Source organism: Chlamydotis macqueenii, chromosome 4 (assembly GCF_036417535.1).
Source record: "Chlamydotis macqueenii isolate bChlMac1 chromosome 4, bChlMac1.mat, whole genome shotgun sequence".
NCBI lineage: Eukaryota > Metazoa > Chordata > Aves > Otidiformes > Otididae > Chlamydotis > Chlamydotis macqueenii.
Genome location: NC_141559.1, coordinates 56,403,675 through 56,692,032, shown reverse-complemented (window position 1 = coordinate 56,692,032; position 288,358 = coordinate 56,403,675). Strand labels below are relative to the sequence as shown.

The 288,358-nt window shown below is 39.6% G+C and overlaps 2 protein-coding genes across 3 annotated transcripts; one reads left to right on the top strand and one right to left on the bottom strand.

Annotated features, from left to right (window-relative positions):
* Positions 1-96,007: 96,007 nt before the first annotated feature.
* Positions 96,008-139,838, bottom strand: GABRA4 (gamma-aminobutyric acid type A receptor subunit alpha4). Of its 2 annotated transcripts, XM_086746229.1 has the most exons (10): positions 139,715-139,838; positions 139,501-139,619; positions 130,208-130,275; positions 127,515-127,735; positions 127,329-127,411; positions 125,376-125,519; positions 123,827-123,979; positions 119,761-120,020; positions 101,889-102,303; positions 96,008-96,496 (listed from the first exon to the last, which is right to left on the bottom strand). In XM_086746229.1, exons 1-10 carry the CDS (start codon positions 139,795-139,797, stop codon positions 96,366-96,368), a joined length of 1,677 nt encoding a protein of 558 aa, XP_086602355.1. In that variant the 5' UTR covers positions 139,798-139,838; the 3' UTR covers positions 96,008-96,365. The 2 variants fall into 2 exon arrangements, with proteins under 2 accessions (XP_086602355.1, XP_086602353.1); XM_086746227.1 differs by lacking the exon at positions 96,008-96,496 and having other exon boundaries at positions 101,721-102,303.
* A 15,476-nt stretch (positions 139,839-155,314) lies between these two features.
* On the top strand, positions 155,315-286,300 carry GABRB1 (gamma-aminobutyric acid type A receptor subunit beta1). The gene is made up of 9 exons (XM_086746433.1): positions 155,315-155,406; positions 155,489-155,580; positions 155,666-155,733; positions 224,709-224,929; positions 254,266-254,348; positions 275,858-275,995; positions 276,103-276,255; positions 277,567-277,817; positions 285,941-286,300. Exons 1-9 carry the CDS (start codon positions 155,315-155,317, stop codon positions 286,286-286,288), a joined length of 1,446 nt encoding a protein of 481 aa, XP_086602559.1. The 3' UTR covers positions 286,289-286,300.
* Positions 286,301-288,358: the final 2,058 nt, after the last annotated feature.

Genomic DNA, 288,358 nt, shown 5'->3' with positions numbered 1-288,358 from the left:
CCTCCTTTTATATAATAAGCTAATGCAGTTTCGTTTCACCTTTTTCAATTTGCAGACTTCTGAATCCCTCCCAGCAGAGATACACAGTGAATTTAAGCCTACTAGCGAAATACTTTTCATGGTTCCGTTTCTCAGACCCTTAGGGGAGGAATCCATAGACTTTACAAATTAAAAACCACCATAGTGTCCAAGCCTTATCTTGATTGCAACCAAGAGGTGAATGTTTCCTGTAGCTCTAATTGTACTATTTGATTTTACAGGTCTGCCTGGAGGCAGAAGGACATAATTCCTATTTCAACAACATTAAATTGGTGAGAATTGACTTGCATATATTGAACACGATCGTGTATTTCACTGTCAGGGCTTTGCCAATGATGATTCATTTTAAAGGGGTGTACTTATTAGAAAGTCCTCCTTCAGTCAGCTAGGGTCTCTTTATTCCTACCAGGAAAGGAAAAACACGTTAACAAACCCAAGAAATCAATTTAACTCAATGCACTTTCTTTAGGGCCAGTGGAGTAGTATTCTGGAGAGCAAATTCCCCCTCTGAATGTCGCCCTGTCATGGACATGTCATGGTCCAGCCTGTCCCTCATTATTCCTGTTTTTGGTGTGTGCACCATTACCAGATCCTAGGCAAGACAGTCAGTTGAGGCTCTACCCAAACTAGGAACAAAGCAGAATCTAAACCCCATGTTAGATACCTCAATACCTAGGGCATGCAGAAAGAAAGAGAGTTCAAATAAGGCCCAGAACAGCCACTCGATAGTTACACACTTACATCTTCTCCTGAGCTTACAACTACTTTAAAAATCAAGCTGGGATGTGTTTTTAGAAAATACCGAGGCACTAAGTTCTTACACTCTGGGCAGATATTTAATTCTGACCCCCCTCTCCCATGATGGCACTCCAGTCACTGTCTTATTCTGTGTGATACTAGGGAAACTTGTCTATCACCATGCAACAACAAAACAAACGCTATCCCACCATCTCAACTATGGGACCACATGCTGCTATGTAGAAACAAAAGGAATGGCCAAACAGGGATGGAGATAATGAGAAAGTTCCTGAGTATTGCAACCAAGACAAGTTCAGAAGTCAGCCTGCAGAAACTTCGTAAACGTTACTTCCAGAAGCTATGTGTTCTAGAGAAAAAAAAAAAAAGTTTTTATTCTCTGCAATTCACATTCCTGAAGAAATTGTTTAAAAAAAAAATATGACAAAAGTTAAGTTACTGTTTATTTTTCCCAATATGCTTCAGAATTGTCTAATTTGGATGAAGAGTGGTGGGTGTTTTTTGTGGATTTTCAAGGACAGTTTCTCCAATTGCACATAAAAGCTTAGCATCTATTCCATTTTTGGCAGAGCAGAAAGTGTATAAGTAGCTAGCAAAGTAGAAACACCAAAATCTGTAAATGCTTACTTGAATTTAACCTCCAAGCTTCTGCCTATAAGTGACAGCCTCCATTCTCCATTAATAAAAATCCTTTTAATTAATGCATTGTCTTAAATTAATAAACACTGTAAAATAAAGGCATTTGTATTTGAATTTCTTGTGCTGTAGGGAAGTTCTCTTCCTGTTGCCAAAGGTGTCTAATACTCAAGTCACACAAAACATTTGTTGGAGAAAAAGTACAAAATCCAATGGCTTATGCAATGTGTCACAGGAAAGTGTTGCATGAAAATGCAAGCCCTGCTACACAGAGGTGATTGCAAAGTAAGCACTAGTTTTTAAAACTAGTTCACCAGAGTACTTAAAAGAGCCATTAACCCAACTTATAATTCCTGTGTAGGAGTTTCATAAAAACTCATTGTTGAATATAAAGCAAATGTCTCCCCAGCCATTTCAAACCAATTTAATCCCTTGTTATTTTAATACATTAAGATGGTGTGCATATGATTTTATGTAAAGTCTTAATACACCTAATAAAGTTGAACTAGTGTGTTGAAATAAGTGTGGGAAGAGACAAAAAAAAGTAGTTGCTGTTTTCCTCTTGCTCTGACTTTTTGTATATAGTTCTGCTAATAACCTCTAAGTTTTTTATCACACATTTGTGATATAGAATTTTTAAGGCTGGGAAAAAGAAATCTGAACTTTTTTTAATAAGTATTTCAATCCAAATAAAGGCTTGCAGAGATAGCTAGAGTTTAAACAAGTCTTAAATTTCATCAAGCCAGGGACAAAAGTATATCAGTTTTTATTTGAAACCAGCTACATTAGCAAATTGTGTTCATTTGGGATCTTTCTCAATATTTAAAGGTCACTTTAGTATTAATTTATTTAAGTAGACTGAAGAGTCATTTAGCAAATTCAGCCATCATGGTCCAACAGAAATCTTTTTTTTTCTCTTTAATTTCAAGAGTAATGACAGCTATTCCATCTCATGGGTATCTTTGCCAGTGAGTTCTTCTGATATAGACTGTGCATTTCAGCCCTACTATGTAATATTTACTTCCATCCCAATAAATCACTGCTTTTTGTGCAGAGATCACACTAGTTATGCAGGTTAGAGAAATCTGAGTTACATGTAAACCAGTGTTAACACTGTGCTATGTTATAAAAGTGTAGTCTGGGTTATTTTGCTCACTGTTATTCAAGAGATTGAAAAGAACATTTCAAATTATCTCATTTTAATATTTTTAATAGATACTTCACAACAGCTACAGCTAAGTTAATTAAATGTTTGGGTACTAGGACAGGGGAGGAAGGGGAATTTATTTGAATGAACAGGAGTTTGTCTTTTTTGGCAATATTAGCTGCTCTATGAATATGTCAGTAGCTTGCTCACTGTCCTTGTCCTACTCAAAAGGCTTTTCTGCAAAATATGACTTTAGCTTCAACACTATAAAGGATATGGGAACATAGGAATTTTGAATTATTTACATTAGCTATTTTTTTTCCCCTTGAAACTGCTTTATCTAAAAAAGAAAGAAAGAAACTTCTGATAAAACATTTAATTTCAGTGGATTCCAGTGCTTAGACATCCTCCTAGACACCATATGTTTTTAAAAAATAAAGGGTCTATAACTGATAACGTTATTTCTTCAAATATATTTTAGACAGCTCTGACATAGGGAATCATAGAATCATAGAACAATTTGGGTTGGGAGGAACCTTTGAAGGTCATCTACTCCAACCCCCCTGCAAGGAGCAGGGACATCTCCAACCAGATCAGGTTGCTCAGAGCCTCATCCAACCTGGCCTTGAATGTTTCCAGGGATGGGGCATCCACCACCTCTCTTGGCAACCTGTTCCACCATCCCTCACTGCAAAAAATATTTTCCTTTTATCTAGTGCAGAAACATAAGTGTATGGCTGAAGTAGTTTCTACCCTGTATATTTTGTGAATATACTCTTAAGGATATCAAAGCTTTTCTCTTCCTCACTCAATAATATTTATCATTTTTTTTTAGAGCTTAAAAATAAAATTACTTCAATCCTTTGAAATTTTAATTTTAGCTCTTAAAAGAATCCGGAGTCATCTAAGAAATTTTGGGCCTGTATCTTTGTTGCGCTTAGTTGCTGTTAAAACCTGTACCAACCTGGAACATGCCCTCATTATTTAATGCTCAGCTCTGGTGACCAGTCTGAACTCCCTCTCATCAGGGATATGTGCTTTGGCATCTTAAAGAAAATGGACAAACAAATGATTTTAAAGAAATACTGTCTTATCATATATCTATCAATCATCTCCAATTACTAGCCATTCTAAATGAACATCTTTTTAATGTGGAAAATTAATAAACATTTCTGACCTCTAGATTCATTTCCAGTTTCTTGTTTCCCGTTCACCATTGCACAGGAATTAGTATGCCTAGCATTATAGTGTTCATGGTGATGTGTAGTGGTTGAACACCACTGTGCTGTTTAAGTCAGGGAGATGTTGCTCCCCACAAATAATGTGCCTATGGTGACACCAGGAGGAAATAGGCCATTAATTTCCCAGATTATCCACTGGAAAGAGCCATTTTTAAGTGAACAGAAAGAGAGTGCATCAGAAAATTATTGAAATAGCACTTAGGGACAGATTTGTGATAATCTGGTGATTCACTGAAGGGCTGAAGGAACAATTTCCCCCTGTTGACAATGATAAGCAAGAATGAGATTTCTTATTACTGCCAATGCACCTGATGAAATTACTACTCAAGTACTTTCTGCTATTGCTATTTTTCCTTCTGCTGTAATTAAAGTAACATTAGAGGAACACTGCCTTCTGCTATGTCTCAATTAAACCAAAGTGAGCTTCTTCATGCAATCCTATCCAAGGAGGTTTACAAAGGCAACAAGAGACAATATATTAACTTTAATACTGTTTCAAAGTTTTTATCACTTTCACTATTTAGTGGTGTCTTTATCTCAGAGAACTGCACTTCCAAAGACTTGTGAGGACCCAGATGTTTTTAGTTTTTCTGGGGTCACGTCCTCACTACTAATCTAACTGCAGTAGGACTGCTGGACCAACATAGAGCTACCTAGTGTACGGGGTGCCAGAACGGGACCTGAGGGCTTATTCAGCAATGGCTCAGATAAAATTCAATTTTCTTTTAGTAGCTGATTTATCTGAAGAACACTAAGCATGGAAACACACTCCATGATGTGATCTCAAACTTCAGTCCGATTCACAGACCTGATAGTGAATGTAATTTGGACACCAAGATCAGGAGTATTAACTAATTGCTGAACAACAGCCTCTTTCTCTGCATACATAGATTGGGCTTGTTCTCACCCAAGAACCCAACCTCTTTGAGGATGGACAAGTGAGGCATCCACATGCCTGCAGAGGCAGGATCTACTTCACCCTAGTCCTGCACACCGGAGTAAGTAGCTAACTCATTGGAGGGAGTACAAAAAGTGATTATTGCTTAAAAGGACTGGGATTTGATTACTGCTGTGGGATGTGTAGAGCAATTTTTCCTGGAGATTTTTCTCTAAATCACACAAGCTATGTCTACATTGCCGAATAAAAGCTAGACAGGCATGTGTCTATGTGACTGAGGACACTTCGACATACCCTTAGAAAATGTGATGGAGTGGTCCAAAACAGAGCCAGCTAACAAGCTAGTTTTTAAGTAAAGTGGACAGTCAGGAGACTAATATTTGATCTCAGTCTCTGAGCCTCTTTTTTAGCAAAATAGAGGCATAATAGGACAGCTCTGGAACACACACTGCACAGGACCACGGCTAAAGTCACAGTCTTCAAATGTCTGCCTTTCTGCAACAGCTGCCTCTGCTGTGAACGGCACAGGACCCTTTCTTTTTTCCCCAGACTGTTCAGAGGTCAGTTGGCTTCAGACATTGGTCTGATGTTTGGGTCATACCACTGGGAAATGTGCCAGCCACAAGGGAGAAGAGGAACTAAAAACAAAAGGGAAATGCTGGTGGATGTTAGTAAATATAAAGGCAGAGAAGCTATGTCCATCTAGTGACCAGTTCTGCTGATACAGCTGTTTCCTTAAAGTCTGTTAGTAGTTTTGTATCTATGTATATGCATATATGTTTATCTGCAATTAAGATGCAGTTTCCTACTGTAACTAAGGAAAATTAACTTCTAGCTGCAGCCAAGCACTCCCATAATTTCCCTTATGCTATTTCCTTATCACTCATTTCACCTGCAGTGAACAAGTCCCAAACACTAAACCAGCACAACTGTACCCTAACTTCCGTTGGCCCCGCTCCCTGAACAAATTCACCATTGAACAGGACCCCGTTGTGGTAAGCCTGTGCTGGAATCCAAAAAGGAAAGTGCTTAACTGGGAGGCAGGAGGAGGAGCAGGACTGGCCTTTCTATCAGCCAGCAGCTATTTGGCAGGCTCACCTGTATTTCCAGCCATACTCCCAACAGAGAAGATTTTTACTCAACAGAATGTTGTTTTGACCAAACAATGTCTACTATTACATACATCATGATACAAGCAGGAACAGACACTTTATTTGTCCTGTAGCAGGGAAGCAGTGTTAATTTCTAAAGACTTGAAGATACGATTAATAGATAGAATCAGACACATGGGTCAATTTGAAACTGAAGTCCTTTCTGCTTCCCAGGATCTGATGTATATCCAGGCTTACCTTGAATCTCATATCAAAGCTGCTCCCCTTCCAGTGAAGGATCCATAAGTACATAAGCAGCAAAAAAAAGTCCTGTAGTCTGAAACTTTTGCTTATTCTTTTAGAACATTGCTTTCTGGGCACATCGAGAGTAAATCACATCTACGGGCTGAATCTCTCAGAAGGTCACTGCATTATTAATAGCTGATTCAATTTAGCTAGTTGGAGGAAGAACGCTTTCTAAAGTAAGACTGGATTCTAACCACCTTTCTTGGATTCATGTTATTTTTATCTTTAGCACTAATTGTTCTCTGTGCATAGTTTGCCACACAGCTATAACTCCTATTATCTGTATAATACCAAAACGAAAAACTGCTAGGCAGTGCTAATCCTTGCTGCTGTCATGGTGGAGATTTTATTGTCACCCTTTTTTGGATCTTGCCCTAAAAAGGCTTTTTATGTTCATCTGGAAATTGAGTTGTTGCATTTCCTTAGTCATGCCTTCCCACTCCTACTACCTCCCACCATAGATGCTGCTGCTACTGCTAATTTTCCATTGAGCACTAGCATATATTGCAGGGTATCCTCATGCCAAGATATATGAGGCACACTCAGCCATTCTGAGTTGAGAAAACTTCCAGCACAAGGATTGTCCTTTATTATCATGGGTTTTTTTAACAATGAAGTTTGTTCTCAGGAGGAAATTTGCAAAGTAAAAATAATACCTCAGCACCAAATCACTTTCAAAATGCAATTACAGTGGCAAATGTATTTCTCTGTACCTTTCTCTAAGAGCAAGAATGAGTAGAGCATGTCTTTTGGCTACTTCTCTCTAGATACAATATTTATATTCAATCTCTATGACTGAACAATATACAGCAACATTTTGCAATAAAGCCCTAATGATATTGTGCTATGTTCAGTTAAAAAAACACAGTGAGTTTTGTGTCACCCAGAGGATATATGGTTTCTGCTCTGAGGCTTCTTTTGACAGAATGACTTCTTCATTGATCATAGCCTTACTTACATACACAAATCATAAAATGCTTGCACAAAGGATTTAAGTTAACATTTACAAATATCTTAAGAAATGAAGAAGAGTAATGATTTTTCTCCTTGCTACTTTTTCCATTAAAAATTGCTATGGATGGTGATATGAACATCAGTGGATACAGGGACTCCAAGAAAGAGTAATAGTAATAGATTTACAGAGACAGAGCAGGGAGATTATATTAGCAGTGATATTTTTTTCTGTGGAAAAGGGAGAAAATGATGGTAATCTTGGGGAAAAAAAAAGCAGTTTGAGTGCTCACAGTGTATAAGATTTCAGGTCTGAAAGTGTCAAGCCTCTATGTTGAAAAAGAGAGAAAGACAAGACTTTTAGATGTGCTATTGGGGAAAAACAAACCCAAGCATAAAAGGCAGCTTGAACCTTTGAATCCAGCAAGTACTGAGAGTCGTCTTGCATATTTTATGGTCAATCTCCCAAGATAAATAACAACACTCTGAAAACTTTTGATGATTTCAGTTTTATTAAATCACAGCAAGCTACTTTCCCATCAATCAATTAAACAGGCAAGACTGGAACTTGATTATATATCCCTGAGTTGGTCTGCCATGAATCAAGCCCACAGTCGAATAAGTGTTTAATTATGTGTTCACAAACTGTTGTGTAAAAAAGGAGCATACTTACCAAGTTATGTTTTTTGCTTTTTTATCTGGAGAATTTGTTTCTCAGTAGCCGATTGCTAGCCCCAGTGAACTTTCTCAGAACAGAATTTCACCTAGGAAGATCCTACATTTCCACTGACTCATGTACTTCTGGCAGCTGGGGGAAAGGACTCCATACCTTCCAGAAACAGGTTTCATTCATAATCTGAATGTGTGCATTGCTGCCTTTGTTTATCCTTTGTTTAATTTACTGGGCCCAGGGAACCCATTTGTGAATGGAGTCCAAGACTGAGGAAAGCTGTATGTCAAGATACAAGCAGCAAACCCATTCTTACACAGCAGTCAGGAAAAACCACATGAACAGCAGGAGCTTCCACAAGTAAACCCACAGGATAGAATGCCTTTCAGTGCATTCAAGAGCAAAAACCTCCATTTTCCAGAAGGGATTGTATGCCCCAAAGGAACTGTGACATACACTTTTTGTACTCTTAGCAAATAGTTGGGCTGTAGTCTGACCACCATGGTTCACAGTCTTTCTTTACTATTTATTCAAAAACACCATCCACTTGTTTTTTTTTCCTTGCTTTTAGAAATTTTTAGTTTAATGGACAATGATGTGTAATCTGTCTGCACTTCCTTGTTAATGCCAACAATTGAGTTCACTGGGTTTGTTAAGGCTATCGGGCTGTTGATGTAAGTATCTAAGACTGCCAATTTAAGTCATTACTGCCCCAGAGGAAGATGTTCAAAGACTGAGTTAATACTTTGTAAGGACAGTTATTTGGGATGCCAACCTCAAGTTTCACAATTAGAATTTCTCTCGTATTGATATCTTAAGAAATATACTGTTATGAGTCATTACCCCATCTTCTCTATTTGGGCTTTTCACTATATTGTTCTTCTCTTGAGAAGAAGCCACAAAATCTACATTTCCAGAGTGGCTCAGTGACTGAAGGGTGATGTATGATCATTATCATCAGTTAGTGAACCACTGTGATGAGTAAGTCATAAAGACTGAGAGGAAAAGAAGTTTCTAGTGCCAAAACTTGTAAAACTTTTTTAAAAAAAAAAGTACATTAGGCAGAATCCAGATAATTCATCATCTATGATCCCAACTTTGCTGTGTCTTATGCATGAAGTACTTTAAAGGGAAAGTCATCACAAGTTTTCTCCTGATCTTGAACCACCTTTTGTTGTAAAAACATGCCTTTCCATGGTCAGATAATCATAAGATTAAGAAACATGTATTCCCTTTCTTCCATCATCCCAGTCTAGACTGGTAATCCTTCCCAGAATTTGTCTTCCTAGAAATGGTAGGTCTTGAACAAGTTTGGCTGATCCCAGATGCCATTAGATGTACAGAGAACAGATAATCCTACCACAGTGCCATTAAAAATCAGTGGACTACTTTTTAATAAATTTGCATAAGGGCACAGGCTTAAACTGTCAACTCAAAAGTAATGTAGCAATTCTAATTCATGATGCTAAAATCTTTATCTGACGTCCTTCACCTCTGCTAATGTATATGAACATGTTTGGAATCCATAGAGGTTCCTACTGGAAAACCTAATTTAGCAAGATATCCCAGAGTTATCACTAAACCTGTAGCTTACAATTTTGTTGAAGAGCTGTGAATTGCATGCTGTATTGATCAACCTTTAGCCTGCCACAAGAGAACCACATCCACACTCAAACAAGGTGATCTGAGAGCAGTAAAATTGTAAATTTAGGGCAATTTTAAAGCTTTCCTGGAAGAATTACAGATGAATTTGAAAGATTAATTTCAGGATCTTATGTGAGTCATTAAGTCTGCTGGTCTGGGAGGAGAATGGTCAGATCAAGGCAAAGCATAAAATTCCCAAAAGGCACAAAGGACAAAGATTTTTCCATCTTGCTCAACAGTAATTCAGTAATTAGTGCTTTCTCGGCACAGCCATCTTAGCCTCTAGTAAATGAGACACTGTGCTTATTTTCACTCAGGTGAATGCTTGCTGGCCTTGGTAACTTACTGGCTTCCATCTGCTTTGCATTCTTTACTGCTAGGAGCCAGATGATAACTGCCCTTGCTACAATACGGGATACTCTTGAATGGGAAAACGTGAGGAAATGCAGGTAAAAACAGTGTTATGCAACAGATGGAGTGCGTGGAAAACTGTTGAAGCAATGTGATTATTCCATGTGATTATTTTCGGGTGGGGAGGTTCTCCTGCTACTTTATAATATTGAACCTTGGGAACTGGCTGCTTAGTTATGTATCAGTGCTTGTACAGAAAAATGTGGGTTGTGATCCCTGGTGTGCCAAACACCTGTAATTTCAGTTAGTTTCTGGACAGTTTCATATGCTTAGCATTTTGTCAGATCTGGCACATGAGCAGGCTGATACATGAGTGTAGGCTAGTTTAAATTCCTGGACAGGATTCTTATTTACAGAATCCTAGATTAAGAGTTTTCCTACAAAAAGTCCAAGATTTTAATTTCCCTGGTATATGTGTCCTTGACAAGGACATATCAGAAGCTGGATAAGAGCATTCAACAATTTATTACAGCTTCAAGGCTTTGAACTAAGATAAATCAAAGATAGATTTAAGATTTAAAAGTAATAACTCCTTAATATTACTTTGATACTTGGCAAGTGTAATATGCTGGAGTTTTGTAGTGGAGTGGGAGAGGACTGCATATTTTTTCTGAAACCAAAATGTGTGTTGTGTATTCTTTCATCTAGAGCAATTGAATTTTTTTTTTCCCATTTACCATCTTTGTAATTTATTCTGATTCAGTAATGTATTCAAATTTAAGCCTACAGATAAGAACATCGAACCAGTAGAACTGCTTGTGTCCCCCCAGCTAAGGAACATGCTTAGGCGTAATGATGAAATCAGCCTTAATTAGTGTCTAATACAGCTAAGCACTTTTTAAGCCAAGGAAGATATTGAGTGCAATTTGGTTGGAAAGTTTCAAACTCAGCAGGAACCAGGATTATCTTGTTCTAGTCATTAATGTCCTCAGTAATTAACCAACTTCATGATGGCACTTATTTCTGTATTTATTTATTTTAAATAAGGAGAGAGACAAGACTCTTACATTTGGAGTTACTCTGACATTGCTAATGCTACAAAATAAATTGTTAAGGAAAATTGAACAATGAAAACTCCTAAGATAGGAATGCAAGCACATCAGCAGAAAAAAAATGAAGTTAATTCCTTGTTGGTGAAGAATTCACTTAGGTCATCACATTAGGTCTCCTATGTATTTGTTCTTGCAGATTAAACTGAAGGAGTAGCTTAAATTCTATTTATTTAATGGAGGAAGTAATTACATTTATTTAGCGGAAAGGTGGTGGAGAGAAGAGGGTAGGTTGACTTGCTTTTGCCAACTTTCTTAATTATGTTTAGACACCTTTGTAAATACACTAAGGATGCTAATAGGAAATCAGGAAAATGCAGGAAATGGAGCCCTCTGCCTACAGGACTCCAGGACAGAGAACTTCTGTGTCTGCACAGGTAAGACTACACATGGAGAGAGGAGGCAGATTCTGTGAAAGGAAGGAGCAGAAAAATGGCAGGTAAGGAATGTGAGTTTTAGGAAAAGCCTTCTGAGCAATTTTTAAACTGGATGTTAAACTAATTAGAAGTTAATGGAGTTGGTTTTTAAAATCTATCTATTTTTGCGTGCCTGCTCAAGTCATAGCTTTCTGAAATCTTCATTGCCACCTCCTCCTTTCTCGTTCTTCAGACTGTTAGTGAAATCATGGGACTGTGGCAAGCTGCAAGGATGTATGATGCTTTTTGATTCTCTTCTTTATTTCTCTACTATTAGGTTGTGCACTTTTTTACTTCCAGTATTCTTAAGTACTTCCCTTAATAACGAAAGTAAGAGTCAGAAAACCACTGGAGTAAAAAATTCATTTACAAAGATAAAGGTAAGTGAATAAAGTAATGGGAAAAGACAGTGCTGTGTATACTTTAAATACAGAAGAAAGCAGCTGTCTGGTGAATTTGTTTTCCCACAGCCAAAGCCATTTAGGTTGTGTTTAAGAGGAGTGGCAAATAGCAATAATAATTAATAGAAACAGATGTCATTGGGGCTACTTAAGTAAGAAAAACTAATGTGAATAAGTACTTGAGGGGATATAGCGTTTAATAATGGATACTTATAGGGAACTTTATGTGTTCCAGGAACTGCACTTACAGCAATTAATCCTTAGGACACCCCAGGGAGATGACTTGGTAAGAAATAGCCTCCTGCTCAGTTTACAGAAGGGGTTACAAGTATAGAAAAAAGCTGGCATTGTAATATGCTCAAGAGTAAATAGCACTTTGATAGGAACAGCAAGGCAAGAACTCCTGAGGTTCTGGATTTCTGTTCTGCATTCACATTGTCAAAAGTGGCAGAACCAGAGTGATGTGGGAGATAAGCACACACACTTACTTTGTGTGTATGTCTGGACATTCTGTTGCCTAAGACTGGATCTTGTACATGGAGATGGAAAGATATATAAATATCTAAAAAATATATTGGTGGAATTGTCAGGCTGGAAATCTGTAGTTTTCCTCCATGATTTTCAATGCTATGACCAGCAGAAATTCAGACTGATTTAACAAAATAGAAAAATAAGTAAGAAATTATGTTATTTTCGGAAATAATAGGAGAGAAGAGTATTTGTTTGCTTACATTTTGAGGATGAGACAAGACTTGGCATGAGTTTAAAATGTCTCTCATTTTCCCTTGGGCTTTTAAGTATCAATGGTTCCTTCAAGCAACAGAGGACAGAAAACAAAATAGAGAAAATGTGAAAAAGGACAAACCAGAATATAATCAGAATGGAGAGAAAAGTAACTTAGCTTATAATTTAAAATTCCTTTATCACAAGAATTCAAAATACTCTCCTTTTTTCCCAACAGACTCATATAAGCAAGTATTCATCTACCTCATCGAGGTTATTGCCTTCACACAATAATTTTATGTGCTCCCATTTAAAAGCATTTTATTGGACATCCCAATTATAGACTATTATTTTTATTGCTAGCATTGGGTAGCAGTAATAGACCAACATACCATTATAAAGACAACAAAATCATTCCTCCTTCAAACATCTTATATGTTCTTTTTAATGGGATGTGTAAAGTGCTATAATGAGAACCACTCTGAATTGCAATGATTTTCCTGATTGAGTGGTGGCACATACAGAACCTTCAAAGACAATTTTTTTCTTGTAATTCTTACATCTAAAAGAACTAGAAATGTAAAGCAAGCTTAATAGAGATTTAATATGGACATAGTCATTTTTATTGAGTAACAATCAGTCATATTTCTGTAAACGTGAGAGTTCTAGGACAAGTAAAAAGGAAGAATCTGATTTTGTTATAGCTTAGTGTCCTGAATATTAACAATTAAATTATCCTGCCATGAGTGTTGGTGGCATAAGTCTACGGACTTCAGCTTGTATGCTCAGGATGTTTACAGTGATGCTCTCACTGATCCTGCACGGAAGTGATGGATAACAGTTTTTCTGGGCTAATATTTTCTATTAGATATGCTCAGACATTGCTTTTTGTATTCTGCCGTTCCAGCTGATAATCCATTCTAACAGAAGGGCAGAATGAAGACCAACCATGCTGTGAAGGCAAAACCTGACTCTTGAAATCCAGTTATGATTTAAAATATGGTCACTCACCACATTTTTCTCTTCTTAAAAAAAAAAAAAATTAAAAAAAGAAAAAGAAGATTATTATCATTCCTATGAGACTATGGGCTATATGTAATTTAAGTCTATTCTGCAGTTTTACAGATAGAGCTCTCTTAGCTTGTACTGTTATTATTTTGTTCTGAAATGTTTCTCATACAGAGAAAACAGTCATGATTTATCTATACTAATTCACAATTTACAATATACATATTGCAATAATAAGACCTTTCCTAGAGAAAAAGAAAGCAGGAAAAAGTAACTTTGGGAAAACTAGACTCTGAATGTCAGGTTTTTTATTTTTACTATTTTGTTACATATGGTGTCTCAGAAAGAAGCTAATGGTAAGCTGGAAGTCATAAGCCCTTCATTGTGCAAGAGCAATGAATCTTCCTCCTAATGTAGGAAGATAAATTTCTGTTATAGCCTTAAAATAATTTGCAGAAAGAGCTAGAAGCCAGAAAGACTAGTGAGGGAACACAGTGGAAAGGTCTATGAGGTTGCTTCAATTCTAATTAATTAGAAGGAAATTTGGAGAGAAGGGGCAAAGAAACCTAACCCCTGGTAGCAAGGGATGAGAAATCATCCTGCTTACTGCAAGTGTCTAAGTAGCCTTACAAAGGAGGAAATAACTTCACAGGCATATTTAAGAAAACCAAGAAGGAAAGTCTACTGAGACCAAAGAGAGATACTCACTCAAGGGACAATATAGTTTTAACAAAGACTGAAAAAGAAATTACAGAAAGAGCTGTTAAAAAAAAAAAAAAAGCAAATGCAACCAAATGAATAAAAAGCAGTCTTATGGGGAAAAATGGGGTAATACTGCAGCACCCATCCTAGCTGAGATCATGAGGCAGTTAAAGAGGGAGCTGTAGAAGAATCCATCCTTAAGAAAGGACGACCTATAAGAGAGGAAGACCTCAGAGCAAGGAATATACACAACAGCTGAGCTAGTTGCTGTCTCCCCACACTGGGTAATTTGGAGCAACTAGGAAATCCTTGCAGTGCCAAAATTGATGCAGAACTGTTTTTTTTTTTTTTTGGGGGGGGAGCGGGGTGAGGCAGGGAATATTGGGTTTGGTTTGTTTTTTTTTTTTCTTTTCTGACTTTTGTGTTTTAAAATTTGTATTTCAATAAATTTACAATACTTTCAGCCTGAACTGAATGTGGTGATGAATGCGCTCAGGTTGCTCATCAGAAATACTCAGGGCTCGTCACTAAGAAATTTCTTCTTTATGGAGCAACACATCAAAGTACAGTGAGGACTGAGAGGAGAAAGGATGGCCAAGAGAAGGATTCACACAGTGGATATTCCCAGGAACCACTGGGATTTGTGGTTCATGTCAAAAATATCCTGAAGAAGCATCCAAGATATAAGAGCTGCTGTCTTCAAACAGAAACTAAGAAAAACTTTGATATCTTTTTTTTTTGTTTATTTAGTGTTTTTGGTTTTTTGTTTTTTTGTTTTTTTGTTTTTTTGAGAAGGATTCTTTGGATCTGATATTTCTTGGAGAAAGGGCCAGATTTTGCTGGTAAGTGTCGGAGTTATGACTCTCTTTCCTTGCAAATCTCATTTGTGAAGTGGAGGATGATGGCGTATGAGCAGCCATCTCTTTCCTCCAGACTTCTTGTGCCTCCAAGACAAATGAAATTCCTAAATAATGTGCTTAGGGCTGGTGTGAGCTGTAGAAGTTCTGATCTTCCACTCATATAAAGCCTGAGTGAAAATAAGCTCATCAGGAGTAGGCTTGGGGGAGGGCTTCTAGTCATCCTGCATAACATCTAGGCCCAGTGCTTCACTTTCGCTGCCGTTTGTTTCTGCGGCACTTCAGTGACATGTAATTTCTTATCCTGCAGGTGACAGATATCTTTGGTGTTATTGCTGCTCTGTGGGCGATAAATCTCCACTCAAATATAAGCCTGGGTCATGCCACATGACAACTTCCTTACTTATTTGCATCACTGTAAGGCAGCCTGGCAATTATACAGAAAGTACGTTACCATGGCAACAGAGGGAAACTGCAGCATCTAAAAAAAAATTAAGACCACAGAATTACTTAACATTTTATTCTCCAAAGACTTAGATATTCTGAGTTTAAACTCTGAATAAAAAAATCATAACAAACGGTGCCTATTTCATAAACAGTGCTTCCTACGCCTTTTAGAACTAATTTCTTCTTTTTCTCAAAGCATTCTATATTTTCATCTTAGTGCATTATTGAGTACACAGTTTCATGAGTAAAATACTGCTCTATCCACTGTCCAGATTTTTTCTTTTTTTTTGGGCCACAAATACCACTTGATTATTAGCCAAGTGAAATACAGTAATTATTTCAGCACAGTTAATGCGCAAGTCCCCTCACACACCTCCCACACAAATGACTGCAGACAGCTCTGACAGCTTCTGCATCCTGGTAGAGCTCTGGAACAGTGCAAAAGAGTAGCTGAGATTTTACTTTTCATAGGATGGGAAAAGCCAAGCAGTCTGAGGCATGAGAAGGGACACAAAAACGTAATCATCTAGTATAAGCCATTGCTGACCTACCGTTATAAATAGCAGCAATACAATGAAGTACACATACCATAGTAATAAAATTCAAATAAATAAATAAATAAATGTGTCTATATGCCAGCGCATTTCCTCTTGTGCTACTGTTTGTAAATTATTTCATCTCACAAACGTGGTCAAAGTATGTAAAGGTAAAAACTGTTTAGTGGCCTAAGAAGATTCATTATGTGGCTCTTTGAACAGAAATAATTATAAGCAAATACGAAGCAGTCATCGTTTTGTGACACCTTTCTTACAAATAGAGGGCAGGCAGAGTTCTCAGTTTGAGCCCTTTTTGACAAAAATTGAACTGTGTGACACAGACACAAAATTTTAGACAAGTCATTAATGCATAACATACTTTACACTGAGGGTTCAATATTTTTCTAAATGGTTCAACAGTGCTAGCAGGTTGCTTTAAAATCTGGTTTTGAAGAACACCCCATCCATCCATTAATTATCACAGTCAATAGAAAAGCACACAGTGGGTTCTGAAGTTCAGAGTTTGAAAAACAAAAGCCTTGCTGTTCAGTGTCTCTGATCCACATTTCGTGCTAATTAACCTATATCTTGCAATTAAAATCAGATCTTGGTTTCTTAACAAGAAGTTTAATTGTGTTACCTATATTGTATTTCTGAAATAGATGATAAAGTCCAGTCTCAAATTTAAGTCTTTGTTAACACCACTAACCAATAGTATTCACAGAATGCTGGTTAGAAACAGAAACGCTAAAAATGTCCACAGCATTTGCACAAACAAAACATGCATAAGTTAACCACTATGGCCTATCCAGAATTATCTGTTGCCTTAGTGTGTACAATAAATATGCAATGAAACAATTCAAAATCGCCCAACTGTCTTGAGTAAAATTCTAGAGGCTGAGGTCAACAATACAATGGGAAACAAAGTAACAGAATCATAGAATCATAGAATGGTTAGGGTTGGAAGGGACCTTCAAAGGTCATCTAGTCCAACCCCCCTGCAAGAAGCAGGGACATCTCCAACTAGATCAGGTTGCTCAGAGCCTCATCCAGCCTGGCCTTGAATGTTTCCAGGGATGGTGCATCCACCACCTCTCTGGGCAACGTGTTCCAGTGTTCTGCAACTCGCATTGTAAAAAATATTTTCCTAATATCCAATCTAAATCTACCTCCCTCTATTTTAAAACCATTACCTCTCGTCCTATCACAACAGGCTCTACTGAACAGCCTCTCCCCATCTTTCTTGTAGGCCCCCTTGAGGTACTGGAAGGCTGCTATAAGGTCTCCCCAGAGTCTCCTCTTCTGCAGGCTGAACAGCCCTGACTCTCTCAGCCTGTCTTCATAGGAAAGGTGCTACAGCCCTCTGATCATCTTCGTGGCCCTCCTCTGGACCTTCTCCAACTGGTCCATGTCCTTCTTGTGTTGGGGGCTCCAGAACTGGACACAGTACTCCAGGTGGGGTCTCACCAGGGCAGAGTAGAGGGGGAGAATCACCTTCCTCAACCTGCTGGCCACGCTTCTCTTGATGCAGCCCAGGATGTGGTTGGCCTTCTGGGCCGCAAGGGCATATTGCCTGCTCATGTTGAGCTTCTCGTCCACCAGCACTCCCAGGTCCTTCTCCTCAGGGCTGCCCTCGATCCATTCTCCGCCCAGCCTGTATTTGTGCCTGGAATTGCCACAACCCAGCTACAGGACCTTGAACTTGGCCTGGTTGAACTTCCTGAGGTTGACACGGGCCCACCTCTCCAGCCTGTCAAGGTCCTTCCGGATGGCATCCCTCCCTTCCAGCGTGTTGACGGCACCACACAGCTTGGTGTCATTGGCGAACTTGCTGAGGGTGCACTCTATCCCACTGTCCATGTTGCCAACAAAGATGTTGAACAGGGTCAGGCCTTACATGGACCCCTGAGGGACGCCACTCATGACTGGTCTCCACTTGGACATCGAGCTGTTGACCACCACTCTCTGAGTGCGGCCATCCAGCCAACTCCTTATCCACTGAGTGGTCAGTCCATCAAACCCATGTCTCTCCAGTTTAGAGAGAAGGATGTCGTGTGAGACAGTGTCAAAAGTTTTGATAGATCAGTAAAAACTCAGAAATAAAATCAACAAGGAAATGTTGATTTTTATTCCAAGCAATAGTCTTGATGAACAAGGACTAGAATGCCAAGCATGGTAAAAAGCGGAAGGAGCAGGAGGAAAAGAGGTAACAGAAGGAGATACTTGATGTTGTTAGGGAGTCTACTGACATGTCAACTGAAGCAACAAGCTGAGACCTGTGAAAAGGGTAAACAAGAAGAAGCAGCTCAATCATGGAGAAGCAAGAGCCAGCTAATGGGAAAAGACATCCAGCTATCAGAAAGCCAACTGCTTAGAATAAAACTACCACAAAGGAAAGATGACCACCTGGCACCGCTGAAGAGAAAACACAGCCAGTTGCACATACCAACAAAATTACTAGAATTATTGAGTGAGAAAAGCAGCAAGAGAGGAAGCCTGAAGGTAAAGCTGCAGGAAGGTCTTGGCCACACTACAGACATATTTTAAACTAATTCAGTTTTGACTAGAGCCTCACACAGTTGCAATGCAGCATTCACAATGAGATGGACTGATTTCCAGGTGCTGAAAAACCTTTTGTTCCTACTGGAGAAAATGAGGTGTCATCACAGGAAAGGGATTACTTACTACCTCTGACTAACTGCTTACCCATTTCTATTTGTAAAAATGGTTAACTGAGTAATATTTCTGTTCATAGGATGGGATTCCTTTCACACCACAGCAGTATTTCTCATCATGCCAAGCCCCCAATACAACCACATGTCTAACTAAAGAGGAGAAGGGCGGAAGGAATGAAGAACCAATATAACTAACATTGAACAACAAAGCCAAGTGCAAAGTTCTGCACATGGATCAGGGCAATCCCAAGCACAAATACAGACTGGGTGGTGAATGGATTGAGAGCAGCCCTGAGGAAAAGGATTTCAGGGTGTCAGTCAATAAGAAGCTCCACATGGGCCAGCAATGTGTACTTGCAGCCCAGAGAGCCAATCACATCCTGGGCTACATCAAAAGAAGCATGGGCAGCAGGTTGAGGAAGGTGATCCTCCTCCTCCTCTGCTCCACTCTCGTGAGACCCCGCCTGGTGCACTGCCTTGTGGTTGAGGCCTCCAACATAACAAGGATGTGGACCTGTTGGAGCAAGTCCAGAGAAGGGCCATGAAGATGATCAGAGGGCTGGAGCACCTCACCTATGAAGACAGGCTGAGAGATTTGAGCTGTTCAGCCTGGAAAGGCTCCAGAGAGACCTTATAGCGGTCCTCCAGTACCTAAAGGGGGCCTACATGAAAGCTAGCTTTTGGCAAGGGCATATAGTGATAGGACAAGAGATAATGGCTTTTAACTGAAAGGGAGTAGAGTTAGATTAGATCTAAGGAAGAAATTCTTCCCTATGAGGGTTGTGAAGCACTGAAAGAGTCTAGCCAGAGAAGTTGTGGATGCCCCATCCCTGGAAGTGTTCAAGGCCAGGTTGGATGGGTTTGAGTGACCTAGTCTAGTGGAAGATGTCCCTGCCCATGGCAGAGGAGTTTGAACTAGATGGTCTTTAAGGTCCCTTCCAATCCAAATAATTGTATGATTTTATGGTTCTGTGACGTAAGAAGCCAAGCAGGTTCAATCCTCTGCCCTACCACACACACTGAAGTAAACTCTTTACAAGCCTCTTTAGGCAAGTCTGCTCCTTCCAGTAGACTGTTTCAGAGAGCCTTGGCATGGCTTTCTGCTGGGCTTTGCAGGTGATGTGCAAGCCTGCACTGGGATATGTACATCCTCCTGCAGTCACACTGGAAGCCTTCCTATCTGTGAAATGAAGATAGCAGTCTTCCCTGTCCTATAAAGATGTGATCTGGACAGAGATACAGACAAAACAGAGTTAGTGAAGCATTAGGTTTGTATATTCTCTTTTTTTCATGGAGTGCAAGCTCTCTGGTTAAAAATCTAGTGGATATAGGCTGAAAGGAATGTACAGCCACCTCTACAGAAAACATATGGCTGAATTCAATCTTGGTGTAAACAAAAATACTCTAAGTATCACACAATTTCTTTTCCTCCTTTTTATTTCACACTTTTTCAATAGTTGCAAACTATTGTCAAAGCCCATCACAGCCGATGTCATTTCTGAAGCCAAGCTATGAATTTTTAGTGCCATTTTATCTTTTCCATATGTCACTCCTTCTATTTCTGTTGCTTTTCTTCACCTGTAAGCCAATTATATATCTGATAATTCACTCTCCAGTAAAGTCTGATTCATCTGTAACTGCATAAGGACAGATTCCATGATGAAATCTTTATCAGAGATAGTTTGGAGAAAGTAAACTTCAGTTTCCCCTGAAGATATTTTTCCAAAGCATTCCACTTCTAGGGAAAAGCTCTCTAAATCCAGTGGAATTCACTGGAATTAACGCCAAAATTGCGTACAGAGAAGCCTGTTTCTGGACAGGTTTTCTTTCATGCAACATTCCCCTGTGCACTTTATTCCTTTTTAAAGACACTCTTGAGAGGAGTAAGTTATGTTTTACCATGTCTACAATAACTACAGAATTATTTCACCCATTTTAACAGCCATCTTTCTACATTGGTGCTCTCGTTGTTTTTTTTTTTTTTTGCTTGTATACCTAGTCTTTTCACTCTAAATCAATGTTTTCTCTACCATGGATATGCTTTAGCTTTTCTGTAAGAAATATGTTACTTTAGCTGCCAAATTGTTAGTCCCTAAGACAGCTCATAAAACATCCTCTACCTTGTTTGACTGACATATTATTATTTTTAATACATCTGGTAATCTTTCAGTCCTTTTTTTTGGAACAATCAGTATGACTTTTGTTCAAGTAAATATGAATTAATTTTTGTCAGCTAATTTCACAGGATGAGGTAAAACTCTGAAATGAAATCCAAAGACATTTAATCTGCTGCAATCTGTACAGTCACTGATTTTCTTTTGTACTTTTACTCTCCAGTTCCTTACTCTGGGATCCCAGTGCCATGTACAGTCAGTGCCTGGTGTGCATGATCCTACAGCAGGATACAAGAGATGGAGGTACTGAGGCAGAGGAAGAGAGAGAGATCAAAGTGAGCAGTTCATTCTCAATCCACATCTTAAGTTGCTCCTGAGGGTCCTCAAAAATAGCTCATGACACATATATTTGGTCAAGTGTTCCCCCCAAAACTGCATGCCGTAAATTCTCCAGAGCAGCAACTCTCCCAGACTCCGCTACTTCAAGTGTTTCCACACTTGCTCCCTCATCCTCCCCTGAAATTATTTCTGTATGACCTTATCTTCTTTCGAATTTGTGTGTGCACATGTGACAAAGAAATTTAGCAGGGAATCTCAATCTTTGCCATTTTCAATTCATAATTAATTCACTCCTCCTCTTTATTTATTAATGAACTAATTTCTTACTAAGGTTAAAGTTACTCAACAAGGAAAAACGCAGAAGTTTTTCAGTGCATGAAAGTCTCCTACAGGTCAGTAAAGAAGCATGTTTTGGTGGCCTGCTGCCTGGAAGAGTCTGCAAACCATAGCAATATATAACAGATGCTACATGTTTAGGAAAGCTAAGACCTGGCATTAATTTTGGATTTTGTGTTTGCCTCTTATTTGTAAGCCCTCTAAGTCTGATTAGACTCTTAGAGGAGGAAAACAGAAAGCAAACCCTTGACCATTCCTCTATAATCATCTTCAGACAAAATATTTTTCCACAACTTCTGAAGAAGTGCCTCTCACCTTCACATTTGGGGATAGCATTTATTTTCTGAAGACCAGGAAAGAAACCATTTGCATCTGAATACAAAATACCTTTTATGATTATTAGCATCCTGGAATGGGAAGCTCAGAATTTCAGAGGTCTAATTCAGGAATTATAAAAAGCAGAGCAGACTGTATGTCCCTGTGCAACTTCCCCCATCTTGGAGCAGCACAGTTGTGAAGGTTTGGCTCACAATTTACGCATCCCCTGTACATCATTACACTGAGCTATACCTCACTTCCTGTGGGCAATATATTGCAAGGTGAGGGGGAGATGTAGGTAAGTGAAGATAATATTTCCATACTACTTGTAGAGAAGTTTTTGAATATTGCATGTCACTAGGCACAACTGCTGAATTACACATACCTCCTGTTCTCCCTGCACGTTACACACTGATTTCAGATTACACTCACTCTCCTTTCGCTAACAGTATGTTCTCATTTCTATGTTCCCTTAGAAAATAGGTCTTTAGTTCACTCAACTATGTGGCATACACATTTCTGAAACAAAAAAAATAAGGTCAACCAAGGTCATCATTACTAATGGAGCCTATTCTAAATTTATGTAGGCCAGATGTTTCTCCTTTTTTTTTTTTTTTTAAATAAATGTAGGACAAGAGTAAAGAGTACTTGAATTGACACATTAATATAGGAGGGAGACTATGTGAAGATGGAATCAGAGTTACAACCAAAGTCTGGTACATAAGAGCAGACTGCTGCAGCTATGTTCAGAGTGGAGTATTGGTAAGGAAACAAGTTACTGGTCCCTGAAATCCACATATTACATTAGAATTATGTCTAGATTTGAGGCAATTCATACTTACAATTGTCAATGACTCTCTATTTTTATCTACCTAGAGCAGGAAATCATTAATTGTGTATTTGAAGGAGACTCCATTATTTCATCAGTGTTGAAGTCAAGAAAGGACATAAGAAATACATCACTGAGGAATGTTAGTGCATTCCTATAGAAAATCAAGTACATAAAATTTCAATACCTTGCTTCCCACAACTTTCGGTAGTTTTTGAGGAACTGGAACACCAAAACCCAACATTTTTGTTTGTTTCCACAAAATCACCACTATAGACTGCACTTGAATTACCTCGTGAGCAGGCTGCCTTCCCACATTTGTTGTCCATGAAAGAAAAAGATCAAAATTCCCATTCCTCCTATTCTTGTTCATGTGACAATCACATGCAGCCATCTTTGTAGCCTTTTGTTGAGGTCCCTGGGGTTTTGTGCAGTCATTGCAAACAATTTGGTGCCTCTATTTCATCTCATATTTTAGGATAAACCAAGAAAAAGTCATGGAAATATCCACTGGCCCGAAATTGTATAGACCTAGCAGCAAAACCGAAAGGAAAAGTTGCTACTTTTGGCTCTTCTGAGGGCTTCAAAAAGCAACTAAGGAGGGGCTGCCTTTGTGTACCACACATTGCCAGGGTAATGGCAGCATTTTCCTGCCAAGTATTGTTTGTTACCAGAACAAAGACCAATTACATAGTCATTAAACAAATTTCATTGTTCCTAGATGGAAAGTTTCAAACTCGAACCAAAGAGTAGTGCTTTATCAGTGCTTCCTGATGTAACATTTTTATGTTTCTTCCATATAGCAATTAAAGAGATTCAGTAGGGATTACTGAAAATGTTACTAGTTTATGTGAAAACATTAAATGTGAAAATATGAAGCGTTGGCAGTTCAAGTGGTAAGTGGGACGAGTCAGCATTTTAAGTTTTCCACATATAAATTGTTCATCACTTATGTCTAAGACATTATTGCTGAAGAAACTATCATTCATATCCCATCACATTCTCATCGTAAGGCTGGTATAGACTGGGAATGCATCATCTCTGCTTGAACCACTTCTCCTGGGAATTACATGCATTCTCTATAATGAGAATAAAACTTCATGTTGTATTTTGCAAATGGCATTTATGGTCTATTTATGGCTTCATAGTTCAAGATAATTTACAGGCAACATTAGTTCAACGTATCCTGCCAATTCTTTCAATAGTTTGCCATACTTAACTTCAGGTCTCTGAAATTATTAAAGCACAGGTTGCCTTAGTTTAAAATACATGCCCACTTAGATACACTGATGGATTTCAAACTAAACAAAAGCATATGTATTTTAGTTGGGTTTATTTCATAAAACTCAAGCATGTATAATTAAGGATCTTAAACATTTGTTTGGAAAGAGATTCTCATGTTCCTGAAATAATTACTAAATTGTGTAAGGAAAATGGTTCTTCAAACATTATGTCTTTATGCAAAATAAATATTCCTTGTAATTTTAAGCTCAAGTACTATTTTAGTTTTTTGTTGAACAGAGTGCTTTTATGAAATAATGAGTTAGAAAAAGATACTTGGGAACAAGATATTAAGTTCTACTACATGTAGGAGGATGGGTCTAAATCTCTTGGACATTTTTCAGACAGCAATATGTCAAGTACTTATTTTGCTATGAATTTTATTTCATCCGAATAGCACTTACTTTGTTACGAGTTTTATTTCATCTGAATAGCAGGAAAAATCTTACTGATTTAACTTAATTTACTTTACATAGTCATTGGTAAATTTAAAGAATGGATTTGTTAGGGAGTTTCCATCTCTAGGGACAAATTTTCCCTTTCTTTCCAGCAAGATGTGCAGAGTTGCACTAGTACAAATATTAACCTCTCAGCATCTACAGTAACGATGCATGTTCCTACACCTCTCCTAATAAAACTAATTCAGACAGTGAGTACTTTAATTATTACTTCTTAGTACTAATGACTCTATGAAAGTAGAGCTAATAGCACTGAATTATCCATACAAATATACCCATGTAACTCCAACAGTGAAACTATCTGGCATCAAGTACTGTTCAATGCTGTAAATTTTGTTATTTAATCTGCATATGTCTAAAAAAAAAAATACTTATCTGCCTACAGATTATAAACAGAAACAAATTATCAACAAGGTTTATTAAATATATATGTCATTTTTAGCTATTACTGGTAAGTAAGACATATAAAGGGAAAATATTTGTATTTGAATGTAAATACAGGCACTGGCTACACTTTGCCAGCTCTCCTGCAAAGTCAGGCAGAGAGGTGCTGTTAATGTCATCCCACCTTTTGATATGTTCGCTACATGAGCTTAGAAAACCTTAGTTATGTTTAGGGTGGTTCCTTGCCACACTTGTCAAAGGTGCCTCACACCCTAATGATGCCAGTATTTATCCCAGTCATGTTCTCTAAGGACTTCAAAGCACTGAACGCCATCTATTTCAAATGGAAATATTTGGCGTTTTCAGAAAAATATTTATCTGGCTGCATTCATGGCAGCATCCCAGTGCTTTATAAATGCTATTGAACATAGCACAATGATTTTTAGGGCATGGAGGTATGGACAAATGAACCAAATCTATTAATATCTCACACAGGAGTTCTCTTATGAAAGACCAAGAAGGGCTTTCTTCTGCTCTAGCCCAAACACCAAAGTTTTGGTGACTGTTATAATTACAGTAGCTAATAATAAATCACCACTCCTTCATTCCTTCTGCACTGCCAGTTAGTAAAACAAGTCTCCTTTCTCTTGCTTGTATTTCTCTTTGAGTAGGTTTTGAAAGTGGGATTCAGAGCCCTGTGTTTGTCACCCCCATGAGAAGAGGGCCATTTCCAAGCCTGCTGTGCTCAGGAGCCACAGGCAGAAGGACAGGTGCCTGAATAGGCTGAGAAAAAGAAGCTCTTGCTGAGTCTCCAGTCTTCAACAGGAGTGTGGGATTTTGTGTTACTGGTGAGAAATAAAACAGCGGGAAGCCAAATGTTTAACCAAATAGCTAAAATGTATTCCAGCTCTGGAGGTACTCTTTTTCTCCTTACTTTGAATGTCTTTCCTGGCCCACCTGAAACTCACCTTTTTCCTCTGTTGTCTGGCTCCCTCTGCTCTCACTACATGTCTCAGGGTAAACAGTTGCTCTATTTTTGATATATAATGTCATTGTATATTGAGATGGTTAGGAGAGACGATGCCCCAGACAGAAAGCTGCAGAAGCATTTGCTGAACAGGTTTTTGTGGAGGCCTTTGCATCCCAGATTTCTATGCACACGATGTTTTCCTCTTTCATCTCGACCAACCCCAAATCAAAAGGAGGGAATATTTTGGGGAAAAAAAAATTGTGGAACTCTACAAATTAATTTTAAGCCAAAGCCCTTTCATGTCCCCAAAGCATAGGCAACAACACTGACAACTACTGTAATTGGGTCTGCAGTGAATAGTTCAAGGGAGTGAAGCTGATTGACAGCTCTCTTCTGGGCTAATAAGCACATAAGCTGAGCCTTTTTTTTTTTTTCTACAACTCAAGTACTCCTACAGAAGCTTAAAAGCGAAACACAAACTTTTGCTTTTGCTCCACTTCAAAAATATTTATTTTATTACCTGTATAGAGACCTCCAGGGCATTTTTCTGCTTTCTAAACAGATTTCACTGGCATGTCATGCTCAGCATGATGAGGCATATATCATCCTTATAACAGACTTCCTTGCATTTCTATTCCTTTTAGGTCATCTACAACATAATAAAAAAAAAAATCCAAATAAGATATAAGTCTGCAAAAGCTAAAATTACTTTTTTTAAACTCCGTTCCCCAGATCTGAAGGGCATTTCTGAAATTACGGTGGGAGTTTCTCTCTGTTCCAAAATCTGGATATATTTTCACTCATTCCCTGACTGATTAATTGGCCAGTCACTAAGTTGATGGAATAGCCCCAAGGGATTTAAAAAGATTATATCAATTTAGTTAGCTAAATGCTGGAAACATATTTAAATCATCAAAATTATTACATACTTTGGAAAAGAAAGTTATTTAAGCCTAAAGCAGATTGTATATTCTATTACAAAATAGTACATGAAGAAACAGTTGACTACTTTCTTTTTTTCCTTTACAATAAGCCCGGGGCTAACAATCTATTCTTCTTCTATCCAATTTGTCCCCTCTGTTTCCTCACAACAACAATAATCCTTCTCTCAGCAGTGTGTGTCAACCTTAATGTGAAGCATCTCACCAAGAAGCAGTGCACTGATGTCTTTGGTGAAATTTGGTGCTCAGTATAAGCAGTACTCAGATGTGCTATGAATAGTGTACATACAAGCCACCTCTAAACTTGCTCGTTTCAGTAGTGTAAATCAGCAGTATTCAGAACAGATTGTTTGAAAGCATTCATCACAGAATTTTTTTTGTAGATCTTCCTGAACTCTAGTACTATTTTACTGTCAAAGCAATACAAATCTCTGTCTTCCTAAACTTATGGGAGCATGTTATTCATTCTATCAGAAGCTAGACTAACCTTAAATATCACTATTTTTGCATGATTTACTTCACTACAGCTGTGCTCCAACTAAGTGCTCAAAGTACAGCCAGCCAGCCAGCTGTGCAATTGCTCCATCAGCAAAACAGAGTCTTTGAAACCCAACACGCTAAAATGGCTGTTTAAAGATGTGTCGAACTATTCAGTGGTGATTAGCATACTGAATGGGAGCGGCTCTTTGCTGGTTAATGATGGCTGAGAGATATAATTTCATACCAATGAAAATAGATGAATTTTTTTAGGACTTGCATTGTCATACTACTTCATCCTAATTTACAGCACACAGTTCTGCAAGAAAAAAAAAATAACGTAACTGGGCTGAATTCCATAGGCCTTTGTCAGGCAAAAGCCAATGCTCAATTAAAGAGCGCAGAATTTGGCACACAGACCTTGAGCATTTGTCTCATATAGAACAACGTATCGTTTTCTGAAAAAAGAAAATTTGAAACTAACTGGTTTTATTTCATCTTCTCATCTTGCAAACAAGTAGAAGTATGAATGTTTATAGCCCTTCTATAATTCCCACTTCTAATGCAACCGTAAATATTGTGAAGAGACTTATAAAAGTTTGAGACTTTTTGGACTCCTGTTTACCATCTATCTGCAATGATATCTTGGGGTAATGCATGATAGAGGTTAATTATCCATTGCAAATTAAAAAAAAAAGGTATATGTATTTTTACTCAACTTCATGTTCAACTGATTGAAAGGTCTCTTGCTGTCAACATCTAGGAACTGTGAACATGAAGATGTAAAAGAGACCCCATGAAATCATCTAGATTTCTCTATCTCTCAAAGGTCCATGGTAGCATAAATACCACTTACCCTCAGCTGGAATGACTCCATGGTCTGTGACTTTTCAGTTTTAAGTTATATGAAGTGAACAAACATCACTCACTAAAAAAAATATTTTTTCTAAATAAAATCTTTAATTCTGTAAGCATTAAATACTGCCTATTAAGCTTGTTATTTCAAAAGTGGACCATTACAGTAAATAGCCAATATCACTTACCTTTACAACATCAACAGTGTCACTCCATGACTCCTGACTGTCATTAAGCGTAATGTCAGCTCCTGATTTTGATATCTTTAAAGTCATCACTACAACTGTTCTTAAGGGACAAATTCCTGCTATTTGGAGAGACACTCAGAAAATTTTTGCTGGCTTTTCTACAAAAGAATGCCAGAAGGACAGGGCTGACTTCAAGAAGAGTAAAAAATCTTCCCAGAAGAATCTCTGATGGGAAAGAAGAAAAGACAAAAATAACAGACTATAAGCTTAAGCATAGCCCCATCTCAATGTTCATACGGCCTCTGGATCAAAGCTGATTTTCTGGGTCAAAGCCCATTCAACACCAGGGAGGTGCTAACTTTTAGAACTTGTCTAACAAGATGAACAAGCCCTGAGTTATCAGGAAAGGTTGAGCCGATTTCCCCGTACATTTGTACTGAAGCAAAATGAAGTCTGCAACAAATCACAGCTCCTGCAGGAGCAAGTTTCATTGTCTGGCACAATTTATTAAATCAGACCAATACATATACCCAGAACTTTATCCTCATGATAGAGAGCTTCGTCACTCAGAGCATTTCCAGCCCTTCGTTATCAAATCTTATCTGCTCTCCAACAGCCTCTCTGAGCAATGCACAAAGTATTGTGTACAGCAATCACTTCTGATGAAATTCATTGTCACCTCGTTTCTGATGATGTATATTCATTCTTATATTTCATTCTTAAGTTTTCCAATGAATCTCTGAATTCAGTTTGTAGGACATAGCTATAATACAAATGTTGGATTATACACATGGACAAAAACAATATAAAAATCTAAGTATTTTGTTCAAATTTTGGAAAAATTGCTGTAGGTTTTCCAGGAAAATTTGTATACCTTATTCTCTAGTTGTTCTTTATACGTCAGACTCTCATCCTGGGGAAAGCACCTATTTTCATACAAAAATTCCGTTTAGTCAAAAACCACTTCTGTGGTAAGAGTACTCAAGTGTAATTTTCCATCAAACATAATACTAGCAAAATAGTTGAGGCTAAAATTTAAAGTCCTCTTAGTATGGACATTTTAAAGATTGTTCTTTTTCATTCTGCTCTCTAAACCTCTTTTACATGAAAGGAGGCATCTCAAGGATATACCTGATGCAGGGGAGCATAGAGAATCATTTACATTCAAGGCTAAAACAGCCCTTACCTCGTTAAAGCTTTGCTGTTGCAGCTGTTCTGGTCTATCAGGGAAGGAAATCTTGCACACCAAATGAGGTACAATACTTCAGCACAAAAATAAGAATTGTTTGTTTGAGTTTTACCTCTGCATTTCCCAAGTTTAATCAGACTCTTAATGTTAGTTTAGCATTTTTTTCCTCTGGATTCCTTTTTTTTGGTGCTTAAAAGTAGAAAAGATAAATATTTGTAACAGGCATTTTCTTTAAAATTAAATCTGCTGGTAAAATTAAATCTACAAGGCAAACTTCTGAAGGAGCTTAGTATAGTGAATGTCTGATTTTCCCTTCATTTCAGCTGAGTTTCACAGGAGCAAACATTTTGCCAAAAGTGAGGTCTCCTCACAAAGATGACCACTTTGCAGAATGGGCTCCACTCATCTATGAGCCCAAAAACCAAGTTCATACCACTAACATCATTGCATCAGGACTATAATTATATAAGCTTCTGAGTTAAAACATTACCAAAACAGTTATTGTACCATGATCCCACAATAGTATCGTTCTTATCAGCCTTACAGGCAGCAGTATTGGTGTCTTTATCTACTATTTTTAAATAAATAAATAAATAAATAAATAAAAAGAGTGTTCACTACCCAAGTCACTAAAGCACCAAGTCTGCTGTATATTTCACAGACAAAAAAATTGCTTCAGAAAAGTCCTAGCTTCCCTTCTATGATAGGTTTCTGCCAAAATAATTGAAAAATTTGTTTTTCTTCTGGTTAGAGCATACATCTTTATTGAGGATCTCTAACTCCCTGCACACTGGCTGTAAACCTGGCAGCTCCATTCACACACTGAAGCACAGCAGAGCACAGGGTTTGCTGTCACAACACGTTCTGGACTCTCAGACTCAAATTAGGTGAGACTTTGGTTTTAGTAATTAACTGCCCTTGATCAGTGATCCAGGAATATAAATACATACTTCGGTTAATTAGAGTTTATGTAGTCAAGAAGTTACCCTTAGCTCTACCTAAATTAAAATACATCTGAATCAAGCACACAAGGTAAAGTAGCTTGTGTACAGTTGGCAGACTTATTTTTACAAAACACTTAATCATACCATCTAAAGATCAGTTCCATAATTTACTATGTCTAATACCACCTTCAACAGAAAAAAAAAAAATCGTAACTTGAACATACTTCAGTGAACAGTGAAAGTAATTAGAAAGGACAATATTTTGCTATAACAGCAAGCCCATTTTTTGTATGCACCTTTTTTTAACTGGAAGAATGTCTCAATAAACAGTAATTGATGTGAAGCCTTTCTGGGGTGGCTTTTTATCCTGTGTCAAATGAGATACATAAATACTCATGGAGTGTTTCCACACATTCTTCAAGCCATGGTAGTTTTTACAGAACTGCCCAGAAGCCTGGCACTCAGAAGTTTATCCAAAGACTCTAACAATAAGACTGTCTGGTTTCTCTTATTTCATACTAGATTAGGAAAAAAATAAAACAAATCAAAATGCCATGATTGATGTTCTCTACTCTTGCAATAGAACACAGCTTTCCCTATGTATTCTTGTCTCTCAGGCAATAAATGTTTCTCAATGCCTTTCCCCACACACTCTACAGCAAAGTCAAAAACTGAGCCCTTAGGATCAAAGATAGTTTATCACTGTTTTTTCTACAAGTTGTGAAGAAATTAAATTAATTTGTTTCACGAAGTCACTTTTCTTTGCTCTCTAAGGATATTAGCAGGAGTATTTGAAAGAATGTTCTTAAGCAGCAAATTTTCTTACCAATAGCAATTTTGGTCTAGTTATCTACACACAAATCTCTTGCAACGGCAAGGAGAGTAATAAGACCGAAACAGGAGTGAAAAATGGCCAACTAAAAAATGTAAATGGCTGAACAAGAGATGGAAGGAGATTCCAATTTCATACCATGTTCACAGAGCTTAAACAAAGATGAAGCCATTACATCATCTACATCTAGAGCCTGGCCTTCAGATGACTGCTGATTACAGCTTACTAAACAATGATATGTACAAATTCTTCATTTTTTTCTGACTTTCATGGTAGAGTACAAGTAAATCTAAAGCTTCACAGTGATGCATGTGTGTTCAAAAGTTGCATAACCACTGCTGTGGATCATTGTAATTTCCAGCTTCCCAGATGCTTGTGATGCTTGCTGTGACCCTGAGCATATAAGACGTCAAGTAGAGGATTCTTAGTATTACTTAACAATATGAATACAACCTTCCTGACTTACTCTGTCATCTGACAAAATTTTGAAGGTTCAGATGAATAAATAAACAAATTAAATGTGCAAATTCCTCCAGATCCTCCTAAGCAATGAGCTGAAGTTGGAGATTCAGCTGAAGCAGGAGATCCAGTTTTTTATATAGCTGCAAATGCTAAAAAGCTGCCGAGTGTGATACACATTTTACCTATGGATCCTCAAAAAGAGAAATAGAATTCGTAAAACCACAGATTTCAAAGCCCCCAAAATGCTATAATGATCTAGACCAGTACAAACAAAATGCTTTCAGGAAATATTTTGCCTCCTTTTTAAGTTTCAGAAAGTGGAGCTGTATCATACTGCCAGTACTACTCTTTTGAGACACTGAATTGTCCTCATATAAAGCAGCCTGCCTCTTTGAAACTGGAGGTTTCTAACCTCAGTCTACATTTCATGGATTTTAATGGAGACAGGAGTGGAGAAGAAGGAATGCTTTCTGGCTTGGAGGTCCAATAGTGTTGGCTATTGAACTATTTGCCTCTCATTATTATTATTTATAATCAATGTTTAATAACACCTATGTCTCTGACTGAAGCTCTTTTATTCCTCAGATACATCAGAGAACTTTTGTGTGGCTTTTAACCAAAGTAATCATTCATATTTGATTATTCCTTTAAACAGTCTCATCAGCCATCTATATTATTAAAATTTACTATATATTCTATGTATATTTATAATTTTCTTGCCATTTTTTTATGCAATACAAATTACTAGCTCTCCTTTAAGTAGAATGGATTGTTACCAAGTGTAACTTCCCATTCCCCAAGTCTTTTTAAGAGTTTAGGAGTGTCTTGGGGCGGTGTGTTTCACCACAGATGTGCTCACACCTCTTTGGACTGCTTTGGACTAGTCTCTACAAGGACGCTGCATGCGGTTTCATAATTTGGGTTTTCCCCATTTTTCCCAGTGGCGGACCAAAAGAAAAAAAGAAAAGGTTCCCCAAAGAAGTGGTGTCACCTGACACAAAGCAGGAGTGGCATCTTCCATCATCAGGCAATTATCAGAGACCACTTGGGTGCTTCATTTCACCTCAATATGTGTGAGAGGAAGGGTACCAACAGCAAAGACCACAGTACGTGTTTCACCTAAAACTTACCACAAAGCACAGTTCCTTCGAGACTGGTGTTTGACTAATCCATACAACACACATCAAGGCGGTATGACTGTAGGAGATAAAGGAAAGGATGCATACAGTTAATCCTTATAATCAGAAAGGATATAAAGAACATTTCTCTAACTTTGCTCTCAGACTTCTGAGAGTTCTTAATGGCTCCTGTCTGGCAGACGTACTAACTTTGAAATTACTGCGACAGATCTGACATTCACATATAAAAGGATGATATTCTACCAAGGCAACTCTGTCAGCATAAATAGCTGTAACAGAAGGAAAAAATCTTCATATTAACTTCACTAGTGGATTATTTGACTGCCTTAAATTGCTGGGTTCAATCTTTGCATGTCACCTTACATCTGTTGCATAGGATAATGCAGCAATGTGCTGACTCCCTTAGAGCCCCCATACACCTGTATCTTCCTACCATTGACTTTCCATAACAGGCATCTGGTTTTGAAAGGATACTTACACGGCATGTGTCCCAGTTTCAGCTAGGATAGAGTTAATTCTCTTCTTAGTAGCTGGTGTAGTGCTGTGGCTTGCATTTAGGATGAGAATAATATTGATAACACACTGATGTGTTAGTTGTAGCTGAGCAGTGGTTACACTAAGTCAAGGACTTTCCAGCTTCTCACACCACCCCACCAGCGAGGAGGCTGGGGTTGTGCAAGACACTGGGAGGGGGCACAGCAACGACTGCTGACCCAACTGGCCAAAGAGATATTCCGTACCGTACCGTACCATACCATACCATACCATACCATACCATACCATACCATACCATACCATACCATACCATACCATTGTCAAGCTGAACAATAAAACTAGGGGGAGTTGGCTGGGGCGGCAGCAGACACTGCTTGGGGACTGGCTGAGTATCAGTCAGCAGAAGGAGAGCAATTGCATTGTGCATCACTTGATTTGTATATTCTTCTATCATTATTATTATTGTTTTCCTTTCATTTTCTGTCCTACTAAGCAGCATTTATCTTAACTCATGAGTTTTACCTTTCTTCCGATTCTCCCTTCCATCTCGTGAGAGGGGAGTGGGTGAACAGCTATGTGGCATTCAGGTGCCTGCCAGGTTACACCAGAACAGCATGTAAAGACATCAGTTGTAATACTAAGCATTGGCATTTGGAGAAAGCAAAAATATTCAAACTGTAAGCCGAATAGAAAGAAACTTAGAGAAGATTTTAAAATAAAGAAAAGGAAAAACATGAAAAAGTATGACTTTTGTGCAGATGTCTTCCACTTGTTCTGACACATTAATGTATCTATTTGTATAAGTACATTTTTTATTCACACTGGAAATACACTTTTTGAAGAGTTTGTTATTGGCTGGAGTTGAACAATGAAATCCAATGGGTAAGTCACTCAATTCATAAATCACATTTAATAGCTCTGTTAAGTTATGTCAAAGTGACATAATGATAATTCAGGAAATATTTCAAAACCTTTACATCAATTTTAAGCTAGCCACAAGCAATGAAACCAGAAAACCAAAAGTATTTCCATTTTTATGATGATAAACTTAATTTTACAAACATACACATTAATAGCTTCACTAATGCCTATGGACTGTGACCAGCTTCTTAATAATCTTAAAATAATTCAAATAACCTCTCTGAGACATACCACCCTCTTAATCTTATGCATTTTGATTTGCTGCAGGAGTCATGCACACACACACAGACATACAGAGGGTCAGTAAAAACTGTGAGGAAAAAAATAAATAAACCAGACTTTCCTGCTTAAATAAGGACACAGTGTTTTCCTGAGCTAAACTTTTACCTTTGGTTTGTCATTGGTGACAATATTTATTCTGTCTTTTGTATTCTATGTAGGTGATAAATAGTAATGAAGGAATCAATAGTAAATACAAAATGTACTATTTTCTGGAAGTATACAATCAGACTTCAGTATTCATAACAAAAGTTATTATTTTGTTCCTATAATTCCCATTATTTTGCCATTACTTTCTATTGTGAGAAACTTTCCAGTGAATTTCATGGCTGTAACACTTGCAGAGCAGTTGCTCGTGTGGTTGTAATTTGATTGTTTTCTTAGTGACATGAAATATTTAAACTAGTTAAGGAAATTAATATGTAATCTGTTTTCTACTAAGAGGAACTAAAGGGAAGCCACCATCTTAGCTCTGAACCCAAGTGTACTCAACCTAAAGAATATAAATTATTCTGGAAGGCAGTTTTGTAAAATCTGTATTACTCCACATCCTGTACTTTTTGAAACAAGGAATTTTTTTTAATAAACACAAGGATGTACACAAAGTGGTACTATGAATCATACCATATATGGAACATTTGGTAGGAGTTCCATTCTAACTATTTTAGAAATTGTTGTAAATCTAAAAGGTACTTGGTCAAAACACAAACGAACCAACAAGAGTGGCTTGTCACTATAGAGGACACATCACTCTTGTAAAGGTAGCAGGAAGTTACAGCATTAACTTGTCAAAAAGACTTCAGAAGGGGATCTGCCTCTATAAAAGAAGAATGCTGAACAGAAAACACAGAAACAGAAAGTGATGCTTATGGTTTACGTTTTATGAGATGAAAGCTATGTCATCTGGCTTTATCATGTACATCCTTTTGGCTAAATAAAAGGCAAAATTTTGAGTATTAACTGCATATGCTTGTGACACATTTAAAAACCAGCATAACTCATGTTTCAACTAAATAGGAAAATTTCTGTTGCTGAAACATCTAATGATCTCATTTATTTTACAAGTTTACTTGCAAATACTTTGACTCTAAAAGCAAGCCTTCCTATAATTGCATGAAACCTTAGCTACATAAATGGTAAAATGTTGTTTATACTAATGTAATAAGTCATAACTTACTGGCAGGTCATTCTTAATTGTAGTTAAAGACTGCTTAAGAATCATCTATGTTTTTAAAAATAGGCCACCTGACAAATAAATAATTTTTTAAAAAGTAAAACAGAAGTAAAACCGGAATTTTGTTACAATGAATGGTCATCTTTAAATGTGGGATAAATTCACCTTGAAAGTTTTTTGAAAGTTCATGTGATCGAGAAGGATAAAGAATAAATAAAAATGTTGAATAACCAAAATGGAATATTTCTGTCTAGATTTCAAGAGTTTATCTTAAAGTAAATATTTCTCCTCTCATTTTATGCAAAGTTCTGTTCCAAGTAAAACTGAATTATATTTACTTGCTCCATGTTGTGGCCACTACAGAGAGGAAAAAAGGAACCTCTTAACTCTGATAGATAGATAAAATAGATCCCTAATAAAAACATGGTATAAGAATTGAGTTAACAATTCAAAATATTTAAAAGATGTTCCAAGAGCTTTCCTACTCCAGAGGTGAAAGCAATTACACCTTCACTGCATTAGCAGCACTGAATATGCATTTTGATGACCTGTCCTCTGCTCTCTGCATCGACTTCAGATAAAATTCTCAAGGCAAAAAGTTGTTCTCCTCTGGAATAGTCTGTTACACAATACTGATCACCTCCTTCATATCTCAGGGATATACAGAAGATGAAAACATCAGTGTGTACATGTGAGCTACGTAGAAACTGTAATGATAAATGAGGATTGAATGAAAAACATGAACACACATAGTCAAATAGTACTTCTTTGATTTAAAGTTACTTTAGAGCTAAAATTTCTAGTACTGTGGTTCTCAGATTCCAGTATTGTGAATTTATGACACTTGTATGGTTAGGCAATACAGTGCCTAGCCTAAAAAAAAAAATTAAGTTAAGAAGACTGAAAGCCATCAGAAGTTTCTGCAAATTCACAAAGAAGACACAGCAGTAGGGCAGTACCACCTTGCTTTTTGATCCTGTGTGCCGAAAAAGAATGATTTTGTTTTCAAGCACTGATGTTTTGAAACAGAAATTATCCATCTAATTAAGATTTGTTTAACATTTAGAACTGACATTAGAATGCTGATAGGTAGTGTTAATAGTATAAAAAAAAAAGTGCTAAATCAAACAAATGCAAAACATACACACACCCAAACAAACTAATTAGAAAACTGTCCAAACACAACTAGAATCATAGGATCATAGAACAGATTCATAGAGTCATAGACTCTTTAAGGTTGGAAAAGACCTCTAAGATCATCAAGTCCAAACATCCACCTAACACCACCATGCCTACTAATCCATGTCCTGAAGTGCCGCATCTACATGTTTTTTGAACACCTCCAGGGATGGTGACTCCACCACTTCCCTGGGCAGCCTGTTCCAATGCTTGTCCACTCTCTTAGTAAAGAAATATCCAATCTAAACCTCCCCTGAGGCAACTTGAGGCCATTTCCTCTCATTCTATCACAAGTTACTTGGGAGAAGAGACCAACACTCACCTCACTACAACCTCCTTTCAGTTAGTTGTAGAGAGAGACAAGGTCTTCCTTCAGCCTTCTCTTCTCCAGACTAAACAATCCCAGTTCCCTCAGACACTCCTCATAAGTCTTATTCTTCACACCCTTCATCAGTTTCATTGCCCTGCTCTGGATGCGCTCCAGCACCTCAATGTCTTTCTTGTACTGAGGGGCCCAAAACTGCACACAGTATTCAAGGTGCAGCCTCATCAGGGCCAAGCACAGGGCCACAATCACTCCCCTACTGCTGCTGGCTGCACTGTTTCTGATACAAGTCAGGATGCTGTGGGCCTTCTTCACCACCTGGTCACACTGCTGGCTCATATTCAGTCAGCTACCTACAAGCACCCCCAGGTCCTTCTCCACCGGGCAGCTTTTCAGCCACTCTTCCCCAGGCCTGTAGCATAGCATGGGGTTGTTGTGATCAAAGTGCAGGACCCGGTACTTGGCCTTGTTGAACCTCATACAGTTCACCTTGGCCCATCGATCCAGCCTGTCCAGATATCTCTGCAGAGCCTTCCTACCCTCGAGCAGATCGACACTCCTGCCCAGTTTGGTGTTATTTGCAAACTTACTGAAGGAGCACTCAATCCCCTCATCCAGATCATTGATAAAGATATTAAACAAAAGTGGCCCCAAAACTGAGCTCTGGGGAACACCATTTGTGACTGGTCATGAACTGGATTTAACTCCATTCACCACAACTCTCTGGGCTCGGCAATCCAGCCAGCTTTTTACCCAGCAAAGAGTACACCTGTCTCTTAGACAGATGTACTCTCTAAGCCTAGAGACCTTCCAGAGCTGAGGAATCAACTCCACTCTGACAAGCCATTGCAATGGACGGTCACTTTTTAATAAGAATCTCACTTATTTCAAGTCTGAAATATTTCTTCTTTCACAGGTCAGATACTCAACATTTCTTATCAAAGTTTGTTCTCACTGTTCTAAATAGATTTTCAGCCCTTAAATTTCTCTTTGATAAGTTAAATAGACTGAGATTCTTCAGGAACTCATTAAAGGCTTATTTTCTAGTCACTCTCTCACTCTGTTTTTTCTCTGAACCTTCTCAGAAATGAATGTAGCATTCTTCCAGTAATCTCATCCACACCAAATACAAAGAGAATATAGATATTAGCAAGAATATATAGGGCCAGCATCAAACATCATAGTCTTGACATTGTTTCTCAGGCTCATGTATAGATTGTCAGTGGAAGATGTACTATGAAAAAAAAAAAAAACAGTTTTACATTCCTCCTCTATTTATTTTGCAAAACCTTTCCCGAGGTCTCAGTTCTCTTGGCACAACCTTCCGATTCTGTTGTATTCTCTAATGTGGTTTCCAACCCTTCAAGTTTTCACTGACATCCTCTAGAGTACATTCTTGAAAAATATATGCTCTTTTTTCCCCTCTTTCATTCTTTCTTCCTGCTTTCAAGGAAAAGCTCATCTTCAGGAAGGAGTTTAGTAGAGTTTAAGTGAAAAGACTGATGAAAAATATATCTCTTTTAATTATTGTATAGCAGCTGCTTGCTCTCCTTGATTTGAATCAAATGGACCCACGTAAAATGCTTTGTGGATTGACTCATTTGAACGAGGAACTATGAAAACTGGTGAGGCAGAAGGTAGAGGTGACACTGTAAATGGACAGTGAGAGGCAAGCTATCAAGAGCAATTTACTAATGCTAAACTCAGAATGCTAGCAAGAAAGGAGATATTTCAGCAGCACCTTGCTCATGTTACCTGGTCAGCTGCAGTTTGGGTGTTCCCTGGTGAGGAGGACACAACATGCCTATACAACGTTTGGTGCAGGAAAGGGGGCTAAGTCACCAGCAGCATGAGGTTGCAGGTGAAATATGCAAGTGTGAGGACAACCAGCAAATGACCACCTAAGGCATCTACTGAAGCATCCACAAGGCTTGATCATCTAGTCACCTAGTCAAAACTGTGTCCTTCCAAATTCACCAAAGAACACACACATGTTTTGATGAGAGCAGCCCAGCCAGTTCAAAGGCTGTGCTTGTCCTGGTGGCCAGCATTTCTGATGCTGGGTCTCTGTGAGATCAGATGGATACACAGTTTAGGCTACTCATCCTGAGCAGCAGAAACTATGTTTTAGCCAAGTGTTCTCTTCAGTAGTTAGCTTGGTACAACAGAGCAGCTACGAGTCTCCTGCAGGGAAGATCACAGCCTTTGAGGAATCATATGATCCTAGAAAGCAGACACTAATGCTCTTACTTTTTTCTTATTAACTATATCCTATTGGAAATAAACCCTGGGTTATTTTTGAGTGAGCACTTTTTTTTCCTAGATGATTTCTCTATTGATAATAAACACAACATGAAGACAATCTGCACAATACCCAGTATTGCTCTACCCCAATGACCTGTCCAAGAATTAAAATGGCATTAATATTCTCCTTTTCCAGATGTAGACTGCAGTTGCTGAGGATATTTTGATTACCTTTCATTACATTTTAAAAATTAATAAAAATATCTCTAAGAGAGAAAACTGCACTTGGTTCAAGTACTCACTTGTGTGGATTTTAGATTTTTTTTTTAAGCTAGAATTTTTCCTTTCAGCAATTCCATATTATCTTTCTAATTTTAGCATTTTCACATTAATATAAAGTTAATAGCAAGAAATTAATGTATACTGTTTATATAACATCTTTGAATTTAATTTGTTGGCACTTTAACCCTTAATGGATGTTTGCAAGAAAAAAATAGTAAGGATCACACATGTATTGATTCCTTCTACACATAGAGATAACACCTTGTAGCCACTTCCTGAAATGTAAGGACAAATGTCAAAAACCTCCTGCAGGCAATGTCTTCCTGTGTAAGAAAGTCATTTTCTGAAACAGAAGCTATACGGAAAGGAAAAAATAAATTTTACATCAATTCAGGGAATTAAACACCAATAAATCACAGAGGTGTTTGCACAAAACACCTAAGCACACACTTCCACAACTTAAGCATTTGGAGTCTTTTGACTCAGTTTCCCCATCTATTGATATGAATATCCAACATTAAAGATCTCTGGTCCCATCATTCTCTCCCACTTTCCAGAGACCCCCTATCCATGGTCAGTGAAGATACAAACCCTGGCATGACCATACACACACACCGTTAACTCCTGGGGAGATGCCTGTCGTGAAGAGGTGCCTGTTACACTGCCTTGCGCCTGGCTGTATCACTACTTCTACGTGCTGTCCTCTTCACTTGCTCTAGATGAGCCTTCATGGTCCTCTCCCTTTAACACAGCACTGGAAAAGGGGTTTCATGCTCTCAAACTGTCTAGCAACCACTGCTTTATAAGCCTTATGATATCTATATCAGCTCCTTTAAATTTTATTGCAATTTACTACGAGTTTCATTCTGGAAAAAGCCCCAGAGCCCTTACTCCCTTCCCTCTGCATCTCTGGGGCGTCTGAACTCCCATACCCAGCAGCCTGTGGCTGAGATTTGGTTATGTAGAAACCTCGCTCCCCCTGCATGGAATTCAAGTCGTTTGTTGCTTATTCAGTCAGTCAGGATAACAATACCTCATTACCTCTACAAACAGAGATTAAAAAATAGAGTTACCAAGACCAGCCAAGGCATCGGCACAGGCACGGTGGCTGCGAGCTGCGCCAATGCCGCCTCACTCGGGCTGGCCCTTCCACCACTTTATCAATAGATGGCAGCAAGAAGCTCCTTCTCTCCTGAGCGTCGGGGAAGGAAGATACAGCCCGATAGGAACACAAGACAAGCTTTCCAAGAGAGTTTAGATGCTAGAAGTTAACAGCCATGTGTTGTGCTCCTTCAGTATACTTTGCAGAAATGCAAAAGTATGGAGATGACCCTTTAGTAAAGTGTCCCAACACCTTTGCAGTACATTGAGAACATGTCAACAACAGGAATTAAAATACATTTTTCACTTGTGTTTACTTATATTTTAATGGGTGTGGGTTAAAAACCTAAAGTGAAGTGTAACAATCAGTGACAGCAATAGCTAAACCAGGTCAGGATGTCATCTGCACTGAAACAAAGGCTGCAGAGGTTGTAGCTCATGGGCAGTGAGACTTTGATAACAGCCCACTACACAATTTGATGAGTTTGTGTGTTTAGAAGCAAGATGCAATTTACATTATATGAAAATTTTGATGTGTATTAAAAATAACAGCTTTTTTTTTCCTAGCAAAGATGAGTCCTTTAGGAGTCTCTCAAAACTACTGCATCCGTCCTTCTTGAACTCAGTTTGACTCTTTTTCCTGGACCAAGCTTCCAACTCACTGTTTTGCCAGTTCCTCCACTCAGAATAGTACTTCTGTTCTCAGAGCATCTCTTGACTCCCAAATAACCTTTCCTCACACACACATCCCCTTTGTCCACCATTTATTTTTTCTTTCTGGTTTTCACCTTCTTCATTTCTCCTGTCCTTAGAGTGAAAAATTTTCATATCAAAGCATCTCTTTTCAGTCCCAAATGTTGCAAACTCACTGAGTTGGACAGGTTATCAAAATTGGGCAAGTGAACCTGTGACCTTGAAGGATGTGTTAAACGGGAAAGAAAATGCCCAAGCCCTGCTACTGCCACACAAAAAGAGGCACTGTGTTAGGATTGCTTGAGATACACTTTTCACTATGATATTTAGATATATCTGCTTGTATGTACAAATACTTAAGCTATAAAACTATTTAAGCAGACAATTAATAATTTATTTTCACACAAAGAATGTTTCAACATGATTTTCTGAGCATGTAATATCCAGTGAAAGAGGAAACTATACCTTCTTTAAAGCATTCAGATAAAACATCTGAAAATCTTGAATTTAATCTCAAGACCTTTCATTTCCTGCATGATGCTATATACTTTTTAAAAGTAATTTTGAAAAAAAAAAAGTTAATATTTTTCTCTTCTTTTCAGTAGCAGACTTATTACTTCTGCTTAAGATCTGCCAAGTTCTGGAACAATTAGCAGCTTCTTACACAGGTATTGATTAAGAGTTCAAATGCAAAGTCTATAGCATCACTTCTGAATATCTAAAATCAGCCCTAATGGCAGCAACAACAGGAATAATGCCATCAACCCAGGAGCATCTGGGTACCCAACAAAGTTCTCTCAGTCTCCTCTGTGTCTAAGTAGAAAGGGCTATGAGTGTCAATGGCAGTTAAAACTACATTAAATTCTGGCTTCTCATCAACAGCATCACACTATCCATGTTAAGTAATATGCTAAGTTGAGCTGGAGACAGATGGCTAAATTTGTGAAGGGATCTAACATTTTGTGATGAAGGTTGGGGAATACATGCACTGGACAGGCCAGGAGTGCCTCACCACATCACCCAGCTCTCCCAGCAGGTTTAAGAACTTTTTTCTTTCCTCCCCCCACCCCTTTCTGGTCTCTTTTCCTCTCCCTTTAGAAAGTTCTGTTGCTGGGAATACAGAAAGACAATCTTTGGGGAAAGACTACCTTCACCACAGACTGTGGCCTTTTTATCCACCAGCTTTATAGGCTCTTCTGACTTGGCTGACAACAATTTCTTTCTCAGAAATCCTTAGGGGATTTTCAAGCAAAATCATGTAGTTATATTGCTTTGTCTTTAAATTTAAGCTAGTTGATGTCAAGCTTGTTTTACTTGCAGCATTTGTTTCTAGTCTTTTATCTAAAAGCCAAATATTCAGACTTACTACAGAAGACTTCCTTTGGTTTTACTATTGGTAGACCCAAATGCAACAAGCATTTTTGCAGGCATCTCAGAACACGTTATAGTAAAGCTTAAGGTTGGGAAGCATTTTCTGGCAAGTTAAAAAGAGGCAGAGCAGGTCCATGAACTTAGCTGGAAAAGATTTCCCCAGAAGGGTGAGAGACAACATTTTTCCTGTAAAGCTCCGATAACAGAGAGATAGCCCTCGGCTCCAAGCAGAGGTAAAAAGCCTCATGCTTGTTAAAATATTCTCCTTTTCTAAGCAACAGAGATCACTGCAGAAAGGTATGGCTGAGGAGATACGGATTTTTGAAGTTAATTTATGGTGTGCAATTTTATTTCAACTTATCAAAAATGTGCAGAGGAGGGAAGCGACACCTACACTTTCAGCCAGAGGGTGGCCATAAATCTATTTCTGCTGCACTGGAAGCTGCAACCCCCTCTCCTGTCATGATTATTTGCACATCCACTACCCAGCCAAAGTACAGTCACATCCCTGCTGTGTGGCAGCATCAGTCATAGGACTGAAGCATGGGGGAGCAGGCAGAACACCTAGCTGCTGCATTCCTCCTTGCAGGTCGTGGATGTCGCAGGACGCACACTGGCACATGTTAGAAAGAAGCATTGCTTTTCACGTGATAGCTTTTTACAAGTGGTCACCACAGAGGAAGCGAGAGCAGCTTCTGACTAGCAACCAGCATTTTGACTCCGTGATCCCTCCTCGGGGGCAAGGATGAGAGACAGTCCTCAGGTGCGCTCAGAAAAAGGCAAAAAGAGCATGTTGTGGAGAAGAGGAATTTCATAATGAAGCACATCTAGCACGTGGGCCATATCTCAACTAATGCTGGTTTGAAGAACAAAAGAATGACAGGCCATTATCCTAGTTCAACAGAAAATATAACTAAAGGGAAACAGAGTAATGGTAATGACAAACACAACACTCAGAGTCTTTTCTGAAAGCTAATCCACTAAACAACGTACAGCCTATACCCTCCAGGAGAATATTTTCCATCATCGAGAGTCTTTTCTACACAAGACACCATTTTGCAAGCCACTAACAAGTTCTGTTCTAATCTACCGTATACAATTATAAATCATCATATGGGTGAAAACTCTGTTTTCTTATAATTTACAAGTGGGCATCGGTGAACTATATTTGTTATTCCTTAATCAAGGTAAATATTGAATTTCATTACTTAAAATATTCCATTCATACAGTGATCTTGAAGTAAAGGACAAATTACTATTTTAAATGCTTGTTTAATCAGAGTTACTGTGGACTTACTGAACTCTTTCTCTGTTATTCTGCTAGCACTAACCATCTGATTTCTGCAGAGATTTCAAATACTTTTCAAAGGCTCTTAGAAGGAAGAGATTTTGTGTCTAAGTGTATTCATATTCTGTGGTCTTAATTTCATTATACATTAACATTCTTGTGTCCTATGTTTGATATCAAGGCTCTTTTTTTTAATTTAGAACCAAGAAGAATATTTTTTTAAAGAAAAGTTTTATGCATCACAGTGAGCGGTACAGAAATCCACAAACAGCCATGTTCACTACTGTAATATCTGAAATTTTCCATCCATTTTTGTATTATTAGCAAGACCTGCAGCACTGGTTTTTCTGAAGGCCTTCAGGTCTTTCCAAGATGCAGTATTTCATTGTCAGCTTTTGTATCCTTAAAAAGAAGTGTTCACTGTCAATCTTGTTACTATTGTTCTCATTGTGCAGTGCACAGTCAAGGTAAGTCTAGCCATTATAAACGTATTTTTCCTACGCAAAAGTTTACTCACAATGCTAAGAAAGTCGTATCTCTTTGTCATTATTTCTTTCCTCTACAATACTGGCAGATGTAAAACTGTACAGTATGACCTATACAAAGGTTTTCAAGGACCAAGATGACAATGATTACCTTTGCTTGTTGTGGGCCTACACTGATTTCAACTCTGTCACTTGGTTTACAGTAACCTTTTACATGCAGAAAAATAGGGAAAGAAAAGGAAGAAAGAGAACCTCAGCAACTTCACTTTTCCCCCCCTCCTTGTCTGGAAACCATAGAAACCAAACTGAAAGTACAGCCAAGAAGATCGTCATTTGGCTATCTCTGGCTGATCTCCATGGAAACATTTCACTTTTTGTTGAAAGGAAGGATTTTCAAATCAGACAAACGGCCACAGTCTGATGGGTTATGACATCTTTGGGAAGAATTTAAAGAATGAAAACAATGTCAAGTGTTTCTGCTTTACATATTCCTGTTACATTTCTATTTTGCGCTATTCACACCTGTTTTATTTCATTATAATTACAGCATTTCTTTCAGACTTCTGTTATCAAACAAGATATTGAATTTGTGAAAAAAAAAAAGCTATACCTTGCCTACAAACCAGGGCCTATTTACTCTGGGATCCAATCTAGGTATCATTCGCTGTAAATTATATAGGTCATCCAATACCTTTTTTGCATGCTTTGCCTGGAAGATTGAATAGAGGCGTTGAATGCATCATAACAACTAAGACTGGGAGCTAAGGAAACATCTACACTGATAAGATGTAGCTACACAGTGCAGATACCCTGCTGAACTACAGATTCAGCAGCAAAATTTAAGAGTTCTTGTTAAAAAGTGATCTGAGATACTAAAACATAATTAAATTTGTTTGTCCATAGACAGCTCCAAGTTACTGCTGCAGCCATTCTATTCCCCTAAATTTATATTTGTTTCTTTTGCAGGTAGTACAGTAGGTGAGAGAAGGGTAAATTTTTCTGCTAACTTAAACACACACAGAAGTTCCACTTCCAGAAAGCTCTTAGTGAAAAAAAAAAAGGAAGAAAAAATACTGACGTCATCTTAGCTCATACAGAAAAAGGAAAGAATTCATAGCCACCCCAACATTATTAAAGAGTCATTCTGTTTATCATTATGTACAGCAAAACAAACAACAACACATGTGGGATATGACTTACAGTCTTAGAAAAACCTCTAGATTTCTCTGACTTGTCACACAATGGATATTGTTTCCAGCGTCAACATTATTGCATTAAGTGTCGTTAGCTGATGCCTAGTAGTGGCAGTTTATTACGCAGCTCCTATCAGCGGCCTACCTGCAAAGAAATAGTGACAACAGAGATTAATGTGCTGGAAATATTGCCAGCAATGAAGAGACATCATCTGAATTCAGCTGCAGACAAACTGTCACTGAACAAAAGAGTGAAAATGTGCTGATGCTTCCCAAAATTTGAAAGAATGTCGGAAAGATTGCGATGAATTATAGAGACAGAAGTAAACAGAGCAGGAAACTCAAGGAAGTCATGAAAGAACATTCATAAAGAGAAAGTGGCAGGCAAGATAGGACTCTGCTGAAAGTTTTATCAAACATTAAAAGTAAAATACTGGTCCAGAGACAAGGGGAAGAAAAAGGTCATATCTGCCTCAATCAGAAGAAGTTACATGACAAACATAAAAATGAAGACCTGCATTAAAAATGTTGCAGAGCTTGGCCCAGATTATTCAAATCTGTTTAAGAAGAATTATTCTAAATACTTTGTGCCCATCTGGTTTCTCTGTATCTGTACATTTCAACATTTACCATCTGGGAGATTACTTGTAAGATGCCCTTTTTATTAAACCCCTTCTAATACGAGAACATAATAAAGCACCGTTGTGCAGGAGCAATTGTACAGAAGAAAGGTGGTTAACAGTAGTATAGGCTTTTGCCTTCACTCCGCATCAGTATGGTATGCAAATATCAGTCCTTCTGACCACTCAGTCAGCAACCATATGGGAAGGCAGGGTATATATTGTTTTAACTCAATAGGTATAAAAGACTGCCATTTTCCATTTTTATTCTATTGAAGTTTGGTGAGTTTATTAATTTAATGCTTGAGAATTCAAAATAATCTCTACAAGTTTGTGAAATGATTGTGTGTGGGGAAAAAAAAAAAGAAGTATTTTGTATTTCTGTTTAGAAGGGATGAGCTGCCCAAACACAAGAAGGAAGATGATCAACTTAATAGTACCAGACAATGTCTCTTTCTCTATATATATAGAAAAGAAAAAAAAAAAAAGAGTTGTGTGTAAGGCATCCAACCTGTTCTGCTCAGCTCTGCTCCTGCATTAATAGTACTGAATCCCACAGAGTACCAGCTTCAAGAAATCCATGTGTCAGCTGGAGAGAACCCATAGGAAAACAAGGATAATAATCAGAGGTCTACAAAATGTCCTATAGGGAAGGTTTGAATGAATTGTGACTACTTAGTTTAGAGAGGGGAAAGCACCCTTCAAATGCTAATATTTTTTTAAAAATCTATTATTCTTGAAAAAAAAGACGAATATGCATCACTTCAGGGTCATTTTAGATAAGTATTTCCTGGACTTCTATACTTAATAATCACACTTCTATTGTTCTTGTCTCAATCTAAACTACTTTGTGGCTACTAAGATCATCCTCACATTAACAGCTTCTTCTTTGCTTTCACACAAAAATATGAAAATTTCCCCTTGACTTCTCTTGGTGCAGCTTGTAATAGAACTGCATCTGGAAACACTATACCATATTCCTACACTACTTTTACAGCAGGAACTGCTAAGTACTTTGGCTCGCTTACAAATTCCTCAATTCACTAAGATATAATTGCGCTGTGATTCATGCCTTTGCTAAATCTATGCAAGTTGTGGGCATGATTATTAACATCACATTAAACCCTAGAACTAAAAAGATTAACAAACAGATTTTTTTTTTTCTCCTGGACATTGACACTTAGCAGATAAATTACACTGTCAGAATGTTTAAGGAAAACAAAGCACAATTATGACAGGAATGGTCTTATTTTACAGACTGCTCTACTTTCAAGAGTTTAACAATTGTTACATGGCAAAATATAGCATAATTTCAACATTTGTTTATCCATGGAACAGCACGAGCTGAGCATAAAATAACATTAAGTATTCAATTCAGGAATTTATGGTGTTATTCTTCGTTTCAATAGAATTTCACAGCCCAGATGTCATAAGCCTCTGTAGTGACATATAGTGGCATAAATAGGCCACTCTGTGTCACCTAGTAATTGCTACAGAGCCTATTGTATCTTTTTTAACTGTAAGCATCGGGCAACAAATATGCCCATTGACTTAATTTCAAATATCAGTTTTGCTCAGCTTCAGATTAAAACTGCTTCCTTGTCTTATGTGTTGTCTCTGCTGACTGAAATCTCTTCCCAACACAGGTATGCATCAGCTATGATCAAATGACTGTTCAGCTACACTAAAAAATGATGGCCCCTTATTTCTCATTGCTAGGCAGATTTTTTTCACATTCTGAAATAGGTTTGACCCAGGAAATATTTATTCTAGGATACCACAGATTGTCTAAGGAGGGGAGGGGAAATTTAGGAAACTGCCAGCCAGGGTAGAAGGGGTGAACTAAATTGGTAATGGCAGATGCCATTGACTTCAGTAAAATTCCAAAGTCTATTAAAGAGAAACAGGATTTATCCCGTGGCTGCAGGACACTGTCACTGCAGCCTCTCAGAAGTCTCTCCTGAAAACTTCCAGAGGAATTCTAGAGGAGCGGGGAAGTCTGTCAAGAAATGACAGCTTTAACTGTATTAATGGCCAGTTCGGTAATAAAGATGTCTTTCCAGGCCAGTTGACAGTGGTAGTGACTACCTTCTTTAAAATATTTTTTTTTATTATTATTTAAAATTTTTTTTTACGTCCTTTCTCAGTAAGATCAGTGCAGAGAATTGTGCTGGAGAAATTGTTGTTAGGGAAAACCTTATACTATAAATGTCATCCATCACTAGAAATCTATGTTAATATGATGATACAAACAATCTGAGCTAAACACAAAGAGCCTGTTACATTTATAATAATTCATTTTATCACATGTATAAAACAAACAGATAAAAAGAATGTATTCCTCTCTAAAGGCAGTAAGGAAATCTGCCTTATTAATAGCACCATAAGGTTTATAATAAATGCTATGTTACTCTGATCCCTTTTAAAAATAAATCCTATTGCTTGCAAAATAAATAATTAAAAAACACCAGTGCTTCTAGTCATTGATCACTCATATTTAAATAGCTTTCTTGTGGCAATTGATTCTCTTGGTAGTTATACGCTAGAATATTTTCAGATGGTGTGTTTAAATGCTTCTTGCAAAGAACAAAGGAGCTGAAAACAGGTTTTTGTTGCTGATGTCAGAAAACTGTAACATCAAGACCACACAGATTTTCAGTGTCTGGTAGTAGGTACAGATCAAGGCTCACTCCTAATAAGGTTAAATTAGACTGTATTCAGATTTTCAGCATATCCAACACACGCACATACGCAAAAGAGATTTTGGAGGTTTTTTTGTGTTCCTTGTGCAGGAATACAATTTAAAGCAACTCTGAGATAAAAGGGCTAGCTCGGGACACCAAGTCAAAAATATGGAAACAAGCCTGGAGAGATGCAGGAGAACACTTTCTGAACACCCGACCTGAGCAGCCAGGTATCGTCACTCAGTGTGGGCGAAGGGAAGAGGGAGGCCGTGCCCGCAGCGGTTGGCAGGCTTGGGCACGGGTCTTGGGACCCAGAGCCCGGCAGGTGTGGAGCAGGAGGGACGGGGACTCATGTTCAGCAGTTGGTGTTGGTGGTTCAGGATGAGGGACACAGCACCACAAATGAGCTGCTGAGGCAGCAAGTCTAAGAAATCAGTGAGAGCTCACTGCTGAGGCATCTTTGCTTTCACAAAGTCTGAATGAACATGTTCACTCCTCTCAATAGCTCACTGCTGGCGATACCAGCAAGCCTAACGCTCAGAGCTGTATGATTCAACATATAACCGGGATGAATTTAATCATAAATAGCCATGGAATAATTCAAGTGCACTGCCTAACAATCAAACTCAGAATTGCTAGGACTATAATGTCTTGATTAGCTTTCATAAGGCTTCAAAAACACAAATCTAAGGAAAAGTTCCAACCTGGGCAGTCTGCAGTATCTAACAGCTTCTTGCATTAAGAGGGGAACAGCTCTTCTTCCTACACGCTCACCTGGTTAAATCTGTTTTTAAGCTAAAACATATTAAATAACGAGTCAAAGCAATGCAAAATACTGACCTGCATAATCACTTGCCAGTCAGGCTGCAGCAGAAGAGTCTAAAGCTACCGGGCAGTAGGTAAAAGCAGAAGTCATTAACAGATTAGCAGCGAAAGAGAATTTTGTTTGGATCAGAGATAGATAAGGATAATTACCAACTATCGTTTTTTTTTCCTAGTCAATTTGTGCATCCCAAAACTCAGCCCTGTTCGTTATGATAAAGGTTGTAATGCTTTGCGACTCTGAACATGGCTGAAGATTTTCATAACTGTTTTTTTCTACAAGTGTTAATGTCAGAAAGAAGAGGACACAAGAGACAATGAACATTTTCTTGCTTCGTTTATCACAATTTTCTTGTTAGCCACAGGGCTCAGTTTAATTACAGTTGCCAGCCCTGGGTCAGCTGATTTCTTGCTTCTGATAAGTTTGTAATTGTTAATGTCCTCCTTGAGCCAATGCTCTCATTAGCAAAAGTGCACAGCAGTGAACTTGACATCATCGTCTAATATCTATCCAGAGAAACTCCAAGAAAGAGATCTATCAAGGAGTTTTGTTTGTTTGTTTTAAAAATAATGGCTGTAAGCCAGAAGACTGACCTAATTAACTTTCTGAGGGAGCAGCTTATTAAGATGTTAATTAACAAATACACATCTCTCAGTCTCTAGGCTTGTTGCAGTATTAGGTAATGTCTATGAGCAAAAGAGACAATTAGAGATGCTTTCTAGTTTCTCTTTTTAAGGCAATCTAAACATTACTGCTTGTGGAAGGGACTGTGATCCAGAACATGTCAAAATAAGAACTGCAAGCACCATTTAACTGCTGGATTTCTCTTCTCAGTTATTTACAGCTGAGGTAGGGCTTTTACTTTCCACAAGCAAATAACAGTAAAACTCTGAACTAGAACTATATTCATTTCTCCTCTACTGGAAATAATCTTCACTCCTGCCACGGCTCACTATACGTGCTGTGCTTTAATTCAGACGGGAATGGACAACAGGCAGTTTGCTGCACTGGTGAACGCGAAAGAAGCACACACAAGCACACGGTTTGGTGACAAGTAGGAAATTCTATTACCTTCTATTATCACTTTAATTGGGTATTACTAAAAATGTAACCAGTTTAAAGAAGTTTAACATGATACTATGGCGCAACTATAGAAAGTGACATGATGACCATTTTATCACAGTTCAGGAAGAAGAAAACAGGATTTGCATGTCTATATTTATGACCATAAGAGAGATTTCTGAACTATTTTTAAACAAAGGAATGTATTTAGAGGAAATAAGTGTAGTTTGTATGCACTTCATACCTCTTAATGCATTATGATATTATACACAAATGTAGGGTACTATAGCTTCTCAGATGTCAAGGGCACCTTCTGATTTTCTTTAAGACGTACATTTGAACATTGAAATTCAAAACAGGGTTTTATATGAAAGCACATTTAAATAAGTTTAATATTAATCTGAACAAGTTCACTGTTTCATCAACATAAATTCTTAAGCAAGTTGGGTTTATTTTTAATATTATTTAATTTGCGTACACATATATATTACTTTGGTAAATATATTTATTTTACTACTCATTGCAGTTAACAGAGTTCCTCTTGTTACTTGCCTTAAAGCTTATACTGTTTTCATATCACAGATATTAACAGGAACAGTAGCTGAAAAACAGGTACTTGGAAATATCTGGGAAAGCAGGGCTTGACTTCAGTAAAGCTCTAGAATACTTGATGCTCAAATGTCTTGATTATCTAGTTTATAAAGATCTTAAACATAATACATAAGTGCTAATATTAATGCATAATGTTTAGTGTTAATGTGCATTGCTATTAAGCCATTACTATCAGAAAGGCTACAAATTCATGTTGAACTGTTACATAGTTTGTTCCTTCTTATTTCTGAAATCTTAATATTCTTACATTTGCTTAAAAAACTTTCAGCTTGTCATCTTTACATCATTATTCTTTTCTATCAGTACGTGCCTTACAGCATGAAAGTTTGTGTTAATAAAGTTAACCATGGACTTACAGGAATACTGCCTGTCATACTTTAGCATTTTTCTCTTGCTGTCTGCCAGTTGTTTCCTTATTCTTTTTATATTTTACCCTGTTACGTGATATTTTATTAATTCCTCAGCTTTGTCTATTTCCTCCTATTTTAGCATACCTGACCCTCCATACGATATGCTTTCTGAATACGTAATTTGGATGTTTTCTACAAATCTTTTTTCATTTTCTTTCTGTAAAGGAAAAGAGAAGAATTCTAAAAGTCCTTATTACTTCAAATCTCGTTACATAGCTACAGAACTAATTAAACATTTTATATCATGAAGCAAAACAGTGTATGCTTTAAATCATGTTGTACCAAATAATCTTTAAAAACAAACTGTAAGCAAAGCTAGAGAAGGACACGTGGCCTAAAATTCTTTTCCACTTTTTCAATGTGTGAATTGAGGCAAACATTTTAATACAGAAAGCATCACAGAAACATGTGCCTGAAGCCAAGTCAGATTCCAGACACACAGGGCAACAAAGTAGAAACAAACTGATAAAATCTTCCTGCACTTGGGGGATGATGGTTCCCTCTCTTGCTGCATAAGAACATTATGTTTCTATTTACTCATTTAATTCCCTGTCACACCCGTTGATGAAGATGGACCGTTACTCTTCATGGCACATACATGTTCAGATGGCTTTTCTGAGTACAGTCCCAGCGTGGAGCTCCCCTACACAGCGTGGTTCGAATGGGCTGGAGTGAAGAATGAAACGGGAGATTGTGGTTTCCCTTTTTGCATTCCTCCCATCTTGGATTTAAACTCTTTTTTTTTTTCCCTTAGCTTGGGTGCCTGGTGCACCTGTGCAATTTAGTGACTTAGCAAAAAATGCATATTTTGACTAAAAATGTACAATATATGTATACAAAATAGATATTAAAAAAATGCAAGTAAAGAGTGTGTATGCTTCTGCTTTGGGTAGTATAGCATTTACTGCTACCCAGTTAGGAGCAGTACACCTGTGAATCTTCCCCTGTATTTTAAAGTGTTCCATCATTGTTGTAGCCACATGGCCTGCAGCCGGAGTAGTTACACTACTGGAATCCAAGAGAAGCTTTCTCTAAAATTCTTCTTTAATAAACCTCTGCCACCTTTACAGTGCCTCACGTGAAACTTCATCATTTTCTTTTCTCCTCCAAAATAGGCACGTCTATTTAAATTTCCATTTAAATTCAATTTTGTCCCATTATAGCCTGCTTTCTCTTCCCCTAGTATATTCTGATTTCATGCTGTGAAATACATATTTCCCAAGGCTTTCCCTACCCTGCCTTCATTGCTGCTAATACTTGTTCACTGTTACATCAATCTGAGCTGAACTTTTCCATGAATTCAGAAAAACAGTTATCAGAAAATTCACTCTGGGTTACACCTTGCCAAGAAGTTTCTAGTTTAAGCATAGGCTTTGGTTTTGGTTTAAGATAACGGCATCTCATACTAGAAGCCACAAGTGAACAAATAATTAACGAGCAGGAAAACTCATGAAATCTGTTTTCCTGTATATGGATAAAGAAGCAGCCCATGCTTGTGTGATTTCTGAGCTATCCTGCATTGTACTGGGCTATCAATAAGCCAAACAGAAGGTAAAAGTTTAGAGCTCAGAAGCTACAGATCTTCTGTTGGAGAGAGCACTAAATCTCTCCCTTCTCACCAGCCTCTTGCAAAACTAGGAGCAATTTCATTGAGGAACAGTCAGCAAGAATCCCAAACTAGCATTAAATATGCTTGAGAACAGGTCTGGAGGAATGTCACAGCTCTGGAAAAGAGTTACTGCTAAGATTTATCTCAACATCTAGCAAATTATATATCCGCAATCTAAAAAATGAGACTACTGAATAGTATTTTAAACTCTAGACTCCATTAGGTTCTTGTTCCCATCTGAATGTGATGGTGACTTAAGAGTAAGGGTTGACTGATTACTTTTTGAACCAGTATTGAAAAAAAAGGTTGGAGGTGAGAAGAAATAAAGAACTAGGGGCTGAATTGGCTCAAAGGAAACCATGGACAAGTCTTCTTGTTTAAACATCCTACTGAGTGAAGCATTTAAGCTCAGGAAACCTGGATAAAGGATTGAAGATACTGCTGTATGAAGTATTGGTTTCCTACTTTCTCTGTTATTGTGCTACATGCTGTTTGGAGATTGAGACAACTCATTTGTTTTACATAGGGTACCAAGACTAATTACTTTTAGTCATTATTAACCTGAACCAAATTCAATACACTGTCCAAAAGGTGAAATTCTTTCTGCACATTATAGTCCTCTACAAAAACACAGTCAATGGCCCATGTTTTAGATTATTCAGAGATGGTGCACCTCTCAGAAGTATGGTAACACTATGTAGATAGTTCAAAATATTCTTTGAATACCTTTCCAAACTTACTTTTCATTAGGAGAGGCCATATATGGAACCTTTAGTGTTTATGCTTGGTTTGTGGAGCAGCAGTGTCAAAACTCCCACTTCCCACTGGTGTTCAGGTGCCAGGCAGTATTGGTCCAGTCAGCACAGCGTTAGCTCCCCTTCACGCAGCTTGCCCTATGTGTTCATTTCCTTCCCAGTCAATCCATATATCCATCCATCCATCCACTCATCCATCCATCCATCCATTTTCTGAATACTCCTCAGGTCAGACATTTACAGATCTCAAGATGCAAATACCTGTTCGTAGGTAGTGGTGTGAAACATATCACTGCAGCCTGTCACAGTGTAAATCTTGGAGTCAAGCTTATATTGAGTGTTTCCAGCCTGAGAGGGTAACTTTACCCAAGGGCAAACCTCACAGCTCCTGTCTGTCCCAACATGCACACTCTAAGCTGTTTGGTCTGGCAATGAACAAAGCGTGCACAGTGCAAGCATGTAGTTAGGGACTGTGGCTAGGAAACAATAAAAAAGCAATGAGACTGGGAGACAAAACTTAAAGACTCTGTTTCTGGAGATTATTTGATGATGTAAATAGCGAGTTATATTGCAGTCTTTGAGTCTAATTAAATTGTGGAATATAGGCAGTAAAACTAGGTTTGAAATTCAGCAGACTTTCATTTTTAATGGTAAAAAGGTGGTATGAATCAGCCCTGGAGATGTAACTATAAATGTCAGGCTTGACTGGCTGATTCCGTAATAACATTGCTTCAAGAGTTCATTTTGCACATGCACGTAATCACAATAAACTCCACTCTGATTCCCAGTCTCTACTGAAGTCACACAAACATAAAAACAGTTTTTGGTGTCAGGTGGGATATGCAAAACTTAAAGCTCTGACAGAATATTTTACAGAAAAGAAATTTCACCCTACGACTTCACATGCGCAGAGAAAAAGATACTAGGCATGATCTCAGCCGGAGTACAAGGTGTTCACTTGTCCATTGACTGGTCTGAAAGGGGAAGAAGTGAATCGGTAAATTCATGTAGTATAAAGAAGAAAATATAGTGAAGTTCTCTACTAAAAGTATTGTAGAAAATAAGAGATGTCTGTTGTGTATTCTGAAACACACTGCGAAGCATTGTTCCATCTCAAAGGTAAAAGAAGAAACAAGTATCCCTGTTAGCACTTCATGTGACGCTAGAAAATACCACTACATCTACATGACTGACAAAGAAACAAAGCTCTCCTCAGATGCTTACATTGACATCCTGTGCTGCAGATATAATAGAAACATGAGGTATTTTTATAATTCTGACAGGTAACAAATCAGCAATATTCTGAGCAACGAATTAAAACTATGTGTCACAAATTCCTGTTGTCTGTCACTGGCAGCAAGAGCCTAAAGCAATAAGTCTTTTGAGGGCTTCTTTGGTTGTTTCTAACGTACCCTGATGAGAAGAAAGTGCAAGCCCCATAAATTCTTCCACAGCATTTTGAGAAGTGGATTTCAAAGACAGACATTACGGGGCCCTTCATTTGTCACCTCTCAGCACCCTCCTGTTCAGAGTTGCTGCCATTTCTTCCATGCCTAGGTAAGAAGCATCTCTGCGGAAGAATTTGCTGAGACAGGAGAAAGAACCTGCAATGTCCTCAAGAGGAGACTCTGGGAAACCCCAAGGGCACCTCAACCCAAATCTATGAGAGCCCCAGACTGATGAGGGACCCAGGGCAGATTTCACACATGCAGGTTTTTCTCTCTAACTGCATCAGTTATCTGTTATGGTGTGCAAATGACTGTATATGCTGTGCTTTCTGGATACCTCAGAAACTGCAGCTTCCATGTGCTCCCAGACCAGGAGACATGCAAGAAACGCATACTGAAAGTCCCAGGTGTGGCCAGTATTCACTGTGAGGCCCAGGGTAACTCACTGCATGGCCCTATACCTGCAAAGGGCAAGCAGCAGCCCATGACCAGGAACCGCGTCAGAAAGGTTCTGATCCTGAAAAGCCTGATTTTTCTTTAGGAAAGAAGTCCTGTGCCTTATGGCAACCAGAATAAATTTCAGTGGAGCTCATGTTTCACTGAAATTCTGTCTTGGTATTCAGACTAATGGAGATATTTCACTGAGGGGCAAGGATTTTTTTCACTCTAAAAGCCAGGCAGAAAACACGGAGAGGCTTGTTTGAGCACCAAAAATGTCCACACTTTCCACTGAAACAGGCTAAAAGCCAAAAAAAAAAGCCATGAGAATGGGTCTCACAACCCGTAAACCTCACACATTTTAGTGACTGGAAGTATGGGCATGATTGTAAGCCTAGGCAGGTGGGCTTTCACTGCTCTGTTGTAAAAGACATTGTGTAGAAATATATTTCATCCTCTTTGGCATTTCAGTTGCTACAATACCACCTCACTGACATGAGCAAAGGTATCTTTCTTGGTAGACTTTGATTGAAATTTGATCTCCTTCATGCTGCTGGAAATATTACAGCTGAGTGGTTTCATTATCACCAACATGTTTGAGGACTTGCTATTTGGCAATTACAGTGTTTTGGACCAAAGAAAGATGTTCAGTTCTGCTGACTAGGAGCTCTCAGGATTTTTAGCTAAAAGGCTATAAAATATAGCATTTGGAAAAAGCTGCTAAGGCATTAGGTTTAACTCACATTTGCCCTTTAGTTTCAGTACAGACCATGAGATTTTGGCCAGTTTGAGGACGATGAATATTGTAAGCCTCAATATGACCTTCTTAGAAGGGAGAACATTTGCCAGCAATTTGTCTTTCAGATTTTTGCTTGATTCATATCAGCAGGTTAAATGTTAGTCATTTCATTCCAAGTAGGTGAGTAGAGTCATGCATTAATGCGGTTAGCTGGGTGTGAAGTTAGTGCGATGGACCAGGTTAATGACATTGCTGACCTGAGAGAGATCGGAAACCAGCTCTGATACAGGCAACAGGATTCCTGTGACATACTCCATTTACTGAAATTTTAAACATTAATGGTATTTTATGATAAAGAAGCAGCTGAAATGAAACATATAATGCTTCAGAGAATGGAAATATACCCACAGATGCAAGTGTGCTTAAATGTTAACATGGTTCCTGAGTCATTATGGCATTTCTTTTCCATTAGTCATCACGAAAAAAATATTAAAAATACCACTGATGGGTATTTATATGGGTGGATTTACCCATCTGCCTGGCTAATCATAAGGAAACTCAGTTTCTCTGAGTCTGCTTATGTGTATCAATATAGAAATACATATATATATGTATATATGCATATTTGACAAGTATTTATGATGTGACTCTTGAGTTAGAGGAAGAGCTGTACAAACAAGTAACAATGGCTTGAAATCTTTGTTGTAACCAAGTGGGTTACAATGAGGTGGGTAGAAGTTCATATATGCAGTGGTTGCTATAGTTACAGTATCTCTCTCTGTCCCTTTAATGAGGCACTAATCACTTTGTTCTCTGTCCAAGACATCCAGATTTTGCTTCTTCGCCTCTTCACCCACACCAGACAGTATTTCTTCCCCAAGAGAAGGCAGAAATACAGCAATATTAACCCTGCAGAGCAAAAGACACTGACTAGCTAATTCCAAGCCCTTAGGGAAAAGAAATAGGATTTTCACAGAAGTGCCAAGTTTAATAATGGGCAAGAATCTGCCATGCATGCCCATAGCAGTAGATAACACTTTCCACCTCACCACAGCTACGAGAAACCTTAAAAGGCTGCCAAGAAGGTACATACCTGACATTTCTATTGCCACTTATCATTGAATTAAATATCAGAGATGGAAAAAAGAGATTCAAATTTGCAGTTTGCTACAGGGCCCCAGAAATAAGTAGTTACTAAGATTAAAGATACCCCCAGGCTCTATATGAACACATGGTAGCTTTTTTTCCCCTCTGAAATTATGCCTGATAGTAGTAAGAGATGAATTGTGACCCAAATCCAGGAAGGGATTGGAGGGCTCACATCCAACCGTTAAGATGCTGTGCCTCTCAAAATACCTGCCAGCTGCTTTTGGTACCTCACTTCACCGCTCTCTCTAGCTCTTTATTTTAGGTGAAAAGGACAAGATTCAGGGGCATGAACATAGATGCCAATTATCCTTTCTAGGCACAGCTGGGCTTCTGAAACCAGGTCTTATCCTGTCAAAGTCTCACCTGCTGGTCTGGTAGGCACAAACACCTCAGGTGTGTGCTCCTTTACACAAGGACCAACAAGGGAAATTTAGGGCTGCCAAGTTTCACAGTATATTTTACCTCTCTAACAAGTACAACACTCCCCTAAGAGGTGGAGGAGTATGTTATCAAATACCCTAATTCATGGGTAAGAGACACCTGAAGAATGATAAGTGCATTTGAATAAATCAGCTACTGACCATTTAATATCACTAAATAAATGCAGTAAGGTATCTTTTCAGTTTCTATCCTTCTGCATTATAAATGATAAACACCAGTGTCATTAGTCAATTTTGACAGCATGTTTTACTGAGCACAAGCCCAAGCTAAAAATTAACCAACAACAGCAAATGCAATTTAATGCCCCTAAACACCATGTAGATCTATTACTTCTCTGAACTACAACTTCCAGCCTTTTTAGATAAACTCACAGCCAGGCTTAATGTTGAAGAAAAAGGGTTATATTAAGCTCCATCACAGATTTTCCTCAATTTAACTGACAAACTTAAATTACCCATACTTGGTCTTTGCCTCAAGGAAATGAGGTTTAAATTCACCAAGGATTCAAGTCTGTGTGTGAATATCTACGTATATGTCTGTATCTCTGTGTGCTCTTCCACTTTTGAACCCATTGCTGTTGATCAGACAGGTTCGACAGAGTTGAACATGCTGTCTTACATACCATTAAGATGTTAAGATAAATCTTGTCTTTAACACCTTAGACATATTCTTAATATTTTCGTATTTGTAATTATATTTTAGTATTTTTAGGAGTTTCATTAAAATACTGAGTTTTGTAAATATAGGTGGCCAGAAAGAGAAGAAAAATTGTGCAAGTGCTGAGGCAAAGACTGAGTTGTGATTTCAATCCATCTGCACCAGAGAATCCAGATACCAAGATACAAGAAAATGAATTTCACTGATTTCAAAAATGAGCAACATTTTATTGAAATTCTAAAAAGCAAACAAAAATAGAATAGTTTCATTATTTTAGATCTGAGACAGGGAAAGTATGGTTATCACTATAGCAAAGGTTTCTGACTTCTCTCAACAAATCATTTATTATTTGGAGGAATAAATTTAAATTTAGCATGTTAGTTCTCAGACATAAGAAATGCCCCCATAAAATCTGACAAAAATCTGACTGAATTGTCATTGCAGAAAGTCACTGCAGTCTCTGGGGATTTTTACATCCTTTGGGAACAGCATTACAGAACAGAGTTTCAGGACAGGACACAGAGGCAATAGCTTCTCTTTTGTTTTACCTTCAAGCTCTCTATTTTTTGTTTAGAAAAAAACCTCCTCAGTCTCATGCATAACTAATATATACATGTTAACATTGTTGAGGGTAAACTTGTCAGCCAGCTGAATTTGGAAGCCTGCAGTCTAAGTGCTGAGTGGTCCATCCTGACCTAAGAATTAAGATACGTACAGCAAAGGGTATCATAAATGCTGATAGGGGCTGAGTTGGGGAGACATTACGGCTAGACTGTCTAGGTTTTTTCCTAGGTTTTTTTATTTCTAAATGTTCTACTTATGCAACAGTAAGAGAGCAGAAAGTAGCTGATGAGAAAGAAATACTGTGCAAACAAGAGACAAGTAAGACAATGCTTTGCTCTTTGTAGAAATGTTCTCTTAAAAGATCGTTTTCCCTCGTTAGCTAAAATCTTTCTTTTTTAGCAAATCAAGAAAAAAGGGAAAAAAAAAAAGAGTTTTTCAGACCAGTGTGTGATACATGCATATTAGCCAAAGAGTAATAGATAGTTGCATGAGCACAAAAAGAAAAGATATTTTAAGAAAATTATAGCACCATTAATTCTTGAAAAGGTTATTGTCTTTGAATATGCTCTCCCTTGTTCAAAGGCCCTCACTGATAGCTGTAATTACTTAAAACAATAGTAATTATGTTCCATACAAATTGACACAGACAGTGAACATGTTGATAAAGAAGGTGGCATCATCCTATCCTAGGGTTAGGCTTTCTCTAGCAAGTGAATTAGAAATACATTTGTTTTTACAAGACAATCCAAATTGCACCTGCTATTATACCTGTTTCTCAGAATTTCAATTATGTAAGAATATGAAGCCTAAAGTGTGATAACAGAGTTATCTGTCCTAGACCCTTCTTATACAAATTCCCCACATTGGGAAGATGACACTTTGCTGAACGCTACCAACAAAGCAGCTAATAAGTTCCCCTCTGAGCTGTAAAATAGTTTGTAAGACCAGCAGTTGTCTATTTGCATATGAAAGACAAAAAGCAACAATTAAAATAATCTCCAGAAGATCAACTATTTCACCATTGCAGTTCTACATATAATTTGTCATATCATATTAGCTTTTCCTTGTTAAAATATTATGCACAGCATAACCATTTCTTCCCGACACATCCTTCTGCGAGGCGAATGAACAAGTTGTACATTTTAAACACTTATGCTCTATTTAAAATAGAAAGTGGGTCACTGGGTTTGCAGATAATTTAATTTAATTCTCAATTGTCCTGTACTTCTTGCTATCAGGGTGAACATTAGATGGTACCAAATCAAATGGTGCTAGCAAACAGGCAACTGCATTGCATGGCAGGCTGCCGGGGACAGCAAAAACTGCTCACACGGCCCCGCTAAAAGCCTAGCAGATTAACAGAAATCACAGGCACATGCAGACCCTTTTCCTTCTTTCCCACCCTGCTGAAAGGACTGTTAGCACAGCTGATCACCACAGCTAAGGTCATCTGTTTCAAACACCAGCATTCCCACTCCTCTGCCAGCCGATCAAGCGTCTGAGCCACTGAGGGATGGGCTGACCTCCTCCTCTGTGCTTCTCCTACCCACAGAGATGGTGACTTCTGCAGCAGGGCAGTTAACAAGGGCTGGTAGCATCACTGTTATCTCACAATAAGACCAATAACTTTTGAAAAATCAGGTGCCTTCCAGATCTGTAAATTCTCAGCCTGGGCATCAGTGAGGTACAGAGTAATGGAGAATGAAGTCATAGGTCCCCTTCCTCCTCGCGTCCTCTTCATCAGCAACTGATGGTTTCTTGTGGAGTAAAGCAGGAGTGGATTCTGCCCTAAAACAGATGAAATAAACAGGAACAGTCTTTGCTCCAGTTATGGCCATCCCCATTAAAACCTGATGATTCTTCTCACCTCATTCCCATGCCCAGTGGTCAGGAGGAAGGGACATCCTGCCTCAAAGTAGGACAGTTTATCAGGAAATCATACAGCACTGATAAACCTCATCTATCTGCAAATCTGTAATCTCAGAAATACCAGAAAGAGTAGACAATTATCTCAGCAAAAGTCAACAGAGAGTAACTTCTTGAAATGAAACACTTTGTATTCAAGTTGAAAAAACAAACCAGCTAAAACACATAAGTAATAAAATTCAACTAACAATAAAACAAAGTGGATTTGGCTAGAACATACCCCCCAGGTATCTTCCCCTGCCTTGCAAACTGTGAAAACTCAGGTCTCAGCAGCTTTGAGGCAAGCAAGCCTAGCCAGCACCCACCAAGGCAGCTCAGCACAGAAACAACATCTAAAGTTCCTTCTCAGTTTATCATTTACTCACTAGAGATTTCAGTCATGGAGGGCAACTAAAAACTGAGGCTCTTATGATAAAGTGACTTTCTCCAAGATGCTACATGCATTAAGAAAGAGAAGTATGAGCCACAGTATCTCAGACACCTGCACAAGGCTAGCAGATACACACCAGGATTTACCACACAGTCCACCACTCTGAAGATGTAACCAGTTCATAGGATTCCTATGCACAAAGTTCATTTAAAAGCACAACAGTATTTATTGCTCTATTACAGCCTTGCATAAGCAGTTACCAGCATAAGCAGTTACAGTTCCTAGCATAAGCAGTTACCAGCGTGTTGTTTTCCCTTTGTGAGAGTCTTACCAACCTGACTACACCGGAGACACTGCCGAGCAGGAGGATGATGATCAGTGGGGTCAGAGCAGAGAAGGGAGGTAGGCGCAGCACCTTCAGGGCATCCCCTGTTGTTCGCAGAGTGTGCTTTGGGTCCTTTCTCTCTCCCTCTGTGCTGAGCTGCCTCTGTTTATACCCTCAGCAGATTCAGTGGCAGAGTACTGACCAGGTGTTGATGCACGCGTGGCCAGCGCATGCAGCAAGGCCTGCCAAGTACATGCTCTGCTGGCTAGCAGCGGTTCCCGGATAGCAGCAACATACTGCTCAATAACAACCCTCCTAGCTCCCCTCTCCGAGATAACAACCCTCCTAGCTCCCCTCTCCAAGGTCACGTTCTCACAGCTGTGTGCAGCTTGTAATTTCCCACAGTGGCCCTACACAGACTATCACTGAGATCCCTCACACAGAAGAACAGGCAGCCAGGGGCTAAAGGGGTGTTTAAAACATCTAAAATGCTTCTAGGCACTTACGTGCAGGTAACCAAATCCCTACCCTGAAGCCAAACAGGGATGAGCATGAGCAAGTGCAGGATGGGGCTGGGTTCTTAGTCTCCTGATGTAAGTGCCACTTCCAAATCTAGACAGAAGACAATAGTTTTGGAAAGAGGAGGGAGAAGGAATTCTCCACTCCTGTAATGTGCTAGACAATGTTAGAAAAAGAGGAGTGGTACTGGGCACAGAAATTAATATAGTCACTATTTCCTAAATGAGAAGACTGGGATAAAGAATTTAGCTTTGTATTCAAAATCAAAATCCTCCCTAGCGCTGCCTAATATTTGCTGGAGTTTTGCTGGAAAAGGCTATATCAATATTAGCAAAATTTAATTAAATTCCACTGTATTGGTTAACTTCCTCTTCCTCATCATAAAATGTGGGGGGAAAAAACAGTGAGAATGAATTTGGATTTAAAATTTACATGTAGATCACATGAAGGTCAGATCAGTGGGGTAGCTTTTGTTTAAACAAGGAAGCCTCTGAATTCCCCTATAAAGGCAAACTAAGGAAAATTTTGTGACCTCGTTACAGATGCTGCATGAGTTTTGGAGCTCTCCTGGCTTAGGTGGTTGCCAGAGCAAGGATATACTACATTGCTATATTTAATGTAGATGCCTCACTAGATCTCACCTTAATCCTCCTGACAAAACCCTGACTCATTTCATCCAGATTCTCAGGAAATCATGAATGGTATTATCTCAGGAAGAAAGCCAAGTGCTCAGAACAGAGGTGCATCAGCAAAACTTAGAGAACAAATATATCTAGCTAGGAATGTAGATCTGCTTCTGTCAGAATGAGTCCTGTATCCTTCTGAGCGATATAACACACTGTGTATTTTACCTAAATTAAACACGCTGACTTTAATTATGTACCCCTGTCAAATGGTATGAAAAGAGATTTCAGGGAAGTATGTATCACAAAAATACAGTTTCAGAAGGAACCCTAAGACAGCCCATTACATCTTCTTTGACTAACTTTGATTAGCTTGGAGTCACAGAAGCAATAAATGACCAATTTCCAGTTAGTGTTGTTATTTCAGTCTGAAAAACATATTTATCAAGTGCAGAAAAGAATAAATTTTTATTCATAGTCTGATGGTTAGAGAAGGGTTACTTTTCCTAGGTGTAAACTAATTAAAGAGAGATTAGGGTGTTGCTTCTCTGGAATAAGAAAAGTGTGGACAACTGATTTTTCACAGGTAGTCTTCTGTACCATTTACATCTGCTCAATGTAAATTAGTGCCCCTAGTGTAAGCAATAATCAAATTGTAATGTAATAGTGTTTGAAATCCATTTGGATTTTATTCATATGCATTGGAGAAAGAAACCAGCTCTGCATATTTCAACGATACTATTATTTACTAGCTATTTGTCTGCTTCTGTTGAATTCTGGTAAATTTAAAGAAAGCTGTTCTGTACCTTTTGGCTTCCACATACGGTGACCTTAGGAATAATCCTTGAATTGGAAAATGAAAGTTATCAAACTCAGGATAAAGTGAACAGAAAGTATCATCAGCCATTCCTCACCTGGTATTGAATCTCCAATGTATTAGATACTAATTAAATTATCAGATAGCTGTATTCTTTCAGCTTTAATCTGGCAGGGCCACACCAGCAAAGCTTCTGTCATAGAAAATGCTTCTAGTCCCCCAGCTACACTAGTAGGCTTACTCTGCATCAGCTCTGCTTCAAATTCAGCTTTCCTCAAAGTAGGTGACCAAAATCAGATGATCATTTTCCAAGATGAAGTCTGACCACTGTCTCATAGAGTAGTGCTACCAATCTCTTCTTATATCTAAATGCATTTAAGAACCAAAAAGAAGTAGGAGAACCAATTGTTTGGTTTTATTTGCTTATTAAAGCTCTGAAAAGTTATTATATCAGCTGGAGCACCCAAACGGCATTTCTTTATTTCATTTGTATAGCTATAGAGAAAGAAGCTTTGTGTTTTCATAGCCTGACACAACATAGTCCCACTCCAGGACGAGTTCCACTGGTACAAACATTTATGAATCCTGCTTTTATTTGTAGTTATCTGTGGCACATCTAGAATACCAGCTGGTAGGGACTCCACTCTTATCCATTGTCACTTTTTGAACTTTAAGATTTGATTCCATGAGTACTTTTCTTGGAATTGCAGAAACAGGTCCCCTGAATCCTGGAGCTTACTACATTAGTCAAGCATCAGAATGAATGTAACATCAACAAATGAACTGAAGATCACAAGATGGTTTCAACAGTTGCATAGATCCTGAGCCATCAGTCTATATAACTAACATAAATGAGATACAGCCCCATGGGGAACGTGTATGTCTGGAATTACATATGTTTTTTAAGGAGATGTCACTCAGTGACATTTCAGCTGCTGAACACACAGAAATTCCATAGTGAGGTTGAATTTGCACTTATGTATTTCTTAGAGTTTCTTAATGCAAATAAAAAGTGTTTTAAAGTTCCTGAGATCAGAGGCTGGAATCTCTTTTTAGTTCTTGGTGGAAGATGCTGATGCAGCACAAATTAATGTATCATAGCAATATACGAGCTATGAGCCTGTCATGAACCTTTTGTCTTGATGGCTGCTCAAGCAATTACTTAGTAGCACTGAAGATGAGATTAACCAAACTAAATTAGAAAAACACTCATGTATTTAACTTCCATTCACCACCAATAATTGCCAGTTAAATTTGAATTTGTTCACATTGTGGATGATAAAGTAAAAATGTCCTTAGTGGAAGTATTTGACTACTTATCAACTCAGAGGGAAAACTGGGCTATTTATGGAATGTTAATGCTCAAATCATCACATATTAATCTTTTACATATTAAAATTTCCACTGGTTTAAGGAAATGTGTAATTCTAAAAAGAAAAAGAAATCTGCAAATGAAAATATCTGCTAAATATGTAACAGCTTTATATGCTAAATTGATCACAAGAGAAAAAGGTGATATAGTGTATAAACTACCTGTGAGTGAAGAGACAAGGCCTTTGAATATAATTATAAAATAGCTTTATTTTTAAAAGTTAGGGTTACACAATGAGCAAAAATCAATTTGCAGACGATGTACAGCATGTGATGTACACGGAGATAAGTAACTAAGTTATAAAGCTATAAATACTTAAAACCTCAGTAGTGGTCTCACCACGAAGAGCAAGAAGGGAGGGTCAAATTGTTTATGGTCACAGCGTGGCTTTGATCACACTGTGATCAATCCAAACTAGGTATGATTTGTGTGACACAGATGAAGGAGAACAGCTACAAACCCCAAAACAAGTTGGAGGTTGCTGACTGGAACCCGAGGCCTTCTCCAGACCCTCAAAGCTGGGTGCCCATATTCTTCAAGCAGTGGGCCTGCCTGCTCAGTGGGTTAGATACTGTCTAATTGCATTAAAGTGGCAGTGGGCCCAACCTAATAAATCCTGCCTTTCAGATTACTGATTAGCCTAGGGTTAGTAACATATCTGGAGCTACACAGCTTTGGCTGAGAGCTGGCTCATGTTCAGCCAGCCTGAAGCCTTGAGAGAGACAGCTTGCTTCTACTTGCAAAATACTAAGTAGATACACCAGAAGGCAAACTATAGCCTTCTTTCTCCTCTGGCATCCATAAACCTTTAACTTGTGGCCGCACAATGGCACAGCTCTTAACAGAGGCCACATCTTACCCAACACTCTGTGGCACTGGAGGGCATTCTCCTGGGACAGGACAGGTCTGCTGAAAGGGTTTAACTCAGACTTCCCTCGTCCCAGTGATGTGCCTCAACCTCTACATGCAAACCAACCTTTTTTTCCCAGAAACAGGTTTCTATCATGCTATGACAAAGGACTCCATCTTTTCCATTAGGTGCACCCTAAAAATGCCCACATTTTGTTTTTTGTACGTTGACTTATGCCTGTGTGTTACTTGGGAGGGTGTTGTGAGGGAAATTGCCCTTCAAATGGATCAGAAGCTGATCTGGCAAGATTAAGCAGTGACAAACCATGCAGAGCCACAGGTGTGATAATCTGGATTCAGCACCTCACTGATCTGTGCTAACTAGAGTCAGTTCACGGGGCTGGGCTTGTGGGGGAAGCCCTTACTGACTTCCTTACCAGCATTTAGATATCAACTGTGTCCACCTTTGGTTTTTATGTGCTTTTTTAGCTACAGCTTTCCTCTGTAGTACAGACCAGCTCTTGACTTAGGTATACTCCTTTCTGATGCCAGATAAGGTAAAGGCTTAGATAGGAGAAATGGGACCTTCCATTGCCCGCTGCCAGATGCAATATTTTGTTGACTGCCATTCTCCTCAGAATTTTAGGTACCACATAAGCTCATCTAGTCCAACAAAAAGGGATTTGGGGGCTGTCCTGAAGCCAAAATGCTATGGTGAGACTTAGGATACTCTTGAATCACCGCGTTTACACCACAGTTATTGGACATGTCTCCCCAAAAGCTATCCCCGAGCGCCAGGCGTATCGTGCAGCACAAGCTGACACTCCAGACAGGAAGAACCGCAGGTAGTAACTGCATTGCCAAAGGCATGTTGCTTTGCTGATACTCCTGTAGTGCCTCCTGACTCGTGTGAGTATCTCTACCTGGTAGATGCTGCAGCGCCAAATGCCACCTCAGGGTCTCCATGGTGCATTCAATCCCCCAAGGCAGGGATTGTCTTAAGACAGCTAGGATGTTTTAGAAGCCTTGGCAGGTTTCAAATTTATATCTACACTACATTTCACCAAGTATGACACAGCCAAAGTATTTTTCTTCTCTGTTCCCACTATATAAATGCTGAGGGTTTTTTTCATGGGTGGTGAATTCCATTGCCAATTTCCCATGGTAGAACAGCTTTACATTGGAAAAACTGAAAGCAGAGCATGTGGAGTCTCCAAATTTAGCTTTTTAAATTAAAGCAATAGGCCATGACAAGCCGTGAATTTCTTGAATGGTTATTGCAGACTGCGGGGGGCATTAAAAGGTACAAGACAGAAAGCCAAATGGCTTTTTAAGCACTCAAGCAGAGTGAAGCTCAACTGGAAATGTATTACCTGGAGTGTGTTATTACTACTGTAACATAAAATTCAAGCATCTGAATAAAACAAGACAAGCTATGTTTTAAATCACAAATAATCTTAAAGAAACATAAACTAGGAGGAGTTCATAAAGGCAGGCATTCTGCAGAAGGCTTATGTATAATTTCTGACAGTTCATCCATAATTTAAGGCTCTGAACCTTGAAAGACAAAATTTTCTAAATAGACTATTCAAAGCTATGCTGTGCATCTAGCTTATGGCTTTACTGAGTATTGAAGGATGAAAAATGTTTCTAAGTAAAAATATCCAATTTATATCTATATCTAATAAAATATCTAACTCTGAAAAAAAAAAATAGAAAATACTTGGTTAGAATTTCACTCAGAGATGTATTTAGAAAACTTATAGAGGGTATTTCTAATTACCTTAAATTTTGTCCAAAATTTAATGCATCTAAGTCTGGCTACTATTAAAATAAGATAAAAGTCAAGATAGTGACATTTCTAAAGTTTGCTGCTATACCCAGATTATTCTTTATCTAAGTAGGTTGATGTCTATAAGAGTTCTTCCTGATATCTAGGGTCAAGCTATGTGCTGCAAAGCCTAACTTCTAGGCAAGTAAGTCCCCAAGTAAGACCAAAGCAGGTACTGGTGTCCCCACTGTGAAGTTACCCAACCTTCACACTGACATACTGCATATCTTGCAGCTGCCATGCTAACTCTCCCAAATATTTTTGCTTTAGTTTAGAAACCTAAGACAGAAACATCTAAAGCCACTCTCATGTGAGTTTAAATTGAAAAATCTGAGATTGGCCCAACCCTCTCTGTAGGTGAATAAAGCATGTAGAAGATGGGAGATTTGTGGCAATTCCTCTTTTAAGAAGGCAACTGATTTCAAGGAGGAATATCACATCCACCAATGGCAGCCTCTTGCCTGGATTTTAGCTGAGCATTTCATTTGCAGAGCATTTGACTTAACTGTGTAAACACATACACTTAAAGTTGAAAGAGATACAGCAATTGGATGGCATGCTGAGCCAGAAGAGCCAGTGACCATCCCCATGAGGTGAATTCTGAAAACTGGAATGGAAATTATTTGGGTATCTTAAGGTTTCACTGAAGTACCAGACTCTTCCAGAGATGGTCTGGATAACAAGATATGGCAAGAACTCAGAAGTCTCCATTTCAGTCTTTTTAATTCTTCACTGAAAAGTAGGAAAGGTGTTGGTTTTTTTAGATTTTAATTTAACTGCAGAAATGTTGTATTAAGGGCAACAGGTGTTAACAAGCTGGCATGAAAGAAGCCTGTACATACTACATTCTGGTTTTTTTTTTTCTTTCTTTCTCCATTCCCACTTTACTGCAGCCTCTTCAAAAGAAAAAAAAATGATCCACACCATATTGGATTGTGATGTGGAAAGCTGTCGTTATGATAACAGCCTTCAATGTCTCTTTTGCTAGCTTAATTCTGTACTTGCCTTGAAAATCTCACCCACTGCTGGTTTAATTCTTGCAGGATGCCCCATGCTATGCTGTTAAAGCAGTACTCCTCTAGAATTGCAAGAACGCGAATATATCCATTGCTTAACAAAGTGTTTGAAAATTCAGAGTAATATTCAACTTAAAAAATTAATGTTGACACAAGTTTTGGTAGAGTATTTTTTCAATGTATGCACTGTGCAAGCTTAACTGTAGTCCTCCCTTGCATTAACATTTGAGGTTGAAAGCAGATCGCTGTCTTTGGGAAGTGTAGTTACCTGGGCCCTGCAGTAGAATGAAATCTCACGTCTTGTGGCCTCATGCTTACTGCGCCTGATAATCCTAGAGCAGAGAGATAAGCTGCAACCTGGTAAACACCCTGTCTTTTTAGCAGTAGTTATGCATCACTGCATCATATCCTACTACAGACTTCACGTTGCCTCTGGTTCTTCTAGTTAACAGTGGGCAGGGGTAAGTTCAAGCCTTCAAAAGCAAGAAAGTGCATTCTCAACAACAGAGGTGGGAATCAGTCTCACCAGCAGAGGACCAGGTACAGTTAATGTTTATTTTATCCCCTTCAACTGCTTATGAATAGGGGATCAGATCAGGGATTCTAGTGAGCAGGATCTATCATGTTATATTTTAATCATAGAATGTGTAGGGTTGGAAGGGACCTTCAAAGGTCATCTAGTCCAACCCCCCTGCAAGGACCAGGGACATCCCCGACTAGATTGGGTTGCTCAGAGCCTCATCCAACCTGGCCTTGAACATTTCCAGGGATGGGGTATCCACCACCTCTCTGGGCAACGTGTTCCAGTGTTCTACAACTCTCATTGTAAAAAATTTTTTCCTAATATCCAGTTTAAATCTACCTCCCTCTATTTTGAAACCATTACCCCTTGTCCTATCACAACAGGCCCTACATAACAATCTTTTCCCGTCTTTCTTGTAGGCCCTCCTTGAGGTACTGGAAGACCGCTATAAGGTCTCCCTGGAGCCTCCCCTTCTCCAGGCTGAACAGCCCCAACTCTCTCAGCCTGTCTTCATAGGAAAGGTGCTCCAGCCCTCTTATCATCTTCGTGGCCCTCCTCTGGACCTTCTCCAGCTTGTCCATGTCCTTCTTATGTTGGGAGCTCCAGAACTGGACACAGTACTCCAGGCGGGGTCTCACCAGGGCAGAGTAGAGGGGCAGAATCACCTCCCTCGACCTGCCTCCTTCTCTATCTGAGTAATTGCATTGGTTCTGTCCTTGCCACAAAATCTAGGAGTTCTTTTCACTCCTTTTGTTGAAAATGAATACAAAAAGGTGCAGAAAATAAAATACCACTTTAGATTTACTTTGAATTTTAAGAAAATAATGTCCAAGATAAAAAGGAACTGTGGCTGGTATCTGGATCAAGGCTAGTGATAATCTATACATTTATGGATTTCACAGTTTAAAAAAATAGACCTGAATAAATAATGACATACATATTAGAATAAAATACTACTCACAGATGTGCACATGCAAAAGAAAAGAAACAAAGGGACTGGCAAGGTTTAGAGACCCAAGGGCAGCTGAAAAAGTATAATTTCATTTTGCTGTAATTTGTTCATTTTACCAAATTCTAATTTATGCTGTCTCCAGGTTAAGAGAAATAAAACCCACTCTTTCAAATTCTTACCACTCTCAAATGGGCACTGAGGTTTCCATGTAATCATCACATTACCCCTCACCACAGGATCAGACTAGAATAAGAGAAATTAAACCTGCTTTTTCTTCTACATAGGCTTTCCAGAAAGTTTTTTTTTTAATGCTCTGATTACAAAGTGCATAATTTGGGGAACGAAATAGAGAATTAAATTCAGAAAGCCTTGATTGCCTACAAGAAAGTACAGCTGACTAACCACATGCTCCAAAAGAAGTATCAAGAAATATATTGGCTTTCCAGTTGACAGTGGTGTGCAGCCATTGTTTGTATTTTGTAGCTAATATTTCATTAGCTGAAGAGAGATCAGCAGCAAACTAGCACTAACTCCGTGGACAATTCTTCTTCCTCATTAGCCAGTTTCTCTTTGCAATAATTAACAACTGGTTTTAGAGTAAATCCCTTTGGAGTGCAAAATGTGCATCATCAAAAAAAAAAAAAAACAAAAACTAGTTTCTGAACAGGACTGTCTTCTTGGTGCTCTAGGTTTAATTTTCCCCTCTCACTACTTATACATAGAAATGGAGAAGGTCTCAGTATCAATAGGAGAAATGTGAGATTCAGTTTGCGGGAGAATAAAACTACGTTCTCAAGATTGCTCATGAAGTTCATTGCCTGCAGTAACAATTTCTTTGTGCATTCATCATGAGTTTGAGGATTGCAAACTGGTGACTCTAAGTATTCCCTGAACAGTTCAGATGTCTCATTCATCATATAAATTGATTGTAAGTGAGGCACTGAAGATGAAGATTTTAGTAATCTTCATTTACGTTGTGCAGAATTTTCCTGACTGGGGAAAGGAAGACTTTTAACATCAGGAAAAGACTAGTAGACTTACATGAAATGAGAAGTCTTTCTTAAAGACCTTTTTTCCTACTTTTTGACAATGTCTTAAACATTCATCTGCTATTGAGGTATTTGAAGAATGGCAAATTAAGAACAACATATTACAGCTGTAGTGGGCCACTGCTTAAATAAATATGCATGATCAGTAGGAACCATTTATGTGTGGGAAGTCACCTCATTTCCAGTGCTCTTGGTAAAGATAATTTAGATGAACAGTTGATTCACAAACAGCTTACCTGATACACAATCTTTGTACAAAGTGGACCTATTAATCTAGACAATATTAATCTCTTTACCAGCAAATAATTTTTGTGGGTATGGGCTAAAACTACAGAGAGTCTTAAGCACCTAATTGTCCTCATCGCTTTAATCAAGAGCATTTGTTTAAGCTGTGGGTGTAAAGGTCTCCACTTGCCCCCCGTGCCCCAAACTGGACTTAAACTTAACACATTTCACCTCCCAAGAGGCTGCTCTGGTGCAGGGATCTCACTCCCTCTTGCTGCAGCTATTTTTCTCTACCTGTCACGCTAGTACCACCCGGTCCAAGTTTAGCCACCAGAATTAACAAGGCAATCCACATTTGCTCCCTTTTTTGACCCACTGAATAACTACTCCATGGAAAGCAAAGAAGAAAGCCATACCCTCCTTACCCCAGAATAACCTGAAGCAGCATCTCCTTGCACACAACAAATTGCTGCATCCAGACAGCAGTCATTAGATATTTCTTTCATCACTTTCACAATATGATTCTTTTTAAAAAAAAAAAAAGAAAACAGTAAACATCTTTGAAGTCTTTTCCTGTCTTTTCTCTTAGCATTTGCAGTATCTCACTGCTTGGCAGCTGATTAGCGTCGTGCTGAAAAACAGTGCTGTGATTCAGTGCTGAGAGACAGGGGAGGGGAGAGGAGAGGACTGGTTCAAGCACACACACACCTTCACTTGCAGCCTGACCACCTGGCAAGAGGAAGGGAGGAACCTGACTCAGAAAAAGCATCGTGATCTCTGATTTATTGGCAGGCCAGAGCCGTGATCATGGCACTCTCAGTGTTTCTCTCCTATCTTTCGCAATACTTTGCAAGCATGAATTTGGAACCAAAATAATTAAACAACGTAATTAGACATTTATTTTAACTCTGTGGGCCAACGTGTTGGCTGAGGCTTTGCAAATGACGAAAACCACAGCTGCCACGTTCAGCTTTGGGAACAGCTCAGCTGCACTGTGTGTCATCAGTTCCCATCCTGCTCTCTTGTTTTAATTAGACTCTCTTGCAGGCAACAAATCAGACTGATATTCTTCCTAAATGCTGCAAGTGCCCAGAGCAAACTGTGAATACTAAAGGAAAATACAAAGAGACAAACTAGATGTTTGTGCTTTTTAAGATACAAGAGCTCTGCAAATACAGTCAAAGCTAGCAAAATAGCCATGTCCAAAAGAGAGGTGGTATGCTACTATCACAGTAGCATTATTTCAAAGTTGGCAGGCAGAGATACTTCTGAAGGAGATACTCTCCATGAGATCAGGCTTGGGTTATCTGAGGCTCCTGGTCCAGGCCCTTCCTCCACCTTCCTTCCCTCACATTTCTTCCCACTGGTGGAACAATGCCACCTGCGTGGCCTATGGGAACAGCCAGGAAAGAAAGAAGATAGCAGGAGAGATGTATTGTCTATGTCTCCTACCAGTCAGCTCAGTGAAGACCAGAGCTACTTTAATTACAAAATCACCAGCTGTCTCCTTTTTCACCAAAAGCAAGAGAGCGGATCAACTCTACTTAGTTAAAGTCAACACAGGAAAATCATTTGCCCTTCTGTAGGTGGGAGAACAGGGCACTTGAGACCCTGCAAGAGAAACACTCTCCTTTCCTCTTATTCACCTTTCTCTCCCTCAAAAAAAAAACCAACCTTCCTAAAATGAAAACCCTAAACCTCTCTTCCCTCTCTAAGCTCTTCCTCCTCTTGCAGAGGAAGCCTTTTGAACCTGTGAGCTGTCTCCCATCACCTGTGCTCCTTATGTTGGCCTGCAGGATGTACCTGTGTGGTACCCCAGAGGACTGCTGCACTTTGTGAGCTGCTCACATCTCCCCTTTCATGGTCTGCACCTTCCCGCACTCTCCCCAGCAGAACGCAGAACACAGCAGAGCACCCTGTGGCTGACCCCAAAGGGGACTGGGTGGAGGAAACAGATGTAATAAGCACAAGAAAATATAACTCATTGTGGAGGGAAAGGATGAAGCGTGGCACGGCCTTGGCGCTGCATCTTCAGATCCCATAATATCTCACCAGCTGCAGATGAGACATTACTGTAGTAGGAAGGGAGGGGAGATCCATAGCCTCCTAAAACTCTCCCCAAATAAAAAAAAAAAAGGTATGCTAGTATTACAATACTTGGTTAAACTGCAGTATTTATGTTAGCACCGATGCTGTCAAAGATTCAAATGATAGCTCTCATCACTAGTAGATATTTGAATGGAATAAGTCCAGATATCAAATGTGTAATCATTCCACGCCAGACTGCAGCATGTATTCATTAACACACTATCAAAGTATTTTAAGCACTCGAACAGCTACTTTACTTCAGAACAAGAGTTCCAGACATGATGTGAAAAGATCCATTGTAGCAGGTCTCATTCTTTGAAAGAGGGGGAGAACTCTAATCTTCCGGTGTTTATAACTTGGCTAAGATATGAAAAGCACCTTCCACTTCTCTCACTATTGTAATGATAAAATAAAAAATATTCCCAAAGAAAACTATTTTAAACCATTCACAAATCAGCAGACTATATTACATTACATAAGGAACTGAACTACTTGTACACTGCATGAGGCATATAGTTACAAGTTAATTACAGAATAAACTGCAGATTTGAAGGATGATTACAGATGGGGCCCTGGGCATGCATATAGCAAGATCCTTTAATTTGAAATTATCTTGATTGGGAAAAATAGCAGAGCAGTAGCTTTTTCCTGAGGCTGTGGAGGTAAGCTCTTGTAGGAATGCACTGTAGCAGGGGAATAAGAAATAAGAGCTAATGAAGATAGGCAAAAGATTGTCTCTGGGATGTCAACAGCTGGTCTAAGAGAATATGGGACTGCTCATGCGAGTAATATCAATTGTATGATGCTAGCCCCGGAAATATTAGTATTCTAATATAATCCTAATAGAGCATAAAAGGTTGAATATCTAAATCATATGACCTAAGACTGCACTTATCCACAGTTGTTGAATTCACCGTTCTGGACATTCGTTCAAACTCCTTACTTGAAGGCAAATGAAAAAACTATTCAAACGTTGGGCCAGGCTAACACAAACTGAGGGAACAAACACTACTGGAACAACTGCCTGTTGACACACTGAAAAGCATACACGTTTGCCAAGGCAGGCAGCTCCTAGGGATTACTCTTTTCCCTGAGTAGCTATCAGTTTGCAGCATGTATCTGAGTTCACAAAAAGAGGCTTAAGAAAATATATTGAACTGCAAACAAAAATAGTACCGAGTGCAGGCAGAGCTCAAACAGCTGCATTGCAGTAGATGTTTGCTTTGAACATCATGACAGAACAGCATTCAGCAAAAGCTATATGGTGCAGGCATTCAAAAAGGATGCCAGGATGTTGCTAGTTCTTGTACTCCCACTGACTGGGATGACAAAGCCATGAATGTAATTGTCAGGCAGAAAGAAGAAGTGAAGAACTGTGCCGAGGTGCTTCAACAAAGGAACATAAAGATTTCTATGATCAGCTTACGCCTGACTAGACTATAGGGGGGGTCACAGCACAGAGAAGAGGAAGACAGAGCGGACAGACTGACAAGAGCACTAGAGACACACACTGAAAGAGGAAAGACTGGCACTGCAAGGGGAAAATTGCTAAGGATGAGGAATAGCTTATAGAAGAATGTAGGAAAACTAAACAACATGAAAAAAAAAAAGTAAGTAGTGGAAAGCTTGTAAGGTCTTTGGGCCAAAGTCTACCTTTTCATGTGTACCTTACCAAACATGACCAAGACAGGATCCCTGGGGTTACAGCTACATGGCACACAATGATGTTAAGGTAATTATGCTACACCTGACCCCAGGATCTATCAGATCTGTCACCAGACATCCCCTGTTAATGAAATGAAGTTTGCTGGAAAAGCTTAGAATGAAACAAGTGTTTGGTTCATTTTTAAGTGAATGCTACGAACCCAAGTTAATAGCTTTTGATGTGCTGGAAATTAGTGATCTCAGCTAAAGGTTCGATGTACTAAAGAAAAGGTAGGCAGGCCCCACAGCAGGATTTAGCAACTAAATTTTCCCCAACATAATTGTATTCAGCAACCCTCAAAACCTAGCGGTGCTCAAATCCCTTTGGCACCACCCAAAATCCTCGCTGGATGCCTTCTACTTTTCTGCATGTCTGCTTCAGCCTGCATAGCTCAGCATCTAGCTCCCACTCAAATCTTAAGGGGATGCCAAAGTTAGACATTCTTCCACCAAAGTCTTGAAAAGAGCCCGTTTCAAACAGGTTTCATAATGCCCATAATTTGCTCTGGACCAGATACACTGTGAAGACTACTTTGAAATGCATGTGCCAGAAGGAAGCTTTCCAGCAACAGATCACCTTTTCAACATGCAGCTCATGTCCCAGCAGAGCTTTTAGCTTGTGTACACCATGATCCTAGTGCAATTATGCTGCTTCTCAATCGGAGGTGGTGAACACACAACCAACGATACCTGCCCATTCAATTCTAAATAGGTATGTCTCTTACATTTTATTGGGTACAGCCTCTGAGTTACTTTAAAAATGCAGAAATATCATGTTCTCATTTGCTGATTTTTTTTTTTAAATCCCATTTGATTTTTCTCTTGGAAACACAGAAATGAAAAAAAAACCCTTATTTTAATCAAAGCTATTTTATGGAGCTCGACATCCTTATTTTCTTTGTTTAAAGAGATCCTGAATTCTCAGCTATTTTTTTCTGACCCAGTAGCTTCTTAAAAATTAATGGACCTACTTTTCTCATTTCTTTCCCTTCTTACCCTTGTCCAGTTAGTAAATCCTTTTAACATCTGATTGGTTTCAGCCAAACCAATTCATTATTACTCTTAAATTTTCTATGTCAGTTTTAATAGTGCTTTTAATATTCTTGCAAATATCTCCTTCATTTTTACCACCTCCTCCAATTTTTCAGAGTCCTTCATGAAGCTACATTGCTTACTTCTTGTTTCACAAAGATGTCACAGCATCCTTAACCATGCTTTCTCCATTATCATTACCCGCAAGTTTTGACTCTCAGAAAAGTTCTAATCAACAGATTGCTATTTCCATCCTTGCTAATGGGTAGATATTTTGTTCTCATTACTTTACTCCTACACTTGTATATTATTTCAGTACAATTCTGTATTACTATTGTTCTCTTATTTCCCTTTATTCTTTCTCTGTCTTCATACTGTTTTAATACAGTATGTAAAGTGTAATTATCTCATCCTTATGTACTAAGCAAAAAGCCCTTTATTTGTTTTAATTCTGTTTCAAAATCTAACTCAAGATGACTGCTTGTAATTTTCTTTACCCACTCATTTTCTGACCTCCAAGGCATTTTATTTAAATCTACAGCCTACCTTCAGCAACTTGAAGGTACTCCAAATACTTCCCAAAATCCTTTCCGAGAGGTTTATTTACTTTAAAAGGTGTGGAGATCTTTTCTACAATATTTCGAATCCTAAGTTTCCTCATCTTTCCTTGCTTTTCTTAGGGAAATCCCAGGCATCATCTTTACATTAATTTCTGAGCTTCTTACTTCAATTTGTCTTCAATCTCATAGTTTAGTCTATAAATTGAACATCTTACTTATAGACTCACTGCTGTTCTTACAAAATTTAAAGAGAGCTGACAACTGTCAACTCAATCTAAGGATGTTTTCTATTGACAGATCTTTTATCATGTTTTCAGAGCACATCACACTACTTCTCTATACAAGTTTATGTCCAACCAGGGACATAGTGAATTACAATATTCAGAAACAGAGGGAAGACAGAAGAATAGGTAATTACATGCAAGCAACTGTCTACCTCGTAAACTCTACTTTCAGTGACAATTAAGATTTAGCACCTAACCCTAAATAAAATAAACACAGACACAAAATAGTCTAAAATAATAAATGCATCCTAACTAAAAAAAAAAAAAACAACCATAATATTTGTGCAGCAGTTAAACATATTTCCAGGAATATATGACACTAATGCACGCAACCTCTTCTTGTCCCTTACCCCAGTACATAGTGGGGTATATCCGTAGCGATAGCAGCAGGCAATTAACAGCCACAACCCCAGTACATCACAGCTGCCTTTTTTCAAGCTAACAGGGTCCAGGTTTATTTCCCACCCCCAAACATTCATACCATTCATATTCAATTTTTAGTGTCGCACACAGCTTCAGTTAATCCATCTGCAACCTGTGCTTCTTTGACATCACATCCCCTGTGCACCGCAGCTCCCTCCATCACTCTACTGCTGAAATATTTATTCAGAAAGGTGCACAGGTGGAGGACTGGAAAAATGAGAAGAGCAGGAACTTTTAGCTGTACCTTTTGAAAAGAGAGGACATAATTGGAGTTGCCTAGGTGACACACTGTTTCAGTCACACCACTCACCACTACATCACGCATGCTACTTCAACAAGGTAAAGCTGAGATGCAGCACAGTCAAAAACCGAAAGCAATGTTGAGAACATCATAGTCTAAGAAAAGCTTTTTCAAAAAATATTTTTTTAATTAAAAAATGAAATTAATACTTTTGATCAGTTTATTTACAAATTATCTAACCTCTCTATTTTTACCTAAGAAATCTGAATATACAGATATAGAGTCTGAATGGAGTTAGAAAAAGGCTAGGCCAGTCACCAAATCACAGTGTCTGATAAAGATATCATAGCAAAAGTCCTCATAATAAAGATGCAAACTCTTAAGAAACACAAGGAACTAAAACTATCAACAAATATTTTTTAAATAACTTGATTTTTTTTTTCTGAATAAAGGAAATACACTATATTTTCCCTTAAGAATGGACCTTAAGAGATCAGCTAATCCAGACTCATATTGAAGGCAAGACCAAGAGCATTAAAACATTTCTGAGACAGGTTTTTTAAGAAGAAAAGGCAATGACAAAGACTCCAAAAAGTCTGTAGAGAGCCCTGTGCTGGAATGCCAAAGAGCTAACATGTTTTTCTTGATGTCAAAGGTCTCCCTCACTGTGTGAATGTCAACTCATGAGTTTGAGTTGCCAGGCAAAATGTAGAAGGTACTCTTCTACATACAGGTGATCAAAGGAACATAAGAAGTCAACATGATGTGAACACATGCTTTAAATCACTCAAATATGTGATGTAAATGGATTAGTGAAGTGGGACACAGTATCGTCATCACCTGAACGTCTCTGATTTTCCCCAGCCACTGACCATCATCTCAATTTTAAAGCCTGACATAAATACATTGCTGGTGAAAAACACTCACTGATGGACACAGGTTAGGAAGCACTGGGCTATTGACACTGTCAGCAAAGAGGCAAGAGTCCATAAAAGCTGATACATGTGAAGGGGGTGTAGTACTTTAGGTCAGAGTAAGAGTCTGCTTTCATTTCTGCCCTGGGAGTATCCTGTTTATTACTCCTATACCTTTTCAATAGTACTATCGTCACGTTTCAAGTTTTCAGCAGGTGTACAACTTTACTTACTTGTTCTCAGCTTTTTAAAGGCCTCACACCAGGGATGTTACACAAGGACTGTCTTTATTGGCAATTGCTGAGCCAAGAACCTCTGAAATGAAGAAAGGTATTAAGCTTTTTTCCTGTTACAGCTTTAAGTCAACAGCATTTAGGGTTTGCTTTTTTTATCCCTTAGCACTTCCTGTTGGAGGATCAGAAAAGCTGTTCTCTTTATATAATTGTTTCCTTAAATTGCTATTTTCAATTTGCATAATGTATCATTTAAGTAAAGGTAAAGAAGCATTTCATCTTGATAATTTCTGCCACAGCTGAGATTGCAAAATTGCTTCTTGTTAGAAGGAAATTTTGAAAAAGTGCAATCACTGCAGCTTTCCAGATGGCAACTAACATATTTTTCAGTGTGCTGCAATAGTATGTAGATATGCTTGCTATTCAGTTCAAACTAGGAAACATTTGCTCCAGCTGAGGTAAGTTTTTGGTCACACTTTTTCATATTTCTTCACGTTTCACAATTTTTTTTTTAGTTCCACAGTTCTAAATTTTTTTCTCGTATATAAAAAGTGCTCTAAAAATATGACTTACCAAGATACTCTATTTCTCCATTGCTAGTTTCTTTGCTATTAAAGTTGATTATTTTCTCCTGTCTCATCTAAGAATGCAACTCTTTAGCCACAATTCCATTCTACACTTATCAGTCCTTACCTCCTCTTAAATTTTCTTCTGTTATTATTAACAGGTATTGATACCTGCAGTACCCTTTATCTTAGACCTATCCATAAGGCCAGATCTACAAAACACCAAAATTATCCTAAAACAACATGGAGATTCATGCCTGATACTTCTTTGGAATTAGTCTTTAAATATAGAGTTGCTGGAAATATCCATGTCATTATACTGAATAGTTCTGTGCAGGTCAAAAGCCTGACAATTGATCTATAAATATGAGTTCTTTGTACAGGTTTAGTCACAAATTTATCTGAGCTTTTGACTTGAGGCTTATACTTCTGTAAAGTCACTACTTACATGCCTACGCTTTGGTTCAGTGCTGGACAGGACCAGAACGTTCAATTCCAGGCACAGACATTCAACTATTTAAATTGGGGAAATAAAAATAAAAAAATAAAAATAAAAATCAGTCCGTTACAGATGATAAAGAATATGTAGATCATACTGGCTTAAACAATGTTGTTTCTTGACTTAACCAAAGACTGCAAGTCAGATCCAGAGCTACCTGCCAGAGAGAAAGAACACACTCTTAGTCATCCTGAAGTCACCTGGGTCAGAAATCATTCTTATTTACCTGAACTCTCCCAGCCTCTCTTTGCACTTCCAGGTAAGCAGGGTGCATAACCTTATTGTCTTTGCAGTACAGGGTCACAGGCCTGTGCAGATGGTCAGCAGAGTAAAACAAGATTTGTTCTTGATTCAGTCATCTTACTTTACTTACATTTGGAATGCTGTCCTTCTCTATTGTCTGCAAGCTGATGCAACCCCTGACTTCAAATTCTTTCATTAAACTAAGTTTATTAAAATGGGGCGTGCACATCCCTGCCTGGTGATTATTTTGTTAATCTGTCTTTTTCTGTCATAACTGGACAAAATTTCCATTTTTTTAATAGAAAATTTGAAAATCTTAGGTTTGTTGACTTGTAAGCTTTTTAGAGATTTATTTTTAGAGATTTAATTTTAGAGATTTATTTTTCAATCATTGCCTGTTTTTCAAGCTTAACTTTTTAACTCTGAAGAAAATAAAAATCTATGATAATTTCATTTTTATTACATCTTTCTTGGTCAAAAAAAAAGCTCTATGAAACATTTCAGCTCCAAACAACTCCAGGGCTTCCCTTATGTTTAGTGACAACAACATGGACTCAAGAGATCTGCAAAAAGGTAGTGAAACCAGCCACCTGCATGCAAGGGCCAGAAGGATTGCCTGTCTACTATCAGACCTGAAGGACTGCAAGGACTGCAGAGTTTACCTGGAATATGTGCATTTTGGTTGATGGAGCTATGACTGTATCTTAGTCCAGGTGGAATAAGTTGTGGTATGCTTCAGGTGATTTATCCGTATGCCACTGCTTGGATATGATCACAAGCTATGAAGCATGTGGCAGCACCAGCAAGACCGTTTACATGTGATGTCTGAAACACTAAATGGCTTTATCTCAAATTGAGGGAATGTGTTAGAGTTATTTCCTAGACAATGGAAAGCATTTGCAAAGGACCGAACTACAGTAATACCTGTATTTCAAAGTTAAAAGGCATGTATTAATGTACAATGCCACTAGTGGTAGTTAAGTCTGGCCTTCAGCTAGGATTATCATCACCCCCTGGGGTATTCCTGTACAACTGTTTTTTAAAAAGTCTACTTTCAAAACACACAGTTTGCAGCATCCCTCCATACATTCACAATTCAACTCAAAGAAGCTCCTTTGCAGCTTCTGTTAAAATTAGAGTCCTTTACTTTAAGGATCACAAGGACTCTTCTCTATCCCAACACAGTCTGGTGCACCCATGCTACCAGGTTAAACCTGCCCAGAACCTTGGCCTGCTGCTGAAGCCATCTGGCTCAGAACAATTCACTTATCTTCCTTCCAGTGAGGGCAACTATGTATTGAGAAAGCTCCCATTAGGAACTCCGAAGCTGTGTCCAGAAACCACTCGGCTAGCTGGTGCAAGATTAAACCACTCCAGAGACTGGCTTAGGCGTTTAACTACTAGTACAGACTTGGTCAGGAAGAAACAAAACCAAGAAAGAAATAAAACTATGTCTTTGTTTCACTGCGCAAAAACTGGATTGTAAAGTATAACTGCTCCACTAGGGGATGCCAACAAAAGCTCCTAAATGAATTTAAATCATAGAATCATTGAATGGTTAGGTTTGGAAGGGACCTTCAAAGGTCATCTAGTCCAACCCCCCTGCAAGAAGCAGGGACATCTCCAACCAGATCAGGTTGCTCAGAGCCTCATCCAACCTGGCCTTGAATGTTTCCAGGGATGGGGCATCCACCACCTCTCTGGGCAACGTGTTCCAGTGTTCCACCACCCTCAGGGTAAAAAATTTTTTCGTAATATCTGATCTAAATCTACCTCCCTCTATTTTGAAACCATTATTCCTAGTCCTGTCACAACAGGCCCTACATAACAGTCTTTTCCTGTCTTTCTTGTAGGCTCCCCTTGAGGTACTGGAAGACTGCTATAAGGTCTCCCTGGAGCCTCCTCTTCTCCAGGCTGAACAGCCCCGACTCTCTCAGCCTATCCTCATAGGAGAGGTGCTCCAGCACTCTTATCATCTTCATGGCCCTCCTCTGGACCTTCTCCAACTGGTCCATGTCCTGCTTATGTTGGGGGCTCCAGAACTGGACGCAGTACTCCAGGAGGTGTCTCACAAGAGCAGAGTAGAGGGGCAGAATCACCTCCCTCGACCTGCTGGGCACACTCCTCTTGATGCAGCCCAGGATGCGGTTGGCCTTCTGGGCCACAAGGGCATTGCCTGCTCATGTGGAGCTTCTCGTCCACCGTCACTCCCAAGTCCTTCTCCTCAGGGCTGCCCTCGATCCATTCTCCACCTTATGGATATCCATAGGTAAGTGGGGTTATTTCTCTTCCACACCAGGTGTCTGAGAGCCTGAACAATTTACGAATAAAGGAATTTGTGACAAAATGAACATGAACAAATTGTTCTTGCATTTATTCCTAACTCAGAAAACTCTTCATAAATGTTATTTACTTCACAGACAATTTCAGTCCTGATTAACTAGAGCATCCTTCTCCAGGAGAGCACTTGAGCATGTCCTTAAGTCGCACTGAAGTAAATTATTAGGTTAGTTGAGGGAATTAGTTATGAAGAGAGATTGGGGAAGAACATTGGACAAAGAAAAGCAGGAACTGAAAAGCAGAAAAGGAGAGAAACAGAAATAGTATACAGGAAAAAGCCTAAGTGAAAAAAAAAAAAAACCAACAGGATTTGAGATTAAATCTGGTGGCCTTGGACCACTGTACTTTGGCCATTGTAGGGATCTGTACCGCACTCTTCAGTAGCTCCAGCACAAATACAGCAGAAAACATCTTCTGTACTTCTCCTTATTTATTCATGACTCTTGCAAAATGCTTTATTCTACACAAGTTTCCCTAGAAAATTCTTTAAACAAATATGTTAATAACACAACACAAAGCTATTTGTAACCTGAATTAATTACTTGTGAGCTCACCCAAATTTAAACACATTAATGAAATATGTATTAACTGGATAGTGAACAAAAGGAAATAATGGTTACAGGGAAATGCAACAGCAATGCATTTGGAAGGACATAACCAATACTCATGAGGAAAATCCATTACAATGAATTAAGCACATGATTAAATAATTGTTTGGTTGATTTGCTCAATTTAGCACACCCTGCTCCTATGACAACGGAAGTAAGAGATGCTCACACTATATAAGATAATTTACTCAATGACTTTCATGTGAACAAGAAGACGATAAATCAAGCTGCGTGAAACAAGAGAATGCTCATGCTCACTCCCTCAGCTCTTGCTGTGAGTACCTGCAACCTATCGCTGCCACAGGTCATTTCTTCCCATCTGATTGAATAACCAGACCACAGCGTGAACTGGGACAGAGGCTGGATACCTAACCAAGGATTTAATTTGGAGTTCAGTACAAGTCTTTGCATAACCAAATTTAAATACTTTAGAAAGACTTGCATTTCACAACGTACTTGTGAGGAAAATAAGACATAAAAAAAAAAACAGTGACCCTAAGACATTTTTTACATTATTCAAATTACGCCACGATTATCTAGGAATAGAATTGCCTTTCCCATCCACCCACTTCCCTCCTTTACTTTCCTGTCACCTGCCCTTCTCTCCTTCCCATTCCTACAAAAAAAAAAAAACAAAACAAAAACAAACAAACAAACAAAAATGGCAGGAAGAATAAAGGCCTTTGCAATGGTATCAGCATGAAATAGCATCTGCTTGGGTTTAGGTTCAAACTCTACTATAGGTTTGGATGTCGAGGGGGGCTAGCGTCTTAGCCCAGTGTTTGCAAACCAGAGCTTCACAGGAGATGCTCTTCATTCTCTTCCTGTGGGATCACTGGCTTCTTACCCTATGTTTGTCAGAGAGCTCGAGGGTCTCAGAAAGGGATTTAAGAGACCAGGATGCTAGCGGTGGCACAAAGAGAAACACTGAGAAGATGGCATATCTTAATTTTTCCTCAACTCTTCCTTTTGGCTTCACTCAGGTTTCCAGTGGGACATCTCCACCACTTGTTACCTCTAGGCGAAAAACTCATAAGTGCATTTTTTTCAGTGAACTGTGCGAGCTTCAGGTGTCCAGCACAGCTCTTGTGTTTTTTCCTCTGACTACAACAGTTTTCTTCCCTACTGGTAGTGTTTATATCCACTGCTCTTTCCTTGCAAGCAAGAGCTTCAGGGACCACAATGAGCACTCAATGGCTAAGTACGTAAAAGGCACATAGAGAAGGTGAACAAAAGTTTTCATATTTACATTTTGATGCACCTAATTATTAGGCTTTGCCAACAGATGCCTTGGGCAGAGAACTGAACAATCAATTGGAGACTGGCTCTTTCCAAACCTTTCTCGGCAAACAAACATGTATTTTGCACAGATTTCAGAATCTGCAAAACCAACTTCTCTCCCCATCACTACTTGCAATAGCAAGCTGAAGGTCCTTTATGCTCATGTGATTTTATTTATGTCCCAGATAAGTTTAATTGCTCACTGAATGCAGCTCACTGACAACAATCTATGAAAATAAGAGCAAAATAAAACATGCATTCTACAAGAACTGATTGAAAAAGGTCTGACAGATACTATGATCGACAAATGGTCACAAGTTTGAGAACAACTATATTCAGAAGCATCAATATTAACATCTTTCTTAGCTAATCTAGATGAATGTAAAAATTATCAAAGCCCAAGATGTTGATAGGATCTCAGGCTTTTAAAATCACAGAAAAAGAGACTTCCAGTCTCTTTTTTTTTTCAGAATCAGAGCAGACACACAATTTCCTTACTTATGTAGCTACATTCATGAACATTTATAAGCTTTTCTCAAATTCAGGGATAAAATTTATCACATTTGCTCTCCAAAGGTGACATTTATTTAAATATTATATGCTGAAGTTAAAACATACTGAAAATGGGGTTTAGGGTAATACTACCTGCGATGACTCTCAGACAGTAAAGCTGCTCAAAGAGGTTGGGAGCCACATGGAGACCATAGAAGCAGAGCTCAAACATCTCCAGTGTGATGGCACACGTTGTCTCCAAGGCACTGCTGCACTTTACAGCCCAAAATAAATCACATAACAAAGATGCAATGCTGATTAGATGAGCTGGAGATTTAGAAAATAACACAAGCACAACTTCCAGCCTAAACTGAAAGATGTAATTGGTTTCCATAAATGCAAAGTACATGAGAAAGGAAAATAAATTATATAATAGTTTGGGTTAAAAGGGACCTTTAAAGGTCATCTAGTCCAACCTCCCTGCAAGGAGAAGGGACACCTCCAACCAGATCAGGTTGCTCAGAGTCCCATCCAGCCTCGCCTTGAATGTTTCCAGGGATGGGGCATCCACCACCTCTCTGGGCAACCTGTTCCAGTATTCCACCACCCTCACTGTAAAACATTTTTTCCTTATATCTAGGCTAAATCCTCTTCCTTCTAGTTTAAAACCATTATCTCTTGTCCTACTGCTACAGGCCCTGCTAAAGAGTTTTTCTTTGTCTTTCTTGTAGGCCCCCTTTAAGCATTGAAAGGATGCAATAAGGTCTCCTCAGAGCCTTCTCTTCTCCAGGCTGAACAGCCCCAACTCTCTAAGCCTGTCCTCACAGGAGAGGTGCTTCAGCTCTCTGATCATTTCATGGCCCTCCTCTGGACTTGCTCCAACAGGTCCATGTCCTTCTTACGCCGGGACCTCCAGAGCTGGACACAGCATTCCAGGAAGAGTCTCACAAGAGCAGAGCAGAGGGGCAGAATCACCTCCCTCGACCTGCTGGCCATGCTTCTTTTAATGCAGTCCAGGATGTTGTTGCCCTTCTGGGCTGCAAGTGCACATTGCTGCCTCACGTTGAGCTTCTCGTCCACCAGCACCCCCAAGTCCTTCTCCTCGGGGCTGCTCTCAATCCATTCCCTTCCCAGTCTGTATTTGTGCCTGGGATTGTCCCAACCCAAGTGCAGGACCTTGCACTTGGCCTGATTGAACTTCATGAGATTCTCATAGGCCCACATCTCAAGCCTGTCAAGGTCTCTCTGGATGGCATCCCTTCCCTCCAGTGGGTCAACCGCACCACACAGCTTGGTGTCGTTGGTGAACTAGCTGAGAGTGTACTCTATCCCACTGTCCAGGTTGCAGACACAGGTCTTGAACAGCGCTGGTCTCAACACTGACCCCTGAGGAACACCACTCGTCACTGGTCTCCACTTGGACATTGAGATCTTGACCACAGCTCTTTTGAGTGTGGCCATCCAGCAAATTCCTTATCCACTGAGTGGTCCTTCTGTCAAATTCATGTCTCTCCAGTATAGAGATAAGAATGTTGTGCAGGACAGTGTCAAAGGAATCAAAGTCAATTGCATGGTAAAAAAGAGGCTGCTATATTGCAGCAGGAAAAGTCATTCAGAAAAGCCCAGATTCATCTAAATATCAAGGCTGACTTAATTTTCAACTGTCTACCTCCATCCTTATGAAGTCTGTCTTAGAACTAAGTATCAGAACCACTATGGTGTTTAGCCATAAAGCCAGAGAGGAGCTCACAGGACGGTTCTGTCTCCGGGGAAAAACAGTCCTCCTGCAGCTGGATCTGTGTCCATACAACTCACCTAATGCTTGAGTCTCTTTGGTTCAGTCCAGTTCCCATATTGCAAAAGGCCATAAACTGCTTTATCAGCTGCTACCTTACCAGTATTCAGGGCTAAATCCAGCAATATATGTAGGCACTCTAACACCTGTATATATCCACACCTCATACAATGTTACCTGGTGCTATGGCTCCCTGGGTGCATACGTTCCTCAAACAAGGGATCCAGAAACACTGTGGAAAATGTGTTCAAAATAATCTCCTAAAATGGCAACTGAATCATGCACCTCTTCCCACTCCAGATCCTGGATAAATTTCTGAAGCAAAACACCTTCCAGTTATGCTTCCAGGAACCCCACAAGGCTCCTCCTTTGCTGTAATGGTCCACTGGTTATGGTTACTTCATGTTAAAGTTATGGTTACAGCTATTTTGTATAATCTGGGAACTTGCACCTATATACAATCGTAAAATGGACAGGAGTCTTTGAAGATATTTTATGGGCAAGTGCTCTAACTGTTAGCCTAGTAAAGAGAAGGACATAAAGAGTACCTCTGTTGGTAACCAGTGTTAAAAAAAACACCCAGTAGATACAACACCGGGGAGCCCGGAGTTGTTCGTGTTGTTTTGGCATGCTCTGTTAATGCTGTGCACAACACTTCAGAGTAGCTCTTTATTCGGCTTCCTCCCATCTGAAAAAGAGAATACTTCAATACATTTTTAATGAATTTTCTGTAGTTTGAAATGAAATTTTATCAGTTCAGAAAGTAAAAATCTCCACAGAGTAAGCAGAAAAAGCCATATAGGAAACATAGCCAAAATTTCAATAAACACCAGTATGCTTGGACACTTTTCCCATCCTAGAACGCTGTTGGCATCTTGACCCACACACCATCCCTCAGGGCAGCAGTGTAACTCCTATCCAAAGGCTACCATCAGCATTAAAGTCAGCACAGCAGTACAGGTAAGACCTCTACTCCTCTTAAAGACTATCTTTCAGCACTATGTTCCAACAAAGCTGAAAAATAAGTATTTGGTACACTAAATATTTTCTCTAAATCTTGCTGGCTTAATCATGTTAGCCCCCACCTTTGTCTTCCCTCACCTATTAACAATAGGTTGTGACCAGCTCCTTCCCATCATCACACTGCAACTACCCTTAAATTCTTGAATTTATCTTGAATTTCTCCCCCTGCCTTGCTCAGCTGTGCTCTCTCCCAAGGTGAAGTCAATAAAATTGCCTGTCTCTCTGCCTGCAGTGCTGTCATCCTGACATGACACATGCTACCAGGAGCTATGAAAAGCCATGTGGATTACATCCAGCCTCCTCCCAGGTGTTCCTTCACTTATATCTGCAGCTGTCATCTGGTTTGGTTTCTTAGACAATTTTACTCTTAGCATCTCAGACCATCTAACAGACTGAGCTGGTTTTACCTTTAATACAGTCCAGGTCAGAGCCTGTCTCAGTAGATGAAGAGTGATACTTAACATCTGAGACCTGGACTTTTTATTCAAATAACGACATACTCACCTGTCGCTTCCCCAAGACCATTCCAACAGAGCATCCCAGAACTGCGCCCTGCAGAAAGGAAGGAGGAAAAGGGCAGAAGACAGTGGCAGGCAAAGAGCTGGAACCTGACTTCAACTAAGTTCTCCTCGATCATGGTTCTTCTCTTATGAGAAGCGTTAAGTGGTACATACAAAAGTAGAACATTCTAACAGAAATTGAGAGCACCTTTTCCCAGCTCAATTTCAGCTTTTCATGGGCCGACAGTGAGACCACTTACATAGCAAACCCAAGGTCAATTCTCTTCTTGAGAGAATTCAGACTGAAGATAAACCTTACAGCAGAAGTCTCATGCTCCTAACTACCAGGAACAACTAGTGTTCTTAAAAAAACACTAATCACACTCAAGCCCTGCACGCAAAAAGGTATGAATAATGAATTTAGGAGGTACTTTGCACCAGTCCAGAGCGAAGTCCATAATTGCTTTCAGCTTGCAGACTGAATTTCTCTTACACCACCAGCAGAGTTCTGGCTTGCATAAAACCTGATCCCAGCAGCCACTGAAGTCAACGGCAGCCTTCCTCAGATGCCAAACAGGCCTCATTCCCTGCCTAATCAATACCAGTGCTATTAATAAAACGGGAGATGTGGGGTAGCATCACGCCATACATCATTAAGTGGCGGCAGCAGCACATATGACTAATTTGTGCATCAGACTTAAAAAGTACACCCACAGAAGCCAGCAGAAAGGGATGTAGAGTCTCCCAAATCTATGAACTAGCTGTGGTTGTCAAACACAGCAGCTTTCTTGGCATCAACAGCTGTGCCTGAAGCAAGCAGCAATTACAGCACTTAGCAGAGCTGTAAGCTGTTCTGACAGCAAAAAGATTTGATAGTCCTGGCCACAGCTGGCAAAAGAAATGAGGGTGCTCTGCTCCCTGCCTTGCATGGGCCACCACACATACCGAAATTATTTCTCCATACATCTCTCTCTACACATTTATTGCTCAGTATTTTTCATCCTTACTGAAATACAGTTTTTGCAAGTCTGTGCCTTTTCATGCATGAAAGCTTTACCAGGCCCAAGCACAGAATATTAGAAAATCACTTTAGGTCATGTAATGAAGTAGAACAGCGACCTGTTGGCAGGTAAGCCAAGGAGTAGGTGCTGTTATATTACCTCATGCTAATGAAAAGGAAAAAAAAAAAAAAAAAAAACCGAGATAATAAAGCAGGCACTGCCAATATGTGTGTTATCTGTTTCTGCTGCTGTGAGAGAGGCAAAGGTATTTTATTCAGCTTTTAGCTTGCTAACATAGTGAGACACATCTTGACAATAATACATCAGTAGACTGGTATGTCATCTTAATAAATTATACAACAGATTATAAATAATCAGATTGTTGATTAAACCCATCCCTTTATCTGTCCATATATAAAGCATCAGATTGACTCAATCATTTAGCCAACATCAATGTTCCAGCAATAACTGCAGGAGGATCCATATCAAAGAAGTTTACCATACTCCTTCCTCTTCCCGTTTTAGGCCACAATTAGAAAGACAACTGTTTAAGAACTCTCACAATTGTATTTTATTTGACATCAGCAATATACACTGGAGTATAATAGGAACAATTTTTTTGCACAATTGTTCTTGCAAGATGGATTTATTTTCTGAATACATAGATGTTCATAATACAGGAAGGTAACAGTTAAGCTGCACAATAGCAAAACAAGTTGACAGCTATCAAACCACCTTTTAAGTTTGTTAGTATAGTCAGGTGACCAGCACTAAATATATGCATTCAAATAATTTAGTTAACCTCTGGTTCTTCCAATCTTCCCAGCCACATTGTTCCATGCAACAAAAATGTGCACAAAGAATAGTGTAAATGAATTCAACTCCAAGGCTTCTCTTACTTTGATTTCCTTTCAGTTTTTCCCCATGTACGAGTCCATACAAAGGGATAAACACCAGAATTTGGTATGGCACAGAAACTCTTGCAACATGCATCAAGGGCAGTCACATATTGCAGAAGTACTAAGTTATTGAAAGATAATTTAGGGGATTTAGGACTTTCGTAAGAGGGTGTTAAAGAAACATTTCTACTATGCTGCTTTAGTGTGTATTTTTTGCATGCCATGTATTTTAGAGAAAACAAAGATTAAAATAATTCAAAAAGCTTCATATTTTTCACTGGGAGTATTTTCTTGCAATATCTAAGCTTAAACCCAAGTGCTTAGGTTGCAATGGACAGGGCTTCACAGGAAAACAAAAGCTTACAGTTAATTAAAACACTAGTAAATACCATCTTCTTGCTTTTTACTTTTTCCAACTTAAAAATGACAGACAGCTACAGCAGCTGCTGCACATCATGTAGAAATGCCCCCTTTCTTCTGGTTCCTCAGCTGGTACAGCTGTTACACTTCAAATTAGCACAGAAGTTAGCATCTCTCAGCCTGCCTCTCTAACCATTGTAAGTTGAGAGAGCAAGAGAAAGGATGTTCCACATCATTTGTTAGAGGGACTGATTTTAACAGCTCACAGAAGTGCCTCAGTGATTTGGACTAGCAGAACTGGCAGGACAGGGAGGCACTGGCAGAGTGTGAGGGAGGCAGGTAAAGGTGAGGAGAAACACAGAAACTCAACGCAACTGTTAGATGGCTTCTTTACTTATTACCACCAAGTAAATACTGTGTCTGGAGCCAGGCTCTTAACATACTGTCACCACTCTACACATTCACTGGTCATGCAACACTCTTCATACGCTTCCCAGTTGAACGGTCCTTGCCACAGCAGCATGCAGCACAATTGGACTGGCAGTGCTAGCACTCATCCAAGAAACACAGAAACCAGAAAATCTTTTGTTTGCTCTACTACTGACTTGTATTTCAAGCATCCAAAGTTCTTTATGCCACTGCACTAATGCTGCATCTTGAAATCCACACAGCAATCTTCAAAGAGTACTGTTGCAGTACTCCAACTCAATCCACACTGCACTTCGCTCCTTGACTGTCAGGTTTTCTCTGCCACCAGCATGGGCATGCACTATGTTCCTCTCTGGGCTTTGCTGTCCACCTTGGTGATGCTCAGCTCAGAGATCCTGCAGCTGAGGGGAAGGAGTGCGAATACTGCACTGTCCCAGCAGCTGCCACCCCCTGCCTCAGCAGTGAGCCAGGGACAGCTCCAGAATGAAACAAAAGGGTGCAAAAGTAGCAGGACACACTGAGGCGTGGTTTTAAGTTGTACACTTAAGGGGTTTTAAATAGCTAATGAGCAGCTCTTAAGCCTAATTCCACTTTCACGTCTTACCTCAGCAAAATGCCTAATGCTCTCCATCCTCAGCTGTTCTTACCCAGAACTGGGATACCCTCTCCTCCTGAACAGATTGCTCCATCAGGAGTAAATTTAGACCTACGAAAGCAAGTTCCTAACTTAGCAAGGCCAGCACTGAGTGCCCTCCTGACTGGACTGATGAACTGAACCTAAAAATTCCTAGGTCTTGTTGGAAAAGGCATTGCCTTCTGCACTTCCCCACAGCACAGCAGAGGGAAAAGCTGGAAGTGTATAGGGAAGCTGTTAACTCCCATACTTAGTAAGAACAACTGAGAGTGTGAAGATCAAAGAAGATCTTTTCTTTTACTTACATATTTTCTCTTACCTGATTTCACTATATTTATGTATACAATATCCAGAAAGGAAGTGAGAAGTAGCCTTTTTAAATCTCTCTACAAAATTATCCCACCTTCTGTTTACATATGATCTTCACATTCTCCGAAGAAAAAAAATACAATCCATGTATTTATGAAATGGCTACTGAATATCACATGGCTAAGCATCTTTTACACCATGACATATATTAACCAGCTTAACAGAAAACCCATGCACATTCATTGTGTCTTACCTTCCCAAGTGAAATGCCTACAAATAAAATTCACATTTTCAGTACAGAAAAAATATTGTTGTAAACTACAGCTCATGTAAAAAGTTGTAACTAAATACTCTCCAAATGAGAGATTTTGTTTGAAAAAAAGCTGTCTTTTTAATAATCATAGAGATTCTCCTATGAAGTTGGTTTAGAAGTGTTCGCTACCTTCCCAAAGTTTGCAACAGAGCTTGTGATTTCCATGTGTGCAAGTGAGGAAACCTCTTTTTTAAAACCAAAAAAAAAAAAAAAAAAAAAAAAAAGGAGAAAAATTCATCTTGATTTTCTTCTTCATGAATACACAAACAAAAATGGAGAAATGAGCATCAAAGAGAAAATCCCTTTTCCAATGTTCAAGCTACAGGAGAAGTGGTGAGGGCATAATAACGATACCTACAAAAAATCAGCGATGCAGTTCTGCTTCTGGAAGGCCACCAGGCAGCAGCACTAAGCCTGCTCTGTTTCATTACCACACATGTACCTGTCGCTCCCACCACTCGCCAAATCAGAACAGTTAGCAGACATGCAAGAAGACAAGACTGTAATACACCTTGGTCCTCCTGTGGGATGTTCAGCGCTGTTACAGTATCAGCAGCGCTGAGCTGAAGGAAGAGTTTTCTTCAGCTTCAGTCTGCCCTATTTTGTAATCCAAGGAAGCATTTTCCATCCCACCCCAGTGCTCTGGGGACCCCGACACCCCACAGTCCAGCTTGGATGCACAGCACCACAGATGCATCCCAGCTAGGACTGGCTGCTAACTCATGTCTTTCCAGTCTTCCAGTTAGAAACCTTAGGACAGATTAACCGTGCTGCTCCTAAAAAGTTCTCATGAATTCAGGTACAGGAATTAAGTCTTCAGATTTAGTAGGAAGGTACAACACTTCCAAAAACTGGCTTTTACTGTTATGAAAGCTTTTTTCTTTCCTGCTTCTCTTCTCCTACTGTAACTGAATTAAATCAGAGGCAGCAATCTCTATACACAGTTTCTTAAACATAAAGCAAGTTAAATGCTAAAAGTTCCAAAATGCTTCATTACTGAAAATTAAATATATGGAGTCCCAGGTGTTTTTTTTAAGTTACTGTACACATTTTGGTTGAGAAATGCTCTAAAACAGAGCATTTCTGGTTTAGAAACAGTAATACTTAATAAAACATAACCTTTTTTCCTTACCATTCTGTCTCCTAATTCTTCCTGCCTGACAATGAAAATACCTTTTTTTTTTTTTAAAATGAAAACAACTTAAACGGAACAGAAATGTTTCTAAGATGACATTAGTAACTTATTTTCTTTATTACTTTCTCATTATACTTATAATGAAGAAATAATTATTTCTAGGCTGTTTCCTGCCAGATGCTCTAACAGGACATATCTTAAAATAACTGCTTGGTAGCAAGAAACTAAATTTTTCATCCTTACTCATGTTTTCCCTTCTCTTCCTTTTCTCTCTCTTCAAATAACTTCACTGATTTGGGCTCTTTCATAAGTTCTGCCCTGCTTATATCTTTTTTCTCCATTATTTGTCATTGAGGTAATTCACAAAATTACCTTTTGTGGAGGAAAAATTACTACAGAGGACACCTGAGGTTCAAGAAAGCCTGTAATAGCCTCTGTTTAATGCCAGTGGAGGCAGGGGGAGAATCCTCAGGCTGTGGTTTCACACCAGCTTTAACCAAGCTCAAACCATCAATCCCAGCCTCCTCACCACCTCCTTTGTACCAGCACTAAGACAGGGAGACGGATCAAAGAACTGATCCCGCTAGCTACTAACCAGCCATAAGACAAAAAGACAAATTGCTTTTTAGCTAGACAAGTTATTTCAGCCAGCTCGCCGCAACCACACAAAACAAGACAGGAAGGAAGGAGGGAGCACTACATTTAGCAGTAACACAGTTTTACACTGGAGTAATCATGGTCTTAAAAATTAAAAAAAAAAAAAAAAAATTCAGAGGCTGGCAGGACATAAGCCAGCTCCAATCCAGAAGCCTTTTAGAGCAAATGTGCCCTGAGCCCTGCCCTGCCCAACATGGTTCATGAGCCCCTTCAAAGACTGGTTAAATACTGAAGGCCAGGATTTTGCACAAGTGGATTCATTTCCACTATGAATGTTGTGCTGCTGTTATTGAACTGAAAATACATGCATCTACGAAACAAAATTATATTTTCATGTAGTTCTACAAGAACTCTGGTTATCCGAAACTCCTCAAACCTCTACCACTGCTCTGGTGGCAAAGATTGCTGCCACAAAATAATGAAAAATGAAACACATGTACATACAGAAAAATCTGTTAAAAGTATGTTATTATTCTTTTGAAGATGTCGTAAATTCTAGAAGAATTGGAGATTTTCAAGATGCAACTGGAAAGTAGACTATGAAGTTACTGTTGGAAATAACATTCAGCTATCTCACCCTTTGAAAGCACTTTAAAGAAATACTTGTACATGTTCTTGATTTCTGAGTCTTCCATCCTTGTGCATCTTTACTTACCATGGAGACGGGTCACCAGCACAAGATGATGAGGCAACACAAAGCAGTACTTGACTAGATTTTGTCATGCATCGAGCTCAGAAGTCCAGCTGAGTGCTTCATACTGTCTACCAACATCCAGTTAAGTTTTTTCCAAGGATGAAAACATATTCACAAATAATGATCATTTCTTTAAATGCTTCTTTATGCCATCAGATCATCTGTAAAGTGCTATGTCAGTTAACAGAAACATGCATACAACATTTGCAAAACCACACAGCAAATGCTGAAGGAGATCAACAACAGCAAGGCCAACAGCAAGAAATAACTTAGATCTCTGCACTAGTTGAGGGTTAATTCAGTAGTACTGTACTCTTCCTCAAGATCTTTTCTTAAGATAATTAAATTTAAAATTAAGATAATTTTAAAAATACCTACCTCACACAGTGCTTTCCATCCAGAAAGATATTTTTTCTGCTTGCAAGTGTGTCTTGAGCCTGCCTCCTTTACAATTCACGGAATTCATATTATTTGAATGGAGATATACATATATATATATATGTAGCCAGGCTGGGATCACATTAGTATTTCTAAATGCTAAAACTATGCTATTATTTTAAAAGAGCATTCAATAACTGATGGGAATTTGGACAGTTTTCTAAAAAGGGAATCTCCAAGGCTTTTTATTTTTGCTGCTGTTATTTTTATTTTAAAGAAGCCATCACACTCTCAATTTCTCTTGCACAAGAAAATGAAAATAGAATTATGACCAATTATGACCAAAAAATGTAGTGAACTGCAGTGGATAGTAACTGGTTTTCTTTGAGGTCCTTTCTGGTGGAATTATATACCACGCATTAGAAAGTCTAAGAGATATTTGTAGAAGCACTAAGAAGGCAATGCTAGTGAAGTCTGAAATAAATACCTACCACATTGTCTAATCCATGTGAAAACAAAATATGTTTTAAAAATTCTACCAATTTTACAATACTTGCAGTTTTCATTCCCTCCAGTTAAGAATACAGTACATAACATTAGCAAAGAGAGATCTTTTTAGAGTGCTCTGTCCTTCACACTACCCTCACTTGCTTGGGATGTGGCAAAAACTTACTTTCAGAGCCTGATTTACTCAGAATATACTGAAACTGCTCACCACACGCATGTTCTCCAGAAAAGCTACATCTTGACTCTGAGGAAAGACCCACAAATGAAGACCATACAAATTAATCCACCATTTTGAAAGAGTCTGATATGTAATTTTCCTTCCAGTAAAGTTCCCATTTAAAGTGCACTGAAGTCAATGAAAAACACACATCTACTTCAGTGGATACGAGTATAGGTCCCCACAACAATAAAAATATATGTAACTTACCTTGGAATCACACTGTAAAAGAAATACAAGGTCTAGAAAAAAAATATATATGTGTTGGGGGGAAAGGATGCTATTGTCACTTAAATGGTTTCTTTTTCCTGGATTTTTTCCTAGTTTTGGGAGGTTTGAGGGAAGAAGATGGTTAACACTGACCTCCATAAGGCTACTTACCCTTTGGATTTTCACTGAGTAAGAAATTTTATTTAGAGTTTTGCTCCTCCAACTTTATGCTGTATTGCTTTATGCTTGTCAGATTATGAAAAGAAGCACCTCCTGTTCTCCCCACTTCCCCCTGACCTGCTGCAAACTTAATGCCGCATAGTTCTGCAGTTCTGTAATACTTCTACAACTTGATCATCCTTGGCTATATCCGTATCATCAGTAAACACGACACTTCACCTAGGCTTCTCAACACTACAGTTGCTCTTTTCCTAATCCGTTATTCAATGCCAGGATTAAATAAAACGAAGGGCAAAATTTTATCAGCTGTCTGTATTGCAATTCCCAACAGCACGAGCCACACAACAACTATCAATTTTAGTGCAGTCAATCCCTATTGGCACGCCTCAGGAAAACAAGGAAAAAAAGCTCACCAGAATTTCTTTCCTCCTAAATCTTTTGCATCAAGCAAAAGTTCTGGAGCCCAGTGTGCAAAGTTCATGATCTACTCTGCTTTCTACAGAGATCTCTTTGGAAGCTACTGGGATTTGGGAGGAGAGCGTACTACAGCAGAAACCATGCTCCAGCTTCTCATACTGAGAAAGATTTTCCTAGGAAGTCTCCCGTAGCTTCTATGGGAGTATGACCCAGGTGGCCAATATGTGTCTCTTACACAACTTGTGTGGTCATTTCTTCTGTTCTGGCCTTCCCTCCACTTCCAATAGCACAAGGGAGATGGGAATGTTAGGCTTTGGATAAACTGGATAAATGTACACTCTGAACTCTGGTGTTCTTACACAGCACATAGACACTGTACTACGCCATAAGGTACAATACAGCCACATGACATACCAGTTGTACGCCAGAAAGTGGAAGGAGACAGAATTCTGTGCATATGGAAAAGCTGAGTTCATTCACTTTTCTGTAGAAATACTGGTTAAAACTATCAAATACAGTCACTTGGTTTTGCCAGTTTTTTTGCAAGGTCCATCCTGAACGATGAAAACGATGAGATGCCAAAGATTACACTTGAACACTCTGTAATCAATCACTTTTAGCTCCTGTTAACAGAAAAGCTCTAGTCACATTCTTTATTAAATGATTTACCTCTTTCATTCAATTATCATATGGTCTACTTGCCTGATCAGATGGTAATGTAGAGCGGATGACTAAACAGTTTACAAAACCCACTTTTATTCCCTTTAAAGACACATGGGAGAGGAAATGCACCACTATTTGATGGAGACAAGTCCATTTTATAGGGGAGAAACAGACTTCAGTTCTGCTGTTGAGCTCTAAGAGCTCAGGTCACCATGGAGAGCTGAGGTCTAGGTTTGCCACCCTGCTTGGCTTCATTATTTTCACAATTACAGTGAAACTTGTTAATAGCGGGCTGATAGAAATTTGACCTTGCACACAGCCAACTATAAAATACACTTCAGTTCCTGTGAAGGCAGCCTTCCCAAACCCAGTTTTTAACCAGTTTTCTCAAATGACTGCATTAGTGTTTGGCGCCGCATCACTGCAGTCTGTGGGAGTTTTGCTGTTGGTAACAATGTCTCCGAGGAAACAGCAGTCAGTGGAGATCTATCTCTGCTTCCTGGTAAGGTTTTTGGCTTTCTATCCAGTTTCCTTTCCTGTTGATAGAGATGACTTAACTGAAGTGTTTGGTTAGCTTTAAATCACTATGATACTGTCAAAAAAAGATTGTTTGACAAAGCCGATAGGAAAAAAAAAAAATAAAAACAGCTCCTGTAGAGTTCATCTTATTCAAAACCATCCCTAGTAAGCCGTTTGGTCATTGAACTGACACCTGCAAGCTTCTCCCTCAGGACTTTAGTTATCAGTATTGAACATTTGGGCCACTATATTTAGCATATTCCTGCTTTTGTTTGTGCTTCTGAATTGCACAGTATTCAGAACCTGCCAGTATTACTGAGTGTACCGCAGGCTCTTTACCAGTTCTGATCACTCTACAAGGAGATTAAACATAAGGAAGAATCGCAGTTAACAATAAATTCCTATTTACATTTTTTGTAGGTACTTTGGAAAGCTAGTTATGGTAATTGCTTCATATGCTGTAATACAAAAACATAGCACAGTACAATAAATTAGTCTGAGACTCATAATGAGGGGGTTTTTTATATCTCATTTTGAACGTAGGCATGCAAGTGTTGGAAGGTACTTCAGAAATACACTGACAGATTAAAAACAGATTTTTTTTTCTGTGATATCATTAAAAATTTCTTCCAAAATGGAAACAAAGAAATAAATATTTGGAATCTATTAATTTTTGCAATCCTTTTTTTTTCTCCTTACAAGTCTTTGAGATGAAACAGGAATTACAAATGAATCCAAGTAGCACATTTAGATTGATCTTGGTCAAATAGCCTGAACCAGCATTGATCCTACTGAACAATGCACTGAAAAAAGCTGATTATACAATCAGTATATAGGGATGGGTGGAAGGAAGAGACAGCTGTTTTTACTGAATCATTTAAAGCCCTGCCTGAGAGAAAACATTCTTGGTTTTCATCATAGAGGAAAGCAAAGAATAATTTCAGTAACTTCTGGCACAAACACTATGTTCTCAACACACAGAAAGCCATTGTTCTTCATACCAGAAATATTTTATCATTTGTGCAATTATGATCAATAATTGCCAGAGGATTAGCTTTGTTTCCTCTAGCTTAACAAAACAAACAAACAATCTCTTGTAGGCTTCTATTGTGACAATCTGCAATAATGTGACCAAATTAGGGAAGACCCAGAAGATCAGCTCCTAGAGATACATCTAAAGATGCAAACTACTGCAGTTAGACATCTTGCATGGATGTTCCATTTCCAGTTCTGTGCCACCGTACGTGTAATGGTTTCTAAGGAGAGTGGTAAGCTCAGGCTTCTTCTAGATGTAAAAGGCAAAAAGAAAAGGACCATACCTGGCCTCTTGAGAGCAATACATAGGTAAAAAAAAAAAAAATATTAAGGTTACTGTTTATATCATTACATCATAATAAAGGCATGTAAGACATTCCTGCATCCTGTGCATTCTGTCACTGACAGTCCAACGCTATAAGTGAAATAGCAGCCTGGGATCCAGACCACATGCTGTGGTACACGTCTCTTGCAGTCTTCCAGGTCCTGGAAGTTAAAGGTCAGATTCTCAGCCATGAACTGGCTACAAAAGGTTGGAGAGACAGAAAGCGGCACAGAGATACAGTTATAGTTTCTGGGTGCTTTTAATCTTGATTCTCATCCCAACACAATCTAGGGCAGTCTCACACATGTCCTCAACTACCCCAGCTGCCCATGGTCTCCATCAGTCACATGATCATTATTTGGGCACAGACCACTCAACACCCACCTGATCTGCCCCATCCCAGCATAAAACCTTGACCATGGGCTACCAATCTGCTATTCCAATCAACTGAAGCTAACGATTAGTCCACTGAAAGGAGATTTGACTAATTCCAGACCCTTTAAAGGCACAGCCAGATCACAGCTGAGAATTTGGCCTTTGATTTTTACTTGTCACCTGCACAGAAATGCTAACCATTTGCCTAGCCAGATGGATCTGTGCAAACATTTTTAGATTTATCGCCAGCATATCTTCTACCCATTCTGGTGAAAAGAATATTTCTGATCAAGATTTCTACCAGGTTTAAACTGTTCAATTATTTAACAAAGCTGCCTGCTTGCATATCGCAATTTTAACCTCTAAGAAAAGCACTTATGTACGCCACAGTGTTAGAGAAACAGACCATGAATAAACCTCGTGTTCCACCCAGATTCCATCTAGAAACTGTCTTTTGTTATTGATGTCACAGCATTCCTTCACAAAATTGTGTCTTTCATTCACTAAAAGATGTGCCATAGCCAGACTCAGAGCACAGGAATTTTTTTTTTTTTTTTGCTAAATTTTGAGGCCATTTTTAAATCTGTGTTGAAAATTTAACTTGACTTAAACATTATATAAAAGGGGGAGGGAAAATATGTGTTCAAAGGAAATCAGAGAAGTGTGACTCAAAAATATGGGGGGAAACAAAACAAAAGAAAAAAAAAAGAAAAAACAAAAACCCAAACCCAAAAGCTTCCAAATGAAAGAACAAAGAATTCAAATAAAAATTTGAACATTGTGGGCCTGCTCCTCCTCTACCACAACAGATGTAATTTAGGAATAAATCCACTCAAGCTGGTCAGCAAGGTCAAAGAAGAATAACACACTCCAGATCACCTTACCAAACAAAAAACTCCAATTTTGAGAATTACACCAGATTTTACAAGGTTCACTCATTCTTATTTTGGAGTGAGAATTTCCCAGGTTGCAATGCAAAATAACACTTAGTAAAAATATACGGAGCTCAACAACTCCTTTGCATAACTTTTCTGGAGTTGCACTCTCCCAGGCTGGACTTTCTTTTCTTTTTCCACCATTCTTTCATTCTCCCTCCCGATTCTGCCAATTTTAATCTAGCAGGGAAAGTCCTCTTCTAGCAAGCACTGTCAAAATATTCAGGACACGGGCCTTGCACTCAGAGAATGCAACGCTGTGACCAGACAGCAGCACTAGGTGCCCTCAGGGATTTATCATAATCAACACGCGTACTCCTAGCAGTCAAGATGTGTTCCACTGCACAGCTGTGCACCTCTGCCTTTGATTTGTTTCAGGTGCATGTTCCTCCCAAAGGCAAGTTCTATGCAGCCAGAGCAGCCTGTCTGAAGAGAGTGATGGTTCGCTGCTAGCTGAAGGGAGGAAGACAAACCTGTTACCCATTACTCTGGTAGGAGTCAACCAATTATCCCCAATAACTCCAGCCTTTACAATGGGAAAGTAGCACACAGCTTTTATAAATAAGAATTATTGACCATTTTAAATAGTTTCAAAAGAAGAAACTCTGCATCAAATGTGAGTATAATTTAGGAACTACTACATAGCAGCAAAACTACATTAGACTTTCCGATTTTTCCATGGTATCCTTGGATAGATACACCACCCAGTAGACCATGTTAAATGCTCCGAAGGTAACAGGAAATAAAATGCGTGCATATTTGTCTATCTTACTCGTGCCAGAGTGGGAGGCAGGGGGAGCAGGTGGTGTGGCAGCAGATGGCTTCGAAGATGCTCCTAATGTATTAGGTGTAGTGGTCTGAATCAGCTCCAGTCTAGATCCAAGCAAGCGCTGAATGGAAGGGGATCCAGCTGTGACATGCTGGGATACAAATCCAGTTAAAATTGGGGTAGAAGGAGGAGCTGGAGGGGTAGCTCTTGCAGAAGACAATGTCTCTGATGCATTGAGGCGTGTGAAAGGGTTGGGACTTGATGCAGAAAGGGAGTGGGGTGTAATGTCAGAAGACCCCTGAGCTACAGAGGGAGGCTGGATGGAGCTGTGCCTTGTGTCAATTCGGCTCCCACCATCAGCTTCGGACTGTACTGTGGCATTCATTCTTTTCCTCACATTTGAATTGGCATCTGTACTCTGCAAAGTTACCAAAAAATAAAATACCAGTCATTCTTAAAATAAACACTTCAACAGAAGCAACGGAAACTTTATAATCAAGCACTATCAGAGTAGTACTCACAAATATAACCAGTAGCTTGATCCTGAAGAACAAAGACACCACATGCTCATAGAAATAGATTTAATAGCATAGAAAGTGATAAATAAGAGTTTCTTTTACCTGTGGTTGGAATACCAGGGTGAACACATCTGATGCATCACACTCCATGTGATGTGGTACCTACATAAACTTAATACCATGAGGCTAAAGTTTCTCGGGTTAGAATTGGGGTTTTTTTCCAGGATCATGCACAAAACAAAATTCTCAGATATTCACTTATTTCTTTGAGATATAAAAACATCTTATATGCAGCTTACCAACCGTGATGGTTTACTTCTGCTTTACATCTCCAGAAGAATAACTACCATATATTAGGAACTCTAGTCTGTCTTCTAGAGTAGATGCTATTAAAATGCAAGTATTTACCAAACCAAGTTACCACATTTCTGCCCTTTCAGAAATAAAGGCAGTGCTTTTTCACATCAACCACAGGCAATAAATTCTCCAGCTGCAATTGAACCAGTGAATAAATTGGTCTTTCATCAACTACTCCTTTCTATTAATTAAGAAAAGTGGTGAATTCTCCATTACTTGATGTCTTCAAGCAAGTCTGGATGTCTTTCTGAAAGATATACTTAAGCCAAATAATACTTATTAGGCTGGATGAGAAACTGAAATACAGATAAGGATGTATGGATGGGAAATCCAGCAGAGTTTAACATTTTATTGACTTCTGAGAGTGGGACTCAGGCTCTGCCTTTCTTCTCTGCATTTAAGAGAAAACCTAACATCCCTGAACCTCCTGTGGAAGGGTACCTGAAGAACAGACTTTTGAACCTTCAGCCCTGCACTTAAAATATAATATAAAACATATTTTAGATATAATATGTGAATATATTTTGTGCAAAGACTCACTGCTTTCCAAAAGACAAAGATTAGGAGGGTAGGGTACACATACTCAACAGTAGAAATACAGGTCTAAATACAGGCAGGGCCAAACAATAACTTGTTATACATCAAAAACCACAGGCTTTGCACCTCCCTGATGGTACCATTCCCAAGCATTGCCCTGGACCACTCCTACTGTGCTTTTAACTCCCTTTCCCCACATCCCTACTAGAGAACCCTGCCAAAGCTCACAGCACAAGGAAAAGGGGGAGAAAGTGGGCAGCAATCTCTCTTCCCTCCTTCACCGAACAGCGATTCTCTCCAGCTAAGTGCCAGAGCAGTAACGGAGAACAACTCAGGTGTTACTCAAGGTACTGGTGAGTAGTGAGCAGGGTGACAACAATGGCTGTCTGCTGGGTCAGTTGTGCTTAGCTGTTTTGCTCAAGGACACAGAGAAATGCGAGCTGAAAAAAAAAATCTGAAAAGAAAAAAAAAAAACCAAAACCATTTTATTTCTCCAGTACTCCCATCATCGCCAGAATATTGGTCCCAAATCCTGTTAATTGCACCATAAATCAGTCACTGGCAATACTGCTGGCCTGAATTTATCTGAAACTGTCACAGCTATACCCCAGTTCATGGCTGATGAATTTGCCAGCTTATGGTTGATATATGACAGAATCCCTCTCAGGTTTCACAGTTTTCCTTCTTGCATAGAAGCGTGCCAATCCCTTTTATTTATTTTTCTCCAGCTGCAATCCAAAGAAGCCAAGGTCTGGAATAAATACCAGAGGAAACTGGTATTTGCTGAAACACACACTAATTGTACTGTTTGAAAGAGAAGCCTGAATCACTTTTTGGAAAGTGCAGAAGTATGCACAGGTGTGCAATTTGGGTACTTTCACACTAGAGTTGTCAATGACCCAGGAATAGTAAAGCAGCTTTCAAGATTGCTAAAAAGGAAATTATAAAGTACAATCAGGACAGGAGTGCATTTACCAGAGACTTGGTAATACCTGATGGAGCATTGCATGTTACTTGAAGGCTTGCAGAGCTAAGCAGATGCAAGTCATCATTGATCACTGTCCAAAACAATAGCTCTGTGCCATGGAGAAGCTGGTGCTGGAGTCTTTGAGAGCAGGTGAGTTTTACCTTCTACGTGCAGATCTTCGGACAGCCTGGCTTTGCTCAGGTAAGATTGTCCCATCACAAAGCTCTCAAGCAGTGCCTGGGGAGCAAAAGCCCACGGGCTGGGACGGGGGTTGCACTGGCAGGAAGACATGTCCTGCTTGCCTCATGCTTTCTGCCTATATTAGACCGGTAGCTTAGAGGTGGTGCTGCTGGAGAACAGAAGTACCACATCTGCAATCACTCCAAGTGCAACCATAAAAAAAATGGTCACAAGAGCAGAACAGAGAATTGAGTGCAACCCACAGAGGCACCATTTAACACTTCTGCTCACTTGTACTTGCACCTGTTTTCAACAGCCACCTCAGTACTCTTCCCTTCTGTACATCATCAACCACAGACACTGGTAAGACACACAGGTAACAGTCAGGCTCCTTTTCACATTCTAGTCAACTCCATTTCTTTTTGTAGGAACTTGTTTCCATTGATATGTTTCCATAATACCTCCTGTTCCCCCCACTTTGGCTCTTATCTAAGCAACCAAATAAGACCTGTTGCTATTTAATTCACTACTCATGTCCCATTACAGTGTTTACTCTAGAATAAAATTATCTAAACTATTTCAAATGGTCAAAATGTGTAGCTGCTGAAAAATCTCCTGGGCATTCTCTTTCTTGCCACTGATACACAAAACTTCCAATACTTCAGGAACCTCAAGCTGAGAGAGAAACTTGGTTTCCTAGTAAGTATTACAATGTACACATGAAGCCCAAATAGACAACATTGTCAGATATCACAACGTAGCTCTCATTAAATAAAACCAGAACAATAACAAGCCCCAAAAATATGGGTAGATTTTTTTGTTAGATCTCTGTAAAACACCTTTCAAGCATTCAGAGCATGGAAATTAGAAATAGTATTTCTAACATGCTCCAGACCATGCTCCATGGTCTTGCATATTGCCATTGCAGCAGTTTGGATTTGTGTTCTTGAACTGAACCTTGTCTTTGAAACGTACTGAAACAAGGGTGTTCCATGGAGAGAGATGTTACAGCAGACAGGGAAAGGCAGGGGCTTTGGCCACTGCTGGAGCAGCCTGTTAACCGTGAATACTCACTCTAACAGTGCTGGGAGCAACTTAAATATTTGAGATGGAAAATCTCCCGGATCAGTGCCTAGCTCCAATACCTGGTGCACCCCAGAAGCCCAGTCTCAGAGGAACACATTCCAAGTCCTGTCCCCAGCAGGTTTTGCAGAATCAGCGCACAGCAGCAAAAGAAGAGGTGGGCAGCATGCCTGTCTGCTCCCTTTTTTAACATGGCAGCCGTATCACCTCTGCTGTGAGCACTGAGCACCCAGCTCTGCTAAGCAGAATGCACACTCATTGCCAGTGGCCTCGCCAGCACATTGCCCACCACCTCCTCTCATACAACCTTTTCCTGCACTTGCCTGACTCGAGGCTGTGTCATTCTCCTCCTTCAAAGCACTCAGGTCTCTCTCCTTTTTGGTTTCTCCAGCTGAAAAGTTTCTAGCAAAAATTCTTGTTATTGGTTGTATACATGTGACCCCTATGCCTCTATTCAATGTTATAACTCAGTTCTTCCTACAGTAGTCTATTCCTCCTCGGTACGGATGCTGTCTCACAGCTCTACATCATCTGCAGATTAGTGCCAAGGTCAGTAATAAAAACATTAAACAAGGCTGATTCCACAGCCAAATCCTGTTGACATGAGCAGAAGTCAGGTTAATGACTACATTGCAAAACACAGTAAAACGGAACATTCAGTTTATACGAAGCAAAACATTTCACAAACATTTCAGCTATGGTGCACACCCCTAGTAAAAGGATATTGTGACAATGACAATCTGACCAACACTTGCTGCCTCCTAAAATTATTTTACTTAAGTCTTTTTAAAAATAAACAGCAAGAAACACAACCCTACTGCCTATCAGTCGCTTTTAGTTTGGAGGCACGAAAACAAGAAACAAAACATGAAAATCAAATGGAAGCCAAATTAAAATGCAACCCGAGAAATGAAGGGATTATCCAAGTAAAGATTCCTTTCTGAGGGCAAGTCAGGAAAGCACTCAGTTATCCTGAGCCAACAGAGAGCTGCTGTGCTAGTCCAGATGGGGCTCCACAGGAAACACCGAGTCCACATTTTTTACATTTTCACTCTAGATTGAGAACAAATCTGATTTTCTGGAGGCATTTCAGTGAGATTTTTGGGAGACATTTAAAATGCTGTAGCTCAGGAATGCAAAATGTGAGCCTGGAAGCTACCATAAAATGCAGTATATTACAGGATGCAATGCCAGCCTTAATACATTTGATAAAGATTGCCTTTCTACAAACACAATAACTCGCTGCTTATGTGAATGACATGTCACCCTTCCTTTGAAATAGCCTATCATTCTGACTTAGTCCAACCAACTCCTCTCCACAACCACCACCAAACCAGAATTTGCAAGTACTTTGCTTTGCTGTATCCTCCTTCAAGAGGAAACCTTCTTGCTGTTGATCCTGTGGGGAGAGTTCAGCCTCTGAACCTTAACTGGCAGAAACATTATGGATAAGAGTTTCAAAATCTTGTGCAATCTGAGAGTACGATTCCTGTCCATGCACAGGTAAAGCTCTCAAGAGCTCTGATAAAAATCTAAGAACGTATATTTTGTTATAATTGTAGTGCATCTTTATTGGATAAAGTTCTGTGGTCGGCTGGGATATGTTAGGGCCAAGAATCTATAGCACCAATCTCCTATTTGATTTTTAACAGCCAAGACTGGCAACAGTGAAATCTAAGTTTCAGACTCCATGGGACTTCAAACATTCATCACTAAGACTTTGATTTAGGGACACTAAAAGGTACAACATGCCAGAGGCAGACAGGTGACTGCACTAACAAAGCTGAGGAATTGACCAAACATAGGGAAATGTGAACACCAGTCTTTTTCAGAAGAGATTGATTATCATTCCTCCTTTCTACCCAAATGAATATTTAATTGGCCCATAGAACTAAAAAAAAGACCAAAAACCAACCCAAAAAACACCCAAACAACCTCAGCATAAGAGATTTAGAAAGCTCCCACCCTATGCATAAGCATACTTTACTGGGGATGCGGGGGGCCGTGAGATAGGACAGGAGGTTCGAATTCTGTCAGACAAATTCTGTCATGCAGTATGCAAAAAGCTTTTGAAATATTTACTGTATTAAACAGCATAGAGATCTCATTTTAATTTTAAGCATCACATGCTATTTTGCCTCATTTTCATGTTTAAAAGAACTGAAGTGGGGGAAAGATACATTCAGTACAAACTCTTCCTATGTAAAAAGTCCTGATGTAAGGTGCCCTTTTGCTGGTCTCAGAACAGAAAGTCCATTTTATTTGGCATGAAGATAGGGTAACTAAACCAACCTCCTTGCAGCCTGTGTAAAATGTGGTAATTAAAGCTGTATCCTTCCCTTGACAAGTGGATTCACGTGCAATTGACCATGAATAATACAATGAATGATGCTGTTAGCATACCGCAACATAAATCTATACAATTTATTGTTAAATACTGTGGCAGATCTGTGGAGCGAGTTTGATACTCAGCATCTATGACAGAATGTATAGAACAAAAAAAACCCCTACAAGAAATCTATCACCAAAAATCAGTTTGTGGATCACTTGCTTTTCCATTTAAGCTCAACTATGATGGATACTGCTGTTTACTACCGCAGTAAAACGATGCACAAATATGAGTCAATCTAAATTCTTCAATATTTTAACAAGGTTTGCACACTATAAACAGCTGCTCACATAATGTGGAAATTCTGAAACTTTCTCTAAGCCTGCAGAAGCCTTGACTTGAGCCAAAAAAAACCCCCAAATTACTGGATTGTTTTGTATGTATTACCAGTTCTTGTCAAGCAAGCCACTTCAGTGAAGTCAAGATTGCAAATTTAGCATGAACTGAAGTAGCAGGCAGCAGCTGAGCTGAGCTTCATGGGAAGGGGATCATCAGCACAGCAATGTACAATACTGAACTGACAAACTTAGTCATCCTGTTACAGAACAAAGAGAGCTGGTAACAACCACAGTGCATAATCCCTATGATAAGGCTAACCTAGAATCTGTAAGAAAAACAGGGACACTATGTAAAAGTCACATGCCATGTCCTGGGGAGAATGCAGCAATGACAAAAGAGATTACCAGGGCATCAGGCAACTTCATCCTTAGGACTGTATTTAAGAATGTAAACACCAAGAGCACTGCGAGCTGTGAGAAATTCTTATGTTGGTACAGGTATCTGCAGAGTTAGCTCCTTCATACAAGTCCAGCGCATCTTCTTATAGCCTGGTAGTGCTCTACATGGCAGCTTCAGCACAGTTTCTGCAATTTTAAATTGCTTCATAGTTTGGATAACGGATACATTCTACTGGAATTTAAATCCAAAGCAAGGACCTCCTACTGCCTGAGCTCACAGAACCAGAAGTACTACACATTAAAACTGGGGCCATGCATTTGCAATATAATTCAGAGCTATTCTTCTAATCTGCCTTAGCACTCCCTGGAAAAGAGTTCAGCTATCCTGGGGCTGGAGATATAGACACTTCAGAAGACCTGCGTTGCCTCATCCTAGGACAGATCTTCACAAAAACATTGTGCAACATTCCAGGCCTGCTTTTGCACTATTTGTTCATGGAAACAGAGAGCTCATTGCTGCATTTTCTAGATCCTTAGCAGATCTTTCACACAGGATTTCACTCAAGTGGTATCTCTCTCTGGGACAGAGGCAGTACAATTTCTCAGGGATAATTTCACAGCAGAATTTTACAAGTCACAACACCACCATCTGGTACCAGTTCTAGAGGGATAGAGCTAACACTTCCACATCCAACAACCAGCTGTCAAAGCTGGAGAGAAATACCCCGGGTAGGATCAGAGCCTAGATTACATGTCTTTGCAGAAGCTACCATCCAACTCTACCCAGTGCTCCCAGCTCTGAGCTCTTTCCTGAAGCTAGATAGCAAAGTCACACTGAAAAGACACCCACAAAAACTCTGTCCTCCTCTACAGCCACCCAGAGACCAGGATGGGAACCTAGGTTTGGTGACAGGAGACCTCTTCTGAAATCTGCCCTGACTGTCGCAGGGAGATCAACACAGGCTTCCCACATCTCAAGTGGGGAAGGCTGCCCTACCAGGCCACTGGATATTCCAGGACAAGTGGTTCTCATTCCTTGTTCCAGCTGTTGCGTTCTGCATACTTCAATCTCACCCTCCTGTTGCAGTGCATGCACAGACAAGCTGGCTCCAGAATCAATTCCTCTCCTTCTCCCTGGCCCCACATATAAATTATTTAACATAACAACAGCCGCTCGAATAGGAACTTAACATCCTGTAGTCTAACCTAGACTGGTTACTAATACAGTTCTCCAAGACAGAAGGGGCAGGACTCCCAGGTGGGGTTTGTGGGAGGCTGTCTCTAATAGGCATGCCGGCCATTCGGATGAAACAGAGTAGGTATTTTTCCAGCTAAGCAAATGGTAAACATTTTGAAAGCAGCAAGTCAGTTCTGTACATGCCTACCCAGGGAAATTTAGCAATTAAGCCTTTTAGGTGCCTAATCACCATTTTGGATACTTAACCTCCCTAAGTAAAAAAAAAAAAAAAAAAAAAAAAAAAAAAACCACAACCAAAACCAAAAACCAACCCACCAAAAAAAAAAAAAAACCAAACCTGAAAAGGGTACCATGAGCCACGATCAAAGCAGTTTTAAAATTGCGCAGAAGAATTTTAATTGTTTATTAATCAAGCATATAACAAAGAGGTGTTACTATAATGAAATGAAGAGTGAACAGTAAATAAACATCTTTACTTCTCGCTGTTAATTTTACAAGACTAAAATCAAAGCCTTCCATGACAGCACTATTAAACCTTCAACAAGACACAGGTAAAAAAATATATAGGAAGGTCAGTGATGTGCTATATGAAAGCATAGGTTTCCCAAACTGGGATATCTCAATTAATTAAAACAAAAACTCATGTAAAAATTGGAAGGCTTGAAGCAACCAAAAGTCTGGCATTACTCACTGTTTAGCTGCAACATGAAAATTGTTTGTGTGGTAATTTATTAATATTTTCCTATTAAATTCTACCATAGTGTTTTTTATCCTTACCATTCCTTCCTAAGGAAACAGTCTGTTCTTCTGGGAGGACATTACATAGCCTGCCAAATTCACACCATTTGACATTTACCAGGGAAGTAGCATGTTGTCATCAGTGTAAATAATGCTGCCTGTCCCAAATCCCACTGAGTCACCATATTGCCGTGCTGCTAGCAAATGCGCAACTTGGAGGAGAAATCTACCATGTTTTACTATTATGTTGTGGAGCCAGTCAATCAAATTTTTACTGGAATAGTACTAGAGATTTTGTTTTGCTTTACAGAGCCCTGGAATACGACCAAATAAAAGCTCCACCTACCACAAAATAGAATGAATTCTAGTCCATAGGTTTAGGAGTGCAAACAGCAATGCAGATTATTTGGGGAGAAAAAGTGAGGGGAGATAAACTGTAAGAGCCAGCACACCATCCATGCCGCTCATTTTGTGATCCAAATCATGTGATGGGATGGTAGGAGAGGTAAGAGCAGCACCCCATCTTATTTTCCACCATTACACGTGCCTAAAAGTGCACGAGCTGGAAGAAAAGTGAATTCAAGGTTACAGAGAGACATAAATTAGAAGTTTTTTTGAAAAAAATGGATGCCAAATTTATGCCAAATAAATGCATTCATCTGTATGGTGCTTAAGAGTCATATACAAGCATACATATATGTATGTAAGCATGTATATGGTTCCTAAGTACTGGTGTGTACTATTCTTAAAAATTTCACTTGTATCATGAGAAAAATGAAAGACCTGAAAATGTAACTACAAGGAGGGAGAAATAAATCTGCTAGGATAGGCTGTGTGCTAACCAACTGCAGAGGTGCTCTGCATAACATCTATGAAAGGAAAAAGAGCTTATCAGGGACCAAAGACCTTCATTATTTTCTGTATCTTTCAATTTTCAATGACCTTAAAGCTATAGTTAAATTTGCTTCAGTAGTTTGCTGAAAATGCCTTGAACACTCATTGCCTCATAGATTTTCCCAAGCCTCTCAATGTTTATTTCTTCTGACTCCAGTTTTCCCAGTGTAAAAATGAAGGCAGCTAGAAACCTCACATACAGCTGTGAAATTCAATTGCAATTTGGTGTCACTGGGCTCACCCAGTATTGAAAACTTTTTGCAGAAGGGAAACAAAACTGAAATTTAAATGTAAACACAGAAAAAGGTTTAGCCAAAAAAAATATGAGGAGGCTTGTGTTGAAAGGTATCATTTCATAGTAATCATCATAGGGAAAACTATAAACTCCTTAATAATTTGCACTATAAGGGATGCTGAACAATCTGAAAATCTTACTGCTATCACCATACAGGTTTATTCTGACTTAGCCTCTGAAATGCTACCACATATTTTTTTGAGTACTTACTGTTTGCCTACAGAAAAAAAAAAAAAAAAAGAGAAAAAAAAAAGGAAAAAAAAAGGAAGGAAATTGCAATTAGATCAATCTAAGACCTTGCTTAATGCCTGCAACTGATATTAGTAATAAAAGTTATTTTCATGCTAAACAACATTTTCTTGCTTATTCTAATGATGAAACCATAAGGTGTGTCTCTTTTCACTAGATAACATGACAGAGAGAGGCACTTAAGCATATTTTTAAAATTAAAAACAATGGAGTATAGTCTTTTCTAGAATAACCACTTGAAATATTGACATTAATGAGCTATGCTTTGGTTTCCAAAATAAAAGTGTAATCCTCATATCATTTAAATTAAGTCTTCCTGTAACTACAGTAAACACTGTCAGGTATTTGAGCATCACATGAATAACAGCAGAGCACATCCCTCATATTCCCTTGCCTGACATTGTGGTAGTTCATTATAATATTTATAGAAAATTGAAGAGTAATTACCACATTTCGTTCTAAGGTTTAGGGAGCTAGCACTCCTGCAGGATTTCTTGTTTAGTTATAAATCAGGTGTTGAAACTAAACTCCTGCTTTTTGTGCGTATTAACAAATAAATTAATAAATAAACAACCCAAACAAAAAGTATTTCCACTATCAATAAGAAAAAAAAAAGAAAAACCTCATTCCCTGTCTTTGATTTTCAACAATTTTGTTCATTTTATCAACACTCAGCCTTTTTTTTTTACATCACAGGTAAGTTAGCTGAGAATTTAGCCCCCAAACCTAATACTACGTTGCACACTTCCAGTAGACAAATGTTTCTACTTCCAGTGTAAATTTATTCCAAACTCAACCATGTTTAAGGTAGAGCAATACCAGGTTCTTGGAAAGAGACCAAATTTTTTAATATAACACTTTAATTTGTGCTATTTAGAAAGACATACTATGTGAAATATTAAGAAAATCATTTTAAATTGTATACCCCACATTTATGCCCCAATCCTATTGTTTGAGGACATATTTAGCTTTATACATTATGAGTAGAGAGCCCTACCCAGCAACTGGCACTGTCAAACCAAGTAAAAACAAAAAAAAAAAACAAACAAAAACAACAACAAACTCAAACAAAACCAAACAAGCAATCAAAAAAAAGAAGAAGAAGAAGAAGAAGGAATCTCTAAAACATTCTACCTGAGGTACCTGAGCATCACAGCTAATAAAATATTTTAAGAACCATTTTGGTTCTATTCTATCTTCAGTTATTCAAACATGTAAAGTTCCCACTAAATCACTGCAGTGTTACGCCGGTCATTCTCTCCTACCTTCCAAATAGCCTTCAGTACAAAATGTGCCAGTTTATGACCTACATCCACTCTCATCCTACTTAAACATAGTGCCAGCATATTATGACTGTAAATCACAGACAGCAAAAATGTTGACTAATGAAAGCAGAGAGACAGAAATTAGTTAGCATGTCATATAAATTATCCACATGGCACAGCAGCCTCCCTTTGTATGGTCCTGTCCTTATATTGCATCAGCTCTACACATTTCTTGAGCCTTACATCCTTCATTAGGATCTGAACTTTCAATGCCACTGCCCTAAAAAATAAATAAAAAAAATCATAAACCCCTAAGCTGCATAGAAGTAATGAAGCAGCAAAAAATTATTATTATCTTTAAAAATTGAAATGCAGTTCCAGATGCAGGACCATTCAAGTCACACAGAAGAGGTAGGCTATGCATCCACATAACGAGTTCAGTAAACAGACCATGACTTTGTGGTCCAAGTACTGCCACTGAGTTCTATCTGCTCTTCAGGTAACTCCTTGCTCATATGTGACAAATGGGTTTAACTCCACTTCTCCATTTACTGGGACAGGGGAAGCTATTTTTCTACTAGCCCAAGGAAGAAGCAAAGAAATTAAGTGGTAAGTGCACTTCCCAGTACCTTCCAGTCGTACTCTAGAGATGGTACATTTTATGCACCTCTCTTCATTACTCAATATGTCTACATATTCAAAAAGAAGCTGCGGTTCAAAGGTTAAAATTTCCACTTTCACTTACACTGTAGACCTTAGACATATGACACACACACACAAATAAAAAAAAAAAAAAACAAAAAAAACAACCAAACAAAACAAAACAAAAAAGAGAAGTATCCAGCCTATGACCTCTGGATTATACCCAGCCCATCAGAACAATTCATCCAGCCCAATTCATCCAGCTCTGGAGGCCATGAGACAGGGCACAGAGATGAATTGCTGAAGACATACTTTTCACCAAATGCTGAGGAGAGGATCCTCCCTCCCATCCCCCATCATGTAACTTGAGCTGCGTCCATCATATGACTAAAAGGCAAGTACACACCTCACAGAAAATACATTTAATCACATGAAAGCACATATGAAGGTTGTCCATGTGACAATGTTTCTTGTACATTTTTCAGGTACACATCAGTCACATATCACCCCAGGACAGATCCTCCTGGCGAGGAGAGTACTGTGCATCTACGTGGCACTGAAGAGGCTGAACCTTGAGTTCCTTCACTAGATGCTATGGAGCTTAGTTAAGACAATGTGAGACTTAACTGGCTTCAGAAAAGAGGAAGAAAGTTCGAGAGTTACCATCTACTCGTGACCGAGTTTGGAGAAATTATTCCACTCAAAAGGTTTGTTTGAGCCTGACCTGTTTTTTCAAGTTCCACACTTTTAACAAACAGTTGAGGTTGAAGCTCATGCTCACAGTGTTTAGGAGCCTATTTTTTGAAGACTATTTTTCAGTAGCATTCTTTATCTCCAAAATTGGGTAGGTCTTTAAAAATAAACTTCATAAGAATACAGTGAAAAGGAAATAGTGCAGAAGCATAAAAATAGACTCAGGAGTCCAATAACAAACTATAAATCATTCATTTCCATCACACACTGACTTGCAACAACACCTCTGCTTTTGTGAAATAAAGGAATTCAGAACATTTAGGGACAAGTTCATTCATTCTAACTTGAGAGCATTTTAACTTGCTCCAAAGACAAGGATATCACAGGAGACCATGGTGCAAGTCATCTGTCTTGGCTTAGACAGACTCCAGTACTATCTCGCTGTGTTTGACAGAAGGGATGAGTGAGGTTGTCCAAGTCCCTTGAGAACTCAAGGCAGACCTTAAACAAGCTTGGGTCCTACTCATGGGATGTCTACTGCAGAACTGCAATCTTCCTTGTGGAAGCACATTAAGTTTGTATCAGAAACTTACAGATAACAAGAAGAAAGAGTTGAAATGGGGCAGAGAGGAGGAGGAGGAGAGTAGAAAGAGGTGAAATAATACCATGGCTAAAACCAAATCAAATTATAGAGGAGCACACGCTGCATCTGCAGGCACTAGAAAGGCTGGCTGCTCGCCCCTGCTGTCTCCAGCCCAGTAAATTAGTTTGACAGCAGGGTTTTTTTTGTTGGAATTAACACAGTTCAGACTACTTGGCTAGCCTCCAAAATTAATTTAATGTTAACTGTAATCAATACACCTATCAGTCACACCCACTGTGTGGCTCCAAAAAAGTAAATATAAATACACAAGAGAATAACTTAGAAAAGCATATAGTCCATGTTTGCTACAGAAAAGATGTATTGGTTGTGGGGAAGAAATACATAACATGAAGGAACACATCCCAAATCATTTGATCATAATGATAGGAGTTGCCTTTGATCCAGAGACAACTGAAAAAGTGTTTTTGACCAAAAAGAAAAAAAAAAAAAAACAGCCCACCAGCAAGAATTATTATTAGTGTGAGTAATACATAAACTGATTCAATATAAAAAACCTACTTTAATTCTAGTCAGAAATTTGTCAAACACATACATGTTAAAAAAGAACTTCCAATTACATGCAATTTATCTTTATTTTATTAAACTTTACAATTAATATGCTTAATTTCTAGTACTATCAGACAGTGAAATCTGCACATTCTACAGGGAATCCAGTTTCATAGTCCAACTTGCTCCCTCCGAGAACCCCTCTACGACAATCCCACTATGTTACTGGAGATGGAGGGGAGAAATCAAATGCACGAAAGGGAGGGATGCGATCCAGAGGAACCTTGACAGGCTGGAGAGGTGGGCCTGTGCCAACCTCATGAAGTTCAACCAGGCCAAATGCAAGGTCCTGCACTTGGGTTGGGGTAATCCCAGGCACAAATACAGGCTGGGCGGAGAATGGATCGAGAGCAGCCCTGAGAAGAGGGACTTGGGAGTGCTGGTGGACGAGAAGCTCCACATGAGCAGGCAATGCCCTTGTGGCCCAGAAGGCCAACCACATCCTGGGCTGCATCAAAAGGAGCGTGGCCAGCAGGTCGAGGGAGGTGATTCTGCCCCTCTACTCTGCCCTGGTGAGACCCCACCTGCAGTACTGCGTCCAGTTCTGGAGGCCCCAACATAAGAAGGACATGGACTAGTTGGAGAAGGTCCAGAGGAGGCCACAAAGACAATAAGAGGGCTGGAGCACCTTTCCTATGAAGACAGGCTGAGAGAGTTGGGGCTGTTCTGCCTCGAGAAGGGGAGGCTCCAGGGAGACCTTACAGCAGCCTTCCAGTACCTGAAGGGGGCCTACAGGAAAGATGGGGAGAGGCTGTTCAGTAGGCCCTGTTGTGATAGGACGAGGGGTAATGGTTTCAAAATAGAGGGAGGTAGATTTAGATTAGATATTAAGAAAAAAAATTTTACAATGCGAGTTGTAGAACACTGGAATGGGGTGGATGCCCCATCCTTGGAAACGTTCAAGGCCAGGTTGGATGAGGCTCTGAGCAACCTGATCTCGTTGGAGATGTCCCTGGTCCTTGCAGGGGGGTTGGACTAGATGACCTTTGAAGGTCCCTTCCAACCCTAACCATTCTATGATTCTACGACCCAGTGAATAATGCAGAATCAATAGCCATAAAATGAAACTCTCATTTAAAAGTATAATATCACCTTGTTTGTTTCCCTTAACAACCTCAATCACTCTGCATTTTCCCTGTTTTCAGGGGACCTACACAAATAGGACCTCAACTACAGAAAGGAAGCACAGCCAGCTGTATGCTGTTTCAATGCAGGCAAAAGTACAGACCTAACAAGCATAAGAGAGGGATCTCCCACTCCAATTAGCAGAAGATCCAAAGCAGGTTGCAAATGGTGAGATACACACCAGAAAGAACTGTAGGGTTTAGCTATTCAGGCATCTTCTTTCCCAATTTACACGTACTTCCTCCCTGGGCTAAGTGAAAATTTTTAATTTTGGGAGACTGGCAAATTTACTAGATTGGGAAAAATCTGTTTGAAAAGAGTTTCAAGTTTAAAATAAAACTTTTCCTTGAGCTCTGGCAATTGTATTACTAACAGCAGAATTTCTAGCACAATAGTGGCAACATAGTACAGAGTTTTTTTTAACACTAACTGGGTTAAGAAATCAAAGCCTGTCATTTAGCTATGGAGACAAAATGTGTACTCTTTATGTTAAGAAACAATGCTTACAGATTACATGCTACGGTGAGGTTGTTGTCCGGCATTCTTTGTGCACCACAAACTCAGAAGGAAGCTGAAATTCTGTTATCTCTGGTAAACAAGCACTGATTAGATAGCATATGTGCAGAAAAAAAAATCAGATTCATAGTAAGGCATAAGGAAATTCTGGATTAACCTTTTCAAGCAAAACTCCAAATTTTAAGGAGAGGACTATATTACATGTCAGGTTGGAAAGCAGAGTCTAACAGATATATTAGCTTCTACTGCATTAGAAGCCATATTCACTTCTGTTCTGTGCAGCAGGAGACCAGAACAGAAGTCATTCCTCTAGTCATGGAAAGGCATGATAAAACAAAGCCTTTATAGCAGTATCTGTGGGCTCACCCTGCACCCCCATGCTGCAAGAGCAAAGACTCAAGTCTCAGCACAGGCAGAAATGGAGGAAAAGCTATAAAAAAAAAAAATAACAGTTCAAGGTACAATCAAAATTATCACTCACATATTCATAACATTAATGTGTAAGCAGAAAAAGTAGATTGCTCCCTTGAGTGCTTTCAAGACCCCCAAACCTGTAAGCATACTACCACATCCATCACAGAGGTATTAATTTAGCAGTGGAATAGAACTGTTCCTGTTCACATCTCATTTTACCTAGCTTTTGAACTGGATGAAGCTATGTGTCGAAAAAAGAGAAAGAAGTTTCTCTAAAACGTGTGTAAATGACTATACATGATACCAAACTGACTTATAGCAATTCTGACCATGAATCAAAACAGTTTTGTTAAGCCTCCATGATTGCTACCTGAGAAAACTACTATTTTAAAATTAATTTTAATTAATTCTTATAAATAAACTCAGGATTAAACTGTTCTTAGGTAATTTATTTTCCTACAGACCCAAGCAAAACCTGACTATCACCAAAAGTAGTCTTTATTAACACTCCCCAGGAGTGCCCAAGATATGATACTAAACTGCGTGTTGTACAGTCAAGAAGCTTAGCATAAACTAATGGCACTAATACCTCTATGTACAAGGCAAGCTACTATAAACACACTTTTTCTTGTTGCCGTCTCTTACTAGCAGCCAACAGAGTGACGTGTGTAACAAACTCTTCAGGAGCACATCTATCCTTTTAAGCAGAAATGGGAGCTAATAGAACAACACAGCCAGGAGATTGAAAACATCTATGGTAGGAGAGCAAAGAGGAGGAAGAAAAATGGAAGTGGGTGGACAGCAGCTGAGCAGCGATAGCAAATGGAAGGGGTGGGAAGGCAAAAAAAAGAGTAGATGAATAGGGAAGGAGACAAATGAGACATGAAAAGAGAGAGAAGACAAAATTACCAAGAGTTAGCCTAAAGCAGTGGTTCTTAAATCATGGCTCAGAAAAGGAAATTACAAAGTCAGCCTGACAGGAAGAGTGAATTACAATGCTGCTGTCAGCATCTTACTTATCGAGTGGTGTTGCCGAGAGTTAGCCATGGCTGGGAATTACCGGCCTACCGCATGGCCAGTGCAAGTGCTGTAATTACCTTGTTAGCTAGGTGCCTCATGAATAAAAGGAGTGACGTAGCAAAGAGTAAGCACAGGGGAATGGGAAAAGGGAGGAAAGGAAAATCCTCAACTGGAAATGAGATCGAGCCTTTCTTAACTGGTCCATGCACCACGATAGCTACCACACAAGCCACAATAAATCCAAGGCACTATGAAAGCTGGAAAGCACTTTGTTAAACAGAGCCCCAAAACCTTTTCAGGAGTTGAGGTGAGCTCCTGTGCAGAGATACGCAAATTACATAAAAATAAAAGCTACGGTGGACACAAAGGTTTCACCCAGCATCCTTCAAAAATTCCTGAAATTGTAACTGATCAAGAAAGAAAACCCTAGGTAAGCAATACATGCAATGAAGGAGAACTGTGATGTTTAGGGAGGTGCTCCAAAGTACAACTGCAATGCTTTAGCACATTTTAATTCATTAAAGACATTAGCCACACAACATGCTGCCCTTATAATCTGCAATATCTTGGTCTGTATAACCAGTCCAACCAGAATCGATGTGCAAAGGGAAAGTTAATTTCCTAAAGACACCCATCCTAACTGACCTTCACCAAAACACAACTAAATATTGAAGAGACTGCAGGTATGGATGGACATAACCTCCTTCTCTCCCTCAAGTTAATTCATTAATGGAAGTAAGAAACAAATCATGTTTTACAAGTTTTTAATCATTGAATATAGTATAGCATTAGCCTTCCATTAGGCTGACTTACACTGCATTGTTAACTCAGAGGCACCCTGGGAGGAAGTTTTTACCGAGAAACGCTACCAAAAAGACAGAAAACGTTTGTACAAGCTGAAAACATACCGTGAGTGTCTCTTCTGTACTTCTTTTTCTTTGTACTGGAGCAACTGGAAATTCAAGAAGGGATTTTACTGTCTTCCTTTTTGCTTTTTCCATTTGAATATTAGTAAAATAGTTGACAGCAGCAAACTCGATAAGAGCGGAGAACACAAAGGCAAAGCAGACCGCTATGAACCAGTCCATGGCAGTAGCATAGGATACTTTTGGCAGTGAATGTCTTGCACTGATGCTTAGTGTTGTCATTGTCAACACTGTGGTTATTCCTTCAAAGAAATAAAGCAAAAGCATTGCTGAATCAGAGTAAAACAAAGCAAGAATAGACAAGCAGCTTTAAACTAAGAATTTTAAATCACTTAGGAGTCTTTCTCTGTGGCTTGTGAATAGTGCATTAGATTTAAGTCATGGCAACCATCATTTACCTATGAGCGGCTGTGCACACAGAACAGTTAACCAGTTTTTAAAGGAGGCATGGGAAGTCATGACTTCAGCAGATCATCTACAGTTCGCATGAAGAAAACATGGAAGCTTTTATTTCATATTTTTATCATATCAGGTTCAGTAGAATTTCTTACAATAAGTTATTTTCAAAACTTTTGAACATAATTTATGTTGTTAAAAAGGGGAGTGCTCCTGAGACTGCAACAAAAACATGATTTTTTCTGTAATGGGTTCAGAATGCCACCTATTACTCTGCATCTGTTCCTCTGACCCCACTTGTAATCCAGGTGCCATTAAGTCATGGCAAATTACTTTGGTGCTAAGGAAAACTAGTATGTTATGTTAACAATGCTGGTAATTAGCAATCCATCACCTTATCTTTTAAACCCTTCTGCTACTAGTCAATCGAAAAAAATTTAATTAGAGTTCCATCTTCTGAAAGAACAACTTTTTAATTAAAGTGTACAAGCATGAAAACTGAACTCCAAATATGACCACTTCATGGTAATACTTCAAATGCAAATACATGCTGTATAAAATCAAGGTATGAGGTTTTTTTTCTTTTTTTTCATCCAAAATATGCCATATTATACAAATATAAAATATCAAGTACATGGTGAACACTGCTTAAGTCCTACCATGATAACCTCAAGGAAGACTGAATACAAATGGAGATGTCTTTACTCTCATGAAAAGAACACTGTACCTACTTTAATTCAAGATGAGATGCACATGCTGAGAAGAATTCAAAATAACTAAAAGCATGTTTTCCAACATAGCACCTAAATGGTGCTATCCTATCTGGGTAATCTAACACGGAAAAGCTTCATCTAGACACTGCTATACAGAGAACAGGACACAAAGAAACCAGTTTTTCCTATTAAAGAAGAAAATATATATATATATATATATATATAAAACAGACAGTTCACAAAAGCACAAAGAGTATCTCAGAGGAAACTCAGCAGAATAAAAACACAGATCCAAGCTCACTGTCCTGGTTCTGGCCAGGATAGAGTTAATATTTACCTGAGCTGGGTGGAGAACTGAAGCTGGTAGCCCCTATGGCTGGGATAGTTAACTAATTAGCTAACAGCTGGGGTTAATTTACCCAAATTAGCCAAAGGGCTATTCCATCCCATCTGACATCATGCTCAGTATATAAGTGAGGAGGGGGCTGAAGGGAGGCTCTCCTAGTTGGAAGAGACTGGATGTGGAGATCTGTTGTGAGCTATTGTACTGTATTTGTGTTCTATCACTCTATTAGTTTTCTTCTGTCATTACTGTTAAATTTACTTTTTGTTCAATCTCAACCCGCGTGTTTGGCTTTTTTTTTTCCTGGTTTTCTTTTGTTTGTTAAATCTCCCCCTATTCTCTTGGAGAGTGGGGGGGAGTGAGAGAGAGACTGCGTAGTCTGGTCCCCGTTGGGGCTGAACTACGACACTCACAAAACCTTCTCCAGTGGAAGAAGCTGAAAAACACACCACTGAAAATGTTTAAATCTGACAAAAAAAAAAAAAAGGAAAGTTATTTTTTTCCTGGAAGAAACCCATTCTTGCTTCATCCTAACCTTCCTGATTCTACCTTTGTCTACTTCAAGCAAATACTTTGTCTGAATTGTCTTTTTAAAGACTTTTTTTTAACAGATGCAAGAATAGGGTGAAGTGACTTGAATGACCACCCATTCCCCAAATACAAGGAGGAGAGGGGAGGCCATGACAGTATTATAGTTTACTGACAAAGCTTTATTGGTTTTCCCCCTATTAAGTCATCCTTCTGGGAGACTTGTAGTTGCCACTGTAACTGCCCTTGGATATGTGCCATAGGGATTTACAGGGTATGGAACTAAATTCTGGTAAAAATATTATATATACACATGAACCGTAACTACCAAGAGCTAAATACTGCAAACTTCTGATTAGAAATGCATGTAACCATATAAAAATATATTCAGAGTATTTTAATATAAAAATGAATTTTAAAAGCCTGTTTGAAAATTACTGCTGTCTTTCCTCTAAGAAACACCACTCTCCCACAATCACCGGATTGAGGTGTCTGAAGCTCTGACTGCAGAAATCACAACCAGATGTACCTTAGTTCCTTGTGTATTCTTCCTCTCTTCCCTTTGCCAGGTTTTCCCTAATCATGCAATGTCTAATGGAAGGATCTTTTGGTTAGCCTCTTCTGACAGTTCCTCTAGAAAGCTGGTACCATAGCAAATATTCTGGTTTCGTTCCTATCTCTTGCCTACAACATTTCTATCTTCTTTTAAGAAAACCTTTAAAAAACATGGTCTCTTTGGAATTTGTCAGAGAACTAAAGAGATCCTTTTAGCCATACTTTAAGCCACTTGCTTTCAAAGGCATTTTAGAGACTTATCTGTAACTTAGTGGATGTCCAAACTTTATTATTATTATTTGGTTTCAATTTCACATATGGATATAATGACACATATTACATCTATTGCTATATAATTTGCACATTTTCAATTATTACATTTTGTCTGTAAATACAGATTCTACCTTTTGAGTTCAGGGCAATACTCTCTTCAAAAAAAAGTACTATTATTCAACATCACTACAAAGGCATGTGAAGAAATATACTTGTTTGCCTAATGTAATGTCTGAGTTGAGAGCTACTGGGGTTCTTATGAGGTTTACAGGTTGTTTTTCCTATAGCTAATAATTAACCGTGTCTAATTTGTGATACTAAACAGTATTCAGACTCTACTTACATGTTTGAATGGCCGTCACATAGAAACATTAATTCCTATCACTCCTGCCAGCATCTATCTATAGAAAGACTTTTTGTAGAACATTCTCTTCCTGATTAGTCCTGCTTTAGACTATAGTACATTATAAAGACAAGACATTACTCCATAAAGACTGTTTTTAAAAATGTTTTTATCCTACCACTTTGTTAGGAATCGTATTTCCATTTAATTTCTTATCCTTTGTCTTCCATAGAAGTTTTTTGGTTTTTATTTTCAGAGTTCACTCTAGCATCTCATTCATGCTGTATTTTGACAAGGGCAATTTTAATATCTTGCGATCATTTTGCTTTTTTAATTCATTTTCATAATGGCAATGACAGAAAGGAGAGAAAAGCACTAAATATGAAATTACAGTAACAGGATTTAATTCTTACTCATAGTAAGCTTCCACCGATGACACAGATACCTCGTAAGAAGACATCTGCACATCTCGCACAATCCCAATCAAATTATTTTAAAATAATTTTGGAAGGTGTGAGTTCAAGTAATTACACTGCTGTCCACTGGAGGATAAAACTTCTCTGGATGTGGACTGAAGGCTTGACTGGATTACGCAGGGCCAGGTATTCCCAGTTTGCTCCTCTGAGCAGGCAGACTCCCCACAGGTGTACATCCATTTGCCAGAGGCAACTACGTCACCCTTCTGGTTAAATATTCCAAGTTTCTCTTCAGATTCCAAGGATTCACATAACAACATTTTTTGTACATTGATTGCAAAAATTCCTCTGAATTTACATTATTCCCTTGTTTCTGCACTAGTATGGAGGCAGTACACCCCAATGCATTAAAAAGGCCTATTCTAGTGAAAGTCATTAGAAGAGGAAGTATGAGAAAAAAAAAAAAAAAAGAAATAATTACCGAACACAGTTCTAGCTGGAACAGACTCCTTATTTATCCAAAATGAAACTTGAGAAAGGATCACGGTCATAATGCATGGGATATAGGTCTGAATCATAAAATAACCCATTTTCCGTCTGAGGTGGAAGTAAACTGTCATAACAATATATTCACCTAAAAAAAAAAAAAAAAAAATATTTTTTCTGACTATGCATAAAATTTGTGCTGCAGAATGACTGTTTCAGACTATCAACTAGGATTGTTTAAGATGATGCTGTTCATATCATTTAACGTGTACAGAAAGATACATTCCTTAGAGACAAGAGTGAATTAAAGTTTTAAACAAAAAGTCCTGAAAGTAGTAGGTCCTTACAGTGCCATTCTGAAGCTGCTATCAAAACAAGTATAAATGTACACCTAATATTGGATTACATTTTACAGTATAAGCATAATTTCAAAAAATTCTTCTGACATCTGTTAAAGAAAAGAGTTCCAAGACATAAACTATCTACCTACCATAGTATCCAGAACATTGTGGTACCTACCTGCCAAATAAAACAATAACAATGATGCACATTAAATTATATGGAAGCATCTCAGCTTTTTACTAGGTTTATACATCAGTACTACTCTGATAATGAAACAAATACAAAAAATCGTTTACAAGAATTAAAAATACCCTAAGTTTACCTAAAATATCATTATTCATACTAAACAAAAAAATTTGCACTTTTACCATAAACTGAAACAATTGTCTAAATAAAGCACTACAGAACGAGTATTTTGGGGACAGTAAGGAAATTCTGTTGTTAACTCATAATAATCAATACGCTGCGAAGTAAATTTCTAGTGTCTTGCAAAATGCTGTTTTATCTTTGAGAAAAATATTCACAGAGCAATACACCACATGCATTTGCTTTATCTGTTTCATTTTGACCATCTTGCAACATCCAAACTTGCTGATGCTTAGAAATTATTCCAAATTTTAAAAATATTTTGGGAATATGCTTGTTTATCACCACATTGCTCATCAGCGATATTTCACTCATTTCAGATGCCTGTAGTTGCCATTTGCCTTATTTCTTACAGCACAAATCAGCAGAAGTATCTATTGTGACTAACGCATTTGTGCCTACCCTTATCTGACTAGAGGGTTTTTATGGCTTTAATAACCCATTCTGTGTGCTGTACTTCTATCCCGAGCTGTTTGCACTGCCAAACAAAGGAAGTCTTTTGCACATAATGTGGATACAGTGCTGAGAAATTACTTCCTCACCCAGGCATCCTCTTGACTCTTCAAACTGCATTTTAAGCAGTGATTAAATGCTCATTTTGTCCCTCAGAGTAATGATCTCATTCTAGCTTTCTGAAAGACCGTCACAATCTACTGTAATGAATCTGCAAATGTAAATCTGAAGGACAGAAACCTAATTCAGATTAATGCTCTCAGCCCTTAATATATATCCCACAACATTCAGTAGAGCATCTTATAGGAAGGGAAAAAAAAGCCTCAGGCAACGTTACAGGGTTAGTTTTACCTCAAGTTGATTTGTACTGACGAGATTCCTACCTGTAATAGATTTAATGGTTTCACTGGATACCGTGTGCCCAAGCAGGTCATACTGAACTAAACTGGAAGACTCCTCAGGAACTTCCACTGACTTCTCAGGTCCTTTTGTCCAGGTATAAATCATTTCACTCTTTGGATAAGCATCTACAACACAGCATCAGTTTGCATAAATAGGAAACAACTTCTCACACCTTACCAACAGCCTAATACAAACCTACTGAAACTGAACAGCAAGACTCACACTAACAGTTTTAGCAGATATCCTTCATGTTAAGTCACCCCCAAAAGCCACCCTCAGGGGAGAAAAAATAGCAGCTAAGGTCAAATGTCAAGTGTCACACACAAATTCACTTCACATTTGACTATGAAGTCTAAAAACAAGCTATTTCTGGATCAGCCCCTATTGGGCATGTAAAGTTTATCTTTAAATTATTTTTGAAATTTCTATCTAAGATTTTATCATTAAAATATACTAATACATAAAAAAGAGCATGTATAAGGAGGATACATTTTGGAGACTGGGTGCGCATATCTCTAAAGAAAAGAATTACTGTAATAAAAACTATACAAAAAAATGGTAATATTTTAAACTTGTGTTTAAAATATTAGCCAGAAACTAGAGGTCAGTAAAAAATTCACAATAGCCAAAAAAAAAAGCAAACCAAAGAAATATTTTACACTTAATACAAAAGACATAACTTAGGGCTAACAGTCAATCCCTACACAGTCCAAACTCCTGTTAAAATTAAATTAAATCAGTCTTGCATTTGAAATGGCTACATCTTATTTCAAGTTTCACTGAGGAAGGTACCAGATTACTGTCAAGCACAATTTCTGCAGGTTGGTGATTCTGCCTGAAAAAATACACCTGTAGAGAAGCCCCCACTATTGAAGCTCCCCTACCGTACAGCTGATACCAAAGCCAATTCTGGCAGCACCTTGTTTCCAGTCTCCTCCTAACAGTGACAAAAAAAAAAATGTTATCAGAGCAGTGTCTTTAATATCTCCCTTTTGGTTGACTACCAAGCTATATAAGATAAATTTATGCTAAGGAAAGACTATGAGTAGCTTCCAGCCATTTCTAACTTTAGAAGTCTGGGCTCAAGGAAAACAGATTAACGTCCAACCACTGACAACATCTGAGTGTAAAGCAAGGAAGCCGGTGATTGAGGAGGCTTAGAAAAGTGACAAGATAGCTAATGGAGTGCACTAACCATCCATCCCCAGGTGGTCTCAGAAGTCTCTGCTGTGAATTCAAACCCTGGAATCACAACTACCTCCTTTCGTTATTATGCAGTATGTCCCAAAATGTTCCTTCTAGCCAAAGTTTTAAGATTATCCAAAAATCTACATCTGAATGCAAAGCAGAAAAGGGAAGTCACCTGCACTAAGATTCCTCTCATCAGTCTAAAAATTATTTTTCTAGAATAAACTTGCCATGGAGACTCTCGTTATAGGCCAGAAAACAGGAGATATAGATAAATACAACTAAAGATCAAATCTTTACTGGTAAGCTACACATCTAACTTAGGATGTCAATGTGTCTCCACTGACTGTAGAGAAAGTCAAATAATCTGCTTCCCTAGGTGCCTTTTACCTGGATGTTAGAAGGCAAGGTGGATCCAACCTTCTTTATATTCTCCAGAGAATGTCTCACTTCATTGAGTAGCCAATTCCTCTCTCATAACCAAGAAAAACTACATATTTCAAGCAACTGTGTAGCCAGAATAGTGGGGTTTAACATAACAGTTGAATCACGGCCTGTTTTTCAATTCTCTGCCTGGGTTTAATTTTTCAGGCCCTATATAAAATTCCCAAGGAACTTAACAGGAGTTTTGCCTGCATAAGGATTGTGTATCAAAACTAATATTCAAAAAAGTTTAGTAATTTCTCAAAATCTACTTCTACTACTTAAATTCTGTAGTTACAAGAAATTTCATAATTGTAACTTACAACTCCCAAATTTGAGAGGACAAGCATGACCATCCATGGGAAAATCCACTAATCTCATGGGACACTCTGCACTTATTGTAAGCCTATAATGGAACAAATTAAATAGTCTCTGGTTGCCATTTTGTCTAGGCAGTATAACTTTTTGCATACAGTAATTGTAAGAAGCTGAACAAACACGTTAGATACCTCATTGTGTACAGGATGGTGCCATTTCTCATTATTCTGAAGAGTTTATTTGGGGCTGTCATATTATGTGCAACAGACTTTTTCCCATTCCTGAAGAAAGTGTCAGGAGTCCACACCTTCGAAACCATCAAGTTGTTAAGTCTTAAAATTTCAATAGGGCCATCATATTTTAATCTTTTGTCTACCCATGTCTGGCGGAAGAAGACATCCATTGTATACTCCTGTATTAAATTGCAGAAAAACAAAGATCACATTTGCCTGTATAAGTGTTTCCTGTAAAAAAAGAAATTCCTCAGGAGCAAAGAAATCAGTAGTAAAGAAAATGCTAAGTCCACTATACAAACATATTGCCACCAATTAAAGTGTGTTGTGTACTTCTTAATAGCTTAATTTCCCACATTACTCATGTCAATAAATTGCTACACATATTTAATCATTAAGGAATAATTAATCTAATTAGCTTGCAGGAAGCAGGCAATTGAATTTGTAGTCAAGCATATAACTGGAAACAAAATGATCTCTGACAATAAGTGTCAACAGATTTTTTTAAGGAGAGATACTCATGGATTTTCTGCTGCTGGCTAAATTAACAATACCAGGAAAAACTATTACTTCCACTTTAAAGTCAGGAAAGAAAATTTAATTTCAACTCATGGAAAGTGAGCTTTTAACTAAGGAAAACTAAATATTTCCTTTGCCATGCCCACAAAACATGCATAATAAATTAAAAACAAATGTTCATATATGCAAGTCTCTTTATAACTCCAACTATTCCATTAACTTCCTCAGAAAAGCCATTCAGATTCTCCAAAGAAAACACTGCAAACAACAACTGCAGAACTGCAGACACAGGCACATCATGAGAAAACATATGTGAATGAATGGATGAAGGAATGCATTTTTCATCTCGGGAAACTGAAGCATTTCCAAAAAAAAAAAAAAAAAAAAGCATCATGTGGCACTGAAAAAGGTAACACAGAAACGTTTAAGTCTAACTTGCAGTTGTGATGTTGTTAAGCCAAACAACTTTTTCTGAATTTACTTCAAACTCCTCTGCATAATGTTACCATTGAAATAATTGTATGTCCATTATCTATCCTCAGTGGCAAGGAGGAATGTCTACTAGCGTAATGCATCTTAGAATTATGTTTGTCTGCTTTTCCATAGCTGCATGCTCCACTGTGGCTTATAGTTAATCTGTGAAAAGTCTCTTTTCTAGAGTGATTTCTTGCTGGTGACTTCATAGCTCATATGTAGCAGTTTCTGTTATTAGCTTCTATGTAACAGCTTTTGTAGGAAAATATTTCAACCCTTTCCATTACACTGGGTACCAAAGCAACCCACCTCTAGAAAGACATTCTGATCATGCCCTGTACTGAGATTATATCACATGTTGCTGTTCCAGTGAGTTTTTTGAGTGCAGCCACGTTCAGATTACATTGAAATGTAATGGATAACTAATGGATACAGTAACTAAAAATTATTCCAGAAACAATTCCTAGATCCCTGCATAGCCTCCCAACTAATCCCTAATGATAAAAGGTGAAACATCTGCTGCAAACTCTCCTTTTGCCAGTTCCTTGCCTACCTTCAGTCCATGTTCTCACTTCTGCCTTCTCCAGTATAACTAATAATTTTTCATGTGGCATCATGTCAAACGCTTCAGTGAAATGCAAAAGAACCCATGCAGCCCCCATTTTAGATTTGAGGCACGCATTACTAGATTTCCTTGGGACCAGGTTCCTGTACCCCTTGTCACACTGAACAACATCATACTGTAGATGCCAACCACTGAAGCGGTAGGATGCATTTCAGCATGAGACTGCTGTCATTAATCCAGCCCTTGAAAAAAATATCTTACCATCACATAACTTTCCACATGACAGAACCAAATCAGGTACACCACAAAGTGCACACCAGCACTGTATGGGAAGAAAGTTACTGCCCAGAAACTGCCTTTTCCTTAAGAAGTTCAGTTTAGCACATGTGGCTGTGTTACTTCCATGTGATTTCTTGGATATTTTATAAAAAGAGAAACTATTGTATGATTTAAGGATATACCACTGCATTACAGAAGTTGATGAGAGTTATGCTGGATTTGACCTCAAATGAATGCAGATGCCATTCAGGCACAAATAACAGTACATGCAAATGTAACATTTCACTTCTGTGACTATTTCCTGCATGTCACTTTGATGTTCAATTTCTGCAGACGTTTATGAAAACTCTTATCAGTCAAACATTTGCTGAAAGTGATGCTAAAAGGGGTACAAAGATCAGCAACGGGCATTCATGTGAAATGAAAACATCAACAAGTATTTGTGAAGTGATGTAATTATTATTCACCTGAGAATAAGACAAGTTTCAGAAAGGAAAGGCAATTTCAAAGATATTACACGTTTTCCCCACAGTAGACTGACTTAAATGCTCCCCGCAAGGCCTGACTCTGCCTCTACATCATGCAAGTCTGTTTTAAATCCTATGAAGCAAATTCCCTAAGCCAAGCAAAAACCAATGAAAGTGTGACCAGAATCAGGCCTGATATATCTAATTATAACCTGTAAATTAAGCTGTTACTAATCTTGTCTACTTTGCATGATTGACAGAACAGTACAGATTAAGCATCCACTCCTTACTGCAGTTAATGGTTTCTCAGAACCAGGAAACGACATTTTAATCCCAGAAATACATACCATTTCTACATCAGAAACAGGTCCAAAACTGGTGACATATATATCTGTTTTGACTTCAGTAACAGGACCTAATGTATGAAAAGGAAGTGAGCAAGAAAATTTGAATTTTGCAGGTCAACAATTCCCATAAATGATCCTGGCGGGTGAACAGTTATTGCTTTGCGGGTTCTGTGGATGAGCAAGAGCAAAATGCAAATACAGGTCATTTCAGACACGTCTCTAATAACAAGCACTGCTCAATTACCTTTACCAACATAAGTAAATCAAAAGCAGCATTTCCATGCAAATCCCCGTTCAGAAAACCCATGTTGACTCAACAGTAAAGAAAACGGATGCCAAAAAATTAAAAGGCTGACTGAAAACACCATGCTAATTAACAGCAAGCATCAAATTCAGGAAATCCAAATTCCCCAAGGCATTTATTACTAACATTTGGTCCTACTTGTAATAACTGGACTACAGATATTAATATGCCATGCACTGGGCAATTTCAGACTGCAGGATCAAAAGCTGCACCCATATCCTGAGATATGTGCTTTAATACAAACAAGCAAAATAAAAGTTGGATATCTAAGCATTTTTGAGGGTCTGAACCTAGGTCCACATCCTACTACAAAGCCTGTCTTGAAGCAATTAGTGATACCTAGGACACTTAAAAAGAGCGCACTGAGCAGAGGTCTTGCACTTTCACACCTGGGTACAGCATAGCAACCATCAGAGAAAGCAGTTTTGTTTTAACGTATCATTTCCTTTACTACAAGACAAAACACCTTGAAATTTCACATGGGCATTCACTCTACAGTACACTCTACAGTTCCCCTTAAACCAAAGAACACGTGCACTAACTAATTTCACTGGGATTCAGGTCTGTTCCCAATGTAAAAGGCTAGAAAGCTGCTAATCATTACCAGTTATTCTGATGATTCTGTGACCAAAGCATTAGCTAATGGTATAATTCAGGTAATTAACTCACATTGTAAATTAAAAAAAAAAAAAAAAAAAACCTACTGATGTTCTTACCAAATAGTATCTGTTTGAAAAAAAAAGTACGATTTACAAATTCACAACCACAGTTTTTAAACTCCTACAACTCAAATTTCTAAAGACGATAAGAGGCTTGAATCTGTTAATTCAGGCTTTATCATAGTATTTGCAATCTAAAAATGAAAGGAGAAAAGACTTAAGACTGTTAGCAGTAGAAGAATATGTCCCTCTTGAAAAGAAAAAAAAAAATTGCTGTTCACAAATGTCACTTTGAATCAAATGTTAAAAGGAGAAAAAGAAATAAGCAACTGGAAAACAGGGAACCTATACTTCTTGCACCTAGAACAAGTGTCAAACCGTGAACTAAAAGAAAAGTAAAACCATGTACAATTATTTCACTAAACAGCCTGTAAGTTATGTAGAGAAGAACAGCTAAGAATTTTTCAGCTAAATGTCAAAAAAAAAATAACTTTGCTGGAAGCTAACAGTTTCACAGGACATTTTTTTTTGAGATAAAATCTAAAGAAAATTCACCCTACAATATTTGGTAGCTCAGCAGTCCCTGGGAAGTTGGACAGTTTGGCTTGTCTGTCTTGAAGAGGTTTTAAGGAACTCCCAAGTTCCAGATAACATGCTTTCATAGCTGTTCATTTTGCAATGGGCTGCTCTCTAAACATGGCAAATGGTGGCTGCTCCCCTTTCCACAAATAAGAAAAAGTCCACTGGGTCAGGGAAACCCATGAGTGGTTGGACCACTCATTTTACTGGCAACGTAGTCCAATGAGATTTCCTGAGCATCATTATTTCTGGAGAGCAGAAGAGCTCCAAGAGACTGGAAAAACTCATACTAGAGCTGCCAAGATGCTGAAAATGAAGACAAACATCTGCAGTGTTAGAAAATAGGAGAGAAAAGCCCAATCACACTTGCACATAGAAACAGAAGAAATCCAATTGTATCTGACCTTCCATAATCACATTTATCTACGGTTGGTTTAAATATGTAAATATTTATTTCACTTTAAATGTTTCTGAAATCAAAGTTCTACGGAAACAAAAAAAAAAAGTCATTTTCACATGTAGCTCTAATAAGAAAATGCAGGAATTAGTCTCTGTTACTCAGTAATAAGAGAATACTGAACATTGCACTCGGTTCCTGAATCCCTATCAGGAACTGCTTTTCTTGTTAGTTCTAGGAAACTAAACAGGAATATTCCTCAAAAAAAAAACCAACCCAAACGTCTAACTGCTTTCCTCTGGCGATATCTTATTTTCTTTAGCTCTCAGAACACTGTAATTTTATAATCAAATCAAATTGAGCAAAGGGACAGTTTTTTCCCACAGGCATGAGCTGCTTTTTCTCAGGTATTGATTTATATTGTTTTATTTAACGATTACAACTTCTTGGGCAATAAGTGTTCAGAGATTTTTTGCAAGTTTATTTTTTGGAGTTTCTCAAAAAGACACAGAGAGCTAAGACGAAAAAGCTAATCTCCAAATAAGCAAGCCTACAATTTAATGCTACTAGAAATCCTATAGCACAGGACTAAAACTATGCTTGAGTTCACTCTTCCGTAACTGTTATTCTGCTCTCAAACCTTTATTTATTAGTAGGACCCATGAGAAAGAAAGAAGCAAGAACTCTCAGATAATAATGAAGCCACAAAATAAGGTGGAAATTAAAGTTTAAACTTTAACTTTAAAACTGCTTTTGGTTGCTTGCCTGACACGATGGCAGTACAGCAATAAAACAAATGTGAAAATCACAATTTAGGCCACTAGAAAATGGCAGATGAATGAGGATCTAGAAATTTTTTACACATCATAACAGTTATCCGGCTAGTACTGACATGCAAATCTTTGCTTTGCATCCAAAACCTTCATCAAACAGTAAAATATTTGGTAGAAGTGAAGACAGCAGGAAGGAAAAGTGAAGCTGATTATCCCCCTAATGCTTTTCCTGTCATGCTCCATGTCTTCCACCTACATGGTCAGTTCACAACTGTTAAGGCCAAATCTTGGATTTTCTAGTACATCCCAGTACTCAATGTGAGCCCAGGAGTATCTATGGAGACACCGAAATCTAAGCCTTATTCTTCTTGTTCTAGAATAAAACATAACTCCAGTTGGGAACAATAGCGGGGGCACAAATAGTGAGTCATGCTGCTTTTTCTTTTTTTTTTTTTTCTTGAAACTATTATTAATCGTGGGAATTCCTGTCAACGAGGAGGTGATCTGTAGTCACCTAACCTACTTTTACTGGTGATTTAAGCAGTACTCCAAAACGAATGTGTTGCACCACTTAATCAACTCAGGCTCTGCAAGCAGAAGATCCTATTAGAATCCTTAACACGCTATTACTGGCAATAAAATGCAGCGAGTTGTAAGATGGCCAATTAACTTTAAATATGACCATTTGGGTTTATCCCTCAATGGATGTTCAGAAAGCATCCATCCAGCATAAATCTTCAGGAACACTGGAAGAACTATTTATAACATACTGGTGTGTATTTTTGTGTCAATGAAATAGGAGGAGAGTCCTACACACTGCAGTGGGAACAGTTAAGTCTGAATCACTGCTTGCAAGATAATATACTTTAAAGAAGCTCAGGCAGGATTAAAAGCAACCCCTGCAAAAAGCCAGAATAGTTCAGTGTTAGATAGAGATGTTACATGTGGGCTGAGGAAGCGATGCCAGGCCCTAACCTTGTGAAGAACAACAGAAGACAGCTCTCCCATGCATTTGCTGCCAACATATGGGTTGAACTGCATCACAGCTCCCAGCGAAAGACTTCGGGCTCCATTATCCCCACGTCTCCATAGGCAACTGTCACTGCAGAGATCTCCACTGTATGTAAACAGCCAAATCCTGCACAGGCTTTCTGTACATTGCAAATTTTGCCATCAAAAGTCATGCAACCAATCAGGAACATTAGCAAGCAAGTCTGTACAAAGGTTTCAACATACAAAGTACAATTTAAATGCTAAGTGCCGTTATTGCTGCTATTATGAGATCAGTCCCAGGATACATAAACTACATGAAATTATATTACATCAGTTCCTACAGCTAAATCTAAAAAAAAAAAAAAAGTAGTTGCTACAGATTTTTTTTTTTTATAAATAGAACTACATGTGAAAGAGTTGGTGCTTTCTCTTTCCAAATTCTTGCTGCCTGAACAGGGTTTATATCTTTTAAGGGGAAAAAAAAAAAAGGCATCATATGAAGCATGCTCTCTTGTTTCCTTCTATCAGAAAGAACAGCTGAGGACACCAAGATTTCTGTTAGGAAGCCAGAATAGCTAGATAGGGCATTTTAAAAAAATAATTGTGGAATTCAAACACATAGACTACATCCTCTACCAAAAGCCAAATAAAACAAATGCAGCAGCACACAATAACCTTTGTCTCCATGTACATTCATCCATCAGCATGTCTGAACCCTAAAAAGGGAAAAACATACTGTTTCTTTGCCTGTTTATCAGCAGATAATGTCTGCTGAGACAGCCAACAAGCTTGATACTGGTGCCAGTTTTAATGATGTGGACACCTGTCTACTAAGAACTGGACTAAGAATATCAGCTAATTTTATACAGGTCACTGAACAACAGACAGATGGCAATGACTTCAAGCATTACTAACCTGAGCCAAATTCAAATCAGCCAACTACAGGTATCTAGCACCATATCCTGTTAAGCCTTTGAGTCATCTACTCTCACCAGCTGAGGAAGACTGGACAACTGCCTGAAAAAAAGAAATGGATCAGCTTCCCTTTACAGTGCTCACTTAAGTCCATTTGCAATCTGAAAAATAAATTACTACATCTATTATGCTGAGCAACAGAACCTTGAAGGTACATGTGAGTTCCTAATAAGAGCAGATAATCGCAACGATATTTTTCTGTTCTCTGAAACCAGAAATTTGTCTTTGCTCTTCAAATGTATTCTGTGTTTATTTTCTGACTAAAGTCACCCCTCCTGCATTGACAGGAAATTAAACTCTTCAGAAACGCTGTTCATCAGCTGAACATCACACAGCCTATATTGGGGCAAAGAAGCCCTCTCCTGCCTTTCTTAAGGCAGACAATGGCCAACATAATTAATTCCACTAAGTGCTCAGCTTCACTTTCACAGGTACGAGATCAGGAGAAATAATATGAAAAGAGGAAGGAAAGAAAAAGGAAAATGAATGAACATGGTCCTGTTCCTTCCACTCATGAGCCAGTTCTAAACAGAAAGCCACAGAGCCATTACCATTTCACCAGCTGATAGTGAGACTTGCAGCTCATGCCAGACTTCGTCACACAAATAACAAAACCCAAGAGGAGAGAAAGCTCCAGCTTTCACCGACTGATGGGCAACCACACCACAACGAGCCAGTAATGCCCTGAGGGCGGTACTGTCAGTTTGCGTAGAGCTAATGTCAGTGGGTTTCGCAGTCAACCTAAGAGCCTTGGGCAGGTGGCAAGTCCCACACCACCTTCTTTCTTTGGTCTGGCCATACAATTGGCTGTTAAAAGCACGACGCCAGAGATGAGATGTTCTCTAAAAGGCGCAATTCATTAAAATTAGCAGATAACATGGCAGCATATTGTGATGCTGCCCTCATCGACCTCAGTCCCTCCATTCCTTCTTACGTCCTTAACCACAGGCTTAAGCGGGATGAGTTACTGTATCACAAAAGTTTCAAATACATTATTAAATTTTTTTAAGTTACAATCCAATACAGGTTTGAATTGGATCTCACAGGCCCCTAATTATATCAAGAGTTGCTCAGGTAAAGTCTTAAACCATGAAAATAATTTAAAACGGCATATCAGACCCAGACTTTTTACTTCAGGCAAATAACGCTCCTTTAAAAAAGTCTCTGGACTTGTACCATCATTTTGAAGCTAATCATCAGTAGAAGAGTAACAAGGGGATTTTTAGATAAAATCCAGCTTTTGCAACTTTCTATTATTTTCCTTTGTGTCATACACAAAATTTTTAAAAGCAGATGAAAACTGGAGTGGGGGTCTAACGAGAAACGCTTTTGCTTCAGAGTTTCACAGCTCAATCAGAATAGCACTCTGGTAACACTCTCGACGTTTTCCAGCAGATCATGATTTTAATTAATCGCACTACAAGTGGCTTCTGTAAACACCTTGTTTTTATAGTCTTTTTGACGAGGAAACCCACATGCATTATAAATGATATTCTGAAATTCAGGATATTGACAAAATGAAGCAGACAGTGTAGGGAATGGAACTGACTTCATCTCCACAATACTATTGTCAAACATCATACAGTATTACTTTATTCATTAGTCCCTAAATACCTTCCCTCTACTGAAATTCAAAACTCTTACGCATTTAAAGTCTTCCTGACAGTACTTGGGGTGTTTTTTTTTTTTCTTTCCTATACAAAACTGCTCATTCTGCTTTGTTTCATTAAGTTTCTAGGTGAAATCTCTCTGCTTCTGACTTCCTTCTTTAGATTCCCTCCCCCTGCTAAACTTAATGGGAACTTTCACTGAAATGGTCTTTAATAACCTTTTCCATAAACCTTTCTGGTTTTGTTTATTACACTACCAAACCTCACCGTGTTTAGTAAGTGACAGCAACTTTTTAGGTTTTTTTAATCCATTTAATAAAGTAAGTTTGTAACACAAGGTGTCAATCAAATGACATGAAGAACTTAATTCTTCTATTGACCCTCAACATACACCATGGTCCTGCATAAGAAGTACCAAGACAAGCTTCCATATACTTTTTTGAGGTGCAGAACTCTCCTGAGACACCATTTCCACATCTGTAACCATGCTCAGACAATTTTACTTCTCCATAACTACCAAAAATTGTGATAATTAATGACAGCATGGAGAATTTGGTTCCAGTTTAAGGAAATCTCCAAAACCTAACATTTTCTACCTCACTTTACATGCAAAAAATCTTGATGAATTGTTATTTGTGGCAACCCTGGAAGACGCCAGCAAAATTCAGAATTTGGCTACCTCCCCAAGTCTGATTTTAAACATAATTTGTGCCAGAATTAGAAATGTTTTCATCGATTTGAAGTTTAAAATCAGCATCAGTCAGACCTCTGTGCGGCCTTTTGTTTTTAAAATAAAAACTCCATTTCATTTGAGCCACGTGAAAAGTAGATGGTGAATCAGCTTCAAGAATAAAACAAAAATAAATATTCTGCTGTTCATCAGAAAGTGACGCAGCTTTAACGCTACCAAAACACACTACACTTTCCATCTCTAAATATTCCCATCCCCTCTGACATTTTGTTTGCTATGCTATAAACTAGTGAGTGACCCACTTTTAAGATGCAAGTCCCATTTGTCATAAAGACTTACCAGAAAAAAAAAAAATGTATAGGGAAAACTTTATTTGGATAGTGTGTATTTTAATAACTAATCTATAGTTATGACTCTGAGTTATGTCAAGAAGTCAAATCTGCCCAATTGCAGAAATTTCTTCCTTTGGTTGGTTTTGGTTTGTTTTGGTTTGGTTTTTTTTTTTTTTTGAAAGCTGTTCTTTCCAATTCTGCTGAAGACATCTTTTGCTGTAAGGAGCTAGGGAGGCAAGCATCATTTTCAAAAATAAAGCATTTTTTTCCCCATGTGTTACTTAAAAGTTCAAAACTCAAAGATGAGTGGTTTAGATGTTATAAGGAAGGAAGAAGTAAGAAGCACTAATACCCATTTTGTGAAATATTCACCCACAAGTGTTTTCCCCAGGCTGAAATCCGAGGTTTTTTCCTCTGTCTATCATTTACTTCAATATTGCCGTTATGAAGATACTATGGAGATACTTTTTCTCCTTGATAGCATTTTGCTGCAAGTCTGCAACACTTTTCGGGAAAAAAAGATCTACTCTTGCAAAATATCCTGCAAAGGACAACTGTATTAAAATAAAAATCAACATAAACTGTATGTCATATTACATATTTAGTAGTTGTTTAATTTTAGAAATCTGATAATGCTTATAAAGCATCTTTGCTAGATGACTAATTAGTTGGCATTCAACCTAAAATGATGCCAAACATAGCACATCTCTTGCACACGTGCAGAAGTGTCTGTAACCTCTCCGCAGAGACTAAATTACAAAAGGCTACTGGTTCCCAATGATTCCTCTGGGTGCTAGCAAATTTAGCTTCCTTCTCACTTAATGCGTAAGCTAACTTACAGAAGGCCTCATTTACTCCATACACTTGAAATGATAAAGGAGTGATCAACGATGCTCGGTGTTGTCCTTTACCAACCACGATCATGCATGTGAGCACTGTACATGGCATGTGGGGAACGTGTTGACATACATGTCAGCGTAGATGGATCACGTGTATGAAGAAGGTACTTTAAGGGGAGGAAGAAAGTATTTTGCAACATAAACCTACGCAAGGATCTCATTCAATCCTGTATAGGAAAGTAGCCTATAAAATGCTTGTTATAGCTCTGTGCATCATTAGAAGGACTGTAACATTTCTTTTAAATTTTTTTTTTTTACTTTCAAATACTATTTTTAACATCTTCATTCCAAACTACAAAATAGACTTTTATTTCATCCAGACCTCATGATTTTTGGTTCTAAGTCTCTACACAGTAACATCAAACCCAATGAAGAAGAGCAAGTCTGCCTGCTTGTTCAGCAGCACAAAACTGCATCTTAACAGCCTGGGGCACGAAAGGGACATAAAAATTCCACATACAGAACACCAGTGAAGGCAAATTTGAGACTCCTCGACCTCTAATTCCTACACGGCAATTAAGTCTACTACTTCTACATCAAAACTGGAATTCGAGCAACTGCGGTAAAGAACTGGTGTAGTCGGGCACCTCAGCACTGGTTTTCCCTAACTAGTAGAGCAGAACCCACCAAAGACCTGACCTCTCCGGCTGGTAGAAGTACCCTTCTTTCTAGAAGGACCTGATCCGTGGCATTCAGGGGTCAAAAACTGTCAAGAACCAGAAGAGTCTGGATGTCAGACAGGTCCCTCCGTCCTCATCAAGCCAACGCATACTGGCTCCAGGGCGTGTTTTTTTTTTTTTTTTTTTTTTAATCTCTTCCCCCAGCGCAGCAGCAGCAGCCTGAGCCCCAGAGGGGACCCCCGGGGCCGGGGATGCTCAGCCCCCTCCTACCCTCCCCCAGGAGCTTTCGGGGCCAGGCGCTGCCTCGCTGCCGGACCTTTCCTCCCCGGAGGGCTCGGACCCCGGGGCGGGAGGTGGGGTGGTGGGGACAGGACACACGCTTTCGGTCGGTAACCGGTGGGTACGAGCGGTGAGCGCTTCCACCCCCCCCACTCCCCCCCAGCACCGCGCCGCCACCGTACCCCCAAATCCCGGTCGCAGCCGGTTGTCATAGCCGTCCAGGAGGCTGTTCAGGATGCTGGTGAAATTCTCTGGCCACAATTTTTCCTCTTTTTTGCTCTGCGTTGGCGGCCCGGTGAGACTAGGAGGCAAAAGAGGGAGACGGGTGAGCGGAGCCGCTTGGAGCCCGCGGGGGCAGCGGCAGCGGCACCGGGACCGGTCGCCCCCGGTACTCACCACGTCGCCAGGCACAGGCAGTGCAGGAGAGCGATTGAGAGACCCGAGGACATGGCGATGGCTGGCTCCTTGGCAGAAACCATCTTTGCATGCCATACTTCACGCCTGGGCACGTTAAACGCTTTGTCCGGGGCGGGGAGGGGGACGCGGGGCCCGGCGGGGGCGGTGCGGGGTGGGGGAAAGGGGGTGGCAGCCCCCGGCGGCCCCTACATGCGCAGCACCCCGGTTGCCAAGCGCCCAGCACGGGCGGAGGAGAGACGAGTTTCCCCGCGCCGTTAACTCTCTCGGGGCAACAGGCGCCGGTCCCCGCCGGTCCCCGCCTTCGCCCCGCCCCGGCCCCGCCCCGCTCTCCCCTCCCGCTCCGCGCCGGAGGGCGCGGCCGCCGGGGACTGGAACGCGGCCGCCCCGTCGGTTGGCAGTAGTGGGGATGCGGCGTTGTGCGGGCAGAGCGGCTTGGGGAGGGGTCGTGGTGGTGACCGCGGCGGCGAAGTCTTCCTTCGTCCCGATTATCTCCGCTCCCCGAGGAGGGGACGGACACCAAAAGCAGAAGCCGGGGGCTGGGGGGGAGAGCAGAGGGGGGTTTGGGGGCCGGAGGGTCGCTCCTCGCCGGTGTAAGAGGGGCTGGGGGGAAAGCAGAGGGGAAGGGAGAAGTTAAAACAGAGCGCGCCCAAAATGCAGGGGAGCAAGCGGGTTATCCTGGGTTTCTAAAAGCAAACATGCCAGAACAAGGGAATGGTTTCACATTATATCTTCTTTTTTTTCCCCCTTTTCATTCCTATAATTAGGAAACAAGATTTGGTGACCCAAATAATTTCCATTATACAAGGTCCAAGGGATTCTGCAGCAGTTACAGTAAAATCCACTCAGAAGTGTTGCTGCTCTGTCACAGGCTGTTGGGACGGTTGCATGGAGAGGGAAAAAGGAAGAGAAATTGGGCAGGGGGTCCCCCTCACAACAGATATTAGCAATAAATAACTTATTCTTCTGATCAAGTGTGCTGTGGGGACAGTTGTTTAGGCTTGGAAAGCGATGTGTGTGTCGATTTTAAGGAGAACAGCGAAGTTTATCGTGCAGGAGCACATTGAGCAGGTATTGTAATTGACTCCAAGATGACAGTACTGTCAATGCTGACATAAAAAGGTGTTATTCATCACTTGCTACAGTACCTCCCAGCACTGAAATGCCTGATTTTCTTCAAAACTACTGTACACTTGAAATCTTCCTGATTGTACTTCAGAGCTTGTTCCAGCTAGGGTGCCCTTTGCCGATTCCTTTGAAAAACAATTAAAGTTGTGCTTGAAATCCATTCAGCTTGCTGATGCTGTTTATCTTTCAAAAAACTCTGTCTAAGCAGTCAGTTCTGCTTCCAATTTTAAAAGCCTTACTTAGGCCTCTGCAGATTACTACTCTGCTTCCTGAAATTTTGACAGGATTCTCGTCTCCTGACTGCCTTACAGGATCCTGATCTAACTGTCTTACTGGAATGGTGAGCGCTCTGCCGAAATCTCACAGAGCAGACAGCCTGCCCACGGACGGCACGCACCCTCCATGCGGTATTTACAAGCCTGGACAAGGCGGACAGCTGGATGTTATGCCAAGGTCACGTCAGCTCCCATGATGAGGCTGTGGAAGCAGCCAGTTTAACTCCACACACAGGTGAAAACCTAGCACACTGGCAAGAGCCCACTGCTCTGGCTCCATTAGCAGTCTGATCAGGAACAACAGAAGGATGCATCGGCAGCCCTTCAGGAGTCTAATTTCCCCACATCAGTTAAGTTTGCCTGGGTTAATCAGCCACTTCTGATCTCCTATAAAGTGATGTAATTTGTTTTTCTGGACCAGACTTTCTGCTATAGCATGGACTATGCCAAGGGGATACTTAGGACCAGCCTTCTAAATCTAAATAATCTCTAGTTTTGCTGTCCGTTGCAAGAAAAAGTAATCCCTTGTTGCAAAACACTGCAAATATTTCCAAGTGAGATTCTCTGATGTAGGGATACCTCAGAAAAAGTTTGTTGTCAGAAGCTAAACTCACAAAACTAAAGCAAGGGCAATAGGCAGTAGTTCAGCACTGAGAAGAATGCTGCTGTCCAGTCAGACACAGAGCAAACCGCAGCTCCACAGCTCTGCCGCTTCTAGCAGCTGCTGTGGAAGAAAGCCAACAACACCCCGGCAGAGCCGGGGGCACCCCTGGGTTTAGATTGTTTTGGCATATGTATAGACACCTACGTGAACTGAAATTAAAAAGTCAAGTGATATTCACCAGTAATGATCTCCCCACATGAATGTTCTAAGAAATCTTATCACTCAACCTCCTCTCAGATCCATGCCTGGAGTCACAGGGAACATGGATGCCATAGGCGCAGTAGTTCTGCTACAGGTAGAGGAAGAAACACTCAGTTATCCCCCTTCCAGCAATCCGAGGAACTGAGCTGGTCGCTGTACAATTTCCAGGTTCTTTAGAACAAAGAATAGTATTACTGATCACTTTTGTCTCTTCAGTATGGGTACTTCACTAAGGTAACATCAGGTGGAAAGATTTGTGGACATGCCATGCCAGGGCACCAGCCAAGAAGTACTCATGGCTTCTAAGAAGATGCTCGTGTTGTTTTTTCTAAGGAAAGGTAGACATAGCGCCCTTCTGTCACACCCTCCCTGCTGCAGGTTATATTGGCGTAGGATCCAGGTGCCGTTTGGGTGTATTTACTCCCTGCAAGTGCTTAAACTAAATGAGAAATCACTTTCTCTAAATCTAAAAAAAAATTAGTTAAAACACTTCTCACATTTATCAGTGGTTAATATGTCCCTTAGATCCAGCATTGACTATCAAGAATTCATCAAAATTAATACCAAAACCACAGATTGCTGTCCTTCATCAGAACAACTGTGTCATTTGTATACTGCTGAAAGTTTTACAAAACTAGGGAACATAAAACTGTTCAGAAAGACAGTGAACAGTCCTGTAAGCTGGATATATAACTTCTGAGTACTTGCTTATACTTTTTGATACAAGCATTGCCCTGGCTAATTTCAACAGTTTTTTTTAGTTACATCATAAGAGATATTCTGTATTCTTTTGTAATGTATTTTTAGCATAGATATGTAGAGAAACTCCCCAGGTGCTTCTTTGTGACCAGGAGATATATGGATATATGCTGATTTAAAAAAAAATACTGTTTCAGATGGTTTTTGATCACTTCAAAGAATTTCTGGGTTATATCGTCTGTCTAAAAGAACTTGATGACTCCAAGAAGGATTCAGTAGTTATAGACTGGATTGATGGTCCCTAAAAATATTTGCTGAATTCGGCATTTTGTCAGCTGCTCCAGCTTTTGCCACCAATTCTTCCAAGATTTTTCCAAAGAAATCTCACCCATCGTGGACTATTGTAAGAAGGGGACTATTTTTGCCCAGCTCCATATGCTCAGAAAGCACTTGAATATTTTAAATAGACTTTTTTTTTTTAACTGCCCCTATGCTGATGTATCCTACTAATGATTTTTGATGAAGCAGGCATTCTGGCTATGACTCAAAAGCGGTTTATCCAAAGCTATGGATCTTCAAGTATAGCTTGATCATTTTTTATTTATCACAACAGACAGAGAAGCAGAAAAGTTTTTCATCACGCTTCCCATTTCTACTTTACCATCAGATTAAGTGGAAAGAAAAAGAAAGTCGGTACTTTTCTTGTGGAAGGCATTATCTAGCCTTTCCAGGTTTTTTTGTAAACAATGGATTCCATCAACATTACAGGTTATATAGGCAAATTATAGATTACCTCCTTTTCTCCAGCAAATTTCCTTATTCAGCTGATTTTGACCTGATTTAGCCCTGGCATCAAATTCATGAAGACAGCCAAGCTTATATGGAAAAGACTGGGAAAATCTTTAATGCCCAACAATATATTGCATAATTAAAAGCCTCTAACACTTAGGAAAGAGGAGATTAAACTGGAGTCACTGCCAAGCACCTAAATGTTTCTTTATCTGAATAGCTAAGTCATTGATTTCTTGGACTTTTTACAGATTCTGCATATCTGCCTTACAGTCTTGATCAAATGGCTTGTCTTCACATACATTCTTTTTAAAGGTCAGTGATTGAACATCTATTCTTGGACAATTTATACCCCAGTCCCATTTTTGGTAGATAACCAAGAAAAGATATGGATACTTTTTCTGTACAGCTAACTAGAGGGTCTTTCACTCCCCTCCTTTCACCTCCTTAAGTGTGCAAGGGGTCTTTCACCCCCCTCCTCTCCTGAATCCACACACATTAAAGATATCATGGGAACGTACAAAAAATTCACCTGCCCTTAGCTTTATCAGGACTTTGATCTGGAGCCCAGGAGAAGCCTGAATTACCTGTTCAGGGAAGAGCTTTCCATCAGTGGGGATGTCAGGATACTGTGGGCCTTGACTGCACCTCTAGCGCTGTGGTTATATTTAAGCAATCTGGATTTTGGGTCTATTGACTGCAATTTAAGTTCTGCTCTGGAAGCAGTAAGATAGATGCTTAAGCTCTTTCCTGCTTTTTTCTTCCAGTCCAGCTTTCTCTCCCTACTGTAGTTCTGGTAGTTTTCTTTCCAGCTTCTTATTTCAGTATCTAATCACAAAGTTGTTACCTCCGATTTTAAAAGGATCCCATTGCACTCCCTGTAGCAAACGTGTTATTAGAGGCACTTCCTTCTCCCAGGAACTTACAGTCCAGATAGATAAGACTAAGGATTGGACACAAGAAAGTACTATTATTTCTGGGAACTGGGATGCAAACAGCTTAAGTGGCAACACAACACCATAATACCACGTAAGAAATTTGCAGCAGAACCAGGAGCTTAATTGCAGTCTGCTGTGTCCCAGGTCAGTTCTCTAATCAGCACCTCAGCTGTCCTTTCAAAGCCCAGCATAAGCTCTGTGTAAAACTGAGCCTTCAGCTGGCCCAGCTTTGGTTCACTTCCATGGCCAGAACTCCTACGAAACTGCAGAAACTGATGCTGAAATGCATTTAGCCATGTATTTTTTCCTCTGACATATGGTATTTACAAAACTGTTCTACAGTACCATGGTTATTTTAACACACATGTCCTTGATTGCTTGGAATAAGGCTAGAAAATCCTTTGAGTACCAAATATATATATATACACATACATATATATACATATTGCTATTACTGATTGCAATAGGATTTATGTGGATTTTTCTAGTGATTGACACATGGATGTTTAAGGAGGTAAACTGTGAGTTTCATATTTAAGAGGACCTCTACTCTACACACTGCAGTGGAAATGTGTTTGTGGAGGAACTGCCAACCTGGGGCAAAAAGTGTTCTCAGCAAGAAAGCATTAGAGAATTCCTATGCCTCCCTCTCTCATTTCTCGTCGAACTCTATGGCTTCCCCAGCACACAGACACTCATAATCAGGGACGTCACTGACCCATCTGCAGCAGGAGCCCAGAGATGCGGGGGCCATCAGGGCAGGTCGCAGTCACCTTCTCAGTGGCAAAGTAGAGAATAAAGCCGATCTCCTGATTTCTGTCTCTAAAATGGGCATCCCCAGAAAAATACAGTAAGATCTCTTCGTGCAGGGGGGAATAGAGATTTTTCTAAAAGCAGCACAAGGCTGTCTCTGTTTCATCAATGTGAAGGACACGGCAGCCAGGGCTGTGGGGAGGAATCTGGGAGGCCACTGCCCTGTACCCTGCCTTTCCCTGTCAGGGCTGTGGAATTTAACACAAAAGGTGTCAAAATTTTCAGTTCCCCTGAGCAACAGTAGCAAACCTTCTGCAGCTTTCAGAGGTTGTAGGCAGGGCAGAGAGAGGGGCAGGGGGCTGAGGCAGGGGCAGTTCACAGGGGCTGCTCTGTCTCAGAAGGAGAAGGGAGGAAGGCTGGGTGTCCCACTTGTGATCTCTTTCAGGTTCCTGCTTTCAGGCAGAGCCTACCAAATTTTAAGACAGCTGCATCTCGCTGCTGGCCCCTGCTCCCTCATATTCCTGGTCATTACATGTCTGTTAATCCCAGATGTATATGAGTCACAGGCTGATGAGCCATGCTGAGCACCACTTCTGCACTGACAATGATGTTCAGTAAAGAAGAGGCACTGGTTTGGTTTGGTGGGAGAGGACAAGAAGTTCACTTCCCACCACAGCTCTCTTTGCTGGTGTCAAGCACATACATTTAACAGAGAGATCTTTCTTTCTACCTTGGAGGAGATACATCCTTTATGTCCTGACATTTTAAGAAATATTATGGCTCCAGAAGGAGCAAAGCACACAGTCACCTAAAGGTGTTCTGCATCTACCTTCTTACAAGGGATAGCTTGTATAGTTGTACACCAACTATAGTCAAAATCTTCCTTATATTTTTAACATCTGTGTACAAAGTAATAATAACAGCATTCATATGTCAGGTGGAAAATATTCCCTTTAAAATGTTTTAATACAAAAAAAACCAGAACTATTTTTTATGCAAATAAAGCTGCCAGGCAGACTTTTGCAGTAGCCTAGGGGTCTGTAAACAGCTGAGCTAACTGGCATTTAGAGCTGTACTGGTAAGCTCTGCTTTCAATGGCAAAATTTGCCATTGTGGTAATACACTTAGCCTACAGAAGACACGCAACCAGTCTGCTCTTCATTACCATCTGGTGGTTGTTGCATGGAGTGGCATTACTCACATCTCTAAAAGTTACTGAGGGGAATTTTCTTATCATCACCGAAAACAAAAGGGTGCTGTAGCAGCAGTGAGCAGCACAAGGGGGCTGGTTTTGTCTTACAGGCACTGATACAGAGGCACTGGGCCCAGAAAACACTGACAAAATGAGTGGGTGGAAAAGAGAAAATTAAGAAGCATCTGGTGATACTTCAGCATTTCATCAAGTAATTTAAGGCATACCTGAATATCATTTGCAAGGAGCTGAGAACTGCCTGGGAAGTGTATTGCGCTGTTCCCTCCCACTGACAGCAATGGCAGCTGAAACCATTTTGCAAAATAAGGTGTCTTGTTAACCACTTTTAATAATTAGCTCCCACATCTCCTTTATTACTTATCCAGAGAGATACCTTATAAGCGGTATCCTAGCAGGGGTCTTATGTCTTCTGTGGTAAGCAAAGAGGAAGATAATCCCCTTCTACAGCTATCTAGGGAGCTCACTATCCTCTTGCACAGTCCACGCTCTCCACTGTACAGACTCTTCCCCTTTCCACCCAATGGTTTCATCAAAGGGAAACTGTGCAGTGTGATTCAGCTTGGAAATGACTTTTGGAAGTCATTCATCCAATATCCTGCTTAAAGCACAGCTAACCTCAAAGTTAGGTCAGGTACCTCAGGGCCTCTGAGGAGATTCTCACCCTTTTCAATCTTCTTGGAGTATTTCTTAAGATGGAAGAGTAGTCTGCTCTTATATTGAGTAGAAGAAGTGCAATAATTGTTAATTAATTGCAATATCCTTTTGCTTTTACCTAAGTGTATGGATTAACAGATAATTGATATAGCCTAGGAAGAAAGTACCCAAGTAGACAAGTTCACTCGAAGTATTTTGCAACAGTAGAAATAGAACTTCTTGGCCACAGTCACCCAGGGTGCCAGTCTGGAGACGCCATGGGGTTGATCCAGTGCAGCTGCAGCATCTCTGGTCTTATGCACTGGATTGAATTTTCAAGAATAGCAAGAAATTAAATAAAATAAATTCATTATTGTAATTATAAAATTCACAAAACATAATACACTTAGGAATATTTTTATGGCTCAATTGCTTTTTACATTTAAAGAAGATGGACTCTTCAGTTCCTTTCCCAACTTCACCACTGATTTCTGTGACCTTGGATTAGGCATTTAGGCCAAGCCTTCCCAATAGCTAATAGTCTTCCCAGTAGCTAATATTAAGTGCATAAACGTGTACAAAGGCTTTTATAAGTAAGAGTGACCCAGATCTTGTGGATGCCAAATACCCAAATCTGCATTTAAAATTTTGATCATCAGACCTTCGTGTCCGAATTTCCTGTTCTGTAAATTATGGAGGAGACTTACATAGGTTGCAGGATATATTTGAAGTATTAACTAGTTCAAATGTGCACAGTGGCTTAAAAATGTAAAGCATGTAAATACCAAGTATTATTATCAAATAGGTCAGTATTTAAATTATACTGATGTCCCTGTTAGTTTAGACATTTTGTCAACTTTGTGTCTCATTTTGGATGTTTAATACATAATCGGCTTTCTAAATATTTCTCTGCTGGACACAGGCATCAGAGTACATGAGATTAACACTATCTGAGAAATAAAGACTCCTTAAGCCAATACACTGTCTACATGAAAAGGCTTTGACAGTCACCTCCCTGACCTCTTAGCCCACTTAGACACGATAAAAGAAAGACTTCCACTGCTGATGGTGAAAATAAGTGGGCAGAAAACTCAGAGGACAAAAAGAAAGCTGAATATGAGACAAATACAGAATTCCAGGAGGCAGACTTCACAAGATGAATGGTTTTAACAGGATGGATGAGGTCTGCACTCATGAGCGCTCTTTCTTATCTCATGGAAAACTATCTGTGTCTTCCTTGTCTTTTTACTCCAGAGCAATACATGTTCTTTTCCCTGGTGTATGGTTCAGCTCACAGCCCAGAAAGATAAAGTACAAATCTACCTTGACTTATGTATGCTTTAGACACCAGGGTCATTTAGGTTCTGTTCCAAAACTCACTGAAGTAAACTAAAAACCTGCCACTCACCCTGGGGATTCTGGATCAGAACCAGAAAGCATTTTTCACTCTGAGTTCCTAATTTACTATGGTGTTGGGGTTTTTTGTTGTTGTTGTTGTTGTTTTTAAACTATTATACAAATGTTCTAATTCCTCAATTCCCCATCTGACAGACAGGCAGGCAATATTTTGCCTTCATCAAAGAGGGGTGGAGAGGAATTTGATTTGGTTGCCACTCCTGTGGCCAACTCCTCAGATAGGTCTAAGGCAGAGACAATACTGAAACACATTTTGCAGATTTTCTGAAATGAAAACCTTCATAATGTCCAGAAGCCGAAGTAAAATTTAAGCTTTAATATGCTAGGTGAAGAGAGAGAAACTCTCTAAACCAAGGAACAAGCCACTTGAGGAAACACTTGTCAAGACAATGGAAGACGCAACAGAAAGGTTAAGAATATGAGAACTTAACTTTCAAAATTATAAAATTAAGTATATTCTTCTTATTTCTTCTTTTGGTCTCTTCTGTCCATGAAACTAAGTTTTCTTTCAACCTCTTTTATTTCAGTCCAAAGATGGTACTAGAAAATATCTGAAGCTAACATTGTTGACATCACACAAATGCTTGCTGCTGCTCAGGGGAACAAGGGAACACTCCCCCACCCCTTATCTCACCCTATACTGCTTCCTGAGCATTCAAGTTCTGCTGGGTGCCCTAAAAGAGGAGTCAGGATGTTTTTGCCCTCTAAGGTGGTTTTTAAGGCAGCCACAAACAGTTCAGTCTTTTCCAAAATGTATGAACAGTGAATAAACCGATAATGCCCACAGCTTAAGCATCCCTCCCATGGGGCTCTTCTCAGAGCAGTTATCCTTGGGAGAGGCTCTGTGCCCCTGTGCCCAGCACTCTGTTGGGAGAGAGATCACCTGGAGCTGCACAAAGAGTAGTATTCCAGTTTCGTGGTCTGGCTGAGGAACCTATGTCTCACGTCTTTGCCAGTTCTCTTTCTTTTTGTTCAATTTCTTTTTTCTTCCAATTCTTATCTTTGCACTTATTTTAGCCTTTATTTTAGGATTCTTTTTCAACTAGCTAAAAACAGCACAAATGACAGGGCGTAATCTATTTCTCAGTTTATGGACCGCTTCCAGTGACTGCTGCCAGCCCACACAACATACATAAATAATGGATTTTAGACCTGCACCCCTGCATCAGTTAAAGAGGTAAGTAGAATTACTTGTTGTCTTACACCTCCCTGTTGACAAAGTGACTCCTAGCTGAAGAGATTCTCATGTGCTCTTTATTTCAGCAAGCAAGAAGCATATATCTCGCTCATCAAATTTGCTCCTGAGACAAGAAAAGAGTGTGCAAGCAGCTGTTGTGTAGGACTATTGCATTTGTTAAAATCATGCCCACTTTGTTTTCTCCCAGCGTAGGTATGACTATACATGGTGATACATCTCTAATGCTGTCATTTTCATGGCTGTAAATCTACTCAACAGCATTCCGAGGAATTTGCCATCAGCAAAGAAATCAGCCTGTAAGTTTTCAGTCTGGCAGCTTTTATTGTTATATTTTGCTGTTTTTCTAATACTCGCTTTTAAATGTGAGAGGTGAAATATTTTGTAAACATATTCTTGAAATATAATGCGAATTTTCCTTCTTGTCACCTTTGTCCTTGGAGGCAGCAGACAACCTCGATAATGAGTGGAAATACAAAATGTCTACCTTTCATCAGGCAGGTGCAATGGCAAGAGGACAAAGAATCGTTTCTATTTGTGGTGACCATTCTTGGCTTGGTTCTAGTTTTTACCCTTTAGGGTCTTAACACATATAGACACAACCTCTTAACAAACAGGTACTATACAATCTCAACCAAAATGTCTGTTTCCTTTCTTACTGAAATTGGCTGTTTGAGGGTCTCCAGTGCACTAAGGATACTTTCAGGTAGATCTAATTTTAAAACTGGAAGCTCCAGTCAATAGAAAAGGCCCATGTTCAGCATCAGTTTTCATCCCAAATCAGACTTAAGTCAAAACCCCAAAACTTTTAATATAAAACTAGTTTTGAGGGAAAACTAGTTTGGACCTTCAATCTCCCCAGCAATGTAAAACAGCAAATAAGCAGGGACTACTGGAGATTAACAAAGGAATGGGAACTACAGTTTCCACAGAAGAACTGCAAACCATAAGCAGAGGTAGAAGTGATGTTACCACCCTTTAGATTAACAAGATCACAAAATACTTGAAATTGGAAGGGGAAGTTATCTAGCCTACCTCCTGCTCAACTGCAGAGCTGAGTTCAGCTCCTGCTCTAAGCTGCACTAACCTCAAATATAGATCAGGTTGCTCAGGACTTTGAAATGAGTCTCTGTTAATTCTAAATTTCTTGAGAGTAAATAATGCAGAAATCTATCTTTTCTCAAAGAAAAGTTCATTTTGATTAAGTATCTTCTTTCTTCTTCCTGACGAAGGAACGCTTTGATCAACAAGCTTATGTGAAAATATCCCCAGAAAAGTTGCTTGTGTGACTGAATTCAGCCATTCTGTCTCTGTATTGCTAGAAGCAAACAAGCTAGGCTCTCATTTACGTGACTCACAGATTCATAAGCGTACGTAGAGAGCGCATCGCATCAGTGAAATGGGACAAAGACACACATTGCATTCTAGTGGCTCGGTGTGGTAAAATACTTCTGAGTACAAGAATACTAGCTGGATGGTTTGTTCTCTGAAGCTGGGGTTGTCTTTTTTTATAATCTCTGTAGCATCTGGCACAAAGATCTTACTCTTTAGCCTCTACTACTTTTCTTGCACTAGCATCAGAGGGAGAAGGAGCTTGTGAGACTCCCACACCTGGGATGAAGGACTTGGAAAGTCAGGAGAGTTGTTTCTCACAGGTAGCAAGGAGAGGGGCAAAGAAAATGTACTGCCAGGGGTGTTCTGTCATTAGGCATGCAGTGCTGGACTCACGCACCTCGAGAGGAAGTAAATTCTGTAATGTTAAGAAAGGCTGTTGGATGAGTAGTGTAGATATAAGGCTGGGAGATCTGAAAAGGGATTTCAGATGAGTATTACAGATGTTTATCTGACATGATTAAAGACTCACTAAATTATTCTGTCTGTAGATATTATAGGACAAAAATAATCCTATAGCTCTTATTCTATATCTTCTTCTCACTTGGATTATTAAAGGTGAATAACTTCAATTCACATTTTTGATATTTACTACTAATTCTTTAAAAGCACTGTGTTAAGTGTTTTATGCTCTTAAAAGAAAGTAGAACCTGCACTAGAAAGATCTTAATTGGCCTTTACAGCATATAAAAAGAGGGATAAAAATGGAGCACAAAGAGGGCATGAATTTTGAGCTGTACCTTTTTTATTTCCTGAGGGAAGAGTGAAGGTGTGGAGGCTTACTGAGAGACCTGAAGGAAAGGGAAATGGCTGGGAGAGTGAGGTGCTCTCCTCAGTGTGGGGCAGCATCACATTGTCTACAGATGCCATGATAAAGCACAAGTTCAGTGTGTCGCTCCACAGCTCTTCTCGATCACTTATGCAGCTTTCCTGCTGCACTGAAGTCCCCAAAGCACATGAGAAGTATCTCCAGCTTGCCATTTTCTGCCATCCAAGAAGACTGCTCTCAAACTGTATTTGACTCAAGGGATTACTGTAGGTATAAAATGACAACAGCATTAGCACTAAGCAAATAAAATATGTGACCTATTTTGTTACCTGCCTCTTTTCTCTAAGTATAAATACTATCAGGGTTTGGCTTTTACCTGCAAATGTAGTAATTTCAGAGTTCCTAGGTTCCATTTAATAGTTTTCAAACTCAACCATTTAGCTTAATTTTTATAAATGTGAAAATTTGACCTAAAATTTTGAATATACCTTATCAGTACAGTTACTGCAAAATGTCACCTGCTCAGTGCCAAGTAAGAAAAAATGTATATTAGCAATTTTGCTATTTAGTGATCTTTCACACTTAACACCAGTCCTGCTTCTGGCCTGCAGCCAATGTACCTGTTCCCACAATAGTTTTCCTCACTGGAAAACTGCAAGTCCACTTAGACACTTAGCTTACAAGTGTCTTGGGTCTGCAAGTCTCTATTTCCAATGACTCGATTTTTTTTGCCTTTTATCATTTTCAGCCATCATCTCCACATACCAAGGGCACAGTGTGAGGCACATGGCTCCCCTTCTCTGTTTCGAGGGGAATCACAAAGACACACCTTCTCTCATTCTACATTTAAGAAGGCACGATGTATTGCTAAAAAGAGATATATAGTCACCACTTTTGCAATTTTTTCCCCTAGTTTCATTAAAAGTTGTGGTCTTCCTTCCTACAGATCTTATCCAGTAAGAAACAGGAAGAATTTGCCTTTTCTTTTCCCGTGATATTGTATTCTTATGTGCCTAAATTCTGGAGCACTCAGCAAATTCCAAGATGCGTAAAAGCCATGTTGGGACCCATCAGCTTTTGCTCAGCCTGAGTGAGCGAGCAAACCGCACTGGAGTGGACGGAAAGACACACTGCTGTATTTTGAATACAGTGTATTGACTGCAGAAGCTGCTGCAGTTTGTAAGCCACATTTGTAAAGCAGACCACCAGATGTCTCGTCACCTATAAAAGCGTTTAGAAAATGTTTGCGAATAATAGTGATGCCATCTGGGTTTTGAAAGTTAGCCTCTTTGCCATGGTCACTCATTTTGGATGTCACCCATTCTTTGTAAAAGGCGTTGTTAAACAGCTGCTGAAAACAAGAATTATGTCGCAAGCAGTAATTTTCTCAAAATTATGACAAGATTCTTCCACACTGGTGGCCTGGAAAAGCATGCTGTATTTTCCTAGAAATAGTTTTTCTGCAAAGAAAGCAGAACTTCAATAGTCCTTAAACTTCAGATAAAACTACTGAGCATTTCACTTGGTGACACATGGGAGAGAGGAAGTCCTGCTGTTAATAATTAAACTTTTTCAGTCCTGGAAGCAATGGAAGACAGGTCCCAGTCATGGTCTCATCATCTACCCTACAGGGCAGAAGGGATCCTTCTTACCAGCCCTGCTGTGGTAGTGTAATGTCATGCAGCTCCTCCTCTGTGTGGTTATTAAAAGTAGCATATAAACCTCTTTGTTCCCAACCCCTAGCTACTGAACAATCTTTTCGGTATTGTCTCCACACAGCAGGATACTTGCAGTTGTTTTGAGACCCCAGTTTAGAGATCAGATGTTCCCACTGATTGAGTTGAACACAATGGAGTTGAATTTCCATAGCATGTCACCTTTGGGAAACAGTCGAGGGCTCAGTAGTCTTATTTTTGGGATGCTCAGTGGAGGAAGCTCAACGCTGGCCTGCAGAACCAGGACAGCTCAGCTGGGAAAACTCTCAGAGGAACCAGCTTGCCAAGGAGAACCAGGTAACTTTATTACAGCTATGTTTGATACAACATTGAACAAAAAGATACGTTTTGGTAGACTTCTATGACCAATAAAAATTTATTTTAAAGTGCTATATCCATGCAGTACCAATTGAACACTACTAAAATATATTAATCATGATTAGTAAATTTAAAAAACTCTTTCCAAACAGTAATGCTAAAGCATTGCTGAGTTGAGCTGGGATATCACATTTTTCAGAAAGAAAAGACTAAAATAAGAGGAAAATAAAGATATGCTCAGTGTACAAGTCCTCAAAGTAAACTGAAAATATTTATTATACTGTAACAAACTACTAAGAAAATAATAATTTTCATAAACTTGTATTGTCAAGGTTACAAGAAGTAGCTGTGAGGGTGAGAAGCTCTTATAATCTTTCAGGAAGCACATTGCGCTCCTTCTCCAAGAGTGACATATTTGCATAGAAATACATATAGTTAAAACATTGAAAATTATGCTTACAATTTGTGTCACAAACTATGTATTTCAATATTCCTGCATTTTTCAAATATCGTGGTATATTTCAACCACAAAAGCATCACCCAAAGTCTGGCTTTTCTGATAAATAAGTCTGCACGACACTGCAGGAGCCTCAAAACCATCAAACATGTATCCCAAGGTCACCACACACAGGATTATGCAGCGCACAGATGAGGTGGGTTGAATTTGAAAGGGATAAATGTTATTTCTACAGAGCTACTGTGCAGGGAAACAGAGGGGCACCGGCAAAGTCATAAATTCTTCACAGGGCTCCGATCAGTCAGTGTGCAACATCGCTCGTAAGAGGTCAGGCTACCTTAGAGCATCAATTCAAAGAGTCTTTAAAAAAAAAAAAATCCCCTTCTAAACGTGAGATCAATTACTTTGACTGAAAAACAGCAACTAAAAATACATTGTGGCCTCCTGCATATGGCACGGCAGCCACGTCCCTGGGGTGGCTCCAGCGACAAACCCGCTGAAGGAGCGGCCCGTCGAGGGACGGATGCATGGTTAAGCCTCAAGCCTTCACAGCTGGGCAAAGTACCATTTGCACCAAAACATGCAATTCCTTTCAGATTTGCCAATTCCCTTTTACATTATCCTTAACATCATAGCGTATCAGTGTGAATTTTCACAGAGAAGCGCCCTCAACAATTAATGATTTTCTCTTGATGAGCAGTTCACCCCCCAGCCAGGAAGCCCCTCACAGCAGCCCGGGGGCTCTCGGTCCCCAGCTGCCCAGCGACCCGCTGAGGCAGGAGCCCTCCCGCCGCCCTCAGCCCCTCGGCGGCGCGGCGGGATCCCTCCCGACCCGGTCGGGCCCGGTGCGGGACACGTCGGGGCGGGTGCTCCGCACACGGGCCGTGGCGGGCAGAGGTGCTCCCCGGGGGGCCGCGGCGCCCCGCTCCGCGCATGCGTCGTGCTGTCGGGAATTGTTGCTCCGCTCCACACCAAGTTGCAGTCCGCGGCTCTTCCCCCGCGAGGCGGCGGCGCGGCCGGGGCCGGGATGGGGAGGACGGCGGCGGCGGGGGCGAGGCGGGACGGCCCGCGGGCCCTGTCATTGCCGCTGGTGCTGGCCGTGGCGTGCGCGGCGCGCAGGTGAGCGTCGCCGGGCCGAGGAGGGGCGCGGGCGTGGGGCTGCCCGGCCGTCTCCCTAACTCGCCTGTGCTCCTTCCCGCAGCGCCGACGGGCCCAGCAACATGTCCTACGTGAAGGAGACGGTAGACAGGCTGCTCCACGGCTACGACATCCGCCTCCGGCCCGACTTCGGAGGTGAGGCGGCCGCGCTCCCCCGACCCGCGCCTCGGCCCCCCGAGCGCCCTCCGCCGGCTAACACCGCCTCCCGCTCCTCCCGCAGGTCCGCCCGTGGATGTGGGCATGCGGATAGAGATCGCCAGCATCGACGTGGTCTCGGAAGTCAACATGGTGAGTGACCCGCGGGCTGCGCCGGGCCGGGCCGGGCCAGCTCCCCGCGGCGCCCGGTCGGAGCGGTTGGAGCACCCCCGCGCTACGGCGCCGCCTGCCGGCCGCGCTGCGGAGCTCCGCGCCGCCCCGCAGGTGCGGGGGCAGCCAGCGCCCCGGCCCCTGCTCGCCGGCGGCAGAAGCCCCGCGGAGTTGGGCTGTAACCTGCCGGTGGTCGGCTGCAGAGGGGAGCTGCCTCTCGAGCGAGAGCAAATACCGTGAAATAGCCAAGCACATCGTGGTTGCTAGGAAAAGTTATTTGCGTTGTGGAGATAACGTTTTGCATGCCTGAGTTGGCACTCCAGAAGTGCTCCCTGCCTCGAGCAAAATACCTGCTACACGTTTCAGGTTCTGGGTTCTGCTTGCACTGGTTTGCATAGTCAGCAGCTGTCTTCAGAAGTGTTGGAGTTTCTTGAGCTGTAGCAGCAGATGGACAGAATTGCATTTTTTCATATTAAACGATTTGAAGAGTTAGACACTTCACTTTGCAAGCTAGTAGTGTTGAGTAAAAGGTGCAAAAAGAAAATAAAAAGGAGCTTCTAGAAAACACTCTTTCATTGCAAAAACCAATATTGCAGATTAACTACAAGGGGACGTTGCCTATCCAGCTATCAAAATCAGAAAAGTCTCCTAGCTACAAGTGTGAAACACACTGCGTTCTGCTGCTGGAAGGAGTGCTAATAGACATGCAAGCTTAAAGAGCAAAGATGTGTCTGTATAGTGTTTGCCTTGTTTGACAGCCTTTTCCCAGAAGGAAATGAAAAATCAGTTACAAGTCTGAACATTTTACAAAATTGTGTTGGATTACTATGCACCATGGGCATTTTGCTCTCGCTCTCTTTTCTTATGTTTGGTCTCATATGAAAATCTAAGATGCTTACTTTCCATAGGGGAACACCTATTTACTTAAAGGAAGCTAGAAACCTTGAATTTCCATCCTGATCAGCAGTTTATTTGGCTCAAAAAAAAAAGGTGACATTTGCCCATCCAAAGTAATTTACACAAAAGTGGTGATTTTTTTCCTTGGTATATTAGCTAATAGTTGTCATTAAACCAATCTCTTCAAAGATTGTTTTAATTTTAATATTTTGTTTTTTCTGTTGTTTGTTATATATACACTGTTTGTGTATAAGTTATATTTGCTTATGAACATGCTTGGCAGAATGGGGAGGAAAGGAGATTTGTCAAATTGCATGTAACATATCAGGCTCTGCAGAGTGCTAAAACCACACAAAGACAGCATTTTGCAAGTTTCTGCTCCTGGAGTTCTTGTTGCTGTATTGTACTTTAGGGAGGAGCATGGTAGGAACTCTGCAGATGAGGTATCAAAACAGTCAGAGAATCTACTCCAACTCCAAACTGTTTCTAACACCCTTTAACGGGATTGCTGCTTCTACAAAGTGGTACACCCTGGGAAAGCTGGATGCAGCAAACACCATCGCCAAAATAGCTGCTCTGAAAGGTCCAGAATTTACCTTGTAAAGTCTCAACACCTGAAATACTGTTCATTTGCAGGGGAGTGGATGTGACTGTTTTGAGTGGCAATGTCACAGGGCTTTAGTTGCATTGCACTGGCTCACAGCATTTCTGCTTAGCCTTGGTGGATCCAGCTTCCTCCTCCATTCCAACACTTGCACAGCCCCTGGGAAACTGCAGCTTGAACTTTCTGGTTTTTAATTGAGGAAAGTTACATGCTAGATGGATTCTTTGACTAATCTCCATGTGCTAGGGGGCAGCTCAACTAAGACTGGTCTAAAAAATAAGATGATGTTTTCTTTTCGTAAAATGCCACATCTCTCACAGTGCAAGGAAGCAGCCATTCCCAGGTATAGCCAATAGCCCATTCCTTATGGCAAAATATAGAAAAAACAGTCTCCATTCTGAATTACTCTGAAAGGGGCTTTTCCATATCACAAGTGCTTACCTGTACATGTCTAGAGTGTTCTTTGTTGCAAGGTCTTTATTGTGTTGCTGGAGACTGTTACACTATAATTGCAGAAATGAGGGGACTGGTATCTCAGCTTAAGAAAAATTTTTCTACCTAGTAAAATAATGCTTTATTCTAGTACTTTTTCTGAGAATCACAGCCTTGAAATGCTTGATGTTGAAGCAACCTGTGAATCAGTTACCTTCTCTCCTTTCCTTTTAAACTGTTTGGTTTTTGTTTTTGTTTTTGTTTTTCGGTAAGAGCTACCATTCTGTGGCTTCAGAACCAGAAAAGTTTACCAGAACATGCTGGTTCATAGCTTCTGTTGTCTATAGGGCAGTTTTGTTGCTGAAGGAAATTGGTAACATGAGCAGAGAGAGCAACACCCTCATCATGTGAGCTTGTCCTGGCAGGAGAGTCTGGTTGGACTCCACTAGAGCTCTCTTCAGTAAGTCTCACCCTAGCAGTTTTGGAAGGAGTTGTCTCATCCCTTGGCTCTCCTTAGGCATATGAAAACTTATTTCCAGAATGACAGAGGCAGCTCTTCCAAATCCTCATGCCAATAGGCAGGGTTAAATTTTCTATTCCAGTCCCAGTGCTTAAATAAGAGTAAAGATCTAAAAAAAAAAAAAATATATATATATATATATGTCCAGGCTATGAAGGAGGTGTACCCCTTTGTTGCATTAGCTGAGAATTTGTCATGACTGAAGGCTGTCTGCCTACAAAAGGCTGATCTGTATGTCCAAGTAAATCCAGTCCTCAGGTAAAAAGTTGAAAAGTTGAAATACAGACAACAGAACTATTGTGAATTCTGTGAACACCATCAGTAATAACTGTCTGCTCAAGCAGCTTGTCTAGTTGTAGTGGCCTCTTCGAATATACTAAACTATTGGTGAAATACTTTACTCAGTTAATGAATCGAGACCTGCACAGCCTTGAAGTCAACCGTTCTGTTATTTCCCTTGAGTACTCACTCCTCATCTGTTCAGCTCTTTAAACTGCATTGTTTTATAGCTGCTTGGTAGTTCAATAATACTGTAGTGAGCTGCCATAGCAACTTTTACAGAAGGATTAATTGAAGCACTCATGACTGTCCCATTTGGCGTCAGATGTGTTGTCATATATTGATTTTTGCAGGTAATAAGCTGAACAGCTTGTAATACATCAAACAAGCAGGAGAAGTAGAATGTAAAAGTCCTAATGACCGTTGTCCAGTTCTAACCGTACTTTCTCCCTGATATACCATGAGATAAGTTTTAATTTGTTTCCATCAGATTTTCACATCCTCGTTACAGTAATTGCAAGCATTCCCTTCCAAAGGTACAAAGTCACCCTTCACTTTGCCTCAGTTAATGACTGTTCAACTAACTTTTATCCATGACAGAGTTCCTTTATAAGTATGTCAGACATTTACATAAATATAAGAAGTTATTAAGAACCATGCTACAACTAAAGTTATTAAGCTGCTGTGACATGAATTGTCTGGTTTACTCTGATACCTTTACATGGTTAACAGAAGGTACTGCTTGTACATCAAGAGCCAACATGGATAGAATGATTCTTGGTGTCATAGTTCAGTCCTGATCGGGACCAGACTACGCAGTCTCTCTCTCACTCCCCCCACCCTCCGAGAGAACAGGGGGAGATGATATAAGGAAAAACAGCTCGAGGTTTGAGATAAGGATGGGGAGAAATCCTTAAAGTTACCGTCACAGGCAAAACAGACTCAACTTGGGGAAAACTATTCATTTATTTCTAAAACTAGCAGGAGAATGAGACAGGGAACAAGATAACCTCCCCCCACCCCTCCCTCTTCTCAGGCTTAATATTATCTCTACTGCCTTCCCCCCGCGAGCAGCACAGGGTGGGGAAGAGGGAATGGGGGTTGCGGTCAGTTCATCATGCGCTGTTTTACGCCGCTGCGTAAACTCCTCACATTCCTCCCCTGCTCCTTCGTGGGGTCCCTCCCACAGGCCACAGTCCTCCGTGAAACTGCTCTGGCGTGGGTCATCTCTCCCACAGGTGCAATCCCTCCAGAATGGCTGTCCCAGCAGGCCCTCCATGGGCCACAGCCTCCTTCAGGCATCCACCTGCCCCGGTGTGGGGTCCTCCACGGGCTGCAGGTGAATCTCTGCTCCTCCGTGGACCTCCATGGGCTGCAGGGTGACAACCTGCACCACCATGGTCTTCCCCACAGGCTGCAGGGGAATCTTGGCCAGGAGCCGCAATCCTCCTCCCCCTCCTTCTTCACTGACCTTGGCATCTGCTGCCATTCCTCTCACAAGAAAAATTCTTCACAGCAGGCTGGCAGATGCCTCTCAGGATCTTTTTTACATCTTATTCACTCCTCATCTCCTCTCCACTTCTTGCAGCCAGGCCGGGCCGAGTTGGGCCCAGTGGGAGGCCAGAGGGTGAGGCCTGCAAAGCCCAAGGCCCACAAGGCTCCCGCCTTCCCCTCTCTGCCCCTGCTCAGTTGCTTAACATCTTCTCCACTATTTTTTTTTTCCTGTTTTCCCCTTCTTAAATACGTTATCGCAGAGGCATTATCATGGAACATTCTGCTACCAGTTGGCTTGGCTTTGGCCAGTGATGGGTCCGCCCTAGGCCTGGCTGAGTCCACTGAGCAAAGGGGAGCAACTTCTAGCAGTTTCCTACAGAAGCCACCACCTTAGCCCCTCCCCTGCTAAACAAAACCAGAACACTTGGTAACTACCTTCAAGCTTCAGGGCAAGCAAACAGATAGCATATTGCTATATCTACTAGGAAACAGTCAAGATATAGCTGGACTCTGTGAAAAAATTCACATGCAGTACATGACACAATGTTCTCTAAAATGTATTTCCTACTAAGCAGGTGGTCAAAACTTTGTAATAAGGAAAATATAGTTGTACATGTTCTAAAGTTTTGAAAACCAGTGCACATGATAAACAACCTTTTGTAGAGCAGTTGAGAGACAACAAAAAGGAAAAAAAAAAGTCCATTATTTTATATTAGGCACACTGTTCCTAACCTACCATATGGATTTTACACTGTTGATGAAGATTTGGTTTGTATGATAACAAATTGAAGGTTTTTTGTCCCAGCAAAAAAGAAGGTAAAGAAATCATGGAAAGAATGTATAATTCTTTAGCTTCTGTACACCTGAAGTCACTTTTACTCATGGCTCTTACATTTATCTGATTTCCTAAATAAGCCACAAATCTTGCAGAGAAGCAGGATCTCATCTGTTGCCTACTGATCAAAGTCACTACCTGGTTCTCAAGATTTCTTAAGTAGTCTGTCTTTTATGCTGTCAACATCTCAGCCTGTTGGATAACGTCTTTTTGCCCGAGAAAGAATCTAATGTAGCTTAAACCATTCACTTTTTTTGTCCTTTTGGGAAAACTGATAATTAAATAAGCCAGCTGCATAGTTTGGTTTTTTTTTTAAAAAAATCCATTTCATGGGATACCACCTTCTCATGTTCAGTCTCAATCCTTCTAGCCTGTATGGTTATACATAAGAAAATAGACATAGAGACAGCCAGTATCTTCTGGTGCATCTTTGACACTGTGATTTATGCTGAATTATGACATCATGTGTTTGCAGACACATGCATGTCGTGTTTGACCCCTCACTCTGTCATGACTATAGATTATCATTCGTTTGGAGAATGAAGTGTTTCCCATAGTATTTAAAGCTCCACTGCCCATGTTGTCAGGCATCCTTTTCTGCCACACTTATTTAGCTTTCCTTGGAAGGAATATAGTATTTCTCGTTTTTTTTCTTGCTTCAGGGCTTCTCCCAGGCCTACTGCTGAAACAGGAGCTTACATTAGAAACTGAATCCAAGAGAAATGCATTTTTTACTGTACTAGAACTTTATTACTTTAGAGGTGTATAAACAGTTCTCTGTCTGAAGGCTCAACTGTTATTAGTTCAGAGCATCTTATTTTGTTTGGTTTGGTTAATGAATAGTTCTGCAAGTGTGGAAAAATGAAGGAAAAAAAGCCTTGTGTTCTTCCCCACATGATCTCTAGAAGGAATATTATTGATCTTCAGAGTGTGTCTTTCAGCAATACTTCATGCTTTTTCTGTTTGAACTTTCACAGAGTCATTTCCCACATAACGGTGTTTATGTATTTTACTTCTTTTGGGATCTGCACAGGTTTGCTCTGTTTGCTGTTTATCATTAGTCTAACTGCTCAATTTCCTTCAAAAATGACAAATCAACAGAATATGTTCCAGACAGTCTGAACATCAGAACCAAGCCAAATGAATAAGCAGTCTTTGTCTGAGCAAATATCACTCTGCAGGTTGAAACAGAGGATTAGAATTTTGTTCAGTTGTATAAACAGCATTAAAGAAGGACAGCTGCATGAACAGCTGCATGAACAGGAGCACAGCCAGTAGGTTGAGGGAACTGATTATTTTTACTTAGAACTTGCTAGACCACATCTAGGTACTGCATCCAGTTTTGGGCTCCCTCTCCAGCCAATACAAGAATGATGTTGAACACAAGCAAGTTCAATGGAGAGCCACCAAGCTGACTGTGGCTTGAGCACTTGCTCTATGAGGAAAGGCACTGGGACCAGGGCTTGTTCGGCCTGGAAAGACATGGCTTCAGAGGTAGCTTTCCGGGACCTGTGAAATGGTTAGGGAGAAAATTCAACTAGGCTTTTCACAGATAAACATGGTGGGAGGGCAAGAGATGACAGACATGAAGGGAAGCCAAAGAGATTGAAACTAGATGTAAGGAAGAGGAGTTTTTACCCTTTGAGTACAGTCCAGGAGAGAAGCAGGATGTGCAAGGAGGCTGTACAGTTTCAGTCCTTGGTGGTCTGCAAGACCTGACTGGATCAATCTGTGAGCAACCTGGTCTGATTTCATAGCTGAATTTTTCTATTTTATAAAATAATAACTGGTTAATGTATTTGGGAGGCAGAACTCCCCTTAACATTAATAAACATTCACTGATAGTCAGCTATGCCTAATTTCAAGAATTCTGGGATGATCACAAAAGATGAACTTGACAACATGCATATTTGCACAAAAGTTTTCAAATTCGCCTGTAAATCCCAGGCAAGGATATAGATGCCACCAGGGCCTAGAAGAACAGAAGGGCTTCTCCTTACTTTAGGGCTGACACCAGCTCAGGTAGCTGTGGCATCCTACACTGGTAGATGTTTAGTCAAGAGAAGCTAAATCTGTGGGTTTAAACACTGAGGCTGGGTAAGGCTTAGACTGGCACTGAAAGTTTGCCCATTAACCCTGGCAGGCCGGTGCTCATGCATTGGACCCCGATTCTAAGAACAATAGAGAGACTTTCATGTATGGGTGCAGGTTATATTAAGGCACTTTTTGCAGGCTGAAGGAGGCTTGAGCTATGTTTGTAGACATAGCCAGTTTCACACATCCTCTTGGTCTTTCTCACTGTCTGGATTAAGTATCTGAGGATTCAGCATGGTGGCTGTTGTGAACTCCAATGTAGGAAACACACTACACGCATGGTGGCTGTTGTGAATCCCAATGTAGGAAACACACTACACTAGGGAACCAAATCAGCATTATGAACCCCATCGCATACCTCATTGCATCACAGCAGCCAAGTCTCATTTTGTGTAATCTTAAGTCTGGTTCTTGGAGAACTGAAAACTCAAACTCCTTCAGCTCAGCCAGTGAGGCAACAGAAGTGACCAGGGCAGTCACAGTGGTAATAAATGGTCCTTGGTGTAAATATATTTGCCTGAAGATGTTCATACAGATTAAATTAATTTTAAAAAAATACATAAAACTCAATAATTATTAATGAAAATTTGCTTAGCTGGAGTGCAGAAGAAGAAAGGATAATTACTTTTCTGTTACATGGCAACTCTCTTGAAGAGCATGAAGATCGTGCAAAAGCACCTGAAATAAATATTAATACAAATGTTCAGCAACTGATTGTATTTTTTTTCCAGCAAATATGGAAAAACTAATCAAGTAATAATACATAAAGGTCAGATCATTTCATCACTGTCTATTCCGAGCTGGAGTAATTATATTAAAGAGTGAAACACAGAATGAATGTAGAAGTAGGCAGCTTGAGGTTAAATGACTGGGTCACTGTTATTGGATGTTTTGATGGGTTGGTTTTCATTTGACTACATGAATAAGCAGTTCTTCACCAAAATTAACCAGCAGGCAAAAAAAAGATAAAGCAGTAACTTAAATGTTGTTTCATATGATCCAGAAAGTGGATATATCTTAATGTTTCAAAAGTTAAACTAACCTGAGACCAACTTCAGGGTTGATACAAGCTGTATTCTGAATTTTCTTTTTAGCCTGACAGGCATAATACTTCACTGATTTCAAGGTTTAAACAAACTAGCTATGAATTCCCTTCATAGAAAAGATGTGTTTATTTTATCTAATGTTAAACTCGATTTCTCACAAGGGCAACTCTCCTGACTTCCTCAATTACTTCTCTCTCTAACCACTGCAGGTGGCTTACTCTCACTTTCCAGCTTTTCTCAAGAGCTGATAAGCTCAGTTCTGACCTGTGTACTTCATCTTTTAGCCCAGATTTTACACCTGACACCACAGGGCATCCTAACACATCTGTAGTCCAGACAGATAATACAACCTGTGTAGAGTTTACATTTATGAATACAATAAATAAAGCAGTCACACTTCCTGTTTGTTTAAAACGTATTGCAGGAATGCAACAGGACAGTACAAGATAGCAAAGGACAGAAAATTAGTAGAGCCAGTTGAATATTTAACATACTTTTTTTGGTAAGCTGTTTCTTACCTTCTTGTTTCTCCTGAGCATGGAGTCAAATAAAAAAAAATATAATAAAAAAAAAACACAAGGAAAAAAAAAACACAAAACAAGTGCAGATCTGAAATATGATGAACTTGTGATGAACTGTCAAAAATCTCTTCCACTAGAGTGAGCAAGTGACCACCTGCAAAGGAAAATACCACACGTTTTCTTAATCATTCCCTAAAACACTTCTCCAGCCAGGTCTGGTTCCTGAAATCTACGAGTGGTTATATCACAGCGGTGAGCAGCAGCGTGTATGAAATGGGAAGGGTGACACCCTGCCCCTGTTTAGTGGAAGATTTAGCACCCGGTTTGGAGTGTCTAGGATTTCACTAAATAAAGAGTATACCTGCAGTGAGATACCTTTCAGTTATGTGGATGAGGAAATCCAAGGTTTTCCCCAGCACTGCCTGTTCTGTGCACTCACATCAAACAACGTGGCTACGCTGTGACTGCTGGAAACTTCCAGCTTGTGGTCTGTTAGCGTGCACAAACCCCACAGTTCAGTAGCACAAGCCTTTTGAAACATTCAGGGTCCCAAATGATTCTTTAATACAAGAACAGTCAACGATTCACACAAAAGACCCATTCCCCAAAATTAACTGCTTTCTAAAAAGATAAAAATAAATCCATAAAATTAATTTTTAAGTTCTTCCACGAACCTGAAAGATAGTTTTTTTTCTTACGTGTGTGTAGGACAGGGGCTTAATTAAAAGCTTGCATTTTCATTTTCCCCAATTGTATTGCCTTTTTACTTCTGATTCTGTAAAGAAGAGTGTCAGAACGCAGTCTCAGACTGTTGGAGCATAGGCATTGAAGCATAGTCACAGACCCCCTTGCCTGCTAGGCAGAGCTGACTATTGTTACCATTTCCATGCTTGTATACCCATAGATCCTCTAACCACCAGCAGGTGTCCCTTATCTTTTTCCCACCACCAGGTGTCCTTGATCTTGCTTTTCTTCTCTTGGAAAGTCCCTTGTTTCTCATTCCCATGGCTTCTGATATTCGTCGTCCCCAACAGAAGAGAATACCAGAATCTTCCAAACTGAGCATTTTTCTTCCTAAGGAGATTTAAGAGTTACATTTCCAGTGGTCTGCAAAACTTACTGATTTTTTTTTAATCAGTTTTACTTTGTACTCTGTTGCCTGAAAAGTATTTCTTAACTCCCCTAGGCTGTAGTCATAAATTCTCTACCAGCTGCAGTTCAGTACAGACCTGAGCTGCGGCTGCGCAATGAAGAGAGGGAACAGTCACACCACCAGTTCACCCTGAAGTGGGAAAATATCCCCGCCTCAGGGGAGGAACAGTAACAAGCTCCAAAGCTAACACCAGAAAGACTTGTTCCTGTTTACAGGATGCCAAGTACTCTGGGACAACAGCTGAAACTGTTAAATCAAAACCAGAGATTGCCATCATTCAGAAGTATCCCCAGCTGATGTGTTTTCTTGATCACTGCATTCTAAACAGAAGCTGCCTGGAAGAGTTCTCTGGGGTGTCTCATCTCCCATCCATCTAAGTGTGCTGTATTTTAAAGCATCAGGTAAAGCCTGAAAAAGCCAACTATAAGGTCTTCCAGCAGGTGATGAAAGAATCTAAGATGGCTTACCAGAAAGATTTTATACTTCAATGCTTTTTGAGACTCCTTTTTTTTTTTCTTCTGGATAAACAATTCAGGATCTCAAGGCACACACTTCCGTGCTTTAGAATTTCTCTTCCCTCACATGCAATATCACCTGTAACTCTGGCAGTGCTCCAAAAAGCGTATTAAAATGAAATGATTTCCACCCCAAAGGCTAAACTGCAAATACATTCAGAAGGAAATCGGAAGTAGCAGTCACTGAATAATCTAGCAGAATAACAGCAGATAATGGAGTTTGTTTGATTCTTTAAGCAATAGCTCTGTATTAAGATTTACATGGGCTGGAAGAGGTAGATCAGATTTCTTGCCTATCAGCCTTTGCAATGACATTTCAAGATCAAAAGGTTGCTTTTGGCCAAAGCAGTGTCACACTGAGGTTTACTTCATCCTCTACTGAGGCAAATGCTTAATGATTTGTGTTATGTCACAAACAAAGGAAAGGTAATTTAGAAGACACAAAGGCAGCTTTTAGAAAGCTGCATTATCACACAGACATCCACCCTATAGCAAGATTGAGTTGTAAGGTTTTAAATGTTCATGATGGAGTGCGTAGTTTCAAAGCAAAGATTAATGATTTCAGTCTGCCAAACATAATTAAAGGTTGGGATAAATGTTCCCCATTAAAATTCATCAATCCATTTGGCTGAGATGGAAGAATTTCAGACATGTCTTTTTTAATTGCCTATAGAAAGAACTGAAGAGATAGCAAAGTTAAAACTGTTGAAACAGATACACAGTGTCTAAATATTATTCAGGATCTTAATCATATTAAATGAGGAGTGCAATTAATTCGCCAGCATATTTTTAACCTGAAGAGACTCTCAGGTATAGCTGAAGCAACATGAGTAGCAGTCAGCTGCAGGGAGATCTATCTGTTCATGCTTGTGTATACCAGAAACTTCTAGGCAGTACTAATTCTCACAAAGCACTGAGGACTCTGATCCCATCCAAGGAGACTAGATGTTGACAGTCCTATTGGTTTCAATGAGTATGCTCATGAATAAAATTTGTCACACTAGTAAAATTAAGTGAATATGAACTTTAGCAGCTCAACAGTTTTCTCAGCAGTTTGCAGGAACAGTACAGTTCTCTGTTTTAGACCAGTTTTAAACCTTTGTTTCCTTATAATTCTGTGTCATTACTTGACAGTTGTTAGAGCATGGCCCCAGACCCTACTGCAAGCTAGGCAGAGAACGAACTACTGTTACTGTTTCCGTTCTTTTATACCCATAGTTCCTCTAATCACCACCAGGTATGCCTTATCTTTTTCCCAGCACCAGGCATCCTCGATTTTGCTTCTCTTAGAAGGTCCCTTATTTTTCATCCCAGGGCTTCTGATATTTGTTGCTCCCAACAATTACTCTTCAGCATGAGAGGATAACCAAGCCTGGAATGATACCTTCCCACCCTGTGTTCCTCCATGATGATTTAGCCTTTCTTTAACCAGTTGTTTTGTAAACTGTTCACTGGTCAAAACAACACACTGGTCAAGAAGAGAACTGGATGAGGTTCAGAGGCTTCATACATATATTGCATTTCACAAACAGTGCAGCTTTGTCACTGGCTTCCTATGAAGGCAACAAAACATGGGATTAACAGCCACCTGCAAATTCTGTGTTTATTTTATCCACTGTGCCAGGACCAACTAGGGAAAAAAAAAAGTAAGCTGCAAAACATCAATAACATGCTGGGAATCAGATCTGCAATGACAGACTTCATAGATTGTTAAATGCTCCTTGGATTCCTAAACTAATAGGGAGCAAATACAGTGTCACTGTGGCGTCAATTGGAAATGAATCCTGAATATAGATCTTTTCAGTTTCCACTGTCAAGAGAAATTAGTTTGTTTTCCAGAAGCACACTGAGGGTATGAATTTCTGAGATCTTAAGGAATATTTTTATATATAGATAATACAGATCTAGATCCAGATAACACATTCTTTTCTTTTAATTATTCCTAGTAGAAGCTCAGAGTAAGCACAAAACATGATGAGAAGGACTAGCATATTTCAGGAAAATATAAAGACAAACATAAGAAAGTAGTAACCATTCAACTCAGAGCAGTCATCCTGGCTCTTCTCACCAGTATGACGTGGTCTATCAGAGAAAGTTGCTCTTTGAGGAAATTTTTGCACTGAATCAATTCAGTAAGCCAATTTCAAATATGAAGCTAAAAATTCCACCTCATTCTGGAGTGTCTCATCCCAGTGGACATTTCGTCATTCTAATACTGAAAACATACCATAACGCAAATCTTTTACTGTTCCCTTCCAAGAACCCTATAACCCTAAATGTAGTTTACACTGTTCTGCCCTTTAGACAGCGCCAGGGAAATACCACTGCCAGAGAAAAAATAGGGAAACATGTCCAACCGCTGACCTTCTCTGGATTTGATCTCCTCAGTCTCTTATTGGAACAGGGGTACTTTGTAAGCAGTACTGCCCTAGGTCCTAGAAGAGGAACAGGCAAAAGGAGAAACAAACAGTGTGAGTCAAGACTATTCTCGTCAATAACATGAAACTGCAGTGTCACTGTTGGTCTCTGCACATTTTGCTGTGTGACATCGATACAGTCTTGTTACACTACCCACTATGAAACACCATGGATTTTACTTTTTTAAAAAATTATTTTATTTTAGTGCATTCATGGTACCTGTAAGCACTCCCATTAGTCAAAGAACAGACATTAAATACGTACCATAAATTACTTTTTAAGGGGTATCAATATTAATTCTTCAGCTTGTCGTTAAGAGCAAGTGCAGCAGTGGCAAAGAGCGGCAGAGCAGCCAGCAGTGTCTTCAGCATCAGGTGTTGCTTTTCACATCCGCAGAAGCCAGAAGCAATTAAAATGGTAGGTCAACTCCTGAACTGCCTCCTTTTCTCAGAGGGTAACACAGAACAAAAGACGATCCAGGAACACTGCTTGTTAAGTTGACCAATTTAAAAGTTGTTTTTCTTTCTCAAAAGGAAAGAGAAAATTAACTTTTTTTTAAATTGTTTTACAATTGTTTTAATTTGTTTAATTGTTTCAATTGTTTTACCAATTGTTTTTTAATTGGTTTACAAGTCACTTTTGCTTTTAAGATAATACTCCTGCTTATACCTACCCTTCTCCCACAGCAGGATAGCTATTAAGCTACTATTTTGTTGGAAATGAATATTTTAAAAAAAAAAATTAATCTGCAGATGATTCAGACGTATTATTCAGGCAAGCTTATTACATGGGTTTATTGCAGAACGTGATGATTTCAATGACTTTTGCACAGCTTGTATTCGAAAATCCAGACAACACTGGCGCTCCAGATCATAGAGAACAAGTGCAAGAGGAGGTGCTGGTGACAACCTGTTGGTCCAGGGAACAACGTCAGCACCTGACTGTGCAGGAAGGACTTCTGATTCAGCAGGGAGCCTGCTGATCTCACTGCTGCTCTGCAGGGCCCATCAGGTCAAGCTGCTGTCATGACAGATGGCTAATTCTTCTCACCATATTTAAAACAGGAATACTGTGGTTTAGGTTAGTTCTTATAGGACTACGAAGAACCTTTTACAGTGCAGTTGACATTTTTTCTAAGTTTCAGGGATGTTTGTGGGGATAGAAGGGAACTTGAACGAAAGCAGGTAGATCAACATTTCTTAGTAGTTGTGGTTTTTTTCTCATCCAAATGATTACAGTGGTGGTGAGTTCAGCACGATATTGTGGAAAGGGATTAAAAAATATGGAGATCTGCACTTAAAACATTATGAATTCAGTAAACTCATTAGGATGCATAATTTTGCACTTATTAGTCCAAGCAAATGGGAAGTCATTATTTTACGTGCCTTCCAGTTACAGAAGTGATCACCATAACACTTTGCAATGTTCAAGAACTCTGGAGCAGGAAGCTGGACAAACTTTAGGCAATAGTAAGCCAAACCCAGTTTGGAACCAGTACACTTTAGTTGAAATACTTTAAATAGCTAATATTTGGCTATATCCATTGCTCTTCAGTCATCTTTTATAGAAATTCTGTGGAAGAAAAATATATTTGAAATCTAGATCGGGAAAATGTTATTCCCACTTACTAGCTGTTCTTCCACTGAGTATCAGCTTCAAAAGGCTCTCCTGGAGTATGTGGAGCATAGAAGTGCTCAACTCACATTTGGTTAGGTTCCACTGAAATCAGTGAGGATGCATCAGTAGTAAATCAAACCACCCTTATTAAAGCTGATTATACTTCCCTGCAATAACTGGATTTTCTTGCAAAACAGTTGTAACCTCAAGACAAACTGAACTGTTCTGAACACACACAGACATCAAGGAAAAGCTTTTCAAAATGCTTAATTTCTATCCTAAAGCTTATGAGAAGATCTCAGTAGCCAAAAGCAAAGAAATGAAAATGAGCAAGTGAGAAAAGAAGCCTGTTATGCTCCCAGGAATATTTTTTCTGTCATTTCAGAGCCTTAGTTTGCAGACAACTTGGTTTTCCTTGCAGCTTTTTTACAATTTTCCTGCTGCTATATTCATCCATCCTAACATAACGTTTAAACATTGGTATAAGAAACTATCAGTCTTTCTGACAGTAATCTGAGATCTCAGTCTCCTTAATCTTTATTGAGCCAGCTCCAGTGGAAATAAAATGGATGTGAACAACCACCTATGCGTCTTCTTTTTTATTATTCACACCCACAACTGCATTATCAGAATGACATACAAGCTTTAAAAGTCACAAGTGAGAATCTCTTCTATTTTCTGTAGGTATGAGTGATCAGCTACCTTTGATTGTATTTGTATATTTGTCTTTAAATTAGGAAATCAGAATAGGTCCACAATGGGAGCTTTTAATTTTGTGCTGAAATTGGGGAAGTATGGGGGTGTTAATGCTTCGTCCTCCCAGCAATCGTGACAGTCATTGTAGCAGTGGAATAAAGCTGGGAGGGGAGGTCCCAATTCCAAAGGAAAAGGCAGCAATTCAGCTGGCTTGGGACAGGCTCAGAAAGTGTTTTGAAGGCCAGTACAGAAGCCTTAGATTCCACTGTGTTCAGCAGGACATAAGTGCCTACAGAGGTTATATATTGTTGCCTTATAGAAGAAAAAACAGTCTCAGGGGAGAGATCCTAGGTGGAACCACAGGGTCAATTTCTGTTCCTTATGTGGATTTTTTATTTTTTCTTTTCTCTGCATGACTGTGGACACACAGCAATTCCTTGACCCTCAGTTCCCCATCTGTTATGATTCCTACCTTACCCCTATTATGAGAATTAAATGCATTGTATGAGTGTTCATTTGGACAGTGGGCAAGTTTCTGTATACTCAGGCAGAAAGAAAAGGCATACCGCCTGCAGCTAGAAAGGAATATATCCCCTGTGACCAGTAATTTCAAGACAGTATCATGGCTTATGACCGGGCTGGTCTGTTCCTACATCTCTATAACAGTATTCCTGCAGTACTGACAGGAATTTATTTCTTACTTACCTAGTGAGAAATCCCAAGACAGCACAAGAAGTTGCATGGTAATTGCATTTTCCTCTGTGGGATTACTGAATGACATGTTGTGATATATCAAGAGGCAACTGTGAATTTAACTTGAGTCAGCACAGTAGACTTCGCCCAGTACAGTAAGTTTCCAGATGAACATAGTGTGAATGTGAGAATGAAGGGAAGTTTCTGAATACCTCACAGCATCATGCATCCTCTGTCAGCATTAGCTTTCAAAACATACATGCTTCTGGGCTGGCTTGGGAAAACTTTGTTTATTCATTATTTATTTAACTTACATATTCACTTTCATATTTAAGAACATATTGTTTGCAGAACAGATTCGCAGGAGAAGACAATAATGATACTCATTTGTCAGAAGAATCAGGCATGTCAAAATACAAAACTTACTTTTTCTATTTACTCTTTAATGCCAATAAATGCCTATTTCTTGTGGGTATGAGAACAGATAAACAACATGCATGACTATTCTGTAAATAGGCTATTTAATCTCATTAAATTTCAGATCATTGTTCATCCAGGTTTTGGAAAATGACAACATGTAACAGTAGAGGGCTCTGCTGATCATTAAAGAGGTTGGCAGGTTTTCATATGTATCCCTCCACTGTCATATTGTCTTTTGCAAGAAATTTGAAGTGTGGTATTTGGGGAGGAAGAGGCAATAGAGTCTCACACAGCTTTTGGTTTTTGTCACAAATATTTACTGGGGCCGTTAGCATAAGCAGAAATTCCCTTTTGTGGAATATATTTTCTTTAGGTATTTGCTATCTCTAGAAAGATAAAGTTAGGCAGTATGAAGACCGTGACAAGTATTGTTTTTCCCCCAACAATCTTTAGCCTCATGATTCAAACGTTACCAGACCAGCTGCACAAAGTAATTCAGAGCCACCTACAAACTGTATGGATATTAGGTGTGGTTTAGTGGATAAAATTGCTCCTCAGACTCATTCTTTTGGCCACGTCTCCTACCATAAAGACCAGTCAAAGGCAACAGAATGTAATATGGCTAGTGTGTGCCAACTGGAAATTTTCATGCATTTGGCACGAAGTCCTTGTGTAACTGGGTAAACAGACATTATAGCTGCATAAAGATACTGAATGAGTAACAAGACCTAAGCAAGGACAAGATGTTTAGATCCATGACAAGAACTGCTGTATTTGTTAAAAGGAAAGTGTAGAAATCTGCATGAAATGAGAGAAGTTGTCTTACCTAGTCCATCCAGTGTGTGAGGAGAATCCTGCCCTGCGTTGTATCTTTTCTATGCTTACTCCAAGATCACTGTTGAGCAGTCCTTCCATATCTCAGCCAGAGGGTTCCCCTTGTCTCTGGAACCTTATTTCTCTTTTATTCACTTTATGACTTTATATAACATTTCCAAATACCTACTCCTTTCACAAAAGGGTAAGTTATTTTGTATCCTTTGCTTTACATCCCATAATCCTTTTTTTTCCTCCAGTTTTTGTCTTATATGATACCTTTAAACTCAACGGCCATTTTACTTATTTTCAAGTTAATGAAACAGCACATTATATGTCGTTCCAAGTACCAGCCTGTGTAAGAATCCACATGCCTGGCTACCTTGCTGCTTCCTACGTATATTTTCACACGTGATGCTGCGAAAACTTAACAACTGATGAATAATGTCATGCTTTGTAATGTGAGTAGTCCAATTTGGAGTCATACTTTTCACTACACATTCATGTCGGATCAGAACCCTTGCTCACCAACACTATTATAAATTTGTAGTAACTAGTCTGAAATCAGGGAATCAGATCCAGGTGAAAGAAAAAGGATGAGCAGACATAGTGTATTTTCAAAAGACAACTTCTGCATGTATATTAATTCCAGAACAAAGCATCTTTCAGATGTTGAATGGAAAGTAATTGCAATTCAGAGTATTATTCCTAAGTCTCCTCATTTCCCTGTAATTTTTATTCCTTACAGCACAGCCCTACTGGGTTTTTTATACTATAAATTATATTTTATTAATTCTGTTATCTTACAATCTCATCCACGTCTAGGCAGTCTTACCTAAATGTACCTGCATCCTGTTTATTTTAATACAATTTCCTGCATTCACTCAGCTTTCTGGTTGTGTCGTCCCACAGATATGTCCATATCAAATAAGCCTTCTCACAGAAGTCACATGTGGAAACATTTGTACATTCCATCAGTAACTGAGCCGTGTCATCTACCCCAAGGATACTTAGCACCTTCCAAAGTTGTGCCATAAATAGCTGTTGAACAACACTGAGCTAAGGGAAGAACAGTAAATGATGTATGCTAAATTCCTATGTGAAAAAAAGCTAGAAGTAAACGGGTTCAAGATGCCTCATGACACAAGCTGCTTTGCTAGTATAAATTATTTCCCATCAAGTTCCCAGATAGTCCAGCTGAGGCAAGTTTTGAACAAATGTCTTTGAGATTAAGGCTAGAGATAAAATTATTTGACCACTCAACTTGGGCATTATTACAGACCTGAAACAAAACAAATTCCTGGAGAGGAAGTATATTTTCCACGGTATGACTTATAGTAGATAGGCAACTTCTATTGCTTTCCACATCAGTGCCACAAATGAGTGTTCTTGCAAGGCTGAGTGAAAATATCTTACAAGAAGATAAGTAAATGAATGTTTTCTAATAGCAGCAATCCGACTCATTTTCTTAGAGCTGGTGTTTCCATTGAATATGCAGCAGCAGACAATCACCAAATGATTTTTTTTTTTTAATTCAGTGTCTTCTGACACATGAGATATGCATGATAGGGCAGCAAGCTGAGGGCTCATTGGGTGTCTGATTCATTATCAGAGAGATGAGCAAACCGAACACCTGGATGGCAGATGAGAAGGGAGACTTCTGGCAGACAGTAGGAAGATACCCAGCTGGAGCTTAGTTATGGACTTGCTGAAATTGGCTTGGACTTTGAAAGTCACTTTGGATGGCATTCGATGGTTCTAGGGAGAAAATTATGACATTTTAAAATGTCACCGGAAGCAAGGAAAGAAAATGGTGAGTGAGCCTTCAGCTCAGACAACAAGGCACAGCTTAGACTCAGATCAACAACATTGCCAAACAAAAACTCCCAGTCTTCTGTCCAGCATGTTTCTGAGTTTTGTGACGGTGGGAGGTATGTATCTCTAACGTAGATTATAAGCATCAAGCAAGACTATGTTTCTCACCTTAGCAATACCTTGATAGCAGACATGGGCAGTTTCTCAGTTTCTTGATAATTTCCTAAATATATTTCACTGATCCTCTGATCATCCTTTATCATTTGACTCTGTGAATGCAATTCTCAGTAAGACTGTCTGGGTATGTCAAGCAATGATGAACAGAAAATGTATGTAAATAATATGTTAATAATGTATCTAGGGCATGTCAGAATGGAATACAAATACTAGACAGTGTATTGTACACAATCTATCATAGTACCATCAAATTTTAAAAAATAAACTACATTTTTCATTAAAGTGAAAGATGGTTTCTAAGCAAAGAAATCTCTAAGAACATGATCAGAGGGCTGGAGCACCTTTCCTATGAGGACAGGCTGAGAGAGTCGGGGCTGTTCAGCCTGGAGGAGAGGAGGCTCTGGGGAGACCTTATAGCGGTCTTCCAGTACCTCAAGGGGGCCTACAAGAAAGATGGGGAGAGGCTGTTCAGTAGGGCCTGTTGTGACAGGATGAGGGGTAATGGTTTTAAAATAGACAGAGGTAGATTTAGATTGGATGTTAGGAAAAAAAATTTTACAATATGAGTTGTAGAACACTGGAACAGGTTGCCCAGAGAGGTGGTGGATGCCCCATCCCTGGACACATTCAAGGCCAGGTTGGATGGGGCTCTGAGCAATCTGATCTAGTGGGGGATGACCCTTCTCCTGGCAGGGGGGTTGGACTAGATGACCTTTGAAGGTCCCTTCCAACCCTAACCATTCTATGATTCTATGAAATACAGAACAATTGCTTTTTCATTCATCTCTGTTACAGAGTAAATCTCTATTATCTGGACATCCATAAGCACAATATAATCTAAAAAGGACTACAAAATGTAGAATCAACTTCTGTTAAAAAAAAAAAGTTCTAATTTAAGGTAGTTTTCTTTCCAGTTTTCTTTCAAGTTGGTTTTACTTTATGAAATGTTTTACTGGCTATATTTAGCTGAATGGGAAAGGATGGCTAAGAAAATTTCCCTTCAAAAGAGAAGTCAGTGCACTGTGCTGTCTCATGGCTCACATCTCTCACCCCCATCCCATGCTGTATCAGCAAATGATAAAAAAAATAGAACCGATGTTTCAAAAACTAGTGCTGAGGTGTTCAGCTCAGGTAGCCGCATAGCTAGTAGTTTGAGCAGGAAGATTTTGGCAGAAGTATGGTGGGGAAAGCACCATCCTGAAAAATGCTTTGTAAATTTCTTTATTTAGTGATTAGCATTAACAGAAAAGGCAACAAAACTCTTTCGTTATGCTAGGGAGAACGGAACGGGATAATGTAAAGCATCACTTTATTCTCTGTTACTAAATAGATACCACAAAAGCAAAATTCACAGAAATCTTCCCAAAGATAAAAATCAAGCCTGCAGTGCTCCACCATGATTGTGAACATAAGGTATTAGCTTTGGAACTGAAACAAATTTAGAACTCCACTCTAGAGCCTTCTTATTCGAGAAAATGGTTTGTAAACAGACAGCACAAATTTCTCCTTGTTTTGTAAACCAGACAGTACCAACAACTGAGCATAATATTAAGCAGTGTTATGAAATTTACTCTTTGCTTTGCTACTATTTATACATACAGATAAAAGATTTTAAAAATTTAAGAGTAACTCTAATCAAAATACTGTGATTCAGTTTCTATCTAATCGAAACACCATGACTCGGTTTCAAACTATCTCCTTTTGCAGTGTTCCATAGCAAAAAGCAGTGGATTCCCAGTGTGAACTAAATAGTAAATGAAAACATAGTGTAGTGCAGAAATCCAGGTTTTATCCTGCAGGTTTATAGACCACTCTTCCTGTACCTGGGCAAGTCATTGTTTCTTTAGCATGTCATCCCATGTTTTGAAGTGGGTATTATTGGTTCTCTTGTAGAATCCTCTGGAGACTTCTTCACTTGGCATTTCCTGCTAATAACTTGTCAGTGTAAGAAAATCCGTTGCAAAAAAATACTCCAAAACCCATGAATCTATCCCTTGCTTCCCACAACAGCTATTTGCAACTGGAGGAGTACAACAGTTGATCAGTAGCAGGAGAACTGTGAGTGTATTGCACAGAGCTCCCCAAGCAACACAATCTTTGAAAAAAAATTACTCCCAAAAGAGGTAAGAATGGCTGGCCCCAGTTACTTAAACATTTGCTTAGACAAAATGATGAGTCAGGCAGAGAATGTCAGGTGAGAATAAGAAGCTGCACAGGACAGCTATCAAGGACATCATATGTGAGGTTGTTAGGGATCTTGTAAGTGTCAGTATTGTTCTTCCCCGACCCAGGATTAGAAAAGAAAGCTGTTTTTTAGCTGAGATTCTAGATAGCCTAATTCAATTCCTAAATCAGCTGTAGAGTTGCAGTTGTATTTTATCTAGCTGTATTATTTCCTTTTGCTGAAGATCTGAGCTTTTCAACACAACCAGTTGTGACAACATCCAACAGATTAATTACTAAAATACTGGATTTATTAATTCATTATGATATTTTATGATATCTCTGATTTCATTTTAAAAGCAGAGTTATCTAAATGAATTTCACAGCGCAAGAGTTAGGGTCACAAAGAATTATTTATTTCTCTGTCTCATATATTTCTGCCTCTGTGTATTTTTTTGTTTTGTTAGGTGACTATTATTTGCTTTCAGCACTTTGAGATCATGGAGCAGTTTCTTTGAATGATCATAATTCAAGTTACTAATCACTTACAAATTCATTTTTGCTTAGTTGGAAAAAAAAAAACAAGTGGTTAAGAGGATTATTTTATGAAAGAAAATGCCTACAAAGATGCATTTTTCCACATAAATTTTCTGCTGTCCTGCTGATTTTAAGCCTAAGAGAATTAAATTAACAATATTTACTGGACTTAGACACATTAGCAAAAAAAAATCCTAATTTTTATGGAGCCTCCAAGTCTCTGAATGTTTGGTCTTTTCAATAAGTTTCTGGAATCTGTAAACCAATTACAGAGCAGGAAGAAAAAAGTAAGTTTTTTTGGTTTTACTGTATCACCGTTTGCTTCTATGGTGGACTGCACAGAGACAACTGTTTTTTACGTTTTTTTCCCTTCGCCATCCATTCTGGAGTGAAAACAATAAAGCAATAACAAAGTCAAAATCCTTCCTGAATCAAGCCAAGGGAAGCCTGGCCAATGTGGACAGAGAAGGGCAACATCTGTTGGTGCAGCACTTAATCACAGTGTTGTCTTGCATTTACCTTCAGTAGGTCATTTCCCCTAGCAAGCTCTCCCTGTGTAGACTAATATTTGCTTGCTTCAGAATGTCAGAAAATACATAAGATAGTATAATGATGGAAACTGGAGGGAAGGCTATGAAAGAGATTCAGAATTGCTTTTCATTTGTGTAATTTTGGTCATTTCAGAAACACTGGGCTGCCCTATCTACATTGCTGTACTTTTTTTTTTTTTCTTTCCCTTTTACGTTGTTCTTGGTCAAACAGTGAAGAAAGGTTCATCCACTCCTTTTGCTCAGCTTACAAAAAACTGCTTCTCCATTACAGTGGTGTTGGAAGGTTAATTGTAAAGAAGAAACAGAGGGAACATTTAACTCTTCAGTAGTCCTCTGAATGCATAAATATTGCTTTAACTTCAGTTCTTCAGGGGCATTTCTTTAGTGGTAGCCATCAAGGTGAAGCATTGGACAAACAAACATACATAGCTCAGCAAGTAAAATTAAATAAATAATAAAAAACCCTGGTGCCCAGCCTATGGGATGCATGTTTTTAAGATTATATGGAGAGATTCAGCTTTCCATTAAAAAAGCCTAGTTTTCACCACTGTGTTGAAGGAGCTAACTGTCAGGTTCTCCCCATGCATCATGGTCTCAGGCATGTTCGCCTGTGACTGGTGATGCTCCTTTACCATGCAGGATATCGTCTGTCAGTAATCATTCCAGAATACAGCCATTAGGTTCAGCATTCGCTTTATGTTCAAACCTGAGAAAATTGCTAGATGTCCATAAATCCGCCATTGGGAAAAGAGCATAGAACATATTTTTCAATATCTGTACAGATCTTCTAATAACCTGTAACCAACATACATCAGTTCTTCTGGCAAGTGACATATAGGTGCTGTTCAACATTAGAGCCATCAGCATCTTTCAATGTAATGAAAATTTGTAATCTATCTGCCTAAAAAAACCCATGATTTCAGCTAAATTTCTTTAAGCTTTAAAATGTCCTGTGTTAAAAAGACAAGGATTTAAAAAAAAAAATCACATAACCAATCAACTGTATCTTTGAAAACCAATAAAAACTTTGAAATAAAATTTTATGACTGGCTGAAAAAAAAAAGATACTGCCTTGAATAAAGAGAAAAGAGGCAAAAAAGGAAGTGATTACAGGCTGAGAATTTATATTCCCGGTTTTAGTTGGATGGCTGTATTGTAGATGCCTCAGATTCATTATGTTCACACTGCCAAGAATTACTCTAATGTAGTAGATGAGAATTGCTCTAATCTATTACCGTTGGCTGCCAACAGTAATTCTATTAATTCGAAGAGCTAATGACATTTACTAGTATTGCCATGCTGTTTTATTGCATCTTTGAAAATAGATGGGAATATTCAGTGGTGTGTCATTCTAAACAGACTAAATTTAGAGCCTTGTTCTCTACTCTTTCCACTCTTTATTTCGTGAGAGCAAATCTGAACAGCAGTGCTTTGTGTCTAATTTGCAGTGGTGTGATTGAGTAGGTGAATGGCATCTGCAGTCCTGAGTTGCGTGCTCTATACTGTACATGGAAAATGTGAGGTGTCCAATTCAATGACTCATCCTGTGATGGAGTGTAAGCTAATACCCTTCCAGGCTTGTATTTTCACATCATGTGGGATACCATGAAGATACCAGTTTGAGTCTGGGAGCAGGGAAGCCAGATCTTGCAGCACTATACCCAAAATAATTAGTCCAGACTCAGCAGGGATGATTAATTTGGACTTGGCATCCACAAATATAGCTGCACCATTTCTATTTCAGAACAGACATGGGTCAGAAGCAGTTTAGGTTGCTTATACCAAGGCCTGCAGCAAAAGACACACATGCACCTAATTAAAAGCACGAGGTCAGCTGACTAAGCAGAGGTCAGCCTAAGTTAGCCAGATAGAAGTTGTCGTCCTAACTCTGAATGCTCCTGGTATAGGCATCCAAGCCAGACATTTTTCACAGAAGAGGAAGGTGCTGTACTATCTCCCTTTTACTTGGCTGCCTACGTGCTTGAGCAGTTGTGCAAAATACAATTTCTGTGTTCTAGAGTAACTGATTTCACATCTCCTTGAGGAATGGTCTGAACAAAGTTATCCTGGTGTGGGGCTAAGTTGCTCCTGTAGAAGCTGTTGCATGTTTTTGAGTAAGAAAACGTGAGAGGAAACATATCCAAGGTCCAGGCCAACCCTAGTAAATGCATAATGTTAAATACACACTAATTTCAGACAAAAATGTTTGCCTATGCAGCTCTAGTAGGAATTCTGTTTCCCCGGGAGTTAAGCAGAAATTCAGCCAAGTTACAAAATAGAAATGTATGAAAACTCACAATTTAAAAAGTTCTTTCTTTGCTTGGCAAGAAACAAGGACTGGTCTGAGGCTTCTTCCCCCATCTACAAATCTATGTAGGTCTGTGCAAGAACCTGTATTACTAATTTTCAGTACACAGCATTTACATGGCCACATTTTCAGCAGAGGTGAGATTAACAAAGAAGCTATACAATAAAAGAATTTTTCGTAAGAGAAGTAATATGTTATTCCTCAGGAATCTCTACATTGAAGTTGTAAAAGAAGCCTACTTTGAAGATTGTTTGAACAGCTGAAATCCTTCTGTTTCAGGCTACGAATTTCTTAATATGACATCCCTTCTCAAACAGAAGTGCTAAAATCTACCAGCAATAGCCACAAGGATTATAAACGGGAATGTTTCTGATGATAACTCATTTGTAACCTTTCTCCAGTCTTGTAGCAGATTCATCATCAAAATGCACAGCATCTGTAATTCTAACTGAAATACACATTTGGCAACTCTGCATGAGCTGGCTGTACTGGGAATTAACAGGCTGGAGGACATGCAGCATCCTGCTCTTTTGTCGCTGCGTGTGCTAAAAAAGGGTGGAAAGCAGGAAATCAGTAGCTCCCACCAGCTCAGGATTCCTTGGGGACCGCCTCACCAAATTATTCCCAACTACTGGTGCAATGCCGGGGAGCATAGCAGTTATTCCCTCCTGGCTTGCAGTTCCCAGACACTGCAGGTTAAACAGAATTTTGAAGGCAACAGTCAGCGATGGTGAAAGCACAAACAAGATAAGCAGTTACCTAAACTAAGGGAGTGCTTGACACAGCAGATTTGTAGGTGTAAGCACAGAAGAGAAATACTGTGGTTCTCACAGCAGTGATGCCAGCTCTGAGCCAGGTTCAGGCTATCTCACCAGAGCAGCTGTTCCCCACACACCTCTGAATGCAAATACCTCTTGCAACACACACTTGATTCCGTGCTCTGCTTGCCAGTGTTGGTGCTGAAGGAAAAGGCTACACAGGTAAAGCTGCCTTAGTGGGCAGCATGGCGGGAGGCAGAGGCAGCTGGCTACCTTCTCCTCACCTTCCTCCAGAGAACAGGGCAAGGGCTGGGCACAGGAGCTCGGTATCAGCAGGGGGAGCAGCAGCTTTACATGTAACTGAATACACAAACAGACGGAAGCATCAGGACAAGGAGCTCATTCAGCCTTTGCTCCCAGCCCACATAAGTAGATGGTGCCTGACAGAGCCACATTCTTGTGGCTGTGAAACTGAATTTTGTCAAAATGAGTAAGTTATTTTATCTTCATCCTCAAGGCAGTAATATTTAGTTGTGTTTGCACTGATACGAAACCTGCAGCCAACTCAATATGTGGGCAGATGCAAAACAGCTCATGATGCATCTTCTATGTACTTTTCACAGCAGAAGGCTACAGATCTTGACACAGCATGTTTTGCCACAAGGAGAATCTGTTTGCTATCATGGAACATGTCCTCCATAATTAACAAGATGTGACTTCACTGTGCTGAATCTGTAAGGACCAAGGAGCAGTTACATATCAAGTAACACTTAAGTTCCTTTACTTAAATTTCCCTACAACCTGCCATCTAACTCCAGAGGTCTTCTCACTCACTGTTTTTGACTGGTATAAAGGTTAGCCTTGAAGGAACAAGAGACCTGTACAAATACTCTCAAACTCATCCTAGAAGAATCACTTCCATCTCCCAAAGAGAAGATTGCAAGAGAACCAAGAGCCTGAACTGATCCTGCCATCTACAGTCGCAGGAAAGCAGCAGCTCCCTGCAGGGTTAGGCTTGGTTTCAGAAAGAGAATTTGCTGCAGCTATTAATGATTTAAAACTAGTTTTATTTTTTACATAAGCTCTTTTCCATTTTTCTGCTACCTGACAAAACCCTTTCAGATTATCAAAGGGAAATTATGAAGGCCCAAGATGTATAAACTAAATTACTTACCTGTTCTGAGCCTTGTTTCTGTTCTACCGAAGTGGAAATTTTTAGGCCAAAGTACAGGCCCCTAGGTGTTAGGAGTCTGGTCCAAATCAGTAATCTAAGCTCATTTGTACTGTCAGCAGAGAAAGACATGTCTGCCCAGCAGGTTATCAATCAGTTTGTACTCACATAAGATGTCTGTCAAAGTTGTGATCTAAGTTCTTCCACTGTAATTGAAATGACAGTGCACATGAAATAAAAAGTGATTTAGTAAAGAGAGGGGGGAAAACTTACATGAGATAATGAGCAAGGGAAAGAAAATTAAATCACGAATCAACAGTAAAACATTTCAGCAAGCCAGGCTATTTGAATCAGTCTCAAATGTTATGTGACATTTTTCCCCACTCCGAATTTAAGCAACGTGAGTGGCTGTAGCAAAGGCTATTTGGAGATCCTCTCCAGTTCCATATTTGTCATCTGGAAATGGTGTGACAGAAACACACTGATGTGCATTTAAACACACACCCACACACACAGTGGTCCTAGTTACATAAGAGTATAAAGCAATTAAAGCCTTTTGAAAGAAAGTGTTATGTATTGCAGTTAATTTCATGCCTCCTTGTGCACATCAATAAAACATCACTAAAGCCATCTTTCTTGTGGAGTTTAAAACATGTTCATCTGAATATAATTAAAATGGACAGCATGAGCTTTAGAAGGGTTGTGGTAAGAACATAGGTGGTGCAAAGAGGGGAGATCTATGAATGACCTTCAAGGGTTTTCCCTCATGTGTGCTAATGCTAACTCTGTGAAGTGCTTGCACCATCCATATAAAAGCCAATGAAATAATTCTTATTGGTGTTACTACAATGAGCATAGAAGAATTGTTGCCAAGCAGATAATTTTCAATAGACATCAGTCCATTATGGAGCCTACTTAGAATTTCAGTAAACGGTGTTTCCTGAAAGGTATGTATAGGGGAAAGAGGACAGAACAATTCGTAAACACTGCAACCAAACTCCCCAGCCCTCATCCCATTTTAAGTGTTGCCATTCATTATTAGCATCTTCACTCTCTATGTCTCGTATTTATACCCATCCTTCACACCCCTTCTTACAGCCCCGGCCTCAGTGTGCCTAGCCAGACCCATCTCTACTGTGGGAGGAGGCGTTTCATGCCATGGCATCAAGTCCCTGTGGCCCCATCACTGCATCTAGGGGTCGAACAGGAGCACAGTGTGGCTTCTTCCTGCCCATGCACTTTATTTCTCATCGTGGAAACAGGGTCAAGGGAAGACAGAACAAATTTTGCTCATTTCAGATGTTATCATGCTTAATTTGTATACTTTATTTGTCTAATTAAGTCATAGAAGCACTAGGTCTTAGGGGCACTTTGTGCTGTCAGACTTGCACAGCTGAGTTTTAAAAAAAAAAGTACTGTTTTTCTGTATGCATTTCAAATTAAAATTACTTTCAACTGAAGAGAACTTCATCAGTCAAGGCTTATGGGGCTTAAATTTGAAGGAGTGGTAGCATTAGGAGACCCATCATAACATGCCAATTATAAAAAGGTAGAAACTATACAGCTTTCTGCAAAAAAAAAAAAAAAAAAGTGCTTATGTCAAGCAAACACAGAAATATACAAAAAGGACTACATTAGTGAAGTTATAATTGATAGGAAAAAATGCTGCACCTTACTGGTCTCTATACTTAAATAAGTGTTAATGGTGCAAGTGGCAGCACTTCATTTTTGTTGATGAAGTTTCAAAACAGGGAGGTATGTCCGTTTCTGCTTGAAAAAGTCAGATTCCCAGAATCCAATTGCCGGCTGGGCCGAATAGGCTGTGTGCATATGTGTTACCACAAGGGGTTTCTTTAAAATAGTTTGAATGAAGCAGTTGCTAGGTAGAGAACAATGTAAAAAACATATCATTGGCTCTGAGCTTGTTTTCTTTTATGTTACCAAGTACTTCATCATGGATTTTACTGGGACTAAGAATCTTCTTTAGGTCCATACCTCTGACAAGTCTTACTCCTTCTTCTGTCAAGATCCTCTAGTTGGTCAAGGACTAGTGTTTCTGAATCACTTTTTAAAATTTTTGCTGCCTTCCAGTATAGTTCACTGGGCCAAAAGAAGCATTCTAATTAATTAATTCTCTACTGTGAATGAGAGCAGCTTCCCCAAGATGATCATATGCTGTCATCTAACCCTTAGCTAGTGCTCAGTTCACTCTGCCCAGAAACTAACTGGTGAGCAAAATCATTTTACCTTGGCTCCAGCCTTTGTGTTCATGTAGAGCAATAACAGCTGATGTATGATGCACTAAACAAAATCAGATGGTAACCAGGAGTAATCAACTCAGAAAAAGTGAGTGCAATATTCAAAGGCTTCACCTGATAAGCAATGGCTGCAGCCCCCTCCCCTGGCTCCTGAAACACTTTCTTTGTCTTCCATCATTGCTACTACCCCTCCAGCTTCTTTTCAGGCATGCCCTTTTCTTTTTTCCTCCTGTGATGTCCCATTCTCACAGACGGCTTGGCAGCTTGCTTCATTTGCACAGTGGCTGGCCGGCCAGTATGCTGATCAACACAGTGTGCTTCTTAACCAGCTGGCTGCTTTCATATGCCACGTATTGAGTGTAACATAGCATAAAAGATAAGATTTATTAAATGTTTAACTGGAAATTAGATATTAATCAATTAATCAAGCTCTGCTGTTTAGGGCCATTTCCAGAACGAGTGCTCTAGTCACATATCTTGCCAAATACTTGACCTGAAATCGTTCCGATTATTAAGCTGATCCACTGTCTTAGGCACTCTGAGCAAGTGAAGGGCAAGGGAGAAGTACCAAAGAGAGACCACAGCTATCTTTACATAGATGAAAAACCCATGTGCAAGACATTAATCAAACAGTAGGTAGAAACTCTGACTCCAAGACTTTGTAATCTACGTTACAAGACTTAATATTTAGATAGAGCAAACAAATTAATCAAAATAAAAAATTGTAGGAATCCAGCTTGTATTAAAGAGCAAATTTTTTTCTGTCCAGTCACCATCATCCTGACTACATAATTTAGAACAGGTGGTCCTAATGACAGCTTAGTACCTGCCACGGCCAGATTGAAAGACTGTGTGCTATGGTAAAGGAGGCTGAAGGAATTGCATGTAGGAAATTTTCCACAGTTAGAAGAGGTAATAGGAGAGAATAAAGGTGTTGGGGGCTGGAGAGGAAACTTCAGAAAGAAGATTTCAACTGAGAATGGCCCTTCAGCTCTGATAACAGAGGCTGATTTGTATCATGGAGATCACTCTGTGTGTAATTGGGACACTTTCTTCAGATATTATTGTAAGCTTTTAATACTAGGATGTTAGGAATTAACATGAATACATATTTGGGTAATTGAAAAATAAAATAAATGTACTAAAAAATATGTTACCTTTCTTCCTGTACTATCTTGATAATGAGATAATGCTGTTACACATAATCCCAGAGAAGCCTGAGAAGGTCACACAATCTATCTTTCTGGATGGTCTAAGGCAGAGTTAGTGGAGGTATAGTACCTGTGCCACACGTTTGGCTAGTATGTACTTAGAAAGTGCCAGTAACTCATTCCCTGTAACATCCTGAAGCAACTGATGCAGAATATATCCTCGGTATCAGAAAGTTTTCCCCTTCCTAACTGAAATCTACTTTGCTGCGTTTTAAGTCTGTCATGTCTTGACTTAGCCGCTGAAGTCAGCAGCAGCCTTTCATGTATTTGAAAACTGATACCACATCCCCTCTATGTCTTCTCTATACTCTGTTAAATACGAGGTGTTGCAGGTTCTCTTTCTCTTTACACATCCCATTACAGCATATGCCTTTTTTCGCAACAGCCTGATGTTATTCCACATTCATCTTGTGAGCTACAGATCCTTTTGTTCAGAACTGTTATCTGTTCCCTGTCTGGTATTTGCACATTCTATATTCCTGTTGGATGTAGACAGGAATTTGAATGCATCCTTAACTGAATCGCATCCCACTTTTTCAGACTGTTTCTTGAGTTTATCAAGATCTTGACACAAAACAAGACAATCAAAGGGAGAAGACAGAGCAGAAATCACCTTCCCTGAAGTGAGATACTTTCCACATTGCATTGCCAGGGTATTTGGCCACCTGTTTTCTAATCAAATAAAACAGAAACACCTGTACTCAAAGCCAATATACTTTAAATAATCCCATTGGTTAAACTGGGAGGGAAAAAAAAATAACTTGTACTTGTCAAAATAGGTTTGAAAACCCTTTTACTGGCTTCTGTAGCTTGAGCCGCTTGAAACATGGGCTAAAGTCCGAGAAAGGCATCTCATTGTAACTGTCCAGGTCATCTGTTTTGGAAAGGAAAACTAACACAATAGTTGCTTCCCATCACATGGAGTCAACAATGTTGATTTGTATGCAATACAAATGTTTGAAGCTTCCCAGTCAACGGGCAGCCTGCAAAATGCATGAATAATGCTTTTCCTGTCCTTACAGTTATTGCTGCTTCTATTACAGACAAAATCTGAAAAAAAAAATAGATAATTCCTCATCACAAAACATGTTTAAGGTAGAATTCACCACTATTGTGACAAACTTGTATTTTATCTTCTCCATAGAATGTTCTTATAGAAGGTGACAATTTCCAGTGAAATTTTCTGCCACAGAATGAATGCTGAGAACCCACAAAAAAAAAAGTCAGAATGGGACCTCAGTCTTCCCAGCGTTTCTGATGCTTAGTTTACAAGTTCCAGTTAATATCAAGTCACTTAAAGTGACCATGAGGAAGACATAGGCCAGAATATTTTACCACTACAGTTGATCACTTCAAAACATGAAATTCTTTATTTAATGGCTTCCTCTTTTGGGATGTGATGTTTGTCAGCTTCTAGGAGCTACAGAGAAAGCTTAGCTTGTTGGTCCAGTTGTGCTGTAACAGAATACAAGAGAAAGTGTCCAGCTCATTACACATCAAATTAAAAGCAACTACTTATTCAATCAAGAGATGCTGCACTCCATGTACTCATAACAGAATGAATGGAAAGCAATTAAAAATGGTAATGCAGGAATCAGCACAGTATTTTTTCCATGTAATATTTAGGATAATGCATCCAATTCCCTTTTTACAGTACTACAGCATACTCATCAAAATACTGCAAGGAGTAAAACATACAACAAAGATTGGAATTTCCAAATTCTAGCTCCAAATGCCATTGGAAACAATGGTGAACTTCCATTATCTCAAAATAAATGTGGTTAGCAGGCAAAGATTACAAAGAAAAGTTAGGCCTTAAGTCAGTCTTGCTGGATATCTGTAGTCCAGTAACATCCAAAATCTCTCTCCAGAATCAAGTCCTCTGTGTCTGAGAGCTGTGTAGAGGTATAGGAGGCAGAACTTGTCCAAAATTGAGGCTATCTTCTTACTCATTTCAGATTTTAATACTGAGCCAGATAAGGTTCTTCACCTCAGGAAGACAAAGTTACAGCTCGTAATCACTTCTTGCAACAAAAGATGAGGAGCAGCTTATAGGCATGGAAATCAACACGAATCATTGTCCATTCTTTCTCAATCCGTAGAAGAAAGAAGGAGGGAAGTTGAGTAGCAGCTCCCACAGATGCTACTGCATCTCTGAATCCAAACAGGTTGGTAACGTATGCAAAGAACTAATCCACAGCCCTTGCCTTGCTGTGCAAGCCGGTAGGGCAAGAACAAACTGGGCTGTCATGATTTAATACCTGCCAAGGATACTACTGCTCAGAAGATATATTTTGCTGTATTGCCGAGTGCAAAATTTGTAAAGATCAACTGTGGCGTATACGTGACATCCATGACAGGATGGATTTATAAAAGACAGCTCTGAGAAGTTGCTAGGTAACAGTGTCTTGTCCTCACAGCCACCGAGCAGTGATGATCTGTTCTCATGATGCAACCCTGCAGCCTAATGTCCTTGCTCAGAATTTCTGTGTATACAGATTTTAAAATAAAAACAGACCTGAGCTGATCTGTCTAATTTCCAGAATGTTTAATTGTTATCTTTCTAATAGTCTGCCTAATCCATCACTCTTACACCAAAACCAGCTCTTTGTATTTCTGGGAACTCACAGCCTGTTTTGGAATGCCCACCCTTTCTGGAAGAGCCATAAGGAAATTTTACAGCAGAAAGCTCACCCCATCTGCCCAACTTCATTAAGAGAAGACATGATATACAGCATTGCATTCAATGTATACATTCAGTCTGGTGTCAGTTACTGATCAAAATAAGCATTATGACAGCAGATACAGGAAAGTGGCTTTAAAGTTTATGGACCATCTGAGAAAAGACTCACTTTGCAACAGGGCTCTCAGAAGACCTGAAACAGCCTAAGGGAAAAAGGTGGTAGCACCAAAACAAATCCAAGTAAAAGGCCAATTCCCCACAGCCCATCATAAATAATAAAAAACAGCTGCTGCAAACATAACATCAGTGGCATTTGTACAATTGACTATGACAGCCAAGGACTCTGACACTGACTGGCATTTCTTTGACTTTATTTTTTTTTCCAAGCACATTAAGATGACTTAACCATTCCCTTGCTTCATTTCACTGTGGCATTTTGTCCATTCTGTTGTTTTTAAGAGTAGAGTGTGCAATACGTTATAGATCATTGTCTTCCCGAGTTAGAATTTCAAGGCTAAAAAGTCACCCTATGGACACAAGGTTTCTGAAGGAACAGCTCACCTGCCCCATCTGTTCACTGTGATGCTTTATTTCCCAGCAGTGCAGGCAAAAGCCATGGAAACCTGGCTGCAAGAACTAGAGGAAAAGAAATAGCCCCACTTTACTATGCAGAGAGCTCTTACAGGCCACGTGTCTTCGGTCAGATCCATTATAACAAGAAAAAAAACCGTAACTGAGGTTAATACTTAAAATGATTCCAGACTGTCTGACAGAGTGTCCTGCTTGTGGCAGCTTCGATCAGTTCCAGCTAGGAGAAGAGTTATTAGCTTAATAAATTCTATTCAGCCAGAAGCCAAATATTCTCAAAACCGTAGCTTTTTGGAAGTAATCATCATAATTTTCTGCTGCTTTTCTTATTTTTCAGTGTTAAGCATTCTGCCTTAAGCATTCTTTGTACTATCTAGAAAGAATGGCTCCACGTTACAGACTCTCTAAAGGCGAACTAGAGTTTTCAAGGCTGCCTTACATCCTTTGCAACAAGTGCCACAATTCAAGTGCATCTGAAACCTCGCTCAGTCATGTTACAAACACTCCAAGTAGGCCAGAGACTTGCTTTTCAGCAAGGTAAAAGCTTCACAGTCATTAAGTGCCATGATTTCAGGTCAGGCTGTACAGTAAGCCCTTCACAGAAGCACTCCTCCACCCAGGACACACTGTGCCTGCACTTCTCAAGGTAGAGCCTCGCAGCTTTGCCAGGATTATCATGCTCAGGTAATTCATCACAGCCTGCTGCCAGTGGTGTTTGCTGTCTGAGAACCTGGTTTATTAAAATTTCTTCATAACAGAGCTACGTAGAAAGTGAAGCAAAAGGCACTGGCACATCTGACCACTGCAAAACCATAATATTTCCTTGAAATTTTTATTAAGTTCAGCTTCTTTTGGGCATGAAATGTATTCAGGAACTGACTAGCCCCTTCCTCCCTGCAAATTCCCTTTTCAGTGCAGTTAATTTCAGCATCTTTCCCAACACACGCAGACTTTCAGAAATCCTCTCTTTGGCATGGGATCTTTCCAGTTCTTCAGAGTACACCTGAGTTTCCAGCTTACCAAATGTAGCTTCCTTGGAAGCTTGATAACCAGTAGCACCCAGTCAGAGTCTTTCAGGACATCCTGGGCTGTTCCTTCACTGCATTATTGTGCCACCATGAACCATGCCACCATGAGGCAAATTCCCTCATTCCCGTGCCTGATACCTTAGCTGTCCGCCAAGCCTTTGCACACCAACCACACTTTTTCCTCCTAAAGGAAATGCAGTATTTTTTAAAGGCTGTTGTTACATCGATAAGAAATCTGTCCTCTGGGAGTGTGTGAATCTCTTTCTTACTTCTAACTACAAAGGCTACTGTTGTAACTGAAAAAAAAATACTCTTTAGCAGATTTTTATCTGAAGTTTTTTCAAGGATGGTATTGGAGACAAAAGGAAGAGTTCAAAGAAAACAGAGATTTCTCTTATATCCATCACAGCTGTAAATTTCCTCTGATTCTCACTCCTGCCATAGCACTATTTTTTTTGTTATTGTATTACAGGGTCTCTCATCAGCTGCCATTCTTGGGTTAGTTTGAGCTGTGAGCTGTTTGAGACACTAGTCTTGAAATAAACTGTGTGTAACCAGAGATTTCACTTAATACATCTGCACACTGTACTATGCAACTCCCCATTTCTCTTTTGTAAACAATTTTGCAGACATTTCAAATCCTAAAATAAAATTTCCAATTTTCCTACTCTTGGCTAAATATTAAACATTAATATCTTCTTCAGTGACTGCCACTGGCTTCTCTAGAATTTCCTCATAATAGCGCAATGGGTGATTAAGGGACATAATTTTGATATATCTTACCTGATTAGCACTAGATGTATTCTTCCTTGTACTCATTTCAATGTCAGACTACTCAGTACAGTTCTTTATTACCACAGATCTTTACCCGTTAACCTTGGTAGAAAGCACCACAAAACCAACACTGCGGAATATAAATCATTTGCCTTGTGTATTACATATTCCACATGACAAAACTTACACTCATTTCATTATTTTTAAACTGGTTTGAAATAGTTGTTATGTCTGTGATCTTAAAGAAAATAGAAAAATCTTACTAAGCTCCCTTTCAGTATGAGGAGTGAGTTTAGTTTGTGTCATACTAGTTTTTGGAGCTGTTCATCTCTATCATCAAATCTTTATCTATCATCAAATCCACTTCAGAATGGATCATCTAAAGACTTCCTGGACACATACATGGATTCTTGTTTTTAACAGCCTATGTTATAAGGCACAACAACAGAGCTAACATCATTTTCAATAGACATCAATACCAGAAACAAAATGGCTATGCAGATTGCCATCATTCTACTTCAACCACAGAAATTATACATAGAGGTCAAACCCAGTTGTCTGGAACTCTAGGAACTGTTTTGGATAGTTAAGCTCACTGCATGTCCAGTGTACCCCTCCAGGGAATGTCTCTTCCACTAAACCTTTGAGCCAGAGTCTTCATAAAGTGCAAAAATAAGGGGTAGGAGACAAGTCATATACCCAGAAATTCCACTGAGAAGTTAAATGAACAAAAACACTTGCAAAAAAAGTTTCAAGGTTTTCCAGTTCTTTCTAAAGAATCCGTGCTTCGAAATTTCCCTTACTTATAGTAGACACCTCTTAATACCATATGTGAGCTCAGTGTCCCCAGAGCAGGTCACATTCTTGTTCATTTGCCTGCATTTCTTTACTTCCCAGCTTGCTGTGATATGGAAGAAGAAGGTATATGGATTATTACTGTTCGTGAGATGTTTCTGCTTTATCCCTCTCTTCTAAAACTGGTTGTTACTTCGCACATTAACACTAATTGCAGCAGCAGAAGTATCAGATGTGGAAAGCCAATTCTGTGTAATAACCCAGTCCCAAAACATTTAGAGCTTTATAGGGTAATAAGGCAGAAAGCAGCTAATGCAGCATGCAGCGTGCTAGCAGAATGTGTGAAGTGTTACAGCTTAGATAAACCCATTTGAACCTAATTCACCTTTTGGGTGATCTCAGTAAACAGTTTTATCTACTGCATAAACATGTATTGGTGAAGGGTCATTACGTAAGTTAGAAAGGCCAGTGTCTCCTCAGTAGACATTGTGGCTGCACAAACATCCAGGATTTAAACCACTTAAAAACTGCAAACTTCCAATAGACAATACATTGATAAAAATCACAGAATCACTGAGGTTGGAAGGCACCTCTGGAGGTAATCTGGTCTAACCCCTCTGCTCAAGCAGAGCCACCAAGGGCACACTGCACATGACCATGTCCCGACAATTTTTGAATGTCTGCAAGGATGGAGACTCCATGACCCCTCCAAGCAACCTGTGCCAGTGTTTGGTCATCCTCACAGTTAAAAAGTGTTTCCTGATGTTCAGGAGGAACCTCCTGTGTTTCAGTTTGTGCCTATTGACTCTTGTCCTGTCACTGGGCACCACTGGAAATAGCCTATCTCTGACCTTTTTGCACCCTCCTTTCAGGTTGTTAGGGGCATTGATGAGATCCCTCCCTGAGCCTTCTCTTTTCCAGGCTAAAGAGTCCCAGCTCTTACAGCCTTTCCCCAGAAGGGTATTACTCCCCAGAGTATGTATTATTAGGATTCCTGGCACCTTGTTCCTGTTGGCCTCATGGAACAATGAGCATCCAGGCTTTTTCAGACCCACTGAAAAAAAACCCACTCTTTTTGTATATGTCTATGTGTATATATATGTCTGTGTGTGTGTATATTTTCCTGTGTGGTTTGCATCACGGAATTGCAAATTTCTTACCCAGACGTTAATTCTCTACTGTAGGGGTAGCTGCAGGGAGTGTTTTAAGTAGTACACACTAATTGAGTTGAGCATAGCTGCTACATCCAAACTACCTTAAAGGATGAAAAGGCAGTTTCCTTCCTAAGAAATCCAAAATTCGCTTGGGATTGCAAGCTTACCAAAAATCCAAGCAGAAATGTACTAAAACCCTCTGGGCCTTCAGAGAAGCCACATGCTTTCAGTTCCCCAGGCAATGACAAATAGACTTTGCCTTGTATCTGAAGCAAAAAAAAAGGTCTCAGAAAAGATACTACAAAGACACCATCTCTAGTACCAAGAACTAAGAGATTTCCAAAGGATTCAGCTGGCATATCGTAGTAGGTGGTAGATTAGCAGGATGCCTTCAATATTTGAGTTGCAGTCCCTCGTTCCTAGGCTGAGGACACTGTGCAGTCTTTTGCTTTGTCTCTAGTTTCTGAAGTCTACACATTCCCGCTTTAAATATGTCTTGCAAACTCAGCAGCACAGGAAGCATTCTACCAATTTCTTTTTTTCCTTTCCATTCCTTTCTGCTTCTCAAATTACTGTTGCAAAGAAAGGCAAAAGCACCTTCAAGAGACATATCCCTTCTCCTCACGTATAGCTATTTGGACTTTTCATTTCTTACACCAATTACAGTGTGACATTTTATATATCACAGTATAATAACTATAGTTCTTTAAAGAGTGCAGTTAATTAAGCCTCAGAACAGCCCTGTGAAATATCCAAGATATTCACAGGTGAGTGAACTGAGGCATAGAGAAGTTAGGACCAAGAAGAAGCATGAGAAATACTTAGTATGAGTACACCACACCCATTCTTGCACAGATACTGTTAAGTTTCCACTGCTTGCTTCTAACAGTTTATTAATTTACAAGAAAATATTAAAAATTTGTTGTTAATTGTGTAATGGGACTGGTTTTGTGTACTGGGGGGAGGCTACAGTGGCAGCTTCTGTGGCAAGCTGCTAGAAATTTCCCCTTTGTTTGGTGGATCCTGCCACATCTAGGGCGGACTCGCCGCTGGCCAGGGCCGAGGCAGTTGGTTACAATGATAACGCTTCTGTGATAACACATTTAAGAAGGGGAAAATAAAATTTAAAAAAGAGGTGATGAAGCTGATGCGGGGGCAGAGAGGGGGAGGCACGAGCCTTGTGGGCCGTGCAGGCCTCACTCTCTGGCCTCCCACCAGGGGGCCATCTGGGCCCAACTCGGCCCGACACAGCTGCAAGAAGTGGAGAGGAGAAGAGATGTGAATGAGATGTAAAAAGATCCTGAGAGGAGTCTGCCTGAGCCAATTGTCAAGAATTTCTTGTGAGAGGAATGGCTGCAGACACCAAGGTCAGTGAAGAAGGAGGGGGAGGAGTAATGCGGCTCCTGGCCAGAATTCCCCTGCAGCCCGTGGTGATACCGTGGTGGAACAGGTTGTCCACCTGCAGCCCATGGAGGCCCACGGAGGAGCAGAGATTCACCTGCAGCCCATGGAGGCCCACAGAGGAGCAGAGATTCACCTGCAGCCTGTGGAGGACCCCACGCTGGGACAGGCGGAGTCTGAAGGAGGCTGCGGCCTACAGAGGGTCCACACTGGGGCAACCATTTCCTGAGGGACTGCACTCCGTGGAAAAGGACCACATGCCGGAGCAGTTTTTGAATGGCCATAGCCCATGGGAGGGACACTACGCTGTAGCAGGGGAGGAATGTGAGTTCTTCCCCTGAGGAAAAAGGAGCAGCGGAAAACAACTTACCATGAACTGACTGCAACTCCTGTTCCCCCTGTCCCACTTGGGGCAAGGAAGGAGGTAGAGATAATTTGAAATTAAGTTAAGCCTAGGATGAGGGGAGGCGTGGGTGGAAATTTGTTTTGGTTTGTTTTGTTTTTTTTTCTTTCTCTCTCATTATCCTGCTTTGGTTTTATCATTAATAAATTGAAGTAGTTTTCCCCAAGTCGAGTCTGTTTTTCCTGTAAAGGTAATTTGAATGATCTCTTGCTGTCCTTATCTCAAACCTCAAGCTTTTTGTTGTGTTATCTCTCCCCCATTCCCTCGGAGGGTGGGGAGAGTGAGTGAGAAACTGTGAAGCTTGGTTCCGAGTGGGGTTAAACTACAGCAGTCTGCTAAAATCCCCCCGCTTTTTTTCCCCCTCCCTCCGTATTTAGCATATAGCTTGAAGGTCTGGATTTTCAGCATCTGAAGACACTAGGCATAAATGGCTTATGAAGGTCATTCAGAAAATAAAAATAATGAATTTCTGAAACTGCTTATGGTGCAAGATGGTAGATGAATCAGCCTTACCTGTCACCTGTACAGTTAATCCAGTTATTCTTATGACATATTTTAGCAGCAATAAATCTATACTAAGGCTAATCTGACTGTGTCTTGCAAAACAAGCCACTGAAAGCATGAAAGGAATCATTACATTAGAAATAAGTAAAATAGTAAAAAAAAACTGGTATGGCTAAATAGTAGATATAAAGTAGAATAGTAAAGAACGGCATGGTGGATGAAACTGACAATAAAACATATTTTTTTTAATTCTGGCGGCATTTTAGGGCTAGAATGATTTCCATTTCACAAGGAATTCAATTTTTATTACTTGGCAATAGCATGATTGAAAAAGCTTGAAAATAAGGGTGGATTTTAATGAAGGTAATGACCACAGATCCCGTTTATTTTACACAGTCTGCAGCTTCAACTCATGAGTCCAGTACCACTGCCCCTGGGTTCAAAGGCCACTAAATTAAGTAGCCTTCATTTATCAAGTTTCACATTTATATACCGTGGTGCTGCTCTACCACGGTATCTCAGACTCTCTCCAAATGAACTATTTGACAGCTCATTTTATAAGTGGCTTACTGAATTTTTCAACAGACAGTCCATAGTTAGGAAACAAGTATTCACCTGTGCCAACATCTCCAGTCTGGCTTAACCAATCAACTCAGACAGAGAATGAGAAAGCCTCAACAGCAGGAAAATATGAGTTCTAGGAAGATGTGTTCACCATGTTGCACAAAAATACATGAACTGACCAATAAAGGAAGAGATTAAGAAGTACTGCAAGAATTAAGTCATTACACTCAAAACAAAGAATAAGTATTTTCAGTATGACACATTGACAGTAGTTACAACAGATTACTGTCAGAGAAATTACTTATCCCCTGAAGACCAGCAGCAGGAAACACTGGTCACCTATTTCGACCTCTCTCTGAGCTAATCCTCTCAGATACAATACCTCAGGGCTTTCTATCTGAACCTGTTAGAAAGACTCAGTATATATTAACTTCTTAAAAATAAGAGTAAGCAATAAAGGCTTTCAGAATACTGCAAGATCAGTGCAAAGACAGCCAGCTAGAGTCAGGAAAAAACTAGTTTTGAGAAATAATAAATTACCAAAACCATGACATTTCAGGCAACTATAACCAGTAGCATGCTTTCATTTGAGTAATTAAAGACATTTCCTGAAGTGAACCAGTAGGTACCAATATTTTCATTAGGAAGTGCCCAAGATTTTGGTACTATTCAAATGCCATATTAGGCCTCTTTGGTTGTCATCTCATGCCTATGGCCCTTTAGAGGACTCACACACAAGGTGTCCCCCATCTTTTTGAAAGTTCAGGTGACCTGTGTCACGCTGAACCTCTCTGACAGCTTGAAAGCAGGAAAATGAATCAAATATTTAATATATGAAATGACCTATTTTTATCAAATACTCATGTGCTTTCTCTAAATACGGTCTGCAGTTGTCACTACTGGAAGCAGAAAATTAAGCTAGGTGAACCATTAGTCTGACCTGGTAGGACATTTCTTATACTATTATATAGGTTTGTGTTGTAGTTCAGCCCCGATCAGGACCAGACTACACAGTCTCACCTTCCGAGAGAACAGGGAGAGAAAATATAAGGAAAAACGGCTCGAGGTTTGAGATAAGGACAGGGAGAAATCCTTAAAGTTACCGTCACGGGCAAAACAGACTCGACTTGGGGAAAACTATTCATTTATTACTACAAATAGCAGGGTAATGAGACAGAGAACAAGATAACCTCCCTCCACCCCTCCCTCTTCCCAAGCTTAACATTATCTCCATTATCTCTACTACCTTCCCCCCCGCAAGCGGCACAGGGGGGAAGAGGGAATGGGGGTTGCAGTCAGTTCATCATACATTGTTTCACGCCACTGCTTCATGGTCTGGGGAAGAACTCCTCACATTCCTCCCCTGCTCTGTTGTGGGGTCCCACCCATACACCACAGTCCTTTGTGGAACTGCTCCGGCGTGGGTCATCTCTTCCACGGGTGCAGTCCCTCTAGAACAGCTGTCCCAGCGGGCCCTACACGGGCCACAGCTGCCTTCAGGCATCCACCTCCCCCGGTACGGGGTCCTTCACGGGCTCCAAGTGGATCTCTGCCCCTCCGTGGACCTCCATGGGCTGCAGGGGGACAACCTGCTCCACCATGGTCGTCACCACAGGCTGCAGGGGAATCTTGGCCAGGAGCCTCGTTACTCCTCCCCCTCCTTCTTCACTGACCTTGCCGTCTGCAGCCGTTCCTCACAACAGGCTGGTAGGTGTCTCTCAGGATCTTTTTTACATCTTATTCATATCTCATCTCCTCTCCACTTCTTGCAGCCGGGCTGGACCGAGTCGGGCCCAGTCGGCTGCCTGGCGAGAGGCCAGAGAGTGAGGCCTGCAAGGCCCATGAGGCTCGCGCCTCCCCCTCTGCGCCTCTGCCCCCGCTCAGCTCCTTCACATCTTCTCTTCTCTCTCTTTTTTTTCTGTTTTCCCATTCTTAAATACGTTATCGCAGAGGCGTTATCACGGGACATTCTGCTACCAGTTGGCTCGGCCTTGGCCAGCAGCAGGTCCGCCCTAGGCCCGGCCGAGTCCACTGAACAAAGGGGAGCAACTTCTAGCAGTTTCCTACAGAAGCTACCACCTTAGGCCCCCCCTCACTAACAAAACCACGACAGTTTGGAAAACTATAAACCCTTTATATTTATTAAATCCATTGCTACCGGTTTTTCAGGTTAAGGGTTTTTTAATCCACCTACAGACAGGGAGTATCCAGGGAGACTCGTCACTACTCCTCCAGCCCAGCTCAGAAATGTTGGGGAAGCCATCACCAGCAACTTGACTCAAATGACTTCTGACACAAGTCGCTGCTGTGTGTGCACAGCTTGGCCTCGCCAGCTGCCTACCATCTCTCATTATCACCTGCACAGGTATGTTTGGGAGGGACAATGTGACTACAGCTGGAGACCTCCAACGAGTCTGAAACCATAGAAAAGTGTGGAAATAAAAAGGTGTCTCCCCCTTCATGCAGTCTTTCTCCTTGTTTCCAAATTCTTCTTAGTTAAATCTTGAAATAAGTGGTCTGATTTTTTAAAAGTGCTAGAAGTCACAGATCTAGTCTTTGGGACTATTTCAATACCTGACATATATCTGGGTTTTGTGTCCAGCTTTTAAAGTCCTGAGTGTAATTGTAGAACGTGGCTGTGGAATTGTTAATGGTCCAAGGAGTTAACGCAAAAATAGTTTACACCATGGTAGAAGTCTAGATGAAGCTCCATAAGGTGTCAAAGGAGACACATAAAGAAAGCAAATCTTTATCAGGACATTTTTCAGGTGTTATTTTTCTACTTTCCCTTTCCAAATGATGAAAGTCTTGGAGAGTTTATCCCAAAGGAGACTGTTGGTATAATTGTGTCAGATTTCTGATGTGATTGCCCAGACAGTTTTGTTCAGAAAACCGTCCTTTGGAGAAAGAAATAATAATCGTAGTATAACTGGGCTGATAATCTAAACTAAAAATGCCTGTCACATTCATATGCTAATCAAAGGATTAGCAACATGATATTCTGCGAAAAGCCAAATTAATAGTGTCCATTCATATGTATGCCAATTTAATTTTTGTGTATCTTTTTCATTTCCTATTTTTTGAAAATAGTTTTCTCATTTGCATGGTGAAATGTTTATGAGTCCATTCCAGAGATGTTTATCACAGGGATTTGACTCAAATCTCTGTAGACAGCTCTTAGTGCAGAGGAGTTCAGTTACAGAACAGTTGTTTTAACATCTGCCACCACTCAGCAGGGCAGATGACCTATTTACATAAGGCTTTTGTAAAAGTCATACAGTGCCATGTAGTCCTTCAGACTTTGTCATCTGGTTCTGTAGGTGGTCTTTTCTAAACTCCTTCCTTTTTGTATGCTTGTTCATTCAAGGGTTGAAGTTCATACTTTCAGTGAAGCTACTGGGATTTTGGCCAGCATGAGAAGTAAACTCAAGACTTAGTTAAGAGACACATCCCCTAAATCATTTAACACTCTTTGAAACCTCACTAATGAAGTACTTGGTGAGTCTAGTTTTCCTTCCAGTAGACATATGTTCATGAACAATAATTTACTACAAGATGAAGCATACATGTGCTAACACAAGGTTTTGATGTGCCTGTCACTACTACAGGTACATGGGAGGGCAGAAGGCACAAAACATCTTTCCAGTTCTCTTGAGTGATGGGGGAAAGGACCACCTGTAGATTAACAGTAATTTTCCCAGTAGGAAACCCTAGAGAGACCACAAGCTTCTCTCTCCTTCCATACTAGTCCTTGGACCAGAACTGACAGGTAGGGCTAATTTGCTGAATCTCATACAGATGCAGCAGTAAATATTGTTCTCATAGGGACTCAGTAACAGCCAGGGCTTCTACTTTTTTTGTTTGAGATGTAGCTATTTCTTGCAAGTGTGCTTCATCTCAGATGGCTACATAACTCTTCTGCTTCAGGTCTGCCTCCCCCATCAACATAGGTACAAGATTTTAGTCAGACTGTTCATGGTCTACTTACTGTGGACAAGCAAGTCAGTAAAACTGGTCTTTCCTTTGGTGGGTTGTTGAAAATATACATGAGACAAGAAAACATGAAAACACAGAACTGTCATGCCACATGTAGTTGAAGAGGCAATTTGTCCTAACTATGTCAGAGGCTGATGTTAATTAAATACAAACTAAGTACAGTAAATCAAGCTGGTATGTACTGAACACAAATGAAAGAACAGTTCACTATGGAAGCCTTATTATACCCTTAGACTTTAATTTAAAAAAAAATAATTAAACAGCTACTTCTATAATGGTCAGTATCAACACAAGATGGTTTTAATGTTGTAAACTTGTAGAAAAAGTGTGTATTCCCGTCCCTGAGTCTCAGAAGCATTTTTGCCTTAGCACCACCCCACCATTTGTCAAGACCAGACAAAGTGAAGGAGCAATTCCCATGGCACTCCCAGACAGCCAACCAAGAAGTCCGTGAAGGAACATACCAAGAAATAACTTAGTATGAACTCAGCAAGACCAGCTGGAAAAAACATGTTACAGAGATAGATATTTGGGCATATATTTATTAATACATCCAGTTAGAAATTACAGAAGAGGAAGAATAAACGTGGCAGATGTGAAAGCAATCAAAGCACAACAGTGGGAAAAAAAAGTCTACATTAACTTTTTTTTTTTGCACAACATTGTTGTTTAAGGAAAATTCCAGTCATAAGCCAGAAGAAAATTTTACCCACAAAGTAATTTGTATGTTTTCAAAAAAAAAGTAGAACCCTTACCAAAAGCTCAGAAATATTACAAAACAAACGTGATTTGGACTTCCCAAATGCCATATGGGGACCTAAAAAACATGAAAGCAGTGACTCACTTCCTCCAGGAGACAACAAATCTGTCTAGTTCAAATAATCTGCTTCCATTATTTATACCATTCATCAAATATAGATATGTTTGCCCATCCTCTGCTGATCAAAACATGCCAAAATACTCAAGACTACTCACAAAAATGAACTCCAAGCCTGAAGCCACTGCCCCTGCCATGACTAAGAGGAGACATACTTCATTGTGTGCTAGAAGGCTAGCAAAACAGGCTGGGGTCATGTCCCTGTTCCAAGGACCTTTTGCAGACTAACCTTTCCTATAGCACGCTCTCCAACAGATCACAGATGTGCCAGTGTATCCACTGTCATCAGCAGAGCTGCACAGACCTGCCCAAGGGGCATGGGCACCCTGTTGCTCACTCTGATTTCCAGGCCACAAATGGCCTTTACCACCTGCTCATGCTGCAAGAAGATCAGGCTGGCCTAGCATTTCTCCAGCTCATCTGGGCTTCCTCCCAAAAGAAATTTACAGATGTGGGTAAATGAAAGCTACTGGCTCTTTCAGTAGGTCCTCTGGCCGGGATTACTGGTTGACCAGGACTGACAGAAGTACAGGAGAGCACACCTGGTCTGCATAGATTGAATAAGCGACAATATGGCACAAGAAGGCAAAATTTCAGGTCGTTACCCATCAGCTCTCCGGACATTAGTACTTGTTCCTTTAATTTCACCTGGAAGCCCACAGTGGGCCAGGGCACTGACTGTGGATTTCATTATACATACTCCAGAATAATGCTGCCCATTAAGATGATGCTAGAATTAAGTTAAGATTACATAAGCAGGAAGAAGGGCTAGCTGTTCAAGCATCTCATAAAGTTGACTTACGGCAAAACTGATGGAAATTTAAGTATTTTCTATTTTCATACTCAAGAGAAGTTACGGTTATCCACTAAAGCTAACACAGGCTGCTAAAATATGTTGGAGCCAGTGAAGGAAAGTTAGGAACATATATTGGAAATTCCATGAAATTCCTTAGGCTGTTGTATTTGCTTGTGCAAGTGGAAGATAACAACTACAGGCACTCTTTCCATGCAGCATCTTCCAACTTCTGTGAAAAGTATGAGGTCTTACAAGCAAGCTATGCCTTAAAGCATACATCTGAAGCCAACAGATTGTGGGCTTTAGACTTTTCTTATAGAGATGGGGAGGAAAGAAGAGACAAGTGCTACCTAGAATGAGCTGAAAAGTATAGGAAGATTTCTGAATGAGTATTTGTCAATTACAATTTGCACACAGGATAGAAATAAATCCAAGTTTTAAAAAATATTATCCTTTTAAATCAATTTCAGATCTAATCTACTCAGAAGTATTTATTTTCACAATTTAACTCCTGGCATTTTACATCAGAAACGTATTATAATGTGTATTAAGAAAAATAAAACAATATGTTGAAGTAGTCCTCGTGCTTTAAAGGTCCAGCTGTGCGTCACTGATGGGAAGGAGAAGTCCTTTGGCAAGCCAATCCAGAAGTTTTCAGGATCAGTGAAGCTTTCATCAGGAAAGGATTAGTTGAATAGTGAACTTGCCCTTCTGCTCTATGGAACAAAATAATGTTCCTTATGGATTCATTTTAAATTAACTTAACCTTTTCCTTTCCTGTAGTGTTACTTTTTCCTCCATTTTCTAAACCAACTTTTATTAAGTCTTTACAAAACAAATTATATAAGTGAACTTTTCACAGCCTGGATTTTCATACTAGTGATTTCTGTAGTCAGTAATGTCTACTATAAAGGAGTATTTTTATATTAATGTAGTAAAAGGCTGAAAATGGAAGAATAAAACCATCCTCTAAGAGAAATTTGAAAAAAAAAAATAAAGCAAAAGAAAAAAGGAATTCAGAAGAAAAAAAAATTCTTCATATCAAAAAAGATAAAGAATCTTTATAGTAATCTTACTATTCCTCATTGCAGAAATATCTGTGGCAAATATATATTTAATGTGTTGAGAATTCTTGGTTTCTTCATGTGTGATGCACTCTTTAAGAGGGACATTTCTAGTATTTGAAGCATGCTTTAGGATAAGATACTATACCATAATGGAACTGATAAGGTGGGCTGTTTGGGGGCAGGAAATACCGTTGTACTCCAAAATAAAGCCCCTCTGAATACTGTCTTTGTAAGCACATTCCCATGACAGGATGTGATTTGAAATTTTCCTCTGTAAGATAATGGCAGATACTTTCAGTCTGTTCAAAACTAGTCAGTTCACAATTACATAAAAGGTATCAGTATTATGAAGAAATAAAAACCACTATGTGGTACACAATAAGCAAATAACAAAAACTGAAACAATTCCAGAAATTAAGGACAATTGCTTCAAAATTCAAGTTACCAGAATAGTCAGATTTACCAGAAATACAGCAAAACAGACATCAAGAGCATATCTCTGAATTTAATATGATATTTTCCTATTTCCTTTAAAGGTCTTTGTCAGGCATAAGTCTGTGCTGAGTTAATGTGTAATTTGTTGTGAACAAACGTTCAGCAAATTCGGCTTCTTTCACTTTGCATAGTCTGCATATGCAAATTATAAATTTCCTTGATGGGATCATTATTCAGTAATCCTTGATAACTAGCAAATCTGGACTGTTCGTATCAATAAGGGCATTTGAACTTTAGGGTGGGCTGACTAATTCTGCTTCAATTGCAAAGTATGGCTTTGAAATGTCAATATTTATAAATAGGAATAGCAAATAAACATAAAAATTACTTAACTTATTAGAGAAATAGAAGCACAGAAAGAAAACTCACAACAGTGACCAAGTGGCTAGCATGCGTAATCACAGGATTTAGTGTTGGATTCTCCAATAATAGCCCAAAAAGTCTACCTATTTCTCTATCTCGGCAAGCATTTGGGAAATTACCTCCTCACTGTAGGCCAAAAAGCTACATGTGGCCACACGCAGTGGAAAGCGGCAGCTACAGGAAGGATTATAGGTTCCCTTAATTAAAACATTGATCCAGCCTGGCATTAAAAGCCAAATTTAGATTTCAGCATCTGTGAAATCTAAGAGTTGTCTTGCTTAGATCAGGGAGGTTGCCTACAGCTGACACTACCAGCCAATATAAATTAATGCACTTGTCAGAAAAGAACATCGATTTCCAAAGGCAGTCACCACCTGCCCTTACCAATTTTTCTTTGGAAAGCTGGTATGCTGTTTTTCATTGCTTAAGGAGCTCTCTGGATCCCATGTTAAGTTTCTTATGATAATAGTTTTCTAGTTTTGCTGCTGGCTATATTACATACATCTTCCCACTGTATTTCAGATGTTTACAAATATTCATAGAGTGGATAAGATAGAGCTCTCTAGCCCAATTCTGCTGGGTATGACAAAGTTCATAAAGATACGTAGTTACTCACTCATCGGAAATAGTAGCTCCTTTCAAGAAAAGGGCTTGGACCCAGGTCCCATTGCCTCTAAATTTAGTTAATGAGACAAAGAAAGGGCCTGCTGCATGGCTTATGTTTGAGTGGCAGCAGACAAAAGTTTTGGTTTAAATCAAGGCTGAATATTCCTCCTGACAGGAGGGTGTAAGCAAAAAGAAAAAGTTACACAAAGTACCTGAGAAAACTATGTCAAATTTCAGTAGGTCAAATGGTGTGTTCACGTGAACATCCCTGAAGTGTATATTAGCGCTTGTGAAGCTCTAGCAGAGCTATTTGGTATGTTAGACTAACGTGGCTCAGAAACACTTCTTGTAAGACACTAACACCTTCCTAAATTTATAATAAATCTTCTGATATTTGTCCTTTAATTTCCTCTTTCAGATTTTGCCAGAACTGAACTGAGATCTTCCCTTTTTTCCTGCAATACCATCTTCCCCTTTCCCAGCATCTCCACTGGCAATTTTACTTCCAGTTTAATTTGATTTTTCTCTCTTTGTTCCCATACAAATGTTGTATTGCCTTAACCAGCAAACTCTTCTATAGCCTTTGTTTGCAATCTAATTGTAGAAGCTCTGGAAGCCTGTGCAAAAGCCAGGTTGCCTGTTGACCTAACCAAATCAGTGTTTGTAGACAAATTCAAGAGGCAGGATGCACTGTGTTCAGAATTTGTACAGGTTCCAGTTCTACTCTGATTCCTTCAGTGGCTTTACAGCATATGCTCAGGAGATGAAGAGAGCCAGGAACACCCCAGCTTGAATAGGAGGCATCTTATTACTCATAGCCACACAAAACAGCTGCATCAAAGTAAATATTGATATGAAAGAATATTTGCAAACAGATTAGAAAGTAATGCAAACACTATCTTAGTCCCTACAGTTTCTATTATGCTCTTTTATCATAATATCAAAATTTCTTCTCTTAGGGAAATGTGTCTTCTTTATTAAAGAAATATGATATACCTTAGACAGAGAAAAGAAAGGGAAATGAGCTAGTATTCCAAAAATCAAATGTCAGATCTTCCCCTATCTATGCTTGCAGATGATTATGAAAAGCTTAGCTGAAAGCCAGTTCTTACGCCAGGACATACACTGAAGCATTCCTACAGACTTATTACTTGAGCCACACTCTTATTTCTATGGTAGATAACTAAATGTCAAAATACATTGTCCAGAAAGAAATATTATTTGCAAACACTACTTAAAGAAAATGGTGAATATGTTCTCAAATCACCCGTACATCTCTATAAGCAACCAGCTACAAAACTTGATTCCCAACATTTCTTTGCTAGAAGCATACTACCAAAGGATGCTTTTCTTTCCTTTTTTCCCCTCAATTTCCTTCACTCTTGGAAATATGACAAGGATCTAAAACAAATTAAAACACACACGACTTTTAACAGCTATTAATCAAAGTGACTCAAAGCTTTCACTATTATTTTCTTCTTCTTTACTAATAAGAACTTAACCACAGTTAGATGTTCTAGATTAATTCCCTGTGAGGTCTATCTCTGTCATTCTTCTGCTGAGATGTGACAGTTTTTCATGGTTAAAAAAAAAATTAATCCTTAGTATTATTTCCTGACACACTTCAAATAAAACAGAAAAATATCATAAAAATACACACATGCTATTGCTGGAACATTACAGCATAAAATAGTGCAGGAGATTATCTCAGAAAAATACCTTATGTGAACGAAAATAATTTTCTGGGTTACCTTCACACAAACAAGAGAGGGATGTCCCCCACCAGCTAATAGTTTAAAAATCACTGACCCAACCCATGTCTGTGAGAACTTTCCCTTCACCTGTAAGTGAAGATATGGGAAATTACAAAAAGCCCTTTCATCTCCTTGATTTTCTGGTCTACATATTTAAAACTAAGCATTGCAGCCAAAATTTCAAGTATAAACTCAGTGGAATAAAAGATGTTTTAGAGATAATTACAAGACATTTGAAGTTTTTTAACTATAGGTCATTTTACATAGTCACATATAATTCTACTTTAACATGATATAAAGACTGAGAAATTTTCTGTTTTAAAAAGAATGTTAAAACATCATGCATAAATATGTAAGAAAAAATGGAAAGTCAATATTATCATGTTTTATCTTTAACAATCAGCTCTAATGAAATTTTCAATTCAGTATGTAAGTATGAGTTTCTTTGTATTTAGCTTACACATATCATAGGGGTAGGATGAGAGACAAGGGACACAAATTGGAATATGAGAAATTCTGACTGAACATAAGGATAAAGATTTTCCCCATGAGGATAACTAAACACCAGAACAGGTTGCTCAGGGAAGTTGTGGAGCTTCCATCCCTGGAGATATTCAAAACTCAACTGGACGAGGCCTCGAGAAGCCTGATCTCGTTGGACATGCTGTGAGCTGGAGAATGGAGGAGGTTTTCTGGAAGTTCCCTCGAACCTGCATGATTCCATAATTCATATATGAACTTGTAGGTATAGCTTAGGGAGAGAATGAACACCCATAAGCTTTGAGTCATTTAGGTTGAACTTTGGGAAGGTCCCTCAGAACAGAAATATTTTTTAAAAACTGTTCATGAGTTCTTCTTACCTTCTCTGAAGACTTTCAGCCTCTCTAGTGTAAAAAAAAAAATACTGTTTAAACAGCCAGATATATTGATTTTTAAGATTATATTTTTATAATATTGTCCTGGTTTCAGCTGGGATGGAGCTAATTTTCTTCCCAGTAGCTGCTGTGGTTTGGATTTAGTATGTGAAGGATGTTGACAATACACTGATGTTCTTAGTTGTTGCTAAGAGATCAAGGATCTCCAGCTTTCCGGGTTTTGCTAATGTGCAAGTGCAAAAAGCTGAGAGGGTTATAGTCAGTATAGTTGACCCAAACTGGCCAAAGGAAGTATTCCATACCACAGACATCACACTCAGTATATAAGTGGGAGTTGGTTGGTGAGCAGCTCTTTCGCTGTTTGGGATCGTTCTGAGATTGTTCTTGGTTCCGTTCTGTGGTTGCTGCTCGGGATAGGCAATACCAGTCATTGGGTGGTGAAAAATTGTGCATTGTTCACTTGGTATATTTTATTATCACTGTATTTTTATCATTATTTTTATATATATTATCATCTCTTCCTTTACTGTCCTAGCAAGCTGTCTTTATCTCTACCCATGGGTTTTCCTTTTCTTTGTAATTCTCTCCCTGATTCCCTTGGAGAGGGGAAGGGTAAGTGAGCAGTTGTGTGGTATTTAGTTGTCAATTGAAGTTAAACCATAACAAGTAATTATTTATTTATTATAAAGTTGTTTTGGACAAAAAAAAAAAAAAGCAACAAAACCAAATATTAGGTGTCATTTCCTAAAAATGTTTTAAAGGAATTTTGATTTCAGCAAGAAAACTTAAGATTTTAGTTTTGGATGATCCAAAATAATTTTTATTTTGTTTTTCCATTTGTCTGTTGACCTCAAAAAAAACACCAAAACCAACAAAACACAATAAACCCTAAACACCCCATTCTTCCTTCTGATGCTACTATTCCCTGAGCGTGAGGCTGGACCTGGAGTTCAGGACCCCGCTCTCCATTCACCTGACCACTGCCACAGCCCTCCTTTGCAACTGCTGTGGCCTGAATTAATCTCCTCAGTGATTAACTGGTCCCTCTCGTGAATGACTGGGACAATGCTCAGCATTCCCATTCCTGCTTGCTCACAGGCAGCAAGGTTAGTTTATCCTTGACTTATCTGGCATACATCACAGTACACAGTAGGATCCTGTTTCTTCTATCACATCTGCATAAGGGTATCACATCAGGTTGATGAATATTCAGCTTGCTCTTCTTTCTTTCATCCAATTCCCCAACAAGGTCTCAGCTTCTATACCGAATCATTATCGTTAGTCTCCTACTCTATGACTTTTCAGTATTGAATATAATCCCACTTCTACTACCCCACCATTCAATATGATCATTGTGATATTCTGATAATCTATGATGTTGACAGTGGCTCCTTACTTTAATATCAGCTGCAAATTTAATTGACACATTTTTATTTTCCGTATGAAACTTAAATCCAACTTTGCACGCACATGCCACCCTGTTGAAGTCAATTTGCACACGATGTTACACAACGGCTGGGCATCTCAACAAACCTCTTGATGTGACTCTGGTCTCGGGTTGTTAATTTGGCTTATGGATGTATACCTGTGTAGTAGAGAGAACTGTGGTAGGTCAGTGATTTTCTGCCATCTGTAAGCAATTGGATTGAAATTAGTTACTAATTGGGGTGAGAGACCTCAGCACAGGAAATACCAGCCACCTGGGCCATAAAGTCATCTGCTGTAGGATTCTGAAACTTTGGTGCTTCATAATGTTCATGGATTTCATAATGCTTAAAAACGGCCCACAGTGATGTCTTGGTAATATTTGCAGCTGGGAGGAAACCAAACTTCAGTAATTTTTTGGCTGACAGTGTTGACACAGACTGCTAACCAGGTGGTAATTAAATCTTATATTTCTGATTTTAAAAACCCAACACTGCTTCGAGCTGTGTTTCAAACTCGTGTGTATTCTTTCACTTCCTCTGTAAGCAATCCATTTATAATAGCAGACCACTGTCTTGCAAGCAAAGCATTGCAATTGAATTATCTAAAACTGTCAATGTCTGTTTTAACGCTTGCAGACACGATCCCAAATGTCTGGGGGTGTCTCAAATATGTATATTTTGCTACAAGCAGTAAGACTTAAATCTTGGACTTATTGTTAGAGCTGCGTGCTGTAACCATAGTGATTTCCTTTCAGTTGCTAGACTTAGACTTGCCATGAAATGGAGAAGGAAAAGTTTTGGAGAGAGATTTAAACAGTTCATCCAATATTGAACTGACACCTACTGCTGAACCTGCATTGATGCTGTAGAAAAATAAGTGTATTTATGCCAAGCAATCTTTGCATACAGAATTTGAAGAAGGAATACAGTTAAAAACTGAGTGAAAACAGGATTAAAGAACTGGAATTGTTCCTTTAAATACAAAACAGGGAGAAATAAAAGCATCATTCCCACACAGAACACTTATCTTCCACCTAACAGATTCCCCATCACACAAAAGCTTTTCTCAAACATCAGGTTGGTGATACAGGAGAGAGTATATGATAAAAAACAAGTGCTGGGCAGGAACTAAGCTCTCTTAGCTACGCCCTGGGATGAGATATAAGTCTGAAGAGTATTATCCGTGTCACAAAACTGTGTCTGCTACCATTACAGCAGGAGATGTACAGTGCTTCGCTAAGCACAGTGAATTTAATTTTGCTACAGCCAAAACCAAGCTATTCTCCCATCCTGCCCCCTGTACATTCTCAGTAAGATTACATAAGCTGAATATAACTATATCCATGTTTCTTACAGAAGCTACCGAGCTCTCTCTCATCTGCAGCTATTGCACTGCTCAATACACAGAGATTTGTTTGCCTGTTGTATCATGTCTGTAATCCAGGAGAGACCCAAGAGTTAACATTCATCTGACTGCCTTAGAACAACACAGCTGTCGTGCTGCCTAAGATCTGAAGTCCGTTTAGAGTCCTAGATCCAGTGATGACCAACACCAAATACTACATAAAAAGACACAAGCGTCCTCCAGCACACAGAAGAGGAATAACCTCCCCATAGCATTATTTTCATTTTGACCCACAACAGAGAAGTTGTTATACCCCGAGCCATGCTAATTTATATTCCTCCCAAGATTTATTTACAACACGTTTTCCTGAGCCTGTTTTAGCGAGTGCAAATTAGGTGTCAGATTCACTTCTGTCATTAAAAATAGCAAACTGAAAAGCATAGTAGGAAAGTAATCGATTTCCCTCATCTTAAATTATGAGAAGTTAAGGGAGACTAGCTCTCCCTGAGAATACTGGTGAGTGCTGGAGTGAGACCTGCTTCTGGTCTTGTGCTCTAGGGTTCAGAGTGGGTGGGAAAGGAGGCAGGACTATCCATTTCTGATGATCTGCTAACACAAATTGTTAGAGCAAGCTGTTCAAGTCCCAGAGTCTCCATCTGATTTTCTATTCTGCTCTGAAGAAAATGGACTATTGCATCTGGCAAGTTTGCTGTAGGGTGTTTCAGAAAGCCAATCTGGTGAAAAGAATGAAATACTGGGGTGAGAGCAGAGATAGGCAGAGCTGTCCCTAGTTGTTTCCTAAACACCATTCTCCACTCCATTCATTAGCTTTATGATTATTGTCTGTGAAGAGTCAATCTCCAGGGAACAGATGTTCATATTATCCTGAGATACCTAGAGATGTTGTAATCAGCTGAAAGCTAGCAGGAAGATATATTATTTGGTAGTTCAGCAAATTTATTACTGTGTTCTAACAGATACAAAAGCTATTCCTGCTATAAATAAATGAAAAACTGAACACCCACACAGATACAACAGATCCATCTGGAAAGCCCTGTGACTAGCCAGAATATTTATCTCTAAGCATTCAGTGTCTACTGATGCAAACCCACTAATTCTGTAAATAGTGGATCAAGATGCCTGCAGCTGGGTAAGGCAAATAACAAGCAATATATGGAAAAGGTTAATTCCACTAAAGCCGTACGTGGCTACATCTACACCATATGATCAGGAACCTTAACTGAAGCCATTTACCATATTGCTTCAAAGCTGCATGACATGGTGCTGTGTCCTGCTTTGTGCTGGAGCACCACATACCTGACCGCCTATAAGGTCTTATCTCTGATTAAAAGTCACCAGGCAGAGCCATTTTATCATAATGAAGAACAGTGAGACTCACCATCATTACCACAAAGAAGAAAAACCTCCCCATCATCTCCATTGTTGCTAATGTCATGGACAATGGTATGACATAGTCACCTCTGCCATACACCAGAACTGCCCAGCAGCTAGTCTCCTGTCCCAGCTTCAGTTTCTTGCTATCATCACCTCCTTGCCATAGACCAGCTTGGTAGATGCAGGAGAGGAGCTCCAGCTGTCCCATAACTTACTCCTCTGTACCCAGGCTGCTTCACTGACATTGGTTTCCATTCGTGTCCACAAACACCTCATTTATCATCATTATCTTCAGAAAAGCCAAGCCTTCTGGACCTCTGCATTTCATACACCTCTGACACCAGCACCTTTGATTGGCTCTGTAATAAGCTAAGCCATTCCTACAAAAAGCCATAGTTGGGAAAACATTACATTTTGGCTTTGAACTAGGCTTTACCTAGCTTGGCCATCTGCATAAAGACTTTTCTGGCTGAAAACAAGTAGATTTTACTGGAAAATTAGTCTTTCTACTCTGTAGAGGCAGTAAGGAAAAGATACAGAAAAGTAGCCATATTTGTAGAAGAAGGAATAAAAGTGTAGGCGCAATTTGAAGTGCTCGTTTCACTCCTGAAAACACACTGGATTTCCATTCATCTATGGGATGGAAATTGTCTAATTTGCAAAGCAGTGAAAACTTACAAGTAACAAGTAGGTTTTTTCTTGGTTTTAGATGGAAAAAAAAATTGTGAGAACTTTTAGTTAACATGATTAAGGCACTGCAATTACTTCAGAAATTAAAGCCCCAAAAGTAAACATTGCCTGGCCAACAACCCACGGATTTGGGATCCCTCAGCCCTCAATAGCCCCTCTGGTCTATATCATGTCAAGCACAATAAATTAAGAACACACCAAATCTATGCCTTCTGTGTCAGTGTTCATCACATATAAATCTCTGTGAGATGTTTTAACTTCACCCTTCATGCTGTGACACAGCTGTCCCTAAAAAGCAGTAAGAGAAGTGAAGCTGTGTGCAAGAGCACTGCTACACCCACTTCTGCTAACATCTCAAGATGGACCAAGAAAACAACTGTTTTGGAAGGAGAAGAGGGAAGGGTGGTTGTCTTGGGCTACAGTGAGGTGAAAGTCTTCTGAAACTTTGGTCTCAGGGTGAGGTTTTATTGCAGTAAGCATTAAAGAAAGCTGATAATTTGGTTTTGCTTTATTTATAATGTAATTTGCAAGAACACACTTTCCCAAATTTTCAATATACTGGCATCAATCCCAACTTTCTGCACTAAGCTACTCAGTGCTCCAAGTTATTACTATTCCTATGTTCTCCCTAGCTGCTTATTTTGCAGGAAAGAGAGCCTACACTTCCATATACCAGTCAGTATTCAGGAGTATTATCCGCATGCCTTCAAACTGACTGATGAGTTATTACTGGCTTTTGCTTGTTTTTCTCTCTCCTAAAATGCCTACACATGCTATTAAATGTTTTGAAATGTGGATTCCCATGAAACTGGCAATGGCACTGGATTTGTAGGGGTTTAATCAGATTAATTATATTGAATTCACCAACTCAGTTAGTTATCCAATTGGTTATGCTGTTAGTAAGATAAAAATAAAACAAGGTCCTTTATTATCACACTCTAAAAATAGCCTGGATTCTGCTCTGAGGATTTAGTGTCGATGAGACATGTATTTAAAGGCAAACTGATTCCCTGCAAAAGCCAAAAGCAAGTTTTCCACAGAAAATTTGCATCAGAGTTGTAAACTCGTCAACTATGATATTAAACTATCATGTAAGCAGATCAATATTTAGATTATGCAGCTCATGAGAAATCACATGGGGAAGCTTTTTCTCAAGCTGGCATCCCAGATGCAAAGCAAGTGTTTACAACATGCTTGCAGTGACCACAAGGTGGACCACAAGAGCAGCAGAGCTTTAGGACAGTGGAATTGGGCTTGTTCAGGTAATTGCGAAATAAAATTCCCAGGTGGGAAATAATGATAAGGTGGTGAGGGTGGAGACCTTTTTAAAGAAAAGCAGGAACAATCCGCACCATCATGTGGGAAGGGCAGAATTTCAGCAGAAGGCCTGCCTGGCTAAGACAGAGCTTCTCGGTGAACTAAAACGCAGAAGGGAGTGTACAGGAGATGGAAGCAAGGCAACAGAACTGGCAAGAAAACCAACAACAAATAATTATTTGTTGTTGAACAGGCTGGGAAGGTGAGGAGGGGAAGTTGCCCTCTATGTGAGAAAGCATCTGCTATGGATGAAGCTCTGCCTTGGGATAGGTCAGGACTTAGCCAAGAGTTTATGGATCAAAATTAGCGGGCAGACCAACATGGGTGCTGTTGGCTACTATAGGCCTCCTGACCAGGAAGACGTAGATTAGGCCTTCTTCCACCAACTGTAATAAGTCTCATGTTCACATGTCCTGGTCCTCATGGCAGACTTTAACCACTCTGATATCTGCCAGAAGGATGATACAGCAGGACTCAGGTAATCTAGGAGATTCCTTAACACATTGATAGCAACTTGCTAGCACAGGTAACTGAGAAGCCAACCAGAGAAGGTGCTCTACTGTACCTCATTGTTATAAGTGAGGAAGAACTTGTCCAAGAAGTGAAAGTCAGAGGCAGCCTTATTTGCAGTGACTGTGAGATGGTGGCATTCAGGATCCCGAGAGAAGGGATAAGGGCAAAAAGCAGGACCACTGCCCTGGATTTCAGGACAGCGGCTAAGGCTGTCTCAGACTTTCATGTCTCAGATGAGTCCTTCCAACCTAAAAAGCATTACTTCAAAGCCCAGTTGGACCCGAAAGTAGAAAGAGGCAGGGTATGCCTAAGGAAGGCTTTTATAGGTATGTTAATTGCAAAAAGGTGAGGGACAATGTAGATCTAAAGGTACTCGAGTTGACTGGTACGATTTCAAGATTGCTGCCTACCTCTGTGAAAAATGTTGGTGACCAGGGAGATCTCTGATGACAGGAAAGAAGACAAACATTACACCTATCTCTAAGAAAAGCAAAGGAGGAGGCTCCAGGGAGCTGTAAGCCTCACCTTGGTCCCTAGAAAAATGATGAGCATATCCTCCTGGACTCCATTTCAAAGCACATGAAGGATAAGGTGGTAATTAAAATAATTGACACAGATCTACCACAGGCAAATCATACTTGATCAGTCTAACTACCCTCTGCAATATAGAGGCTGTCTCCATGGATAAGAGGAGAGCAATGGATGCAATTTAATTTGATTTTAGTCAGGCTTTTGACATTATCTCCCACAGCATTTGTATTTGGAAGCTGAGGAATTATATGCTGGACAAATGGGCTGTCAGATGGGTTGAAAATTAGCTAGCTGGACTACCAGGGCTCAAAAGGCAGTGATTAATGACTTGAGGTCAAGCTGGTAGTGAGCAATAAGCAAAATAGTCAACACTGAAGCCGACACTGTTCAACATCTCCATAAACGGCGCAGAGTGCATCCTTAGCAAGTACATGGATCACTCTACATTAGGTAGAGTGGCAGACACAATCAGCAGCAGAGCTTAATTTCAAGTAACCTTAATAAATGAGAGAGAGGAAACTCACAGTTCAGCAAGACAGACAGACATCAGCCTCTGGAGCAGGTTGGAAACCGACTGGTTGGGCAGCAACAGAATGCAAGCCACCAAGTGCACTCTCATATGTGAACTGCATACTGAGCTACACTGGCAAGGGTATGGCCAGCACAGAGAGAAGTCGTTACCTTCCTGTATTCTATAATGGTAAGGCTGCACTTAAAACAGTGTGTCCTGTATCTTCCTTCCCTTCAAGGATTGTGAGAAACTGGAAAGGGTCCAATGGAGGGCTATCAACATAGTCGGGGCCTAGAGCATATAACCTATCAAGAGCAACAGGGGAGCTGGGCTTGCATAGCCTGGCAGAGAGAAGAGCCAGGGGAATATTTGATTGGAGCCTACTACTGTCTGAAGGGATGATGACAATCAAGCCAGTCCCAGTAGTGGCAGACGATATAACAAAGAGCAACAGCTACTAATTGCACCTTGGGGGGTTCAGGGTGGATGTCAGGAAAGACTTTTTCACCAGAAAGGCAGTGCAACGCTGGCAGAGGCTGCCCAGAGAGGTAGTGGAATTCCGACCATTGAGAGTCTTCAAGGTTTGCTAGTGAAAGTGACGTCTGACCTGAGACAGGGTTGGTGACAGTCCTGCTTCAGAAGGGATATTAGACTAGAAATTCCCAGAGGACCTTCCAGCCACCATGTCAGTAGTTTTATCCTACTGTGACAGTGTCACTAATATCCTTAGCACTATCAAATCCAAGTGCAACATACCTTCACTTTGAGAGACATTATAAAGTAGAAATGTCATGATGCTCCTCTTTCCCCAAGTTCCAGATACAGCACAAAATGTTATGATCCTTTGAGAAACAGCCTGACCTTATGATTTATGGGTGAGAATTCTGTAAAGCAGTCAGGATGCCAACAACATATGGGAGAAATCTCTCCAGCCACCTAACAGCCTTCATTATCATCACCATTTAGGCAATGCAACTAAAGTATAAGCATCATGAAAAATGAAACAAAGTAGTTCTGGGCAATGTAGAAAAAAAAAACAAAAACAAAAACAAAACAAACAAAAAAACAACCAACCAACACCCAAAAACCCAAAACTAGTTACCTACAAAGCAGAACACCAGTCAATCAAACATAACAAACAAACAAAAAACCCCACCTAAAACCAGAGTAAGGTATATACAGGTTTAAAGATCTGACAGCTGAATGATTGCTGCTTCTATTCCAGGTAGAGCCACTGACTCACTGCATGTCACTTCAACCTCCATCTGCTTCTCTTGAAACTAAAGAAAATTCATACTGTAGAATGACAATTGAAAACCAGGCAGGAAGAATCAAATCGATTTCAATCACCAGACCCAGAGAAATAGAAATAACTCTTAGCTAATGTGCATAGGAGTAAATTGGTAAAAAAATATGTTACATATACATGTACTTTAAGGCATTAAAAAAAATAAAAATCAGTTGTTGCAAAGGTAGCCCAGCCTCATATTAAGATCTGCTTAACTTCCCGCCTGCATTGTTCAGCATCTTCTGCAGCTAAGGAGTCTGGCCATGGTTTGCTGTCTTCACTACTGATTTCTAACTTGTAACCTTTGCTTAACGTAAGCCCCTGCACAACACAGAATTAAGGGTTGTGGGGCTTTTTCTTTTACTGTACATGCTCAGCTAGCTCATCCTGTGACTTCGATTCATTTTTGACACTGCTCACATGCTTGTGTTTGTGTTTTGTTCAACTTTCTGTCCAGGGCTTGTAAGGTTTCTGGTACTGTTATTGCTTACACAATAGTGTTCAAGACAAAATTCAGCAAACCTCTCCCATCTCTCCTAAGCTAGCAATCAGTTCAGCTTTGCCTGCAGTGCTGTGCACTGACACCACAAGGAATTCTTCTGAGCTCTTAGCACTGTGCCATCCTCTTCAGACGTTCAGTGCACTTCATGATCATCTCATAGTTCGCTCCTGCTCAGCTAGCTGGAAATTACAAAGAAAAAAAAAAAATCCAGTGCTTCAGAAACAACTATTGTTAGGAAAAAAGTCTGCTTTCCAGTTATCTTGTTGATAAGTAGCAGGGGAAGTGTGGTTTAATTCATTCTCCACTCTTCCACAATGTTTTGCCTGTACAGGAACTTTAAAATGCTGCATCATTCCAACCTATCTTTTTTTTTAGTTTACTTTACTCCTCATGTCACATTCCATGTTGCAGACCCTTGCTGATCTATTCCCACCTCATTAGGATTCAGTAATGAGCTATCTCCACATAGTACACACAAGAACCTGGGACGTACAGTTTCCCCCCAGATGCCCAGTGTCACTCTGTGTAAACATGTTCGTCTCTCATCACTGTCTACATTTGCTCTTTAAAGCTGTATCTAGACAAGGATTAACATACGCTGGCCTGTGGGCTACTTCCCACTAAAAAGCTTTTCTGTTCCTTTGATTTCCTTTCAATTGTTCTTTATTCAACCCCAAGTGCTCTTGCTGGAGCCAAAATATAAAGGACACTTATTTGCTGTGGACAAAAAAAAAATATGCACACATTGAATACAGTTACTCCGTATGCCTATACACTTGTACTTGTTTACTCCAGCATTCGTACAATGCCATCCTACTTAAGCACGTGTATCTCCCCATGCCATATTTCTCCTGTTCCCCACCCCACCCCTCAAGCATCTTTATGGCAGTATTACCTTCTATATAGAGAAGATCACCAGCTTCAAAAGAAAAATAGAATAGAGTGGGAATAGATATCATTACTTGATTCCTACAGGTACTAAAAGCAGCCCATTGATCTTTTGGGGAATATAAATCACACCATGGACATGTTCTCATTCTTAAGTCAGCAATTAGCATAGCCACTTAAGACAGACGTAGTATTAATTGACACTGTGAGCAATGTTATACTGGTGTATCTCATTGCCACCCCAGACAGTGGGTTATATGGCTGGAAGTTTAAAGTGGAGCTGGGAACGCTACAGTGGTTTTCAAGATTTCTTAAAGGAGCTTCCAGCATGCAGTGAGGATAACAGCATATAGAATCATAGAATGGTTAGGGTTGGAAGGGACCTTTAGAGGTCATCTAGTCCAACCCCCCTGCAAGGAGCAGGGACATCTGCAAACAGATCAGGTTGCTGAGAGCCCCGTCCAACCTGGCCTTGAATGTTTCCAGGGATGGGGCATCTACTACCTCTCTGGGCAACCTGTTCCAGTGTTCCACCACCCTCATTGCAAAAAACTTCTTCCTTATATGCAGTCTAAATCTACCTCCTTCTGTTTTAAAACCATTACCCCTTGATCTATCACAACAGGCCCTGCTAAAGAGTTTCTCCCCATTTTTCTTATAAGCCCCTTTTAGGTACTGGAAGACTGCTATAAGGTCTCCCTGGAGCCTTCTCTTCTCCAGGCTTCAGAACCCCAGCTCTCTCAGCCTGTCCTCATAGGAGATGTGCTCCAGTCCTCTCATCATCTTCATGGCCTCCTCTGGACTTGCTCCAACAGGTCCATGTCCTTCTTATGTTGGAAGCCCCAGAGCTGGATGCAGAACTGCAGGTGGGGTGGCGGATCACCTCCCTCAACCTGCTGGCCACGCTTCTTTTGATGCAGCCCAGGATGCAGATGGCTTTCTGAGCTGCAAGTGCACATTGCTGGCTTATGCTGAGCTTCTCATCCACCAGCACACCCAAGTCCTTCTCCTCAGGGCTGCTCTCAATTCATTCTTCCCCCAGTCTGTATTTGTGCTTGGGATTGCCCCGACCCATGTGCAGGACCTTGCACTTGGCCTGGTTGAACTTCATGAGGTTTGCTCAGGTCCACCTCTCCAGCCTGTCCAGGCCCCTCTGGATGGCATCCCTTCCCTCCAGCGTGTCAACCGCACCACACAGCTTGGTGTCATCAGCAAACTTGCTGAGGGTGCACTCTATCCCACTGTCCATGTCACTAACAAAGACGTTAAACAGCACCGGTCCCAATATCTGTAAGCCTACCTTATCTGTTACCTTAGTTTCTTGCTAAGTTTAGCTGAATCCTAATCAAAGCAATCCATATTAGTATTTAGCACATCATCTCTTTTCTTCCTATATAAAGAAGCAATGGCACATTTAGGCCTCCCAGGATAGCAAAGCTCAAATAAGAGAAAATAAGCAGAGGGCGAGGCAATGGGATGTTGATCCAAAGTGAAGAAGTCCTTACTCTTCTTCTTCCTAAGAAGCTAAGTAGGATACACAAGATACAACTGGGATTTTACCCTCCTCTGCATTAAATAATGCCAAGTCAGTGAAACACAACTATCATGACAACCCATTTAAATACCAGAAGCACTAATAAAAACTTCTGCTAAGTATTATTACTAAAACACTGAACAAAATGCAGCAAAATACATAGTCTGCTGTTGTAACTGAGAAATACTTTGCCTTTTGGGTTGGTTTTTCAGTAATGATTGAAGACATTGGATGTAATTCCAATCCTGTTGCAGTTAAGGGGACTTCTGCCTTGACTGCAAGGAGTAATATTGGATCCCAATACAGTAATGAGGAGGTTGCCTTCATTTCCAACATGCTACTATTATGGGTCTGATCTTGTTCTTAGCTGTGCTTTGAGCAATAAAGAGCATCATCATTACAGCTATGCAGACTCCTGCCAGTTCTCTGCTTCTTTCTGCAAGATACAACTGTGATGCCACGTACTTAATTTAATTGTGAAGTTAAAATGCCAACAAGGTTTATGAAACATTTCTCTTGAGAATTATCAGTACATTTGAAAAACAAAAATGCAAGGCACTTCGCTAGCAACTAGAGCTCCCAATTGGACCAAACAAAATAACAATACCTTGCACAGCTTTTTCTCCTACAGAAATCTCACATCTACAAATGATTTGCAATTTTCTGACATAAAATGGGATTTCTGCAAAACTGAATCTTGTTGTGGGAAAGTTCTGATCCTGTTAAAAAACCAAACAGCTTCTCTCAGGAAAATAGAAAGCTTTTATTCTATTGTCCTGGAGTCAGTGGAGCTTCCTATCTTGTTTCCCTTGACAGAAGTCTGGTTCACAAGAACAGCCAGTGCACTTAATTGTTTGAGTACATGCTCCTTCCCCACTCCTACTGCCTTGGGTTAGAGAGGGGAGCCGGATAACATATGCTACATCAATCTTCATCGAAAACAAAACCAAAAGGGACACTGAACTATGTCCTTACAAAGGAAGGCAAATACAGCTGGTCCCTGACTCCCTGGCTTCCTTGCTTGGCTGGACCGCAGACTTAATAAAGAGATGTAGCTGCCCTGACATTTTTTAGAGAAGAGCATGAGTAGAACCAGTATTTCCTTCCTGCATAATTTGGGTTAAAATATTTTCCCCTCATTTCTGTGCAGTATCTGGAATTGAGCACCAAGTATTAATAGGAAATTATACAGGATTTAAAAAAAAAAACCCCAAACAAAACCCCTAAAACAACACAAAAAGAAAAAAAAAAAAAGCCAACCTCACACCCCAAAAAATGCATCACTATTTGCATTCCCATAACGTAAAATAGCTCTTTTGCAGGTGAGGGTGTAGGTCTTACCTAGGAGTTCCAAGATAGGACAGCTAACTGTTGCTAAACAAATGCTAAACAGCTTCTTCTGATGCATCAGAATGCTTACAATGTATGACTGAGTATGCTTTTTTCCAATTTGCAAATTCAACACTTACTGTTGTCTCAAAACTCTGCCCTTCCCATTTTTCTTGGTATCAGATAAACATGGGAAATAATCTTCTGCAATTAATAGCAGCTTGCAATCACAGCAGGTTTTACATATATTACTGTTCCACATCTATGACTGTATTGCAGTCAATATTAATATTCTGTTCATCACTCCATATTTAATTTTAAATTGCAATTTCAGTTATGTTTGTCTTGATTGAGTTGTAGTATATTGGAATTGCATTGCATCTCATTTTCTGTGAAGCTGTCACATTTTTAATTATTGGATGGTTCCCAAGGATATAATTTAAATTTAAGATCATTTGGGTACAGAATGCATCCCACAACTATCAGTGTACACTGTTATCTATTAAAAGTATGACATTGATGTGTTTCCTGTATTTGTTTTGCTGCGCAGTGATTTCATGTGCAAACTCATCTAGAGATCTAACATTTGATATTGAGTTGACCTAGAACAGCTAAATATTCACAAAATATTCCTTCATTTACTAACTTTTGCTAAGACCTGCATACATATTGTTAATTTTTAGCTGGTAAGAATTTTGGAGTGTTACGTCCAGCTATTACTTAAATATATCACAGCGTGCTAAGCTGTTTTTCAATACATGACACAATAACAGAACTTAGATTGAGGCCACCTTGGAAAGAGGAAAAACAAGGTCATCTTTTAGGTCACAAAGCTGGACCTTGCAAGTGACAAACTCCCTATTTTCCTCTCAAAACATGTATGTTTGGAACTTGTGAAAGACTAAGCAACTGCCAGTACAGCAGACGTGTGAACTCATGTTTCATTCCACAAGAGTCTGTAATTCAATGATAAGCATGGTGAAGTACCAGTTCTGTGTCTCCCAGAAGGTTAGATTATAATATAACAATGTATTCCACATTATATTCTGCTGTGCTGAACTGATAAACGACACAGTGGAAATTACCAGCAAGGCCAAATTATCTAGCTTTTCTGCTGGTTTCAGAGCTACAGAGGTTTATCAGGAAAAAAAAAATCCATTATTGCCCTTACATCATCTATGCATATTGCAAAAAAAAAAAAAAAAATTAGGGAACCAAAAATGTAGAAATAAAAATGAAATTCAGTATTGTATGGAAACTCTCCAGTCTATTACTTAGTGGAACTATAAATTGTTCTTCGAACTTCAACTACAATATGCAACGGTGGTCCATTCATTTTCTTTACCACAAGAAATTTATATTACCCAAGTGAACTGTGAAACTTGGTGCCAATATATATTTCTGAGGCTCCTTAAATTCAGATTAAGAAATAATTTGCCATTTTGAGTAAAATAGGCTAGTTTCTCTAACTCACATTTTCACAGATTCTTTCTTAGCTAGGACTGGCATGTAAGTATTGGTCTAAGCAACCTAATGCACCTTATTAAAACACTTAGATACACAGATTGGCTTATATGTCACAGAACACATCCATACGTGCTCACTTACACATTTCCAGTTTGACAGGAAGAAATAAGAAATTTGTACAATTGCTAAGAAAGGAGAAGAAAAAACCTAACAGATCAGAATTCATCACATTAAATAATTTAAAAAAAAAATCAATACCCATCAAAACAACTTCATCGTTGTTGTTCAGACTTCTACCACTAGGAAGGTTGACTGGAAAGGCAGGGGGGTGCTTGTGGAAAACATAGACAGCTCAGTTAAATCTTCTGGAATATCATGATTTTTTAGTAGCATTACAGCTTTTTATTTTATTATAGGAAGTACAGTTAGGCAAAAAATATTCCATGTACTTCTAAAAAAAAAAAAAGAAATTTTTTAAAACAAATTGTTTAAAAGACCAGTTATCTGCAAAAACAGATTCTCTTTTTTAATTTTACATTGGACTATGCTTTTTTAAGTCATGATTAGAAATTCTTAAATACAAAAGTTAAACATAGTCTGATTTATTTTCATATCTAGACTGATGCTTGAGATCTTGGGAAGCTGTCATAAAAAGCTAAAAAAAATTCTGCAGCCAATTACCACTATAGATTTGAAGGATTCAGGAATTATTCTTACATTCTAGAGCTTGAAACTACAAAATCCCGAGCAAGTTTTACAAGTAGAAGGCAAGTAGTCATTAAATTCTCACTTCGCTCACAGTGCTGTAAAATATAAAAAATAATGCCAAAACCTCCAAAATGTGTCTAGCCATATGGTTTGTTGGCATTTCATTCTTTGCTGATAAAATGTGAGAAAGGTCAGGCTGTATTCCATTTAAGAAAATAGAAAATGTGTAACTGTATAATTTGGGTTATTATAACTCAGGTATCGTTTGCTTTCCCTTCAAATAATTTTTAACTATGCTTTTTAAAATAAGAACTCATAGCAACAGGAACTCCCACGAACATGACATACAACTCTTCATTTTCCTCATTAAAATATTGAGTAACACCCCCACATTCTGGGGAGTGGAAAAAAAATAGATAATTATTTCTGAGTTAAGAACACTGAGATTCCTTTAGGATGAAGCTCGTATTTTTTCCTACCCATTAACACTTGTTGGCTTGCCACATATTTCTACATAGCATAGCACAATTGCAGGGCAGTGGATCAGGCGGATGAAATAAAATTTCTAAAGCAGACTATGATGCTGAAAATAGCAACTCATTTTCTTCTAATAGCCAAGATACTTTTTTTTTCCCCCACTTGATCATGTCCTTTAATATCTCTTGTAGCTTCTCTTGGACATTTTTGTCTCTTGGTTGAGCTTTGAGAACCATCACATAGGCACCACTCTCAATTGTTAGCTTTTTTCCAGGATGGCATGACAGTTCTACAAAAGCAGCTTTAAGACCTAGTGAAAATATAAAGGAAAGTAGGAGGGGAAAAGATAATTATGTATAACTGGGACTTTCTTTTCTTACTGCAGACTGCATAGGCTGTGCTGAATGAGGCAGAACACGTAGAGGATACCAAGTGAAGCACTGCATACAGAGGATTTAACTTGTATTAGCTATTTATGAAAGCTTTTCTACCTAAAGTTTCTTGAAATAGGAGAGTCTAGAAAACAGATACAACATGTGAAAACTGGACCAGAATAGTGATTTTTATTTGTTTATTCTCATCCAATTCCCATCTGGTCCCTGGGTCTACATATACCTAAGAGGAACAAAAGGCAGGTATTTAACTTCTGTTTAAGTGTCTACTTCTAATACAACTCTATTCAGATTGTACATTCAAAAACTTTCCTCCTTAGGGTTCATGCTTCCCCATACTGCTGTTTAAATTATAAATCACCTATTCAGCAGAGCACAGCACAGCATAGCACACCCCACTGCATTACTTTGTAGTTGCAGGCTTGATCATCGTGGTCTGAAAAGCAAAAGAAGCTGTCCTGACCTCCTCCCAGTTACCTGGGCCAGGAAAAAAAGAACTTACACCCTCAGCACTTCACCTTTTAGCTCTGTCATGGGTAACCATCGTCTTGCAGGCCTGGAAAAGGGCATATCTATGAAACCCTTGCAAATCAGTGCTCAGAATGGATGTAATTGTCCTATTGTATATGACAACTGATCATCAAGTCATGGCATTTCCTTCATACAAAACAACTACTTAAAAGTGCAGGACAAGCAAGAACAGTATTTTCATTAACATCTTTTACTGGTGATAAGTCTATAGTTTATAGCTCTGCTAGATGCAACGTTTCAGGCAGAAAGTCTTTTTGAAAGATAACAACTCTGCTTTGATTTCATGGCAATGGTACAGTCTTAAGAAGCCACTGAAGATGAAGCGAGCAAATTATATCAGACAGCTTTTATGCTCTCTATTTCTTCAACAATTACAGTCCAAGCTAGGTTTTGTGAGGATGAGAGGTAAGGCTCTCCCTCACATAAAAGAAAATCTTACCTCTGACCAATTTTTTTCAATAATATCTGTAATTTTGCTGCACTTCTGACGTAACTGTGTGACAAAATGACCTAGCTCTTGAAAACGGGGCTGGAGGAGGAGATGAGGAAGAGAAAACTAATAGTCCATATACTGCCGCTCCAGTAATCTTTTAAGAACTCCATCAGATACAAAGTACACGGGCTTTTCCACTTTAAAAAATTGACTACCTTTAAAATCACCAAATTCCCAGAAAGACAGACATCAGAGAGTGAATCAGACCAGAAGCCTTTTAGAACAATTTATTTTCAAAGTGAAAGCTGAAGGACTGCGTAGATGATATTTCACATAAGTCACAAGGTGACAGTCAAAAGATTATGTTCACTTTCTATGCAGCAGTATTTGATTGCCAAGGACAGAAAAAAGTGCATTCCCCAGGCTGACGTGAGATGTGCCCAGTATGTAAGGTCATTACATCTGGCAACTTCAGCAGATGCAGAATGGGAAGTTGTCCATTGTACGTTCTGAGGTCGTACTTGCTCTTTCTCAGGAGTTCTAGGGACTGCTGGCCTTTCGGGATTGTGTGAGGAATCTTTCAGTACAAAGACAGAGAATATCAAAAGAGTGTCCTCAATGGCATGCAGTGCTATTTGGCTGAGGTCACGTTAAAGTAAACCTATAAAAATAATGTGCAAGTGCAATCCATAGGCTGGAAACCCAAATGTACTACGTATTACCTCTGGCCCAAGAGGTTTTGAAAGCCCATGGCTGCGGCTGGTCACTACCATTGGCAAGTAATGTGAAGTTTGACATTAACATAAACAGGCTTATGATCATGGTTAATGACAGCATCTTAATGATCCTTAACTCTCAATAACTGTGTGTCAGTAGCAATAGGAACTTTATCTAAAAATAAACTTCCTTTAAGTTAATCAGTATGCAAAATACAAGCAGTACTTCTTATTTCTTCCCTAGGACTACACCCTGACCATGTACTTCCAGCAGTCCTGGAGGGATAAAAGGCTCTCTTATTCTGGAATACCTTTGAACCTAACTCTGGACAACAGAGTGGCTGACCAGCTCTGGGTGCCAGACACATATTTCCAAAATGACAAGAAGTCATTTGTCCATGGGGTGACAGTGAAGAACCGAATGATTCGACTCCATCCAGATGGGACAGTCCTTTATGGCCTACGGTATGTTGGGTTTTTTAATTGGATATGTAGCTGTCCTGGCAGAACACAAGTCATGACTGGTAAGTGCAGGTAGTACAAATGCTGCTCTCTTCTCCTTTTTCTTGGTTTCTCAGTGCAGCTTTATGAGTCAGCACATACTCCATCTAGACCACACAATACAGCTAAGAATTTTCTACAAGGCATCAAAACTACCTTAAAAGCTATAGCCATGACTAACAAAGCCTAATGCTTCCACATTAACACTACTGATGAGTTCTTATTACAGTTCTCACCTGCTAATTAATCACAGCTTACATAAACACTTGCTTCCTTCTGAAATTTCTCCAGCAGTTCTTTAGAACAATGTAAATTATAAAATTTGAATTATCTTAAGAAGTGCAACCAGCATTTGGTAGGGAATAAAAAGAGGACATTTGTAAATTTACATGAATGATTTAAGGATTATCTATACATCCAAGTACAGGTTTTCGTTAACCTGCCTTGCTTATCACTGCCTCTTCACCTCACAACTGCTTCTTCCTACAGTGTAACCTATATTCACCCCCATAGATAAAAATATATTCTAAAATCTGGACAGGCACATCTAGTCATAAGGTACACAAATGAAAAATTAAAACTAAACCAAGGTATTTGTTAAGTTGAGATTGTTGCAGAGCTTGAGTAGACTTTGTGTTATTTTTAAAGTTAAGGTAGCTTTGCCCAGAAAAAAAAAAAAAATATTGCCTGCTTGAAAGAAACTTTGATCACTGTTGTTATCATTCACCAGTGAAAATAATGTCCACAGAAAATAAGCCTGAAAGCACACTTCAGTTAATCAGAAAAAGTCATAAAGCATAAAACCTAGCTGAAATACTGCAAAACTGCACCTAAGATAGGACTGAAAAAAACGAACTGCTACAGCAATTGACAATGAAAATAATATTTAAGGAAAGATAACTTAGAGCTTACTGAAAATAAAAGTTTGAAATGACCTCTTAGCCTATAAAAACATAGCCTTTTAAAACACAACATTACCCATGCACTCAGAGAAAGCCTTCCAACCCATCAATTCAAGCTTCACAAGAAACAAAACATCATTTAGAAATTATTGTTTTGGTTCATTTTAAGTTTTCTTTTGAACTTGTTAGATTTCCAGGGTGCGTCAGGTGCTACCAGTGACCACACAGGCAGCCAGATCTGCTCTGGTACAGAAAAGCTGCTACTTCAATTGTGAAAAAGAAAAACAAGGAACCCATGAGGAAATAGCTGATATACTACAGGCTATCATTATCATCTGCTAAACAGAGCATTTGAAAATTGAATCTTTCCCATTGCCTTCAGACCTCCTACAGTTCCTTTCTATCAAACTGACTCCTGAAAAATCAGCTTAGCAGAGCAGTTGCCATTAGGGGACTTTCTCACCTGTGACCTTTTCAATTTTTTTTTTTTTTTTTAAGGCCAGGAACTAAATTTATTTACATTCCAGGATTTGCACAGTGACAAGACTGCATTAGAGCGAAGTAGTCCCTCACTAGCAGTTGTATACAGTATAAACTGCACCTAGAAATTCATGCTTGCACATACTTCTGCATACGCGCCATACATCTGCCATACATCTGGTATCAATAACTGTCTTCTACAGAACTAGCAAAAACAGCTGCGGTACCTACTGCAAGTCCTCTCACATGCTTCATCCACAAAGCACCTGGCCGCAAAGCTGTGATGTTGCCTGAGCATAACGCCTGGGCTCTTGCTCTCAGGGGTGCTCAGGCAAACCTCCAGTGCAACAGAAAAGATGGTCACCATCCCATAACGAGATTGCTACTTCATATGATTAAATAACCGTTCACATTTGAATGGTTCAGCAGCAGCTCTGCAACTCTGCAACAGCTGCAGCTCTGCAGCTTAATACCCCAGCCAATACCCCCCTGCTCTCAGGAGGAAAATCAAACTAAAACAAAAAAACAAATACACAGAAAACCTCCCCACTAATATAAAGCACAACCTATATTCCACACACTTACAGTCTAGTACTGGGCAGTTCCCTTCTCCTCCCTCACCTCTGCCTCATGCCCTTAACACACGCTGGCAGGGTGGCAACCTGGGGCTTTACCAGGTTTCTGGGCTTCCCCATTCTTCTCACCCCAGAGAAGGGGCTCAGGGTGCAGCAGGGGCAAGTATTGCCAGATGTGCCCATGTCCACCGACAGCGTTGTCATCACCAGCCACGTGCAGAAAGAGATGCTCGGCGGTCAGGTCTTTTTCACAGCTCTAGCTGATGTGCCATGTTTTCTCCAAGGACAAGGCAGCTGTTGAGAGACACGTGTGGTGCGCAGACTTCGGTCTGCCAGCTGCCAGTGAAAACACATGTGATGTCCCCATCCCACAAGAAAAGATCTGATCCAAGACAAAGATAACAAATAAGCAGAAGAAAGAATGAAGTTGAGAGACACTGAAACAGGTTTCATACAACAGATGGCAATTACTGCACTGTTTGCGTCTATTAGCGGTCAGTTTTCTCATGGCTTCTGTCAGCCTATAGATTACCTTTAGATCATACAGACAGCAATTTCTTCGTATACCAGACGACACACATGCCTCATCAGAGAGAAAACAGGAGAACACACTGCAGAAAATGTTCTTTGGTAAAATTCAACATTGCCTGTTAGAAAATTGAGTACAGCTCCAGTCTTAATCTCACAGGTAGAGAAGAAACTTTGCAATATATTAGCTTGCATTTAGCTTCTGTGCAGTGGAGTGCATGAAGACAGTATCACCAAACTTCTCGCAGTGGAGCTGTGACCGGCGAGTTTCACTTCTATTACTGAAGATGGAGCACTGGCCTGGCATGACTTGAGCAAGACAGACAACACCAATTATGCTGCAGAACAGGGTCTGAGTTCCCAACAAATTAGGCAGGGCCTTAAACCATCTCTTGAGGATGACTGAAATGCTTGCTTTCCCCCGTGCCTCCTATTCCCCACACAAATTTCCTATTTGCAGTCCAGAGTTAAATGTTTCTTTGCAGGCTCAGATATGAAATTTTACTGGCTTCTTTAAACAGCAATTGGAACAATCACAGCAGCTCTAAATAACCTGCTTTGCTTGCATCCACGTACTTGGCGGTTTGGCATTGATGCAATGTTGAGTCTGCACAGAGCTAAGGAAAAATAAAACAAAGTTAATCATCTGGCTTTACAGATGAATAAACAAGGGAAATATACAGTGAATACACTGGACTGGTTTTAGATCATATAGCAAAGGATTATCACTTCAGTGTGTCTCCATTATAGTATTATTTCTGTGATGAAACAGTCCCTTTAGCTATTTTTTCCAGTAACTTTCAGATGCTATATCTCCACAATTTAAAGAACAATGTGTGCATGTAAACTTGTACAGACACAGAATACTCCTAAACCTTCCGCCCTCTAAAATTGTGCATTACTGTTGTCCTTCTTACTGCAAATGCTACTTCTGTTAATTATTCACAGTAGTGAACAATGCATAACATTATTAACCAAGTAACTCTTTCATCCTATTGCACAAACAAGTAAACACACATAAACATATCTAACTCCACATTAATATTTCCCCTGAATTCCATTTCAAATATGCCAGGGAAGTTGAGTGTCGCTGTTAAGTATTATGTACCTGAAGTGCGTGATCAAGTACTCCCACCAGCAGCTATTATTATTTTCTATGGTGTAGCCACCTGCTTGCTAAGAGAAAGAAAAAAATCCCTTTGAGTCAATGTGCAAACCTGCAGCATTGTGAAACTCGTGTCTGAGACAGCTCTAGCCTGGTCCCTGACAAAATACTGGATTATTCTTTTTTTTTTTTTAAGTAATCAAATCCCATTAGCCATAACCCTTTTGGCACTAGCAGCATGTCTAATTACATTTATTGCCTTTTCAGGCAAGATTCTCTAGAAATCTCTCCCGAAGCTCTAGATTCTCAAATCAACCCATGCTGTTGTGTTTTTTGCTTGTCTTTTCTCCCCCTTTCCTGGGTAAGATGCTGGAGATGTAATCTGTCTAAGATATTTAAGGAAATATGATTAATCTACTGTACTGAATTCCATATTCAAATTCTTATGTCATGATGTCAAGAATGGAAGCTTTGATTTAAATCATCCTTTCCTAGTATTTTTATGCTACCTCTGAATTCTTCTCAGCATTTCAGTAGCGGAACCATGACATCTTATTGCTTCCAAGACATCTATTCTGTTATCATGACATTGCCTCAACATAAATATCAGCAGAATTTTCATCTGCTGCAATGAAAGAAGCATATCGTGCAAAAGTATTGGCTGTTAAGGAGTGCAAAATACCTTCAGTGATACCTTTACACAGATTTTCCTCCTTATTGATGTTCAGACACAAACTCATCTTTCATTAGAGCAGGTCTTTATTTATTTCAGGGCAGGGACACTGAGCATATCACAACAAGTAAGGGAAGGTCTGGCTTGGAGCACCGAACAACCAAACAACCTTTGGTTTTAGTGAAACCATACATTTTTATGCTGTTGCAGCAGAGGATGACACTTTACTCGGCACCACTACAACTGCAGGGGGGCAAGGTGGAAGGACGATCTTTGCCTTCAATGTAAGCACTTATCTGGGGAGAGACTCTTCAGTAGGGCCTGTTGTGACAGAACTAGGGGTAATGGTCTCAAAATAGAGGGAGGTAGATTCAGATTAGATATTAGGAAAGAATTTTTTACAATGAGGGTTGTGGAACACTGAAACGGGTTGCTCAGAGAGGTGGTGGATGCCCCATCCCTGGAAACATTCAAGGCCAGGTTGGATGAGGCTCTGAGCAACCTGATCTAGTTGAAGATGTCCCTGCTCCTTGCAGGGGGGTTGGACTAGATGACCTTTGAAGGTCCCTTCCAACCCTAACCATTCTATCATTCTGTGATTTCACCACTTCTTACACAAAGAAGGTCTTCTGTGATGTAAACACTGTCAGACACATCCATCTACCTCCAGCCAATTCAGAAATGTGAATCGATCCATGCAATGTTGGATTTAATAACCAATTATTCATGCAACATCCATGGAATCTGGTCTAGCATATCCCAAAGGTGGAATCAAGAAAAAGCTATATTTAAATGCAGATTGTTTTGGTTTTAAATATAATCCTGAAAGTAAATCCCAACTCCCAAGGAGGGAGTGTAAACTTCCCTCCTTGAGTGTCTCTATTTTGGTGATATATCTGAGACTGCAGCTAATGAAATTTGCTAGCCAGGAGCTTACATCTTTTAGCACAGTGAAATTTCACTGCTTTGCAGATTGGTATTGTATTGCCATGATTAAGGGCTATGGAGTTTTGGTATTCCTCCAAACACCTTCATGGATTTTATTAAAGAGTCAGTTATTGGGTCCTTTTGAGGACATCTCATCATGGCAACAAGCAGCCTGCTTACTCTGGTACTCAATAGATTGTCCTCACCTAATACTAAAGAGTTACAGCCAAAAAAAAAAAAAAGACTGCAGTCATTCTAAATGATAAAACCCGATGTCATCCAACTGAAATAAAAAGCTACGGAAAAATACAGAACAACTTATAAAGCATTCTTTTATCAGGCAATAGAGTAGTTTTGAAAATGACACAAAAAGCTATTTCTTCCATGTATCAATGGCAAAAGATTTAGCATCAGGCATCTGTGTTATGCTACAGTAAAGAATCCAAGGAAGACCAAGATATTAGTTCACAGCTGACATAGAAAACTTTACTTTCTCCTACTTAGTGTTTTCATATGTGGTTACTTGGTATAAAGGTTCACAAGAACCAATTGGGACTTCCTTTATATTTTTGAAACCTGAAGATATACAAGAACTTCGCAGAAATAAGCCAATCGACTATTTCTTCCACCTACCAAAACATTCTTGGTCTCCCTTTCAGTCTCTGAGGGTCAGTTGTCAGGATTCACAGGCAAATGAATATATTCCACAATGTACAGCTATTAGGAAGGGGTAGGGGTGAGGGGGGCAGTTCACATGTGCATTGGGGATGCCAGTTCAGGCTGCCACTGGTCACGCTGGGCGTGCTGCAAACTTTCTTCCAACAGACTACCCTTAAACAAGCAAACGTGCCTGATGGGCAGCCAGCATGGCCTCTCATCACAGGAGATGTTCTGCTTGGAGCATTTGTTTAACTCAGAAGGAAAAAAAGGAGAGGAAGAGGACGCAGCAGATTGATCCTGAGGCAGATGGATTTTCCTTTGTCCCTCGTGCTGCTTGTAGACTGTTCAAATTGTCTGTGCTTCTCTGTCAAATGTACTGTCATCTCCCCATCCTTGGGCACAACCCAGTCCTTGGGCACGGCATGGCTGGTGCAAGGGGATGACTGAGCAATGACCGGTACCTAAACCCAGGGGAGAAAGCAGTTGGCACCAACAGTCCATGCACAGAAGACGGCATGCATGGCCGAAATACAGCTGTGTTTCTTAACCAGGCTTCAGTAGCTGTAGGAGAAAGAGCTACTCCTTACCCTTGGCGGCTACCAGAGGGGAAAAAAACCCAAATGTTCACTTATGCTCTCTCATGTTTGAGGAAGGACTCCTCCAGCCTGCATGTTTATAGAGTCAAAACAGAGAACATCTGTATTTGCCCGAGAGCTGCAGCACCGTCAATATGTGTTGTTGCCATAAGCTAAAATGCTTATGGCATTGTTCTTACTATGTGCAAAACTGGTTTAATTTGATGCAGTCTGTCCTGGGTCACCTCCTACACATTGTGGTTAATTTGATAGACATTGCAAACTGCTTTGTATAATACAGTCTGAGAAAAAAATATATATATTATCATCTCAATATGGCTACAGTCTGCAATTTACTGCATGAAGCACAGTAGCACTCAAGCAGGCACTGGCGTACTAAGATACAGCTTGTTTTTCACACAGAAGTTGAGGGACGTGCTTGTCTAAATACTGCTGAAAGCAGAAGGAGGCAGTACAGGTGCAGTCTGTCTCATAGCTGTATGCAAGAATGGTGAAGGAGCGCCAGGGAATGAGAAACTCTAAACATCACTCGTTTTTAGTGAATCATAGAATGTTTTGGGCTGAAAGGGACCTTAAAGATCATCTAGTTCCAACTGCCCTGCCCTAGGCAGGGACACCTTCCACTAGACCAGGTCACTCAAAACCTCATCCAACCTGCCCTTGAACACTTCAAGGGATGAGGCATCCACAGCTTCTCAGGGCAACCTGTTCCAGTGCCTCACCACCCTCACAGTAAATAATTTCTTCCTTATAACTAATCTAAATCTACTGTCTCCTGGTTTAAAGCCGTTACCCTTTGTCCTATCACTACATGCCCTTGTCAAAAGTCCCTCTCCACTTTTCCTGTAGGCCCCCTTTAGGTACTTTAAGGCTGCTATAAGGTCTCCTGGGAATAAGTGAACAAATGTAACTGAAGAATAGTTATATGCTGTAGTTGAAGGGAAAAAATGTGGAAGAGAATAAGAGAATCCTGCAGAAATTGTATTTGCTTGCTTTGTTTTTCACGTACAAAAAGTGATGTAATTATATTCAGACATAAAGCAAAGAATAGCAAGAATAAAGGAACTGTAACCTAGCCACTCCTAAGATCACAGCAAACACTACTGCATTACTCTAGTTCAAATAAAAAGTACTTTTTGATTTTTATTTTTCTTTAATGGTTGTCTCCTCCCCAGGCTGGCTGTCCCCTGCAGCTATCTAACTTGCTAGCAGCAGGCAATGCAGCAGTAATAGCACAAAGCTGTACTTCCCCACTGGGCGTACGACATTTCAGAAACATTTTTTAGGTCCAGCCAGGCTTTTCTCCAGCTTAGATGTTGAAACTTGCACTTTCGCTCTCGGCCAGCTGAGCTGCACTCTCATCTCCAGGTGTGAGCTCTCCTCCCCAAACTTGTCTCCTCCAGCTCCTCCCAGGACTCTTCATGCCCAGCCTGCCGTTTCTTATTCCCCTACTTAATGTACAAAGATTGGAAGGGACACGGTGCTACAGGATGATAAGGATGATAAATCCATGGGGGACCAGGACATTTGGTCCATTTGCTGCATGAAGCTCAATTCATCATCGTTTTAATTCTCCAGTATTTAGTTGGGCGTTGGCAGGAAACACTACGTACTGCGTTGCTCTGTTCCCATCCCCAGAGGCTGCTGTGTACTTCACTGCTTAACACCACAGCTGGAAATCAAAGATATGACCTCAGTTCAGGCACCGCCTCGCTCTGCAGTGGTTGGATTTGTAACTTGTATGCTATGTCCATGTAATGCTGTATAGACAGTGAAATGCAATCTCACTAGTACTTTGCTCACACGTTTGTTATACATAACGTAACTTACCAGTCAACATAGGGTTTTATAATTTCTTTAACATCTTTTGATGAACAATACCTGAGACCAAGTGATCTTCCAGTACCTAAAGGGAGTTTATAAGAAAGATGGGGCGAAGCTCTTTAGCAGGGCCTGTTGCAATAGGATGAGGAGTAATGGTTTTAAAAGTCCTCCCTTTCTCTCGTATCGGAAGTGCGCATGCCTTCCAGTACTTTGGAATTATTATTCTGCCACTGTCAACCCAAACTCCTTCAAAATTGCATTCTTAAATATAATGGTCTTTAATTTTTTATTTACTTATTTATTTATTTTTAAAATCACTTCATTCACACCAAAGCTCATCTCTAGTATGTATAAATAATACTATTATTTATAGCTGCCTCAAACACATTGGGAGACAGAAATAAAGTACAAACAAATTTAGTGGCAGAGATTAATACTGAAGTACCTTTGATCAAGAAGAATTTCAAATAAATTTCTCTGTACTTTAAGAATCACTTCATCTAACAATAGCATAGGCAATTTTTTACGAGTATTTCTTTATTTATTTACTTTTATGGAGTAGGTATCAGGTGAGAAAGGACCTTTTGTGCATTTACCATCTCAACTTTCTCCTCTCACAAACCATAAAAGCTCATGCCTGATAAACTGTAAGGTGCACGGATATCTTACAACTGAACAACCAGTCCAAGCTTTTCACAAGTGAACTCTGTAACTCCTACTATATCAGTGTGGCCAGTTGCATACATACCATTGCAGTAGCACATATTTCATCTTCATGCTCTAGAAGTTAGTGCATAAGTTTGCATAATATTTACTTTTTCCCTAAAATACTAGATTTTGAATACATTTTTTGCTGCTTACACTTTGCAAGGAACATCAAATGGACATATACAGTTACACCACTTACATGTATTTTTGAAAGGAAAAGGCAAAAGCTTTTCTAAAAATCACTGCAATTTAACTTACACAGCTGCTATGTATCGTTAGCAGTACCGATTATTTAGCATATGTTTTTCTACAGATGTAGGTACATAACAATAAAGATCTGTGCTGAATCGTAATATGCCAACACACTTCAAGTAGTACATTTTGTATCAGCATACATTTGGTAACTACCACAGTATGGGTGTTTTCTAGCTCTTGAAGTTCATTAAAAAGACATCTAATAAAAAGCAAATCCATTTCCCTCTAATAATAAAAATTTTAAAAGGACAGTAATTGAAGTTGTACTTTGCTGCAGATTTCCAATTTGCATGCTATTAGTTTCAAGCGTGCTGAGAACAACTATTATGGAGGGAGAAAACGTAAGTCCTTAGCTGCTCAAAAGCAACCTCGCTCTCATTTCATTTATATTGATGCTGATCAGTGACATCATGACATCAGTGAAGTATCTGTTCAACCAAAATCAGAGGGGTGGTGTGTAAGGGCTAAATCTGTACCTGTTCTATGTAATAAAAGTGTCAGGCAGGTTAAATTGAAATCCTAGGGAAGGCAACAAGTACTTTACCACAGAACTGATGACTGCACTTTGATCCAAGAGGGAGAGACAATACCGCAACTAAGACTCCTAAGAGACAAGAGCTGTCCTAATGAACATTACCCTAAAGCTACCAAAATCCTGAACAAATGCTGGGACAGCCCATTCACTAATGACATACAAAGTGAAAAAAAGGAAAATTAACAAAAGGTGCCAGGTTATGGGAGCTGCTGCTTCTCAGAGATATCCCCTTTGCTCACAAAGCTCTTGGCTGTCAGGCCGTACCTGCTCTGTGCCACACCACGCAGAAGGTTGGCTGTATCCTGTCAAGTGTTTAAGGGTGTCAGCATCAAGAGCACCCTGACCTTGATTGATTGACTAAGGCAATCAAACACCCTGTTTCTAAGTAATTTTAAGACAGATTAATAACTGGATTTTGAGTACAATGCTAAGATGCAAGTAATCATGCATTAAAAAAAATGTTTTCAGGCAATGTATTTTCTCCTTAATCCTCACTCTTCTACAAATATCTCCACTTAAAAGAAAAAGAGGATTAGCCTTTCTTCTCAAATATCATTGGCCTAGTTTAGAAGTAGCTTCAAGAGAATTTACAATCTAGAAAATAGCCATGCCGTTGAGTATAATAAAATGTAAAATTAATTGCTCTATAAAATACAACAGTACACTCCTCTATTTGGCACTTTTGCTATAGTATCAACATACATGGTCTCGTAATTGCCCACCAAAATTACCTCATTTTAAGATGCAAAATGTGTGACAACTGGAATGTTCACATTTTTAAAGCCATTAATAAATTCAGATTACTGACTATTGCTATAGCATTTGTAACACAATCCCACCTTAAACTGCAAGTCTGACCTCTTTTTGTTAGACTGCAAAGTCAACTTGAGCAGACGTGAGGAGTTAGGTACTTCAAATACAATTTATGTGTCTTTGGATGACATATTTAATTGGATTACAAATATAATTAAACATCACCTTTCAGGGAAGAATCAAGAAATATGAGAAGTACTGGAGCTATTCGAAGCCTAAAACAAGAGTCAAAAGCGTGGACAAAGCAACGTGAAACTTACCCAGCAATTAAACCTATAGTAGGTAGATTTGCAAGGGAGTAACCTACATGGGAGTCTGACCTGACCACAAGGTCAGGTCAGTAACAGTATAACTCAGCTTCTCTTTGGAAAGAACAGCTACAAACAAATGAAAAGAAGTACAAATAATTTGTACTTGCTTTTTGCAAAACTGTCTTTTCCACATGTGAAAAGTGTCTAGTTCTTCATGTTCTTGAAAAAATGCCAAAGACCAATTTTTCAAAGCTAGGTGCATAACAATAGGCTTGATCCAACAAGACACCAGTCATCTTCCAAAAAGATACATATACACCCTCTTACAGTACCATCATTTCTATAGCTCAGACAGAAAAGTTTATCATCTGAGAAGATAAGTTACATACAAAGGGTAAGCTGACATCTCCCATGCATCATGGAACAGGCAGAAGATATTTGGGAAAGTTTAGACCCCTTGGCACTTCTCGGGCCTGGGAGGTTTAACCATCTGATGCGTGCTGCCGATGTCTCTTTTAGCGAGCCGCTTTAGCCGCCTCCAAGAGCATGGTCACAAGAGACTGCAAATGCAGCACATTTCATAATCTTTAGATAGATGGATTTGTAAACTATGTAAGACAGTGTGATCAAGGGGTTTATTGGAAGCATAAATCTACTTCCAGTCCTGTTCCTCATATATTCGTGTAAATGAAGAACCTGGAAAGTAAATCTTGTGTGAAAATCTTAATTTTTTTTTTTTATTGGCTGATGTGAAATGTTTTAAACTTGTTCTCAGGTTTGATGATAAATCTTTTTACAAAGGAAAGACCATATCTCTTAAGGCTATCTCGTTTTTGGTCAAATAGGAGATAATATTTAAGAGTTTCTAAAAGGCCTAGCAGTTAACCAAGTAAATCACCTATATGTCCCCAGTGCTGTATGTATTAGTTTTAGTATGTTCTGATCAAGGGACAGAAAGGAGAACATTGCACAGATTTATTTTATTGGTAAGGATTTAGCTCAAATAACATCTTAACCCATTTCCCATTATTTTTTTCTGTCAGAAAACATCTGTGGAACACACCTTTGGAGTCCCAAGTAAAAAAAAAAAATCTCAATTTCTATTTTATTATCTCATAAACTATTCTACAAGAGATATTTCAATATTTCTTCAGAAACATTTCTTCAGGTACTTTTGACAAATCTCTAGTCAGGTATTTTGCAACGAGGGGGAGAGGAGAGAATAAAATATTGCCAAATTATTTCCTAAGAATTATTCCATTGACTGAGCTCACATAATCTGAAATACAGTTGGCTACTGGCCTACTTGTCTTGTTACAAGGTCTCCAGCTGTTGAATCTTTCACTGAAATAAGTAAACAATACACCTATAAAATTATCAGGGTTGGTTTTGGCAGGATTCTAGGATGCTATATCCTACATATACTTATGCTCTTAATGCAATCAATGCTGCCTCTTCTTGATACAGAGTATACACTTAATTCATTTGCAGAAATTTACTAAAATGCATAAGAATTCCAAGCTGTCTCTGGGATGTTAGATTGGTATTAAGCCTAAATTGGCACAAGACCTATATCAGCCAAATTTTTAAAAGATTAAGGCAAAAATTTCAACTTTTCATCAACTATCTTTCGATCCAAGGAACGGCAATTTCCACTGAAACACTTTAAGATGTACCAAAAAACTTCAGCAACTAAAACCTTCCTTAAGTAAAATGTTTTAAGAAGAAATATTAAAGATTCTAAATAGTAAATTAATTCAAATTCTAGGAAGTTTTAAAATACAGAGCTATCCTCAAGCGTGAGCAACTAGTGTCCATTAAGACTACTGAAGATTTCTCAGTGTTACCTGGGAGCCCCCTGCTGGGACTCTGCCTTTGGAAAACAAGCAAAGAGAAGAGTTCTGTTTTGAAGGTCTGTCACAGATGTTTCAGTAATATTTAATTACTCTGCATATGGTATATTAGCAACCTTAGAGTCACTGAATGCTTAATTTCTTATAAGCAAATAACTACACAGGAGAAAAATATTTTTTCTCTGCATAACAAATGCATTTGCTTGGTATCAGTTAAATACTTAAAATATGTTAAAATATTCCTAAATCTGGGAAATGTGTGATGATTCAAATGGACAGCCTGTGTGCTAGATATAAAGGATCCAAACTGGTGAATGATCTGTGTGGCTATCATTAAAGATGCTGTAAACAGAATTAGCTTTATTCAGTCAGATTCACAAAAAAAAAAGCACCCCAACAAGCAACAACAGCCCAGACAGAACAAAAAAGCTACTAAAACACTTCTAGAACTGCAGAAAAAGAAAAATGACAAAATTGATCTTTGTCTTTTGTGGAAGAATATTATTATTGTTGCACCGCCTGTTTTAACTGTAAAAAAATAGACAAGTTTTTAGGAAAGTTTTCAGGCACAACCAGCTCCTCTTTAGGTCAAACCGAAGCAACAGATTTCAGGTTAAGTACAGGTTAGAACAATTGCTCTGAACTCACAGATCCATCAGTATTTTCTTTCCTGACAAAACTCATATGAAATATTTCAACCCATACTGCAGATGCTACCTCCTCTGTTCCACCAAGTACGGCCGTTCAGAGGGCTGTGCAATTAAATTAAATTAAACTCCCTGGGGTTATAAGCAGCAGCTTTTTCCACAAGTATTTTGTACTCATATTATTTCACTCTTCTGTATATGAACAGTACAGCCATAAAGCTTCATTTCCAGATTCATCCTTGAGGATGTTTTGTAGGTCTTTTTATAAGCTCAAGATTGAGACATCAATGGTGGAGTGCCTGCTTCATTGGAAAGGTTTCTTCAATGGCAGTGGGAGTTTGTCTTTCATGAGCATTGAGCTGATGGCTGTTTGATATATATATATATATATATATGAGCTTTCATTCACTAGTGATCTCTTATCCAATTCTAATTCCTTTTTTCTATTATTTCTTAATGGCAAAACATCAGGCTTATTTTTAAGATGCCAATGAAAGTATCAAAGCATTCTATTGAAAAAAAAAATCAAAGGCCTGCATGCCCACAAGATTATAAGTAAAGCTGCCTGAATACTGCACAGTGCGGTCCATGAATTTTCACTCACGTGAGGAATAACTCAATCTTCTGCCAGACTCAGTCACCTGTAGGAAGTTTTATCAGTATAAGCGAGGTCTTATTTGCCACACTGAAGAGCTATTAACATACTCAAAGAGACAGCTATGGCCATAGCAAGAAGACTTAAATGATCAAAGGGAAAACCTTATCATAGTTCTTCCCACTATGTCAGGCACACAGTTATTTTCTGTAAATGTAAAGAGAAGTAAAATTTATATGTAAATATTCCTCCTTCCAAAGGAGCCTTGAATTAGACCCAGGAAGAATATATTAGACCAGTAGAAGCTGCAATATATAAAGTTTAAAATATAACATATCCAAACGCATTTTTAGAACCCTCTCCTGGAAAGGTTCCCAACTCCTCCCTTCAATACAAAAATAAGGTGTCATTCAAGGAAAAAGAAATCATTCTGTGAAGCCACTGAGTAACTGGTATGGAATTGTTATGATCTCTTTGCTTATCTCTCAAGTAAGCCATCTTGCTCTTTGAAAATCTGGAGTTCACGATAATCCACTGAGTAGTCATCAGGGCTGTAGGTTGTTAGATCACATTTTCTTTAGGCTTACCTGAACACTGAGCCTGAGCAATAATATGTTATTTAGCTACTAAACATGAGAATAATAGCAAAAAAATTGTACAAGGTGGAAAGTAGAAAGATGAGAGTTTTGAATCAATACAGGTTGACTTGATGTCTTTCATACTTTCCTTCATTTTCATTAGCTATCTCTATGAAAGAATGCCCATGTAATTTATTATGGCTACCAACATTAAAACATTTCAGGGAAGAACTTCTGAACTATAAAATCCAGAAGAAAATACAATACAGTAGTCAAGCAGCAATGTCTTACTGTATTTCTCTCTTTTCCTGGCACAAAAAAAAAAAAGTAAAACTACCTAACCACTTCTTAGGGCTCCAAGAACCATGCAACGCAGCACGGTTGTGACAAAACAACAACACAAAATGAGAATTAAACACCATAAATAACCTGACTTCATCTGAAAATTCTCCTTAACGAGTCAGACAACTTGTGCAGAAAATATTTTTTTCTATTTGTATAAGCTTCAATCTTAATTCAGTATTTTAACATTATGGTAAAGAGTATCTCAGTCATCTAAAGGGATATTTGCTTATTCTGTCCTCTGAACATTGCGTGAATAAAGGCATAGTAGCATTAAACAGTCTATCATACTGTGCTCTTAAAGCTAAAGATGGAAGAAACAGGCACAACAACAGATACTGACTGTGAGGCATTATGTCAACTATTTGTAGAAATCAAATGCAGATGTGTTGCTAGGAAAGAATAAAAGTCTGCAGGAAATTCTCAAAAGCACATGAATATTATCTGTCCTGATGTCTAAGGAGCTGAGGAAGAACAGTCTTGCCCTTATTTAGCTCATGGCTCTGGTTTTGTAAAACATGTGCATTTTGATTCTTTTATTGAGGCTGTGATTCTCTCTGGTGGAAAAGCCAATAGCTAATACATCCCCACATTCACACAACATCCAGCTTCCTCACATTTCACAAGTGGATCTGATCGTGCTACATGTATTCACACCACCACTCAGAACATAGTTAATCTTCATGATTTTAGTGAAAAATCAAGTTTTCTCTAGCCAGCCTTTCTATGCGAGTACTGTAAATGCATCTCTACAGTAAAATGAATATGTAAAAAGATACCATGAGATTCCATTCATACCTCTTCCTGGATTTCAGATACAAATTGGCACAGTTTTAATTACAACCTGCCAGCCCTATAAAATGCTAAGTATCAAAAAGTACATCTGTACTGCGTAATGAGGCACAGAGTGGACAACCTGAACTTTAAGTACTTGATTGGACCTTTTACTCTCCTACTTGAACAGGTCCACCTCTTTGGCTGCCCTGTATTCCATCCATTTGAAAAATGTGCTGTGCCGAGGAGAAATTAGATTAGCTAGTGGATTTTGAGTACCTAACTTGGATGAAAAGGCAATCTTTTTATAAAACTTTTTTTAAAAAAATGTGTTTTGGAGTATTTTTTTTAGTAGAAAAAAAAAGTAGACAAAATAAGGTGTTCAAAGCTATCACAGGGAAAGCATTTATACAAGTATATTGTCTAAAGGACATATACACTTCTTTAAATGACAAAATATATTTTTATTTCTTTAAATAACATTGTTTATAACAAGCCTGTGTGCTCTGTGTATGGGGGATGTTCAGTTTACAGGGGAGCAGTGACAGATGTTGTGCATTCAAGATGCTACACAACCGCATATCAGTCTGCTGGATCACTGGTGCACACAGCATTCAGTGAATAAAAGAGAGCACGAAGTATCATTGTTTGACAGTAAAAAGAAGCTACATTTTTAATATAAAGGAAGTCTAAAACCAAATAAAACAGCACAAAGCTTCAAAATTGGAGCAAGTTGTTCTCACCTCTACTAAAATATAAATAAAATAAAATAAATATATATATTCTGCCTAGAACTGCTTTACAATTGTGTACCTTTTTCTTTCCCATGAGACATTTTTGGTATACACAGCTGCTACCCACCTTGTAAAACAGCTGCCACTACTGAAAGACAAAAACAGTGAAAATATTCCCCCCTTAAAACATTCAAATACAAAATATCCACCCCCTACAGTTCAAAGTTATCATTATTGGGTTCGGTTAACAGATCTTTTAGGATAAAAATATCTCATTGGCACAAACTCAATTTTCTTTTCAAAGATGTGACCCACTCAGACAAAATCTGCATATGACTCATCAGTGTTGGCAGTCAGGAGAAACTAAATGCTGTGAGTATAGCTAAGCTACTCGCTCTCTAGGGCTTGTTAACCTGCTCCATCTTATGTAAGCCCAGCTGAAGAACTGGGTGAAAAGGACAAGCCCAAATAAAACATTCCCACAGAGGAGCCCACATATGTAAATGTATATTCTCTCCTAATCCACACTGTGCTGGTTTAAGAAGGTCTCTCCCAGTCTACTCCAATCACCATTTCTCTGTTAGAGATTACAGCTCTCTTATAGATGCTAACTAAGGTTGCTTCAGTGAACTCTTCCTAATCTATTTCAGTCACTAGTTACCACCTTACCCAATTTAACTACCAGTCAACAAAAACAGATTCACAAAGACTATTCAAGGTGTTTTCACATCAGTAACTCTGCTGGTAGATAGTAATGGATTTTAATTTCCAGGGAAGGGGGAATAAATTAGAAGATGGTGACCTCTTCATCTAGTGCTGCTGCAGCTGGGAAAGAACATACGCCTGCTTAACAAGGATGGAGAATTTTGTTTCACCCAGCGAAAAAAGTACTGACAGGAGATGTGCTTCTTGTCCAGAAAGGGGAAGAACAACATTGGGGAAAAATGCCATGTAAGCCATCAGACAATATTGTCCCAAAGGCAAAGGGGTACACAGCAGCCATAAATCAATTCAGGCTACAGATTAGATACCTATCAGAAGCATGTGGTTCCCCAAAAACTTCCTATTTAGTAGTTTGCCCTGCTACCCCCAGGTATTTTAAGACACATGTTGATCAGGTTATGAAAGAAATATTGTGAGGTGGTACATGCAGTAGTACAAACAATGACAAAAAGATCTTTCCCTTCCCACTGTGTTTTCTTGTTTTCTAATTAAAATTATTGGAAGGGTACAATTTTTATCCCTGTGTCTGTTTTAACGGACTCAACAGCACAATTCACAAAGAAAAAAAAGGCATAAGAACTACAAAAAAGTTGTACTGGAATAACAGAAACGCCTTACTGTCCCAAGTTTATTTCAATGTTATAATTAATTTATGCTCATTCAAGAAGTTATGAGAATTAATAAGCCATTGCAACTAGGAATCTCTTTGAAGTAATACATGCCTTAAACTGATTCACTGTCACAGAATCAGTCTTGGGCCACATGAAATGAAAACATTCATTTCTTCTCTGATTTATCTTGTTTTCCAATTAAGATCCATTGACAGAGCTTGGTCATCAATCAGTTTTCTACACAGAAATCACGTCAGCATTCCTCCCAAGTCAGGGGCGTGCGAAAAGGCAATCTAATTTCTTTGTTCATGCTTTACACTGCCGGCAGGGTCAATATTTTGGCAAAAGCAAAGATCCTCTCATTAAGGTCCTAGTGCAGGGTTTTCATTTTACTTTCAGATCTCCAATGAAATTAGTCACTGCACATGGCAGATTAACTGCAGCAGCTCGGCTTCTCTGGATGCACTCAAGTTTCCTCACAAAATATGTATCAAGACATAATTATGCTGCCAGCTTCGCTGACTGGAATTATTAGTTTTCACATTCAACTGCCTATCTGGAACAAATGAGGTGTGCTTACTGTCTGGTCAGGATGGGGGAACGCAGGAACACAGTGAATAGCAAAGACCTGAGAAAAGCCTTCAGAAATCAATCACACTTTATATGAAGAATTGCTCGCGTGCTCTGTAAAGGCTTGATAATTTAAGATCTTGTCTACAAGCAGTAAAAACATATTTTAATGAGTGTTAGGTCTTACAGTCAGTTACAAACATAAAGCAGTATGATGCCATACTGCAAGAAGATATTTACTGCTGCTGTTGTAATCTTTCCTAGGTGATACATGGTTGTTAATAGATTTCATAGGTGAGCTCATTATAAAGAAGTGTGGCCATAAAACTAACCACAGATTCAAGTGGGAGCCTCTTTTCCTTTGCATCAGGGTTCCTCCTGCCTCTTACCTTTCCTTCTTTTCTCCACAGGACCCCTATAAAAAATGCTGGTTTCCCTCTCTGTTGCACTCTCCCAGGAGTAGCAACTGTAGTTTCAAGCAATATAGGACCATAAAGTCTTAAAAATCTCAAGACAAATTCCTCTGCAACCAATTAGTTACTAATTTCCTCTTCCTTATAGCTAAAAAAGAAGCAGGAGTCATCTACCATCAGCAAAAACCCTAGCATTTTACACCTTAAACAAACACTTAGTCTGGTCAGACACCCGTTTCCACAAAAGAACCCACAGAAGCTTAACACTTACTTGTATTTTCTACCATTTTTTTTCCAAGGCAGCTCCCCAGTCAGTTCGTGGTTCCAGAAGCAGTTAGACCTCAAGCCAAACACAGCCAACGAAAAGAGGCAGGTACCTGTCCAGGTACACCCTCAGAGCCCTGCCAGTTCTGCTGGCCCATGCAGGTGTTGTGAACAGTAAGGGCTGGCAATGTGTGTTTTCAGTAACGATCACTGTGTAACAGCAAGTCAGAGGACACCCCACATTCAAAATCATTCTCTTTCTCACAAAGGATTAAGCTTCTCAACTATGAGAGAGTTTCCATGCCACTCATGAAAGCTTGTAACACCTCATTTCTCTTCGTTTAAAAGCACTACAACTCTATGTCTCTCAGCCAAGTTTGTTTAGTACTGAAGCCACTGTTTTGGCCCATTTTTCCAGTGCATAGGTAAAGCTATAACCACTGGAAAAGGAGCAGACTCCTCCATCTTGGAAAATCCAACAGGATGTGCATCAGAAGAAGGCAGGAAATATGAAAGCAATAAATGTTTTGATCCTTGCTTCTGCACATTTCCTCTCCTGACTGCAGGTTTCTGTTTGAGATGCACTGATACGGGCAATGTTGATGTGTAGAAGCTACATGAGAAGTCATGGTTCCTGAAGATTCACACAAGATCTTCCTCGGCTACAAGAAAGTTAGATAGCAATGGGTCAATATGAAGTAGGTCTGATCCCCAAAACGATCTGTTTTTTACCAGTCATTTTTACCAAGCCTTCCAATCACAAACCAGGCTAGGTGTGGAAGAAGTTGCTTAGATTCCTCATCCGTCCATGTCTTTCTTTCATGCACACATAATATGTATCTTGGTGTCTGTCTGCTTTGGTTTTATTTTTGAATAAAAAACCAGCAAAACAAACAGCCCAAAAGATGAAGATACCAAATGACACCAACACCACTACTGCCATGTAGCAGACCTCTGTTCCCTCCTGAGCCAAAATCTCAGTCTGTGGATAGATGTGTCTGTGGATAGATCTGTCCTGCACATAGAAATTTCAGTAGTAACATCACTCTTCTTGTGTTTAGTCACTTTTAGAAGGATTGTTTAGAAATACTGAAAAAGTTACAAATTTAGCACCATATTTTAAATTAAAACCAGACTGAAAAACAACTATCTGACTTCCCTCTTGGACCTTCCTTTATGCTAAGCACTTCCCATCTGGCTCTCTCTCTTTCTTTTTGGCCTGCAATGTACTTGCACTGTCAAACGAAATTACTTTTTGCAGTAAATTTTGGCTCCAACTCTCAGGCACTTTTTATTGAAGCATCTTGTTTGCCCTGGTATAGTTCTCTTGGGATTTATATTATAAAATTTATTTTCACAGGTTTATAGCTGTGCTGTAAAAATTCTCATTGCACTGAAATTTGGCTTACAATCATCAAAGAAAGAGAGCTTTTTGCTAATATTTAAAAAGTTATATTCTAACATTTTAGTGATTTTTTTTTTATTTCTAGATCTTTACAAGCAAGTCATTCATGTTCATTCAACTTTGAATTATTTCTCATACACTGTATTGAACAGGAAAAGATCTTACATTATCTGTAAAAAGTACATATCTGGCTTAAGGTTTTGATTATAGAACTTGCTAATTTGGTCAAAGCAAAATATTTTCTTACAGACCTTTTCTCCCACTACCTCTCTTCCCCCACACCTCCACCTCAGAGTTCTCCTTCCCTACTGCCTCCTACTCCCACCACTGCCCTGGAGCTTCAGGCTCTCCTCCTGGAAAAGACAGAAGCCAGCAAGCCTATTTATCTCTATTTTGGGTAATGTCCTCATTCCATCCCTGCTTTGTGATAGTACTATGTAACTGTTCCCGAAGTGGAGTTCTGGCAGCTGAAAATCAGACTATTCAGGAAGGGTTTGTTTCTTTAAGCAAAATAATGCTGATTAATTCACTTTGAGTGCCAAGGTGGATCTGCCAAGACAACTAAAATGTGATATCCCCTTCCCCAAAATATTTTAATGCTTCCAGCACCCAAGTTGAAGATTATCTAACCTTTGAGACACTTCTACTTGACACTGACTGTAGAACTCGATGTTCCGTGTGAACAAAATATAAAAAGGGTTGGCCAAAATGCACACATAGTATGGCATAAGAAATCCTGACTTCTTCCCAGGAATCAGACACCTTGGAAGGGTTGAACACCTCCTTGTGTGGATGTTATTGTGTTAGGCTGTGCTTTACAGCATTAGGCACTTTGCAGTTCTCTACATTCAAAGATCTGGTTCATTGTGAGGATGAGTTCAGGGGTGAATATGCGTTGAGCTAGTGTTTATAATATACTTGGCTTTCTTTTACTGACTCCAAAACTTACCTTCAAATCGACCAGCTGCTAGCCCAAAACAAATTTTAAAATTTGCTAATCATGACAGTGTAGTCATGCTTACACACAGTCCACTCTCCCACAGATACCTCTGCCAACACAGTGGAGGGACCAGTGTGCCACCAGACACTCAAGGTGGCATTGGTGGTGAAGTGTCCAGTATGCCATCTGCTTGTTGTAGGCAGTTCTTAGCACGCAGAACTGTCCTGTAGATCACATCACCATGATAGCAAGGTGCTACAGCTGCAAGCCTTCATCAGAAAACTCATAAGCTTCAAAGTACTTCAAGAAATTTCTGAACCTGAGATCCATAAAGGAAGACCAGCAGTGACCTTCTCCAGCAAACAGCCCTTCATCTTAAAAAAAAAAAAAATAGCAAAGAAGGTAAATACAGCCTGCAAGGGTGGGGGGAGGGGGGTGGGGAATAAACAGCAGATGGATAACCGGTTTCAGGTTCACAGTCAGTTCCGTCTGGCAAAAGAGTATTTACACACGAATAGATAATAGCACAAAGCTGATTCTCCTACTGTAGTCTGTAATAGTTTCCTCACCCTGAATGGCTGGAATTGACAGAGACAAAAATACAGCTCTGCAGCTCCTCTGTTTTGTAGCACACATTAGTTATTTACACCTGCTCCAGCTCGGCACAAAATGCCAGTGACTCCGTCTGACACCATCATACGCTTGCTTACAGAGGCATAAATGAATCTACAATGTGCAAGTCCAAGAGCTCTCCTTTTTAATTTTCCACGTCTTGCCACTGTGTATATCTAAAAAAGAATTAAGGAGTTGTGATTTTTTTTCAGATATTTTGTGACAATATCCATATCTCTTCTCTCTGTCTCCATGTTCGGGATTTTAAATATATCTATTACCATACACACTAAAGATGTTACAACGCACTGCACCCACTGCTACTGGCCTTAGTCTGTAGAAGTGTCTTAGATCCCACAATGTCTACTGACAAAATTTCAGATTGCTTGAGTAACTCAGCAGGACCAGTCATGTAACTAGAGCTCTAAAGATGAAGCAGTGCCATCACTTGTGCACAGATGCGAGAGAAAAGATCAAGTATTTGGGAACAGAAAAAACATTTCCTGGACATACAGGAATGAAATATCATTGATACTTGTTCCTCTTTTTTAATCATTCCTACTTTGTACTACTGCAATTCCTGTAGAAGAGTGACCTATTTCTGCCTGTCTTCTAGAGTGTACTGGATCCTGTGAGGGAAGTTGGACCTTGCTTCCCTGAGAAGCACTACCCCAACCTCATTTATTGCACATGCAGGCTGTCCATATAAACATGCTGAGTGGACTCAGAAAGGAAGGATTTGGGGAATGAAGGATAGCCTGAGATGGACTACAAAGTGGGGAGAGGTAGGCCTCCACTTAAGTTGTTAAGTTGGTCAAAGATCAGAACATTAAAAAATACAACAAAAGGGCAAACCAAAGGTCCATCTAGCCCATTAGCTTGTCCAGCATTGACTAAGGGTAGATGTCTGGTGAAGAGCTTAAGATGATTTCTGATTTCTTGCTTTACCTTCCTCTCACCACCAAGCTACCAGATATTATCAGAGAGAACTCATGATTTTTATTAAGTGTAAAAGACACCATTTACTGCATAGCTTTGTAGGCACAAAACCAATGTAAGAAACTACTGCGTGGGTTATGTTAAAGAATATTATTTGGGGAAACTGAAATGACCACAACAGCAAGACTAGACACATGCTTACTGCCAACCAACATCTCCTGCATCAGACCTGATAACCGTTTGGACATACAAAGACACACTGACAAACCGTTCTTTCTGTCTTAGATGGGTGTCACACTGTGCGTTAAATCAGTGGCTTGCCCCTGCCTAAGACACATTGAATGTCTCCCATAGGATTAGGCTCTACTGCTGAGATGGACAGGAAACATTATTTAAGAATGGCATTTGAATTCTTCCAGGATTTCTGTCTGAGACAAAGCTCCAGCAGCTTACCAGCAATGGGCTGACCTTGGCAATTCACTGGTGCATAACACTAACAATGGAATAACGACAACATGTGTTGTGTGCGAGCACTGCCTTCATCAGTTCTTCATCACCAGTACTCTCTTCAGAGATGGTGCCATCTCACCATCTTTGGGGCCCAGCAGTGAGCCCAACAATTGAACTGATCCGTGTTAAACCAACCTAACAAGAACAATAATCAACTCAGGCAAATTCTGCCTTTTTTTGGGCGGGCAGCTGTTATTTTGATATGACTGAGGGGAAAAAGGAATGGGATAAGGAGTCGCTCAGGGGAGACACAGGACAGCCTGGCAGCCCAAACAGGCAGCTCAGTAACTTTTGAGGAGAAGAACATACATGAATGGAAACAGCAGTAGGGACAGTAATGATTTTATTAAAGTGTTGTGGTTTGGGTTATTTTTAACATACTTATTTCAAGCCAATGCAGCTGATTGATTTGACACCCTGTAGATTAACTTTTCTTGCCTGTCTTTTGCTTGGAAACAGACATTTGTACGTATACATCAGAGAAAACCAAATATTCCTCCTCTACATTTGACAAGTGTATTCACCCTCAGGAATGTTCCTGGGTGCACAGGGATAGACAATAAACTCAGAATGACTCCTCAGGTCTCAGCATGAATCCTAGTCCATTACTGTACTACAGCACTAGCCAGTGGTACCATTACAGTTAATTCTTCGTCTGATTTTTTCAGTAGTATTTTTATTTCCTGACCACTGCAGCTTTTTCCATCTTAAAAACAATATTTCAGTCCTTGAAAGGCATTGTAGAATTTGACCACATGTCCTTTTCCAGCTGCAGCTATTAGGGCTCAAGATATTGCCCGAGTTGCTCATCACCTTGATACCTGAGGTCACCAACCTTACTGCTGAGCTGCTTGCATTTCATTCAGGGTTCAGTGTGGGCAACTAAAGGGGCAGACTGGGAGGAAAGGAACATGGTGGCAGGGGAGGAGGAGGCAATAGCATTGCAGGCCAGCAGGAGCCGTAGCCAGAACATGCAGCTATCCCTGAGACACCTTTTCACACCTCCACTGTCCACAAGCAGTGGAAGAGGTGGCTTCTGGACACATGCTTGATTATTGCATTGACCTAGCCTAAAATGATTACAACAAAGTTCTAATGAAGTCTTGGGAGAAAGAATTGACCTAATGTGTACTTATCTGCACTATGTTATATCCGCATCTCTCAGCTTAATCCAAAATAAAAAAAAAAATCTTTATTTACATATATACATATACATATGCATACATTCATATATAAATACATAGCTTTTTCAGAAAGGCACACCAGGGGGTTTACGCATTTAAAAACCATTTTCACTTCTTTGTGAATTTTAATCCATTTTTTGTATTTTTTCTCAATGAAAAACAGACATGAAGGAGAGGCAAATCAAGCAAACACCAGTTTGGGGTATCAGTAAAACACAGTAGAAAGCCCATAGTCTGACACATTTTTCCTGGCCTCATCTTTGTGCGACTTAAGTAGAACAGGTCATTTTTCCTGATATAATAAAGGTTGTTGGGCCCTTCTCATGTTAGACCCTGTTCTCAACTGCTTAGAGCTTTAACTCTTTGAGCTGTGTATTTCTCTGTACATGTCTTCCTCAAGATGCTTTGTATTTTTTCATGCTTATTCAATTCTGAGCAAAATTAAAAGGAAATGTGTGTTGCACTTGCTAACCAAAAACCATACAAAGCTTTCCTTATAAACTTGAGTGTTATCTCAAAGTGTGTATTCTACAGCAGTGACCTAGCTGCTGACAGCTTGTCTCCCTAGAGGCAAAGATATATTTCCTACTGATTTTGAGGGGAAAAAAAACAAAAAGGAAAAAAGAAAGTAGCCAAATTATAATCATTTTCCAACCTAAAAAAAATATGGTCTCCACATGCTAATGTACTCATATCTAACACTAAGTATCTAAATCTTTTACTGCATCTGGCTCAGGACCCAATATTCCAATTTTCTCTCAGCTTCTAACGTGATCTGTGAAAGCATTATTATTTAATGATTTATTGGCCCTTCCCAATTTTGCCAACACTTACAACTTCTTTTCTTAATAGAATTTGACTAGACAAGCAATACACAGACTGCCGAACACAGATTTCCCAAGTACACACTACATTATATAAAACACATGATACCAACCCAAATAATGCTAATGCTCAAATGTATGTCCTGCAAGTAGGCTCTTCCAAGCTCTAGAAGTTGGCATGTTTGCAGATTCAGAGCTAACAATTTCTCCCAGGGTCAAGCACTCAGGCTTTGGTTGAAAATTTACACTATCAGCAGGTGTGACCACTGTGAACCTTGTACATGGCATGGACAGAGAAAAAAAAATTGCAGATTAAATGTACATTTTTTCTGTCTTTCTCTATTCCTTCAATAACTCTCCCTACAAGACATCCCATTAAATCTTAAACATCAAGATTCTTCCAAGTTCCAGAAAAATTAGGCCAATTACACCAGGGATATGGGACTGGGTTCTGATGTCAAACAGTTGCTAGGGGATTAAGTTCCCCGATACCACTGAAGATAAATTAACATTGATTTAATAAAAGCAGTGTTTTACCAAGGATATGAAAGTCTACTTCCAGTGTGTACTAGAGCTCCAGCTCTGCTGTGGTTAAGAGAGGCATGGTTATTCTTTATTTGATTTGAAGATTTTATTTTGCTTTTAAGGAAAAAAAAATAGTCCATCTCAGTTCACATCTTCATATACATTTATAATTTATGTTCTGTTGACTGAGAGAAAAAGAACGAACATATTAAAATTTTATACCTGTCCTCCAAGTGGAGGAAACATTTCACAACATAATTTGCATTGGTTAGCTCTGATCATCTCCACATTTAGTTGTCATTGCTGTCTTAAATATTGCTTCTATTTCTTCTTCAAGAATTGAGGAACAACTTTTTGACAGCATTTTGATGAAACACTCTAAGTACTGAACCTTAACTCCACTTCCCACACTGATTCTGAACTTGCTTTAACCTCTCACTGATGACTTAACCCAAAATGTTAAGCTTTACCATTTGTTCCTGCTGCCCTGCAGGGAAACTTCTGACAGTATTACTTAAGGAAGTCAGTTTTGCAAATACTGGAAATCAATGTTTTCACATAATTTTATTTTTGGCAAAAAAAATAACTTGATTATACAGCAAGAATATGGTATTCAGAGAATCAGACACCAAAATAAAAGCTAAGCAATGGATCAGGTAACTTGAACTCCAAGCCACAATTTTAAAAAAAACAAACCCAATCACTTAATTTTGCTTTTTTGCAAATGTTATTTAGCAATTCAGACTTCACTCCATCCCAGAATGTCTGAGTACTGACATGAATTAAATTAAGTAGCATAATGATATATCTTCACCTAACTGCTTGTCTTCTGTTGATAATCCCTTTTTTATCATTTGTATTCAAAAGAATCTAAAGAATGTGAGGATAGTAGGGTAAAAGACACTGTACAAACAAAATTAATTAGCCCCAACACCAGAACTCAAAACGTATTTTAAGAATGGAAAGCCTGGAAGAAACATAACCTACTCTAAGATATAAATAGCTCTGCTTCAAGTGTAGGATTAGTCCTCCACTTAAACTTTTACAGAGCCTCATGATATTCCACCATTGCCACAAACTGCTTGTGCCCAGGGATTTTAAGGACTAATCCTCTTGAACAGAGATTTATGGCAGCTTTGCCCTATCTTCAGACTATTGCATTCCCGTTCCTGCCATTACATGCTCGTATTCTGCATTTGAATATTTAGCTTTGGAATTTAAGCTTCTGGTGCACATGCCAGCTATCAGTTGCTCTCTCCACTGAGAGACTGCAGCCAGTAACAAGTTTGGGATTTTACTCTATTTCTAATAAAAGATTTGATTATTTTGTTTAATTGAGAGAGCAATCACTGTGATTGCATCTGAGTTTAATTTATCTCCTTAAACAAGTTTTGTGGTTATCCACAGCATAATGCCATTAAAAATTTTACACAGCTGAGATCCATCATGAAGGAGAAAGAAATGCTTGAAAGGCAGAGCTATGAACTACAGGCCATGAATGTTGCTGGATCCTGAAGCACTGCTACTGCGATTTCAAGGAGGCCTAAGATTCCCAATGAAGTGTAAGCACCTCCAGCTTTGGGAGGCATCACATTGTGCTGGCAGGTTGGTGGCCCCTTCCACTTCATGGAGGAGCTCGAGGAGCTGCCGCCTGCCTTTTCCCATTCTGTACACACTTAAATAAATCTAGCTGATATAGGTGAACTAAATTACCATAAAGCCTGATTTATTAACTGGGGACAAAACACTACCCTATGAAACCTTCACTAAAAAGCATTTAACTGTGACTAATGTTAGTGTATTGTTGTGTATGAACTATAAGCATTATTAAGTAGGCATCTCACAAATGATTACTGCATGTTTTCTCAATGCTTCTCAGTAAGGTATATTTGGTACATGGCTAAACTAAATGAGGTCCTACCTCTGCTGAAGCCCTCGGCCTTCTCTGTGACAAATGCAAAACCCATTAAGACACATGCAATTCAATTTAATGTGACAAAAATCAGCCTGAGGAAGAGCATAAATATACAATTTCCATGGTACTTTACATGATATTCTAGAGTAGTTTCATGGACTGCTTCTCATAACAGCATTTGCTAGATGGTCCTTATACACAGATGGATTTTGTAGACTTAGGATTATTTGAAGCATGTCATAGTAATGAAGTATGTGGCTTTTTTTTTAATTTTAATTCTGTCAGTTCTGTGACAGCAAGAATTATCACCCCAATACAGCATGTACGTGTGCTTGACTTTCAGCACATCAAAAGTAAAATCTCCAGATATGTACCTGTAGCATTAATTAACATGGAACTGGAACAACAGGACCAAATCCAGATCAAGAAAAGAGGTTATCTGCCTTTCTCAGGTAGGGATTGCTGGAGAGAGGGAGAGAGAGAGAGACCAATAAAACTACAAGCCAACTTTGCCCATTCACAACTTCATAAGTTTTATAAGCATTTAAGAACCCATCTATCACAAAAGAAAAAAAAAAGACAAATACAGGTTATAACTCACTTTTGTGAGTTTGAAAGCATGACTTTGAGAGTCTTTCTTAAAGGGATCTTTAAAATAAGCTATAATTTGACCCCTATCCTCATGTAGTCACTTAGCCTTCCTCTTAGGTGTCACAGGCTTATCAGTAAGCATTTGCTTAGATGCTTTGTGCTTCACCGTCTAAAAAAAGGAGAGGAACTGCTTTGCAAAAAGGCTTAGGCTATGGAGAATACCATCAGGGGACTGAATATCAACTCACATGCCCTCTAGAAGGAGCAAGGATCTCCAAGATCCAGCCTACACCATAGCTACTCTCAGGGTTCGTTAAGTAACCACCATACAATATTATATTTCATAGGTGTTTGATTGCATCATGCCATTTTTAAGAGGTGATGGTCAATTATCATAGTTAATGATAAACTGATTGTGAAACCATAAAAGTAATGAATCAGATATTACCAGTATTTCCACAGTGTGGATGAAAATGCACATAACCTGTCAGATGAAATTAAAACAGCAGTAAGTGACAACAAAATGAAAAAATAAATCTATCAGCAGTACGAGTTATAAATAATTTGCAAAACAATTTGAAGATGTCTGAATTAAGAACATTAAAAATAAGCTGTCCAAGTAGAAATCTCACTAAATGTTCTTCAAAACACTGTACCATTTTGCACATAAAGTTTTCAGTCACAATCCTGCTCTATGATATTCAGCATATGCTCTAATGCTTTATACTGTAACCAGTATATTGTGCTGTATGAATTACTTAATCATGCTTTACAGGCTATGTAAAGCCTGTATGCCAGGAATCCATGTGCATAACCATTCTGTATTTAAACAAATAGAAAAGCTACTCTAGAAAACCTTGCCTTCTCAAACAAGTAAAATGTGGTTTCAAATCTCACTGTTTTTTTCACCCTCTTACAGGATCACAACAACAGCTGCTTGCATGATGGATCTACGCAGATACCCTCTGGACGAACAAAATTGCACACTAGAAATTGAAAGTTGTAAGTTACTGGAGGGAGAGGGTTGGTCAAATGACAGCTGTGGACTGAAAAACTTTAACAAGTTAGGTAGAACAGGAGTAAGTTGTTCAAATACTGTGCATCTGGTGAGCTTGAATGCTGAACATACCCAGTATATTTCTATAATACATAAGCCAAAATATGTTTAGTTCACAATATTGGTTGTCCAAACTTGTAAGGTGTTTTTCAAAATCTCTTGTCGAGGAAGGGAGAAGAGTATTTCTTGACGATTACATCAGAGGACAGCAACTGAGCACTGTCCATCTTCAGTGCCTAATCACCGCAGAACCTGAATTAATTACTTCACTGCAGTGCATTCATCTCTAACATCAAGATTAACATCTGCCCCACATGGTGGTGGCAGGATTGATGATTCTTACCAAAACACTTGGAGGTTATAAAAGGAAACTATTTATCCTTCAGCATTGAGATTAGTGAGATCTTTGCCATTGTCTTCCGTGAGCACAGGATCAAGGTGTGCAGTGGCAACTTTTTGTCATTAACATAGTCTTTATATCTTCGATTCTAGCCTTTAGGGAAATCCTATCAAGGTTTTTAAAGGAAATTTTATTCTGTCATTGGTCAAACCAGCTGCTGCCACTCATCACAGAGCAGTCTGTCTAAACAAACTGGTTAAGACTACATAGACTCCAAGGCAAAATAATGCAGCAATTTTCTAAGAATTTCCATTTTTCGCATTACAGCTGTTGCATTGTTAAAGTTAAGTGATTTTTTTTTAATAATTCTTCTCTCCAAAGTATGAGGTTCTAGAAAGGATTAATAGATTTCCCCAAATACAGTGGTTTGGTTCAGTTTACTGAAGAGTAAGAACAATTTTAGCATTTGATCCTCTGCTTTAAGTGTAAAATAAACAGAGAAAAAAACTGATCTAGGATTAACCAAAATAATTCCCTAATACTTATGTCATCAAATGATGTTTTCATTGTTTGTAGCACATCCCATTCAAGGAACTAAAAGTTCTCAGAAGTCCAGTAAGTATCATTTTCATTCTGCAGAAACTCATGATATAAGATTTTGCTGTGGAGTGAAAAGCAGTTGAATTCCCCAAAACCTCACAGCATCAGTTTTCAAAAGGATTCTTTTAGTCTTCATTTGCTTAGATTTGACAAATGAAAACATTCTCACAGTGTCAAAACAATGGAATATTCATATATAAAATTATTAATGGTATTGTAACACAAATATAAATTAAATAAGTCTAAACCAAAAAAAAAAAAAGACAAAATCACTTGAACCTTTGAAAAAGTTGCTGGGAAAGATTTCAGTTTGAACTGCAGAGGTTTTCATCTATTGTGCATACATAAATGTAATATATCTCAACGTATCTGTGAGATGGCAATTGTCAGGCACTGAAAAAGTCTACAGTCAGTCTAGAGCACTCATAAGAGACAAGATGGGCTCTCAGCCCAGTGTTTGTACTTGTTTATAATTTCTACTTGATGGCACCAGAAAGATGCCTTATTTAAAGCATCGAAATGGACACATACCTTCAAAAATACTCTCCATAATGAAGTATTTTGTTTCTTTATAAGTGCATGATCAGTATGAGCCTTAATATAAGTCAGTGGAGGTGCAGCTTTTCATTTAGATTTTAAGTTGTTTGGTAAGAAACTTGAAATGTTTCCCCAATAATTATTTGCCTTTGCTCCTTTTCCTGGAATGTAATTTTATAGTGATTTTAGAAATTCTCTGCCAGGTTGAGAACAACAAACCTTTTATTCCACCAGCAAAATATTTCAATCAATTAAACATTCACAGTAGGCTTAACGAAAATTATTTTTACTAGAGAGTATTGTCTGAACAGAACCTGCTCATTTATTCCTTTAGGGATTCAAAAATGGTCGTTTTTTTTTTATTTTTAAGATCCTAGTGTTTCGGCATTGCAGGCAAACAGCTCAGAAAAAGAAGCAGGGAGACAGTGTTGTCAAGGTTCCCTGCGAAGCACCTCAATAGCTGCACTCCTGAGTCACCACAATAGCTTATTCTCTGCTCACTGTTCAACACATACAAGGAAGTCTCTGGAAGGATGTACTGGTTATGCACCATATTAAACCCACTCAACAGATGCAGTAGCGTGGCAAGCTGGGCAAAGACGGTGTGCATTTAGTGAATACTTGTGTAGACCAACATGCATTAACTTTCCCTTTACATCTGCTTTCAGTTAGCCTGTCCATATCTACACTGCTCACAGTTTACTGAAGTACTGCAAACACAAATCCCTATGTATGAGCACATATACAGCCATTTTCTTCCCATTCCTCAGAAGCAGAAGCAGTAGGCAGTTGTAACTTCCCTTTCGAGTGCTGCCCATCACTCTACTGATCTCCCCAGTTACTTTCTGCTAGTGCAAAACTGTCCAAGTCTCATAATCCACCACTTTACAGGACCTACAGAGCAGCTCATTAAGCGACATGGTTGTCATACCTATCCTTGGGCTTTGCAGTTCCCTACTTTTTTTTTGGCATAAAACAGTTTTCTTGATATTGTTTGCTGCTGCTTGGCTCATCTTCTGGCTTAAACTTATTAAGGTATGCAATGGATGTGTTTGGAGAATGAGTCACATCTTAATTTTCAAAATAAAGTGCATAGCATGTCTCTTCAGTAACTTTTCTACCTGATCAGCAAAGGAAACACATACATATACAGTACCACAGCAATCAAAACAGTTGACTTTATACTGAATTTGCCTTCATACTCAATTCATACCAGAGTTTATTTGCTGGGAGATAGTTGATTTGAAGTCTCCAGCCCAATCATGACTAAAGCTGATCAAAGTACACGAGCATTTTTCAGCTAGCAGCCCAAATAACAAAACCAGACTGACACTTGGCTGGGTCATACCTCTTTATTCACAAGCTTTCACATAAACAAAGCTTTGTAGGGATGGATGCTCAGTGAGAATGGACATAATACTACCACTGAGACCTCATCAAGAATCAAAATTAGCATCAGATAGAATAAGCAATTAAAATGCTAACACAATCAAGGATGAGAGAATACCATGTGACTCATGTGGTCAGTTACACATCCCCAAAAGAAAATTGCTTTTCAGACCTTTGAACACTTGCTATGAATAATTCATATCTCCAAAGATATGCATTGATATGTTAATGCTTGTTGAGCTGATCCAAAGAAATCAACAAAATCTTTATTCACAATTTGCCAACAGGTTAAAATTGACAGAGTGCATTACTTATCATGAGTATTTAGATCAGTTCTACTAACACTTGAATGATTTTCGAAAAGCACTAACATGCTTACCTGCTACCGAAAGCCCATATGTAGTAGATGTGTCCAGACCACTGGCGTCTTTGACAATTCTCCTAAAATATACCTTTTCATGCACCACAGGTTTTCTCCTCTTCATCTCTAAAATTCTTGAAAATTCTTGATCATAGCTTGAAAAAGAACAGAGTTCTGAAGAGCAGGCTGTCTACTTCTTTCTTAGGCATCTGAGCACAAGTAAGCTAGTTGTCCTGAGTACTCTGCACTTAGTAGTACCCACTAATCCCCTTGAAAGCTACCAGAGGGCAGAGGGGAGAGGGGGAATAAAGAGGTGATAACCATGGCCACTGCTTCTCTGTTTATGCCACATGCATTAGGCGTGTGGCATTTTCTCCCATGACAGAATCCGTTTATGAGATTCCTACCCTCAACCTCTCCTTCCAGCTCCTGCATCACACTTCAGCTATTCAGCTTCTGTTGTCCCAGTATACAAATCTTCACAGTGCTAGGACGAAAATGAAATTGTTAACATTTTCTTGGTTCAAAAAATATCCCTTTGAAAGAAAGTCTTATCCACCTCAATTTTGGGAGAGACAGGTATTAAATAAACCCCAGGGTAGAACTGCTTCTTAAAGAAAAGGGCCAGGGAAGGTGGTGCTGTAATCACTAAGCAATCCTGGAACTGCCTGTGTAACAGGAAGCAGCATCTCTCACTGTTAGATAGATACTGTGCACTACTGCCAGACCATTTTCAAAGCACTGGAAAGTAGTTTTGTTCATTTTTGTACTGTGTACGGTTATACGGTTTAACCCACGTGGCACCAGCTTCCAGAGCAGTAATCACTTACTCTAAGTTGCCATTGCCGCTGACTTTATTCTTCTGCCACCTACAGTCTTCTTGGCTCCAGCAGGAGTGTAGAAACATTGACCTTCTTTTAATCTGAACCTTGGATTTTTATCCTTGGTGCTGCCAGTAATCATGCAAGCTTGATGCATGCAGAAATAAAACAATAAATGGAACTGGACACATAGACACCAAAAAGACCTAAATGGATGTGTAAATCTATGCAACACTAATAGCTCTAAATCTAGTCGCTCTCAGCAGCATGTAATCTGACACAGAAGTAACATCTCTGATCTAAACCTGGTAAAAACTGGCATGGCTCCATTTTTGTCAATTAAACCACCGCAACTCATGCTGAGAATCTTCTCTATCTGCTTTCTTATTTGTTGTTTCAAATGTTTGTTCCAAGTGGATTCATTTTCCTTTCCTCAGTCGTACCCTTTATATTAGATCTGATCAGCAGAAACACTGTAAATTAACTCAGAAATGAGTTAATGTTCATGAGGAGTGTTCAATGCCTGTAGAAAATGCACACAATTTGGAATTTAAGCAAAAAGAAAAAGGGTGAATAAGAAACCAAGTCAAAGGTCTGCACGTAAAATATCTCTCCTGCTTTTAAATAGGAGTAGTTATTAAACTGATCTCCATGCTCCTGCAGATGCACACGCATGGCTCACATGGAGGTGCATACCTGCGGGTGCAATCACAAGCAGGATGACTCTGCAATAGGAGCAGCAAGCAAAAGCCTAACAGTTAAATCAATGCTGAGATGCTAAACCATGGCCAAGATGGATCTTATGTTCTTCACACCATGGTTAAACTCCCCTAAAAAACCTGAACTTCTTGGGCTTTCTGTTCTTCTAATCCCATGTACAAGGACACTAGGGCTGCCGAGTGGTTCCCTGAACAACATCCTTTGGAAAGCATGCCGGTTAACAGATTTCACACTCAGGTTCACAAGCATTACATGCTGCACCATCCTGTCTCCTTGTCTTGGAAGCCCTGTCTGCTTCCTCAATTTAGTCTTGCTTATTTACCCAGGGTCAGCCTGTGGCTGGACCATGCATGGATTGAGGTCAGAAAGCTGCTGCCAACTGCCCCCACTCCCTCCCCAGCTCAACGTGAGAGCTGCAGCATCTCCTTTGTCCCTAAAGGGTGGGAGGAATGTGGCATCTGAGCAGGTTCCTCCCCCTGTCCCGGGGTGCTGCCCCACCTCTAAACGAAGCAAGCTGGAGACACATTTTCCCATCCAAAAGCTCAGCGCTCCCAAGTGCATCCACAACTGCTGTGCAGCTGTGTAGCAGTGCCATAGCACACCAGTACTGTAGCACACACAACCTGGCCCTCTCTTGAGTTCCCCTGTGGTTTTAAGGGAGACTTACTCCTACTGTAGAAGGAGCACGCTCCAGAGGAACCAGGCAGTCCCACAGATGAATTGCTCTTAAGCTACTCAAAGAACAGATGAACATGACGCTATTTGTGAACAGAAAGGCAGTGAGTCACTACACCTCACAGAGATGCTGTGGAAATTAGCCAAAGACAGTCCCTGAAAATCTGAAGAATTTTTCCTTAATAACACTTACCAGTGAGAAATTTAAGGCACTGCAAATAGCAGCCAAAGAACCGTGCTACACAGGAATGGGAAAAGAGCACAAAGGAAACGCTGCCCTATTATCAAACCTCTCCAGGAGAGCATCCAATGCAGGGATAATACATGCTTATATTGAGCCAGCAGATTATTTTCATTAAAAAATTACATTTCCAGCTTTCCTGAAGCTATCTTACAGGACTGCAGAAGCTATGTCTGCATAGCTGACAACCAGAGAAATGTATACATTTAGGAGGAGGAGAGCATTTTGGCTGCACGCGTTCCTTCACACTCAGCTTTGCAGCTTTGCTCAAGCAGTTCACCTTATTCTAAATTCTGCAGTGGCAGATGGGGAGACCATATCAGAGGCTTTACACCTGTTTCAGTGTCTAATACTGTGATGGGCACTGGAAACTTCTGTGTATAAAATCAGGGGATTTTATAACTGGAACTACTTCATCAGCGGAGCTGGGATCTGTAACAATCCATTTCTCACAGATTAGCATATACTGGGAGAAAGGAGACGCAATACTTGCCTGGAGGTTACCCGACTGCTTGGCGCTCTCATGTGAGCTCTGATGGATGTCAGCATAGCAATTTAAGATCTTAAATCCCCCAGCTGTTAGTTCTGCCGTACCAGGTAGCCTGTGGCAAGGGCTACAATGGCTATGGCAGTTCACAACCCAGCACCTTGGCACAAGCCCACTGTCCCTGGCAGCAGCTGCGTCAGGCTCTGGAGCAGTATGGCTGAGATGCAGACACACATCTCAGCTGATAAAGGAGCAGACAGAAGGAGGAGGCAAACAACCAGGGACAGTAGCATCAAACTGCTGCAGCTAAATTACCCAGCCATTGCCTATCAGAGACTTCTGACTGCATACAGCTGCCCCACTCCAGCATCCGTCATTACAAATACAAGGGCTGACCTCACCGCACCACCTAGAAGATAAGACAGGATACTGTTATTACACTAATATTCTTTGTCCCTTTGAAGTTGCCAGTATCACAGTCACAGTGTGACCTTGAGGACTAAGCTTGCACCTGACTTTCATTCCCCAGAAAAAAAATGATGTGCTGAAAGCACCACTCTGACAATAAATTAAATCTCTATTTGGGCTTTCTCTTCCAGCATCCCCCAAACTTAGGTGAAATGTGTTTTACTGTCACAGGAGAGGAAGGGCCAGGCTGCACTCCAATTTGGCAAAGCTATTTACTTACTGGCAAGCTACTATGTGTTTTACAACAGGTCTGAGCAGATTATCAGAACTGTCCCTTTGGTCTCAAAAATCTGTGTCTCTATGACAACTGTAATGCTGCAGCATGATTCAGGGATCGACACTGCACCACTGAACCATGCGTTAGCCTTGTCAACAGCACTCTTAGAAACCACTTCACTTGTGTGGGTGAACTGAGCAAGCCCACAGAAACCTGAAGAGAGCAAGTTGGGGAAAAGAGGAAGATTTATTTTGTTGGCTACAGTACAGAAAATGGCAATTCTGCCTTGACTCCACTGTTTTTACAACTGTCCCTACTTCATATAGAAATAGACCTAGCACTAAATAGATGTAATGCTTTGATGAAAGCGGAACCAACTTAAAACGATATTGCAGTGAATCAATACAATGCTCTATTTGAGCCTCTACATAGTTTGGGGCCAGAAAAAACAACAACTATGTTCATACCTAAACATTCATTATCACTTCTGTTGGCACTGAGTGGTCTGATAGAATGAGATTTGAACAGATTTATCACAGCTCCCTGCTTGAGATAAGATTGCATTGATCCAGGGTATGATTGCATTTGAACTACTAAAGATATAAGAACCCACACCTCAAATAAAAAGGGCTATATTTATTAGAGGATAAAAATCTGTCTTAAATCCAAGCTTTCCCAGACAGCTTTTCCTTTTCCTGTCTGCAGATATCTAGTAATTTATTCATGCCTGGCAGTAAAAATTCACTAATGAATATGACTGTGCTGGTACCTGAGGTGGCAGGAGCTTTGAGCTGGATCCACTCAAGTCTTTTCCCTAAAGTATCCAAAACCACTAAAAGGGCATCTGGTCTCATCCTGCTTCTTCTCACCAAGCATATCAGATTGCTTCCACAGAAGGCATAATTTCTCCCCTCCCAAAGGAGCTCATTGCTCAGAGTATTCTAAAAACCAGTTGTAAGACCCCTTCTTAGTTAAAAGAAGGCTGGCAGGATGCTCAATTCTGTGTCTTTTTTAAGAGATTCCATCTTTCTGATGTTTCTAATGAGGGCAGCTCCCACTCCTCACAGTTGTTTAGGTTCTGCCACAGCTGTAAATGAAGACCTCTCTCACTCACCCTCCTGTCAGAATCCCCCTGCTCCCCCATGAGACGTGTGAGCCATAAACCCGTGTCCCGGCATGTGGCGCTTCCCACAGGCCCTGAAAACCCTGGGGAAGAAAATACCTCTCTTTCTCCACTTTGACTTGTCTCTGGTTATTACAGTGTAGCACTGGGAATAAAAGCTCTCTTCTGCTTCTAGCCGATTCCTTTAACTGCTCTAAATTACATACTCAGCCTTAAATTTCTTGCAGACTTGGTGGACTATGAAGAGAGAGAGCAAGGTATCTGTTCCAAAACTCAAATCACTCAAATGGTGCGATCTTTCTGAGATTAACTATCAGAATGCCAAAAGCAGAAGAGTTCCTGCCTGCCCATCTTCACTTAATCTGCCAGCTGTAAGTGTTCTTAGCACGTCATCCAATTAATAGTATTCACAACTCACCAGTGTGCAAGGGGGTCTCCATCCATGCCTTCTTCTGTTCTCCCATTGCAGCCTGCTCTATGACATACACAAAATGCCTTGTTTTGCAAGGGCTCTGCCATGGATCAAATGCCACATTCAAGCAACCAGCTCCCGCAAACCCTAGCAAAAGAATAGTGAACATCAGCAAAAGAGAAAAGCTCATTTTATCCCAGCACACTCATAAAATAAGCAAGACAGTACCATAGGAAACATCCCAGCAAGAGCAGGAACGGAGACGAGCACGCACAGGCTGCTGGCGTGATCCCATATACTGCCTGTTGAGACAGCAAAGTGACTGCTCTCTGGGCAGCACATTTTGCAATTTGAAAGACACTTTAATCATTTAAAGGCATTGAGATAACACACCCTATGTCACTCCATATACCCTATGCAGAATAGAGGCACTGAGCTTGTATCGCTGCAAATTCACTCTCAGAAGGATCACCCATGGGAACTCTGCACACACACAGCAATCTGTAGATCCACATTAACTTCTGACATAGCTGAAATGCCATCCTTCTGTGCTGCAGAGAACACACTGGCAGCAAAACAGGAATGGTTTGAAAGTGATGGTATGAGCATCCACAGCAGCAGATTTAAACATCACGGGGACAGAAAGACTAGCCCGGAGCTGACCAAGTTGTTTTCAGATACTCTGAGAGGCAGATTCACAAAGAGCTTGTTGATATTGAAACTGAGAAATTAGACACATAGGACTGTATGTTTCTTTTTTTTCACATAAAAATTTAAAATGTATTTTTGGCTCAGTTTAATTCATTCCTTACCGCTCATCTTTTAAGTCAGTCACTAAGCTAAAATAATTCATTCTTCACAGTACACTAGTGTTAAGCCACAGCGACCACTCTGTTTCCACACTTCGGAAAGATTTCTTTCCCCAGAGGACTATAAACCAGTTATTTTACTTTCACAATGTATTTTTACACTGCACACAAATTTAGAAGTTACTCAGATGCTGATAGTATAGTCTATATGACTTTCCCTTTTTATTTTCAAAAAGATGGATAGCTTGTGTCTATATGGATGTGTAGATTTTAATAGCAAATACTTGACACGCAATGATTTCAGTGCCTGAGCACATGAAATTAGCCAAGTCACCTCTCTGGTATATCTTAAGCACTTTTCTGTTGCACACAGAGGAATGCAGAGTAATTCTCACTGAATGCTTTTTCTCATTTTAGTGCCATCACCGTAGCCTCAGAGGTACCAGTACAGGGCCCAGGCTGTCCCCTGGTGACCACAGAGGACAGGAAAGCTGGAGCTGAGTTGCTTCCCAGCACATCCTCACCAGGTCTCAGCCTTCAGCCTCTGACAGCCCTCAGGCCAGGGGAACAGCAAAAGGAAAAGCTGGGCTTGCTTTTCAAAAAATAAGGGTTCATTTAGAGGAGGGGCTGATTTCTCTGGAAACAGCTGTGCTCTTAAATGAGCCTGTATTTCTGCAGTCAGAGCAGCAGGAAAAATAATCTCTGCACCTGGTCACATCACATTTTTGGAAGAGCTGGCATATTGTGTTTTGAGATAATGCAGTTGTCCTAGGATGCTACAGCCATAAGTACAGTTTATGTATTTACTAATCTTCTGCCAAGGTGTGAATTGCTGTATAAAACAAACAAAACCCAGAACAAATTGGAAGATTCTGGTACTCATAGATTTACTTCAATTTGTGAGAAGGAAGCCTTGCCCCAAATGCACCTGAGTTTGTAGGTATTATAAATCTTGAGAAATTATCTGTTCAGTGCTTATCCACTCTGTGTCTTGATCTATAGCTATGGCTCCTTGACACTGCAATGATAAAAATAAACAAAACCCAGTGCCCCAAGTCTCAGTGTGGAAAGACTGCTTACCTGACCTGGGACTACATTAACATGAAGTAGTTTTATTAAGTGGGCAGCACACTCACATACGAGTCCTCCAGCCCTCAGGAATCTGCTCTGCAGAACTGAGAACAGAATGTCGTCCTTCACATATTCTTAATGCTTCCTCCATTAGCTTTCTGCTACCACTTCTAACAGCTTTATTTATTTATTAATCTTCCTCATAAAGCAACAACATCAAGTGCCAGAGTAGACTGTACAAAGAAACATTGGTCATTATGAGCAAGCCACAGTGTGTGGGAAATTTCAAGAAGAAAACATTGAGTATTTCAGTTGTGTTTGAAGAGTTTGTTCACACTGATACGATTTTTCACTGAATGTGTCTTTTCCAGTGATTGGCAGCCCTCAGTTAATCAGGCTTCCACAGAAATAGCAGCACCAGATTTCCCAGACTGCCAGCCCAGATCCCCCTTCCCATGCAGGAACCATCTGTGCAGAGAGGTGCACGTTTGTGTCCCCTACTCTTTCAAACTCTTTCAAATACCTGTAACCATTGGGGTGCAAGCCTGGTTTTTACAGGGGACAACTGTCCATCAGCATGTAGATGGAAACTGAATTAGACAATGAATCATTTCACAAGAGACACTGGATGCCAGGATCAGGGCTGCACAGCCATAGTGCAGATGGCCAGGGAAGATGATAGAAAGGCTCCACAGTAACCCCAAGAGCAGACCTGAGCCAAAAAAGCAGCACCTAAAGGTTGCTAGGTTGCTATCCAGTACATCTGTTGCTGCTGGTGAGGTGCAATTTTGGCTAATACCCTCAATGACTTACTTTTAACTCAGAATACATGGCTAATCTCCCCAGCAATCTATCTCCATCCTCATTCATTTATATTCTGTAAGTGCCTATGAACACCAAATTACCTACGGAGAGTTCTTCCCGAGAAAACACACAGTCATTTAACATATTGCCATTTCTAATCCAAACCACACAGAGCATGACTGCCTTATTTGAATTCATGTTTAGGGTCAAAGCAACAGAACCTGTAATTCAAATATTTCACGCACTTACTGTGGACAGGAATTTGTATCGACAAGATTAGGTGCACAGAAAATTACTCAGTGTCCTTTGATTGTAAGACATTGGACCTTCTCTCTCTGTGGAGCGCCTGGCCCTCCAATAACACCTCATATTAGTCCACTAATTAGAGCATGCCGCATGTCTGCCTCCACACCAAACTGCAGGTAGTAAGCAGACTTTGTGTATCAACCACCTAAAAAGCCTGTTCCTTGACTTTAGCCTACGCTTTTAGCCTCAGAAATCCCCTACACATTCTTTAGTGCTTAAGGAAAAATGGCAACCATAGTATCACAGACACGGTGGTGTCCAAGGAGCCATTCATCTCCTCAGTGCAGGACGGTACTCCGCTCCTGAGCCCAGCCTGCTCATTGCTCAAGGGAATGTGCAACTTGCTAATTCTGATTTTTAGCCCAGACTGTACAATCATACCAGACTAGTAAGGCCTAACATTTCTCTACATACCCCTGTCTTTGGCTTATCTTTGATTTGCCAAGGTGAAATTAATAATGGAACGTGTTGGTAAAGTACACTATATTCTTTCCCTACAAAATGGAGATGGCTTGATTTTGTCTAGTATTAAAGTCAATGGATGAAAAGTGGTGTATGTTTTCTTAGCAGTAATAGAATTTTGTTATTTTCTACTGTAGTCTCGCTATTTTGTTCCTAATCATTGCTAGCACAAATTCAGCCTCAGGAACACAGGCAGCCCAAGAAATGCTGTTAGCTTGCATTGCTTAGCCCAGCTGTGAGCTGCAGTGTGTGTCACAGTTTTTTAAATTATGCTGGCTTATCTCAGTGCCTTAGCAGAGGTAAATTTTCTCAGGAGAAGCCAATGCCATCCCAGCTTCTTAAGCAATGGGAGTCATTTCTATAGAACCAAGAAAAAAATTCAGCCTGAAGCTCCTCTTTTTTTTTTTTCCTATTATAGCTATAAATCTATTACCAAGTACAGATCTGGATGTACTTTTCCCTAAGTTTTGGTTCTTTTTAGGACTTTCTTGCTCCTACTTCTTGTCAGTATAGAATTAGTATTTATCTATGGTTACAGAAGTAAAGCAGATCAGTGACAAAATTTTAAAACAGCAGTCAAATCTTCATTTCCTTCCATGGTCTTTTAACAATGTCATAAAGAACAACACGGTATTTTTCAGGCAAGGCTTTTGCTCCAGTGAAGTATATCAATTCAGTGATGTGTAAATATTTTGGCAAAATACACATGCAGAAAAAGTGTAATACATGCACAATTCATGTGCATTGTAAAATGCATTTTCTTAAAAGAGTCAATATTCAATTTTCAAGTCAAAATAGTTGATATTTTTATTTGAAATTAATTTTGTTTAGAAAATACTTTTTTCACTCAATTATTCATTTTGTCTGAATTAAAATGTTCATGTAGCTCAGTATAACTTTAAATCTTTCCACAATTGTCCATAAATTGAAGATTCAGCTATTAGATAGTCAGAACAGTGAGTGAGACCACCATGAAAACTTATTCTCGTTGTTTTTCTAAAAAGCTCAACTACAGTGACCTCATATTTGCCTCCATATTTACCTCTCTGAAAAATGTACGCACCTTAGTTAAGTAATTAATTTTTTTTTAAGAGTTTTCACCATCTCAGACAGAGGAACATGATATTGAGTAGAAATATAAGATAAACTTGCATAAGCTGTGCTGGCATAAGTAAGAAACACAACATGACCTGGTTCACCTGCAGTCTGAGGCCTGTTGAAAACAGAGACCCTAATGCCTTAAACAAGAGCAGGTTTGGGCCTGGCATGGCTGGAGCATGAACCAGATGGACTTGGCTCTCAAATGCCTTTTTCACCGAGTACAACAGCTGTACCTAAATTGGGGGAGTCTGTCTGGCCACAAAATGAGAGCACTTAGAAGTAGATCTTAATTAGTCAAATGAAATAAGTGCTCAAGGGCAAGATGTGTTTACAATACAAGCAGACAAAACTACGTACCATTCAATATTGACTGAACTAAATTAATTGAATGCTAAGCAGCTGGACCTCTGTTGCTACTGTTTACATAATGTGCTTATAAATAGTGGTGTTCTCTTTTTAACTTTGTAAAGCAACTCAAGTCAGAAAAAACTTCCAGGATTATGGTTCAGGCTGGGATAGCCACCTATTGTACAGCAGCTCCAAATGAGAAAGATGAGGAAACTGAGGGGTGAAAAGAGTGATTTTTGCATCGGACTTATAAACTTTACATAAAATGTGCTCCTGATAGCATTGCAAGCAAGGTACCTTAATCTGGTGTGCATGAAGGTGTGGAAGCCCTTTGAGTTAGCAAAAGGAACTGCAACACTGGGCTGTCAGGAGAGGTCAGGTCTCTCTTGGCACATGGAGGTCTCTCATCCTGAGGCAGGCAGCCTGTGCTGCCAGGATCAGAGCAGAAACAATTTGTGGTTTGCATTTTGCTGCTCCTGAAAAAGGATTTTTTTTCCCTCCTCATCAAACCAGGGGAGAAATGAAGGGTAGAAGATAAAAAGAAAGAGGTGGGAAAAAGCAAGCAAACCTCACCAGAAGAGGTCAGGAGCTTTGGTTCCATTTTCTCCAGACAGAGATACAGCTGGTATCCAGTATAAGTGTCCATTCAAAAGAAAGGAGGAAAAGAAAGGGAGAAGGAGAAAGCTCAAAACAGATTCAGGAAAAAAAGCATTGCAGAACAAAAGCAAGAGAAGAAGACTGGGATTTCTGACACTTGCTAGTGGAAAGAAACAACTCTCTTCCCAGCTCTGAACTCCCAAGGACAGTCTGGTACCAGCAGCCAGTGAACCTGGATGCAAGGCAAGGAAACTATTGGAGTTCATCTCCTCATGCATAGGCTCTGCCCTGATCACTGTTGACTAGCCTTTAGACAAGAACATGATGGTGTGACTTCAGAACTTCGCTGGTTTCAACCCCACAGGACACGAAGATTCAGGCAAAGAAGTGAGAAACATGGAAGCAGTTGAATAATCAGATCCTCAGTGGCTGTAACTACCAAAGTAACTGAAGTACCATTTTAAAACTTCGTGTTTCAGAGCCACTCAAACTAGATTACATGATGAGAAACTAGCTAAACGTCTGTAGAAACTGATGTATGATGGCTATACTTATCAGGGCTGATCTGTTCTGTGTCTGCACATGTTGCATGTACAATTATGCAACTATCTAGTCTGGAGAAGAAGACACCAGTCAGGAGCACATACTGCACACTTGCTTTGTTAAATAAGTTTAAGAAGCAATATCATTGCTGCTAATTTTGAGACAACAAGTCATAAAAATATCTCAAGTCCAAAGTTAAATTACTGGCACTGCTTGCTGAACATTTGCATATAAGAAATCTTTGAGTTTTCAGTGATACTTTGGCCACTGAGTTACTATGGACAGATTGCTTATTACTACACAAAATGCATGGACATGAACAAGGTTTTCTAATCACAATTTAATTTACATGAATTACACAAAGATGTGTGGAGTCAGAAGCTCTCAACATCAGGCTAAAAATCATCACTTCAGTGATGAAGTACAAATATGAGTTGTAAAAGTGAAAGATGTTGGACGGGCAGATCAGGCTGCAGTGGAACATGTCAGCCCCTTAACTGCTGTACTGTCTCAGATCAAACATCTATCTCACCCATCATCTTGTCTCTCACAGTGGCCAGCAGCACACATCTATGAAGGCAGAACAAAGCATAGGATGATATTTCCCCAGTAAACTCCTACAGTAAGTGTTCTGCGCTTTGCTGCCTCAAGTCAGAAATAGTACCATTGCGTTTAATAACCTGGATAGATTTTTATTCTATATATATGATAGCTTCTGAACAAGCATAAACTTCTGATACTCATGTCACCTTGTGCAGTGAGTTCTGCAGTTTATCTGTACATTTTATCTCCTTTTATTTCCTTCAAACTAGCCATAGACATGATTTGTTGCTTTCTTGGTCTGGAAGTGTGAAGGGATTGTGAATAATCATGTCCTGTTCAAGCTCACCATGCTAAATTAGGATCTTACAGACTTTTGTCATAACACTTCTTCAGCTACCTTACCTGCAGGCAGAAGAACCATGACTCAGTCAGTCCATCCTTCAATGGAAGAAAGTCTATCCTTAATCATCACCATGGCCCTTCTTTATAGCCAACTTCTTACAGCTTTTTTGGGGAAAGAAAGAAAATGGCATATAATAGTCAAGAAATAGCACAATATGAGTTGGAAAGCATATGAAAATGCAAGCAAAGAATTTTGCATTTGCTCTCCTTTCCTTTCCTAGTAATTCCTTGATTTCTTCTTTTTTATAGCTAATGAGAATGAAACTTCTATTAGTGAACAGGAAAAAAGAAATATCAGTATGCCTTATAAGAGCCCCTTTTGCATATGAAAGCCATACTAGATAAAACATATTAATGTGTATTTCTGATTGTGCACTGCATTATATTTATTTTAGGCTCAGTAGTTCCTTTGACATCATTGGCATAATGCAGTTGAAGGAGACAAACTGGTAAGGTATTTTTGGTACAAGTATGACTACTTATCCAGAAATCTTCAATGTTACCATCTATTGAGACTACAGTGATCCTGAGAAGTCCTGCTGTGTTAGCCATTAAAAAGCTATTAAGCAAAAACAAACAATTCCTCTCCCAAAGGACTTTCAACCTTGCATTAAGTCTCACTGGCAAATGAGATTTTAAAAGTTAGAGGGGCAAAAAATGATAACAAGTAACGATGAACCAATATTAAAAGTGTTTGCACAGTAAGAGAAGGTAATAATTCACTCTCTGAAATAAATTAGGATGTTGCCAGAGTGACTTTACGCTGTAATAACATTTATTTTCTGCTTCTAATGGATAGGAAGTGATGTCTCCAACTGGGATGGAACAGATTGCCCCATGTGTTAAATTTATTTTCATTTGAGAAACTTTCTTAAATAACTGACAATTTGTAGTACTCCATCAGTCTAACCAAGTTTTCATTTGGGTCACTACTGCTTAGGCTAAATTCTGACTCATATCTCCAGTTACAGTCTGCCATCTGCCTATAGAAAGTATTTCTCTGTGAAAAAAAAAAAAAAGTCACTTAAAGATACAAACACCCACTTGAACACAGGTGGCAGGGAGCCTTTTCAAGCAATTCTGTCACCTTAATGTTAACTAGTGACATTGCTTTTCAAAATACATCTTCAGATCTGCAGTGCCACATTCACATGTTGGGTTTAAGTTGAAATAGTACAATAAATTTACCACTGCATGGACAACCTCGGTGGTGTGCAGAAGAAATGCTTTATCTTCCTGTTTGAATACAGTCGCAGGAATAATAATGGTCTGAAACAAGAAAAAATATGTTGTAAAAGTACATTCAGCAACAAAGACTAAGTTGTTAGGAAAGGGACGATCCAGTAGTGGTGGAAGAGGGTTGTCTTCCAGCCTCATGTCCTTACACAAGGCCAACTGATTTGGGGCACACAGAGTGGAAATATTCTTTTGAAATGCCGTATTTAGACTCAGATCCCTAAGGCAGAGACCCCGTGGCTGGGTATTTTGGAGCAGCCTGCCCTGGAGAATTAGAAGGAAAATGAGGCTCTGTTTGGACATCTCTGTGGAATTGGTAATAATAGCAGAACCGAGACTTTATCTGTTAAGTTAATGTAATACAGCTCTTTGTTTATCGCAGAGGTATTTGAGATGGTAAGTGCTGCAGTGGAAAATAAAACAGCCTGGTGACATTAACATCTAATACACTGTTAACCTCGGCTATGTCACAATGTCAGAAACATTTCTGAAGTATTTTTTTCTGTGAACAACAAGATTTGTACGTAATCAGTTTCTTGCCATGCTTGAATCTAGTTACTTTTTAGATCTGTGGTACTTCTGCTTAAGTGGTCTCACTTAAACTCTCAGATCTAGTGCTGATCTAGAAGAAAAAAAAAAAAAAAAAACAAGTGTTGAAGTGTTGGCACATCAGGATTGTGTTATAATTTCTAGACATTATTTTCTGGGAAGCAGAAGTTTAATGTCTTGAGCTGGGCAATTAAACATATTTTAATGGCTTTGAAGCTGGAAAATAATCTAGCAAGCAAACAAAGACTTAAATAGATCAAATAACTTTTATGGGAGCTTTACTAATAAAAAAAATAAACTTAGCTATCACTTCTTACTTCGGTCAACAAAATCAGAGGCAGCAATCCTGGGAAATGTGTTTGATTGTGTGATCTGGACTGCTAGGGATGTCAGACGCCGACACCCGGGCCCGGCCTGTCCCTGCCCACCGGGCCCGCGCCCCGCAGAGCCCGCGGGCGAGGCGGGGGGAAGGCGGCTGCGGGGGGTGCCCTGCACCGGCCGCCGCCGCGGAGTGCGAGCGCCCCCACGTGGCCGCCGGGCCGCGCCGCGCCACCGGGCTGGGGGGGGCGACATGGGCGGCTGGAGGCGGGGGGGACACAGTTGGGGCGGGGCGGGGGGGGGGAGGGGCAGGCAGAGAACCGCGGTTCCTGCGCGCGGAAGCCGGATCTGATCGTTGGGCAACGGGCACAACTCAATTCGATTAAATCAGTCGAATATTATTAGTGCCATGGCCCTGTATAAAATCACAGAATCATGGAATACTTTGTGTGGGAAGGGACCTTTAAAGGTCATCTAGTCCAACCCCCCCCCGCAAGGAGCAGGGACATCTCCAATCAGATCAGGTTGCTCAGAGCCTCATCCAACCTGGCCTTGAATGTTTCCAGGGATGGGGCATCCACCACCTCTCTGGGCAACCTGTGCCAGGGTTCTACCACCCTCACTGTAAAAATGTATTTCTTATATCAAGTCTGAATCTACCTCCTTCTATTTGAAAACCATTATATATTATGTATTTGGGGAAATAATTCTGGGGTTCAGCAGTTCAAGATGCAAACACTCTTGGCAGCTGTTGTGAATGTAACTGAAATAATTCAGTTTACCAACATTTAACTTCTAAGAAATTTGTGTGCAGATGTCACCGTCAAGTTGTAACGACTGCTGGCTCCGTCACAGAGTGGACGCAGTCCCTTAAAGCACTGACATGGATACATACATAGAGGGAAGAAGATCTCACTGAAAAAAAAAATGCAGAAAGTGAAGTCAAGGCCTGTGGAACACGCGGGCCTCCGAGCCCTGTGTCTGTGAGTCATCGCCAGCCGTGAAAGCAATGCCCCTCATGCACCCAGAACAATGTGAGAAGCACATAATGAAGGGCATCACACAACAAAAATCATATCACGTCAGGGAATGGACTGCCTGGGGAGAGTTTACACCTTGTTAGTTTCTAGCAGAGTTATTACAGTGACTGGCAAGGAAATTACAATTGCACTGAGGTTCTCTTGATACAAAACCACAGGAAGATGTTCGTGCTCAATTACTCTTCTAACAAATGTGAATGCTCCTGATTGAAAAACGTCACTCTCCCTTTCTCATAATTTCCCCCACCTTCAACCAGAGGAAATTCAAGGAACAAATCAGGATATTAGAAACAGTGATAGTTCACAGTAGATCCATTTTTTTTTTAGTATTTGGAAGTCTTTTTTAAATTTCTGAAGGTTAATGACATGGCTTGCCAGCAGTGATGGCTTGTCCTCAGCTGAAATCTTCCATGCAAGGTTCTTGCTTTTGGTCAGTTGACTTTATAGCCTTGTAGTTCTACTTTTCATTTAGAAGCCAAAGTCACAGAAACCTTTCCAACTGTAACCCAGTGAAAAGCCTGAGTTACAAAACTCTTGTAATCTGGTTTTGCGAAGATCCGGGATCACACTATAGCAATAGCATGATGCAATCCTTTTGTAGGAAGGTGTGACTTTTCTTTTTGAAATCTGCCCTGTGATATCCCAGGTGTTTATGTGGTACCATTGTGGTTTTAACAACTAAATCTACAATAATTGACCTCGGGGGGGGGGGTGGATTTTATCTGCTATAAGGTGCCCAAACCGTTCCCTCTTTTGTCAGGAAGGCAGAGGAACTGCAGAGAGGCTGGCAGAGGCTGCCTAAGGAGACAGCAAATAGAGTCAGTCTCAGCCCTGGATCCCAGCCTGCACCAACCAAGGAAGCGGCAAAATCGGAGCAAAATTGGAGGGAGGGGTGTGAAAAGGGCCCCAGCTGATGGCATAGAACAAAAGAATCAGATTCACCATTTTCTTCCAAACCCTGAAGCAGAATCCAGGATTCTCACATCTAAATCTTCACCTGTGACTTTGCAGCAAGTACCTGTGCACCATCTAGATAGTGCTGCACCTTTCTAATTCTAGCTTCTAAAGACAAAGACAGAGCTATGAGTGTTGCTTCATGTAGGGGATGTCTGTGTGGTACCGAGTCACACATAATCAATACTCTGTCAGTATGAGATGTCAGTTTACCATTTCCTCTGTTTTGCTCCGTGTTTTTTGAAAAGGGAAAACATTCAAGAGAGGTTTTTTTTATAATACAGATTTGCAAGAAAATGAAGCTAACACTTCCCTGACAATCTTAGTCTTGGCCTGTTAAACAGACTTAGCAGTCTTAATTCTCTCCTTCAGTCATTCTGTATTGCACCCTACATGTGGCTCATGTTGGCCCCGTGGTTTGTGTGCAATGCCTTGAAGCAGCTACTGAGGTCGCACTATCAAGCAGCTACCTTGACCTTTGGCAATGGAAAGCTCTTGACTGCAAGACGTGAAAACCATCCATGCAGAGAGCCCTGTGTGACAACCCTGGTGTGGGTCATTTTTTAAAAAATAGCATGGGAAGCACTGAAGTTTCAAGCAAACACCAGCAATCTATATTGCACATGTCAGTATGGTTTCAGGAGCAAATCAGATAGCTAGCAATCCATGGCACTGAGCAGTTCACAAATAGGTCTGTGAACAGTTAACCTTGTTCAGCCCGTCCCTGTGTGTTTGCATCAAAAGATACCTGTTCAATAACTGCAGACTTCCCAAGCAGTCCCGTGAGCCTGGCAGCAAGTTATGAGAGCTTCTCTGATTGTCACTAGGAAAACCACGAACCTGCTCTGTCTGCGGTCAGCCTTTCAGAGATGGGGCTGTTACCAGGTGCTATCATAGGAAAAGGCGTCTCAAGACTAATTTCCCTACCTACAAACTGCATTACTGGTGCATAAGTTAGGATATGTTCCTAACTCTGTAGAGGCTTCTGATGCTACGGTCGGTTCAGCTGGCAAAACTACTGTCAAATTTCTTAAAGCTTTGAGTTCAAACACATGTTTTTGTTTGATCTGTGTTATATGACTTAAACCTGATTAAATCTAACACCTGAAGGAAAAGTCTAAAAATAGATGAGATGTTCTCTCCTTTGGCAGATATCTGGGGAAAGTAGTAAAATGCAATAAATTGGAACCAGTTTAAATATTAGTTCAAAAATGTCATCAATTGTGGGAATTTTTTTGAAACTCAGTCACTTTTGAGTTTAATCAAAATGTTTTTGAAAATGGTAACAATAATGTTAACATTCCCAGTAGTAGAATGGCAAATTAATTTTTAATTAAATGATAAATAATCAACATCACTCTTAAAAGGAAAGAGAAGAAACCTGCTAGTTTTGAAGCTGATGGGAAATAGTTCTGTGATAACAGAAGATCAAAGATGGCATGGTCTAATTAAAATATAAAATGCTGTGTGAATATCAAAGGGATACCTACAGCTCTGACAGACATTGTCAGGTAATAGTACAGGCACGTGAATTCTTCTAGAATCCTCTTTGCCTCCACTGGCTCCAAACTCTGTGTTTTGTCACAGTCTACATAGGAAATCAAAGGCAAAGCTGGGAACTGAACCTGGGTTTACTGTCAGAGCTCCTCCTAGACAGCTTAAAAGTTTCACTGGTGTTATATCAGTCTGTCGGTAAACTGAGCAACTCAAGCCTGAACAAAAAGTAATAATATTAGAGCTAGCTAAAAATTGATCTTTAATCTTAAATTCACTCCTTGTTTTCTGTCTTCTCCCTTTCCATACCTAGAAGCTTCCCCTGGGTACCGAGGAGGCTACGTGGCTTCCATCTAACAGAAATGTCACAGGGCAGAAGGCTGAATTCCTGATTAATGGTGGCTCCTTCCACTTTAACTGCAACTATTTAAGCTAAGTAATAAAGCAGAAAGAAAAATCAATAATCAAATTGTGCCTCTGTTTCAGATGGATACACTACTGATGATATTGAATTTTACTGGAACGGAGGAGAGTCGGCAGTAACGGGAGTTAATAACATCGAGCTCCCACAATTTTCTATCGTTGATTACAAGTTGGTATCAAAGAGAGTGGAATTTACAACAGGTAAAAGCACTGGCGAGTTAAAAATGCTCTCTCCTCTTCCCCAACCCAGAAATATCAGTGTCTAACTTTTGTTAGGCATTAGTCATTATACGACTTCTTTCTTTCAGGAGCATACCCTCGATTATCACTCAGCTTCCGGCTTAAAAGAAATATTGGATACTTCATTTTGCAAACCTATATGCCTTCCACGCTGATCACAATTCTGTCATGGGTATCTTTCTGGATCAATTATGATGCCTCTGCAGCCAGAGTTGCTCTAGGTAACTTCTTTTCAAAATCACTGAACTACATAGATACTTGTTGCCTTTGAATACCGTGGCACCAAATCCGTACAGCTGATTGCAGCAGCATTAATTGTGATCTTACACATATAGCTGCCAGGAAGGCAGGCAGGTGTCACCTTGTCTACATCTGAAGTTCTTGCTCTGCAGATAGGTTGGGATCCTGTTGGACTTCCAGTTGCCATAATGGTCTTTGGATCAGGTCAAAAGTATTTTGCTTCCAAACTGAAGCATAAAGGTCCAATTCAGGTATCTAAGAGTATCTACACTGTGCTGCATCAGCATTTCATTGATGTTAAAAAACGTCCTCTCAGACCAGATGTGTGGCTGGAATGAATACACGAGACCCTACTGACATCAATGGAGGTACACCAGCTTACACCAAACAAGCCTGTTTTACCTACATAACTGGTTATTTCCTGTACTGTGTTCCTTCCTACAGCTTTCCATAAGAACCAAGACCTTCTGCTACCATGTGCATTTTAGGGCAGACATGCTTTTCAAATGCTTATGCCAGAAAGCCATTTTGTTCCACTTCTATTTTGTCCTACCTCTCTATAAATTCAACTCAAGACACCTGTGCCTAGAGGTATTACCTAGATGCATTAATGACCTGTGATTAAAGCAGACTAAAAAATAATTTCATCCAGCTAAACCAAAACACACCAAAAAAAAAAAAAAGAAAGAAAGAATTGTACAGTGATGAATAACACAATGAGATGGAAATGTTTCACCTGCAACTACCCCTTTAACAGGAAAAAATTGTTTTGGTACAAGCATATGTATCTCTTTCTCTTCATCAAAGACCATCACTTTATGATAAAGCTTCCCTTTCTCCTTTCAGTCCTCTGTTGTCAGTCAAAAGCTAGATACTTATTCCTGTTTCCCAGAGCAATGTAAGCCATCCTGTGGGGTCAAGCAGCACTACTGCTGTAAATAAATTGAGAAGCATTTCCTCTTTGCTATCCAGGTCAGCTAATACCATGTTCCCTAGCAGAGTTATTGTAAAAATTTAGGCAAGGTGTACCAAGATAGCCTGGGTTTTTCAAGGCTATTTTGTTCACCCTCCATTGCAGGGAAAGCCAAGGAAGCTGCTGTCAGCAGGCTTGCAAAGATATCTTCCTTTCCAGTCCTGCGAAATGCATTCCCTTGGCTGTTAAGAATCCAATCACAGAATTAATCCATCTGCATCAGAAGTGCATGGTAGCTGGGCAATGCTGCCACTATGCCTTTCACGCTCAGATCTCCTTCCCTCTCTCGCTAGTCAATGCCTTTTTCTTCCTTTTGCAGGAATCACAACCGTGCTGACCATGACCACCATCAGCACCCACCTCAGGGAGACCTTGCCAAAGATTCCCTACGTCAAGGCAATAGATATTTACCTGATGGGATGCTTTGTGTTTGTGTTCCTGGCCTTGCTGGAATATGCCTTTGTGAACTACATATTCTTTGGGAAAGGACCCCAACGTCAAAAAAAGACAGCAGGCAGGGCAGGACATGCTACAGGCAAGAAGAGCAGACTGGAAACAAACAGAATCCAGGTAAAATGTTCAAGCTAACTTTTCAAACATTATTGCTGCTGTGACAATGTTAATGTGTATGATGATAGAGATAAATGCAGTTTGAATACAGATGCGAAAGCATTTAAGATTGTCTAGAGAACAATTGTATTTTAAGGAGATTACAGCAACAGATGGCGTGTTCAGTCTTCAACAGAAAACAGGATAAGAGACTACAGAAAATGTGAATGAATATTCACAACAATAATTTCTTTGTAGCACAGAAGAAATACAAGGAGTACAAAGCAGTTAAATATTTACCATTTCAACTGTGTATTTCATTGCTATAGAAGGTGGTATAGAAGAAATGTTTATTATGTAGTTCCTCTTTACACAGAGAAACTTCACCAAAAATGGAAAGCAAAGACAGACACTGTTGCTTCAGTGAGTTTTGAATGAAGCCCACACCACTGAGCTTCCAGGAATGTGAGGAGGATGCTGCTAGATTATAACAGCTTTCACAGATGTCAGGATTTTTCCCTCAGGCTAACTCAAGTAGACCACAGCTTACCCCCTCTTAAAAAACAAGCCAGACAAACTCCAGCAAGTAATAGTATGGACATTTTTTTTAATTCAGAAAAGTTTAATGTAGCAGTACATCACTGGTCACTTGCAAAATTCTATAAATCTATTCCTTTTTTTCCCAGTTTTTCAGAAATAAACACTTCCCTCAGGGGTATTTGGCCCAGTCTGCCTCAGAGGAAAATGTATATCCTAACGAGCCAAAAGTTTTCTTCTCTTCTCTGCTTTTTTAATAATATATTACATCCAAGTATTAATGAGGCCTTACCCAGGCTAGAAACTTCTGTGCTATTGTGGCCTGAGGTGATAACGTTTGGACATGACTATATTTGAGCTCTCTGTTCAGCTTGAAGAATGAGGCCAGCACATAAAACTCCGACAGGTGAGACTTTACCTTGATGGATGGTTGCAATTTCACGTACATGTCAGGAATTGCATTTCAGAAACTCTGTGATATTTAATTAGTTCTGGAGTCATGTGTTTTGTGTCCCAGCAGTCTCACCACTACAGCTAAGCATCATTAACAAAGTCATCATGTCCTCAGTCTCAGTGAACTCATGAGCCCATTAAAAGCCTGTACCCGCATTCGCCTCTTGTCCCAGTGTGTAGGAGATGCTTTATTACAGTGGGTGCACAAATTCAGTTCAGGCTTGCAGCAGTCTCCAAGGTCCGACAAAGTATTGTCCTCTGCAGAGCAGAGAAGATAAGCCACCCTGTTACGGATTGTTGTGCGCAGACACTGTCTATCCATTTCTATGGAAGATAAGGAAGGGAAAAAAAAAAAAAAAAAAACACCCAAAACCCACAAACTCTGACTGGCCATCTCAACAGCTCCTGAAATAACCCAGCCTAGGTGAGAAGAAGCACAGCAAGGGTTCATGATGAAGAGGGAAGCAGCACTTCTTCAGAGGTCAGCCTTGGCTACCTCGGCCCCAGTGCACTGAACTGAGTAAAAGATGAGAAAGTATAAAGGATAAGAGTGCAGGTAAGCTCTTTTTCCTATATATTTGGAGAGTTTGTTTAACTTACAAAAAGCCCTAACTAAAAGCTTTTGTCTAAATGTTACACTGGCAAAGATTATGCTGAGACCCATACTCAGAATGGGATGGAAAGCATTCACGACCACACTTGAGCTTTTCAGAGCACCACATGCACACACTAGCATTTTCTAACAGAAAATGGAAGACATTGCATGCTTTGTACCAGCTTTTGTAAGTGTTCACACTTTAGACTGCAAACCCATTCTGAGACTGGGCATGCTTTAAGTGACCAGGCTGCTTTCTGCCCACACGGTGCAGGTTTGTGATTTTAGATACATACACTCACACACACATACACACAGCCACACACATGTGGATGGATATTAATGGATTTTGTTATCCCACTGGAGATACATTGATGTGGGATCTGGTGAGCATTTATTTTACTCAGCATGGAAATGCTGATGCCCAACAGCCATATTTCTGTCTTTGACAAGAAGAATGCTCATGACTGGAGCAGTGGAACACAGTAAGGTTATGTGATCTCTAGTGAAAACAGCTCCCAGCCCTTCTCCATCATGTTCTGAGATTTTTCACTGGCATTATGATGTCTATGCCAAAGTAAGGAAAAGTGTTTTTTGGAGCACAAAAGAAGTACAGCTGTAAGTATATACAGCTATAGGATATTTTTTTCCCTTTCACTCTTGACCTACAGCATTTATCCATACCAGGACCTATAACCAATAGAAGACATGTAACAGTGCTTCCTCTCTTTTGTGCCAGGTGAAGATATTGTTCGTTCCCATCTGACATACAACTCCCATGACTAAAAGAGTTCAAATTCCTTCACCAGATGACAAAAGCATCAGACGTGAGCTACACTCAGCAAACTGACCACGATATTAACACAGAATGGAGAAGACCAGATGGAAAATGAAACCATATTGCTGTTTCATATGTGTCTGTTCCTTTCTCTACAGACTGAAGAAGGTGGAAATAAAGCCTCTCCAGTTTTACATTTTATGCCATTTTAATTTTTAATCTGAAAAAATATTAATTTGTAGTAAACAAAGCTTCTGTTTCTCTTAATAAATTATAAAGACAGCTTATATCTCCTTGTCCATTTGTCAAAGCTATATGTCACTGAGGAAACCACCATAATTATGGATAAATAGGACAAACGATCCAGCAAGAAAATATTTAGATAGTCCATGCATGCAACTGCTTCTGTTTCCCCAGATAATTATAACGTGAGTAATCACTACACAGAAGATGTCTCTTAAGCATGAGACAGGATGCAATCATAATGTGAGTGGGAAAGGGGCTGAGACATCAAGGGGTTCATAAATGGCAACCTAAAGCCATGGTCTCTTGCTCTCCAGTTCTGCACAGCATCACATCTTCCTTTCAAATCTTCTGTGAACCACAAAACACCTGTGATGGAAAGCCAGATACCAGTCACAGGCTCCAAGGGAAACACACCATTTTCCAGTACAGTGGCTACAGGAAGGAGAAAAAGGAGGGAACATAAAACCAAACAACTATCTCAACCTTCAAGTAAATCCACACTTGAATAGTATATCCCTGCTGAGCAGAACCTGTTTCTTTGCAGATCAGATTGTGATAACACTACTGCATTTGTTCCAACAAGACAGCTTATATGAGTAACACGGCCCTGAATCTTTCATCTTAAGAGAAAGTAGAATCATAGAACATAGAATGGTTAGGGTTGGAAGGCACCTTCAAAGGTCATCTAGTATTTAAGTCAGCAACTGGCTGGAGTGCGTGGAGCTCCACCTGGGGATGGAGGAGGAGCTGACAGAGAGCTTATGGGTCAGGATTAGAGGAAGGGAAGGGACAGGGGATGTTATGGTGGGGGTCTGTTACAGGCTGTCTGGCCAGGAGGACAGAGTGGATGAGGCCCTTTACAGGCAGATAGGAGCAGCCTTGCGGTCACAAGCCCTGGTCCTCATGGAGGACTTCAGCCATCCCGACATCTGTTGGAGAGACAACACGGCAGGGCACAGGCAGTCCAGGAGGTGTCTGGAATGTGCGGACGATAACTTCCTCCTGCAGGCAATAGAGGAGCCAACAAGAAGGGGTGCCACGCTCAACCTTGTGCTCACCAACAGGGAGGGGCTGGTGGGGGGATGTGAAACTGAAGGACAGCCTTGGCTGCAGCGACCATGACACAGTGGAGTTCAAGATCCACGGGGCAGCGAGGAAACTACACAGCAAGCTCTCTGCCCTGGACTTCAGGAGGGCAGACTTTGGCCTCTTCAGGGATCTGATGGGCAAAGTGCCGTGGGAGGCAACCCTGGAGGGAAGAGGGGCCCCAGAAAGTTGCTCCACATTCAAGGAGCACCTCCTCCAAGCTCAGCAGTGGTGCATCCCAATGAAGAACAAGTCGAGCAAAAAGGCCAGGAGGCCTGCACGTATGAGCAAGGAGCTCCTGGACCAACTGAAAGTGAAAAGGAAAGCCTATAGAGGGTGGAAGCGGGGACAGACACCCCCTCCTCGTCTCCCCTGCCTGTCCTTCCTAAAAAGCCTATACCCCTCCACGCCAACACTCCAGTCGTACCAGTTGTCCCACCACATCTCTGTGATGCCAAGAAGGTCGTAGCTCTGCTCGTGTGCACGCATCTCCAGCTCTTCTGTTTATTCCCTATGCTGCGTGCATTGGTATACAGACACTTAAGCTGGGCCCCCAACAAAGCCAACTTGCTGGCTGGAAATAAAGTAAAGATGTTTTTGTACTGAGACAAAACAAAAGTTCTTACCTTTTATCTCCCAACAGTTAACATTAAAAAAATAGGTAGGTAAAAACCCATTCCAGACAACGTCGAGCATTTGAGACCCATCCTCTGTCAAGGAATGCCAACATACCTTCCTCTGGAGCTGGGTGATTACTTCTTATGTGGTCAGCACAGGACTGTTATTTGGTTGGTTGGTTGTTTTTTTATTGCTTTAACTATTTAATACTTACAATATCATTTGATGCTTCTAAACAGGAAAAATAATTTTCTAAGTAAACATATAAGCTAGACTATAATTTCTTTTTATCATGTTTCCTGAGCACACATCAAGGCTTTTCCATCACTGATGAAGATTCATGTGTACCTGTGCTGATTTAGGCTTTAGGTAGTTCCAGTGCAAATGAAAAATTAAAAATCTATAATCTCAATATAGAGACACACTCAATATAGATACAACTGTCATCACAAGAAGTGTCACCACATACATGCATCTGAAGAATACTTAAACTTCAATAATTATACCAGATGGCTAACACAACTTCAGCTTTAGATGCTTTGACATTCTCCTCACATATTCTTGATGATATATTCAAAAGAGGAAAAAAAATAGCAATTCTTCAGCTTTCTACAACTTTAGGCAAAATTTATGCATTGTACAAACAAGGCAAAATGTATATGTCCATGCAAATACACACTTAGGCTCAGACTATCTGTTAAGCAAGAAGATCTGTTTTCATCTGACCAATGATCAGTTTATGTAATAAAATTTAGGGCATTCCAGTTAAAGAACAGCAAGGTGGTATTTGAAAGAATAAACGCAACAAGGAACTGCTCTGGGCTTGATATCGCTCATCTTTGCTACCTTAAGAGGGGACTGAGATACTCTGCTCCTAAGCAGGCAGCCAGCTAATGGGCCAGAAAACTGAGCAGACGGAGCCTTGTCTCTTCCCTCCCCATTTTTTGTTATGCCGTCTGATGCAAACGTGTCAAAGACTGTGTACAACTGCAGTACCTACCTGATGTCGGGAAAAAGTCTCATCACTGAGACATGGGGTGGAAAGAGTTAAAGCTCACTGGCTGTTTCTGATGCACAAGACCAACAGTAAGCCCCAGGTAACCTCATGTGGAGTAAAGAGAAAAAGGTTTTAAGACAGAAAATTTTCAACTTTCATAGTGTGCATATTTGCTGTTACTTCATTTTAACTTAACAAAAACAAAGCAAATAACAAGTCTCTTCAGGAGATCCCTTAACAATTTGTATGTTTTCCAGATTCATGTGGGAATTTGTAGAATTCCTGTGGTTCTGTAACAAAACGTCAGCTGCACAGGTTTTAAGAGTATTTTAGAGTGAACTTCAGTGAATTCTGAAAGGGTTTTTAATGATGTGGAAGATTAACCATTAGTCCAACTTCATGTTACATAAGCAGAGAATTTCACCCAGGTACATAAGAAAAGCTTTTATACTTCTCAGAGCTAATTTATTCAAGATCAGTGTAAGGCCCTTTGCTCTGAATTGCAAAGACTGCAATTCAAAGAGTGAATTGTTTCTTGATGTATACAAATCATTCCACCTAAAATCACTTAAATAAAACTAATTTTTAAATAAAACAGGTTCATTCATAACACTTAAAGCAAGGAACTCATACGCTGCTGGCTTATAATGAACTGTCAGGGCGTATTAGTTTAAGAAGCATCCCTATGAATCACTTTTAATTGTAGGCAGTTATGAGTTGTCTTCACAAAGAGATGCCATAATAACTGCTTAATGATGCTTGCACTACTGTTACTACTACTATGACACTAAATGGCTTAAACATTAGATTGTGTAATCAAAGGCAGCTCAAAGAGCTATTTCGTAAAACTGAGAAGAAAAGGTTGGCCTATCAAAACTTCTGAGAATATAAAAAAAAAAAATCCTCTTTTTTTTTTCAGCAACAACTCTGAAATTGTTGCTTTTTCCACAGAAAATGTCAGAACTTAGGAGTAATGAATAGTCCCATAGGTATGGGAGTCCTCTGCAGGGTAGGAAACCCTTGCTTAGATCTTCCTTCTGCTTAAATTTGAAGACTTGCCCTAAAAAGTATAAACTGAGTAGCCCATATCTCAAGTAAAGATTGCAAACACCACACCATGTTGGTTTGTGACCAGCTGGCCTCTCAAGCGCACAATATGTGAGATTTTCCCACTAAAACAGTGGTGGGAACTGGGATGTTCCCACTGAATGCTCATTCCACATTGTTCAGAATCAGTTGCTAAACCTGACTAGAACATTTTCTATCAGTGGTGACTTATTAGACTTTTTTCCCCACAGCTTTCCTGGGTGGCTTTTGTACAAATAGCCCTTCATGTCTTTGTTTTCAGTTAATAAGTGCTTAGTCTGGTGCAGTGCAAATATGCCAGCAGTCATCACACAACATTTTCTGCCTCTGGCAATGGGGAGGAACTCCTTCCACGCTGTCAGCCAGAACTGAGGCTTTCTCTGGCTTCCAGCTTTTCTCTGCAGCAGGCTCCAGAGACTGGATTTCCCCATGTGCTCTGCTTGGAGTTTTTTCTTGAACATATTTCAAACCTACTGTAGATTATTATACTATTTCCCAGCTCTGCTATGTCTTGCTAAAAATGTAAAGCTCAGAGTGTGAACAAAGCATTACATATCACTGGTGCTTCACAAGACTAGATATTGTCAGTAAGTAATTTTTTTTTCCCCCCCTTGGTATGAAGGCATCCCCAGGCAGCCATGGTATAGACTGGAACATATTTGGGGTAGGTCCAAGGCCAGAAGTTTGAAGTTTCATGTAAGAGGTCTGGGTCCTGATGTGAATTTCCCTCTTATGAGCTACAGTGGATGTTTAAGTATCTGGGAATTTAAAACATCTAGGAAGTCTTTATGGAGAAGTCAGGACTCATTCAGGAAAGAATAAAAAACTTTTTCTAAAGAAGGTTTTATTATAAACATGTGGAAAACTAAAGATGAGTGAAAAGGTGAACATTTTGTACTAATGCAGCCATTCATAATTACATTCATATATAAAAAATGCCATGAGATTTTTTTTTTTTCGCACCAGACATAAACATACCAGTTGCAGTTTCCAGTTCTTTGCTCAGGTACTTAAAACAGTGTCCTGACTAACTAACAGGACAAGTAAAGTAAGTGATAAACATGTTTGAAACAACTGCTTCTGGTACCAACATATAAAAATGCAACTGAATGTGAGGTTTTGCTGAGTAAAATGAACTATTCTATCGGCACATGAGCAAGTTAATGGTGTGCTGTGGGGAGTAGGGATTTCCATCTCTGTGATAAAGTAATTCCCCAAAATTAATTCTCATCACAAGCATATTACAATAACTGATAAGTTGCTCATGTGCCTATATGTTCTTCATATGATGAACCCATTGTTACAAAACTGTTCTCAAAACTACACTACAGCACTAATACTGTATAAAATTGACAGAAACAACAACATTTGTTTTTTAACCTTGAGTACATGAAAGCTTAGAATGTCAGGTCACCAGACATTAAAACTCAGTATTTCATGAAGACCGTGATCTAAGTTAAAGATAAAATTAAAAAACTCCTACTTTACAGGGGATGAAATAACCAACTGAATGAAAAGGTCCCAGACCAAAGAGCTAGGTCAGAGTGGAAGATATTTAGATGCCTAACAGATAATTTCACACCAGTCAGGAAAGTGTATTTTCACTTCCATCAATGCTATATTAGGCGCGACTGTCACTGCAGCCCCAGGAGCACCTCGGCAGTAGAGCCAGAAGGTGTCTGTCCATCTGAGAGACACCTTGCGCTGGCTGAGGAACTTGTCTAATTCACATTCCTTCCTTGACACAGGTTGATCCCCAGGGAAACATGCTCCTTAGCCCACTTGAAATACGAAATGACGTCAGCAGCTCAGATGTGTTCACGAGTCTCCGTGACCCCCGAGCCACCACGTACCCATACGACAGTGCCAACCTGCAGTACAGAAGAGCCACTTCCAGCAGAGACCTCTACAGTAGGAGCGGTCTGGACAGGCACAGGCTTCATAAAAAAGGACACTTACGAAGAAGGGCATCCCAGATCAAAGTCAAAATCCCTGATTTGACTGATGTTAACTCGATAGACAAGTGGTCCAGAATGGTCTTTCCCATCACGTTTATTCTTTTCAATGTTGTTTATTGGCTGTATTATGTCCATTAATTTATGCAATAATGTTATAGACCAACATAATTAGACTTGTTTCTTTTCCTCTTCAATTTTCTTAACTCTGAAGAACTGCAGTAGCCATGTTACGTGTTCAAGGTAAGATACCCAGCCATTGAATACTTTTAGATTTAAGCTTTCAAAAAACCTCCAACAAACCAGCCTCACCACATTCATACCACAATAGTACAGATCTGCTCTTAAAGAGCATCTTCAGCAAAAGCGCTATTCCTCGATTTTTACAAAGAGTTTGTGCATCAACCATGACTTTTCTGTACCCACTGGAATAAAAATTAGTCCTGCTGTATTTCTTACCACATATTGGCAGCCCACAGCACTGTGCTTCCAAACAAGACAGTAAAAGGACTCAAAGTATTAGTCACATCACAGTCCTTCAGTATCTAAAGAGTGTAAAGAAATTTGAAGAAATAACTGTTTGAAAGATTATAGCTATTACATCATGCATCATGTCAAACTAATTGTTATACTAGGAAGTACTTGCATAGTGACTGTGAGAAGTACCACTGAAGGAGGTATAAGTCAATTCACCTTTTCAGAGAGGAAGGGATTTTCAGAAGAAAGAAAGGGTAGCAGAGACAAATCCTACTGCGTTTCCAACTAAGGAATCAGCTGATTGTATCTCACTGGAATTTGGTTATTTCTACAAAGTAGCAAAGTTGAAACTGATGAAAACAGTTGTGCCATCTGTAATTTTTTATTAAAAAGTAGAAAACAAACACATGTTCATTCCTGGAAGCAATTCCTAAGGGATACTCCAGCCCAAGAGAGGCCACTTGTCTTGACTCCCAGGTTTGCTGTGGCTGGTAATTGTGACACATCCTCCCAAAGGTCAGCAGATGTCTGGGAACAGACCTGAGGGGAGCTCTGCACACAGTCTCCTACAGATTTCCTTACTCCACTGAGGAACAGGAGATACAACTGAGTCTGATGGCACACTGGTGATGTTGGGCACACTGCTCCTGAGCAGTCTCCGCTCCCCACCTGGATGCTCATCCCCTCACAAAACTCCAGCCAAGGAGCCGCAGGCAAAGTGCTAGCAAGCTGCGTGCACCTGAGGAGCAATAGGTCATTCATCTCCTATCTTTATCAAATCCATTTTCCTTCTCTATTGCCATTGTTTCCTAACAATTTTTACAGTATGTTGCCTAACAGCATTTTATTGAAAGGGAACTAGTATCAATTAAATTTTACTTTGTATTGAAAGTGTTTCATACTTTTAAGGGAGTCAAGATATCCAAGCAAACAGAGCCTACGGAGGTACCAAGATGATGGTTACCAATGTCAACTGGTGCAGAAAGAAACATTGATCAGGACAGTAGGCAGCAATACCTGCACTTTGGGATTAGCAGAAAATACAAACAAGTGATACAGAAAGCTTCTTCACCAGTTCCTCGTTGCCTGGCAGTAAGGTCAACTGATGACCTTATCACCAGCTGACATTACAACTTTTTAATAATAACACAGTAATAAATGAAACACAGCTACATGTTAATGTTTGACACATCTTGCAAGACCTGGACCTCCTAAAAGATCAGGACCAGCTGCCTCTTCCCTTTGTTTGTGCAGCAGGCTTCTGCAGAAACAGTCTTGAATGATAAATCACCAAACAAGAAACGGAATAGGTTTGGTTTACTCATTACAAAAAATATAAGGCTGGAAAACAGGCATTGGGCATTGCTAATCCAGGGGGTCCTCGAGACTATCGGTTTTTCTGTGGGCTCCAGAGTCCCAGTCTCATCGCAAATTCAGTGGAGCACAGAGGTGGCCTCCTCAGCTGTCTTCTCTCTGCTCCAACCTTTGAACTGCAGTTTATGAAAGAGTTGCACAATTTTACCAGATTAATCAGCCAGTGGGTACAGCTTGAGGTGATTCAGGACAAATATTAATTCAGTCAAACAGCTCTTCTGAATCTTGTATGGCTATCCCCACCTTAAAACAACTCCAAATAATTTTTCAACATTTGCACCATATCGGCAACCAAAATAAGAATTGTAATTTAACCCCAGCTGTTCCATTGGTGCGGAGACATCACAACCCCTCCTTACA

Bases quoted from the DNA above. Each gene is read 5' to 3' on its own strand.
- GABRB1 (XM_086746433.1), top strand. From the start codon at position 155,315: ATGGGGAGGACGGCGGCGGCGGGGGCGAGGCGGGACGGCCCGCGGGCC. The intron at 155,581-155,665 runs GTGAGGCGGCCG...CTCCTCCCGCAG, and splicing joins CCTCCGGCCCGACTTCGGAG to GTCCGCCCGTGGATGTGGGC. The intron at 275,996-276,102 runs GTAAAAGCACTG...TCTTTCTTTCAG, and splicing joins GAGAGTGGAATTTACAACAG to GAGCATACCCTCGATTATCA.
- GABRA4 (XM_086746229.1), bottom strand. From the start codon at position 139,797: ATGGTTTCTGCCAAGGAGCCAGCCATCGCCATGTCCTCGGGTCTCTCA. The intron at 127,412-127,514 runs GTATCTAACGTG...GTTCCATTATAG, and splicing joins ACCATCCTGTACACAATGAG to GCTTACAATAAGTGCAGAGT. The intron at 96,497-101,888 runs GTAAGATAGACA...CTTCATTTGTGG, and splicing joins TGCCTCCCACTCTGGCACGA to GTCTTTCCTCAGAGTCAAGA.